Source organism: Erpetoichthys calabaricus, chromosome 2, assembly GCF_900747795.2.
Source record: "Erpetoichthys calabaricus chromosome 2, fErpCal1.3, whole genome shotgun sequence".
Taxonomy (NCBI): domain Eukaryota; kingdom Metazoa; phylum Chordata; class Cladistia; order Polypteriformes; family Polypteridae; genus Erpetoichthys; species Erpetoichthys calabaricus.
The window spans coordinates 249,452,405-249,740,762 of NC_041395.2; the positions used below are offsets into that span (position 1 = coordinate 249,452,405).

The 288,358-nt window shown below is 37.2% G+C and overlaps 1 protein-coding gene across 1 annotated transcript; it reads right to left on the reverse strand.

Annotated features, from left to right (window-relative positions):
* Positions 1–62,461: 62,461 nt before the first annotated feature.
* LOC114646926 (heparan sulfate glucosamine 3-O-sulfotransferase 1-like) lies at positions 62,462–226,968 on the reverse strand. The gene is made up of 2 exons (XM_028795329.2): positions 226,452–226,968; positions 62,462–63,901 (listed from the first exon to the last, which is right to left on the reverse strand). The coding sequence occupies exon 2, from the start codon at positions 63,746–63,748 to the stop codon at positions 62,795–62,797; it is 954 nt and encodes a 317-aa protein (XP_028651162.1). The 5' UTR covers positions 63,749–63,901; positions 226,452–226,968; the 3' UTR covers positions 62,462–62,794.
* Between the last annotated feature and the right edge of the window lie 61,390 nt (positions 226,969–288,358).

Here is a 288,358-nt window from a genome sequence, read left to right on the forward strand (position 1 = left end):
CTGGTTACTGTATGACATTAAAATTAATTTTCTAAACTACTAAACATTATCTGTCCAGTACTGTGATTTATATAGTTCTGTATAATATCCCGTATTATGTCATCAAGTTGTTTTAGTTGTCAGTGCACTATGTTGCAGCGATAAATTTGGTCAAAGCTGCCTTTTGCAAATTTCTGTTTCGATACCACTGCAATTCGTTTAACATATACATTATTGCAATTTATTTTATCTCATATCTAGTATTTAAATTCTTCGGCACTAATCATTAGTTTAGATTATGTGTTATGCATTTTATTGTTCTCTGGCTGTGAGCGATAGGGTTTTCAGCTGCAATTATTAGTATGATGAAATAAAGTTATAAAGCACAGGATAGGAATTTTTCATATTAGGACAGAAACTTTATAGTTTATCGTTAAGTTAATGGAACATTTCAATCATGTGAGGATTTCATTATAACCTCGGTTATAATTGGCAACAGTTTAGATAGAGTTAATATTGTAGGCTCATAGCAAGTAGCAAGTAGCATGCTCATCACAAATTTTAACAAAATTACAATGAATAATGGGCCGAGTGGGTCGACCTTGTCACCTCACTTGTTGAAGGATGCCTGGGCCGGTTTTGAGACCCAGTCCGTTCCTGGGGCCTCATGTATAAATGGTGCATATGCACAAAAATGTTGCGTACACCCGTTTCCACACTCACATTGCGATATATAAAAACTAAACTTGGAGTAAAGCCACACAAATTTTCATGCTAGCTCAATCCCTGGCGTACGCAAGTTCTCCACTAGGTTTTGCAAACTGGCGGCACCCAGTGTCAAAGCAGTGCTTTTGTTCCAGTGTATCTGAGTGTGGAATCACAGCTCTATAGCAGCTGATCGGAAAGAGAATTATCGGTTTACAGCTTCAAGCACACGCTGCCTCAGCCATACTGTCTATTTGAACTGCTCTCATACGACAAACGCTTCAGAGTCTTTCCTGTAGGGACATCGCTGTTCAGAAACAGTTTCATCCCAAGAACTAGAAATGCATTCAATCAGTCCATCAAGTGCTCCTTGTAGAACTGTTTGTACCTATAAGTACAATTACCTCATTGTAAACTCACGATACAGTTATAATATTGTACAACCTGAGCCACTTTATAAAACGCGTATTTACATATAATGATGATGATATGATTTTTAAGATGAAATGCAGTAAAATATGTTTATTACATTATACAGATAAAATGTTAACATCATTTAAATAATCTGTATCTTAATACATAATTCGCTTGCCTCCTCACTCACTCACTCACTCACGTCTGTCCGAAACCGAATGCGCAGTTGCCTTCTGCGCACATCCGCAGCCGAATACGCAGTCTCCTTCTGCGCAGCTGCCCGAAAAACCTTACGAGACCAACATCCAACCCCAACATCGCGGCAGGCGACGGATTTGCGGCCGCAAATATTCAAAGAGAAAGGTGACTTCGATTAAAGCACTAGAGGCCTGAAAGGCGATTTCGACTACAGCTCGAGGCCTAATTACGCATTCTGATTCAATTACACATTCATTCAATACACCTATATCAGGTTTGTGGTGCTTATACTTATTACTATTCCATATTGTACTGGAACATTCATCATTCAATATTATACTATAGGCCTGGAAAATTCATCAACTAACAGTACAAGCCTGTACAGTAATGAATAAAGCGGACTACAATCATTACAAAACAACTTCTTCGTTACTTATCATTTGTTTTTCATACACTGCTGACACTAACTCGTGCCCGTTTCATCTTACGTTGTCGAAACGGGCTCTTTGTCTAGTTGTTAATAATTAAACGTGAGGACACGGTGGACAGCGGTAGTGATGAGCTGGCGCCCCGTTCAGGGATTGTTCCTCCCTCGTGCTGCATGCTTGCTGGGGCTGGCGCAACACTGGAAGGCTAGATGGATAGAATAATTAAACATGTACTATGAAGATATTTCAATGTTCCTTAAAAGCTTTGAAGAATCTGCATTCTAAGATTACAGATGGCTTGACATCTATTACAGAGCTGATTGTGTGGCGATTGGGTACTTGGTGAAAGAAAAGGAAGGACAGGAATTGGAGGTTAGTACATTTGAGAGAGACAGTACTGCTGCAATAAATTATTTAATCGAAGTGCGCGCACAGAGCAGCAAGCATCTTGCGGGAGGGCAGGAACAATCTCTGGATGGGGCGCCAGCTTGTCACTATCACTGCGCCACCGTGTTCCCATGTTTAATAGCATGCTTTAATTCCTGTCATCATGAAAATGATATCAAGTATATATCTCAGTATTTAAATTATTAAGAGAGCTGTAATATCACGAATGTAATGGATTCTGTGTCCTGTCGGAGGAAGAGAAAGCCTGTTTAAGAAGCACGTAGTGATTCACACACATAGAGCACATAGAAGAACACATACAAAACAAAGCATTTAACGTGCTACTTGGTTACGATGGGATTTGAGAAACCAGTAAATTAAAGATTTTAAGATGAAGTTTATGATGGTCTACTTTAATGACAAAATAAACTACGTGATTAAAGTGGAAATTTCGAGATTAATGTTACATGCTTTTTTCCCCCACTGTGTCCTATTTTTTTTCTTTTCTCTGTGCCCTAATAAGCTTCTATATGACTCTCAGATGGTGGGCTGTGACTTGCCTTTTCATGGCGACTTTGATATCTGACAACTTTTTTATATGTTGGGCACTGTACAACTTTGTGACCTTGAGCTTTCAAATTTCTCTGACACTCTGTCACTCGATCAACTTCCTTTTGTTGTTTATACCACTGTTTAAACCAACAAATAGTATGTTTTTCCTTGCCTGCACTTGGTATTCGCTGAAATACTTCTATTTTCTCCCGTGCTTTTGCCATTGTCTTTTCACAGAACGCTGAGCTTAAGGGCTATTTATATTGATTTGCATATTCAAAGAGACGAAATTCTGGGAGGAGTTGGGGAGTGGCAGCAGGCGGGTGCACGTGCATTACCTTTCACACAAACCGGGATTTATGTAGCGGAAGAATGTAGAAGTTGGTGTACGAATTTGGATTTTTTTGTGTGTAAGCACATTTACGCTTTTGTCCGTACGCCATGCTTTAGTGTGAATTCTACGCACGCCATTATGCATGAGGCCCCTGGTCCTTACCTCAGTTTATTGGTGGTTGCTGATTTTAATATTTAGGTTTACTCTCCAGCCTGTGCCTTTGTTACTGATTTGTTTTGGCTAGTCTTATATTAAACAGTACATCGCCTTACTCACCCAGAGTAAAAAGCGCACACTTGATCAGGTGTAGTCTTTGTTACCAAAAATGCTGCTTTAGTACAGGTTGTGGCAGGCGTCTGGCATCCATGCCCAGCCGGTACGCCCCTGCACACTATATTCTGGGGGAACAGCCATGGACACTGCAATACCTTCACCTGGACGCTAGATGGCCGCCCTCCTGGGGTGGAGCAGTGCCTCGGTTTCCCACAGGGCTCCCTGGGAATTGGAGTTGGGTGCAGGCACCACCAGGGGGTACTGTGTTTGGGACTCCTGAGCCCATGTGGGCAGCAAATGCATCACACCCGGAAGTGCAACCGGAACTATGTGATCAAACACCTGGAGCACTTCCGGGTGAAATATAAAAGGAGCCAGCGACCACCACTCAGCAGCCAGAGTTGGATTATAAGATGGATAACACATCATCTCTCAGATTTTCAAGGGGCATTTGTTTTTTGCTTAGGTAACATTTTTATTCACAGATTTTAATTTTTGCATATCGTGGGCAATGTTAGTGGGTGTAGAGTTAGGGTCTGAAAAGGGCTAAAATTGGCCTCTGTATAAATTCTTTCTTTATCATGCCAGTCAAAAGCAGTTTTGAAGAAAGTCCAAATACTATCAAGGGTCCTAAGATGGAGCAATCTGCTGTAAGGAATGTGCTTCTCAGAGAACTCTTAACAATTTCACTAGTGAGGGAAAATATTCTACCTCCTTATGCAGAAGGTACAGATTTTTGAATGGAAGTGACCAGTGTAGCAGATAAGGTCTTTGTCCACCTCTCGGACCCTCAGGTACCACTCTAAACACCAGGTATAAGCACAATAACTATTTATTTTATACTTAAACTGTGCACAAAGCACCCTCCACTCCACACTATTCATATAATTCACAAAACCAATACTCAATAACACTCCTCCTCGCCCAGACACTTCGCCACCCTACCTCCCAGCTCAGCTCAGTGTCTGGGCTTTCCCACAGTCCTTTTATACACCCTGACCCGGAGGTGTTCCTGTCCAACAGTCCACAGTTCCTTATTCCTTCCGGGTCAGGGTAAACAGTCCTTTTCTTCAACCCGGGAGCACGTCGTTTCTTCCTGTCACGCGACCATGACGTACTCCCGGGTTATAGGGTACAAAAGAGCCCATGAGCCCCCTTACAGCGACGCCTGGTGGCCCCCAAGGCATCCAGCAGGGCTGCGTATAAAAACTACATAGTCCATGAGGCCCTACTGGAACTTGGGGCACGTCCACGCTGTCCGGAGAGCTCCTCCTGGTGGCCTGGGGGTGAGGGCCGGAGTAAGAAGCAGGCAATCCACCACACCAGAGGAAGAAATGTAGTGAATTCACCAAGATTCGTTAACCAAAAGCCTATCCAATCTCCTGTCTAAACAAAATAATTCTCAATCACAGTTGAAAAAAACCAAGCCTCACATCATGATAATCATTAACACACCTACACACACACATACATACACACACACATACGGTCAAGATTTGTTTTGTTTTTTTGTGTGTGAACTCAAATAAAGGCAGAATCATTGGCATTTAAGGTATCACACTGGCAACATCAAATGCATGACTACTGGAATTGTGCTTCATCACAACTGCATGTTGCATTCTACGACAATAGCACTAGCAACACAGAAATACAAACTGGAGCCAGAGAAGAGGTGAAATAATTTAAACATGAGGAAAACAGCGTTAAAACAAAAAACGCATGTCATCAGTGAATTTCTTGATCTGAAAAACAGATGCACATCTTCTTGCAAAATATCAGAAATGTTGAGATATTAATAAAATGTTGAGATTTTCATAAAAAATTAAAACAAACCTCAGTTCATAACATAAAGAAAGTGATAGTACCACTGGGAAAACTAAGTTTTTGTTCAAGAAAGAATTGTATTAGATCAGGAGCTAGTGGACTCCCAGTTTGTATTTTGTGGATTTCCTTGTGGTGAACTAAAATCACATCTAGGGCCAATTCCTGCCTTGTAACCAACTTTGCTATTAAATGGGTGAGAAAATGAAGGGAAAAATCTAGGATACAGGGATGAAAGAATGAATTTTGGTTTTATTTTTGCTAACTACTGCCATTCATGGCATTAGACCTCTCTTGAAACAAGAATGATTTAAGAGTGTGCAAAAATATTGATATTCTGAAGTGCTGTAGGAGAAAATATGTCATAAACTTGTGAAAGCACTATTGGTAGCACTTAGCACAGAATGCATTATACGAAATCCCATAACTTTCAGCAAGCCAAGCAGAAGCTAAAACTGAAATGCATGAGGTCACATATAGAGTCAGTAATAAACAAGATAATGAGATCTGTAGTAGTTAAGAGCTGACATATTTATAAGGGTATTCCGGCGTCTCTCTGTTTTATATAAATATTTTAATGAATCGATAACTACCTGCCTACATCAAGCTTTTTGAACTATAATTAGAACTCTGAAGGATTACACATCCATTTAGCAAACATTTGGAGGTTCTACTTGGAAGCAACAGCAATTAATCACAGGTTTAACGATTAAAATTAAAAACTACTATCAGCAGATATTATGCATTTTTATAGATGGTATGTCACTCAAAACAATAGTACATAGACTTCATTCAGTTTTTGTAAATGTACATACAAAAATAATATTCTGTAGTGCCTTACTTTTGCCGAGTATCTTCTAAAGGAATATAAAGTTATTTCATAATACTGCCTTTGATATTATTCTCTAATATTTATAGTTTATAAATAACCAAGTAAAAATAATTCTTCCCTAGAGGACCTTTCCTTTATAAAGATCATGCAGGCTTCAAAGCAACAAAGTAGTGCCAACTATTAGTCAAGCCTGATAGGCTGTTACAAGCAAATGAGAGGGAGCAGTGAAATATGACAAATTTAAAATCACAAGATTGATGAGCTTTGGTGTTTGAGGTGCACACAAAGCTGTTTCTGTAATTGTCCATTCCCCTTGGCAATGAGAACGATTTAAAAACACATAAAACATAGCAGATTTCTGTAGTTAAGAACAAATCTTCAAGTAAGAAAAAAAAAGATGAAAAATGAAAAACCATGAAAGAGGTCACTAGGAAATTAAGACATGCATACTGCATGAAGGATATCTTTAGTACGGTAAGAGTACAATTAATGTAGTTCATAAGTCTACCACATACGTTATGTATCCCTTTAAGCAAGATTGGAGCTTTTGTTGTGGCTTGACACATTTTCCGGTACTATTAAGTTGAGTTTTTCGAATTAATTGAAGCAAAAATTTATTTTAGGTGCTTTAATGTTTTAGTTCAGTTTTGAGCATACTAACAATGATGTTCATACCATACCATATTAGTGCAGCAGTGAAAAATGACACAGATGTTGCATTAGCACAAAGCAACATAGATCTGCAGTCTGGGTTGTCTTCTGAGTGAGTTTGCATGTTCTTCCAATATTTATCCACTTTCAATTTAAGTAGAAAATCACAGCAAATGGCTCCATAAAAAAGAAAATTAATAAATACTGAAAAAGAGGAGTATATTGCATACCAATTGACACAATATATTACACTTAATGCCCTCATTATTACAGAGACATAAATACCACACTTAACATACTATATGAAACAAATAAAATTTTTGGTCTCTGTTTTATAACAAAAATGCAGGCATCGACAAATGACTTTCTGAGTAATTAGCACCTAGCACCAACCCTGATGTAGAAATGTGACAGAAATAAATTTGAAACACTTCATTTCTTTTTTTCAAGAAAATGTTCTGTGACTTTGTTCCTTTTTCCTTTGATTGAAGTACACTGAATTGGTCTTAGCTTTTTACATCCATAAAAGTGGACATGGGCTAGATTCCTTCAGTGCAGAATCATCAATAATGTCATCATGTGGCATTGTCTGAGACACATCTCTACATTACACTCATCATGGATAGGCCATGAAATGATCTTGTGACACTGAAGATCTCAAGTAAATTTTGATGTGCTTCAGTCTAAGGAATCTTGTCTCTGCTACAGCTACTGGAGCAGTGGCAGGAATCCTGAGGGCCACCCATGCATTTTGGGAAGATTTCTTGGAGTTGGAAGCAGCAAGAAAGCAAAATCCATCCATCTATTTTCCAACCCGCTGAATCCGAACACAGGGTCACGGGGGTCTGCTGGAGCCAATCCCAGCCAACACAGGGCACAAGGCAGGAACCAATCCCAGGCAGGGTGCCAACCCACCGCAGGGAAAGCAAAATTAATTCTAAAAAAAAAACCCACATTGGCTCGCATTCTCCACTTTCATCTCTAAATTAGCTCACCATTATAAGCAATCCAGGAGATAACATTGAACCTCTACACTGAACTCTCTTTTTTTCCTCATCTTTCCATAATTTTCTATATTGTGCTCCTGAAGACTTTGAACTCTGTTACATTTGACCTATTTGTGCATGAACATCCCATTCCCCCAGTCCTTTCAAGCTCATGACTACATCTGTGTCTGTGTCCTCTGCTCTTGTCACAGTTGTGCGTGCCGTGTGCCATTTTTCAGATCGATTTGTACAAAATTGTCTGGTGTGTGATATTTATTACAGGATGCAGCATTAATGTATTTAGAAATGAAATGCATGCATTGAACACAACTTTAACAGGTATCAGCGGAATAAGAGGATGTGCATTAAATAAGTTAAAAAGAAAAATCTCTGGCCTTATTTGCCACCTTTTCAGCAGGTGGCACCCTAGGTGCCTAAAAAACACCCCTGCATACTATAATTGAATCTGTAATGCCTGTAATTGCCTGCATTAAGAAAATATTGTCTGGCATGTTTTCTTTCCTTGCAGGGCACTACAGTGGTGACCCCGATGCTCTCGGATGATTCCAGAGTTATGTTAATCATGTCTCCCAACGCGGTGGTGTTAAAGTTACCGGAGTTTTGGGAACAGCAAGCCGCAGTGTGGTTCGCCCAAGCAGAGGCACAGTTTGCGTTGCGGGACATTACGGCAGATGACATGAGGTACTACTACATCGTTGCAGCTCTCAGAGGCTCTATAGCATCTTGGATGGTGAGTCTGCTTGAAAATCACCCGGACACAGACAAGTATGTAACCTTAAAGGCATACCTTTTAGAGATATATGGCCTCACTGAGTCACAGCGGGCATGGTGGCTACTAACATTGTCGGGCCCAGGAGACGCGAAACCCTCCACGTTGATGGACCACATGTTAGCTTTGCTAGGTAGCCATAAGCCCTGTTTTATATTTAGAGAGCTGTTTCTCCGACAAATGCCAGAACAAGTGCGCACTGCCCTGGCCAATGTGACCAGAGTTAGCCAAGATGGCCGACAGACTGCAGTCTGCTTTTGCAGAGCTATCTTCCACCTGCAACCCTCGTCAGCCCCATTAGCAAGCCCATGTCTTGTACTGCTCATCCCCTACCTGTCGCCATACAGATAATGCAAAGAAATGTCGGTTTGTAGGTTTAACCCACCCGGGTAGGTCAACACTATCTCATCAGAACCTGCACACCACCTACTCTACATAACAGATGCCCAATCTGGCCGCCGTTTTCTATGTGATACTGGCACACAAGTGAGCATGCTTCCTGCATCACCTATTGATGTGGCTTCAGAGAGAGAAGGGCCAGTTTTGGTGGCTGCTACACCTATGGGTTGCAGCACACAACCTTATCTTTCAGTGGAAGGCATTTCACTTGGACATTTGTCTTGGCCAGGTTGCCAGGCCACTGCTGGGAGCAGACTTCCTTTGTGCGAATGGGTTGCTGTTTGATGTTAAGAACCGTCGGCTTGTAGATGCAGAAGACTTTGCCACCCTTCCCTGCACACTCAGCAGTATCACTACCTCCACCCTGTACAATATGATAGCTACGACTTGTGACTTTGCCCACCTTCTCAACAAATTCTTCCAGCTATCAAAACTCACTTTTTCCACAGCAGAAACCAAGCACGGTGTGCAACACTACATTTCTACTTTGGTCCACCAGTCCACGCCCACACCCATTGGCTGGCCCCATGGCAAGATGTCTATTGTGAAGGCTGAATTTGCTGACATGGAATGGCTAGGGATCATGCACCGATCCAACAGCCTGTGGGCATTGCCTCTTCATATGGTGCCCAAAGCCGGTGGAGGTTTCCGACCATGTGGGGATTACCGTCGCCTGAACGATCACACTGTCCCAGACCGCTACCCAGTTCCACACTTACAAGATTTCTCGGCACGGCTCTCTGGGAAAGTAATCTTTTCAAAGGCTGACCTGGTCCGCGGCTACCACCAAGTACCTGTGCACATGGCGGACATCCCCAAAACAGCAGTCATCACCCCCTTCGGATTATTTGAATTCCTACGAACACCATTTGACCTTAAAAATGCTGCGCCAACATTCCAGAGGCACTACAGGGTCAGTTCGAGAAGTCCCCTGTCACATGGTCTGGAAGAGGCATTTACGAACACCAAATGTGCTTTAGCTGATGCGGCCATGCTCGCACACCCACTGCTTAATGCTCCACTTGCTCTTACAACTGACGTGTCGGAACATGCAGTGGGGGCGGTGTTTGAACAGTGGGCTGATGATGCATGGCAGCCATTGGTGTTTTTCAGCAGACATTTACGGCCCAATGAATGCAAGTATAGCACTTTCGACCAGGAACTTCTTTGTAGTAGTTTGTACTTGGCCATTTGACATTTCCACTTCTTGCTTGAAGGCTGGCTATTCACTGCATTTGTCGACCACAAACCACTTGTTCTCGCAATGTCCAAGGTCGCTGAGCCATGGTCTGCCCAACAGCAATGACACCTGGCTTACATATCAGAGTTCACAACAGACGTCCAGCATGTCAAGGGTAAGAACAATGTGGTGGCTGACTGTTTCTCTCGGCCCACATTAGTAACTGACTACTCCTAGCTGGTGGCTGACCAAGCTGAGAACCCAGAGGTCCAAGCTCTTCACGTGGCAGAAACCAACTGGCCTGAAGTTGTCAGAGATGCAGTTAGACGGCAGCACTGCTAAGCTCCTGTGTGACACCAGCACAGGTTACCCACTTCCAATTGTCCCCAGCTCTGGGCTGCAATGGCACAAGACCTTGAGACGACCCTGCACCATACCACTGCTACCCACCCCCAAGCTAACAGCCTTTGTGAGTAATTTCACCGGTCGCTAAAGTGAGTCTCAAGGCCTCCCTTACCAACGACAGTGGGGTGACCGTTTGCCATGTGTGCTGTTGGGGTTACGTACAGCTCCGAAAGAGGATCTGCAGTGTGGTAGGAGGCAAGGTGATGAGGAAATAGGCATCAGTTGTATATAGTTTTAAGCATGTTTAAACAGTCAGTAGTTTTTGCCTGCATTAAGAAAACATTGTTTGGCATGTTTTCTTTCCTCGCAGGGCACTACACTGTTTATGGAATGAGACATCAGAGTGAACAGCAAACCTGGGCAACAGTTGTTTAAACAGCACTAGAACATTATCTTTTTGTCAGAAAGGCCTTGTTAACCTCCTCAGCAATGATTTTGCTCCCAGAAAAACAAGCCAGAAAGCTGATTTTGTGGAAAAGAAACTTTTAAATACCAAAATCTAAACAAATACTTTAGGAAAAAAACTTCTTTACAGGACTTCTTTATTTTACAAAAGTAAAGGTTGGTTAGAACTTTACTTTTGTCTCAGCTACAGTATACCATTGGATTTCCCACTAAATTTATTGAACAGTCATTACAACTTTAATGTTCAGATCTTTGCTAACAATTGGAATTACTTGCTTTTTTGTTTGTTTTTTAAGAACTCTTGTTCTCTGCCACCTCTTATTCAATCATTCTTTTGGTACTCAATCTTATTAAACACAAACATTACACTATTATTAAAAATTTTATACAGAAGGTATGGGAACAGTTTGTGGAGAACTACAAAGGCTGTGATTCTATAATATGAACAGTCTCCACCATAGGGTAGACTTCACATTTTGGTACCAGTCAACAAACGTCTGCCTTGACCTTTTTATGCTGGAACACTTTAAGCAATGCAAAGCATCAAAACAAGGATCACTCAAAAAATAAAGACAGTACCATTGATAACTAAATTTCATTGTTGCTGTTTCTTGTAGCACAGCTGCAAAACAATATTACATCAAATATACAAAACTAATTGGGTTTTTGATCAGTCTAGGATTCAGTGGTGTTTGAGAATTAATAGTCTGTAGGGCACTGTCCCACCAGATGTTGTGCCCAATAAGTAATATGTTTCTGTCAGGAATTTACCTTATTAATGATATAATAAATTTTGTCATCTTATGTTTCTGGTGTATGTTTATTGTGATCATTTATCCAGAAAACGTAAGAAATTTTGCAAATGTGAGGAAACCATTCAGTCCATCAAGCTCATTTGTTTAGCTTATAGTTAAGCTGTCCCAATATCTCATCCAGATACTTCTTAAAGATTGTCAAGGTCTCTGATTCAACTACATGTCTCTGTAGTCTATTCCAGATTCTAACAGTTCCTTGTGTAAAGATGTGCTTCCTGGAATCAGTTCTAAATGCAGTTCCAATTAACCTCCACCACTTCATCACTTAAATGAAGGAATTCTGCTGGATGTACTTTATCAATGTATTTGAGAGTTTTGAAGATCTGGATTACATCCCCATGACTCAAGACTAAACAGGTTTAATTGTCTGTCTGTCAGAGTATACCATCTCCTTAAGTCATGGGATGAACTTGGTTGCTCTACTTTGTACAGATTCAAGTGCTGCTTTGTGTTTTTGTGACATGGTGACCAGAACTGCACACAGCACTTTGGATGTTGTCTCACCAGTACATTATATAGTCTGAGTATAATATCCCTTGATTTATATTCAACAATTTTTACAATATATCCTAACATTTTATTTACCTATGCATTGCTTAGATGATGAAAATGCTGTGTCAACAAACCCCGTAAATCCTTTTCAGAGGATAATGTCTCCAGTCTTGAATTTATAATTGATGTTCCTTTTGCCCACATGCGTCACTTTGCACTTTTACTTTCCTTTAAACTGTAAGTGTTTGCCCAGTTCTAAAGCTCGTCCACGTCTTATTGAATTGTTTTTTGCTGACTTTGCTGGTTCTTTTATAGTATCATCTGCAAATTTCACAAGTTTACTAATGGTAACAAAATCTATGTGATATAAATCAGAAAAAGTAATGATCCCAGGACAGACCTCTGTGGGTCTCCATTGATGACCTCACCCCATGTGAACCATTCTCCTCTTATCTGTACTCTTTGTCTTCTACTGGTTAACCAACCTGAAATCCAGTTTTGTAGATTACCTCTGAAGCCAACAGCTTACAGTTTCAGAATTAATCTTTGGTTTTGGAATATATGTAAGGCTTTTTGAAAGTCTAAGGGAATTATGTTATATGCTTTGTTTTTGTCAACTACTGTAGCTTGCTCAAAAAAATAAATCTAAAATATTGGTTTGGCAAGATCTTCCTCTCATAAACCCATGCTCCATGTTGTTTAGTATTGCTGTTTTCATATTTCTAATTTATTTATTATAGTTCCCATAATATTGGATAGTACAGGAGTATGATTTATTGGTCTGTAATTACCAGGTCACATTTTCAACTTTATAGTCTTCAGGTACTTCGTCTTTCTCAAGTGATTACTCAAATATGCCTAATAAGTGTTTATAGATGACGTCTTGCCTTTCTTATAATACAACTGGTAAAATTTCATCAGGTCCGGAGCTATGATTAGTCTGCAAACTTCTGTTAGGGAAAATACTCTGTAATTAAATAAAAGTTGCATCCAAAAAACTTTACAAGGTGATTTAAGAAGGAAGTACATGCATTTCAACAAACATTCACTATCATCAGGAGTCCAAGCTCCTTATGCAAGAGGCTTAGGACAAGGACTTGTATTTAACAGAACACCAGGGGTCTCATGCATAACGGAGTGCGTAGAATTCGCACTATAACATGAAGTAAGCACAAAAGCCGAAATGTGCTTACGCACAGAAAAATCCAGATGCAGGAATCTGTGCATTCGCCAACTTCCGTGTTCTTCAGCTATATAAATCCTGCTCAGCGTGGAAATAAACGCACGTGTATGCGCTTGCTGTCCTGCCCCAACTCCTCCCAGAATTATGCCTCTTTGAATATGCAAATCAATATAAATAGCCCTTAAGCCCAGCGTTCTGTGAAAAGGCAATGGGAAAAGTACGAGGAAAAATAGAAGAATTTCAGCGAATACCAAATGGAGGCAAAGAAAAACTTACTATTTGTTGGTTTAAACAGTTATATAAGCAACAAAAGGAAGTTGATCGAGTGACATAGCGTGTCGGAGAAACTGGAAAGCTCAAGTTCACAAAGTCACACAGTGCCCGAACTAAAAAAGTTGTCACATATCAAAGTCGGCGTGAAAAGGCGAGGTGTAGCCCACTGTCTGAGTGTCAAATGAAAGCTTATTAGGGTACAGTGAAAAAAAAGGCACACAGTGTGAAAAAGCACGAAATGTCAACTTTAATCTCGAAATTTCTACTTTAATCACGTAGTTTATTTTGTCATTAAAGTAGAACATCATAAACTTCATCTTAAAATCGTTTAATTTACTAGTTTCTCAAATCCTATCGTAACTAAAGTAGCACGTTAAATGCTTTGTTTTGTATTTGATCTTATATGTGCTCTATGTGCCTGAATCACTACGTGCTCTTCCTCCGACAGGACACAGAATTCATTACGTTCGTAATATTACAGCCCTCTGAGTAATTAAAATACTGAGAAGTATATGTGATATCATTTTCATGATGATATGAGTTAAAGCATGTTATTAAAAAACATCGGAACACGGTGGCACAGTGATTGTTCATGTCTTACAGCAAGCCGCTTATCCGAGGTCGGGTCACGGGGGCAGCAGCTTGAGCAGAGATGCCCAGACTTCCCTCTCCCCAGCCACTTCTTCTAGCTCTTCCGGGAGAATCCCAAGGCGTTCCCAGGCCAGTCGAGAGACATAGTCCCTCCAGCGTGTCCTGGGTCTTCCCCGGGGCCTCCTCCCGGTTAGACGTGCCCGGAACACCTCACCAGGGAGGCGTCCAGGAGGCATCCTGATCAGATGCCCGAGCCACCTCATCTGACTCCTCTCGATGCGGAGGAGCAGCGGCTCTACTCTGAGCCCATCCCGGATGACTGAGCTTCTCACCCTATCTTTAAGGGAAAGCCTAGACACCCTGCGGAGAAAACTCATTTCAGCCGCTTGTATTCGCGATCTCGTTCTTTCGGTCACTACCCATAGCTCATGACCATAGGTGAGGGTAGGAACATAGATCGACTGGTAAATTGACACCACGACAGACCGATGCAGCGCCCGCATTACTGCGGATGCCGCACCGATCCGCCTGTCGATCTCACGCTCCATTCTTCCCTCACTCGTGAACAAGACCCCGAGATACTTGAACTCCTCCACTTGGGGCAGGATCTCGCTACCAACCCTGAGAGGGCACTCCACCCTTTTCCGGTTGAGGACCATGGTCTCGGATTTGGAGGTGCTGATTCTCAACCCAGCCGCTTCACACTCGGCAGCGAACCGATCCAGAGAGAGCTGAAGATCACGGCCTGATGAAGCAAACAGGACAACATCATCTGCAAAAAGCAGTGACCCAATCCTGAGCCCACCAAACCGGACCCCCTCAACGCCCTGGCTGCGCCTAGAAATTCTGTCCATAAAAGTTATGAACAGAATCGGTGACAAAGGGCAGCCCTGGCGGAGTCCAACTCTCACTGGAAACGGGTTCGACTTACTGCCGGCAATGCGGACCAAGCTCTGGCACCGATCGTACAGGGGACCGAACAGCCCTTATCAGGGGGGCCGGTACCCCATACTCTCGGAGTACCCCCCACAGGATTCCCCGAGGGACACGGTCGAATGCCTTTTCCAAGTCCACAAAACACATGTAGACTGGTTGGGCAAACTCCCATGCACCCTCCAGGACCCTGCTAAGGGTTTTTCAAACATACTAACCTCCAATTCCTGTCCTTACTTTTCTTTCTCCAAATACCCAATCGCCACACAATCAGCTTTGTAATAGACGTTAACCCATCTGTAAGCTTACAACGCCGATTCTTCAAAACATTTAAGGAACATTGAAATATCTTCGTAATGTTTAATTATTCTATCCATCTATCTATCCTTCCAGTGTCGCGCCAGCCACAGCATGAAAACAGTGCGAGGCAGGAACAAACCATGAACGAAGCTCAAGCTCGCTAGCACTGCGGCACCATGTAGTTAAAGTTTTATCTGTATAATATAATAAACATATTTTGCTGCATTTCATCTTAAAAATGATATTGTCATCATACGTAAATACGCGCTTTATAAAGTGGCTCAGGATGTGCAATATTATAACTGTATCATAAGTACAATTACCTTACGGTAACTTGCAAGTACAAACAGTTCTACAATGAGCACTTGAGCCACCGTCGTGGATGTGGATCTAAGAAAGGGTAACCACACAGGAACAGTAGCACTGCTTTGACGCTGGGTGCTGCCAGTCTGCAAAACCTAATGGAGAACTTGTGTACGACAGGGTATGAGGTACTGTGGAAAAGTGTGTGGCTTTACGCCAAGTGTAGGTTTTATACATCGCGATTTGAACGTGGAAACGTTCTTACGCAACATTTCTGTGCGTACGTACCGTTTATACATGAGGTTCCAGTTTATTACAGACCACACATTAGTTGCCCATCAGCCTAAATGTATGCATCTAGGTTACAAGAAGAGACAGCAGACATCAGTAGGAAATTAATATGAAGATGCAGGTAGGAAGGAAAAAAGTTGATATTTTCTAGTTTGAAATAATTCTGTTTGGCATTATTAAGGAAAATTCTTAGTCAATGCTTTTACTCTCCATTGTCAGGTATAGACAGTTTTAAAGGATGTAGCATACAGGGTAATAAACAATAGATAATGAATAATACTGTATATATTTATTAAAGTGATGAGGAAGTTGTTAAAGTGAACATTTTCACCTTGTCATCAGGCACTCTTTATTATAAAAAAAAAATCAGTGCATGTTCAATTAAGATGTACATCCTGTTTCTAGCATTGACATTTTCTTGGCTCTTGATAAGGGCATACAAAATTGTATAATTATAACCTGATGCTAAAAGGTTTCACCTTTTAAGTGAGGAATGAGATTGTTGATAGCTCAAAACAAGATGCTCAATGAAAGACACAACCACATTTTGCCAATGTGCTTGAAATTTTTGGATTTGTTTATGAAAATTTTGCTTTCTATTTTTTTAAAGAGTACATGCCAAATGTTAAATGTCCACACTGTGGAAAGCTGCCAACATCTCTCACTTTGACATGGTGATATTTAAATTTGGAACACAAGAAAAAAGAAAATGTTCTGTTTGTCTGCAGGATTGCTTTGTATACCAGCAAAAAAAAACAAACAAACAAACTCTTGTTTGCTTAGCTCATGTACAAAAAACAATGGATATCTTGTATTATTATCATTATTATTATTATTATTATTGCAGCATACTACTGGAAGCATTCTGTCAAATTAGCCATACTTCTTAATTGAATATGACCTAAGTATAAGCACAAGCCTATCTTCTTATATAATATGCTACCGTGCTGTCTGTTTGTCTGTCCAGGATTTTAAATCACCTGTAGCTTGCAAACCATTTGAACTATTGACCTGAAATTCGGTACACATATACTACATGGCGTCTACTATCTGTTTTCGGGATGATTGACCTCCAACGTTGCTCCTCTTTTTATTTTTATTTTATTTTATTGTAGAATCAACTCTCGGCAGCAGCCAGCAGGGTGGCAGTGCGGCGCATGCGTATGGGTCGCCATTCTCATCCCTACAACCTTCACCGTCACTTCCCCTACCTCTTCATATATTTAATCATTCTTGAGGCGGATTGAAGACTTAATTCCAAGACAAAAGAAGAGAAGAAGCAGGCCGCTAGGGTGGAGAAACGAAGAGCTGCTCAGGAAGTAGCAAGCACATTAACCTCTGAGCAAACGAATGCTAAACGTACAGAGAAAGAGTATGAAAACTATGAACGCTCAAGTCAAGTGTATTCACGTTATCGTGCAGTGGGCCATTATTGGTTAGTTGATAAAAGAAAACAACACTGGAGACATCAAATTTGGACTACTACAATTATTATTTTTTTAATAAACTACTGATTAAAGATCTAACAGCAGAAGAATGAAAGAAGCTGCACATTTTTACTCAGTAGAATGCAACTAGATCACTGAAATAAAAGAAGAATCCTAAAACAGATCGAATAGAAAACATTTTGAGGTAAAGCAATGTCAAGCACAAGTTAGTGGTAATGCTCAGAATTTAAAAAGGACATAAATTAAAGTGACACATTGATTTACTGATTTCAGTTAATTAAGAACTCGTGCTTAAAGGCACTTGATTAGTGACACAGAGTGACTCAGTGAGTACTGAAACAGCAATTTTGTGGTGAACAACACCATAGAAACAAGGTAACACAATCTTCTAATACTAAAAGGGGTCTTCACATGAGATCAGCAGTTATTATGTGCATGGGTGACATTAAGACATCAAAGTGCATAAAAGAATTCCAATAACACCTAGAAAAGAGAGGAACCCACACTGGCAACCAGAAACAGAGTTTGTTAAAAAAAGCATGACTGAATCATTTTAAAATGCAAGTTTAATGTCAGAGCATGGACATATACAATGCAAGAAAAACTCAGCACAAAATCTACATAAATATTAATGATTAATCTCAATTTTTCTAAACACAAGGATGGAATAAACAATATAAAATTTCCATAATTTCTTTAAAGTTCCTCATGAAGGGAATACCTTGAAGTGACGCAGATTATAGTGTCCTAGGAAAAAGCCTGATTGACCTCCTGTGGCTTGACATTCCAACCAGAGAGAGACAGAGCTGAGCAAGAGATATCAATCATGGAGGTCTGATAAGTAGCCACTACTCCATCAGCTAGGTGTTAGGATCAGAGATTAGATAAATAATGGAGTGGCAGAGATAAAAACAGGTTTAAAGGTGAACGTTTAAAGAATTTTCAGGACAATGGCATCCAAAGCCAAAACCACAAATCAAAATTCTTTGCTTTAAGACAGTTTGAAAAGGATTGAAACTTTTTTTGTTTTTTTTTTGTGAATGTTCCTTTCAAATCATTTACAATTCTGACAGTCTAAACAGCTTGCCACCATTTTAAACAGTGGCAGTTCATGGATGTCAAAAAGTCACATGAACAGGAGCAGATATTATTATCAGAAACAGCATGTCAAAGAAAATAGAGCACCTGTACAAAAAATAAGAAAACGGTGAACACCAGTAGGTTTGGAGTTTGCCAGCTGGACAGAAGAAAAGAACAATATCCATAACTACCAAAATGGATGTACCTGCCTGCCACTGGTTCGTTGGAGAACTACTGGACTACACAGGTAAAATAAGACTGACACATGCATAGCAAGCGAGTCACCAGATAAAAACTAAATTGCTGAAGAAAGCTATGTGGCCAGTTAGAACACCACTATAAATAGACATGTTCCATGGTACTTAAAATGCCACTGAGTCTTAAAGGACTTTCTTAAAATGTTACAGAGAAAAGCCAAGCAAAATGACACCTTTTATTGGCTAACTACAAAGATTACAATATGCAAGCTTTCGAGGCAACTCAGGCCCCTTGTTCAGGCAAGAAGGGGCCTGAGTTGCCTCGAAAGCTTGCATATTGTAATCTTTTTAGTTAGCCAATAAAAGGTGTCATTTTGCTTGGCTTTTCTCTACATTCATAATGGCTAACATGGTACAACACCCTAGTACTACTTAAAGGTTACAGAAAGGCAAATAATGAAAACAGCCTGACAATGTTAAAAAATTCTGACAGGCCCAATCACTAGTCTGAGAAAATGAACAAAATTAAGAAGGACATATAGTCAAATCTTCAAGAAATTGCTTCTAGTTAATATCCTTAAAATATATGTATCTGCTCAATAGGATTCACAGAGGTCATAGGGCCAGTACTATCGTATGTACAGAGTACAGTGAAATTCTTACTTGCATGAGTTAATCAACATAATAATAAACAGCTATTAAAGAGAGAGAGAGAAAAAAAACACTGACCTCATTAAAGGGAACATGAAAGCATACTTAGAACAAAAAATAGACCAGAAACAATATAAGGGCTCCACTTCAGTAAGGGCTCCACTTCAGGCAATGTATAAGATGAAATATCAAAGGTGTTTGAAAATTTGAAAAACAAAAACAATGTAAACATTTATTTACTAGTGGCACTTAACTCTAATTACCTTAATCAGTGGGAAATAAATGTACACTAACAGAAGTTCCAAACAGTCATCCATTCGTTCCTTTAATGTGGGTAGTGACATCCGTCAAATCTTCTAGAACTCTGTTATGAACAGTGCAGTTTACTGGGCTGGTAAAATCACTTTAAGAAAGGTCTGCCGATTCAACAAGGTAACTGCAAGTTATGGGATGCACTCTGAACCTCCTGTGACTATGACAGCCAAGTCACAAGGTTTGTTTCTTTTTAATTTTTATTCTCTTTATTCATTCTGGTGTGTTTTCAGACAATATAGATATTTATTTATCTGTTTATTTATTTATTTTATTTAAAGAGCTTCTTTAAAAAGAAAAATATTTCCTTGGGGACTAATAAAGTTCTATCTATCTATCTATCTATCTATCTATCTATCTATCTATCTATCTATCTATCTATCTATCTATCTATCTATCTATCTATCTATCTATCTATCTATCTATCTATCTATCTATCTATCTATCTATCTATCTATCTATCTATTGTAAAAGAGACGCTATATAGTGCCCAACCTGACACAGATTGGGCACAGGAGGCACGTGTAAAATAAATAAACTATTTATTTTCTTCCCCTGTGGGCGCACGTCTTCCCCATGTCCCACAGGCAATACACAGTCCCAAAGCACAGACACAAATAAATCACGCACTTTTCTCTTCTCCTTGGCACCACCAGTCCTCCCAAGCAACCTTGTCCACCTCCACCCAACTCTGGCCACTGAGTGGTGGTCGCTGGCTCCTTTTATAGTTCACCCCAAAGTGCTCCAGGTGCTTGATCACCGAGTTTCGGCTGCACTTCCGGGTGTGATGAATATGCTGCTCACATGGGCTCAGGAGACCCAAACACAGCACCCTCTGGCGGTGCCTGCAGGACCCAACAGAGCTGCACCCAAGTCCAATTCCCATGGAGCCCTTTGGGAAACTGAGGCACCGCTCCAACCCAGGGGGGCGGCCATCTAGCATCCAGGGGGAGGTATTGCACTGTCCAGGGCTCCCCCTGAATATAGTGTGCAGAGGCGTCCCAGCTGGGCATAGATCGCAGCCAAATGCCACACTATCTATCTATCTATCTATCTATCTATCTATCTATCTATCTATCTATCTATCTATCTATCTATCTATCTATCTATCTATCTATCTATCTATCTATCTATCTATCTATCTATCTATCTATCTATCTATCTATCTATCTATCATATAGTGCCTTTCCTATCTATCTGTCAAACAGTCTATTATTGTATTACAATGCTGTGGAGAGCCATTCATATCTTCACAGGATCTGACACAGAGCAAAATTCAGCCCTGGACAGGAAATGAACCCATCACATGGCAGTCTCATTTAAAAGTTTCAGTATGCCTTTATATTTCAGTTGGCAAGCAGTTTTATGTTAATTCTTTCATGTCAAATTAATTATTATTTAATTGCAGTTGCTGTGGCTCCTCCAATCTCAGTTGGAATAAGTGAGCTTATTTATTAGATTGCTAAATATTTACACACACTAAGGTAATTTAAGTGTAATGTAATAGCTAAGGCAAAAGAATTTAAAAATGAAGGTTGTCAGTTTAGTCCTTTCCCGTACTGACAACCTGTGTATCTCACTTTATCAGTTTGTGTGCCAATTTTAAAAAACAAAAACATGTCAGCAGTGGTCTGATTCATACATACACACACAATATTAGCAAAATAGTGTGAGAACTCCAAAACATATCCAAAAAGTAGTGCACATTTGTCAGAGGGGGACACTTTTACATTTTTTTTGTGCACTGGGTGGTTCCATTAGGCACCCACTGTTGGGACTGGGGGGTGAGAAGTTAAAAGGCTGTCTGTACTTATTAGTGGTATTTGCTGTCTTGCAAGGGAGTCACTGCTTTGAAGTCTGGCCTTAGAGAATGTCTGTATTTACCTGGCTTGGAAATATTGGTTCCTAATCAGCATATCTGTATTTATTAATGTTTGGTAACCATACATTTTGTTAACTTGTGTTTTTATTAATTGTTAAACCCAGGCAATTTAGATGTGCCATTGATTAAACTGTTTGTCTAGGACTGACAACAGAGGGGTGAAGTAAATATAAACTGCTGGCCAGCAGAAGGCAAGGAGGGGAGAGTCCACAGGAAACGCTGCCAAGACACTCGGACAGGGCACAGGGGCTCGCAGGCAGACAAGGGTACCTGGCTGGCACAACGTGAGGCACAAAGACGGCAACACTTCCAGGGAGGAAGAGACAGCTCCACAAAGAGACGCCGGATGTGGATTCAGCGAGAGAGGGAATCTGCATGAAAGGACCCAGTAAAGCTGACAGACGAGAAATGAGGCGTGCCTAGGTCCCAGCAACACAAGGAGCCCAGAGTGGAAGAAAAAGGGACAACAAAGAGACGCTGACAGGGAGTCAACAATTTGACACAACTTCTGCCGGGGAACAGAGTGCATCCATGAACAATTAAGTGTTGGGGTAACACAGTGCCCAAACTGGACTCTGCACCACTAAAGGTTGTATCCTCCAATTCTTGTTGTTACGGACTTTTAGAGTGTGGACTGTGTATTTTCCTTTTACAAAAAGGAAATTAATTCCTGTTATGTTTACGTTCTGTTATGTTCGTTTATCTTTTTAATGTACCTTATATTGTGTTGTACAATAGAACTTACTGTTGCCTTTTTCTGAAATTACTGTTGTGTCTTTCATTGTGTGTTTACTCACTGCCCAATTTAAAGAAACCTGTGTGCTATTATTGGTAAATTTCAGGAGTTCCCAGTCTCTTAATAAAACTGGGTGGCGTAGTCGGATATTTTAATGGTGTCTAAGTTAGATTACCTAGAAGTGTGACCAGATACCTGTGACACATTCTCTGCTAGTCTGCCCAGATAAGGTTCATTCTCTGGCAGCCTGACTGTCAAGGCAATTGGGAGACTCTGGGCCTGTCTAGGCCTCAAAATGGAGGAAAAACGTTTAACCTGCTGAGGGTGATGTCATGTGTATCTCTGGTTCCAGAAACAATGTAAAATAACCAGTCATACAATACATAAAGGGAACACAAATGAAAAAAGGTAAAATAAAATTACACTGAGCTAGTTGATGCAGTATACTTTAAATTATGTTTAGAATTACCATAAACCTAACTCTAACCCTAATTTTCCCTTTAGTATGTTGGAAGAAAATACTGCTCCTCTTGAGGATTTTAAAATAGCAGTGCTCTTATTTAGGTAGTTATGAGCATTATGTATCCAAAGGAAATCTTCTTTTTAGGAAATAAAGAAAAAAAACTTGTAGCAAAAATGAACATAAAATCATTATCAATAATTGTAATATACTGTATGTTTCCATGGATTTTTTTTCTGCTGATTAATGTATTCTAAGTATGGGAGCATTATAAAGCAAATCGATTGGACAACTGTAGTCTTAATGGATAGCAAAGGGAAGGGTGTAAAGTTGGTGCCTTTTGCTTAACAAAAACATCAGGGAAATCACATTAATGAGGACTAATACATTCTGAATGAACCCAGGAGCATTGGTAAAATGTACTGTGTCTTGTATGAGACATTTGCTAACACAAGTTTTTCCCCAATACATTCACTCCCATGCCAGGTAACATTAGTTTTATGTTTACAAAACCAAGGATATTCAAGAACAACCTCATACCACAAAGAATCTACTAAATAGGACAATATTTTTTCTGCTTTCACCAACATTTGAGGCAAGTCTTCCCAGATAAAACTGACTTCTCATTTATAATCAATATTCTAATTGGAATTTTACATTCTATTAATTACTGAAGAGGCTGAAGTTTTTAACAAAACAAAGGCTTCATCATCAGCAGCAACTGAATCAATAAAAACAGATTTTTTTTTCATTGTGCATTCTGATTCTAAAATAAGCAAAGTTAGTTTATTTTGATACACATAAAGCAAACTAAGCTCAGAATATCACTTATTTTTATTCCTGGTATATTAGTTAGGAACATAAGAATTTGACAAATGGGTGGAATTCAAGCTTGTCTGGTTAGATAATAGTTAAGTTGTGCTAATATCTCATTCAGATACTTCAAATGCTGTCAAGATTTTTGTTTTCCTTTCAAAACTTTGTAGTTTGTTCCAGATTGTAACACACTTTGTGTGAAGAGGTATGTCCTAGCCTAATTGTGCTTCCCTTAATTTCTTTAATTGTCCTTGGATACGTGATTCACTGCTTAGCTAGAAGAATGCTGCTTGAATAATTTTGCTGATGTGTTTGATAATTTTGAAAACCTGCATTAGGTCAACAAGCATCTTTCTCTGCATGTGAATAAAGAGCTTCAATTCTTTGAGTCTTCCAGTGGGAATGGACATGCTGCTTAGTTTTGGGATGCATCTGATTTCTCATTTTCTCACAGCTTCTAGAGCTCTATGTCTTTCTTGTAGTTGTGACCAAAACAGCAGTCATAACAATAGTTCAGGTGTGGTCTCACTAGTGCATTTACAATTTAAGCATAACATCCTTCACCATTTTCTTTTGTGTCTTTCTTATTGCTGTTGCCATTTTCTTCAATAGTTTTATGGCATGCTTGGTCATTGCACCATTACTATAAAAAATAGTGTTGTGGTACCTCAGACATCCAAGATTTTTGATTAATGTGTAAAAAGTTATTTTGGTTTGTGATCTTAGTATGTCTTAAAAGTTTTAGGATTTTCTGCTTGCCTATTTACCACAAATTTTTGCTTCTCATTGTGAAACTCAACGGAGCAGTTTGTTAGTTAGTGTTTTTGGTATTCAGATCCACGTCTGTTTTTATGACTTCTGCATTCAAAATGAAATTGGTTTCTGGAAAAATCATTCATTTTCTATTTCATAATCTTTAATTTTTGCCCTATTGGGATTACACTTTACCATTTCATTCAAAATGATATGAGTTTTTTTTTTACCTCTTTTTGGTATTGTTCTGCCATATTAAGAATTTAGTAATCCACAAGAGCAAAGTAAAGTGATTGGGAAATGAAGGTCTTGAAAAAGTCTAATCATAACGAGAACTGAATATCAGGCTAAAGACCTAACACTATACCATCAATAAGAGAACCAAGTCCATAGTTCAAGAAGATGAGCCAAAAATCAGAGCCAAAGCAACAAAGAACTAAGAAAGATTTGTAATCCTTTACCTAATTATTGACAATTTTTTAAATGGAATAAAGATATGGATGCACCTCAGTGTGAGCTGCCATCTTATATAGTCACAGAGTGACTACACCCTTGTGAGTCAAATGTCATACCTACATAATCAGCAAAAGGCACTGACAAAATATTAAAAAATGGTGTTGCACATAAGAAACAAAATCATGCTAAGAAAACACTTAGCAATAGAATCATAATTTAATAGTGGGCACATGTTCTTGACAAGTGTTTGCTATCTTTCCAAATTTAGTGTCATCTATGAGCTTCACAAGTCCACTAACCAATTCAGAGTCTTTCTCATTAATATAAATTAGAAAGAGTAATGGTCTGAGCACAGATCCCAGAGGGACTCAAATGATGACCTCAAAATTAATTAACCTTAAAAAGACAGCTTGGCAATCCAGGAATGTGCCTTGCTTTAAAAATCTCTAACTAGCTAGTTGACCTTATCTGACTTGTATATGCTCTTCCCGACTCTTCAACTAGTAGTTGAAAAACAATGTAAATCCATTTCTTTCTTTGGCCTTCAAGATGGCCCTCACTTATACACTTGTTTAACTGAAGAAAAATATGAAGTAAAATTTACAGATATTTTTTACATGTCAACAGATGCTGAAGGCAGTGGCAGAGATCAATGCTATGGCCATTATAATTTCAAACAACGTGGCCAGAGGAAGCACATCACCTTCATCAGAGCTGGGGTACAGCCCCAATATCAGCTTAGATTACCATCAACATCGCACCAGCTCAACACCACGTCAGACTGGCTGCATCAAGTTGACCTGGGAAGGCAGCTGAAGTTATCCAAACACATAGCGATAACTTTACTGGGGCCGGATGTGGTCCTTTCTTTACTGCCTTGAAGTAGGTCATCCTCATTGAGCTTACAGTTCCTTGGGAGGACTGCATTGAAGAGGTAAATGAGCAGAACTGAGCCATGTACCAGGTGCTGGTGAAGCAGTGCAAGGAGGGAAGGCTCTCTGCAAGTCTTGAAGAAGAGTGCAGAGGCTTTTCCTGGGTGCTCACTCTGCACATTCTACAGCCCTACTCGGCATCGCTGGGGCTTCCATGAGGAAAGCCATTAGGACCATCATGGAGGCTGCTGAGAGAGCCAGTGTTGGGACATAAGCTGACATCTGATCAATCCAACTAGGTTTCTTGGGTGAAGGTGTATGAATTTGAAAAATCTGAAACACCAGATAACTCCAGGGACAGTAACATCACTGATGATGTGTCCTGGTGTATCCAAAGAATGGTTATAACATCATTTAATTCTCCTGAAACCCTCTTCTGAGAAAATGCCATTGATACTCCACTGTCCCCATTAACATTAGTTGCTAGTGCTGGGAAACATTCCAGTAAACTAGAAATGTCTCATTGTTTTGCAGTAATTTAGCAATTTGAGTAAAGTTACTACTTCCCTTTCTATTGCATCAACATGACAGGTGAATGTGGAATCCATTCACTACTCACATTCTTACATATCCAAACATTTGTTGTCAACAAGAAATAACAAGTTAAAAACAAGATGATATAAACTAGTTTAGATTATTGTTGGAGTAAGAAAGAGAGTAATTCAAAAAATAACTGAACACTAAGTCAGAGACTGGCAAAAGAATATCACATACAGTATCATGCTTGTAGTCCTGCAGTCTTTAAGGGTTATTAGTGATCAGCAGCACTGATAGTTGTAAGCTGGGATGACAGTAAAACTGAGCAGAGGCAGCTTTTACTTCTTTTACATTAACAGTAAATAATCTACTTAAATTGTCAAACCGACTTTTTGCTACTCATACAAATGCACCTCCTGTGTTCTACATTGTCTTATTCAAGGGGATTCGTATTCCTTAGTTTCGACTTAGGCTGTATCTTCAAGATCTTTTTTGTTGTACACAAATAAAATAAAGCAAAAAATTCTTGTGGCTATCTGCCTAGTTAGAGACCTCCTTTGTTCTCACTGGGTTCTGACGCATTTATAGCTTCTTCATGATTCTCTAGGTGTAGCCATAATTACTGTGACCTTAATTATCCCTAACTATTTACTTACCCTACAAAGATTGCTCCTGTAGAGCTACACACCTAATTTAGTAGTGTGAATCAGGCATTGTGTCCAAATTTAACCAAAATCTGTAAGTTTCTTTTTCCTGTTAAGGCATATGACATTAAGGATCCAGCAATATTTGGCATGACAAGGCACCATTTCACAAATACAAAACTAGTCTACTTCATTTTCAGAAATGCTTAATTGCATGTGAGATTTCACTCTCCTGCTGCACTACATTGTTAGGAAAAGTACAAAAAAATGCTAAAATGCAGTGCTGTTTTTATTTACAGAGTTAAAGTTCTGAAAAATTTTATAAAATAAAATATGTTCTGTTTGTTCTGTACTCAAAAAGTGTGCTAATGTGACCAGTACTTCTGGAGGTGAAGTGATCGACAGTTTACAAAATACCATACCATACCATTTTTATTTGTTAAGCGCTTAAAAACACAGCATTACAACTGACCGAAGCGCTGTACAGTTAAAACAAGCAAGACTAAAAGCAAAATATTAAAAAAAACAAACATTAAGAGAGAATTAAAACAGAGACACTAAAAAAAAACAGGTCAGGGGACCCCATAAAACAGAGAAATAGCAAAAAGCAAGTGGGAATAAGACAGGTTAAGAATTAAAAGCCAATGTGAAGAAGTGCGTTTTTAGGTGTGATTTGAATGTGGTGACTGAAGTGGCTTGCCTAACCACTAAAGGTAAGGAGTTCCAGAGCTTGGGTGCACAGACAGAAAAAGCCCTTTCACCACGAGCTTTAAAATGTGCCTTGGGAACAGTTAGGAGCAGCTGATCTGCGGATCTAAGAACACGAGGGGGATTGTGACGATGGAGCAAGACACTCAAGTAGGCAGGGGCTAGACCATTTAGTGCCTTATAGGTTAAGAGGAGTATCTTAAAATCAATTCTGAAGCTAACCGGCAGCCAGTGTAGGGTTTTTAAAATCGGTGTAATGTGTTGGCTTCTGCTGCTTCCAGTTAAAAATCTTGCAGCCACATTTTGAACCAATTGGAGTCTCGAAATAGTGGCTTTACTAATACCATATAGGCAGGAATTAGAATAGTTGAGCCGGGACGTAATGAATGCATGGATTACTGATTCCAGGAGGTGGTAAGGCAGAATTGGTTTGAGTTTGGCAATTCGCCTGAGATGGAAAAAGCAGGATTTTACTGTGCTGTTGACTTGAGCATCCATTTTCAGGACCATATCCATTTTGATTCCAAGATTGGAAACAGACGAAGTTACTGGAATGGGAAGAAAGTCAAGGTCAAGGGGTAGGGTCTGTTTGCGGTCGGGACTAAAAACAATGACCTCGGTTTTTGAATCGTTCAGGTGAAGGAAGTTTACAGCCAGCCAGTCCTTAATGTCAGATAAGCAGTTGAGAAGAGGTTTAGTGGAGTCAGTTGACTTGAGGGAGAAATAAATTTGGCAGTCATCAGCATATAGGTGATACGAGATTGCATGTTTTCTAAAAATTGCACCTAAAGGCAGGATGTAAATTGAAAAAAGTAGTGGCCCCAAAATGGAACCCTGGGGGACACCACATGGGAGTGGGACTGATTCAGATGAAAAATCATCTAGCATGACTCTAAGAGTCCTGTTGCAGAAATATGACCTGAACCAGTCGAGGGCTAAGCCAGATACACCAACCCAGGATTCGAGTCGGGAGATCATGATGTCGTGGTCGATTGTGTCGAAGGCAGCAGATAAATCGAGAAGAACCATAATCACGTAGAGTCCTGAGTCCAATGCCAAAAGGACATCATTTAGGACACGTAAATGCGCGGTTTCTGTGCTGTGTTGGGGCCTAAAGCCTGACTGAAAAAGGTCCATTACCTGATGGTCCTGTAGGTGGTGAATTAATTGCTCATAAACTACTTTTTCGAGTAATTTTGACAGGAAAGGTAGTTTGGAAATTGGACGAAGATTGGAGAAGACGGCAGGGTCAAAATCAGGTTTTTTCACGATTGGATGTACAACTGCGTGTTTGAAAGCACAAGGAACTGTAGCCGAAGATAGACTACTAGTTATGATCTTTAAGACATCATATCGAATCACAGGAAAGACATCTTTCAGCAGTCTGGACGGCACCACATTGTCCGGAGAGCCTGAAGGCTTCATTGAGGCGACGATTTTTTCCAGATGGGGGAGCGAAATGGGTTCAAAGCTAGTGAGGGAGCCGTGTACAGGAACGGCTAAATCAACAGAGCCAGAAGAAGAAATGGAGATCTGGGATCTAATGTTCGTGACCTTATCCAGAAAAAACGTAAGGATCTGATTACAAAGAGCATTGGAGGGAGAAGAGAAAACAGTTGCAGCTGGAGAGAGGACAGCATTCAGTGTTTTGTATAAGAAAAATGGTTACTTTATTAAACTTGTGTAGTAAAGTGCAACAGTTTTGAAGATACCTTAGGAAAGTAAGTGCTGCGAGTGAGTGAAAAGATATTAAAAATATGATACATACATATGCAATGCAGTGGGTGACATAAGAGGCATTCTCACTTCACTTGCTGAGACCCACTTAATTAAATTCCTTGACACAGTAAGTCACAGCAGCATCTGGCGCAAGGCAAGAGCCAATCCTGAACAAGACACTAGTCCATACCAGGGCCGACTCACAGGCATGAAGCCAGTTTAGAACTGCCCATTAACCGAGCATGCATTTCTTTAGAGGAAAACAAAAAGAACAAGAAGACATTGTAACACTTGCAGACCCCAACCAGACATCAGCTTGGTGTAAGAGTCATATCTATGATACTAAATCTGTGAGGTTGCAACACCAACTAATGTGCCATCATGCAACCCAATAGAAATGGAATCCAACAGTTAAAAAGGTCAAATATGCAAAATGACTCAGCAGAGTAGTTTATGAAGGGCAAGAATAATAAAAGGAAAGGGAGGTGAATACTTCTTCCACCAAGAGTAAGAGAAGGTCCATAGTCTGAAAAGTCAACTTCTAATGCTAACCAATAACTAAGATGTTCCAAAATCTTACTTTGAATATGCAAAGCTTATTACCAACCCTCCACTGTAGAGGCTGTAAAAGTGAAGGTGCACCTAAAGAAAATTAAAAATCATAACAGAGACTGTGAGCATGGCTCATAAGATTTCATACACTGCTATCAGATTTAGAACAAGACCATTTAGCTGAATAAAAGATGAATGATCTTTACAATCCACAAGACTATCCATCAACAAATTCATCCATTTTCTAAACTTTCTTACTCATAGCATGGTTGCAAGGCAGAAATAATCCCTGGAATGCAGCACATCCAGGTTGATCTCACACTCACATACACACACATACACATTGGAGCCCATTCAGCATTGCCAATCTACGTAACCTGCATGTCTTTGGACACAAGGTTATGCCAAGCAGAGTTAAAAACAGTAGAATAGGAATTAATGATGAAAAGGAAAGTAAATGAATAACTAAAAGTGGAAGTTGAAGGAAAAGAGAATTATAAACGTGAGCAGTTTCCCCTTTCTGTCATGACTGGTGATAAAGTTATGTTATGTTAGCTCTTATTCTACCAATTAGTTTGTCCTACAGATTAAATGTTAATGACCAACTGTAGCTCACTTACTTCTGTTGTCTGATTAGTTATTCTGTTCAGATACACTTTGCATGTTTTTTTGGTTATTTAATTAGGTTTTGCTACTTAATTCTATGATATTGGATGTGTATTAATATTTATTTTCTATTATTTATTGATATTGTAAGTTGTGTCTGCCATTTCTGTATTTTGTTCTGGATGAACCAGATTCAGTGCTGAGAACTGAACCGTGAAAAGGTTGTTCTGCATGCAGTGCTACCTCAAAACCACAACAACGACAAAATAACAACAACAAATATAAATCAGTTACAATGCAGATAATAATTTTATTCTTAGCTTATATTACAGAAAACTTCAGAATACAGACCCATAATCAGCCCTCATCAGGAGACCCCTGATAAAACTGGACAGAGATGAATATAAACAGCTAGCTGGGGGGCTCTGGTGCTCTTACTCTTGTCTTTTCATATACTGTAGAGTGTGCTGAAGTTTGTGGAAGGCAGCAAGTCAGCAGATGTGGTTCTGCAGCGTGTTGTGACATCTCAAATGGCAGTATATGGCAATGAATTTTGTATGTTTAACATAATAATGTTTTGTTACAATAAACCAATCAGTGTATAACTAGGAGCTTCATTCCATGCTAGAAAATCTCTGGGAACAAAAGACCTTATTAGCATTTATCATGCCTGAGCCTAAAAAATAAATTCTCACGGTGTAGTAATGAAAGCAAAAGAAATAATATATAATAAGGAAAGCAAGTGATGTAGCAAAATAATAATAAGCAGACACGGTACATGAGAGAAAAATATTTCTTTAGAAGGTTATATGAATGTAAAGCTTAATGAATCCAGAGACCAAAGTGATGCATTGAATATTAATTGGACATAGCTGACTACACTCTTAAAAATACTGGATCTTTAATGGCACTTTATGATTCTTTACTAGGTGGTGTGTTCCTCACAGAACCATTATTTGACAAAGCACCATTTCATTCTGGGACTAGTTTTTTTGCATTGTGCTTTGAAAATAAGGAAAATTAGGAAAACATGGAGTAAGCCAGTGTTACTGTGTGCAGCAGGGTCTTTTTAAAATCATGAGCCATTGGTATTTCACAAATGTGGTATCATCTATTCATGATTATTTATGAAGCCTTATATGGATCTAAACAATTCTGGAACCTTCATGTGGATTAGGTCTTTTGGCAACTAAAAACGGTGCCCTTATGGCATTGCTGTGAAGAACCACTCTGGCACCTTTATGTTTAAGAGTTTACACTTGTTACTATATGTTTCATCACTAGTTGAGACCCCAATAACACGTACTGTGAGACAGGGTTTTTAAACATTTTAATCTGAGGACCCACATATGAAAATTGAAACCATGCTAGGAACTAAGAAGAGAATTATTACCATAATGACGGCAGAACCAAACATAAACAAATAACAAAAGGCATAGAATCAAAAACAGTTAAATGTTTTGCTTCCATTCAAACATATTTCTCAAATGAATATTACTAAAAGTGAAAAGTGGAAAGCAAACATATTGTTAATTTAACAATAATTATCATTCAAAACTGGTAATAGATTTCTGAGGTATATCCCACTAAGCACAGTACTTAGTGTAAGGTTTAGGTTATTTGAGAGACATATTTTTTTCTTTATAATGGGTGCAACATGAGGATGTGATGATTTTTAAAAGGATAGAATGAATGAATTGGACACAACACCTCTTAAGGAATGAAGTAGTTCAATTCCCAAGCAGCTTTGGTTATGTTAGGGTAAACTCACTTATACAGGACCAATGTAGAGGCATCAATCAACAACAGCAGATTAAATCTCAATCCACCAAGACGTGCCAATAGTGAAGTAAAGGCACTTACAATTTGTTTGTCCTTCTCCACTTTAAGCCCATCTGGGAGCACACCAAACACAGCTGTTAATGGAGTAGGAGTGATTGTGACACCAAGGCTGTCTAATAGGTATTTAACGATTTTGGCCCAGAATGATGTTAATTTGGTGCATGCCCAAAACATGTGGCACAATGAGGCTGGAGCTCGATTGCAATGTTTGCAGGCTGTGTCTTGCCCATTTTGGATAATTTTAAATAAGACAGATGTGCTCAAACAGATTTTAAGTTTAGTAATTGTATGCTTTGCACATATGGAGCTACAGTGAATTCTGTGCATGGCTGCCTTCCACTCCTTTTCTGAAATGTTGAGTAAGAGACCCTTTTCCCACTGTACTTTGGGATCTTTGAAAGGAAGGGACTTTAAATTGTTTTTATATATTATAGAAATGCTGTCTGAGTCCTCAGGACTGATCAATATTTCTTCCGGAATAGAAGTAGATGGGAGGTGAGGAAAATTGGGCAGATTTTCTTAGCGAAGAATTGGGCAGATTTGCTTAGCGAAGTTTCTAATTGGGAAATAGCAGAAAAATTGTGTTGATAGAAAGCTAAATTTGGGGTGTAATTGTTTGTAGGATACAAAGATGTTATATATGTACAAATCTCTAGGTGATTTAATCCTGTACATTTATCAAACATTAAAAAATGTGTAAGTTTGAGAGGGTTGAAAAAGGAGGTTATCGTGTAGAGGTGCCACAGATAAAGGCTACTTTATCTTGAAGTACTTCCTACCTTGGTCTTATATTCTGAATGAATGAAGGACAGTTGGGTTGTTAGTATATTGACAATAACTTGTATTTAATGGGGCACAAAGCAAGGATTATAAAGAAGTATTGCAGGATTTTATTTCTATTGCAGACCAACCCTGTGTGTGTTCAGCTATTTGTGTCAATGCCCAGGTTTTGAATGCTTGTATATATGCCACCCAGTAATAAAATTGAAAGTTAGGTAGAGCCATGCTGCCTTCTGCTTTAGGTTGTTGTAGGGTTGCCCTTTGGATGCATGGATGTTTTGAGTTCCAAAAAATTTGTTAATGTATAAGGGGATGCTTTGAAATAGAAAAAGAAGCTTAGGAAGGATATTTATCTTAACAGTGTTAATCCTAATGCTAAAGTGAGATGGAGGGTAGACAATCTATGCACGTGTTGTTTAAGTTTTTTCCATTGCAAACAGCAAAATTTTGTTGAAAAAGTGCTTTATGTTTACTTGTGATGTTTACCCCTAGGTATTTAAACTGATCTGCAATGATCAAAGGGAATGTGTCCAATCTAATGTTGTGTGCTATAGAGTTCACTGGAAAAAGCACACTTTTTTCAAATTAATTTTGAGTCCAGATTTCTTTAGAAATTCTGCTAGTGCTGTTAAGACTGCAGTCACAGTATTTTGTGGATCTGATATATATAGTAACATATCATCTGCATATAGTGATATTTTCTGTTCAAGTCCTTCTCTGATAATCTCCTTTATCTTAGAAGCATTTCGAAAGTGAATTGCCAATGGCAGAATGGCGATTGCAAATAGCAGTGGTGAAGGGGGCATCCTTGTTTAGTGCCACGTTCTAGTTTGAAGTAGTCTGAAACAATGTTTTTAATACAAACTGAAGCTTCTGCACTAGTATACAGTTGTTTGATCCATGCACATATGTTCGGGTCAATCCCAAAGTTGTGCAATGTAGTGAATAGGTAGTCCCATTCAACCATATCAAAATCTTTTTCAGCATCCAAAGATAATAAGATCTCTGGTGTGTTGGACTTGTGGGTGAATATATTGCATTAAACAGATGTTGAAGATTGGAAGCTAATTGTCTGCCTTTAATAAATCTGGTTTGGTCTTGTGATATTACCAAAGGAAGCACTTTCTCAATCCTTCTAGGCAGAACTTTGGAAAGCATCTTTGCATCATTATTCAGAAATGAGACTGATCTGTGTGATGCACATTGTAATAAGTCATTATTTTTTTTAGGAAAAACAGTAATTAATGCTTGGCGAAAAGTTTGAGAGAGAATTTTATTGTCTCTAGTTTCTATAAATGTTTCTAATAAAAGGTGAGCTAACTTAATTGAAATTATTTTTATAAAATTCATCAGGGTAGCTATCAGGACCTGCTGCTTTCCCACTCTAAGGTGAGTTTATAGCGTTTAGTAATTCTGAGAGTGAATCCTCTGCACTAAGAGTATCGAGCTGGGGTATCTGTAATGCATTACATTGTGTCTTGTCTTCTTTAAACTGAGTAGAACATAAGGACTTATAGTCATCTCTAAAGGTGTGCATTATATTTTTATGGTCAATGATTTTGTCTCCGTCTGTGTTAGTAATTACTGGTATTGCTTTGCAAACATCCTGCTTATGGATTTGTTGAGCTAAGATCTTATTAGAATTCTCTCAGTGTTCATAGTAATGATGTCATGATTTGAAAATGAGTTTTTCCATTTCTTTTGTTGTCAAGAGATATGAAAAAATCTGTCCTCTAAAAAATGCCTTCAAAGTTTCCAAGATTATTGCTGCATAGACCTCTGAGGATGTATTTGTTTCTAAAAATATCAATTTGCTTAGATATAAATTCTGTACAGTTCTTGTCAGCGAATAAAAGTGGGTTAAGACGTTAGCTGAGAGATGAATATGTGGGGTATAATGATTTGAGCTCCATGATCAGAGTGGTGTAGTCAGAAATAATAAAAGTGTCGTACTTGCATGATTTGAACATGAGCAAAAAATTGTCATCTATAATTTTACGAGTGTTCACATTAGAAATACATGCAAATATATTTTGGATGAAGGCTTTATCATCCACATTGGGTGCAAGATATTTATCAAAATCACTTTGCAATTAAATAAACTACCCATAATGTTCATATATCACCCTTCAGAATCAGATACTACATCTGATACTACAAATGAAATTGTTCTATGTATTAAAGTTCCTACACCTCTAGTTTTTGCATAGCTGGAGTGGAATATTTGGCCAGTCCAATCTCTTTGCAACCGAAACTGATCCTTGCTTAATAAGTGGGTCTCCTACTAGCTACTATCTTGGTCTTTAGACCTGTTAGGTGACAGAATATTTTCTTTCTCTTTAATTTGTGATTGAGACCTTTGACATACCAGCTCACAAAGTTCACTATTTGGTCATAGAGACATTGCGTCTGAACATTTGTTGACATTTTGTAGTCTTACATTAAGGTAGTACATTATTATATAATAATGCTTTAACCTTAATTTCCAATTTTACCAGGATTTATTTTTATGAAGCCTCTTTGGGGAGAAAAAAAATTATAATTGTAATTAAAACATAAAAAATAGCCGAGAAGGAAACAGAATGTATAATTACAGCAAAACTGTAATTGCAAATGAACCAAATTGCAGGTAAAATCTTCTTTGCCTTGCCAGGAAACAATATGACTTACGATCATATTTCAGAAAGTGTTGGAATCATTGTCCTTAGCTCTTTTTCTGCTTCATCTGGAGAACTAAAAATGTAGAACTTGTCTTGAGTATCCACTTTCAATTTAGTAGCACATAAGAGGTTGTATCTGGTTTCGGCTTCTGTAAGGGCTGTTTAATGTTACAACATGTGGCATGTTTATCAGCTGTTGAAGGTGAGAAATTAGGGAAAATATGAATTCAGTTATTTTTAAATATAATCTCATGTTTCAGTCTGAGAAGTGACAATTAAATTTAGATTGTAATTTATTGAAATATATACTAGGCTTCTATATTTTGAGGCATTAAATCCACGTATGCGGTAAGCTGCTGATATCTCGGTGTCTGATTTGAAGTCCTCTCCATTTATTTTAGAGAATAGTTCAGTTATGAATTTCACTGGGCTTGGACTTTCGTGGTTTTCAGGGAGACCTTCGATTCTGATATTATTCCTTCTGTAACCTTATTCCAGTGCAGCTAGTCTGTCTCCAATCACTTTGTATTTGGAATTTGCAGCCATTGCTTTTTTGTCAGCGGTAGATGTTTAATACGAATCGTGAACATTTGCTTAAAGTCTTCAAGCTGAGCACCAAGTCCTCTTATTTTCAAATTTACTCTCATTTTCCTGTGTTTTATCTTCAATTTTTTCTAGCATGCCTTTAAAGGTTGCCTCAAATCGATTACTTAGTTGTTTCTCCTCTTTAATATCCTGAAGCAGCTTCTTGTTTTGTCTTGGTTGTGTCCTTTGTATCTTTCCTTATATCCTTTATGACCCCCATGAGAGCAGTATTTATTGCAGTAATCATTGCAGTGATCGTTACCTTTAGCTCAGACTTTCGTTTCAGTCTTCGTTGTGCTCAGTAAATACAGGATACCTCGGGATGATGGTAAAAAAAAGGGAAAATAACACCGCTGCTAATGCAGTTCCATCTCACACGTCTATCTCCCAAAACGGACGAGACCCTTTAAATTGGGTATGAGTACTGAAATTTTTATGAATTTTTTTGAATTTTTGACCTATAATAAGAACTGTATAAATCATTTTTTTAAAATTGAAATCAACTCAATCTTTAACCCCCAAATCACAAAGTGGTTCATAAAGCAGAATCATTCAAAACCATTGTCACACACGTGCGAGTAGGAGACAGCTAAAGGGTCTGAGTAAGTGTAATAAAACATCTGACCGGGGGGCGGCGGAGTGCGCTGACTGTCTTTCTCAGTTCCCTACAGACTTTTCCCGGGAAATCCTGCAAGGTTCCGGCGCCTCAGAAGACGTCACTTCCAAAGTAGGCCCTTTTGCTGACGTCACTTCCGAAGCCGGCCCCTTTGCTGACGTCACTTCTGGTTCCGGCCATTTTGACAACATCATTTCCTTTCCAGACCTTTAAAGCCTCCATCTTGGGCTACTGTAGACAGTTCTGTCTTGGACTCTGTGAAATGCACATCGTACTTGTGATTCTAAAAACCCTTTTGCAGTTGGGAAAAACAATATACGGGTGGCTGCCCCAAACCTTTATAATGTCTTGGACTCATACTTATTACACCATCCAGAGAGATCACAGGGCATGTCAAAGTACCAAAGAAAAGATAAGACGTTAAATGAGTTGTGTATGGAGTAATATTCAAAAGCATTTAGTGTCTTAAATACCTGTTTTCAGTCTTGGGGCTTTTATAAATTTTTGTTTAGAAAGACATAAATAAACATTTAGAAATGACTTTAAGAGAAATTAAGTTGAGATCAGGTTAAAATACAGAATGTTTCTATTTTAGGATAGGCGATACTGGTTATTCACTAATGATTTTTAAAATTTTTTTTGAATTTTCAAAATGTGTGCAGTGCACTGTTTTCATGATACTGTATCTTAAAGAAAAGTGGAGTTTCCTGACACATTAACTATAAGAATAAGTGTGGCAAAATTTAAAGAAAATGTGTGTGCTGCTAATTGAGTCGTTTCATGTGGACTGATAGACCGAAATAACAATAACAATAGGAGTTTTGTGCATTATTGAAATACACCTAATAATGAAAACTCAGTGTTTCTGGGTCTGAGATTTGATGGTCTTTTAAAGGATGGTTCCAATATTAGTTTTGAATATTAAATTTTACAATATTAGCTTTATAAAATTGTAACTATAATATAAATTGAGAAGAATGGAGAATGCTGATTTCATACAAAATCCTGCTCACGATAAGGCAGATTTGAAAAATGGACAGCTTATTTAAAATTATGCACAACTCTTAACAGAGTGAAATGACATTAAAAGCTCAATTTCCTTTAATTTAGAATGAAAGTGAAAGAAAAGCATTTTGTTTTTAGTACTTCACAGGGGAATCTGAGTAGGAAGAGAAGCCTCCTGACATCATGTTTGTGTTCCCTTTATGAGGTCAGCAATATACTATAGCCCATTATCTGTTATGGCATTGCATACTTCTCTTTCATCATCCACGAACCATTATGCAAGTCACCAGTCTTTGCAGGGCATCTTTAGCACTTCATAACAAGGTAGTGGTTAACATTTAAAGGATGTTGTACAATGACATCACATAACCAGTGGATGCACTGCCATAGGTTTCATACCTGTTCCAAGTAGTTAATTAGACTGTAATGAGTGATAGACACTCTGCTCAGAGGAGATGTTGTTACTGATGATTTTCATGCCATAAAGTGTCCACTTCTGCCAAATTCATGAAATTAATGCATGTTTTGGCCTTTGAGTCCATATCTGTGTAGTAGACTTTTGAAACTGATATTATGCATTTACTGTTCTGCAGATCACCTTTGAAAAGAGACTCTGACTTGTTCACCTTATTCATTGGTTTAATTGTCTCTGAAAATACAGCTTTGACCCGATATTGATGTATTGTCATGTTCTCCACTTGTGATCATGGGGCATAGACTCTCAACCTGAGTTTCAACCGTGGCTGATCCAGATGCTCTAATCTGACAGAGACAGATAGATAGATAGATAGATAGATAGATAGATAGATAGATAGATAGATAGATAGATAGATAGATAGATAGATAGATAGATAGATAGATAGATAGATAGATAGATAGATAGATAGATAGATAGATACTTTATTAATCCCAAGGGGAAATTCACATACTCCAGCAGCAAAAAATATTAAATTAAAGAGTAATAAAAAATGCAGGTAAAAAACAGACAATAACTTGAATAATGTTCAACGTTTACCCCCTCTGGTGGAATTGAAGAGTTTGGGGGAGGAATGATCTTCTCAGTCTGTCAGTGGAGCAGGACAGTGACAGCAGTCTGTCGCTGAAACTGCTCCTCTGTCTGGAGATGACACTGTTTAATGGATGTAGTGGATTTTCCATAATTGATAGGAGCCTGCTGAGTGCCCGTTGCTCTGCTACGGATGTCAAACCGTCCAGCTCTATGCCAACAATAGAGCCTGCCTTCCTCACCAGTTTGTCCAGGCGTGAGGCATCCTTCTTCTTAATGCTACCTCCCCAGCACACCACTGCGTAGAAGAGGGCGCTCGCCACAACCGTCTGATAGAACATCTGCAGCATCTTACTGCAGATGTTGAAGGATGCCAGTCTTCTAATGAAGTACATGTGGCTCTGTCCTTTCTTGCACAGAGAATCAGTATTGGCAGTTCAGTCCAATTTATCGTCCAGCTGCACTCCCAGGTATTTATAGGTCTGCACCCTCTGCACACAGTCACCTCTGATAATCACGGGGTCCATGAGGGGCCTGGGTCTCCTAAAATCCACCACCAGTTCCTTGGTTTTGCTGGTGTTCAGTTGTAGGTGGTTTAAGTCGCACCATTTAACAAAGTCCTTGATGAGGTTTCTATACTCCTCCTCCTGCCCACTCCTGATGCAGCCCACGATAGCAGTGTCGTCAGCAAACTTTTGCACGTGGCAGGACTCCGAGTTATATTGGAAGTCCGATGTATATAGGCTGAACAGGACCGGAGAAAGTACAGTCCCCTGCGGCGCTCCTGTGTTGCTGACCACAATGTCAGATCTGCAATTCCCAAGACGCACATACTGAGGTCTGTTTGTAAGATAGTCCACAATCCATGCCACCAGGTATGAATCTACTCCCATCTCTGTCAGCTTGTCCCTAAGGAGCAGAGGTTGGATGGTGTTGAAGGCGCTAGAGAAGTCTAGAAACATAATTCTTACAGCGCCACTGCCTCTGTCCAAGTGGGAGAGGGATCGATGTAGCATATAGATGATGGCATCTTCCGCTCCCACCTTCTCCTGGTATGCGAACTGCAGAGGGTCGAGGGCGTGTTGGACCTGAGGCCTCAGGTGGTGAAGCAGCAGCCGCTCCATGGTCTTCATCACATGTGATGTTAGAGCGACAGGCCGGAAGTCATTCAGCTCACCAGGACGTGATACCTTTGGGACTGAGGTGATGCAAGATGTTTTCCAAAGCCTCGGGACTTTCCCCTGTTCCAGGCTCAGGTTGAAGATGCGCTGTAGAGGACCCCCCAGCTCTGATGCACAGACCTTCAGCAGTCGTGGCGATACTCCATCTGGACCTGCTGCTTTGCTGGCACGAAGTTTCCTCAGCTCTCTGCTCACTTGCGCTGCTGTAATTGTGGGTGGGGATGTCTCTCCTATGTTGGTATCAGCAGAAGGATGTGTAGAGAGTGCAGTACTCCGAGGTGAGAGTGGGTTAGGGTGGTCAAACCTGTTAAAGAAGATGTTCATTTGGTTTGCTCTCTTCACGTCTCTCTCGATGGTGGTACCCCGCTTCGAGCTGCAGCCAGTGATGATCTTCATCCCATCCCACACTTCCTTCATGCTGTTGTTCTGCAACTTCTGCTCCAGCTTTCTCCTGTACTGCTCCTTCGCCACCCTGAGCTGGACTCGGAGTTCCTTCTGCACGCGCTTTAGCTCATGCTGATCACCGTCTTTAAAAGCCCTTTTTTTCTGGTTCAAAAGGCCCTTGATGTCACATGTAATCCATGGCTTGTTGTTAGCATAGCAGCATATAGTTCTTACTGGAACTACAGTGTCCATACAGAAGTTGATGTAGTCAGTAGTGCAGTCAACAACCTCCTCAATGTTCTCACTATGTGATCCCTGCAGGATATCCCAGTCTGTAGTTCCAAAACATTGTCTCAGAGCATTCTCAGCCTCCGGGGTCCACTTCCTGAATGAACGTGTGGTTACAGGTAGGACTCTCACTTTTGGTTTGTAGTGAGGCTGAAGCAGAACCAGGTTATGATCTCCTTTCCCAAGCGCAGGTGGCGGGGTGGCGCTGTATGCGTCTTTAACGTTTGCATACAGTAAATCAATAGTCTTATTTCCCTGGGTGTTGCAGTCCACATACTGGGAGAATGCAGGTAATGTTTTGTCCAGCGTCACATGGTTAAAGACTCCAGCGATTAGCACAAGTGCCTCGGGGTGCTGCGTTTGTAACTTAGCAACAGCAGAATGGATGATGTCACTCGCTATCTCCACGTCCGCCCGAGGAGGAATATACACGATGACAACAATGACATGTCCAAACTCTCTGGGCAAGTAATAGGGACGCAGACTTACGGCCAACAGTTCGATGTCCCTGCAGCAAGTGGAGATTTTTACTTTAACATGTCCAGAGTTACACCACCGTGTATTAACATAGAGAGCGAGTCCTCCTCCTTTGTGCTTCCCACAGGTACTTGCGTCTCTGTCCGCTCTAACTGTGCTAAACCCGGGTAGTTCCACATTAGCATCTGGGATGGTGTTAGTTAGCCACGTTTCGCAGAAACACAACAAACTGCATTCTCTGTAGGTTCTGACATTTTTCACCAGCGCAGCCAGTTCGTCGATCTTATTTGAGATTGAGTTCACATTCCCCAGAATAACAGAAGGCACCGAAGGCTTAGAACGCCACTTTCTCGCAAGCCGCTTCATTTTTAGCTTAGTGCCGGCTCTGCTGCCACGATACCGCCTTCTTACCTCGTCAGGTAAATAGGGAACCACACCGGCACTGGCATTTGTTCTCAGCGATCGAAGTTGAGTACTTGAATAGGCGAGTCTCGGCGTGTAAAAATCCATGCCCACGTTGTAAAAGTAAGTGTGTCCAGGGAACAAATCCACATAAAATAAAGTGGTAGGAGTGATCAATAAATAAAAATAGAAAAATAAAAGTAGAAAAATACACATACACATATAGTCCTACACGGAGCTGCTGAAAAGGCTGCCACTCTCGGCGGCGCCGGATGTTAGTAACATGTTCTTGTGTATCTCTGAAGATCATACCAGAGAGAGCCTTGTAGACCTATATTCTTTTTGGTTTTCTACAGTGTCATCACAGAAGGCCCCCTGTACAATACAGTATGGACAAAGATGCTCTGGCAGTTACATTTCATAATAAATTAGACTGTAAAATGACACAAGAACATGCAAACACTACACAGTTAGTAATCTGATCTGATCTAATCAAGCTCTCAGGAACTGAGACAAGAGTGATTTTTTTTCACTTCTGTCTGCATTTTGTGTCCATAAGAATTACTTTCTTATGAAATCACTTTAGGTTTTTTTGTCCAGGACCTCCTGACTCAATGGTACAAGCAATCCCCCACATATGATATAACGTTATAAGATATACCATCAGCTCATCCTGATGTCTAGTTATGCAATATTTTTAAGCTTTTTGAGGTTCCTCCTTGGCAATTTAGACACAAAAATCCTAATTTTAGTCCATTTATGGGCCATATTTTGTGCAAGAAATGACAACCTTATGATAAAGAGTAAACCAATGGTGATTTAAGCAAAGATGATCAGAAGGACTTGAAGTTGTAGATATCAAATCAATTGACCACCAACAGTTCACCCCCTAATGGGCTGTCAGGGTGAAAAATGACAATTTTCTATTACAATCAGAAATATTTAGATCTCAAACTGTTAAATTAAAGCACACGTTTTAATATTTTTAATATATGACACTATTCTTGTTAATTATGTACTTCTACCCTGTGAAGTTAACTCATTACATTTTTTATGAACACCTCAACTTTCAACTTTTTATTATAGCAGATCAATCTTCTGACCTTTACTCCATTTCTGACCATACTTCCCATCCAGCAGCTGTAAAAATCAATGAATCCAGGCTTATAGATTTTTGTAGCTGCTGTCAGTCCTTCAGACACTACCGTACATTTCCACTTTATGGCAAGTTAAGGTCTAATAGAGAGTGTAAATGTATGATGACTGAAACAGAGGTGAAACACAGTCATTGATGAAGCTTAGCAATGTCATGAAATTACTGTTGGCCTGGGTTTATTTATTTATTTATCGATTGATTGATTGATTGGATGTATTATCTTTCCAGTGAGTTTGTTTTATATGTTTCCGCTGTTATATGCATTTGAATTTCCCCATGGGATTAATAAAGTTTATCTAATCTAATCTAAATCTTTAAATGTAGCGTTTTTTTCCATTTTTATATCAGGCTATAACATCCAGGGACATAAGGAGCAAGGGCCTTTGTTGTATTCATATATACAGTATCTTGCAGTTTTTCACTTGAAAGTAAAAGCAAAGGAAGAGTTTTCTAACCCATCTAACCGATCTTTTAGGATTTTTATATAGACAAAAGGTTACAAAGGAGGAATATCTTAACACTTTTTATGAAATACTGATTACATACTTAAAGTTTGTGCTAAATCAACCACTAATTGCAGTTTATTAAGAGAGAATATAAGTTCGGAGGTCTCTTTATATATGGAAAGCCCTTATTATAGATTTTAATATTCCTTCCTAATGTTCATTTATATCATGGGCCACATTCCATAACCCACTATTTTTAAATATAATATGGATATTCTACCCTTTTATTATCACAAAATGTCTGAACATTTAACATCTTACTGCTTCTCTGCTGGAATATAAACATCTGTCCAATCTATGATATTTTTTTTGCATAATGTAATTAAACTATTTCAAATGAGCATCACTTCATGTTTTCTGTTCCTTTTACCAGCATAACTCTTTTTCTAGTCAATCAAATTCTTTCATTTTGCTTCTTTTCCTGTTCTTTTCTTATTTATTTTGAAAACATTTTCATATCAATTGATATGTCTGAATGTTTTATTAGCATTTCAAAATAACTGTGGGGTCGGTTGTATTTAAGCCAAAAATATCTTTCTAATAATCACTTGAGTGTTTATATAACAAGGTTATGCATATGCAAGATGCCATGTCCTCAAAAAGAGAAATTCTATTACTTTCTCAAAATAGGGAATTTGAACCTTGTTCTACACATGCAAAGTTTAAATTATTTATTATTCCAAGTTATGCTCATTTAAAAATAATGCGTAAACCTAAAATTTAATTTTGAAGGCATATTTAATTGTTTTTTAAAAACTTTATCTAATTTGTTGCCATTTAGTTCATGTTTTTCCATCATACTTTTTCACTGGCTCCTCCATATATACAAATGCAATGTTTATATTTGGATGGGTCATTCAGGAGAAAGATTGTTTAATTGATGACTCTGCATTTGCCTTTTGAAAATTAATTTCTGTGTTCATTAAATATTCTGGCAGTATCCTCCACTTTTGCAAGTCTGAAAATGAATCCGCCTGTATAAGTTAATTTGCCAACTTATCATAATATATACTTAAAATGCATAAATACATACCGATCGAAAAAAGTAATGGAGGTCTTCTAGCTGGATTGAGATTTCAACCTTCATTTCTGAAACAGCCATAAAAAAATGAGAAAAGTAAAAACACAAAACAACAAGGAAATAAAACACAACTTTGAATATTTACAACAATCACCTTGCAGTCCTACAGTACCTTGTGTGACCACCTTTTTGGAGCCACCAATGCTTGATACCTCTGGTACATAGAATGAAAAGGCCTATGAATCTGCAATGGGATATTATCCCACTCATGTACAAATGCCTGACAATGCTGCTGTTCTGGCCATTGGCAGGTAAAGAGGTACTTCTCCAGATGTTGTATTCAAGGGTGCCCCATAGATCCTCTTTAAAGTAAACGTCAGGATAAAAGGCAAACCTGAACACCAGCATCCTCAGGTGCAACTACAACAGCCGTATATGTGGCCTGGCATTGCCCTGTTGTAAGACCAGATGTGATCTGTGGGGCTCTGACTTGTTTTGCTTTAAGTATACCATTGTGGAGCCTCTTCCTCACTGTCCTGTACCTGATGTGACCTTGTGTTTGTTAGCAGTTTCAGCAGCAGTATGGGTGGCAGATTTCTCAGATGGACAAATTTGGTGTGATTTTTGTCCGGCATTGGTATGGTTACCCATAGGCAACCACATCCTGGAAAGTCATTATTCCTGTTGATCTAGTGAAACCTTTCTTGCAGTTGGGACACAGTGCAGCAGCTTAACCCATACTTACTGGCAACACTGGCACATGATATGCCTGTCTGGAATATGCCAATGGTTATTATGGAATGTTCAGGAAGCCGAGTAAGTGTGGCTCTTTTCTTGCTGTGACCCAAGCTTTAAATTAAGGTCTTATTAACCATGACCTGATTAGGTATTTTTCCACCTTGACCACCATGTAAAAGTGCATCCTACAATCGTTCATGTGTTTGGCCAGTTGCAATGCAACTGCACAATGCAAAATTGCTGGTCACAGGCCTATAAAAATTGACAACTTTAGGTTCAAGTTCAGGTTCAAGAGGTTTTTACTGTCATATTATCTATACATGGGCCATAGATTGATATGAACTTTCATTCCCCACTACCACACAATTTTTGTGAAAGTACATAAGCTATATCATTAGCTTTCACATTTCAGAAGGTGTTGCACTTCCTTTTACAGTATGTACTGTATAAGGACCTGAAATGGTTCTTTAAAAAAGTAGTCCACTGGATGAATGGAACACAATTCAAAGTAAGAATGTGGGTAGAGAGGTGTTTCCCAAGGGTAACAAGCTCGGTTGATATAAATGGTGTCCTGGAGGCACTTATTTTAAGGACACTAAAATAAAAGAGAGGTCATAGGAGACCATCTGAAAGACTGATGAGCTAACATACTCGACGTGAGAAACATGCTGACTTTAGACATTGTGTTGCTTGCTGAGTTTGCTGAAGGGTGCTTGTTACATCGATGTACAATCTTGTTGTCATCTGCAGAATTCCTGCTCCTAAGCTTTCTTTCTTGTCACTAGCAAGAGGTCATGAAACACCTTTTACAGTTGATTTTTTCTCTTTAGTGCTTCTTCTTCATTGCAGCTCTGAATTCGAAAGAGAGAAAATCGCTGAACAGCTTGTGCAAGAGGCAGGGGTGGCAGACAATTTGTTTTCCATCACCGTTTAAACTAAAGCAGTAACAGCATGTCACATTTGGAAACAAGAAAGAAGAAACAAGTAGAAATTGTACATGATGACACATTTAATTCATGCTCAAACCAATAAGCATTCATGTTAGGAAGCAAAAGACTGTGAAGCGTGTAAATCAACGTTCAAAAGTTGGATTTACAATAGAGACAAAAAGGTAATTAAATCCATAACAGTGCAGAGGTTGTATCTGAAAGACTTCAAAAGAGAAGCATGAAGTGAGCTAGGGGTCATAGAAGCGTTTAATCAGCAACCTAAATAAAAAGGAAGAAGGCCAACAGCTTACAGTATGTTGACAAATTAATTAATCACACATTTCTCAAATATATTGTGGAAGTTCAGCCCGGACACAGACAGGCAGACACTGATGGTTCAAACACACGTATTTATTTACACTATTTACATTCCACAAAACAGTCCCACACAGCACACAGAGCCCCTGCACCAATCACACTTAACTCCGGGCCTTCCAATGGCTCTCCCTTCCTTCCACCGCTTCCATTCCTCTCTCCTGAGCTTTGTCCTCTTCCTCCTGACTCCGGCCAATGACTGGAGGAAGGCAGCCTCTTTTATACCCACCCGGATGTGCTCCAGGTGCCCTCTGACGATCTTCCTGCGGCACTTCCTGGTGTGGCGGAAGTGCTGCATGAGCACCTGGAAGCACTCCGGGTGTCCCTGGTAATCCTTTTGGCAGCACTTCTGGGTGTGGCGGAAGTGCTGACGTCCAGGGCTCTGCAATCCTCCGGGCGCCCCCTGGCGGTGGCCACGGGCCCTTATAGGGTTGAGCTTCCATGCTCAGTTCCCGTGGCCCCCATAGCAAACAGGACGGCTACCCTCTCGTGGTCTGGGGTTGGCATAGTCCCTCTCCCAGTCCTTCCAGGCGTCCTGGCTGGGCACATCCCCCCAGCCGACCGCCACAATTTAAACCTATACTTCACATAAAATTACACATGTGCCATTTTCAAAGACCTAATAAAGCAAAACATTTTCCTCTTCTGGACAGTATCAAGCAAGACAATTCAAACTACGTGTTATTGTATCCAAAAATGTTCATGAAATAAATCTACACAGACAAGGTTTAAACAGTTATTGTGATAGAGCAGACAGAGCTTGTACAGTCACATAAGAAGAGGCCGAAGACCTACAAGCATCTTAAAGTTATTTCATCACAAATAGAATCACACTATTGAGTTAATAATATTCAAGTAACAGCGGGAACTACCAAATACCAAGGCTTGTGAAAGTTTTACCTGCATGTTAAAAGTGTAGTCTCATCGGGACTGTGGTCACAACTTTTTAAAATTTATATAAATCATTTTGATAAAAGTTTAATTGAAAAATTGGTTAAGTTTGCAAATACAATAAACTAGGAAATACTTTAGAGCATAGAATCTTCAAGTATGGTCTTTGCAGTATGGTGTTTGCAGGTTGTTCCAACTAAATTTCTTAATTAGAAGCCAATTATTGCTGCTGAAGCAAATTATTGCTCAGGTCGCATTTTTATGCTTGATTTTAGTTAATTTGCTTCTCAAGATTCCTAACCCTTAATTATGGTTTTATTTTTAGTATATGCCATTACTATTTTTAATTGTTTCTGTTTTCTTAACCAGCTGCCAATTAAGAAAAAGGTGCAAATTAATCAAACCTGATCTGATTTATACTTGTGTGTGTTCAACATGATGTTTCTCTTTTAAGAAAATATTTCAAAAGTAATAGACAAGAACAAAGTTAAGGATTAAGAATAGCTAATTTAATGATATTAATATATATATTGGAAACAATAACACTGTTTTTTAAAGTCACTATAGTGGTCAATGGACTCCATGGTTGTAAGGCTGCTAGGGTGGATGAGATCTGAGTGCAGATGTTGAAAGCATTGGAAGTTGCTGGGACAGTGTGGTTAACATGTCTATTCAATGTCGCATGGAAGGAGGATGAGATACCCTTGGACTGGTGTGATGGTTCACATTTTTAAGAAAGATGGCCAGATAGTGTGTTCCGGCTACAGAGAGGTCAGGCTCCTTTGCCTCCCAGGTATGGCCTTTGGCAGAGTGCTAGAGGGGAGATTTCATCTGATGGCTGAGCCAAAGATATAGGAGGAACAATGTGGATTCCATCCTGACCATGGGACAACAGAACACCTCTTTTACCTGGAGCAGTTGCTAGAGGGTAAGGGAATATGATAACCTACTGTAGGAAGGTGACTTGACTGTGTGTTCCAACTACAGAGGGATCACACTCCTCAACTTCCCAGGTAAGGCCTATGCCACATGCTGGAGGGGAGACTCTGTTCAATGGTTGAGCCTAACACACAGGATAAATAATGTGAATTCTTCCCTAGCCATAGAAAAGTAGATCGACTGTTCTCCACACTTGCTGGAATGTGCATGGGGATATGATAACCAAGGCTAAATGTGTTTTGTAGATTTGGAAAAAACATATGACAGTGTCCCTCCGCATGTGTTGTGGGAGGTAATGCAGGAATATGGGGTAACAGGGCCAGTACTGCATACTATTCTTACCCTATATGAATGCAGTCATAGCTCTGACTCAACAGTTGATGTTAAAGTGATATTACTTTGGATATCAGTGTTCGTAACAGCTGTGTCTTGTCACAGCTCCTGTTTGTGATTTCATGGATTTCCTTTAACTACCACGTTATCGTGGTGGAGGGGTTTGCGTGTCCCAATGATCCTAGGAGCTCTGTTGTCCGGGGCTTTATGCCCCTGGTAGGGCCACCCAAGGCAAACTGGTCCTAGGTGAGGGATGAGACAAAGAGCGGTTAAACAAACCTTCTATGATGAATGAAATCTTTGGACGGCGTTTTCCCTTGCCCGGATGCGGGTCACTGGGCCCCCTCTGGAGCCAGGCCTGGAGGTGGGGCTCGATGGCGAGTGCCTGGTGGCCGGGCCTGCACCCATGGGGCTCAGCCGGGCACAGCCCGAAGAGGCAACGTGGGTCCCCCTTCCCATGGGCTCACCACCTATGGGAGGGGCCAAGGAGGTCGGGTGCAGTGTGAGTTGGGTGGTGGCTAAAGGCGGGGACCTTGGCAGTCCGATCCTCGGCTACAGAAGCTGGCTCCTGGGAAGTGGAATGTCACCTCTCTGAAGGGGAAGGAGCCTGAGCTAGTGCGCGAGGTTGAGAGGTTCCGGCTAGATATAGTCAGACTCACCTCGACGCACAGCTTGGACTCTGGAACCAATCTCCTTGAGAGGGGCTGGACTCTCTACCACTCTGGAGTTGCCCCCGGTGAGAGGCGCCGAGCGGGTGTGGGCATACTTATTGTCCCCCGACTTGGAGCCTGTACATTGGGGTTTACCCCAGTGGACGAGAGGGTAGCCTCCCTCCGCCTTCGGGTGGGGGGACGGGTCCTAACTGTTGTTTGTGCGTATGCACTGAACAGCAGTTCGGAGTACCCACCCTTTTTGGAGTCCCTGGAGGGGGTGCTAGAGGGCATACCTTCTGGGGACTCCCTCGTTCTGCTGGGAGACTTCAATGCTCACGTGGGCAATGACAGTGAGACCTGGAAGGGCGTGATTGGGAGGAAAGGCCCCCTGATCTGAACCCGAGCTGTGTTTTGTTATTGGACTTCTGTGCTCGTCATGGATTGTCCATAATGAACACCATGTTCAAGCATAGGGGTGTTCATATGTGCACTTGGCACCAGGACACCCTAGGCCTCAGTTCGATGATCGACTTTGTGGTCGTGTCGTCGGACTTGCGGCCACATGTCTTGGACACTCGGGTGAAGAGAGGGGCGGAGCCTTCAACTGATCACCACCTGGTGGTGAGTTGGCTTCGATGGTGGGGGAGGATGCCGGTCAGGCCTGGTAGGCCCAAACGTGTTGTGAGGGTCTGCTGGGAACGTCTGGCAGAGCCCCCTGTCAGAAGTGGCTTCAACTCCCATCTCCGGCAGAACTTCGACCACATCCCGAGGGAGGTGGGGGACATTGAGTCCGAATGGGCCATGTTCCGTGCCTCTTTTGTTGAGGCAGCTGACCGGAGCTGTGGCCGTAAGGTGGTCGGTGCCTGTCGTGGCGGCAATCCCGAACCCATTGGAGGACACCTGCGGTGAGGGATGCTGTCAAGCTGAAGAAGGAGTCCTACAGGACCCTTTTGTCCTGTGGTCATTCTACATCTTTGTTCTTAGTTATGTTCATGAGCTGGGGGTTATGACCAAAAGAACAGAGATTGTGGGTACAAGGAACAGAAACTAGGTTTCTTCACAGGGTAGCGGGGCTAATACTCCATGATAAACTGAAAAACTCAGCAATTTAGGACAGCCTTAGAGTAGAATCTCTGCTTTTCTGGATCGAGAAGAGTAACTTGAGGTGTAATAGGCGTGTCTTAAGGAAGCCCCTCAGGAATGTCACACTCGATGGAAACCCTGCGGCAGATTTATGACACGCTGGAGGGTTTATATCTCTTGGCTGGTAATGTGTATGAATTTCCCAGGACGACCTGGACCTGGAAGACTTGGGAATAGGAAAGCCTGGTCTGAACTACTTGGCCTGCTGCCACAGCAACCTTCCCCAGGAGAAGCGTCTTTAGATGATTAGATGAGATAAGATCATTGGAGACAATACATCCACAATAAAAAATAACTAGGTATGGCAGAATGAAAGCACAAAAATACAATGATTGAAATAACAAAGTCCATTTTCTGTAAGGATTGGCCTCTAATTAAGCAATTTAGAGCAAAAAAGATTAGGATCTCTACCCTACAATCATCAAAATCATTGCAGATGGACTTGGGCAGACATGTAGCAGATTACATTTAAGGTAAATAAATAAAACATTATATGTAATTAAACGGTAGAGAGTCTTAAACCTGAAACATACCACTTATCAGAATGACTGAGAATAAGAGTTGTTATGGATTCATTTTTGTCCACAGCCAGACAATGTATAAATGTGATTAGTAAGGCTAACAGGATCTGGGGCTCCATAGTACACTACATTAAGTATAAATACAATGAGATTATTTTTATACTGTATAATGCTTTTGTGAGGCCTTATCTGAAATATTGTATGCAGTTTTATTCTCTCCCAATTAATATAAAGGTGTAATATCACAAGAGAAAGTCCACTCTACTAGTCTTACTAGTCCTAGTTTACATCTTATATCTTGACTGTCTAGTATGAGATGAAAAAATCAATTTAAGATTAAGCTGTGATGTGTTTAAAACAACAAAATGAAGTAAGTGTAGATGCCAGTTTGTACACTAAAATTAGTTATTTACCAAATTTCACTCCAAAGCTCTAGGTCAAAGTCTCAGGGTGGGACAGATGGAGCTTGCTGTCCACTTTAATGGGAAAACTGTAGAAGGGCTGGTATTGAAATAAAGCTGTTTTACAGCTTTTGAGATTTTAGCAGTGCAAGGAGAACAGAGGCTGCTAGGAAGATGTTTCAGCTTGCTTTCCTAGTAACTAAAATGATAGACCCTTACCACCAAAGTGATTCCAGTGACTGGCCTGGAAGTAAACCCAGAGTGACAGTTCAAGCTACACCAAGCCACAGTGTAAATTAATCAGAATTCACAAGTTAGAATTATGGACCAGATTTGAGAGAGAGAGACAGAGAGAGAGAGAGAGAGAGAGAAGTGGAAGTTGAAAAGGATGAGGTGGGTAATACCTGTCTGGTAGACATTGGTATTATAAATTTAAAGTATAAACAGTGGACCAGCAGAGTTGTGGTTTAATTTAGTCTGATTCCTGTATATTCTTCCAAACAAGTTATTTTTGATAGCTGTTTGGGTTCACTCAAAGGTCTGAATTGTTAAAAACAAAAAATAAATGTCTAGAAGACAAAAGAGGAATGAAAAGAGACAGGCAGTGTAATGATCAATAAACAGGCAAGAGTCAGTATACTAGGGAAAGATAATAAAAGCTGAAACATTAAACCAGACACAGCCAAATGAATGTTGCAAAAGGTTCCTAACGAATTGTTTTGTTTACCATTAATTAATCTAGAAAGATCTATTTGTCTTTGTTAATTTATTGGGGCAAAATTAAGACAACAGGCTATTGTATGGTGCCATTTTTTATAGCCGGAGCATACAGAGTGTCACATGATTTTCTCATCATATTATCTAGCAATGAGCATGCGAAAGACGGCTACCACACAAAAAAACAAAACACAAAATAGGGTTGCCAGAATAACACAAAAAAACATTAATAAACAAGTTGAAATAACAAAGACCAAAATTCCAAAGTGAAACAAATTAATTTCTTATGATAACAAACTCATATTTCTGCAGTAAAAACTAATAGCCTTTGCTTCCTAGGAATTATTACGGGGGAGGCTAGATTCAAAAAGGTGCTCTTCTTTTTTATGTTACATACATTATATTATACCTTTGGAAAGCCAGAATGCTTTGAGTAAGCAAAAAGGAGAATACATTAAATGAAACAGTGATGAATTAAAAGAAAATTACTTAAAAACGGCTAAGGCTTTTTCATATCCGTAAACTCATGTAAAGGGAGATTTTGTAAATCTAATATTGTTGCGTAATGTTTAGAATTATGAAGGGATTTAATCTTGTGCTGTGATTTGGATTAACCAATCTGCTACAGCTATAAGTGAAATGTCCACTTACATTTACACATGTACATATTTCAGTCATCATGCAATTCACTGCTTCTGTGCTTTTAACAACTAATACCTTTAGTCGTTATCAGAAAGATGTAATTGAAGAAATGGATGTTTTAGAAATAAACACCTGTTCAAGTAACTTGCTACAGTTACTAATATTGTACTAACCAAAAAAAGACATTTTAAAAAGGTGCAATAATTAGCTAGTGTTTCATTTTATTTTGATTCTTGCTATAAACAAGCACATTGCTCCATTGCCAGGCATGTGCTGTTCATAGTTTTCTGCAGAGCTCTCTGGCTGCTTTTAAGTGACTCTTTATGACTGTACATGTTAAAAGTGATGTATAATGCAAAAAAATATTAATTTTGCCACATTTTCATTTAGAAAAGTATTGATTTTTGTTCACTTGATGTTTACAAAACAATTTTGGGTTAAGAATGAATTCACTCTAGGATGTTATTGAGAATATGCAGAACCTGAGAGAGATCTGAAGATTTTTTTTTTGTTTGTTTGTTTTTTACAGTCCTCCCAGGCCACCGAACGTTATCGCCAAACACATCTTTAGACAATGAAAAAAATGACACTATATATAAGGACTCTTATATATAGTATATATATAATGCAGTCTACTAATTATATATCTAATTTACACAAGCCATTATTTTATTTTTTTATTTATTTGTTCATTATTATTCTTAAATTGCTTAACCTGTTTTTCCTTTCTTGTATCTGCCTCTTTGATATTTTGTAATGCACTTTAAGCTTTATCTTGTATATGAATATGTGCTATAGATATAAATGCTCCCACTGTTATTTATCCCATATTGTTAGTGGTCAGCACAGCCGCCAGCATTGTACAGCAGTACCTGGGGATGGCAGAGTAAGTTCTGTTCGGAAGGCCACACATTTTCTCGGGCCATTTCAGACCCTCAAAAAGATTCCAGTTGTTGCCCTATAAATTAGGACGGAATATAAAAACTCCACTTAACCATTAGGCCTTTGAGCTTAGAGTCAGGTGGGAAGTTGGGCAAGGGCTTGAACTGGCAGAGAAGTGGTATGGCTAGAGCCTGGGAAGAGGAGATGGTCTTTTTTGTGTTTGTGCCTATTATGCAGACAGTGGGTCAGAGATTAACTACTTCATGTGACAGATGGGATAAAAACTCCATGCAGCTAGACCCAGGGTGAAAGCTAGGTTTTGCCTTCTGTTTATTGTTGTAATCCTTTGTCTTCTCCCATTACTATCACTAAATGCTTATTTTATCATTATTAAACATATTACTTTCGCATAAAACATTCTTGTTATGGATGGCTCACAGAGGTGCCTCCCATCATACTGTACATTCATCCATTTTTCAAAGCCAATTGACTGAATTATAGGTTGGGGGCTGTAGACTATCCAAACAGGATCAGGCACAGAGAAAGAAAGGAGTGTCCTTCAGTATGTTGCTTGTGCACAGATGGCACCTACACACACTCAACACCAAGTTAAATTACAGTTCCAATTAATGTAATTAACACATGTAGCACATGAAAAACTGAATATTAATTACTAAAATTCTACAATGCACATTTTAAACTCAAATATATATATATATATATATATAATTTATTTGTCTCTCCTGGGTAAATGTCAGTCACTATAACAAGATTTTTTGTTACATGTTTATTAAAATACCTGTTTTGAATAAAAAAAGACACCACAGTTCTATGAGCATTTTCATTGCTTTAGTCTTCCCATGTTATATTCTGTACTGACTCCCTTTTCCATGTGACGTTCACTCACAAAGACTAAGTGGTTTGCATTCTTTTATACAAGTATTTCTTGCTTTTGGATTGCAGTCTTTCTTTTATGATTACTTTTATCATGCATATAGTATATCAGGTTACAAAGATTAAAATAAAGCTGATATAAACTGCCTCACTTGCTCATATCCAGCAGACTAAAAATTTGAAATGTTCTCGACTGTACAGTATGTGTACAGGACTTATGTTTTTTAGGTTATACAATGTCAGTAGGTACAGTACAGAATGTAAGCACTGGTATTGGGAGCTACTGAATGAAAAGCCTTTTGAAATTACAGATTGAAAAGCCTTCTGAAAAGCCTTCTGTTGAGATGCACTTACCCTTACAATATCTTGTGGAGGAGGATGTTGATGCTACTGTGAGACAGTGAAAAATGTGAATCTAGAATTAGTTGTTTTTAAGGATTTTAGCTGCTTTTTACTTTTTGCTCTTTTTCCAGCCCAGTAGATTTTACTAGCCTTCATGTTTCCTCTATTTTTGTTTTCTGTTCTTTCAGATTTAGTATGATGGATACATTTCACTTTAAACAGCAGTAAAAACATTCTAATAAAACACTTTACATTTTTGAATTAATACTAGAAAATTGCAAGGGATCCACACAGGATAGAAACCTGCTAAGTAAAGTAGCTATTGCTTTAAGCAGAGTTTATTATTATACTGATTGGGCTGTTGACTGAGAATGAAACTTCAGTAAGGTCAGGTCAGGTTGGGGAGCATGCACTGGTAATGCGTGTTGCCGCACCCACCACAAGACGAAACAGCTTGGGATCCCCCCAGGCAGACACGTGGACCAGTCCCACCCTCCGGAAATGACCCTCTATCTGCTGCAGCCAGGTTTTACGTGGGTGTCTCCTTGGCCTGGTCCAGCCACTCGGGTCCTCAACAATGAGGATCTTACGAGCTGGATCACCCTCGGGGAAATGCGGCACATGGCCGTAGTGCCGTAACTGATGCTTCCTCACAATGTAAGTAATGTGTCTCATTCGGGACTCCATGAGCAATCGCTCATTTGACACAAAGTTAAACCAGTGGTACCCAAGGATTTTCCAAAGAGACACAGTACCAAAGGAGTCCAGTCTTCATCTCAGGTCACTGGATATCATCCATGTCTCACAACCATACAATACAATACAATTTATTTTTGTATAGCCCAAAATCACACAAGTGCTGCAATGGGCTTTAACAGGCCCTACCTCTTGACGGAACCCCAGCCTTGACTCTCTAAGAAGACAAGGAAAAGCTCCCAAAAAACCCAAAGTAGGGAAAAAATGGAAGAAACCTTGGGAAAGGCAGTTCAAAAAGAGACCCCTTTCCAGGTAGGTTGGGCATACACTGGGTGTCAAAAAGAAGAGGGTAAATACAATACAACACAGAGAACAGAACAAATCCTCAATACAGTATAAAAATAAAAATTTTACAAGTTCGGACCAGAATTTAATAGTAGATGATATCACATAATATGATTTGGATTTGTTTAGAGTCCTGGAGACCTCAGCCATCAAGCTGCCTCTCCCATTTGGCCATTCCACAGCTGAAACAGCGCTGAGCCAGCCAATCCGGTGAAAGGACCCCTCTACCCCACGATTCCTGTGATCCTCCATCAGGGATGACTTTACCAAAACAACTTGGCAGGTGGTCCGTGGCACCAAGTGCCACATTTGAGTACCGAGAAGAGAAACAGAATAGGTGAGGGTTAGTATCCAATTATAACTATCATGTTACTTATGTTTTAGTGCTAATGACTAACAACAGAGATGCAGTCTGTACAGTTAATCAGCAGCTCTAGTCAGGATATGCTAAACTGAAGTAGTGAGTCTTCACCTGGGATTTAAAAGCTGAGACCGAAGGGGTATCTCTTATAGTAGCAGGCAGACCATTCCATAGTTTAGGGGCCCTGTAACTAAAAGCTCACTCTCCCACTGTTATTTTATTAATCCTTGGAATCATAAGCGGAATGGCATCTTGATCTCTTAATGTGCACTCTGGTTTGTAAGTCATGATAAGTTCAGACAAGTAAGCCGGACCTTGGCCATTTAATGCTTTATATGTTTAAAGGAGGATTTTGAAATCTGCCCTAAACTTAACTGGGAGCCAGTGTAAAGATTTAAGAAATGGAGTTATGTGTTCGCATTTTCTTGTTCTTGTAATAATTCTTGCAGCTGCATTTTGGATTAACTGGAGGCTGTGTAAAGAACAGTTTAAACATCCAGTGAACACTGCATTGCAGTAGTCAATCCTACTAGAAATAACGCATTAATTAATTTCTCAGAATCCTGTTTATTTAGAAAGCGCCTTAATTTCCCAACATTTTTAAGATGGAAGAAATATGATTTGGGCAACTTTGTAATATGTGCTTTAAATGACATGCTAGAGTCAAAGATAACTCCTAAATTGTGGGCTGATTCAGCAAAATTAATGGTGATTCCAACTGAGTTAAATGATGACCAAATATTGTTGTGATCAGAGTCATTCCCTTCAACATTTAATATCTCTGTTTTATCTGTGTTTAAAGACAAGTAGTTCTCATCCATCCACTACTTTAATTCACTAACACAACTAATTAAAGACAACATCGGAGAAACTTCACTTGATCTAAATGAAAGGTATAACTGGGTGTCATCTGTATACGAGTGAAAATTAACATTATGTTTCCTAATGATAGATCCCAGTGGAAGCATGTAAGGTGAAAACAATACAGGTCCCAGTACTGAGCCCTGTGGGACGCCATATTGAACTTCTGTGTATAATGATGGAGTACTGTCAGCACATTTCTGTACATATTGGAATCGATTTGATAAATAAGAACTAAACCAAGCGAGCATTGTGCCTGTAAGCCCAACATCATTTTCTAGCCTATGCAGTAAAATAGAATGGTCAATGGTGTCAAATGCTGCACTTAAGTCTAACAACATAATTACAGTAGAGTTTCCATACAGCAAGACAGCACCACACACCCCTTTCCAGTGACCTCATGACCCTCCATGCTCTCCCAATCTGTCTACTGACTTCATAGGAAGAGTAAAAAAAGACACGAATGTCACCGCCAAGGTAAGTAAACCTCTCAACAATGTTGACACTCTCTCTGCAGACAGACACACTGCTGATGGCTGTGCCTAAGAGGTCATTAGAGGCCTGGATCTTTGTTTTTATCCAGGGCACTCACAAGCACAGAGACTCAGACTCCTCATTTAGTCTCTTGAGAGCCACGATCAGAGTCTCCTTCGACTCCGTGAAGATCGTAGCATCGTCGGCAAAGTTAAGATCAGTGAAAAAAAGAAAGAAAGATTCAAGAATACAGTAAAAAAATTAAAAAGTAAATACAACCCAAAGGAGCCCTTCCAGGATTCCATCTTGAACTCTCTTCCTTTTAACTTCCACCACTGTAACTGAGTATAAGACTCACTATTCATATGAAAGAATTCTGCTGATCAGCATTATCAATACCTGTTTGACCTGGATTATGCCCCCAAAGGCGGTTAATTCCCTTTGTCTTTCAAAGTAACACGTGCTCTTTAGTCCAGAAAAACACTTGGTTGCTTGCTGTTAAAAAATTTAATTTAAACATGTAGTGCAATTTGAATATCAGGATCTATCACTATACAGGTGCTGGTCATAAAATTAGAATATCATGACAAAGTTGATTTATTTCAGTAATTCCATTCAAAAAGTGAAACTTGTATATTAGATTCATTCATTACACACAGACTGATGTTTAATCAAATATTTATTTCTTTTAATTTTGATGATTATAACTGACAACTAATGAAAGTCCCAAATTCAGTATCTCGGAAAATTAGAATATCAAATAAGACCAATGCAAAAAAAGGATTTTTAGAAATGTTGGCCAACTGAAAGGTATGAATATGAAAAGTATGAGCATGTACAGCACTCAATATTTAGTTGGGGCTCCAACCGAAAAGACAACCGAAAAACATAACAGAAAACTAGCCGAGAAAATATCTTGACTCTTCTGTAAAGTGCTTCCGATTTTACTGTGTTAAAAACTGAAATTACAATGTTGAGAAAATAATCTAAAAATCTAAATTTCACACTGCTCAGAAAGTGTTATCATCTAAATCAATGTTTAATGTCAAATAGAGTTTACCAGAAAACAAAATCATCTCAGATTTTCACTTACTGTATAAATGAATTAAAAAGGTATCAGTTAATCACATAAATATTTTATGTTTATTCCAGTATAAAAATCCATACCTGATTAACGGGCTGGAAAAGTGCAGTATGGCTTCTGGACACTTACTTTTACTAAAGGAATGAGAAAAAATTAAAGGAACTTGTGTATAATATTTTAAACACAAAATAAATGGCTTCAATACTCCAAATGGTTACACTTACTGTGCCTCTGTGGTCTTTTATGTTCCATGCCATACTGAACTGAATGTCCGCTCTCCTGAAATATTGGACTCTTACAAGCAATTTTGTAGAGAAGTACCTTTTCTTTCATTCTTTGAACTTCTTGTGTGATTTATTAGCTATGGAGTTAGACTGAACACATAATTCAGGTCTCAATTCAGATTCATAATACTCTTTGCAAGCATTACCACTAGTTGTTTTTGTTGTAAAAGGAAGATATTTTGTAGCAAACTTTCATGCCTATAATAAATGACAAAGAAACCAACAATAACAAAATGGTGAGCTTATTATTAAATAAACTACATGGAGGAATTAAGAAAGGAAATAAATGAACAAACTAATCAGAAAATGATAACGATGCACTCACTCTGGGAATAGATCTTACTTTTCTGCCTCGTTGGTGGGAAAACTCACTCACATAATCTGAATTCTCGTCCTCCTGTCAGTAAACTAGTGGCCCAGATCATTTCTTTAACCTCTTAGTAAGCTGTTGGTTCAGGTTATTTCTTCATTCTAGACTCAATGATATGTCTGCCTTGAGGCACCTATAGACCTTGTTTTCAATTCCATTTCTAGGAACAGGTCAGTAAAGTGGTCACAGTGCCCCATATCCACCCACATGACAAAATGATTGTCCTAAACTTTCTGTTTTCATTGAAGTGCCCAGTTACTTAATCAGCATTTGAACTACCACATTAAAAAGGCCAGCATGATCATACTTCTTCCATTCTGGGATTGTCTGCAGCTATTTAACGTTCTTAAGGGGATATATACTGTAGGTCTGCAGTCTATAATTCTAATTGACTTCTCTTCACCTGCAATAACATGCTGGCCTTTATAGTCCTGAAAAATATCTCAACTACCTGCCAACCCTCCATGGCTACTTTTTCACTTACTTATTGTAGATTAAGGGTAAGGCATCTTTGGTTCTTGATGGGTAACCTACTCAGTACAGCAATAGGCAAACATTTCTTAATTGCTCCCAGGTCACATTTGTCTTTTACCTTCACTAGTACTCCTGTCCACTACTGTTTCTGGAAATCCTATAACTACTTAGGTCATCCCAGTTTCCTTGGGATGGAGCCCATCTCCTTGAACTGGCATGCTGGTATCTGTACCCATTATCAGTGCATTTTTTTACAATTAAGCATTATTCTGTGCCTGTTCTACAACCTATCACAATATATTTTTTGTTTAAAAATGCTGGTCAATAGATCATTGTGAGCATCGTTTTTATTCTGAAAGAAATAGAGAAAAATGAAGTGTTTTTGATTACTTGATCACATTTGATCTGCTCCTCTCAGGTCAATAAAAACTCAGCTATTATAAGATACATTTTTGGGTTATAGGCATCATGCTTTGGGAATCAACAGTATATGAGTATGTAAGTGTACTGCATGTAAGTATATATAGTGTGTTAAAAATAAGCACATATTACAGAATAAATACTACAAAAAAATTTTGAAAATTCTGTAGTTTAAAGTTTTTTGGATGTTTAATTACCATGTAGGATGTACATCCATCCATCTTCCTACTTGCTTATCCAGGGCAGGGTCGCAGGGCAGCTATGTTGGATATCATGAAGCATATTTATGTCAATATATTATGTTTTACAGAACAATAAAACATATCTAAATCCAAAAATAAAATATTTAATAACCAGTCTAAAGTATTACCATTCATTGGAAGCAAACTTTGGTAGATCTTTGCTAAAAATAGGATTAACATTGACATTTTCTAAATAATTATAGATAGATTTCAAATGTACTTTTTCTTTCTTAAGCTTTACAGAAAACTACCATTATTTAAAAATCTCAGTTTGACTTTTTCCCTAATTACAACACATAAATACTGTAAGTAACTCATGTAGCCAATGATTCTCTCAAATTTTCTTATTGTACTTTCAGTATTAAACACATTTTTATGTAAAACACAAGCTTTGGAATTTATGGTCAGGTGCTATTCTTGGTTTCTTTCATACCTACCTAACTATCTGCGCTATTTACAGAAGTGTAAAAACATTTATTCCCACATTTCTGTATGTATTTATATGGGGTGTTCCTGGAGATTCATTAATGGATCAGATTCTTTTTGACCTTATATGCTGATGATGCTCTGATCTGACTGACAAATAAAATTCTATCTATCTATCTATCTATCTATCTATCTATCTATCTATCTATCTATCTATCTATCTATCTATCTATCTATCTATCTATCTATCTATCTATCTATCTATCTATCTATCTATCTATCTATCTATCTATCTATCTATCTATCTGTCTCTGTCTGTCTGTCTGTCTGTCAATTTCTTTCAGAAGGTAAAAAGAACGGATGAGTCAAAGTTGTTTCTCCTTAAATTCAGAAAAAAAGAAGCTCATGTAATATGTGTCAATTTCATAAATGGAAAAGAAATGCTGAAAACTCTTAATTCAAATGATTTGACTCCACACAAAGTTTAGGTTACCTTAGGTGCTGATTTAAACTTTAGTTCACACATTTCCACACTAACTAAGACCTGCTTTCTTCAGCTTAAAACATTTGCAATATCAAAAGAGATTATTAATATCTGAGGCTAGGGATCTGCACTGTCAATCGGAAGGTTGCCGGTTCGAATCCCGCAAATGGCAAAAAGGACTCTGCTCTGTTGGGCCCTTGAGCAAGGCCCTTAACCTGCAATTGCTGAGTGCTTTGAGTAGTGAAAAAAGCGCTATATAAATGCAAAGAAAGAATTATTACAGGATAGTGTAATGTTAGCCAATTTATATGTATCAATTTTTTGTGAGAGATGCTGATAAAATTATTCATATTACTTCCAATAATTTTAACAGATGTTTTGTTTCACAGTTAACTCTTACCCATTTTCTTGCAATTTTCAGCCTCCTTCATGTACAGTGCTTTGGAATGGATGTGTCCCATGGTCAGGCTACTGTGGCATTCTGCTTTAATAACTCTGTCTATTTCAGAGAGTGGATGACCCAGCAGAGAGGAACCTGTGATTGTGCTGTTTTGTCAGCTAGTAAAACTTTTTTTTAAGAATAAATTAAAGTGACCTGAAAATATATTGACTGGGGCTGCCAGATCCTGCAACACTTTATGAAATATTATCAATTTAGATAAAAACAGTTAAATAAAGGTAAAACTATGAGTATCATGGGTTCATTTCCAATACATCTAAGCTGGAAAAATTGCCATTTTTATTAAGTGAGACTTAGTGAATGGATGGAAGACTAGTTTAGTAGAGCCTATGTAAACTACCACTTATACTGGGTTAATCATCCTGAAGCAGAAGAAGACAGAGCACACTAGGAGAGACAAAGTAAAACTAAGAGAATCTGAGCAGTCCATAAAGAAGGTACATAGTGTATATGTAGCGTTTCTAGTTTTCCAGGTCACATAGAGATTTAAATTATTCAGTCAGAATTCTGCACATCTCTCTAAAGTATGCCAAAATCATACTTGAATATTACAAAATATAAAAAAGTTGAGCTAAAATAAAGCATTTGGTAAAACATAAAACAACACAGTTAATATGCAGTGCATACACATACACACATTCAGTCACACTTACACTTATTCATCCTGGACCAATTTAGGGTATTCAGTGAACATAACTAGCTAGCGTGTCTTTAAGAATGATGAGAGCAAGAAGTAGGAGGACCCAAAGATAGTACCCAGGCTAATAATATACAGTACTTGTGTTTTTCAGTGATCTATAAAATAATTTGAAGAGTAAAACAAAAGTCAAAGCAGTACCATTTATTTAAGAACAAGTATTAAGACAAAAAAGTTCAATGAGCTTCACAAAGTTATATACAATTAGCATATTAACATACAGTTACCTTAGTTCATTTTCAGACTTTTCTTCCCCTAGCTACTGTTTCTGTTTCTAACATTTTTCTGTAAAAACAATGTGTTGTAAAGGCATCTTCTAAGAAAAAAAAGAAGGAAAAGTAGCAGGTAAACTAAATACTGGTTTGTCACTGTGAGAAAAGCGCTTTCCTTTGGCAGCGTTGCTGCTCTGCCCTTCAATGCATATGAGATGAAGAGGAAAGCAGTGTCAGGACTGATATTTAATGCCAGTTAAAGGAACGATTTACCATTCTGTAAAAATTCTGGTTGTGGTCTTTGAAGTAGGCATGAAGCTGTTCCAGCACAGTGCTGTTTACAACTGGATGAGGACGACCTTTAGATTCATGCAAACATCTTTCCCTCCCATCACTGCGAATACAGTAGAAACCTTTTGTCTGATTAAAATAAAAGTTAGTAGACATTATTCTTGGGGGTAGATTAAGAAACCTTTCAACTTTTTGTAACTCTGGTAGAGGATCTTTTATCAAAGTGTCACCATCTACTATATGTATCTGTTCCAAAGAAAAAAACTTCAGCCAGTTAGCCATATGGACATCATACAGACTCCTCTGAATGGCCTTATATTTTGTATTGAGAGCTCCATTTCTTATGACAATATCTTCAATCACTTGAACAGGCTTGTGACTCTCCAGCCGATTGTAGTAAACCTGAGTATAGTCCGATATAACTCTTTCCGTAGGATCCCTCAGAATCAGTAACAGCTTGATAGAGCTGTTCATCCCATGAATTCTTTCTGGGGCCAGTGATGATGTAAAATATCCAGGGGTTTTCTCAACAGTGATTTGGTGTTCATAGGAAAAAGGCATCAGATTCCTGTACCAGTCATATCCTTTTACATAGTTCTCATCCCAGTCAAAAAAGTGGACTTCAGTTGCAGCCACTACTATCTCTGGGTGAATGTCCAACATTTCCAGCAGAGCTCTAGTTCCACCTTTGCGCACACCAATAATAATGCTTTGAGGAATTCTCCTGTTAGTTCCTGGAGGTTTAACCTGAGAGGAGTAATTCTCAGTTTCATTACTCGCTAATCCAATTTCCAATTTAAGCGTCTCCAGCACTACCCCTTCTCCCTGCTGAGAATATTCTTTTGGAGCACCATGTGTCTGTGCTGCCAGGAAAAATGCAGATACCAGTAGAAAGGCCATGAGGATCATACAGCACGAACCAGCAAAAACCTAAAAGAGGGATATTTATGATGCCGCTCCTGTCGAGCCTCTGATATCAAGCCATCTGAGCAGGAAATCTTGAACTAGCATCTGCTGGAACATTTGTGGAAGTTGAAAGGGAGACGCAAGTTTGATGTACATCTGTCAAACATAAAGAGGGGAAAATGAATTAAATGCACTTACTTAATTACATCATGCTGGTGCTTCAAACAGAGACTGCACACTGCACAATGCTCAACCGTACTTATGAAATTAGAACACATTTATAAGAAGTGAAAAAATACTAGATTTAATCAAAACTGTGCAGCAAGTATTTTTAACCCCTTGCTTACTCCCCCAAAAGAAGATTAAATTCAGAATACTTTTTCTGGTTTATTTATGGATTTTTCTAACGCAAAATAGTTCAGTACAGACCATATGGTAAGTTTTAGATGCTGACAGAAATATAACTAAATTGAAAATAAAAAACATGAACAGCTGGTATGCCCCAAAGTTCATATTTGTTTATATTTAAGTGAACCAATCCAAATGACTATTTTTAATTGTGCACTGTATGCTCATATTGTATGTCATGTCTGGTTACTGAACTAATTTCTAATAAGACAATTCAATAATATAATACGTAGTCAGGAATTAATTAATTGTAAACATCACTAAATAATCACGGTAAATAAAGTAAGTAAAAGATTACTATTAGGCAACTACAGTCAAATCATTTTAATTAATTAATGAACATAAATAGGATGTGACTAAAATAAAAAATCCAGTGGTGTAGAAACTGTTAAAAAAAAAAAAACATCTAAGTTACAGATTAGTAAAAATGCATTTCTTTATGTAGTGGATTTGATCCAACCACAAAAGACCAAAGATATAGTTCATCTGCAAAAGTTAATTAAATATTGAGAAAAAGCATTCTTATACTAGGTCCTAGCTCTGGGGTCAGTGGGTGGCTGATTAGACTGTGGGCCACCAAGGACTGGAGGAGGTTAGTGGGTTAAGTGTCACAGAGTTGATGATACTGGTCTTTATATATAATACGCTACCGTGGCTGTTCGTTTGTCTGTCCAACATTTTAAATCACCTGTAACTCGTAAACCGTTTGAACTATTGAACTGAAATTTGGTACATATATACTATGTGATGTCTACTATCCACTTTCCGGGTGATGATTGACCTCCAAAGTTATTCCTCTTTTTATTTTTATTTTATTTTATTTTTGAATTAACTCTCAGCAGCGCCCAGCAGGGTATCTGTGCAGCGCATGGCCACCACCTTTGCCGTCACTTCCCTTACCTCTTCATATCTTAAATTATTCTTGAGGCAGATTAAAGACTTAAGTGCCAGCTTAAGTGAAAAATTAAGGAAAATGTAATTGCAACACAAACACTGACTTAATCGGTTTTAATATGAAAAGATGCAGACGAAAGAAGAGGAGAAGCGGGCCGCTAGGGTGGAGAAAAGAAGAGCTGTTCAGGAAGCAGCAAGCGCATCAACCTCTGAGCAAACGAATGCTAAATGTACAGAGAAAGAGTATGAAAAATATGAATGCTCACGTCAAGTGTACTCACTGCACGTTATCGCACAGTGCGCCATTACTGGTATTTACATAATTTACTAAAGGTTGAGGATGAATGAACTGTTCATTGTTGACTAGATATTTCATTCAGTAGTAAAAGAGATAACTGGAAAACAGTCCTGGTAAAACAGGGTCATGGAACAGTTCTTTTCAGATAATGTGGATACCTATGTCAGCCAATCGATACCCCTGGACACAAAGATCATCCAGAACGCAATAAGATTGTTATAATCTATAAACACGCAATTAGAATGCACTCCATACAGTGATAGGTGACCATCTTTACAAGCAGATAGTGTGAACACAACAGAACCCACTTGGTATTCAAGAAGTGATTGTGCTGAGACCTTGAAATTATACTAGTGAAGACTGTCACGCCTGCTGTCTTTCAATGCTACAGCTCAAAATGCATTTGCATGACTAGTTCTCTATAATTGTCCCTTTTACTAGATTTTAGGAATCACAAAAATGTGTCTTGAATGTATTAGATGGGAGCTGGTGGGAACTGTTATTGGACATGTCTGGCAGACAATGTGCTGTAGAAGGTAAGATATAGGACTTTAAACCACAATCTTGCTGTTTCATTCCTGCCTAATACTCACTGCGTGACCTTAATAAAGGCATTTGCAAGTTCTTGCATGCTGTCTTGGATAAAGGCATGAGTTAAATATTAAATAATAATGTCTAATGCATGCTAGTCACTCTTTTGGAATGGACGCAATGCGCACAAGTAACACTAAACAATTACCATCAACTTGCAAAACAATAAATGTTAATCACTGACAGCAAAAATCATGTGGTTAGCATAAGTCCTACTGTAGGTAAAAATTAGAACTTACTGGATTTCATTAACAACATTAGAACAATTGTGGCAAGAACCATATATTCAGCCAAACAAGCCGGTCCATTCTGTTCACCCATGTTGTCTAAAATTAAAAGTCGAGACTTGAAGGTTCGTAAAGCCTATCACCTCACACTACTTGGTATTTTATTCCATGTGCCTATGGTTCTCCATGTGAAAAAAAACTTTCTGACATTTGAGTGGTCTGCCCTTAATAGGTTTCCAACTGTGTTCCTGTGTTGTTGATTTTGATGTAACAGCTGGAATCTGCTGTGCTAATTCCCTTCATAACTTCGATGATGTCATCTCTTAATCTCTGATTCGTTAAATAGAAAAGGTTCAATATTTCCTCATAGCTTATATCTTACAGTACCAGAAATAGCTTAATTGCTCCCTTCTGTAATTCCTCTAAGAATTCTGAACCCTTTTTGAAATATGGAGACTAAAAGTGAACACAGTAGTCCAGGAGAGGCCTTACAAGTTATAAAAACTAATCTCCCTTGACCTATATTCCACACATCCACTTTATATAACCTAAAAATAACCTAAAATCCTATTAGCCTTCTTGATCGCTTCTGTACACTGTCTGGATGTTTATTGTCCAGTTCTAGGTTCTTCTCATAAGGTGTACTGTAAAGTTTCAGATCTCCCATTTCATGTAGCATCAAATAATTCTTTCTTAATTTGAAGAGTGGCATCAGAGGGTGACTGACTCACATGAAAAAAAGTGCATAGGAATTTTATCAACTGTAAAACCTTTGCACAAGTAATAGCACAAATTCTGCACAGAGTATGGAATGGCCATTGGGAATACTGCTATGAAGGGCAGTGTTGCATACTGGCTAAGGAATTGGACTCTACACCCCACAGGTGCCACTTCAATTCCCATCTGAAAATCAAATATGTGTGAACAAGTCACACAAATTGCCTGTTCTCAAACTGTAAAAAATATACAGTATGTAAACAGTAAATACTATGTATCTAATTATGTAAAGTTCCTTGTAATAGTGTTTATTATATGAAGATGATATAAAAATAAACATTGGTTCTGTGTTATTATAAAAGGAAAACAGTAAAGAGAAGCTCTGGTCTTCTTCATTAAGTGTGAATGAGAAATGTTCTTGTGTTTAGAAAAGGACATTCAAGGCTGTGTGCACTAATAAATTAAGGGGATCAACGTTCTATTGGCAGATGATACTTCTTTAATATTAATGTCAGCTATCAATGCCCTAGTCCTCATTACAAACATACAGTATGAACAACCTACAATACAGTAGTAGGTAGCTCTCAGGTAAGTTTGAGGCTGGCTTGACTGATATGTGGAAAAGTGACCAGATAAAAAAGTTACAATGATACTTCAAAAGACAGACATTCATTCATTTTGAACTACTTCCTCATTATTCATTCAAATTTGCTTACATATACAGTGATTCATTCCTCAATATTTGGCAAATGCCTGTAAAATAAAACAAAACAAATTGATTAGGCCACTTTTGGCTAATCACCTCCATGTTGTAGCCAAACAGGTGGGCAGACACACAACATGCTTTTTTTCCATTACTTGCAAAAACACATAAAAAAGATTAAAAGTTATAAGGGAGTGACATTTTATGAAACTTTTTAGCTGACTTCCTAAAATCTGACTTTTAGCTCCTGTTTGCCAAATGTTTACAAAATTGTTTTCTATGAAAAGGAGAGCAGGACTAAACTATTTTATTTTTAGCATTCAGTACTCTTCAGCAACATCTTCCATTTGAAAAAATAAACACCCAAAATTGAGGGTAATGGACAGATAGCCATTAATGAAGAAAATTATATATAGGGCAGAGATTCAGATGAATCACATTAAAATAAACTTATTCTTTATATTCTATATTTTTATTATTTCATTTTTCCATGCCAAAAATGAAATAATCATATTAATGTTTTTATTAAGGATTTCATAAAAAATAATCATTTTAAGATAAAAGATGTACTTTATTTTTTCTTTAAATCCAGCTATTCGGAATGCAATTACAGGCTGAAATATTATAATGTTCTCACATTATTTTTGCTCATACAGTATGTTCTACTGAATGTGTTAAAATTATACATTGCACTGTTGCCATGTGTCATTACTCCTATTTTTAATCTTACAAATTAAATTAACAAGATTTTAAAGACAGACTCATAATATTATCAACGACCTACAACACAAGATTCCTATCCTTGACAGAGTAGCAATGATCAGTGCAACCTGCCTGGATGTGGTTGAGATGGGGGCTTCTGTGAGTGACAGTGAACCCCATCTTCTCTTTGACTCTGCAATATTCTTCTAGGGTTTTAGGCAGAACTGAAGCAGGATTTAAACTGTTGTGCCACAATTAACAGGCAGTTTGGTGTTCCAGCAGTAGCTGGAAGGATGCAAATAGCGAGGGGAGCCAATGTAAAGGATGGGAGATCTCACAGAAAAAGAACATTTGGTGGAAGCGTAGAAAGCATGTATGCAGCAGAGAGTTTGAGGGGCTTCCAGAAGTTAGGAGCCATGAGAAAGTGTGTGCTGGAGAGGAGAATACAAGTTGTCGGCCACATATCTATAGTTGTACAAAGTCCTGCATGAATGGGAAGGATAAAAAGAAAGACAAAATAAGGCGAGGAGCACTACGACATATGGACTATGTATTTGTTGTTTTGTAGGCATTCTTTAATAGCACCTAACAGTGTGGAAGTTCGCCTGACTCTAATAAAATAATAAATACACTATTCATGTTGGCTCTGAACTGCTTATTCTGCATGGTGTCTCTGTCAGTCCCATCTCAGTTCTCTTTAAAATATTATACATTGCACACAATGAAATAGGAGGTGAAGTCATATAAAAGTTCTGCCTTTTTATATTAATTAGTTACTGTACATACCAGAAGTTATTACTGAATTGCAGATCACTAAATAACACTCTATGAATAGAAACAAAACTCAGACATCTTTATAAATGAACTGTGAAGGATATTGTACAGCTGTGAACTTCTCCATGGTTCTTAGATTAGATAGATATATTCCATTTCTCCCCAAAGGGAAATTAAAACTTTACAGATGCTGAAGAGAAGAATAAAAATTATATTATAAAGAAACCCCAAAACATATCAGAACTGCTGGTTTGAATATTGAAAAGCTGCTACTGTCAATTATATGCTTGTAAGTGGCTGTAAGATGGTGAGACCTGTCCAAATATACCAGAGATTTACAATTAAAAGCATTAATATATTCAGCGGATGAATTCAGAAAGCATTTCAAGGTCTGGATCACACATTCAAGCTGTAATTGTAATGTGCTGGCTTTTTTAGTATATCTTGTTCACGTAAGTCTCCAAAATCCCTTTCCATTGTGTCTGATCATATCAGATGTAACTTCACCAGCATTAAATAAAATAGGAGGTATAACCCGATTATCTGCAATTCCCAAAATGTCTCAATACCTGAACTCGCTGTAACTCATCATGAGATGTGATAGTTCTTTCAACTTAAAGTGACTCGGATGTCCTTAAAACTTAAAATCGATTAAGGCTGGCCAGTTTTGAATCATTTGCATTTTACATTTATCCTTGCTGTTCCTCTGATATAATTTGACATAGCTCTTTTGGCGTTAGTGATAGCAGTGCAATTATTTGTGTACAGGAATATTTAACTTTTTGTTCCTCAAAGTCTCTTACATTCACAAATGTTGTGTTGTGGATGTACAGCAGCCTTCAGATCCTCATTGCTCACCATGTGACATCTCTTAAGATCACTGCTCATCTGAAAGGTACTTGAGACTAACCAAAGTACAGGTCAGTGATGACTGCTGCATATCTTCAATTTAAAAGTCCATAAATAGTAACTTATAACAAGCCAGAGGGCAAATCATCACATTAATAATTAATAATTAACAAAGAAAAGTTTAGCAAAGTAAAAAAAGAAAAGATAGAGCTTCTGTAAAAAGTCTGCTACATGATGCGGTGCCCAGAAGTTCCCCTGAATGAAGATTTGAATATTTTGTTTTGAACTATAGGATTGTGCAGCAGTTACAATTTGACTACAGAATTTAAGGAACCCGGTAACTGGAGTAAGGATCCATCTTCAATTGGATTAGAAGAAATGCTCATGTCAGTTAGGTTTCAAATGAAGCTTGTCCCTAATCTTGCATGTCATAATAATACTAGCCTAGCTGGCACAGAGTCAAACTTGGACTCACCTATATTTAGGTCCTGTATCAATTTTAAATCAATCAATCAATCAATCAATCAATCAATCAATCAATCATCAACCCACTACTAAACAGCTTAGCCCAAATGATGGTCGCAGGTGTGGGAGCCTATCTTGGCATTATCAGGTATATAGTGGTAACCAAACATGGACTCACTCCTGTTCCTCTGGGTCCAAAATAAAGACTCAATAATCCCAAATGTTTGTATTTGGAATGAAGTGCCATGAGAAAAATGTATGCAGAGGAAGAGAACTATCATAAAATTCTTATTTAATATAGTACCATCTTATAGAGCATACGAGCATTACAAAATGCATTACTAGGTAAAACATGAAATGTCCAAAATATTTTGCCAATTGAGGTAGTGTTCTAGAGCGCTTGACAAATACTGTATTTTGGCCTGGTCTCGGGCAAAGGTTTTATTACATTTATACAAACACTTGGTTGACACTTTATAGTCAGTTATTCTGGAAGGAGCTGTGAGGCCTGCAGTAGCATAATACTTTGTGAGACAGGAAGTGAGGAGGCGTGGGTGATTGGACTGCTTATTATAATACATATGTATAACATATCTCACTCCATTTTTTGAATTCATAACATATGTCAGGTTAACTGCTTTACTGAAGGAAACATCATGAATGAACCACATAACCCTAGTGCACTTTAAGTGTATCACAGAGAATATGGCCTCTTTGTATGAAAAATTACAACATATGTCAGTTTTAGAAATCAAAAGAAAGGTCAAGGTGGGCCTGTGGGCAATGGTTTGGGGTATGCTGCTTTAAAGTAAGAAGAAAATGTGATGACAGTAATAACTATTTATACACAATGATTCGTTCACTGTATCCAGTGCAAAGTGCTTAACATGTTACATCAGAATGAAAACAATGCCAAGAAGACTTCAAATAAATTTACTTATATTCAATAATTTATCTACCTCAGTAGGAAAGAAAAGAGTTTAAAAAAAAAATTGTTTTATTTTTCAATATTGTCTCCTGATAGCTCCATATAGTTCTTCCACATTTCATGCAATGACTTTAACCCATTTGAAAAAAAAATCTTCTCTTTGACCTTCAGACCAGGATGTCACAGCTGCCTTGACGTTTTCATTACCTGAAAACCGCTGTCCACAGAGTGATTTCTTCAAAATTTGGAATGGGAAACCACCTGAGGGAGCCAGTTCAGGACTGTAGGGTGGATGGGTTTAAGCTGTTGGAACCCACATTCTCGGATGGCAGCCTGTGATTGACGTGACATGTGAACCGGCGCAGTTGTGAAGAAACTTACTTGATTCACACGAGGACTCTGCTGACATCCTATCTCTTAGAATGTTAGACTTGCACTGAGCCACAACTCTGCATGAGTAACCTTGACTTGTTTCAACATGCTTGCTACTTGTTTCTTTCATACCCAGGTAGATATATTAAAGAACACCCCTCGTATTTGAAGACTTCTTGACATTCTTGATGTTTTAGTATACAATGAAGCAAACACCAGGGATGAATAAATAAGCAAATATTCAAAACAATAAACAAAATGATAAAACATTAACCAAAGCACTAGCTGTTACACATGGCCTAGTCTTTATGGTTTTCTTTGTTGTTGCCTATGAAGTGGGTTGTCACCGCTACTTGCTGACTTTTCATGTACCTCAGACCAAAATGCTTCCACCTCTTGTCTTTCTCACTTTCTGTGGTGTAGCAGGTCCACAGCTCACGTCAAAAAGGCCACTTTTTAAAATAAATAATTTCTGCACTCGTGGCTTAGAGAGGGGGCGTGGTATGTGTGGCCGGAGGGGTTCCCACGTGATTTGTGATGTGGACGGTCCTCACTTAATAATAAAAATAATGATTCATTACATTTATATAGCGCTTTAAGTGCACAGGTGAGGAGTCGTCTGCATCCGTGATTGGCGCCGGGAGCTGCTAATTGCCACATTTGAGCAACATCCCCATAATAAATAGAAGTGCGAGGTGGCTAGGAAGAAAAGGAAAAAGACGAATGGAGGTTGCAGGAGAAGAAGGCTGGAAACAGGTAGAGAAATGGCAGTGCAGGACAGCGAGAGCGAGCAAGCGCAGGTTCGCGCTGATTGGGCAGCTGAACAGTGAGCCTGGGTGTTTGGCTGGCACCCTGGGAGCAGTTGATTGTAGCCACTCCCGCTGAGCATGTAGTGAGGAGCGGGAGTGACCGGAAATAGGATGGCTCGCCGCATAAGGCCATGAAGGCAGCGGGAGTCAAGACTTGGGACGTGAAAGCCCCAGCGTGAGCGCCCTGGTCTCTGGGAGCCCAAGTCACGGTTTGGTGAAGCCTACCGGAGCCAGGGATCGGCGAGGCGAACAGACCAGCAGGAGAAGGCAGAAAGCAGATCAGCTGCAGGTATGGTGGCTCCCCTGGTGCATAGCCTGGACGGGAGAAGCAGGAGAGTCACCAGTAAAAGAAAGGTACCGGGCTTTGTGTTTACATGGACAGTTTCCAGCCATTGTTTAAACCTCGTTGTTTTTTTAAGGGATTTTTTTTTTCTATTGGATTTTAACCTCCACCTATCACTTGTTTCTATGGATTATTTATTGACTTGTTTGTGAAGCACTGCACTTTATTTTGGACATTTTGATTTTGTTGATTTTAATAAAAGCACCTTGCACCTTCCCCTTGCTTCATTGTTGTGCCTCACTACCTAGCTCATCGATGACATTACCGACAGTGTCGGGTTCAAGAGCTCCCAGAAGCTGGATAGGAGCATGGAGTAGAACCCGCATCGTCACACTCTCTTGAACATGGGATCCTTTCTCCTCTGTGTCTTAAGTATTCCTTAAAAGGCTGAAACCCCAATGAAGTTTCCAGGCTACCTGACTTAAATGCACAACATGCTCATATTCATCTCAAGTCAAGGACTGCATGCTGCTACATAATGGCTTTGAGCAAACTTTTAGCAATCTGCTAACCTTACATGGATTTACCCTTACAGTGTACAATATGTGATTTAATTTAATCTATGGACCATGTAATCCCACCAATCACCCTCAATGTCTTATGGAATCTCACTGTTTTCCTCTCTCAGTAATTGCAGTTAGTATAATCTGTATTGCTTCATCGCTAGCATCCTAGAAGAATCTTTTCTGTGTCTCTCCACCCCAAGAATAATTCCAAGAACACTCCATATAAATCCACTTGTCTCTTAGCTTTTACCTCTGGAGCAACAAATCTGAGGACACAACCTAGCAGGTCCCTGTCTTATAACAAACAATAAAAAGGTTCTCTCTAATGCCCAGTGAGTCACACTCTCTTTCTTGAATAAAGGCTTTGTGTCATCTTAGTTGGACCCATGACTCAGTCTCTTGCTATCTCATAAATATAAAACTTAAAAATACATAAAAATGACTACCAGATAGCAAATAAAGTGTTGTCCTAAATAATCAAACTTTAACACTGTTTTTATACAGTCAATGTCTGATAATATTTTCTTCTGTTCACCTCAGTGCTGCACTTGACATTTTTAAATAACAAAGAGAGATATGTTACGTTAAACATCTTGACATATACAACACTAAAAGCCTTATAACATATGTAAGGATTTTAAAATCAGTCCTTAAATAAGCAGGAAACCAATACCAGCAGTCAAAACAAGGATAATAGCTTCTCTTTTTATTGTTATGGTTATTCTTTGCATAAACTAAGAAGTATCTGTAGCCTTTTTGGCAGCCCAGTAAGTAATGTATTACAATAGTCAAGATTGTTAAAAATAAGGACATCTACAATGAGTCCACCTTTTGGACTCATGATTTAATCCAGGCAATGTTCCTGCTATATTTTGAAGGCCTATATATGCATTTCTAAAGTAACATTAGAGTGACATATTTCTTAATTTAAAGTAACCAGTATCTCTAGTTTGCTTAGCTTGCTTTCTTCTTCCATTTCCAGCCTATATGAAGGATTTAAGTCACATTTTATTGGGCTAAAGCTATTACTGACTAAAAAGTTATGTTTTAAAGGCATCTGGGCAATAAAATCACAACATTGATATCTTCTGGAGATGCACATGTAAGAGTTGGAAGAGCAGAGTATTATCTGAATAGTTATTGTTATTTGTTTAATTTACAATTTTACCAAGTGAAAAATACTGTTTCATGGTTTAATATCCATAAATCTAACTTAAGCTTGTATTAGAAAGATCAACTTCAATATGTTACAGCCTACAGAATCAAATGCAGGATTCACACCTAGAACTGTAAGTACTGACATCTAACCTGTGACTGCATTATGTTTCAGATCCTTCACATCCTCTTCTAAAGCTCCATCTCAAGTTTGTAAAAGTAGACATTTTTTGAGGATACTCATTTATTTTTATAAAATCGTTTAGCTTTTTAAAATATTTAATGGCATAATAATGTAGTGGCAATCAACTGTTGCTTCACAGAGTAGTTTGGTTTTCTCTAAAATTCAGTATTAACTGACAGCTCTAAAGGGGCCATTGTAAACAGTTAAAATAAGTGACCTGTGATTGTATTTATCAAGAATCTCAGAATTACTCCTAGGATCTGCACTAAAAGTCTGGTTAACATAAGCTTTTTTGCTACTTCAGAGTAGGACATGAGAAGCAGTTATGAAGTGTCTTACACCTGTGAAGATTAGCAGTTCACGTTTGACAATGAATAATGTCACAATTTTATAGCACCCCAAGTCACAAACTGGCACGAATGCTACCATATTGCAGTTTTCTGATACTAATGTTAAGGCTTTTCTACAAAGATAATAATAATGATAATAATATTCAAAATAGTAAGAGAAGAAGAGGAAGGAAAACATAATAAGATAGGATATTACACTAAGCTGCATGTAACAGCTTAAAAATAATACTGTAATGAGCACTGAGATGGAAGGATCAAGACACACACACACACACCAAATGAAAGTTAAGCCCAATAACAGGTGTGCTTATGTAGCAATAAATAAATCACACCCATACTTTCAGAAGAATCACCATCCTGCTGTTATGAAGATAGGAAACACAAGTGGAAAATGACTGGCAGCAATTTTCCAAGGAGGGCTAGGAGAGACTACTCCAAAACCCTGTGCCCCTACCCTCCCACCCTAAACCAATCCTGTACATCCCTCAAACACCACCCCCAGGGGATTCTGGGTCTAGAGAAGATACAAACAAGGCAAAATTGGGTTGTGAGAAAAAAATACTTTAAAAACTACATTGTTAATTATTTATATAAAAATATAATATTTCTCTTCTTGGTATCCTGCCCTTGCACTTGGTACCACTGCTGTACATTTAAGCAGTTTTCCTGACCATTGAAACACATTTAAAATGCCTTGGAATGATTCTGGGTGGTAGGCGGCCGGCCAGATGGCCTAGGCCCTCAGGATTGTAACTATGTTTGAATTTATCTGTTACAACTGACTGGAGACACTCAGGCTTTTATTTTCTCCAGGGATGCTTCTGACTGTGGTTTTTGTTTTCCTTTGACTTGGATGTAGTTCAACAACAATGTTAATGAACAGATATTTTTCTAGGTTCCACTTATGTTAATTAGTTTGGGGATACTTTGTTTCACTGTATGTTTAAACAAATCAGTGTCTTTATGTTTATGTATTATGCAATTAGTAATTTGTAAACAGGTAATTGCATTTCACCTGTGAACTTGTTACAGCTATCTAAACCTGTGTTCAGCAAAGTGTGCTATCCAAAAAAAAAACCATATACATATACAGTGGTACCTTGGTATACGTCTTTAATCTGTTCCAGATCCTTGGACCTATACCAAACAGGTCTTATACCAAACAAATTTTTCCCATAAGAAATAAAGGGAAAATGATTAATCTGTTCCCATGAAAAAAAATCCTATTGTTATTGGCATATTATACATTGATGGGGTTGTATAAAATAATTTAAACACTGCTTAATACTAAAATACATAAATACAAAAGCAATAAGATGAAATAAATGAAAATTTAACCTCACTTTACCTTGCTGAGAAGAGTCGAGTGCCTGCTAAGACTGCTCTTTCCTGTCTTTTAACCTCCTTTATCTTCTTCTTTTCCTCGATCCATCTATTCCCCTGTTCCCGGTGCCGACCCGTATATATACATCCACCCGCACCTCCGTGGGCACAGCACCTTAATCACATGCCGCAGGAAGTCAATGAAGCAATTGAGAACGATCGCACCCACCCGTGCAGGTGCGACTCACTCCAACTACCTCATTAACTCCCTGTGGTTGTGCAATCGCGCCCATGGAGAATGACACGGCTATATGGATTTAAAACCTGGCCCTGTTTTTTTAAGCCGTGGACCCGCTATACCACAGGCAGTCTTGGCTTTGTCTCGAGAGAGGTAAACAAGGGTAGCATGCAGTGTTCTAGCACGCGAGTTGTATTCCAAACAAAGGTTGTATACCAAGCAAACTTTTTTGTGTCCAAACAGGACTTATACCAAATTGGACTTATTCCAAAGCGGACTTATACCGAGGTACCACTGTATATATATATATTGTGAGACCTGGGTCCGAACACCACCACACACACACCACTTCTTTATAAACCACACGTTTATTTACACAGTTCTTGCACAACACACAGTGCCCCCAGCACCAACCACTCCCAACACGGGCCTCTCCCAATGTCTATGGGCCCGCCTTTCCTCTCCTCACAGGTACTTCGTCCTGCTCCCACTTCCAACTCCAGCTCCCTGATTGTAGGGAGGCGGCCCCTTTAATTCTCACCTGGATGTGCTCCAGGTGCCTGATGACTCTCTTCCGGCAGCACTTCCTGGTGTGGCGGAAGTGCTGCCCTTGCACCAGGAAGCACTCTGGGCGTCCCTGGAACGATCTTTCTCCACCTTCCCAGGTGTGGTGGAAGTGCCTGTTTCCCAGGCTCCATGAGGCTCGGGGCGCCCCCTGGCAGTGGCCACGGGCTGCAATGGGCTTGAGCCTCCCTGCTCTTTTCCCGTGCTGTCCTCAAGATCCAGGGTGGCTGCCCCCTCGTGGCCCGGGGGATGTAAAAGCCACCTCCCGGTCCTTCCAGGCGTCCCGGCTGGGACTATCCCCCAGCCTCCTGTGACAATATATATATATATATAAAATCAGCTGAATTGAACTGAAAACTGTCTTCAGTTTATATCTACACTGCTGGAAAGTTTTTTTGAGAGAAATCATTCTCTTTATTTACTTTTATCTGACTCTTTAATTTTAAAATCATGACATCCAATTTTTTTAACACGAAATTTCCAATATTTTTCTTTTACTAAAATTTTATTGAATAATGTTCTCCTTCCTGTATTTACTTGCAAATTTTCAAATATTATGTTTAATTGTAGAATACCAATTAAAACATCTTTAAAAGGCAATTATATTTATAGTGCATGTCTTTTTGTTTTTCCATTCTGAATTTTATAGGTGTTTGTTCAGTCCTAAAAAGTTAGCTTTCTTGAAAACATGATGTGTTAATTTTGATGCGAATTTGTGTTATTCTGCGGTGGGCTGGCACCCTGCCTGGGGTTGGTTTCCTGCCTTGCGCCTTGTGATGGCTGGGATTGGCTCCAGCAGACACCCGTGACCCTGTGTTCGGATTCAGCGGGTTGGATAATGGATGGATGGATGGATTTGTTTTATTTACAAACATTTTTAGAAATGTCATAATAATTCTGCTTCACAGCTCGAGAATCCTGGGTTCAAAACTTGGCCTGAGAACTTTCTGTGGACACCTCCAGAACACGTTCCCCTTGTTCGCATGCTTTTCTCAAGCTATTTAGTTTTTATTCCACCTCCTAAATATGTGCATGTGAGGTTAAGTGGATGCACTAAACTGGCCCAGTGTGAAAATGTGTGCTTGATTGTGCCCTGTGATGAACTGGCACCTTGTTCAAGGTTAGCTCTCATCTTGTGGCCAGTGCTAGCAGTACTAGCAGTAGTTAGCTCCAGGCCACGTCATCACAGATCTCACTCTTGTTGGTTAATAATTGATGGACAATCTTACAAACAACAATAGACAGTGATCTGTGTCCAGACAGAGATAACCTGAGCTCTAAAACAGACATTTTGCTTGATTTCACTCAAGTGTCCCCATTATTTACAAAAAATATTTATGTATCAACATTACATACTACTCTATATTAACTTAAAAAAGGCTAAAATGTTTCCTATTGATATCGTAGGAAAAAACACATATTGTGTCAAACATACATATACAAAACTAAATAAAAGTGAATGGCAAATACAGTAGATGCCAAAAGCTTTATACTTGCATAATTGTTGACATTTGAAATTTCATGCTTGGCACTCTGAAAGCACAGACTGATAATATTCTCAACATATTCTAAGAATTTCTATAGAACCTAAGTTATTTAAATATGCATGAAATGAGTCTTTTTTATATAGCAGTGCAAGGTTGCAATGATAAAACATCCAGCACAAGGAAGATGTCAACAGTACTGACATACTAGAATAGTTTCGCTCTCTTCTATTATTTAAACGGAGTCATTCTAATTTGTTGGAGCTAATTATAACTTAGGAAAGGTTGAAGCATTAATAAGGTTTCCTTGCAGAAGTATAGTATAATTAGTGCTCAATTGCAGCTTTGTATCGTTTCAACTGTTGAAAAACGATTTGCTGAATTCAGCATTGGATATACACTTCATCGTAAAACAGACATTCGTAACTAAAAAAAAGCTGCTTATTAACTTCTTCATTTTTTATTCTTTGAATAAATGCCTTTAACAGGTAATCCTAAATTAGCCCCTCTAAATTACTGAAGACTTTGAAACATTGATTTTCCTAGAGACAGTAATCACCCACAATATAATAGGTTTTTCTTTTTTATTCCTGTGAAATTAAACCAATGCCGAGAAATGCATAAATCACTTCAGAAAGCAAAACACGTAGATTTAGTCAGTAGCTCGTAAACAGACATGGGACATCCTGAAGTAATTTCTCTTCTCATTTATAAAGGCAAGCTTCATTAGGAAGGTAACCAGAAAAAAGCACACTTTTACCTTGGCATGATTACAAGCGAATTTAGGAACTCACTTGTCACAGAGGTATGGATTATTTCTCTAGTGAAAACTAAAATTGTGGCAGCAGAGACTCTGTTATATTTGAGAAGATTATATTTTTAGCAGTAAAAGGTTACAGTGGGATTTAACTTTATTACGGTAAGGGGTGACAAGATGGCATACCCTTTCTTCAGGTAACAGAAACAAGTTAATAGCATAAGGTGGCAGGGGAATACTATGCATGTTTGAATAATTTGTACAAGGCGGGCTTCAAATTGTCAATGCTCCCTTTTGGGGAGTAGCAGAAGACTAGGAGAGCAGGAAAGTCAACAGGGAATCTAAGTATTACCTAATCTAGAGCAGATACGCAAAAAATTGCTGCTACTGCTGAGAAGTTTAGGATTTCAGACAACTATTTTTGAAAATTTATTATACTGTATATCCTGAACATTTTTGAATAGGATACTAACATTTTATTTTTTTTTATTGCTGTCATAAAAATAGCAAATTACTCATTGTTCTATAAAAAAAAAAAAAGATTTTATATTACAGGGTAAATTGTGCAGCACATACCTGTATTACTAATTTTTGGCACACTGCATGTGTAGTTAAGTTCCTTTCTGCAGCTTTTTTGAAATATGGCAACTTGATAAATATGTTTAAGTGATTGTATACGATGTGTTAGTTGGGAGCTTCTGGGGAATGATGACTAGTGTTTTACTTACATTGTGTATTTGTACTGATGTTTCATTTGTTTGTGCTTCACCAAATCAAAGTTCACCCACCTAACGATAAATGAAAGCAACTGGTCAACATCTTGAATACTTGTATATATATAAATAAAATGTACAGTTAAATAATTTGAAATTGTATTTCTAGCAGGGCTGTTCTTAGCAGTTTGGGGGCCCTACGCGGTTCAGAAATGTGCAGCCCCGGATCGGGGGGGGGGAGTGGGGCACCGAGCCCCCCTTTAGCGCAGGAAGGTGTTCTAATAAAACGTCTGGAAAAGGCCTTAGATGACCAATAGGCCTACATGTACGCTTGTGTGTATGCAGAGTGGTAAAATATTGATTTTGTTCTGGATCTGGTAAAGGCCAGTAATATAGGTATATTTCATGGTTTTATGGGGATCTCTCTGAATGAATTCGAAACGAATCTCTATAATTAACGTTTGCTATAGTGCATTTGGCAAAGTTTCGATGGCGTGACAATATTATTAGGGATTTAGGTGAAGATTACAATTTGGATAATAAATCACCATTATCAATAAGACTAAGAGATGCACTGAACTGAATTTCCTGGGACTGGCACAGATAGCTGCAGTGCCAGGGTCATGACAGGGGCCCCAGGCCCACAGCCCGACAACAACAACAAAAAAAAAATTGTAAGTCGGGGCCGGGCCAGGGGCCCCCTCATGGTCGGGGCCCTACGCGGATGCGTAGTTTGCGTATGCCTAAGAACGTCCCTGTTTCTAGCATATTCACCAATTACTCTGGCGTTATGGTTTTCCAAAAGATGTGCATCTTAAGTAAAATCTCAGAATCTCCACAGCATAATTGAGTGCTGTTGCTGAGGTGGTTCCTGTCTGAATGTACTGCTGCCCTGTAGTTGATGAAGTGGGGTGAGTTCAGGGATAGAACATATTTAAACTACTACATGCTACGTACTTTAAACATTATAAACAAAACAATAATGTATACTTTTAAAAAAAAGCTTGTGTTGAATTCTACTCATATAAATAAACAAATACATAGTTTTAAGACAATATGGTAAAGACTCTTGTGAGAGAGAAAAAGTACTTGAAACTGCCTGACTGTTTAACTAGGACATCCTGATTTCATTTGTACCAGAAAATTCAAATTAGAAAATGGCATCATAAATAACATTTAACTTTAGCTTTTGTTCTCATGATAGCAGATTCCATATAAGAAGGATTTTTCTTTTAACCAAGTATTCACCCACGACTCTTTATTATTAACTACTGCATTTTTGGGACTTTATGTAATACTTAATAGCAGAAGTATGTTTCAGAGCTATACTATTTATCTGTATGCTTATTGGTGTGTTTGAAATGCTTTGTAGTGTTGGAATGGGAATATAAAACAGCAAGCCTAACATCCAGATCATTCTGAAGGTGGGTTGACAGTGGAGTGTTGGTTGAGAAGGTGTAATAAAAAGAAAAGTAATATGAGGGGTAAAGAGTTCAGTTTTTTGTGTGTGTGTGGTCAGTCATTGGTTGATTCATACTCAACATTATGTTCTTTGTTAAGCTAAAAGAAGCACTGTGTAAGTTAATATAATAAAAGGCAGATGTTGGAGAATTCAAGCCTTGTGTGTCACTTCCTGCTGTAAACCAGAGTCACAACATTCTGGCTCTAGAGCTTTGCACAACTGGAAACACTGAAGGAGAAGCTCCCCTGAGTTGTCCTGACCAGAGTCCGGAGACAGGCAGAAAAAGGTAATGTGGTCATTATTTGTAAAAGAATCAATCTGATTAAAAAAAGGTTTCTATTAGGTTTCTTCAGTCTGCCATGATGCTTTGTGAGAGCTCCATCAGTTGGTATAAATAAAGGACTTCCATGTTTGGAGTTCACATATAACGAAGGCTCAGGACTCTTCTTACTTACTAAGTATTTTCCACAGCACTGTCTAGTAAGTTTACTATTATAAGATGATACAATAAGAACTGGCTTGGGTATTCAAAATGAAATATCAAAAGTAAAAATGCATAAGTTTAAAATTTCAGACAACATAATAAATGCATAGTATCAAGCTACACAACAGATCCTATCTAGTATCTGTTGTTAATATGTCCTAAAACAGAAAGGCCAGGATTACTAAAAAAACTTTGTCAAATATATGCTTTATTAAATAAATAATTTATTAAACTATATAAGAATTTAGGATTAAGAAGAAGCACGTGTCAAAAATTCAACATCCAATAAACAAAAATAAATAATGAACAAAGGAATAAAGAAACTAAACATTTCAATTAAAGACTTAAGAAAAACACAAACAGAAACACTACTCAAAACTGAAATAAGGAATAAATAAACTAGGTGAGAAAAGTACTTTTTCTGACAAGAAGTGAATTAATAAAAGTACAGAGAGAATTAACACAAACAAGAAAACAGAAAATATCAGAACAGAAATACAAACGCTGATATTCAAAGTTTCAAAATATCAAAATCAATGTAAGAAAATAAATAAATGAAACTAAAGTCTGCAAGGATCAATGAATTTTATTAAGTGACTGAGCACAATAGAGGCCGAATAACTCATCAGCTTATACTATCTAATCCAATACTGAGTGCTTAGAGTAAGCGAGGTGCATGCTGTATATAATCTTCTCAGGTAATGGCTGCCCTAATGACAGCAGCACCTGAAAGTCCTCATACAGAAGGAGACCTTACCCAAGTAGATACCAAACACAATTTAGTATAAGTGACCACAAGAACCAATTTTTTTTTTTTTTATTCAAAACAAAGGAAAAAATATAACTAGAGACCCTGATGCAAACCTGACAGTCTCCTGATTTGTCCATTATTTTGGACAATGTGGTTAATAATTCTGAAAATGTCAAAAACATAATATGGTTTCCTTTGACAAAACCAAAGAGGTATATGATAGGGTATTTGACAATGTAATACAATTAGTTTGCCTGTTTGGCTGAATTTTTTAAGCATTCCAGAATGTTATCCTGTTAAAAAATCTGTTTTGTTTGATTACACATGCATATCAGACTCAAACATGACACTTTAAGAAATTCATCTTCTAAAATTTTTTTCACATTTTTCTTGTACTTGATAATACTTCTACTACTGCAAAAGAACATCCTCCTGAGGTTTTATCATCAACAGTCCTCAACATACTGAAATATGCCAATTTTAGTTTAATGTGCATTTCACAAAGTAGGCTTTTGGTGTTGCCATTTCTATAGATTCATCCAACCATTTAGACCCAAATGAGGGGCTTTTAACTTGTGGTTCAAACCACTGGATGGTGAAATTTCTGGGTATGACCTCATTTTTCTCTTTTAAACATTTGATTTTATTCCAACTAAATGCCATTATGTAGGAGAAGCAATGTGCCTTGCAATGTCAGCAGCACATCATAAATTAATGATCGTTCTGTTTTCATGTAACACTACTTTGTCAAATTCTGAAATGAATGAATAATTGACTGTTAAACATGATTTTAATATGCACTTGGCATTTCAGAGTACATCCAGAATGGATTCAGACCATTTAGTTTTAGGATGGTCTTTTTATTTAAAATAAATTACTTTTTGAACTTAAGGAGAAACTTAATTTCTTAGAAGCTTTTTATTATTTGTACACTCCCACTTTTGCCATGTGCACTAGGTTAATAGCCTGTAGCATCTACAACTTGGAGGAAACAATTGACAGGTAATTCAATATATTTCATCTTAGATATTCTAAAAGTGCAGTATATACATAATATTTTCTACATCAGTTTTTTATATACTTTATTGAATGTAATGTATTAAAGTGACTTACAGTCAAGAGAAAAACATGTCAGATTTTTAGTTTTCTGCAGAGCATGGTTTTAGATTTGGGAACATATCATGAAAAACACTGTCCTTAGGTGCTTATTTATTTAAAGGGATATACAGTATGTAAAAGTTAAACTGACTGTGGCATGGTATAGTAGATAGACAACTGTGGGGGGACTGGAGCATAGCAGTAAAAGTCATAAGTCAGTAAACAACAAAGCAAGAAAATACTAACAAGATAGAGGCCAGACAGTATCTCTGAAACCAAAACAAGGTTTTAAACACTGAAGCAAAACGGAACAAGACTTGGTACTTTTACATTTGTAACAACATGTTTAAACAATATAACCTAACATTCTGAAACCTGCTTAATCCAATTCACGGTTATTGGAGCTCCAACCTATCCTGGCAGTACTGGGTACAAGGCAGCAAATAACCCTGGAGTGGGTTTTAGTCCATCACACAGCCCACCAATGCATACACCTTCACTCACAGTGAAGCCAATTTGGAATAACCAATTAACCTGACACTCATGTCTTTGAAGATGTAGAATAAAAATTAAAGCACCAGGTGTAAAATCTGCCAAGAAATTGCAGACTCCACATGGCCAATGAATCTGTGTCCAGAATTCATACTCGGGACACTTGATAAAAAAAGCAGCAAGGCTCACTACTGTGCTTCCAAATCTTCCATGTTTTCACGTTTGTCCTAAGTAGTCATCAATGTCCAGAGCATAATAAGTTAAAAAGTGAACACACACACAGACCACACACACATCACATAAAGGATTGCTTAATAATAGAAGGCACTGCATGATGGTGAGAAGACAGGAAGTATTGCAAGTGTCTGGGGTGAACTCAGACTCCAAAGCAAACCCACTTACAAGCAAAAGGAACTTTCTATATGTGCAGAATAGGTGGGAAAAGATGTAATTTAAGTTATGTTGGAGATGACTATAAATGATAAACTAACTTCAGGGTCATGACATTTATTTGTGAATTAAATATTGCTAATAGTATGAAAAGCTAGACATTAAAAAAAATCATTTTACTATAATTACATGCTTTTAAAATTTCTCACAGCTCTACTTAAATGAGTATGTACTTAGTAAAGTATTAATATTGCAATTGCTTTAGGGCATATCAACTCTTCTGTATCCATTTTACAGTCTTTGAATTGTAAGTTAAATTGAAAACAAGTTGTCTTCAATTTTTATCAGAGTCAAGATTTTATATCTATCAATCATATATATATATATATATATATATATATATATATATATATATATATATATATATATATATATATATATATAGAGAGAGAGAGAGAGAGAGAGAGAGAGAGAGAAATACTTATTTTAGATATGCATCTATAATCAAACTGATGTAGTTAAGCAATGGTCAAATGGAGATCCAGTACTTATGATGAAAAATAATACAGTGTTAGGTAGATGTGGAGTCAAAATCAAGTGTTGTGATTCAACTTAAAAACAAAAATAAACTGAATATATTAATGCAAAGTGGACTATAATCCTACACTTGAGAGACAGAAGTACAGTATGTATGGAAAAAACAAACTAATAATCATAAGCAAGGCAATGGATTATAACAAGTAAGCATTTTTCACATATACAAATTGTACATATACTCCACATCGGGAGAACATGAACATTAACACCAAATTTTCACACAATAATGCATGAAATCTCCCTGAAAGAAGAACCTAAATCTCTCTGGAGAAATGTGCATGGGTTGCATTTATACTTCCAAAATTTATTTTGCGCAGCCTTCTTAATGGGGCTTCAGTCCGCACACTCAAACAGCTGGCACCCAAGAAGGTGAACAAGAAAACTATAAAGACAAAAGGTAACTAACACTTCTATGGATGTGCCAGCTAAGCATAGGATAGGAACAAGGCCACTGAAACCAGCCTTTTTTTTGCCTACTCTTTGCCCCTACTATCTCTGTCTTTTGCACAATAATCAAGGTGTAATGCTTTGAAATAAAGTCCAAATACTACATAACATGTTGCAGGGACATGACACTGTGACAATAACATGCTTGTATGAAAACAAAAGAAATTAATACCAAACAATTATCAAGATAATCAACTCAAAATTCTAAACACTTGTAAGGTAGTATATATCTAACAAAAGCCTTGTTCAAAGAACAATACAACTTGAAAGATGCAATATGTACAAAAAATCCAAAAAGGTAAAAGGATTATCAGAGGAACCTGAGCAAGTCAGGACATCTAATGGGAAGGGAAGGAAAGATTAATTGACCAAGCTATTCAGTACTTCAAAAAGGCAAGCAGCAAGCTGCCTGGAGTTCAAGATAGCATAGACAGTGTGGCAAGAAACTGCTCAAGTAAAGTGCAAGTAAAACAGGTCATAGCTAACACTCAGAAAGATAACTGATGTACTGGAAAGATACAGATGCTATAAATGAATAAAACAAACACCACAAATTGTCAAAAATAAAGCAAAGGTTTGCCTCATTTAAGCAGAGCACCAGTAGGAATTCAGTCCTTGCTATAAGGATTTCCATTGCAATGCATCATGGTTTTGTTGGGATTCCTTTCCTGGTGTAAGTCTATTTTTCTCTTTATTTTACATTTTGGTTGTTTTTTTAAATATTATTTTGTTTTTACCAATAATTATGTGTTTGATGATGTTCTATTTTATACTTATGTAATATGGTATTTAATTATTTTTCTGTTTTGAATTGCGTTAAGAATATGTACAGTTTATTTGTTATCTGCTATGTTGCCTATTTGTGGAACCTATGGAGGTGGGGCCACTTGAATGTGCAACAAGGTGATTGTACCCAGCAGTATAAATCGAGAAGCTGCAGTGAGAATAGCACTGTGTTATGACTTTGATTTTTGGATTTCCTGGGTTTTGACTTTTTTGTGATTTTTGAATTGGTTTCCTTTATGGTTTTAACTATTATTTTATATATTTAATTCCAATTTTATTTAATAAATTAATAAATATTGAAAAATCTTGATCAGGGGGATTTACCTGTTACCTTTTGATATTTGTGGGCATTTACAATCTGATCTCCAGTTTGGGATAATGCAGGATATAAAGCTTGCCTAGAGAGTTTGGCAAAGACCAGTATTGCCACAGACCAGAATTAAGGGCAGGTCTGGCCTACTGAGTGGTTCAACTCCCCCTTTGTGTGTCTGTGTGTCGAGTACCACTACACAATGTAACACATTCCAGATAATACTAGATCCTCCAAAACACAAAGCAAAACAAAGAACACAACGAAAGTCCCAAATTAAGAAAGTAAATGGTAAACATGTTAGAAAGGTTTAACTCCGTGACTCCGTGAAAAACCCGAACTACAAATAGGACTATTTCATTTATGTTAGGTAGAATGCCCAAAGGGGACTGGGCGGTCTCGTGGCCTGGAACCCCTACAGATTTTATTTTTTTCTCCAGCCTTCTGGAGTTTTTTTTTGTTTTTTCTGTCCACCCTGGCCATCAGACCTTACTCCTTTCTATGTTAATTAATGTTGTCTTATTTTAATTTCTTATTTTGTCTTTTATTTTTCTTCTCTTCATTATGTAAAGCACTTTGAGCTACTTTTTGTATGAAAATGTGCTATATAAATAAATGTTGTTGTTGTTGTTGTTGTTTCAAAAATAACCCTAAACCTACAAGACACAAAATCAATTATTTGTTATATAGCACAGCAACCAACATTCTGAATCAGGCTAAGGTCAGCACAAGGGACTCCTTGCTGAGCAGTGTGAGTACGTGAAAGGATACCCAAGAATCGTTAGAGGACAGGTCAGAATCAAATTTAGACTGTCAAGTCGACAATCGGAATTCTTTGTTTCCTCAAATGATCATTCTAAAACACTGAATTAATTCTAGAAATTCCTCCTACTAGACCTTTTTGATGTCATATGCACCCAGTCCACTGTGCATGAATACACTAGCATTTTCTCTCATTTTGCACACTCATAGTTACATGATCTCCACCAATTCAGGCCTTGCTGTGTAGCACTAACATGCTCTATTATATTTTCTTTCTCAAATGCTTTTCTTAGGTTTTTGCACCCATACACTGAATTTTTCCTTTTCTCTATTTCCTCCCACAGAAAATGTTTGAGTTTATTCTCTTCACTGTAAAACACAAATGCTTCCCTTTATTTTCTCTCTAGACTACAGAGGAACATTTATATTCAGGCCATCAGAATTCTGAGCTCTGATATGCCAACAAACATTCAAACCTAAAACTCACTTTAACGTACTGCCCAGACACTTTATACTTTTAACTGTTTTTACTGTTTCAGATTTCAGAGTTTAACTTAATTTTAATCTAGTTTAACATAATTTAAATGAATTTAGTTACACTTTTTCAGTTTATTTAATTTTATTATCTCTTTTCTTATTTTCGTATTTATTCTATCGTATGTTGGCTTTTGTTTTTCACAATCTTGGAGTAGACCAGCTTTTCATTTCACTGCATTCATTTTTTGTACCTGTGTGTGTGACAAATAAAAATCTTAAGTATACATGTAGTCCTGCATGTACTAAGGGATACATTTAATCTGCCCAGTTTAGGGTCACAGGGAGCCAGTGATTATCACAGCAGCACTGGGTGTAAGGCAAGAAGCAAATGTGGTAGATGGTTTGCAGGTCCTTTGTAGGGATCAAACAGAAGAGTGTACTGTATGAAATCCAGTAACAGAACCCTATTGATAAAGTGTCAGTTTAGCTTTCATCCAGCTATTTGCTATACATATGTTGAAATAGTGTGGTTCAGTGAAGCAGTGGCCAGGGTTCCTATCTCAGATTTCCAGGGGCGTGTGTTAAGGATGCAAAAAGGGAGTGGGTGTTACTACATTAAAGCACAAAAAGGACTAAAATTATTTAATAAACACAAGAAAATTATTAGTTTCTGGTCAGTTTAATGAAGGTTTATATATGGGCCATGGATTTAATAAGAGACATATGCAGGCTGGGTGGCACGGTGGCACAGTGGGTAGCGCTGCTGCCTCACAGTTGGGACACCTGGGGACCTGGGTTCGCTTCCCGGGTCCTCCCTGTGTGGAGTTTGCATGTTCTCCCCATGTCTGCGTGGGTTTCCTCCGGGTGCTCCAGTTTCCTCCCACAGTCCAAAGACATGCAGGTTAGGTGGATTGGCGATTCTAAATTGGCCCTAGTGTGTGCTTGGTGTGTGGGTGTGTTTGTGTGTGTCCTGCGGTGGGTTGGCACCCTGCCCGGGACTGGTTCCTGCCTTGTGCCCTGTGTTGGCTGGGATTGGCTCCAGCAGACCCCCGTGACCCTGTGTTCGGATTCAGCGGGTTGGACAATGGATGGATGGATGGATATGCAGGCTTTCATAAAAAAAACTAAAAAGTGACACACTGTTTATAACACATTAAATTGAATAATAGGTAAGTATATAACACTAGCCTTGCTACCTGTCGAAGTCAGATAATAGAATAATTTAAAAATATTTGATATCGCTTGCTCTACGTGTACCTTCAGTTCCTTTCTTCTATATCCGTGTGTTTCTGAATCGCTCTTGACTGGTGTACTCTCTCTTGAATGCATGCCTCTCGGACTCTGCCATTACATTCGAGGCACCTTTCTTGCCTCCTGTCTGGCTTTATACTTCCTGTCTTTGAAAGCAACTTTCTCAGCCTGTCTCCTATATGTTTTCTCCTACTCTTGTGTCTTACACTAGCACTTTTGATCACATCACCAAAGCAAAACTTACCAATCACATCAAAGCCTAACTGTCCAATCAGATTGCTCTGGTAGACTGGACACACACACAGACATTAATGTTTTATTATATTGTAGACAGATCTTTACTTACTTGTTTTTGTAAGTAATTAGTAATGTAACTAAGTTACTTTTAAAATTAACATTCCAAAAACTGATAGTGGGTAGAACAACATTATCTTAAATAATCAGTTTAAGGATACTGTACATGTAAGCTCATCTTATTACCCTACATATTGTAATTTCCAAATTGCAAATTAATATACAGTGATCCCTCGCTATATCGTGCTTCACCTTTCGCGGCTTCACTCCATCGCGGATTTTATATGTAAGCATATTTAAATATATATCGCGGATTTTTTGCTGGTTCGCGGATTTCTGCGGACAATGGGTCTTTTAATTTCTGGTACATGCTTCCTCAGTTGGTTTGCCCAGTTGATTTCATACAAGGGACGCTATTGGCAGATGGCTGAGAAGCTAGATTGCTTACTTTTCTCTCTCTCTTGCGCTGACTTTCTCTGATCCTGACGTATGGGGATTGAGCACGGGGGCTGTTCGCACACCTAGACGATACAGACGCTCTTCTAAAAATGCTGAAAGATTATCTTCACGTTGCTATCTTTTGTGCAGCTGCTTCCTGAAACGACATGCTGCACAGTGCTTTGCATACTTAAAAGCTCGAAGGGCACGTATTGATTTTTGACTGAAAAACAAACTCTGTCTCTCTCTATCTCTCTCTCTCTCTCTCTCTCTCTCTGCTCCTGATGGAGGGGGTGTGAGCTGCCGCCTTCAACAGCTTTGTGCCGCGGTGCTTCGCATACTTAAAAGCCAAACAGCCCTATTGATTTGTTTGCTAGAGATTGTTTTCTCTATCTATGTGACATTCTGTGCTCCTGACACGCACTCCTTTGAAGAGGAAGATATGTTTGCATTCTTTTAATTGTGAGACAGAACTGTCATCTCTGTCTTGTCATGGAGCACAGTTTAAACTTTTGAAAAAGAGAGAAATGTTTGTTTGCAGTGTTTGAATAACGTTCCTGTCTCTCTACAACTTCCTGTGTTTCTGCGCAAATCTGTGACCCAAGCATGACAATATAAAAATAACCATATAAACATATGGTTTCTACTTCGCGGATTTTCTTATTTCGCGGGTGGCTCTGGAACGCAACCCCCGCGATGGAGGAGGGATTACTGTAGTCCATTAATACAACTGTTTTTACCAAGCACTGATGAGTCCCAGACTGGACTATCCACAAAGACCTGTAGAAAATTTGCATCAGACTCAAGTCCTGGACAGTTGCAATGGCTGAGGACATTTTGATTCAGTGTCTCGATTAAAGTCAATTAAAGTTGCTAAATAAATTCTCTTTTCGTTTTTAGACAATGTTTTGCTGTTTTGTAACCACCTGCCATTGAGATGGAACAAGGAAAGCAATTACTATAAAAGTCTCAGTTGTATGATTGGCATAAAAAGTGCTATCTGCTTTAATAAATACTTATCTGTTCTGCTCCACAAACTAATATGATGATGATCTTGGATTGATTGGTGATTCCAAATTAATCCTGTTTGAGTGTGCACATGCATGAGGGCCCTGTGATGGATTGTTTATTATTTGTGCCTAGGTTATGTGAGTTTGACATGTTATTTCAGTTTGTTATATTATTTCAGAAAGAGAAAAACTACAATAATGGAAAGTCTAGTGTAGCTCAGTCAGAATGGAAAGGAGCAATAAAATGTAATGATACATATCATATATGGCTCAACACTTAACACATTCAAGATGTCAATTAAAAAAAAACTATTCCATTCTAATTACGTCTATATATTTTAAATTGTCTTCCAAAAACGTAAAGTACATTTTCATTTATTGATAAACAGCTAAAAAAATTAAAAATGAGTGCAGTGCAGTATGGGGAATATGGCGAACAGGGAATAAGGCTGGGCACCAATTACTGTAGTGCTCTTGCACCAGGTACCACCAACACTAAGGCAGGCCCTGTTTAAGATCGCCCTTTCTTTTCTGGGTTGTTTTTTAGTGCATTTTCTGCTTTTGGTATTTGTCCTACTCTGCTATTATTTGCGCGTCAATAGTTTTGCATTACTTAAATCTATGTCATTAAGAACTATGGTCCTAGTGTAGTAATGTTAGGGTCCTCCACTGATAACCTTAATTCACCTGTTGCATACTCCTTCTATTTTATCTACACCATTACAACTAATATAATTTTTAGTGGCCCGTCTTTTCATTTCAGAAATACATTAAAGGCAGTTTAAATATTTATGTATATTGTGATGCTTTGCTTTTTATCTGCTATACCACTTTCCACTACAAATTTAGCAAGTTAGATGAAAGGTTCTTTCCTACTAAATTTATAGATTGTCATTAAGAGATGTTTTTAACCCTGACTGCGACTGCTGCTTTTACTTCAACTTATTTATTGAGCAGAGCCCATTGTCTTTCAGTATGAAAGGCTAAGAATGCAAAGCAGGATGTGTTTTACTTTTCTATAAGACATACTATTTAGAGAGATGTGTTTTAGGGTCATTATCATTTGTTATTTTTCTGCTTAATCTTATTTTGATTTCTTAGGCTTTACCGATTAATTTCTTCAAAATAGCCATTAATTAATAATGAGCTGGATGGAATTAACAATACATCCTACAGAGTTGTCACCAGCTCAGTGTCAGTTAGCATCTGTGTGTTTGCATTAAAAAGTGATCATTTTCAAAAAGAAATCTGAAGAAAAAAATAATAGTCATTAAGGAGAAATACTTTCCTATGTATACGACACTCACAGTTGCCATATATTTTTTGACTACAGACTAAGAACAAAAAATTAGGCTATTTAAAAATGGAATTAAATTAATGTCACAAGTGATCCCCATTATGAAAACAGAGAAAAATCAGCAGTGCAAACTTAAACACTTTGTGTGACAATTCCCATTTTACAATACAGTTTTAATACAGGTAGTTATTATTTTACACTTGATAGAAGAAAGACTCATTGGTCTGCATTTAGCTGGATCCATCTAATCAACCTTGTTGTGGACTGGAGTCACATTTTAAAATTTTCAGTCACAGACATAATTTCCATCTGAAGTGGTTATAGAAATATATTTCCTAATGGCTTAGAAATAATGTCTTTCATGTCATATATCCAAATGATACAATTTTAATGTTTCAAGTGCATTACATCAGTACAATAATTGTTCATTCTTTTAGGGAGTCAAATGAGCTGCAAATAATTAATCTTGCAAATTAGCAATACCAAGTTTTGGTTCATTACATCAAGTTGTATCACACTGATAGAAAATGAGTAACTTTTATAGCAAATGTGTTTTAAGAAAGGTACACCTAAAATGAGAAGTGTGTCTCTCTTTGCTGTTAACTCAGACATGAAGATTCTTATGTAATAATAGACTTAATTTATTTATTAATAATTTGTTCTTGTCTTTTCTTATTTCCACAGGTTCTTAATACAATACAATACAATACAGTTTATTTTTGCATAGCCCAAAATCACACAGGAAGTGCCGCAATGGGCTTTAACAGGCCCTGCCTCTTGACAGCCCCCCAGCCTTGACTCTCTAAGAAGACAAGGAAAAACTCCCAAAAAAACCTTGTAGGGAAAAATGGAAGAAACCTTGGGAAAGGCAGTTCAAAGAGAGACCCCTTTCCAGGTAGGTTGGGCGTGCAGTGGGTGTCAAAAGAAGGGGGTCAATACAATACAATACACATAACAAGTAGGTTCTTAAGTAGGAAGGATGCCTTAAGAAGGCATTGAAAAGGTACTGACTAAATGAAACTGCATAATCAGGAGCAGGGCATGTTAGTCTTGTCCTTCCCTTTAGAAGTGTTTATAAAATACATGACCACCTCTACTATTCCTCTGTTTTGAGTTTTCTTGCCTCCACTAGGGTGATGTTTCTTCTGCAATGGCTGTCCATTTATACTTCCTCTTGGGGTTTACAAATACAGTCAGTATTAGCCTAGAAGACAAATTGGCCATCCTGCATCATTGTAATGATTTGGGCTAATTTTTTCCTCTTCTTTGTTGTGGGAACTTTGAAAGGATTTAACTTCTGGGAACATTAATCTGTGAGTGCTATTGTATTAATAATTTCATTATGAACAGTGGAACTTCTTTAATCATTTAATTTTAAGTGCATTACCTCATCATTTTGTAATTTCTGCAGTTTGTGTTGCTAGGATGTGCTGCACTGTTACTAAAGGCTGCCTTCCTCAAGGAACTATGCACCACTACCTGGATACCCTACTTTATAACAACCTGAGTTCAGTGCTTGAGATTCCAGATCCAAAATTCAGACACCTTCAGTGTGAGCCCTCAGGCTTATGCCTTTGAATTTGGGATTCACAACAGCTCCCACTTCGACTTCTCTAATAGTCTTGTGCCTAGATTTTTGTGTCAGCAGGTTATTGTATAGCTTCAAGTCTAGATTTTGGAGGCAGCACCCCTTCTGGTTATCAAACAGTTTCGATTTGGAACTTTTGGATGCAAGACACCTTCTGTTTCTTGACTGCTGGCATTTCATATTCTGGTAATAATCAGCAGGTTGAGGAGACCCTGGAGAGGTGGAGATGTCCTCTGTAGAGGAGGGGAATGAAGATCAGTAGGAACAAGACAGAATACATGTATGTGGAATGGTGAGGATGGAGGGAGTAGAGTTGGTGAAGGTGGATGAGTTTAAATTCTTGGGATCAACATTACAGAGTAATGGGGATTGTGGAAGAGAGGTGAAAAAGAGAGTGCAGGCAGGGTGGAGTGGGTGGAGAAGAGTGTCAGGAGTGATTTGTGACAGACGGGTATCAGCAGGAGTGAATGGGAAGGTCTACAGGATGGTAGTGAGACCAGTTATATGGGCTGACCAGAAAGCAGGAGACGGAGCTGGAGGTAGCAGAGTTAAAGATGTTAAGATTTGCACTGGGTGTGACAAGGATGGATAGGATTAGAAAACAGTACATTAGAGGGTCAGCTCAGGTTGGAAGGTTAGGAGACAAAGTCAGAGAGGTGAAATTGCGTTGGTTTGGACATGTGCAAAGAAGAGATGCTGGGTATATTGGGAAAAGGATGTTAACGATATAGCTGCCAGGCAAGAGGAAAAGAGGAAGCCCTAAGAGGAGGTTTATGGATGTGGTGAGAGAGGACATGCAGGTGGTGGGTGTAACTGAGCAAGATGCAGAAGACAGGACAATATAGAAGAAGATGACCTGCTGTGGCAACCCCTAACGGGAGCAGCTGAAAGAAGAAGAAGTAAGCTATGGTTTAAGCTATGGCTTCTCAGGTAGAAGGATTCAACACTCAAATTACTTCAATGTGTGCACTCATAGTATTTCATTTCGTTACAAAAATTCACTCTTGACTGTAACTGTTTTGCATCTACTTTTGGTGAGAGCAATTTTTTTGATTTTTGATTTCAGTTCATCTTTTGACTTTGTTGTCTGCTTCTCTGTCATATGTTATGATGGAATGCCTTCTATAACTGATTTCTGGTGTATATACTACAAGGCTACTGACCCTATGGCTACCTAGCTGGTAACTGCTCTCCTTGCAGCCTTTACTAATGACTGCTGTTAGCAGCACTCCTTATGCTGATTCTTTTACTGGGAAGATCCTTCCGTTAAACTAATGCCACAGATTTGTTCCTCCTGTTCTGAAACTCTTCTGTAATCCTTAAATCCTTTTCGTGAGTCAATCCTTGACTGTGTAAACTGTTCTATTTAAAATATTAACATGTTCAGTTTGACTATTTTTGTGGTTCTTTAAAATTTAGTTAAATCTCATGCATTTAAATGAATCAGTTACATTAACTCATTTCACCAATTTGGCTTCAAGAAACAAAACCAGGCCTATGAAAAAAATTAGCCTAAAAGTAATATTTGTTTGTGTTTAGAAGAGGAATTATTTCCCAGTGTAAGTGCTTCAAAATGTGAAGTTAAAAAATGCATATTTATTGAGACCACCTGGTCTCTCATCTAACAAAATGTAATGCATTTCTAATTTTAGCACACTTATGATAATTTATAAACTGCTGGGATAAAATTGCTTTTTGTAACAATTGTTGACTTTCAGCACATTACTCTACTTTGTGCAATCTCAAGAAGGATTATGTATTTATGTGTAAATAGCTACTGTGGTTTAATCATAATTGCTGTTAGATATCTTTAGATAACCTTTTATTTCCATGTTTCAGCAGCATCACTTGCTTGTGTTTGCTTGATTTGTTTGTTCAAAAATATCTAGCATCTCCTCTCTTTATTACAAATTTTATTTGATTGATATTTAAGAGTATAATAAAGTTTACCAATGAGAAAAAATCAGCCAATTTAGTTTTTTGTGTGCTTTACAATGTGATTCAAACTAATGAAAGATTTTTACCCTGTGTGCACTCATACTAGATTCAAAGAAGTGTTTAATGACGTAAACTATAGCAGAACACTATTGCTCTAATAAATAGTATTTCTGCTAAAGTTGGTACATAATGTGAAGCCCATTTATTTAAACAAAAACAGTACAATGCATTAAAAAGTATTTAATGTACTTCTCCTATTTAATTAAATCAAAGAGCTGAATAAAGAGTTCCTGTATCGATTTGTCTTAAAGTAATAAATTGAGGGTGTTACTAATGGCTGTTTGAACAGTACTGTGGATTATGTCTTTACATTTGCATAATACATTCTGAGTACAATATTTGGATGTTGTGGCTGCAAGTTATTCATATCATTGAAATGGGTGATTCCCAGTGTGAGAGTCTGATCTTTAACTCGGGTTGCTTAATTTGGCAACCATGCACTGTGGCAACAATTGCTGCTGCATGTCTGCTGTTTTTCATAACAGATGGTTAAGCAGTGGTCCTAGCGATCTTTTTTATTTTTGTTCTTATAAATATCATGGTTTTGTCCCGCCTTGTCCGACATAAAGTCTTAAAATATGTCATGACTTTAGACATAGGCTTTCATGACATTTTCATTCATGAACTGGAATGAATTCTGTGAAAAAGTTTTAAATTTACTAATAAAAAATATTGTTAAAAGTCTTCAAAAAATTACACCATGTCCATTCAGGGGCTCCATACGTGTCTGCAAACTGATAACTGTAAACATAAAGTATGTACCTAAACCATCACAGACTCCTTAAATAAATAAAAGCCCACCTGTCTTCTTTTTATATCACAGCACTAGAAGAAATGGAAGTGACATCAAACTGAAGTTCCATGGCCTTGGTAAAGTCGTAATTAGGTAGCCCTGATATGCACTTTAGCAATTTTTTAAATCTAACTTTATGTTAAAAGTATCATATACATATGTGAAAACATCTTGTAAGTATGAGATAAGGGTTATGCCATAGTTTTTTTTTCACTGTGCATTTCAGAACTTTCATAGTTTTGCAACTGACCTCTGAGTGAATTGTCATTTAGTTATTTTGCACATTTATTTTGATATTTTGATTACATCATCATGCCATCATTTTGTGTTTTAGTTTGTATAGTGTTTCCTGCCATGTTCTGTTTTCCAGTGTTGCTGAATATCATTTGTTGTTGGCAACAATGCCCAGTTGCCTTAACATGAACACAAGACATTCATGTTAAGATAATGCAGCAGTAACTTCTCCATCCAAGTACTTTATATGGATAAAATCTACTACAAACATTTTTTAAACAGTTATAATGTATAGAGAACGGATTATAGTATAATGCAGAAAGGAATCTTTTGCTTTGTTATATGAGTTTTGAGTGCTGATTTTGGTTACTTTTTTTGATATTTCTTTGAATTTCTGGTTCTTTACCTGTAATTTTAATGGTCCCCTGAATATTTTGTTCCTTTCTCGTGTCTTCATTTCTTGGTCTTCTAATTATCACTCTTTCTGGATTAGCATCACATTCCTAATTACAAACTTGATTATTTGATGGCCTGGCTAGTACCTCCTGCGACATATGGCCTATTTGAAAAATGGCAGAATCACTTCAGCAGTTTATATTTCAGAAGCATGGGTTCAAACTAAGCTGTGAAATAAAGTGTATGCTGTGGATTCTAAGACTCCCTTTGGACCTTCTGAAAGTCTCAAAAATCAAATTTGTGAGGGGGAAACCGTGACAGTTTCTCTGCTGTTGAAACAAGCATCAGCAACACTACGGGAAATGAGTTGGCAGCTTCTGCTCTCCTGCACAGAGGTACAGTGCATGTTTCACAAAAAGTGCTTACTCTGTGTGATGCTGTTAGAAGTACAAGATGGCAAGGCTGTCATTTGTAGACTGTAAGAGGCAACTAGTTTAAGGTAAATGATATTTTATGTAATAGCATTTTGTTTTACCTAATTGTATATCCCACAGTACCAGAGTAAGATTTCAGTGTTCAACCAACAAAGGAGCACAAATGGGACAGTTCACATGAATAAAGTTTTCTTCAGGTTTGTGGATTTATAAAAAGAAGAAGGTAATTGTGACAGATTGCCATGCAAGACACTTCCCTTCCTTTTAATGTGCTAACCTTGATGTTAGCTACCAATAGTTCATACATGATCTTTAATCTGTTCACCTACATCAATCAATAAAATCAAACATTCTGAAAAAAAATGTTTTTCTACAAAGACATGGAAAACAATGTACAAATTCCAATGCAGATAATGACCAGGCAGAAAACTGAAATGGGATCCTTAGAGGTTTGTAACCATTTTAAATATGAAGGTTGAAACTTTTTTACTTTCAATTTGTATATAGAAAAATACAATCATTAGAAAGAAAAAAAACACATCACAGAGTACTTTACCCTCAGACTTTGAACTGGATTAATCAAGTTTAGGAAATTGGCGGAAAGTTTACAGTGAAATACAATTATTTTATTTATGTCAGCAAAACAATACAAACTGTTCACAATATAAATATACAATAAGAAAAAACACAACACCCTTCAAAATGTAAAATGAATTATAACTTGTTTGTAATAGTAGTTTGCATATATAGTTTGCAATATTCAAGTATACTTGAATATTTAAAATATACATCCCATCAACATTTGGAATTGTGCATGAACCTAGCATTGCATTAGCTCATCTTGAATGTTAAGTAAGCCCAACAAAGTAAGTCAATTAAACTTACCATTGTTACAGACATTCATAACTTCAAGTATTTTTTAAAATGATATGCTGCATTTCATTTTCTTGTTTCCAGTTTATATATTCATATTTACAATTACAAAAACGTACAGTTTCAACAGATTTCTATACCAAAATGTTTTCCTACAACGGTATATGTATTTTAAATCATTTATATATAATCAAATCCTAAAAACTGTAATTTTTTAATAAACATGTATAAACATTCCAAAAATTCCTGAATTTCCCTGAGGGGATAAATAGTGTATCTATCTATTCATCCATCCATTATATAACCCGCTATATCCTAATACAGGGTCACAGGGGTCTGCTGGAGCCAATCCCAGCCAACACATGGCTCAAGGCAGGAAACAAACCCCAGGCAGGGTGCGCACACACACACACACACACCCAAACACCTAGCACACACACACCTGGGACAATTTAGAATCGCCAATGCACCTAACCTGCATGTCTTTGGACTGTGGGAGGAAACCGGAGTATCCGGAGGAAACCCACGCAGACACAGGGAGAACATGCAAACTCCACGCATATTATCTTATTAGTAAGTTTGGTTTTGATGATTCAGTGGTAGGGGTGTTGAAACCATATGCAAGGGGTGTGAATTTCAATTCCTGATTGTCACAATTTTTTTTGCAAAAAACAGTTAAAATGGAGATTTACAATGACGAATGGGCGGCACGGTGGTGCAGTGGGTAGCGCTGCTGCCTCGCAGTTGGGAGACCTGGGGACCTGGGTTCGCTTCCCAGGTCCTCCCTGCGCGGAGTTTGCATGTTCTCCCCGTGTCTGCGTGGGTTTCCTCCGGGCACTCCGGTTTCCTCCCACAGTCCAAAGACATGCAGGTTAGGTGGATTGGCGATTCTAAATTGGCCCTAGTGTGTGCTTGGTGTGTGGGTGTGTTTGTGTGTGTCCTGCGGTGGGTTGGCACCCTGCCCGGGATTGGTTCCTGCCTTGTGCCCTGTGTTGGCTGGGATTGGCTCCAGCAGACCCCTGTGACCCTGTGTTTGGATTCAGCGGGTTGGAAAATGGATGGATGGATGGACAATGACGAATAACATAAAGAAACAATGTGGGGTCGCTAAATACTAACAAGGCGCAAGCAAAGTTACTTCTAAATACAGGAAGTATTCACAAGAATATGAATGATATTTTCATACCAGCTAACGAGGGCCCATTTACCATTGCTTGTAGTCAAACAGCAAACAGGAGGTGAGCAAGGTGCCTTGAAAGTACAGTACAGAGTCTGAGAAGCAGGCTTTATGGGAACACGATCAACAGAGGGAGCACCAGACAAAAGATTTTTTTTTTTTTATTATCAATTATTTATTATTAGCGTCTGGGACACAAGGAAAGACATAGGAGGAATGCTGAAGGTACAGGTAAGGCAAGAGATATCAAATATGAAGTATTTAAAATTTATTATATTACAGTGCCATGTATTTCCATTAAACTCCGAGAATTACCATGTATCGTCAAAATGAAACACTAAAGTGAGCATAAAGAAATAGAGTTTGTAGCCTATCAAAGTGGATAATTTCAAATTCAGATGTAGCCAAGCTATGTGAACAATCGCCAAATTTTAGCTTCAGCATGACTGTAATTGATTTGCTGTTAATGCAACATGTATTGTTTTCACTATCCTGTTCATTTTATTATGGCTTTTGTTCACACAGGTTCTTCTTTTATCCCAATAAAAAATAGTTAATCTCTGTCAAAAAATGTACATAAGTCATCTAAATCATTAAAAATGAAATCCTCTTTTAATATTTGTTTTCATCAGTATTAACACTTTATGCACCCACATTAAGAATCTCCACATTACTAGCTATGACAGTGTTCCCAGATTTATCAATAGTTTTTTTATCCTTTTTTTCCTTTGATCAAATCATGTCTTGTAGGAAAGATGAATTATTGAAGTAACAAAACACAAGACGTGCAGCCCAATTTTGTTTAATTATGTTTCTAAATGTTCAGCTTTGACTGTTTCTTCATGGCCAACAAGTAGTTATGATGAATCAGGTTTTCCATGCCCTTAAGTGTTCCACAGTTCATATTTATGAACACCTATATTTCAAATGTCAAAAATGCGATAATTTCTTATTCTTGTTCTTTGGAATCAAAATTAATACATTGTGTATTCCTGTTTCATACATGGCTGCATTGCATTGGACTGGTCTACATTTGTTCTTTTCTTTGTTGCTGAACTGAATAAGCAAGTTCAGAAAGTGAAGAAATTTCCATTACCTCTCTTGTATAATTCCTGCATTGGGAGCAGAGAGCAGTCGCATAGTAATTTCATTTTTCTCCCAGATAGTTTTTCTTGGGTATTAATAGAACCCCACGCAGACACAGGGAGAACATGCAAACTCCACGCAGGGAGGACCTGGGAAGCGAACCCGGGTCTCCTAACTGTGAGGCAGCAGCACTATCCACTGCACCACCATGCCACCCTCTATCTATCTATCTATCTATCTATCTATCTATCTATCTATCTATCTATCTATCTATCTATCTATCTATCTATCTATCTATCTATCTATCTATCTATCTATCTAAAAATGTGTAGTGTGACGGAAGCAACAACCTATTTGTTTACAATTAATTTAAAAATCTAAATCCAAGCATTTCTAATCCAAACAGCTCAACATATCACGATTACAAAAATTGAGATAAGGTTTACTTCAGTTCAGGCCTAAATATGGCAAAAGATTAAATTGGTTTCCAAAATAAAAAAGTGAACAGACACTAAAAAGAACATCTGCCCACAAAAGCAAAAAGGAGTCTGAGTGAGTGCCTAATGAGTCATTGAGAGAGACACATAAAAAACAAATGTTACTATAGATAAAGAATGCCATACGTCAAAAACAAGAAATGACTACGAACATAATCTAAGCAAGAAGAAAATAAAGTAAACAAAAATACAGATGGAGCACTCACAAGTCTGGTAATTGAAAAGTAAAAAAGTAGAGATCTGTCAGATAAAAAAGCCGTATGGATGAGAGTTCAAGAGCAAAAAAAAAAAAAAATTATAAAGTGAAAGTGGAAAGGAGTGAAGCTTAATTGCTCTTTAGAAACAGACCATAATATTGCCATAGGTTTACGGAAAATACCAGTTACAATAGGTTGCTAAAATGTAAACAATCTTGTATCATTTAAGATACTGGCTTCATGTGTCAGCAGGTATGGAAGAAACTGCCAAGTGACAGGAATAGATCTGTTTATCTATTAATACCCAAGAAAAACTATCTGGAAGAAAAATGAAATTACTATGCGACTGCTCTCTGCTCCCAATGCAGGAATTATACAAGAGAGGTAGTGAAAATTTCTTCACTTTCAGAACTTGCTTATTCAGTTCAGCAACAAAGAAAAGAACAAATGTAGACCAGTCCAATGCAATGCAGCCATGTATGAAACAGGAATACACAATGTATAATTTTGATTCCAAAGAGCAAGAATAAGAAATTATCGCATTTTTGACATTTGAAATATAGGTGTTCATAAATATGAACTGTGGAACACTTAAGGGCATGGAAAATCTGATTCATCATAACTATCTATCTACTTGTTGGCCATGAAGAAACAGTCAAAGCTGAACATTTAGAAACATAATTAAACACAATTGGGCTGCACGTCTTGTGTTTTGTTACTTCAATAATTCATCTTTCCTACAAGACATGACTTGATCAAAGGAAAAAAAGGATAAAAAAACTATTGATAAATCTGGAAACACTGTCATAGCTAGTAATGTGGAGATTCTTAATGTGGGTGCATAAAGTGTTAATACTGATGAAAACAAATATTAAAGGAGGATTTCATTTTTAATGATTTAGATGACTTATGTACATTTATTGACAGAGATTAACTATTTTTTATTGGGATAAAAGAAGATCCTGTGTGAACAAAAGCCATAATAAAATGAACAGGATAGTGAAAACAATACATGATGCATTAACAACAAATCAATTACAGTCATGCTGAAGCTAAAATTTGGCGATTGTTCACATACTGTAGCTTGGCTACATCTGAATTTGAAATTATCCACTTTGATTGGCTACAAACTCTACTTCTTTATGCTCACTTTAGTGTTTCATTTTGACGATACATGGTAATTCTCGGAGTTTAATGGAAATACATGGCACTGTAATATAATAAATTTTAAATACTTCATATTTGATATCTCTTGCCCTACCTGTACCTTCAGCATTCCTCCTATGTCTTTCCTTGTGTCCCAGATGCTAATAATAAATAATTAATAATAAAAAAAAAAAAAAATCTTTTGTCTGGTGCTCCCTCTGTTGATAGTGTTCCCATAAAGCCTGCTTCTCAGACTCTGTACTTTCAAGGCACCTTTCTCACCTCCTGTTTGCTGTTGACTACAAGCAATGGTAAATGGGTCCTCATTAGCTGGTATGAAAATATCATTCATATTCTTGTGAATACTTCCTGTATTTAGAAGTAACTTTGCTTGCGCCTTGTTAGTATTTAGCGACCCCACATTGTTTCTTTTGTTATTCGTCATTGTAAATCTCCATTTTAACTGTTTTTTGCAAAAAAATAATAAGATAAGATGCATGGAGTTTGCATGTTCTCCCTGTGTCTGCGTGGGTTTCCTCCGGATACTCTGGTTTCCTCCCACAGTCCAAAGACATGTAGGTTAGGTGCATTGGCGATTCTAAATTGTCCCTAGTGTGTGCTTGGTGTGTGGGTGTGTGTGTATGCACCCTGCAGTGGGCTGGCGCCCTGCCCGGGGTTTGTTTCCTGCATTACGCCCTGTGTTGGCTGTGATTGCCTCCGGCAGACCCCCGTGACCGTGTAGTTAGGATATAGCAGGTTGGATAATGGATGGATATATATAACATCTTACTGGGACCAGACACAAAAACACACACATACAGACAACAGTGTTTTATTATATACTAGCCATGGTACATGTCAAAGACAGGCAACAGAATAATAAAAAAAAATAAGCTATCTCTTGCCCTATGTGTACCTTCTGTGCCTTTCCTCTGTGTTTGCATGTGTGTGAACATCTTTTCACCGGCTCTTCCTCTCTTGAGCACGTTCCTGTAAAGCCTGTTTCTGAGACTGTGTCATTATTTTTAAGGCACCCTTCTTGCTTCCTGTTCGGTTTTTTCATCTTTGAACGCAACTCTCTCAGAGTGCACCTTTACTCTTCCTCGTGTGTTTCGCAATGGCACTACCTCTTTCAAAGCCAAACTAACCAATCAGATTGCTCTAAGAAATTGGACACAGGGACCGGAGTGTTTTATTATATAGTAGATTAAATTATTAATTCAATGTCATTTTAGGGACAAAATACTATATGTGTATGTTGTATCCAAGAAACAGTGACGAACTTAAGCTGCTTGCATTGTGGGACTTGTTTCCAAATATAGGGCAGTTTACAGTATTTCTTTGATTTCAATATATGAACTGCATTCATGGCATAGCTAGTAAACAGTTAAATATTAATGGTGTTAATTACCATTGTGTTTATATATTGTAGTATTTGAATTTTGCTGCTTTGGGTATCAAATGACTGTTTAACTGATCTGTTCATGCTACTTTAGTGTAGTGCAGTGTCACCACAGAGTAGACCCAGCTACAATAGCATTTAAGTGTTGTGTTGTTTCATTAAATGAAAAGAAATTTGCCTGTGAGACCTACGAATGATGTTCCATAATGATTTAATTGAAAAAGACTTACTCTACGAGAACAGGCACAGTTGTTTGGTTTTGTTTACCTGTTTTCAAACAAGCCTTAGTTAAATACAGGTTTTTCCTCAATTAACTGCAAGCACCATTTGCAGAATCCGAAATAAAACTGAAGAGCCAGAAAATCAAACAAATTAAATTCTCTTGATAAAGTGTTTTGCTTAGCTTTTTAAGCTAAGTTCAAACATGTCATGTTAGTATCAATGAGCTTAAATTTTTCCAGACTTCTCAAAATGATTTGTAGTAAAGTGATTACACTACTTGGCAGACATTAACATTACGTGAGGCATTATATTAACAGTGTAAGTAAAAATATAAGTCACATTAACAATGAACTTTACTTAAAAAGACCACGTACTAGCAGTCACACTACCAATTATCATGTCGGATTCTGATATAATCTTATTCATATTACTGCATCACATGGTTTGTTGTAATTATCTAAAAAATATATTCAACCTTTCCACATCTGATCTCCATAGTGCTTGTAATAAATGGTCTTAAAACCAACAAAAATTTTTAATTTGTGCTTGTTAAAAGCTACACAAATTTTTATTACCCTACTTTGAAATAAGGCAAAATATTAATAAGAAACATTATGCTATTACAAAGTTTCTAGTTAAAAGAGTGAAATGTAAGATCTCTTTTTGTGTCCTGTTTGTTGTGATCATTTTGAGTAAAACAATCACTAATTCATGTTGTTTTGAATCAGACAATCTCAGACAAAAAGTTTAAATGCCTGGCAAGAAAAGGCAGCTGTACTGAAAAGAACAGGAGATATATAAAAAGGGGCTCCAATAACAAGTAGTCAGAGACAGCAGAGGTTCATTAAGTAAAGGTCAAAAAGTCTTGCTGCCAAATTAAAAATGAGAACCAAAAAAAACCAAAAGTGTCAGAAATACAAAAAGTCAGACAAAAAAGTAATAAAATAGCATGACTCAAACATTAGGAAATTCACAATATACTACAGCACACCACCATCACTTACAGTAGGGGCCTGATAACACAACAGTTTACGTGACTGATGTTTCAGTCCAGATATTTGCTCTGTGGTGAACTGTAAGCAGAGAATTGCGAACCCATGATCTCTGGCTCAAAGATCACCTTCTCTGCACAGCATTGCCACTACACTCCACATGTCCACAGTGCAAATCCTACTCTTGTCACCAATTTGGTAATCACCACTGCAACAATAAATAATGTAGTGGTGCCTGTGAAAGGAAAACTACTGTGCTCGTTAAAATTTCGAAATGGTGTCAGGCAAGATCCAAAAAAAAAAAAGAAAAACAAATATTTCACTCCTTCAAAACTATAAAGTAACAGTATTAGACCTAACTAGTGATTTAGAGCTTGCAAATTTATATGGAAATGGACTAAATAAGCAAACAAAGAATGGTATATGCATATGGTCATTTCAAAAAGAATGACTTTTTATTTTTAATGGCATATTACACATAAAAATAATAATACTCATGCATAACAACTAAACATAAGTTTAGAAGCTTTAAGTGACAAAACTTTGTTCAGAACTTTTGAGTATTCTCTTCTCTGGCTGTCTGACCAAAAAACTCTTGTCACCCTGAACTTTTAATCATGAGATGATTTAACACAAACTAAATAAAACTTACTGATATACTTTTAAATTGTGTACTGAACATTTTTATAATTATGTCGATGAATTCATTTTCTGCATTGTGTGCTTTGTACCATTTACATTGCAGACATAATGAGATGTCATTGTATCATATGAGAAGCATGCTATTAAAATTAACCTCAATAGGCAAACTCTAGGAAACTCTTAGCTATACGTGTTGCCTGAAATTCATTCAAAGATTTAAAAAAAACTTGCATAATAAAATTTCAATGACTCACTATTGCTTAGCAATGACAAAAGAACAGAGGATCCATAACAAGCTGATAAAAGCAAAAGAAGTCCATGATTCAAAAACAAGGTCAGGTAGACAGGTAGGCAAATTTATCAAAAATAATAGGAAAAGGCAAAAATCTAAAAGGCACAGAACAAGATCAGAAAAAAAACAAGACTCGAAACTATAGAAGGAACACAAGTGAAGGCTTTCACATTGAAACTAAACACAATGCTATAGCCAAGAGTTCAGTTCAGGCTCCCTCTTTTGCTTCTCATTATGTGATAGCAACACAATCAGAGATGAAAAGCAGCCAGTACAGTGAGGAGTGTCTGAGACAATTATTATTTTGCTACTAACATTTTTTTATCGTCTTCCAGGTATTGTATTTCCAAAACGACAATATGGTGGTCACTTTTCTCATATATGTTATGCTACCTGAACTTTATATATGTTGTGATTTAATGAGACAAAAATTAAATATTCTGATAAAAGGGACTCCCGAAACATGAAAGAAAACTGTCAATTTTTCTAATTTTCCAAAGAGCCTTACACCAACAAGGGATGTTTAAAATTTCCCTCCTATTTTTTATTCCTGTGCTTTGAAAATTGCAATGACCCTTCAGGGTTTAATTGCAAACCGTGATGTAATTTCTTGAAACTTCTGTTATTAATTCTTGTTACGTGTGCATTTATTTTGTTTATTGCGGCATTTTTTGTTTTTTTAATGTGTACACTCTTTATCTGATATAGAAACACTAGTCTTAGGCAATCCCGCAAATAAAGGTGAAATTTCAAATCGATGAGTACAGGACGCCAAATCGTAAGATTCCTTATGATAATGTTCGGAGAAAGTTCTTATATTTAAAATCACAGAAACCACTGTCCAAAGAATATAGTTCCCTTAAATTTGTTTCTGACACAAATTATTCCAATTTTTCAACTGAATACAGTACAGTATATCCAAAAGGCCAGTGACAGGTGCTACCAGGATCCAGACTTCTATCGAAACGCGTTGGCTTTTCTATGGGCACAGACTCTACAATACAGTACATCTAAATATTTAATAAATAGCACCAACTGGATGAGAACTTTGTCATTTACTAGGTTACACTGGCTCGGGGATTTATTACTGTATCTAAAATTTGAAAAAGGTTCAGCTGTTCTAAGAAGCATGGTAGATTTTCTTTCACATCTCTAATATTCAGTCCTCAGGACAGTCTTACATTTTGCATGATTTTCTTATGCTCTTTGCTTGAGATTGTAAAATAAACACAATTTATTCACACTATGACCCATGAAAAAAGGACTGTCCCTGTCTACAAATTAATTGGTGACTCCTACTTTAGCAGCAATAAATAAAATGTCACATTTCCAGCAGATAGTTTTCACGATTTAACATTTCAATATCAAATCCCTAATCATGAAGTAATCATGAATTACTTGTTACAGGATTTGTCAAACCATCTCTAGGTTTTACATTTGGACATTGACTAGGTAATTTACGTTTTCTTCAATGTTCTTGATATTGACTTTCTTGTGTGTTTTTTAATTTTTTTTTTACTGACATAGGCTTCCTGAAGAATGAATAATCCTCTAAAAAGAGCAGAAACCATGATTCCTTCAATGATGAATGGTCGTCTCTGGTCTCCAACTTGCAAAACATCCGTTCATTATTAAGTATTGGTAAAAGGTTCTTACTATGGAACAAAGTGTTAGCTTTCTTGTACAGAGTCAACATAGCCCACACCTGCCAAAAAAGTGCACTTTTGAGACACCTGTCCATTAAACATGAAGTTATCCTGATCTTCCAAATATAACTTGAAGAAAACACTTATGGTTTGTTTCTTGTTACTCTGCCATACAGCCTAGGTTTACCCAGTGTCTTTTTTTATTTTTATTTTATTTTTTTTCCTTTCTGAAAAACTTAACTCACTGCTCTCAGAGAGAGAAAAATGTCTTGACTATGGTATAAGGGAGGCTATGAACTACAAAGGAAGCATAATTTTGTACTTTAAAGTAATTACTATGCTCTCTTATGTTTGTAAAGTTACACATTACTATATAATAAAGAAAATACCTTTCAGTCAACTATACTGTAGATGTAAAAAACATTTAAATAAATAAATAAAACACTATGCATTCCTCAGAAAATACTGCAAGTGGAAGCACAATCAGCAATAAAACTGACTTTATTGCAGTAACAATAATAAAGAGTGAAGCTGCAACTGCAAAAAAAAAAGCACAGGGTGATCCATAAACCTCAATGATAAAGCCACCAAATGCCAAGATTTCAGACGTGTCTCTCATTTATGCTGATAGCCAGAAGCACCTTTAACTGTGCGCCTGTGATCACTTTATCTGTAAGACACAACACTGTTTCTCATTTCTGAGTGCATAATTCAATACTACTTTGCTTAATTATGCTTTCAGCTTCTCATAAACCCTTTTCTTCAAAGTCAGAGCTACCCGTTTGTCAGAAAGTAAGGCTGTAAGAATACTTTGATGTTCCTAACAGATGTAACATACATTACTGGCCTGTGATATATTAAAGAAACACTTCACACACTGGAGTATCTTGCTGAATTTGTTAAGTGATAGTGCTTTGTATGTATGTATAGTTATATATATATATATATATATATATATATATATATATATATATATATATATATATATATATATATATATATATATATATATATATAAACATCTGTTTATAAGGGAACCTACTTTCTTGATGGTCACATAAGATTTAACTTACCTACTATTAATGATTCTAACATTACATCTTTGCCCAAAGTGTAAATATTTTCATAAACCAATTATTTCTCATGTATACTATCCTCCTTTGTGATTTTCTAGCAAATTTTTAAAGATACCTCAAATAGAAAATAATAGTTCTGCCAGAATCTTGATTCACAATAGATGCCATGGTTGTATAAACACTCCTGGCCTGCTGAACTAATTGTCTCCAGGACCCACATGCTTACTTAAAAGCCTCTTACTGGAAAAGGGGCTGTTTTAATGGTGTAGGTCCCTGGAAAAATTACCAGGCCAAATGAAAAGTCAGATCTTGAGTATTCAGGCAAAGCATCTAGTGCTAACAATGTAAGGTGAGGCCCTAACTATTTAGAAATATGTGCTCAGTGTGAGAATTCATGGACGTGGAAGTACTGTAGCACTGTAACTGATACAGAATGTCAATGAACTGACATTTGTTGGAATGTACCAAAGGAAGGAGCATGGATGAATGTTTCAGTATTGTGAACACTTGAGAACAAATGGGTAGTTCATCATAAGTTTAAAAGCAGTCAATTCAAAATAAGCCCAACACATTGAAAGAAAAGCACAATAAGACTAAAACAGAGCAAGATGTTGATGTGATGTCACTACCATAATGGAAAAAAGGGAAAAACAGTACTGTATATAAAACTTCAAAAAATTAAATGAAATCATTCCAGACAGACAGACACCTTGACAACTTTTAAGAAGTATCTTGATGAGATTTTGAGAAAGATTAACGTGGCTTGATTGACTGAGTGGTTTCATCTCATTTGTCTAATTTCTTATATTCTTATGTTCTACAACATTAAATAGTATACTGAATGTCACATGCTTCACTTGAAAATTCTGTTTTTATTTACTTAATGTGTAAATGTTGCATGGTTATGTAAAATACTGTTACTGTCTACAAATCTGTGTAAGGCTATAAGCCTGTCTGCAGTGCAAAGTACATTATTACAATAAAATGAATCTGAATATACAAAACATACATTTGGAAACATGCTGAAGCTCCAGAGACACGTTCCCAGTCAGTGTACTGCCTCACCATATTCCTCATATTTGCATTTGTATTTTTTAGGTATACCATTTTCCTTTCACATTACAAACCTGAGCAGATTAAGTTAGTTGATGAATTTAACTTTCCCAGTGTAAATGATAGTGCAGGTGTATGGCATGGCATGGCATGGCACACAGACATGCTTCCCATTATTGAACACCAAGACAGATGTTGGTGTCTGTTACGGCTTTATAATGAATATTGGAATGAGAAAATAATAACCTGAGATAGAAAGGTGCCATACAAGGAGATACAGAATTGAACTTAAATCCTTGCAAAGGTCTCAGCTAAAAGAGCAATCAAAACTGAACTCACCTAGCCAAAACAAAGTACAAAAAAAAATAATGTTTTCTTATTGCAACTTGGAATCTTGCATTGACTAACAATAGAAGAGTCTGCTGTTTATCATCTTGATTTAGCAATTGCTCAAGCACTTGGATCACTCAATACCTCCAAGTCACATAACCAGCCACAGGAGAGACAGCCACAAAATGGCAGCATCATCCAGGAAAAAAGAAAGTTAAATGATGTTGTGGAAGAATACTCTGGCTCCCTTCCTTTAATAGACACAACAGGTTCAGGAAATGAAATAATAACTTTTGGAATCATGGATGCTATAATAACATTTTAGGTCTGGAATTTCAGACTATGCTCTTACAGCCCATACAATCATTATAACCCAATTTTTATACTTAAGGGACAGGTGCCAATAACAATTTTTTGACACCCTACCCTCTGTAATGGGTTTAACGTTTTCATGTGTCATTTCAGGGGAAACTTTTGCTATTTCACAGAATCCAGCTGGCTTCCCAACATACTCTTTCTCATGCTATCTTTGTGAGTTTTCCCTGCAGATTTCTTTCTCACTCAACTCCAGAGCTTTTTAAAAGAGAGCAGCAGGTTAAATGAAAGCTACTGACAACAGTCATTGACACATTACAAAATGGGAATTTGCCAACAAATTTCTCTGAGCGTGCAAGCTTTAATTTATCTTTAATTTGAAAAAAAAATCAAAATAAATTATAAAATGGAATTGCCTTTCCAAAATATTAAACAACACTGACATTTTACATTCCCAAGACACACATTTAATGCTACAGAGCCTCAAAAACAGGAACAGCAGGTCTAAGATTCAGAGCCCATGTGGTAGTACACTGTGGCTTGCTAGACCCTCTCTGTGAAAGTGTGTGTGTATGTGTGTGTGTGTGTGTGTGTGTATGTGTGTGTATGTCATTTACTTTGAAGGCTTCCTCTTGATATGACCCCCAGAAACTGATGCTTTGTTATTTTGCTCGATTGTAAATGCACTGGTGTGGAACAAACTCTTTCCTAAATCATTTTCATATCATTTCAGAAAGCTCTGCATAAAGTGCTATTTGACATTTTCAGGGCTGATGTATGAGAATTAGAAATGTTTTGTAAAGTGCATTTCCTGCCTGGAAAGGAATCACAATCCTATGAGTATGAACCACCAATTTCAGTTTAAGAGGAAAGAGGCTACATAATGAGTACCATTGATACAAAGTGAGTATGAAGAAAGAAAGAATATCAGCATCTGCTGTATAAACAACCACTAATATACTGGAAATGGGGAGTGGGCTCTTAAGTTTCTTTTTGAGCTGCAGTGTGCTGCTGTGATTTGAAGGATTGTAACATCTGAAGTTAAACTGAGAAAACTGCACATTTTCTCTGGATTACATTTCCTTCATCTGTCTTAAAAATGGACAAGCCACTTCAAGTTGTATTAAAAATATGGGAAGGATTACTACAATGGTATGAAAGTTATTTTCTCCACATAAGTAAGCACAATAAATATTTTATTATTTGGGATCAGAACCAGTTACTTCACAGAATCTGAACATTTTTAAATAGTTGTCTAAGAAAGACTTTTGTAAATAAATCTGGGGTTCTGGCTTTTCTTTCTATCTCTTGAGTATTTCTTTGATTTCATGCAGCACCCTGATCAGGTGTGGTTAAATATATTTAATGGCACTTAACTAAGCTCTACAGCAACCAGTGCAAAGCATTGAATTCAACGTAACAATGTAATGGCTGGTCTAAAGCAGGTAGAACAGTCTTTCTCATATTTTCCATTTTACTTATCATATCATTTCTTAACTGAAAAATGCAATAGCGATCTACACTTTGCAGATCAGCTTGAAAACTCACTAATTTCCAAAATTGTAAATATGGACACTCCCTACGTGCTATCACCGATTGCCATGTAAAATTGTTTTAGCAGTGGTTTTCCCACTATCTTATAGCCTTATGTACTGTAATGAGTGAAAACTTCCTCAAGGCAGGTACCCTGTCTGCATAATGCGTATCCAGGGCATGCAACATGAAAACAGCAAGTCCTGTCCTCACACACTGGCATCAGTAGGATGTGTCCTGGTCTCTCAAGCTTGGAGATTGTCTCTGGGACTTATGGCTGCCAAATGCTACCATGGCAGTTCCCTAGCCTATTCTTGGCAGGCAGGCATCACTTCACAAAATTATTCCATCAATAATAATAGAAAGACAGGCATTAAAAGCAGTTTTCTGTGCAATTTCGGAGACTAGCGTTCGTGCCACTACAGAATTTTCACTTCAGCTAAAATTGAACAATTCATTATGTTTTATTAAAAGTTCTGGTTTCAGCTTCTATTTAGTACATACAGTGTTATTGGCACATTTGACTACATAATCTGTGTTTCATTGACAGACCAAAAATTTTAACCATATTATAATATTTTTGATTAAAAGCACTATTAATATATATAATAAATCCTTTGATCTAGATATGAAATCAAAGTATTTGTGATTACTGATGTAAAACCTTTATGTTGAGGTTTCTGTGATCAGCAATTCAATGCTTAAATATCTACAAAATATCTACTATATATATATATATATATATATATATATATATATATATATATATATATATATATATATATATATATATGGTTGAACATAGTTTTACTGTCAAATAATGCAAAGAGTACGCAACACGTTTCGCCCTAATTCTGGGCTCATCAGGCGTACACACTCACTGCACCCCCTCTCGGGAGATCAGTTGGATCTGCTTCTCGCAACTGAAAGAGGGCACCGTGGCGGATGTTAGCCGACTTGCTAACCAACCACAAGTGTTACCTGGTAGGTAACCACCCATACAATCAGATTGTGATTCAGACTACGAATGCCATGAATATATACATATATATATATATATATATATATATATATATATATATATATATATAAACAGTGTGATGTGCGGCTGGGTCCCATGCCCAGCCGCGACGCCCCAGCTGCATATGTTCCAGGGGAGCAACCATGGACAGCTCAATACCTCTCCCGGAACGCTTGGTGGCAGCCTCCCTGGCTGATGGTGATCCCCCAACCTCCCACATGGCTCCATGGGAGATGGAGTCCTCCACAGCCTGGTTGGGAGCTGGGGTGGCCGCTAGGGGGTGCTGCCTGGAGTCAACAGCCCGGCTGGATGAGTCTTTAGCCCCACCTGGAAGTGCAATTGGGACCAGGTGGTCAAGCACCTGGAACACTTCCGGGTGGGCTAAAAAAGGGGCCAGCCACCACCACTTGACAGCCAGAATCGGGAGGAAGAGGACGAGGTTGCCTGGGAGGAGTGGTGGTGCCAGAAGAAGGGTTGTTGTGATTACAGAGTGCTTTTGGGACTGTGTATTGCCTGTGGAGTTCACGGAGAAGACGTGCCCCACAGGTGAAGAAAAATAAAAAAAGCCTGTTTGTTGTTATACGTGCTTCTGCATCACTGTGCTGGGTCAGGCGCTATATAGCGCCTATTACAATATATATATACATATGTATATATAGTGGTTTTGGTAAAAATATTTATTTATTGCTAAAGGGATTTTTTTTTTTCTCAGAATAAATTTACTTCAATTAAAAGCTGGATTTCTCTCATTTTTTCAGTGTAAAATTTAGGTATTTCACCAAAATGTATTTTTACAACTCCTTTTCACTCATCTTTATCAGTGGTGCCAATATTTCTGTAGTGATATATATTATATGTGTATATATTAGCTGTGCTACCCGTCTGAAATGGGTTGAAATCTAAGTAATCAACATAGATCTCAGTGTTAACATTTGCAATGTACCATCTATTAGAATGTATTTTCTAATGCGTGTAGTAATTAAACACATTGCACTTGTCATTCCAACAAATGGTGCATCTGTTATATGCCATTTGGTATGGGATTTGTAAAAGTGGTGCTAAAATGTATGATGCAGCATCTGCTGGATTACAGGTACATAGCAACCTGACGAACATACAGACACCCTGGCCATTTCATTAAGGTGTGAATGTATATATACTGTATATATATATATATATATATACAGTATATATATATATATATATATATATAGTAAGAGGAGAACAGTCATCCCGGCCGCGAAGGAGGAAGATTTATTACCTGGACAGGAGGCCTGACAGCAACAATGAATGGATTAGCCAGCTGGATGAAAAGATAAATTGGATGGACCAGTGGAAGCCAGAAATTGGGAACAGTTCCATTCCCCAGTGGCAGTGGTATTCTTGTGGCAGCCCAGTTGGGACACTCTTAGGGGTGCTTGGGACTTGGAGTCCAGAAGTGCAGCCCTGTCGGGGTGTCCCAGGGTGTCCTCCTGGGGCTCTCCTCCTCCTGGCTTTCTGCCTCCTCACTCCTGCAACGGCTCTTTTCCGTTTCCTGTCTGCTTCACATTCTCTACTTTAACCTCTATTTGTTTCTTCTTCTTTTCCTTGTTTTTTTTTTCCTTTATTATCCTGTGCTCCCCTTTTATATTATTTATGTATATATTTATATTGCTCAGCCTGGGCTGATAATGAGACAATTAGACTGCCTGCACGTGCCAGCAAGGCAACGTATGAACTGCTGACCACCTTGCACCAGCCCAGAGACGAGCCATCTTCTCAGCAGATCGCTTGCACCTGCTCCACTCCCCAGCACCATTATTTATTTATTTAAAATTGGTGCAGAACCATGGACCATGCATGACAGGAGGGTGCTGCTGGAGGGAGCACTTCCCTATTTTTTCTATAGCACGGAATCGGCCTAAAATGGAGCCCACTGCCTTATATCAATGAGTCAGAGTCAGGAGGCAGTGGGCAACACTTAACTGAAGGACAGAAGATTGCTCAGTTATTGTTTGATTTGTTGTATACTTGTGGCTTATAACTGGAGAGAAGATTGTGAAAAAGTGCCTGGAGAAGAAAAAAAATCCTTTATTGTATTCATATATTATAAGCTGTATTTCTTTGACTGTGGTTTGGGGCTCTCTACCAACCCTTTGTGGTTATTATATATATATATATATATATATATATATATATATATATATATATATATATATATATATATACTGAATATAGAAATTTTAGGGTCCCTAATTAGGATAAAATTATGACCCATAATTATGATAAAAGTTGCAAATACTGGGGCATTTACAAAGTACAACACTTTATGGTTCCGAGATGCATATTGCTTATTCCTATGGCCCTGGCCTCTTAGTTGTTGTTTTGCTATTTTAGCTGAGAGTACAATGGATTTCTGAAACCAAATATTGAGCCATTAAAAATAATAAGCTACAAAGTGATTATATAAAATAAGGAAAACATGAAAGCACTTTTTAAAGGTGTATCAAGTTGCCCATGTAGTTTAGGTACAGAAAGAAAGCACTACGGATTGGCTCTCCTTAATGGCAAGCTGCTTATCTCAGCTAAACACTCCTAAAAGTCTAGCAACAGCCCTCGTATTCCTGCAGAGCAGATGATGATTTACATCAGCATGCATTTACATCTTGGATTTCTGAGGCAGCCTGGCAAGATGAAGCTTAGCCTGATCTGACTAGTGAGGTGTGCTTCACTGGTTGTTAAATGTTGCTACTTAATGGTTATTTTATTTAAAGACATCAGCTTTCGCTACCTCTCAGTTGGATAAGAAAGATTTGAGGATAATTATAGCATACAGAAAGCATACAAATTAATTATTTTGCCAACTGCTCATCGATTTTAAGTAAGCCGTTATTTTAAAAGTATAAAAATCTGTCTGAGAATGTCATGGCACAGAGTTTGCATTTTTTCTGATTTTTTAAAAATTTTAAACTTGAATATTTATTTGGGGTGACATATCAGAGATGTGGTTTGTATGTTCTCGCTATGCCCAATTGGATACACACATTATATTGAGATATTGATGATACTGGTCTCGTGTAGCTTGTGGCTTGGTTTGTGAGTTATTGTCTGCTATGACAGCTTGGTGTTCTGTCAAAGTTTGGTTCCTTTCTCGTATCCAGTGTTGTTGGAATCCAGAACCTTCTAACACAATAATGCAATAAGAGAGTCCAGAGAATGTGTTGATGAACGCATTCTTTAATACCAAAACTCAAACTACTTGTTGGTGCTAAATTCAGCTAAGCAGTTGTTCACGAATGATGTATCCTTTGCTGGCATGTAATGTAGGATGTTTGGTGTAGTGGCTAAGAGACGCGTTATACTACAGGATTCAACATTACTGACAGTTTGAGTGCCTATTAAATTTAAAAACTGTGGTGAGAAAATCTCATTGCCTCCGAGGTTGTCAAATTATATTATTAGAAATCACTGGGGTTAACTGATTGTAAGATTCCCTTGCAACTTTACATCACATCTCCATATCTCGTATTGCACCATAAAAGTATCACAAGGTAGACTAATTTTGGGTAGCCAACCAACATGGAGCATACTGGAATAAGAAGAAAAAATATAACAAAATTAAACACAAAACATTAAAGATGAATCTATGCTAAATCAAACATTTAATGATTTTCTATTTAACTAGTCCAAAAACACTTACTTTCCTTCTTTACTCGAAGCCATCATTGTTCTTCAGTGGGTTAAACAGACACAAAAGCCAACCCCTACAACTTATGGCTCTCTATGAGAAAATCAAACCAATTTAATTTTTACGACCAGCTTCATTTTGTCAGGGTGAGATGCAGAGAGAATTTTTGGAGTTAGGCAAGTCACACTATGGCAATAGAAGTGTGCTAAAGCTTTTCTTAAGATTCTTAATGAAGACAATAACTGAAAATAGTAAAAAGGAGTATAGTGTGACGCTGGCTTAAAGCACTGGACTTTAAACTTCATGGCAGCTGTCACTTAACCTATCTGTACTACAACTGTAAAAAATGCATGTGTAAGTATTAGTAAAAAATGCTCATCTTGTCAGTTCTTTCAATAAAGGTGTCAGCCAAATACAAATTAATAATCCATGGTCTTAATACAGCACATGCCTATGGCTTATGAAAGACTCTTTAGTACTATTATGAGCTTCACTGAGATAATATATAAGAGAAATTGAGACTGGAGAAAAAATCAACTAAGCAGACAGAAATATAAGATATCTAAACAAACAATGATAAATCGGTATGTCATGCATGATTTCATAATGTATTTACTCTTTCTCAAAATAAGTAGTAAGTTATAAGGAATTGTAAAATTATATTTACAACATGTAAAGTTAGACTATTAGGTTCCAGAGGCACAGGTTCAGTTGCTGACCATAGACCGATGTATGTGTGTGGGGTCTGCACATTCTCCCAGTGTTTAAATATACTGTATATTCTCTAGCTACTCTGGTGTCCCATTATATCCCAAAGACATGCAAGTTAGGTTTACTGATTTCTACAAGTTAGCTATGTTTGTGTGAGTGTTGCCTGTGTTGGACTGGCATCCATCCAGCTATTGGGTTCCTGCAGCTAAGAGGGATTCTGGCAACTGGCAATCCTATATTGCACTAAATGTTTTAAGGAATGCAACATCCACTTTTCCTGTCATGTAAAGAGAAAGACAGGATTAAGGAGATCTATTTTAATGCTGACCAAAACATGTGATGACAGCCTTTGGCAGTTCATCTAACGGATTTCAAGTACATAAATCTTTATTATCAGCAAATTGCAGTGGTACATTATCACAAACATCTGGCAAGTCCTTCCTCAGCATTATTGTCCACTTCTTCTGCTGTTGTCTTGCCAACAAATGGGAATCTCTCTGTAGTGGAGATGTACACAAAGAACTTTAATTTTATGTATCTAAATATAGTAAAAAGCTTACCCGGTTATGACTCCATTTAAATGATATTCTTTCCACCCTCCCCCAGTTTCTCAAGTATTTCCCAGACTAATGCAGAATCAGTCATTTGTGAGAAAAACACCTGACAAACCTTTGCTAACAGTCTGAGAGATCAGTTCCTAGTGAACATAATTCAATAAGACTTTCAGCTATAAGTGTAGCCTTAATGTTGCTGAATACACATCAAGAGTGCTAATTGGATCTAAGTAAACTATTGCACTGGGGAAATAATGTTTACATTGAGCTACCAATTTGATTCTAGTAGGAAAAGTATATTAGAGCTCGAATTCTGTATATGTAGGATAGGCTTTACAAAACAATGACAATAAAATGTGGTCCTTTTGGTCAAACAGCAGTGTTACTCACTTGTGCACATATTAACTATCATATTGGGCAAAAACTGATAAAGTGCATAAGAAAGAAAGAAAGAAAGAAAGAAAGAAAGAAAGAAAGAAAGAAAGAAAGAAAGAAAGAAAGAAAGAAAGAAAGAAAGAAACTTCAGTACAGTAATTTAAAAAAATATATGTAATTCACAACATTTGAACATGAGAACTTTGGGTTTTATTACTTCAAATCAAGTCCAGTAGTTTGTTATTTTAAAACACAAGAATAATATAACAATACAGTCATATTGTATTTTGACTATAAAACACAGTTTCACTTATAAGTCCAACAAACTATACAATGAGGAACACATAAAAGTGCAGTGGTAAGGGCTGTTGCTTCACAAATCCAGCATTGTGTTTTGATTTTTGTTCTTGTTTATGTTTGTGTGTGTGTGGAGTGTGCACATCCACAAAAATCGTGAATAGCTTTTTCTCTGGATATGTGGATACTCAAGTTTTCATCCAACATCACACTATAATTAATGCAATTCCAAATTAGTCTTGTGTGACTGCGTATGGGTGTGTGGACAGTGGCCACTGCAAAGGACTGGCATCCCATTCAGGGCCTTTTCCTACCTGATATTCATTTGATAGGCTCTGTCCTACTCTGTACCCCTGAATTTAATAAAGTAAGTTTAAGAAGTTTGCTCATGCCCGTAAAAGAGCAGAAAGGCACACATTAAAATTCTAATATGCATAGTTTCTCCAGGCCATTACTCAGAAATAGGTAAAAAATAATCTAGGGGACTGCAGTATGCTACAGGTTTTTGTTGCAGCTCACCTGAAAATTTGTACCTACTTCAAGAAGGTAGGTATTTTACTCCTTGTTTGTTTGGTCTTACAGCTAAAGGAACAATAACTCCATTTGATAGACTCGGACAGTGTGAATGTTGTATTTTTTCAAAATATCAGCATGAATTTCAATTGGTTTTGAGACAGATTTAGATATTTTAAAAAAAGCATTATTTGTTTTTTGTTAATTGACATAAAAGAATAACTAGCTATTGTCTAATGCAGTGATTCTTATCTGTTTTTTTCATTATGATCCCACTTTGGGATATGCTTCAGTAGAGTTGCCATGAATTAATTTCAAGGGGCATGAGAAAGTACATTATCATCAATCAATCTATGTTAAATTGTTTGTACTGACATAAAATATATTTAAGGGGGTGTTGCGGTTGAAACCTGAAACCCCTCCAACCTGCTGTCACTGTTTTGTCCTTCCCCAAACCAGCTCCTATTGTAAACATGGGGACAGCGGCAGAAAAGCTCCTTGAGATGTTCCACTTAAAAGTTTCCATTTTCCTTTAATTTTTTGCTTTAGTTATCATTATACAACTACACACAGCCAAAGCAGCCTATAGCTGTCACATTTTTATACTGTTAATGAAACTATGGTGTGCCTGAACAGACCCATAATTAATTCCCCATAACATTCTCTATCTTCTGAGAGAACAGGGTTGAACCTTATGTTAAAGTTTGGCCAGATCACTTTTGGTTGGTAGACCCAAGCATGAATAATGATGATGATGATGATGATAGATCGTTATTTGTCCCCAAGGGGAAATTTTGATTTTACAGAAGCTCTTTAAATAAATAGGTATGTAAGTAAGTAAGTTAATAAATAAATAAATACACATACTTTGATCTGAACACACACCGGATGACTATAAAGCAAGAAAATCACAAAGAATGAAAAATTCTGATGTGGCTGTCACAGTCACAGTGAGGCATTATGCAGATGACTGGTGCTAATCTACATACTGCAAACATGTGTAACATGCTACCCTATTAATATGCAGTAATAATGCTAGTTGCCAAGGTCACAAAAGTTCTTAAGTTTCTTTAGTGACGTTGCTTATCTGTCCATATTGGAATAATACTGGGAGTTAAAGGCCAAGGCGCCTGTTTAGGTGGAGGACAGGACATGATCGATTCTGAGAGAGAACTAATCTCACTCACAGTGTTTCCAAAACTGGATGTTAATTTAACAGTATTCACCAAGTCACCCTTTTACACTACAGATAACAACAATAATTTATACCTCTGCTTTTAAACTTTTTAATTTGCTAAATCAGTTAGTATAAGTGTAGGCATCTGATCCCAGATACACCCATGGGAGGCACCACCATTAAGGCGGATTAGACATTTGCCTAGGGTACAGCTGCATGGGTTAATTACTGAACAGTCAGTTGGCGCACTGATAAAGTTGGCCTAGGGCACAAAATAACTGGGTATACCAGAACATTTCTAGGCGGTAAACTAAATTTAGTTACAACATATAAAAGACTGAGTTACTGTATATTTCTTAAAGCGTTGCCATGGAGAGGTTAGAAAATCAGAAATCAAGAACATAAGTGCAATGACAGTATTATAATGTTCTTGAAAGAAACATGAAATAAGTAATGATACTCGTGCCATGGCTTTTCATTTCTGTGCAGGCCTTTGGTGTAAAGTATGAAGTGCTTTAATCTCTCCAATAGCAGATTTTTGCACCACCTATTCAAGGACTAATCACACCTTCCTTTTCAACTTCTTCTCACAGACAAAAGCAACAGCTTGATAGAACAATACAACCAATAAAAAAAAAATCAGAATATAATAATTACTAAAAATAAGTGAAATATTAAAATACTGCATATTGTTTGAAATTCATACTATTATTAAATCATATTAATTATCTATGTTTATCTCTTACCGAACATTTTTACTTATCATACCTCAGAAGAATTTGTCAAACAGAGGCTCGCAATTAATTATATCAACACGCCAATCATACAAAACATTAATTAGTGTGAAACATCCATTGGGTTCTGAACACAGAGAACACATCAAAAATAGGCCAGTTTTGCAAAATATGAAACATCTATCTAAAGATAAATTTTTAAATGCTGATGAAACAGTAAAGGCAAGATAAAGTAGAAATTGACAAGATTTGCAGAATGTATGAAAGGAACTACTTTACATGTTCCAATTGTGAGATAGCAATGTGAGGTGCTGCGAACAAGAGTTGAATGTGTCAAATAAATGAAATGCTGTCATGACAGAAGAATTTCATTGCACTAGAAGAGCTGTAAGGTGGAAATAAATGGCAATCAATTATAATGTTTACAACAACTCAGGTCTAACGTTAAAGAAGTTTAAAAATGGCTTAAGTGTCAATGAAACAGAAAAAGGTTTACCAGTATAGGCCTGTAAAGCTCTGTGTTAAAGATAAAAGTCTGATACTTATCCGCATTTCCTACTGTACATGCTTTACTTCATCTGATACAAACTACAGTACATTGTCACTTTCAATGGCCATCAATAAGAGGCGGGGACAAAGCTTTCGCAAACTTAATTCTAAAAAATTAATTGGCAGCAGCATTTAAGTTAAAACACATTTTGATGAAAAAGTGTACTTATATGTACCCTTACTTAAATTACACTGTAGAGGCATAAGAATAATGTTTAATTATGCTGTGGTTACATACTGTAGGTAATTACTGAGCAATTATAGTATACTAGACATTAAGCCCGTTACAATAATGGGCGCTAGAACAGTAGTCCATAAACATTGGTAGGTACAGTCTATATTAAATGGCAAGGGACCTTTAACCTCATTAAATTTTTTCCGTAAAATGCCTGTAATTTTCTCTGACAGCAATACTGGCTTTGCTGTCCGTAATATGTGTTTAATTTTCTGTCACAACAGTGGGCAATCAGCAGATTCACCCCAGCAACTGATGTAATGTGCGCAAAAATAAATCCACTTTTAAAAGTCATCGTATTGTAACATCATGAAAATTCGTATATTTAGGAAAAACCCCTTCAACGACTGACACTTTACCCGGCCAAGCTTCTTAATCGCAAATCTGACATTTTCAGAGTGAACACTTGCACAACAATGGGGAAGCTGGTCTCCGCTTCTCAGTACCCGATTGAATTTTTCGTGTTTTATGTTTTAGGTCGTACCTCATTTACCGAAATCCGATTGGATCAGCCGTACGATATTTTCTAGGTCCCGCCCTCTCTGTCTTGTGTGACGCGTCAGGCGGCCTTTGAAGCATCTGCTTTGAAAGCGTCGCACCGTGCCCCGTGCATACGCACTTCACCAGTAGACACACACACACGGACACTGGACGCACACAGGGGTTTTATTAAAGAGGATGTGCACTCTAATATGAAACACTTAATGTAAAATTCGTGCCCAACAATTTAATTATTAGCAATCATATGTTGCTTATTAAAAAGTTAGAACACTGGATACATTAAATGTTATGTCAGAGGGGAGTAAGGTTTAGTAATTGAATTGGGTTTTCAGAGGTGAATGCCAAAATCAAGAACATCATGTCAGACTTTTCTTTTACCTTTGATAAACGCAATATGCATTGAGCTTACATTACATATACTTGTCCTTTTTGGATTAGAATTTAGTGAAAAACTGAGATTTTCAACATGGAAGTTTAGTATAATTAAGATGGAGTGGTGCTGCATTACACTGTAACTGTAGGAGTCTGGGTAAACCTCCCTCTCTGATTGCACTGAGTGTTCCCCACATGAGTTTTTACTGTATGTTTCAGTCTCTGCCGATATTCCAATTTTAAGCTGATCACCAACTCTAAATCATCCCCATTGAGTGTGTGTGGGTGATTACATGAAATGTGCCCTGAGATGAAATGACACCCCATTTAATTTTGGTGTCTGCCTTATACTTGGTGTGTCCTGGGTAGGTTCAGGTGGTCCACAGCTCTGTAAAGGATAACATAAATTCAAAATATAGATGAATAAATAGATGAATAGATAGATGAAAAATGACAGAACAGAGGATAGCACTTCCCCTTTATTTTTGTAATCTTCTGGTTGTGAGTTCCTGCTTTAATATTGTCTGTATGGAGTTTGCATATAATCCAATATATTTGCATGGAAATTCTCTTACATCCAAAAGTTGTGCTAATCAGATTAATTTATATGGTTAAATCATTTTAATATGAATTTGTTTGCACATGTGGGATTGTACCCTACGAAGTACTGGCAATCCATGATTGGTTTAGGCCTTATGTTCATTCTTTGATCTTGGGAAATGCTGAAGCTTCTATGTTCTTTAAATTTTTAACAAGGTTTTTTGGAAAGTGGCTAAGTGGATGGACAAAGCAAACACAGCATACAAACTGACTGACTGACATTGTGGTATAGAATAAACCAGCTATTAAATGATATGAACAGTCAGTCGATGCATGTTTGCACTGACTGAATGTATTGACTGTATTACACCCTATGTATTGGAATACAATTTCATATACCAATGACATGTTATGCTTAAATATGACATATTGATGGTTTTCCCACTTTTACAAGGTGTTAAGAAAATCAAGTAGCTTCACTGGAAATATCTGACACTCAACAGCAATTACTTTGGAACAGCTGCTAGATTTGTATTCCAGTTCACGCAGTACTGCAGAAATGTGTTATTGATGATTTACTATTAACTTCATGTGCTGTATTATTAAAAAAAGAAGGTCAAATGGCAGCTATGAATAAACACAATTTTTCTCTTTCTTTTAAATACAGTATATCTTTATGAAACATGGGATCGAAAGACATATTCATCAAAGATGTTGAAGTAAAACAGAGTTTTAGTAAACCATTATTTTGTTCCAGATTAACTGATACTGAGTGTTGTGCTCTTGGAAGAGTTTCAGCCATAATTAGTTCTTAAAGCCATCCCATCTGGAGACACAAGGACTCTTTTTTGCTTAATCATTTCTGTCATCTGATGATGCACATTATTAACTAAAGAAAATAAATATTCAAGGAAGGCTTTGGTGCATTCCAAGTTCATTTTACTTTAATGCAAAAAGCCTTTAAGACAACTGTTTGTTGCCAAACGGATCATCAATACTTTCATTACAATGAATATGATTCAGTACAGCAACTGATATATATCTGTTCAAAATGGTGGCTTTTGTTAATCCAGTTAGTTCTTCACAGAAACCCCTACTTTGGTGTAAATTGATCATATGTAAAATCTTGTGTAAATTCATGCTAAGACAGTATACAGAAACTGAAAGGTTCTATTTTGAATGAAAATAAAGAGTTCTGCTTAAATTCTGAATTCTGTATTTCAATGCCACAAAATGAGGAAGTGCTTTTGCAAATTCTTCATATATATTCTGTAGCTGATACGCACTGTCCACAACAAGACTTTGGAGAATAGCTACCTTTCATCAAATACGAGGGTGGAGGGGAGTGTCAAGATATACTATGTTATTATACAGTATATATTACTCTACTTTCCCCTTTTGTATTATTAATATGTAGCAAATGTTAGAATGCCTCAAATCTCAGAGACTTACCACTGTTTATAAGATATTGTACCATATAACTTCTCCTCACCTTCCCTTCTACATTTATAACCTCAGGAAATTAGGTGTTGTAAAAGACAAGCAGGAGTTAAGTTACGCTTTAATAATGTATCATTGATAATATTCATAAATAATAACAATATTCAAAGCACATGTGAATATTGGCAACCATACAACCTGATAAATGGTGATACAGTGGAACCTCGGGTCACGAACGTCTCGGACCACGTACAAATTGGGTTACGACCAAAAAGTTCGGCAAACATTTGCATCTGTTCACGACCACACACTCGGGTGACGAACAAGCCGGTTTTCCATCCGGTTCGTATGCACCAATGATTTACACACATGTTCAGTCTCTCCCTGAGAAGCGAACAAGACAGAGCGAGAGCGCAAGTGAGCGAGCGATAGAGAGTGACAGTGCAAGCGAGCGAGCGAGAGAGAGTGAGAGCACAAGCGAGCGAGCGAGAGAGAGAGAGAGCGAGAGAGCCCAAGCAGAAGAAGTAAACATTACAGAAGAAGTAAGTAAACATTTAGTTTACTATTACACTGTGCATTCTATGGCATAATTAACTATTTTTGTGCTTAAAAATCTTTAAAAAAAATATATATTTACATACAGCTCACATGGTCCGGAATGGATTAATTGTATTTACATACAATCCTATGGGGGAAATTACTTCGGGTCACGACCAAATCGGGTTGCGACCAGAGGTTTTGGAACAAATTATGGTTGTGACCCGAGGTTCCATTGTATGTAGTTTCAGGCAGCACATAGACTTGTTAGTTACTTAAAATGTCTTTAGTTAAGACCTCATTTTTGGTCAGCTTTCTTCAGAACAGGCCACATGCCTGTCTCAATATGGCTGCCGAGCTGTGCTCTTCATTGTGTTGTCCTTTACAGTTCATGGTGTGAGATGCTCCTTTTATAGTTGGTCAGAGAAAGAGAGAGAGCTAAGGAGGGGTGAAGCAAGCAAATGTATGGATTCTCTGTCCACACCCTACAGCCAATAGGGCGTCATGGTACTTAATGGCTTCTGATACAAGCCAATTCCAAACAGCCATACTTCACACCAATGGGGCAGAGAACACATTCACACCTGCCCCCAAAACCATGTGTTAAGGTGCAGCTTGCCAGCTAGGGAGTCTGGTTTTCCTGTGGGAGTTGATTGAGAGAGCCCTGCAGAGAAACATTTGCAAAACTTGTTTGAGGGACTCCTGCCTTGTGCCCTGTGTTGGCTGGGATTGGCTCCAGCAAACCCCCATGACCCTGTGTTCGGATTCAGCGGGTTGGAAAATGGATGGATGGATGTTTGAGGGACTTCCCCCAACCCTGTTGTAAAATTCACTATCCTGACTTAGTCTTAGGGGGTAAACATGAATTGTTCTCACTAATGAAATACTAATATTACATTGCTTTGCCTAAGTTACAAATAAAGACATATAGAATATTTGTCAACTTGTATGCAAAATTTCAAACCACAGCATAGGCGCCATACTGGAATTTGTAAAGACAGGTTCACCATTTACTGTACCAAAAGAATGACTTTCACCTTTTGTGTTTTGCCAAAGCGGCTCCAGAGCCATGCACTGTTGCAGTCAAAAATAGTTTCTAAAAGTATGAATAGGTTGAATAACACTCAAAACAAAATTTATACTTGACTCGCTCTGAACCTTAAAACTAAGTAGACAAGCTTGAAGCTAAAAAGTCAAACATTCTTTTGTTTCATTAGTCAAGCACCCATAATCAGTGTGAACTGCACTATTTTCTTTCTTTACTTTTCCTGAATATAATTTATATATACAGTATAGTATAAGTCCTGCTGGGAGGAAACTAAATGGGAAGCAGCTTAGAAAATGAATAAATGGATAGAAAACTATTGCTTATGAATTTCTCAAGTATAGTTTTCACCATGAAAGACATTCAGAATATAAGCGACGTTCGCTAATCCTTTTGCAGAATGGCTATTATTTCTAGTACTAAACATAAAATACATAATTTTAAAAAATTTGATGCAGAGTAACTTATTGGTAAGAGTTTGCAAAGAACAAAATAGAGCTTTCTGAGTATTGGCATAATTAATTTCGAGACCTTACTCATTCATTAAGGATTCTCAATTCAAAACTCCTAAAAATATATATTTTTTTCTAATAAGAAAATGCTGGTAGATCAAGTAAATCCATGAATGATATATCTGAATTATACATTTTGGTAGGGCGAATAAACCCTGATTGAATTATTTTATCATCTTTACTCGACTTTGTTTAATCAGCTTATAAGAAAAAAGGACACGGACAAAGAATAAAGCTACAAACAAAAAAAAATCTCTGCAAAATGATTTTCTTCATTTGCTTTAGCTCTTCAATCAGCTTGATTAAAAATTGACTTCTGTGTCTGTTTGTAAAGCTAGATCTATGGCAGCAGGATTACAATCAGCTCCAGTTTTATTGTAGGATTATAGTTTCTATAATATAGAGATTAAAACTGTTGAATTAGACATGCTTAGATCTGAAAGTGTAAGAGGATCAATGGTGCTTTTAGAGTCTGTGTCACGAGGGAAAACATCCATCCTAAAGCATCAAGAATACCTTACTCCAACTAACCAAACTTTTCACAAGTAAAAGATTGGCTTCATTAATAGATGACCACATCAAAACAGAATGTGAAGATTCTGCAAGGGGATCATTTTAAGAATAATGCAAGTTGCTACAAAATAACTTTACTAATAACTTGGATTTCATTTTTTATAAAGTGGTAACTTGGATTTATTTGCAGTAATGCTGCAAATGGAACATTGTAAAGCCAAATAATTTTAGAATTGCTACACAATATATATGGGGCTTTGATTTGGCATTTTAAGAGTGACTAATGCAATTGGTAAAATTTAAGTTATGAACTCCTATAAAGCTAGACAAATGCAAAGCCTAGGAACTATAGGACCAGAATGGTGAAGGAGAGTTAGGCACCCCTTAAACAAAGACCTCCAAAAACTCATGTTTCCATAACAGTTGTATATATAAGTTCTAATTTAGGTGTCCTGACTTATTCTTGGAAAATGCCTGGCTGCACTGCATTTTAAATATTATTCATTTCACAGTGCAGTAACTTTTTCACGCTGTGCTCAGAGTGCTTTTCTTTGCATATTTGTATATATAGCCATAGCCATAAACAGAAAAAAAACATACTGCTTCCTTTATTTGCAATGATACAGGCCCTCCCTTTTTTGTTAGGACAGCCCCTGTCACTCATTCCACTCCTGAATCATAGCTCCCTGAAAAAGTGACCAGTGGCCCAGGAGGACAAGGAGTACTTCCAGGGGTGTGTAAATCTTAACACAGAGCACTTCTAGGTCTGACCCTAAACCACAAATCTTCTGAGGATGCTCCATTGGAGCTCACCTTAATGGATCCAAGTGAACCTGCCAACTTATCTGTATAATTGTAAAAGCAGCAGGTCTGAACAAAGATGACAGCAGTTGACTGTTATAAGAATGGGGGACTAAAGTGAAATCTCAACACAACCCCAGTAACCCTTCATCATGTTGGCCTTTAGGACAGCTAGATTTACCAGTTGTCTTCCTTTTGAGATACCAAACATACAGCAATTTGCTCCACAATCAGGCACCACTTGACACTGGTTACCCACTTTATGTTATCATCTGGTTGCTTATACATTTTCTTGTAGTGGGTTTGGGTTCTGTTTATGTTTTTCTTAAGGCCAGAATTATTCCCCATGTGAAAAAACAGCCCCCGGACACAGACAGACAGAAACCAGGATGTCCAAAACACACACTTTTATTTTCTCCAAGCACCACAATGCCTTGTTGCCAACAACTTTCTCTTTCGTTTCTCTTTCTCTCTGTGACCTCCACTCCCCTCCTCACAAGCTCCGTCTCCTTCCTCCCAACTCCGGCTCGTCTACTGGAGAGAGGCGGCCCCTTTTATAGTAACCCAGATGGGCTCCAGGTGCTCCGTCTGACGACACTTCCTGGTGTGGCAGAAGTGCTGCCACCCAGGGTTCCATAACTGTCCGGGCACCCCGTCCACGTCCTCTCACAGGGACGAGCTTCCCAGCTCTGTTCTAGTGGCCCCCAAGCAGACCAGGGCAGCTGCCCTCTCATGGCCCAGGGGAGGTATCATCCCTCTCGTGGACCAGCCAGGCAGCCCAGCTGGGTAGGGTCCCCAGCCATTTGGCACACCCATCTCACTGGTATTACATTATTATTTCTTATGGGCACAAAAGGAGCATTTGTTAAATAAGGTCTTGTTATATAACAGTAAATGCATTTCTGCAGTATCTAAACTAAAGTGTTACCAAAAATATTTGTTAATGTCTGTCAATCAGTTTTTATTGTTTTTAGTGGTGTACATGAAATCACTTGATGAAAAACAAAACTATAATCAACAACAAAAGCTGGGATAATAACCAAAAAAAAACTGTAAATACTGAACAACTGTTAATTGCGGAAGAAGGCAGTACTTATAATCAAAAATTCTTTTAAAAATAGTGAGGACAATCAAAATCTTAAAAACTGGCTAAAGTTAAATTCCAATAATCAGATGTAGTTTTTCAAGTGTACATTTTCAAACACCAGATAAAAATGTGTTTTGTACTTTTCCAAACTAAAAGTGTTCACTACCGTTCTCATTTGATACAGGTAGTTTCCTTCTATCTGAAAACTTAACACACACGCATTTCCTCTTAGTTTACACACCCATGATTGCGTGTGTTATGGATTCTTTTTTAAGAACCAGTTTACCTCTTAAAAAATTAATATATTTGGTTTTTTTTTATTTTACAGAGTTGTTTTTATTTTCCTCACACTGCACTGTTAAGACATGATCAGTCCTCTAACTGTTAATGGTCCCATCTTCATTTCCTTCTAAAGATTTATGAAAAACATTTTTTTTTGTTTTTCTTTCCTGTAGAATGAAAAAAAATAAACCTTCTGTACCCCAAACAAAACAACCTATACTCTAAGTATGTCCAGGGTACTAAAGCCCATGCAAAATACATACTCAGTATTCATAACATGGTTGTATAGAGCATAAATCTTAAAACAAGAGCAGATAAAATTAACAGTATATCTTGAAAAATATAACTGAAAAGCTTTAAAGAAGAGTAGGCTAAAGACAAATGGTAAAGATGTAAAACATATGAATTATGGAATTAAAATGAGATATTTTTCACGAGTCTAAGAAAACAGTATCTCAAAGAACATCAGGAGGTTTCATTCTCCTGGTGTAGGTGATAAAGGAAATGTATAAATTTATGTTGTGAATGTTAAGGGAACCAGTGATGTCATTACAGTAGCAGAACATATAATATAATATAATAAAAAAGTTAAGAAAAATAGGAGAACAGAAATAGCAGGGGGATTGGGTTTTGCAATCTGTCCAACTGTGGTTTGTTTCTCAGCAGTGACTGACTGACAACAGTCTGGATTCTGCTTTTCATACACCATGGAAGCTTTCTCAACTTTCTTTTATTGAACTATATTATATAAGGCACTATAACCATCAGATGGAAAGATTCTCTCAACAGATTGGATAGCCAGCATAGACTCCACTTTAGAAAACCCAGAAGCGGGTATGCGGCCAGCTGCCCGAAAGTCTCCAAGACTGTGACTTTATTATTGCCTTTCTCTTGTATGATTATAATCTCCACTGTTGTTAACTGGCCATAGTTAATCAAATAATTAATGGACAGATATTGTTGGTTTCCATTTATGTTTAATTATTTCAACCTTGTTCTTTGTGTGTTTTAAAAAATCTACATTTATATATGTACCAGTTCTATATTTAGTCATTAGTATAATCTATACATGTATTTTAACTAAGAATTGTTCACAGTGCTCTGTACCTGCGCTCGGTGAACAGTGCTATAGAAAAAATAAGTTGTACATAAAATTACATTGACTACATAATTAATCTACTTATGTCACTGGTAAGGATAAAGAGCTTCACTTGATGTTATAATGCAGATTATTACTATTTATAACCGTATCTTTCATAGATTTTGAAACTGTTTGATTGGCCTATTCCATAATGAGGCACAGCAGTTTTTTTCAGGTATTGCCTGAATACAGAGATTCAGCCAAATGTATGCTCTCCAGAAACGTCCATCTATTGTATAGAAGCATAAAACAACAAATAACACACTATAACTTAATTAAAATGGTATATGAAAGTTACTGAACAAAATTAATTCTTAACTCCAATGGCCTGGCATTCCACCCAGGTATTTTTCCTGCTTTTCCACAACTCTAAATTTGATTTTGCGGATTCAGAGCAGACACAGAGAGGTGAAAAAATAATTCAGTCAGCACATGACATTCTTACATTACTAATTTTCAGGACAGTGCCTGGGACATTTTTAAGGCATACTATTTATTATAGATTCAACAACTGTTACAAGTGAGGCTTACCTTTGCAATCATATTGTAATTTATTCAAACAGATTATGTTTTAATGAATTTTCCATTATGGAAAAATACTTCAAACACCTCTGAATTCTCAGATGTTACACAAATTTTTTGGCATAAGTTCATTACAACCCTAGAGGCAGCAAATCAACTCCAAAATATATTCAGATTTTCTCTTTTAATACAAATGTCTAATCTTCCAACTGCTTGGGATAAGCAAGAAAGAATATTTCCCCTCAAATCAGAATCCTAACCAGCTTATTCTACTGAATAATATCAGATTATTCAATTTTCTACCTCTCTCCCAACAGATGAATTACACTGAAGAATTTCCTCCAGTTGACAGTAAGTTAGTCGGAGGATTTTATACATTTGCATAATAAGTGGAACAAAGTCCAAGGGCTAATATGCTTCAGAAAATTATAACGCTAAATGTTCTGCTGTTTATTACTGAAATTTTGAAAGTTATCTCTGTGCTTTGGGCTGTAATGCATTTTTATTGATCATTTCTTAAAGCTTCAGATCACTGGAATGAATTTGTATTACAACCCAAAACAACCTTATTTCCCTGTCTTTGTGTACAACACATTTACACATCATGCCTGAAAATGAAAGGTCCAGATGAGCACATTTTTAATCAAAACCAGCTGTTCCATTGTGCATTTAGTCACTGATTTCTTCACCTAAGGTTGAAACACCCTACAGGATGAATGGAAACGCATTCAAATTTCATTTTTGATCTTGAGCATCATTTAAATGGAGTCATCAAAATGCAAGTTAATGGAATTACTAAATATCTTGAGAGAAAATCAATTCTGTCTGTAGTGTCTTATGAGACCAAGTCAGAAACCATGACAGTTCAAAGCAATAAAACATAACATATGAACAGACTTTTTTATATAGTGCCTTTCTCTAGTGAACATCACCTCAAGATACTTGATCAGTGCAGAAATAATAATAATAATAAAAGGACAGCTGGTGCAGTCTAAATGATTTTAGATGCAAGAAATGGTAAGATTAGCCTGATATTAACTTACCCATAAAATGATTGTACTGTATTTGGAAGAGACAGAAATGCTCATTTACATATGTACATTTCTTAGTAGGGAAGTGAAATGATAGACAAAGAAATATGTCCACTTAAAATGCAGCCACACAAGGATACATCAACATGTCTCTTGTCATTACTCTGAACAAACACTCACATTACTGGGCATATGATTTTGCCCTTTAAGCTCATCATTACTTGATAAATGTGGTTATAACCTTTTTGACTTGCCCCAAATATTTAATGTGTTTCATTTGAGTGATTTCCTTCTTCTGTAACATGAAATAAACTCATCGAGAAGGCTCATGTGGTAAAAAGAGCTTCCACAAATAGAGGAAAACAGCCACATTTTGGGCTTTAGAATTTCAGAAGGTGAAATGCCAAACAGTGACCGGCCTGCTCATTTTATGCCACTTCAATAACAGAAAAACCCACCACACATCTGTCATAGTAACACGCTGTTGTAAGTGTATTTTTGGGGGTTTTATGGATTTTGCATATGAGAATTCCATTTCTGTGGTTTATTTTTTTATATTTTACCTTAGTTTCCTGGACCTTTAGTTATTTTTGCTTGGGTCTTGTTTCTTTTCCATTTGGATGCATCTCATGACTGTAATTGTTGAAATGATGACATTCCGTAAGAGGCAATATAGAAACGTGATGGTCACTTCATGCACCATCCCTTAGTGGATATAATTACAGCCTAAGCCCTTTTGTAAAGTGGTAGGCTTGTATTCTCTGATTTCAACTTTAGTTTGCTCCATATTTCTGATTAACGCCTTGTCTGTTTTGTTTTGGTTTTTGTCATTTGCTGATCTCCCGGCTTTGACCCAGTCCTCCGCCTGACTATGTTTAATTTTTTACAACCTATTGATTAATTACAGTAATCCCTCCTCCATCGCGGGGGTTGCGTTCCAGAGCCACCCGCGAAATAAGAAAATCCGCGAAGTAGAAACCATATGCTTATATGGTTATTTTTATATTGTCATGCTTGGGTCACAGATTTGCGCACAAACACAGGAGGTTGTAGAGAGACAGGAACGTTATTCAAACACTGCAAACAAACATTTGTCTCTTTTTCAAAAGTTTAAACTGTGCTCTATGACAAGACAGAGATGACATTTCCGTCTCACAATTAAAAGAATGCAAACATTTCTTCCTCTTCAAAGGAGTGCGCGTCAGGAGCAGAGACTGTCAGAAAGATAGAGAGGAAAGCAAACAAATCAATAGGGCTGTTTGGCTTTTAAGTATGCGAAGCACCGCGGCACAAAGCTGTTGAAGGCAGCAGCTCACACCCCCTCCATCAGGAGCAGACAAAGAGAGAGAGAGAGAGAGAGAGACAGAGAAAAACAAACATCAAAAATCAATACGTGCCCTTCGAGCTTTTAAGTATGCGAAGCACCGTGCAGCATGTCGCTTCAGGAAGCAGCTGCACAGAAGGTAGCAACGTGAAGATAATCTTTTAGCATTTTTAGACTAGCGTCCCTATCGTCTAGGTGTGCGAACAGCCCCCCCTGCTCACACCCCCTACATCAGGATCAGAGAAAGTCAGCGCAAGAGAGAGAGAGAAAAGTAAGTTGGGTAGCTTCTCAGCCATCTGCCAATAGCGTCCCTTGTATGAAATCAACTGGGCAAACCAACTGAGGAAGCATGTACCAGAAATTAAAAGACCCATTGTCCGCAGAAATCCGCGAACCAGCAAAAAATCTGCGATGTATATTTAAATATGCTTACATATAAAATCCGCGATAGAGTGAAACCGCGAAAGGCGAAGCGTGATATAGCGAGGGATTACTGTATTGCTTAGTTTTCACCATTAGTTTAGTAAGTAAAAGTAAAAACTTATCATTTTACCTCTGTACCAGGATGTAATGGTAGCACAATGATCTGTGTGACTGCTTCACAGTTCAATGGACATGGATTCAGTTCCTGGCCTAGCTGTTGTCTGTGCAGAGTTTACACATTTTTCCAATATGTGGGATTATAGTATGCTCCCTTATTTCAAAGATGTTCAACTTAAATTAATAAGTTAAAATTTACCCGTCAGGAGTGAGTGTCTGTGTTTGTGTATTCACAATGTACAAATCTCCTGCTTGTTGCGAATTTGTTGCACCATTATACTGTTACCTAATAATCAACAGGTCAGTTTTAGTCTAAAGCTTTATGTTTTTACTACACACAATGAAACCCATCTCAACACCTGAAAAGTAATTTCCATACAGGTATCAGCATTTTCGTGGTTTCTGTGAAATTGTGCCACAATTAATTTTACAAGTATTTCTTTGACATTTTGGTGTGATTGCAATAACTGTATGGCATTCTTCCATCACATGAAACCCACAAAATGAAGGCTGGGTGGATCCATCACTTCACACAGGTAGAAAAATGTCTGAGAACATGATTATGGCCATAGTTTTTATAGATCTAAATTTTAATGTATGCAGAGAGCGATGGTAGCACATTACTATAGGTGGCCACATGGCACCAAAGTAATTATCACTACCACATCAGAACACACTGGTCTTGGCTGCTTCGGAGTAGAACTTGAATCTCCTGTCTACATTTACCTTGACTTCCTTTTAGGGTTTTCAGATTTTATTGAATAACTCAAATGTGCATAGTTCACTTTACTGATGACTCCTACACTGTTCTAATGTGAGAGTGTGTACATGAATATTGCCTGCAACGGATTAGAGTCAAAGTCAAAAATGGTACATTGTGCAGAAATAGACCTGCCTTCAGTGGACTAACTGCATTTTTATGGACCTTAATGCACTAAAATAAATCCACCCCCCCCCCCCCCCCCCATGAGAAATTAGATTAAATCCAAAGAGATACATGAATCATGTACGCTACATTAAAGGTCAACAGTCATAGTTAAGCTTTATAGAGTTATGGGAATGATAACACCATAAACCTTTTCATTCTAGTCTCAAGTAGGCAAGCATGCTAATGAAAACCCTGCAAAATAATAATCATGGAGTCACTGTGACCGATCCCCTTCCCCAGCCCAATGGGCCTTGCCTCCCTTTGACCCTTTAATGAAAAAATGAATGAATGGTTGGACTTCAACATCTAGAAAAGCTAATGAAAAGTACAAATATCACCCACTCTTGCACACTATTTTATATCTTATCCTTATTTACACTTTTATGTCTTCCATTTAATAACAGTAATAATAATACATTTTATTTATATAGCACCTTTCCCAAGCTCAATTTATTTTACACTTCTTTTTAAACCTATTAAGGTTTAAAGATATGCACAAAATCTTGAAATAATGAACTAGCCAGACTCCAATAGTGAATCTAAAAATTGACTTCCATTTACTATTTCTCATATATTTTCTAGTTCACATTCTGTATAACAATTATAAATGCTTGTGTGACAAGAAAACATTGTAGAAAATTACATCCTGTGGCCAAAGGGCAACAGTTCACTTAAAGGAATTTTATTTCTTTTTCCAAATCTCTCACATGTACTGTTTGTGTGTGTATGTGTACGCATATCCACTTTTGAATGAATTTATACAGTACACACACCAATACATGTATACAGCATATGTATAAAATATATATAATTTGTTACCACACCTGCCTGATCCATTTTATTCCATTTTCATGAAATGTGAAAAATATGCAAATGTTGATTCAGTGAAGACAGACCATGCAATTAGCCATGTTGGCTATCACTTTATAACAAAAGAGATGTTATGCTTTTTCTTACACGAAAAGAAACAGTGGTTTGGGAATATAGTACTTTAATCATCATAAAAGAAATAAATGTAATTATTCTGCCAATTAACTTCACCAGAAACACCAAGATTAAAGGATGACAATTTTTAACTGCAAGATCATTTGAGTCTTAATATTGTTAAGCTTTGTAATGGTCCTGCTGCTAATGCTGTTACCTCTCTTCACATGTGTTGAACATTTTCTATATCACGGTTTTCAAAGCTCCTATCAGTGACACATTTTAAAAGAAAAGTAGAAGTTAATGACTGCTTTGGACCTACAAAATCAAGTGTTCTCAACTGTAAACTTTTGTTCCGCTTTTAATCATTTTTCATCCTCATTTTCCTTTATCTAGGGAAGAAAGGCTTCTTACAAGTTTCTCCTAGTTAAACCTTGCTAAAAATATACTTTTTAAAATCTTTTTTAAATATGATTTCCTAAGATTTTCTAGCACTGCATCTAGGGTTGGGTAATGCCTTGCACCAATCCTGCTGGAGGAAGGATATGCTCTGAGCCCCTACAACCTTGAATTGAGAATGTATAGTATGATACAGGTTTGTTTTAATGACCATCTATAAAATCTTGCATCTACATATAAAAAGATCTATATTAAACAACAGCCAGTGTTACAAATTCAAGCAGTGAATTAATTTTGTCTTCTATTTGTTTCAGGTTTAGTAGTATAGTTCTAAGCCACAGAAATTAACACTGTTTTAGTATCTCTAACAACTTCCTGCTTATTCAAAAGCATGATCAGAGTAACGTGTGTACTGGTGCATAGCTACAGTCCACTGAGTATACTGTATGTTAGCTATATTTCAAAATAATTATTACAGTGTTACTTGCAAGGGTAATTTGTTTATCATAATAAAATGAGCCATATAAAATATCAATTGTTTCCATTTTCAGACCTTTTATTTCCAATAGCAATAACAAGATATGAACAGTCCTTCAACTGATCAATTAGAAGGCACATTAATGTGCATTCTCAGGCCCTTTCAGAGGTGGCAAGTAATGTAACGTTTCTTATTGTCGCAATAATGCCAACTTCATTGATTTTGTGAAAAAAGTAAGAATATATATGCACATTCATTGGGATTTGGAAGCACACTAGAGTACCCAAAGAAAGCACATATGAATATATGTAGAACATGCAAACTCCCTACAGACTGCAAACTACAGGATGCCCTATGTAAAAAATGTTGACTGATAACCTGAGATTTTCTCTTTCTGTGTATTATGGAACTATCATATGTTTTGTTTAGATATGACTGTCATTTCATCACCTGTTAACCTGTGTTGTAGCACTGTAAGAAAATGCTTTTCTGATTTAAAATTAATACATGATGCTAATTTATTTTAGAAAAAAAAAAACATATATATATATTGACTCATTCACTTACTCACTCATCAACAAAAACACTTTTTCCTATTTAGTTAAAAAGTGGCAGGAAAGAAATTTTGATACATCAATATTTGGGGGTAACCCCGCCCACCCCTCGCACAATCCCCCCACTGCAATAGTAAAACTAAACACCCCAAAATCTCAAAAATACCTTGACTGATTCGATTAAAATTTGGTGACATTAGCAGACACATGCTTTTTCATTTGTTAATAAATGTTTTATTTGTTGATACTTTTTAATATTATGTTAACTTATATACTCTGCACTAAGAGTGTGCTTTATGCAAAAAAAAAGGATGCAGCAGAAGTGATTGTCGGACCACAAGAATAACATTACTAACCAATAGGGAAACGGACTAGAAGAGAAGAAAGAGAAGCTATCATATTGTGAAACTGAAAGAGAAAGATTGTTGTAGTTCAAGGAAGATTCAAAGCTCAATGGTTAGCATGTTGACTAATTACACTCTTGAATTCATATCAGCTCTCGTCTTGATTATTCGTTCTCCTCTGTCAACCTCCAGCCTCAAGTTGTGGAGGTAAATCCGTTGGCAGAACCACTCCTCAATTGCATTGCTACAAACTCCAAGGGAGAAACATCAGTCTTAGATAGTGTGTTTGAATTTGTAAAGGGGAAATGCCAGTATATGTTTTGTTATATTTAGTATGTATGAAGTATATAAATATGTACATATACAGTATATATATATAAATATGGACAAGAGGTGGTGTTAACACTAACAATGTTTTCTCCTTCTCTGCCCGCAGCATCGAGAAACTGCCCAGTGAGGGCACCTAACTCCCCCCTTTCTAGTTCTCTGACCATAAGCAACCCTGGCTTCCCGGAAACAGGCATCATTCTAGCAAGAGCATCCCACCAGATGAAACTCCTCAGCAAACAGACCCAAATCCATGGCTAGAGCCGAGCCTTATTTTCTTAACGGAAGCATGAACACAAGGGCAATAATGCCTGATGAGTATTTTGTTTTTGTTTTGAGCTTCCTATTAATTAAACAAGACATCCTGGTTGGCACCCCAAATTTTCTTTGCTGAGCCTGTCATTCCTGCAGCTGGCCACAATATATACATATACAGGGTGAGTCAAAATTATGTTAACACTAATAATAATAATGATAATTTTTATTTTGACCACGCCTTTTCAGATTGATGAATAGGCCGTGGTGGACCATGGCCTCCACACTCCCCTGATTTGACACCCTGTAATTTCTGGTTACTTTCGGGGTATGGTGAAGGAGTGTGTGTGTGTGTAGCATGAAAGTTTGTGGTATCAATGACCTAAAGGACAGAATACGGACCGTGGTATAATCTATTCTCTGCGAAATGTGTGTCTGGGCTTTAAATGGTACTGTTGCTCATTGGTCTTTGTGTGTTGAACATGATGGTGAACAGGATGAGACAGTCCTGTAAATCACCTTGCACATATATAGCATGTTTTGCACATAAATTGTTTCCGCCATTCAAATGTTAACATAATTCTGACTCACCCTGTATATAGAGTGAGGTTTCTGAACTCTGTTAAGATCCCTTTTATGCCGAAGTGCGACTGCTGTGTCTGTTGAGGACTGCTTGTCTGTTGCCGAGGTTGATGCAAGAGACGTTATAAATGCAGGGAACAGTATAACTTGGACCTGGCCCCGACTATGCCCATTTGCTGAGTGGTAGCTTCCGCTGTAATAAATAATCCTGCTGTTCCTGTTTCAAGTTGAATAAAGCTGGTTTTGCTGAAGTACTGAGACTCAGCCTTCTGTTTTGGGGTGCAAGACAGTGATTCATGTGTCACAATATATATACATACTAGCAAAATACCCGCGCTTCGCAGCGGTGAAGCAAGCTTATGTAAAGGAGTGAGAGAGACTTTACCACCATTACAGCACAAACCAGGAGACTCGCATTTCCACCTATGAGCTTGACAATACTCACAGTGAACATCCATGGATCCAATGTGTACTGTTTTGTCAGATTCATAATGTATGTTTGGGTCGTACACAAATCCACAATCGGCTTCTTTGAGCCAAACCTGTTGTTTTCGTATGAGCCGCTTTTCATTATTGGGATCATACCTAGAAACAGAAGCTCTATTAACATGTGGATTTGCCTGCGAATATTTAGTGGCAGCGTCTCTATTAACTTGTGGATTTGCCTGCGAGTATTTAGCCACAGCGTCTCTATGAACTTGTGGATTTGCCTGCGAGTATTTGGCGGCAGTGTCACGAAGTTGTTTCCATCTAGCTGCATCAGAAAATGTACCACAACGTCTGACACGCCTCCTTTTTACTTTTTTCTCACAGCTTGGATTGCTGCTGTTATAATCAGTTTGAGTTTCATGGTTTGTTTCAATTATGTTAGTATTTGCAGGACTTGTTGTGTTGAAGTGACATTCGGCTTCTGTCAAGCGTTGTAAGCATACAACCGGTTTCATCGATAACTTCGCATCCAGCTTTTGAGAATTGAAACATTCATAAACATCAAAGTGTCCACTACTCAAATCGTCATCTGTGAATCTAAGATGTTTAAGAGGCATTTGCGGTTGTCCAAAGGTGTAAAATATTTGGCCATTTCAGTACACTTGAAAGAGACAACCGAACAATTCAGCGGCAGCCATCAACTCACATGCAGAACCATAGGTGAAGGGCTTAAGCATTTCACTCTTATAGTGCTCCTGTGTAGTATAATTATCTCCTGTACCATCATCAGTCCACACCTTGAACCTGTCGCAGTCATTCAATACATAAGACACAATGTTCCTCCGGATATCAAGAGTGAGCCTGATATGGCCGTGCAATATGTAACACAGAGAATGGAAAAGGCAGTCGCCATCTCCGGGCATGGAAACCACTCAGTAAGTGACAGTTCTTTGATTGATGGTGATCACCTCGATAGACATGTTAATGGGGGTACGGTTGGAATGATAAAGGAAATGGGTACCTGAACAATGTAAACTAAGTCTAAAATACCTACACAATAACTATAATCATAATAAACGAACAATAAAACAGCGGAGAAGCTGTGGATTAAATAAAAAGGCTGCAGTTATCAGAAGGGAGACGTGAATACCGTGGTGAAGCAAGGAAGGGAATGAAGAGACCAGAGCGACGGACGGCCTTATATAGGCAGGCAGCCAACTACGTGGGAGGCGTGGGGATGGGGGACCCAACGTCACCTCACACGGCGACCGAGCTGCAGGCTATGGACGTATATATGTATGTAAGTAGGATTCAGTTAGCGTTGGGAACCCGTGTACCAAATTTCTTGAAGATGGGCCCATAAGTAACAAAGGCCATTGGAAAGTTCAATATGGCAGCCGACAGTGGCGTCATACCACCGAAATAAGTACATACATCGGTTTCGGTTAGCGCAGGGAAGCCACCTACCAAATTTCGTGAGGATGGGGCCATAAATAAGAAATTTTAACATGGCGGACGTTGTCGACCGTTATGACCGTTACGCGTAGAATTTCGAAATGAAACCTGCTTAGCTTTTGTAAGTAAGCTGTAGGAAATGAGCCTGCCAAATTTCAACCTTCTACCTACACGGGAAGTTGGAGAATTAGTGATGAGCGAGTCAGTGAGTGAGGACTTTGCCTTTTATTAGTATAGGTATATATGTATATGTATATATATATATATTTATATATATATATATATATATATTATATATATATATATATATATATATATATATATATATATATATATACTGAATATGAAAAATACATTTCACACACATTACATCTATATATATAAAAATGGAATGGGTGGGTCGTCGGGTGGGCCTTTTTTTCATTCCGTCGTTTTTTCGACGTTTTGAAAATGTAGAATGATTATTTGATTTTTTTGTTTTTATTTGATCGTGTCTATGTAGCCGCCGTCGTAATAAAGTATCGCTAAAATCGTCATTTATCGTAATTTATTTTTGACGTATAACGTCGCCGTCGTCGAGGTCAGTGATACCAGTGCAAAAAATCTGCTTACGGTTGAAAGACACGCCCTACTCACTGGACAGTTAAAAACACCAATCAAACTAACGATGACATCAAGTATTACCCAATCAAAAGTAGGAAAGGAGGCATCTTCATAAAATGCGTGTGGGATGATTTGCATGAGACGCTGCTTTAAAAAAAAATGATAAAAAAAATACGGGATAAATCCCGTCCAGTATTCATTCAAAACGGGACGCGCAATTTCATTCTCAAACGCGGCACGATTCCGTATTTTAAAGGACGGGTGGCAACCCTACAGTGCCAGGTAACCACCCATACAATCACATTGTGATTCAGACTAGGAATGCAATGAATGTAATTACCCCGATCTACATACAAGGCGAAAGTCTTGCAACATTCAAAGATGATGGTTTGGGATAAGTACACCATACAACATAAAAGAGCTTATGAAGCCTTGAACCAAAAAAAGCAACATCTCAGAGATCGTAAAAAAAAAATAGGAGCTAATGTCGTTTTACTCGCTGTAGATTTTAGTCAAACATTACCAATTATTTCACGAGGGAGACCAGCAGATGAACTCAACGCGTGTTTAAAATCCATGCTTCTCCCACGCTCGGTTATATGTCGCGTGTTCTCGGGTAGGTGCACCAAAAAATTTATACATTTAAGCATGTAATGGGCAAACAAAAAATGAGGTATACCCGAAGGCACAGCAGTAGTACTTAATGTAACTTTACTTCTTAAATGTTAATGTTTTACTGTTTAATAATTTATACGCTTCTTATATGTTGTTCAAATTCTTTTATCAAAATACCACTGACAGCGCAATGCACGATAACATCGAGTGAATACACCATACGCATCCGCCCACGGCTGCCCTGCTGTGCGCAGATAGGACTTGATTGTACAATAAAATAAAATAAAGATAAAAAGACTAAAACAATCATCACCCATAAAGCGGATAGTAGACGTGACGTACTATATGTGTACCACATTTCAAGTGTATAGGTGCAACGGTTTGCGAGCTACAGGTCATTTAAAATCCTGGACAGACACACAAATTGCCATGGTAGCAAATTACAGAAGAAGATTTTACTGTTTAATAATTTATATTTATATGAAACGAGCTGTATATACCCGGCGTTGCCCGGGGCAGAAGTAACGTAATCGGTCAAACACTTACATATATACCAAAGTAAACCTAATCGGTCAAACAGTTACATATATAAAAAAACCGAACCTAATCGGACAAACAGCTTCATATATACAGAAGCGAACCTAATCGGACAAACAGCTAATCTATATACATAACCAAACCTAATTGGTCAAACAGTTACATAAATACAAAAGCAAACCTAATCGATGAAACAGCTTCATATATACAGAAGCGAACCTAATTGGTCAAACAGTTATGCATGTGCAGAATAATTTTACAAAGATTATGCGTGTTAACAATCATTAAAAAGAAAAGATTGAGGAACTCTTTTTCTATATGTGATGAAGCTGGATGAAGCTGACTTGACGAAGACGTAGGTGGCATAGATTGGTTTTTCTAAAACAGAAGAAAAAAATGAGTATCTATTATTATTTTAAATTAGAATGAAAATGAGAACCTTGATTAGAGATAACTCTCTAGCAAAAGTTTATTCATACAAATTGGCATGGGATGGCTTTGTGAAAAAGTAAAAATTAGATAAAAATAAATTGAGAATGCGTACTTCGATTTGACTGAGATTATCTGTAATGATGAAAAAAAAGTTTAGTATTATTTTTTTTCCATACGGGAAGGATGTAAAACCTTACATAGGCACCCTTCAGCCCGTACTGAAGGGTAGTGTCAGAAAATTACTGACTTAAAAACACCCTTTTTATTCCACAGCTACCCCAAAAACCACTATTAGGCATTACTTTGGGGTGGCAGTAGTTTAGTTATGAAACAGCTGGGTCCTGAAAAAAATCTGTCTTATTAGTGGCTTCATCACATATAGAAGAACAGTTCCTCAATCTTTTCTTTTTAATGATTGTTAACACGCATAATGTTTGTAAAATCATTCTGCACATGCATAACTGTTTGACCAATTAGGTTCGCTTCTGTATATATGAAGCTGTTTGATCGATTAGGTTTGCTTTTGTATTTATGTAACTGTTTGACCAATTAGGTTTGCTTATGTATATAGATTAGCTGTTTGTCCGATTAGGTTCGCTTCTGTATATATGAAGCTGTTTGTCCGATTAGGTTCGGTTTTTTTTATATATGTAACTGTTTGACCGATTAGGTTTACTTTGGTATATATGTAAGTGTTTGACCGATTACGTTACTTCTGCCCCGGGCAACGCCGGGTATATACAGCTCGTACTGTATATAATGCATCTCCATAAAACTCTGATTTGGATTTATGCCGGCATGAGAATATTATGTTACTGAATGTATGCTATAAATTCAGTGTTCCAAAAGTTTAACTTTTTTCAGTATAGTAACTTAAAGCTACATTGTGTGGAGGCCACTGCTTTCATGTCAATTACTTCTGTACTTCATGATTTTGACATAGTTTTGATACTCAATGTTGAAAAAAAAAGCTTTTTTACACTCTTTGACAGTCTACACTTACAAACCTTTTGCCCTTTCTCTGCAAACAAAACGAAACACAAATCTTTCCTTTCCCATTTTCTTTCTCCAAGGCACTCTTTGACATTTTTGCAATGTGTTGTTCTAATTAAATTATTGCTAGACTACTTCTAGTCTATTTATAGGGCTTTGAAGCATACAGTGTATATTATGCTTGGAGAAATGAAGTCATAAGGTGTGTGGATAGCAATTCTAATGAACACACGGTACATATTCCCCTATGTTATCACACCTACGCTTCTGTATGTTGTAGTGGTAGAGAATGCTGACATCTTTACTAATAAACTTAGTTTGTATTTTCTTCACTAAAATCAAACACCCTTGTGTCCTTGGAATCCTTTATTTTCAGCGTTCTCCCAGGCAGCCCAAGCTGCAGAAGTCTGAAGATTCATTCTTCTCTCTTATATGTGCCCCCCCCCCCCCCCCCACCATCTTCCCTTTTTACCCCTCCTCTCATTCTGTAGGGTCAAAGGGTTGCTCAGCTTTCTTGTCCTTGATCTCCCAAGAAACTCATTTGTTCAGTCTGGGTCTCTGGTCAAAATCATTTTAAAGCTCTTCAGGGAATTTAATTTTAAAGCCAGAGAAGGAACTTCTTCTGAATTAGCTTTTAATGCTGCCCACTAATCAATCCACTATATTTGGCAACCTTAGTTTCACTTAATTGGTGCAGCATCAGTAATACTCTGGATTGACCACCGCTATGTCACCCGTATCTAAACTGATTTCCCATTTCCTTTGGTTGCTGACTTTAGAATCTAAATTTAACTGATGCTTCTATAAATATTAATAACATCTTGAACATCATTTTGCCATGTATTTTCTAAACATCTATTTCCTGCACATATTCTGACCACATTTTACAGTATGTATGTGGGGTTTTCTTTCAAATGGTTTTGCTCTAAATTGGTTTGAAAACAGAGATACTTAGTTATGACAAAACAAAATCTAAGAATGTATCGTAACCTATAATGTTTTAAAGGTCAATGCAACATATCTGCACACAATCCAAGAAAGAGTTTCAAAAAGAATACTAATAAGTTATCCCAGATGTCTTTACAAACTTCTCAGGCATGTTTGAGTATTTTTATTATTTATTTTTACTGTTTTGAACTTAATACCCACTTAAGATTGAAAAAAAACCTGACCTACAATATCCAATTGAACTAATGAGAAATCCTGCAGCCAAGGTGGCTCACATGTTTGTTAACCATGGTGTCCATGCTGTTGTTGTTCCAGAACAGAATCACACCTCAAATATATATTTAAAAAATAACGTTATTACTAATTTTCAAGACATTTAAGAAAAAAAAAAAACAACTTAGGACTGAATAAGTCAGTGCAATTTCTGATTTCAGGATTCCAATTTATACCTGGGTGCATTTCAGGATAATTTTAAAGTTCTTCAAATGTTACAGCATCACAGTGCTGTGTTTATCAAATAAACTGTGATTTTATGTTTAATTAACTAACAACTATAAACAACGTTGCACTACATTTGAATGCAGCTAAAACTAAGCATATATAAAATTTCTAGCATGTGTCCAAAGAAATTTAAAAAGAACATTATCTTAGCATTGCATTCTAGTTTTTTTCATTTGTAGGTTTTGTGCCTTTATACTTGAGCAATTACATAATACTTCAGGCTTTTCAATGGCTAGTTTATTACTTTTTTCCTTTATCATTTTTCCTTTATCATCATCATGTTATCATATATGTTTGAGAGAGTAGATGATAAATGGAGAAAATTTGTACCTTTTTACTGTAAACTGATTAACTGAAATCCAACAACAATTTGTGCCTCTGAAAATTAAATATTCATTTAGCTCTACTCTTTCATTCATCCTACTGCTTTACGAATCCACTTTTGTCAGTGCGTGATCAAGCAGCAGTTGGTGCAAGGAAGAAACCAACACTCAACTCGTCACCTTGTCATCACAGGACACATTCATGCACAGCAGACATCACCATATATTCAAAAGTATTTCTTAAAACGTTACAACAATATTGGCAGAAAAGTTGTCTGAACAAGAAAACTTCACTCAAAGGACACCCCTGCTGGTTATCATGTTCCAATGCTGCCCTCAGCTGCTGTCTACTGAAGTTATGGTCAGGGGTTCATTCATGAAATGTTTCCAACATTACAGAGAAAGGCACCTAGAACCTAGTGGGATAGTATTTGAACATGAAAGTTTCAGTGTTGGAATGAATGAATGAACTGTTAGTAATATTAAACTGGTTATCAAGGGGTTGGGAGAAATAAATATTACTGCTATGCATTTCATGGTGATAATGAGGTCTTCCGTTTGTACCATCTATGAGAATTAGATGGAATAGTTATAGATATCATTCAATATAAATCAAAGGACTGTATAATGCACTAATGAGACTGCAATGTAGTATTGTGTGCAGTTTTGGTCAACAATTTAACAAAAGAACAAAAAATAAAACACCACCAGCACAGCCTGTGCAGAGAGGACCAATCAAGTACATCCTGAGACTAAAGTGCATGTCCTACTTTGACAGGCTAAAGGAAATACAGTAATCCCTCCTCCATCGCGGGGGTTGCATTCCAGAGCCACCCACGAAATAAGAAAATCCACGAAGTAGAAACCATATGTTTATATGGTTATTTTTATATTGTCATGCTTGGGTCACAGATTTGCGCAGAAACACAGGAGGTTGTAGAGAGACAGGAACATTATTCAAACACTGCAAACAAACATTTGTCTCTTTTTCAAAAGTTTAAACTGTGCTCCATGACAAGACAGAGATGACAGTTCTGTCTCACAATTAAAAGAATGCAAACATATCTTCCTCTTCAAAGGAGTGCACATCAGGAGCACAGGCTGTCAGAAACAGAGAGGAAAGCAAACAAATCAATAGGGCTGTTTGGCTTTTAAGTATGCGAAGCACCGCCGGTACAAAGCTGTTGAAGGCGGCAGCTCACACCCCCTCCGTCAGGAGCAGGGTGAGAGAGAGAGAAAGAGAGAGAGACAGAGAAAAACAAAACAGTGAAAAATCAATACGTGCCCTTTGAGCTTTTAAGTATATGAAGCACTGTGCAGCATGTCCTTTCACGAAGCAGCTGCACACAGAAGGTAGCAACGTGAAGATAATCTTTCAGCATTTTTAGACGAGCGTCCGTATCGTCTAGGTGTGCGAACAGCCCCCCTGCTCACACCCCCTACGTCAGGATCAGAGAAAGTCAGCGCAAGAGAGACAGAGAAAAGTAAGTTGGGTAGCTACTCAGCCATCTGCCAATAGCGTCCCTTGTATGAAATCAACTGGGCAAACCAACTGAGGAAGCATGTACCAGAAATTAAAAGACCCATTGTCCTCAGAAATCCGCGAACCAGCAAAAAATCCGCAATATATATTTAAATATGCTTACATATAAAATCCGCGATAGAGTGAAGCCGCGAAAGGCGAAGCGCGATATAGCGAGGGATCACTGTAAATTTAATTAAATTCAAGCACACAAGGCTGCAAGGAAGCCAAAACCATGTCTTTAAAATTCTCAAAGATGTCAATAATGTACACTAAACAGAATTCTCACAGTTAAACAGTGAATCACATACTGAAGGACACTGACAAAAGGTGCATTTAAGATTGAAGTCAGTGAAGTACCTCTTGAAACAAAAAGGCGTAGGAATCTGGAACAAACTAACAAGTCAGGTAGATGAAGCAGAAACCTTTAATTAAACATCTGGAAGAGATATCGGGACAACTTTGCTAATAATGTCTTATGTTTTTCATTTACTATATGTAAAACTTAATGAATTGCCTCTGTATTCCATATGTGACATGTTTCTATTAAACTGCACTGCTGCTGCATTCACATAAATGGCAAATCACTAATATTAGCTCTTCTTATATGCTCTGCTTACTTTTTAACCAAGCCTTCAAGTCCATTTGGATATTCACAGTCTTAGGGTAAGAAGCAGCTTGATGAGAATCATGGAATTTTCAAAAACTGTGAGTTGAAAATAAAGTAATTAAGCACTCATTAAACTAGGAATTTTTCTCTCCAAAAACTGAGATATGCATTTAAAGGCTGAATTCTCCATATAGTATTACAGGTCTCTTATGAAAATACCAGGCAGACAGAAAATTTAGCTGTAATTTATTATCACTATGCCCTGATTGTTTAAACTTCATTTATACAACAACAATCACTTTATATTATATATATATAGTAAAGTGTGTCTTACAGGCTCAAATCAGGTAAGAGCAATGGAGACTGATAATAGTGTGACACCAGAGCTAACAATGTTTCATTCTTTGCACTTGAACTGAAAGAAGAAAACCAGGAGAATAGGAGATGTCATTCTCCCATTTTTGTTGAAAGTCCAAACTCACTTCGCTCCATCTACTATTTAAGTCAGCATTCATTAAGGAACCTGTCACTAAAAAAGACCTACAGTAGCAACATCCTCACTAGCTCTCAATGTAGGCTGGGGAAGCCAAGATTTTGACTTTATGGTTCTTATATATGCATACTGCAATTTGTATGTAGGAATGGGACAAAGATGCTGAGTACCATAGGACGGTTAAATAGCAAAGAAATGTATTTATTTATTTGAGATCTGAAAACAGTATGCTAATATCAACAAACACGTATGCAGCTTTCTTAGATGGCAATACATACCTCTATATATCCAAACAAGAAACCTTCTAGCCTCAATTATTATTTGCCAACTCTAGTACAAAAATAAGGACTAATCTCATAAGAAATCACAAAATACTCAGTAAAGTCTCATATGCTTCAGAATTAACTATGTTCTAATTAGAGAAAAGCTAAGCAAAATGACACCTTTAATTGGCTAACTAGAAAGATTACAATATGCAAGCTTTCGAGGCAACTCAGGCCCCTTCTTCAGGCAAGATGTAATCTAAGTAGAGATAGTTAAAGACACCTGTATACACTCTTAAAAATAATGGTTCTTTAGTGGCAATATACGTTCCTTTACTAGGTTGTATGGTTCATCATTGAGCCATTGCTTGGCAAAGAACCATTTCATTCTGGTAAGGGTTCTTTGCATATGAGGTTGGTTCTTTTTGCTTTGAAAAACTTCCTAATATGCAGAAACAATGAAATCTTTAATGTATGGTAGGCTGCAAGATACTAACAGATTAAGAAAACCTGGACATAACCTGCATTACTGGGCGTATGCAGGAAGTGTCCTTTAAAATTATAAGCCATTGGTATTTCACAAATTTGTTACCATCTATCCATGGTTATTCACTGTTTGGAGCCTATTACAGATCTAAATAAATATTTTTTTTTCCGGAACCTTCATGTGGATGGGTCTATTGGGAACCAAAAATGGTTCCCTTATGGCATCATTCTAAAGACTCACTCTGGCACCTTTATTTTTAAGAGTGTAGGTTCAAATACCCACAAGGCTAAAGAATTAGTCATGGAAAAAGAAGATGTTCCCATCTAGGAATAAACTAGCACAAAATAATGAACTAATGTATTGACAAAAATATTTTGAAAAGCAAGGTGGAAGAAGATTGTGTCTTGGAGAAAATTATTATTAATACTAAGGACTGCAAGATGCACATATAAACAGTTTTAAATCAGATCATACCTGAGTGCATGTTTAAAGTTTCTATAATCACAATGAAGCTAACATTCTTTGGTCACATCTTGAGAAAGGAAAGTTCACTGTATAAGCTGTTGCTGCTTAAAAATGTCACAGGCAAATGGTAAAGAAAGATAAAGAGAGCAATAGCAAAACAGATAGATGAAATGCATTAATGAGATAGCCTCATCATTTAGAAAAAAGACTTGCAATATATTGCTCACTTGGTCCTCAAATGCCAGAAACAACAAAAGTGAATAACACACAGAAAAACAAAATTGAAAGAAGCAATTTGATAATTTGTTATTGCTGAAAAAAGGGTGCTACACCCTGGTAAATTAGAATCAATCCTAGCATTAATACATTCTTTTTTTAGTGAAGCATATTGTACACTCATAAAAATAAAAGTGCCAGAGTTGTTCTTCAGAATGATGTCAAACCATTTTTCGTTCCTATGCACATGAAGTTTCCAGGAAGAACTTTTATTTATTTAGATCCATAATAGGCTTCATACAGTAGCCATGAATAGATCGTGAAATATCATTAAGTTTGTGGTTTTAGAAGGACTCTCACTGCATACAGGATATGTTCAGATTTTCTTAATCTGTTAGTGTACCAGTAGGTAGCTTATCAAACATTAAGGATTCCATTTTTTTACACTTCACCTGTAGTTCAGTAGAGACACTGCCAACACAGTAATTGTACAATGTTAGTTACTACTTCATTTTTAAAGGACTTTTCCAAGCCATGTGATTTTTCAACAACATTCTGTTCAGTTACGTAAGCTTTAGCGAATACCTTTATCAGTGCCATAACGAGTGGTTTCATTTTTAAAATGGAGTTCTCTCTACATTGTGATCTATTTTGAGAGAGAGAGAAAAACATTGAAAAAAGGGAGACAAATATTTTAAAATATAATTCTGCTAATGGATTACTTTCACAATATCAGGTATTTTGAGTTGTGAATAAAGATAAATTAATAAATATGGAACAAATACAAAAACCCATTAGTATGTTTAGTTTTTCATCACTTGTCAGACTCTCTACCTTTGTTTGTATCGCTTCGTTGTTAAACGATGTTTTTAAAGCAAAAGTGATTGGTCAGCAACAATATGCTGATCTTGTATGGTGACCTAGTCAGTCTCTCGATTAGTGCCGTTTTATTGTCAAAAACTGGGAGTGGCCTCCCCTCGACTTTCTTGTATACTCATATATGGGGATGGATATTTGAGGAGTAAACCACAAGACAATGATTATATTTTTATATTATGTACATTAAGGAACCACCACCAACAAATCCAATTAATAATATATTGAACAATTATTATAAAAGTAAAGTTGAATAAATTGGACTCTGCAGCTGTAAAAAAAAAAAAAAAAAATCGAGTATATGTTCAGGTAAAGTACCAGTTCCGGTTTATGAATTTGGCCCAAAAGTTAATATAGATCTACAATTGTGGTGTAACAACCACATGCCGAATTTCATCCATTTAACTAGTTGCGTTTTTGAGTTATCGTGTTTACATACACACACACACACACACACACAATTACAAAAAACAGTATTGTTGGACACTGGTTAGTCTATAACGTCAAGATTCATCAAAATATCGAGGTCAAAATTTTTCATGATTACTATACTGTACTCTCTCTATACTTCGTATATGAGAAAGTAAAAATGATTTCTCCTGTGCGAAGTGGCAGGTGAATTGCTGTCAACAAAAAGCAGACACCTGGGAAGTATACTGAAACGTTACTCACTCGTGATTTTTCTGTCCCTATGGTAAATGATTTGTTGACCAGCATATTCTGATTTCAGCCATTTGAATTACATCTTGATATACAACAAGCACAAAAAAAGGCAGCACGGAAATCGCTTTCTATTTCACACGCTTTACGCACCCGCACTCAGCTTGCTCTGTCACCGCAACTGCTGTATGAACAGCTGCCGTTCACTGCATGAATATATGCAGGCTCGTGGTGGATGACTTTCTGTTTTAGAGTTAAAACCTACAAGGGTTAAAGATATTCATTCAAAAACTAAAAATATTTCAGTAAATTATTATTTTACTTCAGTTAGTCTTTCCAGCAACTTTAATAGTTTCGTTTAGTTTTAGTTTTTCATTTCGGTTTTGTTAATTATTTTATTTCAGTTTACGAAAATGTTTTTTTAATAATAGTTTCAGTTTTGATTTTAGTTTTCGTTAACTATAATAACCTTGGGAGGCTCACATTGCTGCAGTGAAGTGCCACAGAAGCAAATCATAAAAGATCAGGTCGCGCTATAAGTCCCTGTCTTGCACCCCAAAACACGAGGCATAGTCTCAGTACTTTAGCAAAACCAGCTTTATTCAGCTTGAAACAGGAACAGCACAGTTATTTATTGTAGCGTGATCTGCCACTCTGCTATACACAGACAGCAGTCAGGCAGGATCGTGGCCAGGTCAGTGATCAAGTAATCCTGTTACAGTATTTGCATTTACAGTTTACGTGCTCCTAACCTTGCATCACCCATCGAAATCTTTTCTGTTTACTTTGGCAGAGAGACGCAGCATATCTGTGAGCCTGCTATTGCTCCGTACAGACGCGGAGATTGCACTTCGGGACGCTCTTCGGCTTGCTGTCTAGTTGGGGGAGGTCCCAAGAGAGTTTACAAACCTCACATTTTCTTGAATGAGTGCCGCATTAATAGGAATGTTTCTTGAACGAGTATCACTGAACCACATGAAAACGGCTTTTTCGAAGTCTTCAAATGCAGCAGTTCACATACGTTGCAACCCGAGATTTTTCTACTTTTTTTGCTCTGTCTTTCAAGAAAGTTGACAGTGTCGATGGCGAAATTCCGAATTCACTGGCAAAGTCTTTTTTCTTTTTGCAGCAATCGAGAACTGCAAAAAATTTACGTTTTTTTTTTCAAATATGAACTGTTATCGTTTTTCCGTGTCTGCCGTTTCTATAGGAGGGTGACAATGAGTTAAATTCCTATGGATGTTTTTCAAATGTTGACGAGCAATAGGTAAAAGGTATCACTGAAAACCGCAGGAAACAAAAAAGGCAAAAAAAAAAAACAGTATGAGGAAAGTTCGAAGAAAGAAACAATATTACAGTGTTTCTGTTTGGGGGATCATTGTGCACAACTGATCTGCGGCCACAGAACTAACTGCTTTGTGGATGATTCATTCAGGCATTTCAAGGTCTTTTGTGCACTTCGTTGTAATGAAAGTATCTGCTGAATATACTTCGTAGTAACGAGATTTCTGTAGACTCATGTCACATGGGGAAACTGTCGGGACCATAAAAATACTTCGTTGTAATGAAAATTTCGTTGTAAAGATATTCGTTATAATGGAATTTTACCTGTATAAGTTTTGTTGATTGGCATATTTCAACATTTAAATTACTCTTTGACATACAAAGAAAAGCAGAGAAAGCCAGCAGCTGGTAATAACTGGCATCAGACGAGCTGTTCATTGATTTCCAGAGTGTGTGTCTGTACGAGTATTTTAGGCTCATTCACAACTACTTCTTTATGCCGTCATTTATGTACAGATCACATTTTTTCTTGGGAATGCCTGTATTTTATTCACATGTCTTGCGCAATGGAGATCACCGAATGCCATTTCTAAAGTTTGCTCATCACTCTTATTACATGACGCACACTCGGAAGTAACATACCGTTTGTGTAGAATCAGCACTCCCGTATGCTTCACTCTCACTTGAACTAGAATCTGTCACGCTGTTAATGTCTTTATTATAACACGACAAATCGCGTTCTTCTTCATGCACTTTACTTCCCGGTAGCCACAGCTCCGCCCTTAGTTACTGCCTACAGTTGACTGGAGACAAGAAAACTTGAGGATGACAGAGTCCATGCAATTAATGGTGGACGAGTTATCTTAAGACTATCTACAGACAGAGCTCAATCAGGCAGTCTAAAAAATTTCTTTATGACAGTGATGTGTGTCACCCTCATTTCACTTTTTCTTGTGGGGTCATTACGAGCAGCCCGTACTCATTCTTACTATAGGTTAGTACTATAGCTGCGGTATACAGGAAACGAACGTTAAACGGGGTGTCTTTGAGAGAACTATCAGTCATTGTGCGGTGCATGCAACACACTGTAGCGACCCAATACTTGGTCTGGGGAGATGCACATCTATATTTCAGAAGTTCTGCACTTCCGCACAATCAACGAATGCTCACAAGACATTGGTTAGTGTTAAATGAGCATAACCTGCTCTGTTTGAAAATAAGTTGTAATGCAAGCAAGGATCACAATTTTTAAGACAATGACAACCATTCACTCAATTTGCTATTACCACGCTTTCAACAATTGGAACTAGATTTGCTTCTACAAAACTGCTGTGTTAGTTCTACTATACAGGGTGGTCCAGATCTAACTATGCAACTGCAATAACTGCATAGTTAGATCTAGACCAGCCTATAGAATTATTTTTTTCTGTTACATGAGAAGAACATACAAAGTCCAAGTGAGTCACTGAATCGGGACCAACTGCTTAGAACTACTAAACCACCAAAATATCAGTCAGTATAATCCCAGTGGTAAAAACATGATTGAAATTTAAGGCCAAGAGTATAACACATTTTTCATGCTGATTAGTAATGAGGCATTCAATAATTTAAGCAAGTGTTGTCAACATATTAGTATATCTAGCCAGAATTCAACAAGCATGTAACTCTTACACTTGCTGTAATGCAACAGCAAAATAAACACTACCCTCAAAATGAATTCTCTGTATTACTTGTACAAATGTTTCATTCATTCAGGAGTCATTCATTCAGTCATTTCAGAACAAACACCTCCTAAACTAACCCGAGCTTGTTAACACATGTGTAGCTATTCATATTTTCAGAGTATAAACAGAAAAAAGAGCTTTCATTTCAAGTACAAAATTAACAGTGGCCATTAGATTGATCCTATTTCAGCTAAGCTATTAAAGAAGAGAGTATTTATTGTGAATGTAGTAAACTGCTCCATTTTTAACAAGTCCCACTTTCTCACACTTTCAAATTTCTACTAAAAAACTAACCTTGAAATCAAATAACAGTATAAATTAAAAATGTGTTAATTATTCAGGAATTTGTATAATCTCTATCAGATTATTTTGCTCATAATATTGGATGAATATACTGTTATTGTTACTGTTTAATTTTGACCTCCAGTTCTGATTTTCATATAAAAACCTGTTTCTAGACAATTTTTTTATAAAATTAAGTGTATTCAAATGAATAAATGGACATTGTTATGAAAAAAACTACAATTAATATTTTCACGTAATATTTAAATAAATATGTGGAGACTGAAGGAGGCCAGCAGCAAATAAATCCTGCCTTGGATGACAGTCCATCGCGTAGCAGGGCACAGATGATATATATATCCACACTGCCTCACATCTGGGTATTTATCAGCCAAGTAGAATGCCTTAAAACTTTGGGAGGAAACCAATCCACCAAAAATTAAATGAAAATGTAGTGGTCTGCAAGATTTAAAAATATTTAGTGACTTAAAAACATTTGCAGCTTAAGTATTTTGCCTCTATTTTTTGAGTGTCTGGTCCATTAAGGAGCAGCTGAGGTGGAGTAATTAACATTGCCACTGTTTTAGCAAATGGTGACTTGTTTCAGATGACACATTTGATGACTTGTAAACATAGCAAACCTGAGCACAGAAATACACAAAGCAAAGTTTTTAATTGGATTGCTATATTTTAAAAAATTCTTCCACCCACAGTAATGTGAAGTCAAGCAAAATGACACCTTTTATTGGATAACTAAAAACACTATAATATGCAAGCTTTTGAGGCAACTCAGGCCCCTTCTTCATGTAAGCACTGGAAACACAAATTGATTTTTAGGTCTCGAAAAAACTTGTGCTCACTGAGAGGCACTCACACTTGCTTTAAATGATGCACAAGTACTGAGTAACTAAACCATCTGCTGTCACACATATGTATTGAATATATACATTGGTAGCATTAGTGAGGGTGACGAAGACAGACGTGAAACCAGTTCTGAACATACAAAAGTATTATTTCTCTATTTGTGGTCTTCACCTATGGGTGTTTTGAAGAGAACATGGTTGATTGCAGGCTCCTGTTGCTCAATCGGTTACTTTCTACATGCATTTGATCCTGATGGTGTTCCCTGTGCTCTTCTAAAACACTGAGCCACAGAGAGGTTTGAGGACTTCTTATAAGGCTGACCTTTCTCAGCCAGTGAAGCCCATTGAGTAGGGCCAAGAGAATTAATGACTGAAATTACACAACTTTATTTGTAATGTATTTTTGTACCCAAATTGTAGAGAATCTTGTAGGCTGAAACAAATAGAGCTATTTGGTTGTAAACTATGTGCTTCAGTATATTGGACAGAAATTACATATGGGGGACTAGACAGTAATTCTCAAAGAGAAATAAGTCTTCTTGAGAATGAGGATCAAATTAGCCTTCTTACAATTCACATGACCCGGTAAGCCAGTGAAGTGAAGCCAAAAAAGGAGAGATGTGTTTATTTAATTTGGTTCATATGAGAACTCTGTCAGCAGTATTTTGAAAGTGTTGCTGTCAGTTGAAACTTCAAGTAGAAATACCATTAAATAGTGAAATGCAATAATCCAGTCAAAAAGTACTGAAGGCAAGACAGACCATTTCTGCATCATGGTAGGAGAGGAAGGATCTGTCTCTACTCTCTAGCAATGTGTCATGAATAAAATAATTTTTACAAGTTCAGAAGTTCTGTAAGTATTATAATACGGTATTATTATTTTTACCCAGTCAAGACTGCTCTCAAAATCTTATCTAGTACAGCTACATCACTCATGCTTCTTTATATATTGTTTGCACAAGAAACAACTAAAGGAAAAATAAACAACTAACAAGAAATAACTAACATAATGTATTTCCAGTTTTTATGTATTTTCATAATTGCATGTTTTAGCATTATTCATATATACCTAGTATTTCATACATATTTTAGTATATCATACTGTACATATCTATAACATCTAATAAAAAATTCTGCAAGAGAGTTCTTTTAAAATGTTATAAGTGCATTTGGGCACCTCCTAATTAACTTTTCCTTTTTACACTTAATGTTTTTTAATTATTTATATTTACTTTCATTGTTTTTATTTTAATTAATTTTCAATATTACCCTTGTGTCAGTATCGCACTGCCATTTTCATGGAGGAAACAATATTATTATTAGTAACAACATTCATCCCAGTGTCAATTAAGATCAAGGTCTCAGTGTTGTGCTGTCTTTATAAAATGTGCAGCATCCAAGATTTGGATCGAAGAAAGAGAATCTACATACTGTATGTCTTACATTTTGATTTGCCTTCTCCCACCATATTTTTGATATTGTTGGGCGAAAATCGAATGCAACTATTGTGATACTGAAGACAGTATTGCAGCAAGAAGCTGGCTGAGATAACACTAGTAACTAGAATAATTCCAATAGAAACAAAAGGGATAAACAACCAGTGTTAGGATAATGAATACTGCCTTTTTTTAACTTGCAAGTCAGTTTTCTCTTTTTTTATTTTTTCTGAACCTCATCTGACTACTGGCTACTCTTTAAGTATCCATCTAAAGAAAGTCCAGAATTTCCAAATCTTTTGTAAGAAATTAAAGAACCCCTTGTAAACTTACCATATTTACCATCTTGGTCATAAAATAAAACTATCAGTCTAACAAATACTGAATTGTGTTTTACAAAATCACTTTCCCCCAACTGCTCCCCAAGACTTTTAGCTCAATTATAAAATGCAGTCAATATAAAGGGCATAGATTTCCTCTTGATAAATAAACAGGCAAGAAACTGCACAAGACAAATACACCACAGAGTTCTGCTCATTTTCTGCATTCTTTTGTGCTAGTTTATTTATTTATTTATTTGACTTAATTCCTTCTAATAGATTGAGGAGTCTTTGCTTAATGACTCCTACAACTTTTTTCTGTGTACCAATTTCCTTATCATAATAAACAATTACAAAGCCTATTAAGCCAATGGCTGTAAGCACTGTCATATTTGTTCTTGATGTGATTGTATGTGCTATAGCATTTACTTCAGACACTGTGTGATTTACAAAGCATTGTTACTGATAATTTATGTTCCAAGAAAGGCTACTGCAAGGAGATCTGAAGTTATAGGCAACCATAATATATCAATGTTAAGAATCATCTGAGTTGTCTGAATGAATTATTCAGCTGGAATATAACTGGAAGGGTGTTGAAAAAAGTTCTTACAATGAATACTGTATTTAGCATTTTGCAGTGAACAGCTTGCTGGAACATGCATTTTTCAATAACAGAAGAAAAATAAATATGTTGCGTTCTCAGAAGACAGGTTCTAGCAAAGCTTATAGCTGATATTCTATACAGTATGTATGTTTATTTGGCTAAACATTACATAAGTGTATTGATATATTTTCTTAAATGCAAATGAACATTCCCTTTTTTCTGGTTTTAATAACAGTCTTGACTGCTGGTGGTTTTGCTAATGAAGGAAATGTTATTAAAAAAAAGTGATGGAGAATATCAAATATTTGCTTGTTATCATTAATGGTATATATAAATTGAACTAATTAATTTTTTTATTATTTAGAAATGTGCACCATAGAATGAGTAACATGAAAAGCATGTATTTGTTCATTAAAGATGTAAACTGTTTTCTTAACTAAGTCAGTATATCATATAATAACAAAATTATAATAAAATAAAAGGAGTCTTGAAAATGGTTGAACATATGAAAAAAGCAGGCAAATACTTTATTTCCAAATATCACTCATTTTCAATTCTGAGTGGTATATCTACTTACTTATTTTTAATTAGCTTTGTTACTATTAGCAATGTCTTCAAGATTTTATGTTTGGTCGCATGTCAGTGTTTTATGAATAATAATAAGCAGCCATTGAAACAAGACTTTTCAGGATTGTTATCACCATTTTGTAAACTAATAAAACAGTCCAGATAATGAATCTCACCCCTACTGAGCTGTTTTGGTAACCTTATTACACAAAGGAATTTCTTTTGATGAACAAATATAATAGCTCAGCTTAGCTAATCTATCTTGTTCTGGTTTGCTCCAATGGTCATGGGCCTTGTTGTTCATTTTTTTCTAGCAGTATCATAATACGTATAGTATGAGACAAATATGTGCTTAATTTACTAAATATAGCTGTGGATATGATTTGTTCTGGTTTTATTCAATTAATTACATTACTTCATTTACCTGTTTTCATGAATAACCCCTTCAGACTAATACAATCAATTAAAAAAGGTCCTTTGTCACTAGCAATTAGAAAGCCCACAGTAAAATAAAACCATTAATTATAACATGATCGCATAATTGCAAGTCTTAACATTATTACAACAAGAGAATACAAAGTAGACTTGCCAGTTCATGCTTTCTTTGCAGTGATTAAAAATGGGATGCCAAATAACATTTCCACAGGACATTGTTACAAACATTAATGCCTCAAAGTTCTTTACAACAATTAGCCAAACTGCTGACAAGCAGCATGCAAATTTCTGGAGGGCTGGAACACAGCCAGGAGCAGGGTGAAAGCGGGTTTAAAGATCACCCAGGGATTTGCTGGACTTTCAACACCATGCCAGTTATGCCCACGCCAAGCTTGTAGTTTTTGTATTTGCTGTTATGATCCTAGGCTATGGTATAATTACTGTAAAGCAACTAAACACAAAATGAAATGTGATCAATGTGAGCAATGGGCTCTGACAAAGGTATTTATTTCCACTCAATTACCAGCACAGCAAAGTAACAAGAGCTCTTTGACTATGAATGTGATAAGGTTTGGCTCTGCAAGGAGCACAAGTGGCATGTGTTTCACCCTGTCTTTGAGTTAAGTTCAATATACAGTAGTTACCAATACCATGATGATTACCGTATAGCTGTATAGTTTTAGAAACAGCTCAAAACAACCACAAATGCATATATTTTTTTTTTTTCCCCCAGATATTGCATTTTTGTTTTATATGCATGTTATTTGTGCATTTGTATTTAGTACATAGCATTCTGAGCTTATAATTGGAATTATGGAAGAATAAATTAAACTGAACTGAATTTCATTCATATAAGTATCTCTGTGTGTATATATATATGTATAGTAGTGGAGGAAATGATCAGGACTGTAGATGTGGGCAGGACATGGCAATCTGAATAATGGACAAGGACATCAAATATAAGTCACAATGACACTACAACTGCATGAGAACTGTCAGGGGTGATGGATCTTATGTGTGCAGAGTGAATTGGAAAGACTATGGTCTAGGTCTCAGCATCATACAGAACAGTAATTGAACAGTAAAATTAGATGAATACAATACACACTGCACTGCTACAAAATATAGAGCACTAAGCAAGCATCAAAATTATACCTGGTAGGACATTTGGACCGCTCAAGGATGCATTGTGTTACACACTTGTGCATGAAAGACAGCTTAAAGGCTTGGATAATTGTAATTCTCCACAGAGACGGGAGGTGGCTCTGTGTAATTACAATCCCTGTTTTCCTCCCTCTGCAGAAAGGAAGATTGATGGCTTTCCACCACTGATGTCACTTCTGGAATCCATTCACCTGGACACACCTCTTCCTCCCAGAATGCCTTATAAGAGGAAGTGAATGGAAGTCTCGTTTTGCGCTTTATATGTGTTTTCTTTAAAATCATTTTTCATTTATACAGGGTTGGCCGCATGGTGCCCCCAAACACTTAAGTTGTCTGGCTTTCTCACTACAATGAATACCGGTCTCAGGTAGATAGGGCTCTAGCCTGGTATCCATGCATCAGATATAAGGCTACCCCAAACCCTGAAGCAATTCACAAGTGTCCTCATGAGACATTTCCTTGTAGAGTCAGCAAGAGAGTTGGCTAGCACTCGACTTGTGGTAACAAGAGTGGTCAAAGTCAGGGAGCTATGGGGTGGGGATATTTGTACCTCAGATGAAAATTAAGCGGAATATTAGAAGCCAGATTTTCAAGTTAGGAATATAGATGTTGGGAGCCAAAAAAGGCAAAAACCATACTTCAATAGGCTGATGGTCCATCACTTGGAATTAATTAAAGACCACACAAACACTCACAGTAAAGAAATTTAAAAATATAAGTGATTTGACCATGAACGATTGGAGAGTTGGACAAGACCATACGTATAAATACAGTACATAAGGTATATTTAAATCTGAATCAGGTGACACCCAATACCACAATCAGACTTAGGTCCAAGTAAAGTAAGAGTCAAGTATTATTTACTGTGGCACTGTATCTCTCATAGAAATATAAAAATAAAAGTACAATACTGCATCATCCTGCTCCAATTTCTGTTTTCATTTTCTTTTTTTAACAATACCTGCTCCTCACACCATCAGTGGCTCTGCCTTACTTCTTTGGATATGTCTGCTAATTAATCATGGCATAAGGCATTCTGGGCATTACTGGCTGATAGGATAAAAAGCTATTGAAAATAAACACTACATTTCAGATGTATCCCCTGGGGCTTTTGTCTTGAAAGAGATAATTGGTTTTGAATTTAAAAGTTAATGTAATATGAAAACGTCATTAGTTGAACAAAATTTGTTTTGATTTACCAGTTGTACAATAAGTGTTTTGATGTCAGTTTTCTTAAAAGGTCTTTGTTTAGTCATTGTTTGTACCATTTTTTTTACCCTTGTCTGATGCAAAAACATCACATTATTAAAAATAAAATAAAATATATAATGGGAGTGGTAAGAATAAATATAGCATGCAGACTTTGTTTGGGCATTTGTTTTTCACATATCCAATATTCCTTAATTTATTGGGAATGTAAACCACAGTTTTTTAAACTTAATTGCCTAGGCTTGGAAAGAAAGCATTTTATTGTGTACTCCATGTGTTTTATTCATTACAAAGGGAGTGCAAGGATTAAAAAGAATTTTATTCCACATTGTTGGATTCACTTTCTTGCTGGAAGCCTGAGTTATCACAGATTATATCCTGGAAACTGTCTAATTTTGATTAACTAGGTATTGGCTTCGGTTCTATGGATTTATTGCACAAAGGGAGAAAGAAAACAGCTTCCTTTCAATGACAGTGCATTCTTCATCAACACAGCAAATGCTTTTTAATACGTTAATCTCAAGTTCCAACAGTAACTCTAGTGTTGCAACTCAAAAATTTCCCAATTTGGCTAGCCAACAAGCCAGAATTGTATGTTCTTTCCTTTATTTGCCACAGTGAGCTAATGTTTCGGTGGGAGATCTGAGCACAATGCTCCAAACCATCTTGTTCAAATCTGGGTCAAGAGGCACCAGCAAGAATCGTAGCCGCAAATTCTGCAAGGCAAAAATACACCCTGAACAGGAAGGAGATCCATCATGGTAAGTATTCATGCACACACTCAATCTCTCACATGAACTAAAGTAAGGAAGTCTGACTTGCAACCAGTAAAGAAAATGGCATGTATATTAAATGTACATTTGTGGCCAAAAGTTTTGAGAATGATACAAGTATTGTTTTTCACAAAGTTTGCTGCTTCAGTGTTTTTAGATCTTTTTGTCAGATGTTTCCATGGTATACTGGAGTATAACTACAAGCATTTCATAAGTTTCAAAGGCTTTTATTGACTATAATCATTGGTTACATCTTGCCTGAATACGGGGCCTGAGTTGCCTCAAAAGCTTTCATACTGTAATCTTTCTAGTTAGCCAATATAAGGTTTCATTTTGCTTAACTTCCCACCACATCCATAATGGCTAACACGGTACAACACCCTAGTACTATTGACAATTACATTAAGTTTATGCAATATTTGCAGTGTTGGTCCTTATTTTTCAAGACTTCTGCAATTCACCCTGGCATGCAGTCAATCAACTTCTGGGCCAAATCCTGACTGATGGCAGCCCATTCTTGCACAATCAATGTTTGGAGTTTGTCAGAATTTGTGGGTTTTTGTTTGTCCACCTGCCTCTTGAGGATTGACCACAAGTTCTCAATGGGATTAAGGTCTGAGGATTTTCCTGGCCATAGACCCAACATTTAGATTTTTTGTTCCCCAAGCCATTTAGTTATCGCTTTTACCTTATGATGGTGCTCCATCATGCTGGAAAAGGCATTGTTCGTCACCAAACTGTTCTTAGATGGTTGGGAGAAGTTGCTCTCTTTGTGAAAACCAATACTTGTGTCATTCTCAAAACGTTTGGCCACAACTGTAGTTTTGTTTAAAGTACTGTGTACAATTAACTACTTTTGAAATGGGCTTCATCTTCCCAGAACTTGCCAATGGACAAAGTGAGTTTAGAGAATGGATTATTATATTAATAGTATGTATATTGAGTCTCTGTTTTAAAAGATTTTGTTATATAGTATGATGTATGCATGTCTGATTTGAAGTGCCCTCCACTTCAATATGCAACAATGTGGATTTTTATAACATTTATACATTGTTTCTTCATATCTTCACAGTACAGCTACATTTACTTAGAGGTCCACATCAATGACAGGCTAGACTGGACTAGTGACACATGGGAACTACATAAGAAAGGGCAGAGTAGAATCTTATTTAGGAGACTACATTTCTTTAATGTAGGTAGTGACATCGTTTACAGTTTGGACAGCTAAAATGGTGCATGAAAGGAAAGTGGATGCTATACAAATGAGGATGTTGACACAGATGTGTGGAGTAATAAAGCTTGAAAACATCAAAAATGAGAGAATTAGAGGTACTGTTAAAGTTGGGGAAACCTCAAACAAAATACAATAAAGAAGATTAAAGCTGTATATGCATGTAATGAGAAGAGAGGTAAACAATGTGGGGAGAAGAACCATAATTATGGATGTGTAGAAATGACCAAGAGAAAGCAGATGAACTGTGTGAAAGGAGACCTAAGGAAAAAAGGGTTGTCAAGTGAAGAAACACACAAAAGATGAGAGTGAAGGAGGCTGGTCCAATACAGTGACCCCACATGAAAGTGAGAAAAGCTTAACAAGAAAAACAATAAGAAAAATTGTTATATATTAGACAACTCTGCGATAGCCAGTATGACTCTCTACACGGTGGTGTGCAGGGCAGGTGAGATCACATGAAATGAAGTCCACAAAGTCTAAACAAAAAGGAAGACTGGGTTATTCAGCAGACGTGTGTCAAGAACTGCTACTGGGGCTCCTCCATATTTACGTCAATATACTTTTAAAATGCCTGATTGAGATTGCTCTTTTTATCTTCATCCAAGTCAGAGGTTTTCTACTTTTTTATAATTCTTTCTATGTATTTAAGATGATTGTTCTTGTTTGTTTGTTTATAATATTTGTTGAGTTATACCTCGTATAAAAAGGTTAAATTCCCTCTTGGGACAAATAAAGTGCTATTTATCTATCTATAGTTTCTTCTGCTTTTCAACTTTTAAACGAGTAATAAAACATTTTCACTTGAAACATATAATTGGCTTAACTTGAACTGCAGACTATTGTGTAGATTACTAAACAAGAAACATTTAAAATAATGTGGCAGCAACCACACAGCCCACTGGCACACTGGACAGAAACACAAAAGTTGTTTTCTGGATAGAGGAACTGACTGAGTGCAGAAAATGAACAGCATTACTAGATTGCCAGTCTAGAATGTTTCAAGTTGGTCTCATTTTCTTATCAAATGATCTGTTATCAATTTAACCCATCCATTTATTTTCCAACCTGTTTAATTAAATGTAGGGTTCAAAGTGGTCAAAGTATATTCTGAAAGCATTGGGTGCAAGGCAGGGATGAGATCTGGAGAGTGCAGTAGTCTGTGTATTTAATGACAGAATAAAAGGTTTAAGTACACAGACAGAGAAATGTCAAAATACATGTGTGTTAATCATGCTTATATACAGTATAAGTACCAAAATGTAACTGTAATTGATATTTGCACATTTAGATTTGACTTCTGATTGAAAAGTGTAACTCATCCGCCACCATCGTCACCTTCAAAAATTAAGCTTTGATAAATTATCACTAGCTGAAGCTGCTTGAACTATAAGGTTTTTAGCATAGAAAAGCCTTTAAAAGAATTTCTATTTTTAAAAATAGAGATATTTTATATTAAATTTGCAGCATACACAATCTGCACAAAACTGATTTCATTTGCTACAGCACAATCCCAATACGGTTAGTTTCAGTGGATATTAAGGCATGAGGCAAAATGCCACCATAGACAGCCAGTCATTGTCATTTTTGCACATACCCACACTTAGAAAATTTGGAAATGCCTTTCAACCTGCATGTATTAGGGATATGTGAGGAAATTCAACATGTCCCAAGAACAACCAGCACAGAAAATGATTAGACCTGATAAGACCTGTTCAGTTATTGCATAAATGGTTGGTGCAAAATCAACAGTGTCCAGAAAAGTTACCTAGATTTGCCATGAAAATGAGAAATAAATTATTATAATTTTATTCTCCAACTCTACTGCTGACATATTGAAAGGAAAATAAATTAGACATTTTTATTCATGTTTTCAACATAAATATACTTACTGTTTCACACCCTCCACCTTAAATATCTTTCCATTGACTGACAGCATAAGCAGCAGCTCTGTCAACCCTGCTGCTGCTTAAGCGCCATCAATTACTTTCTTATGTGTCAATGCTTGCATTTTCTCAGTTTTTAACACTTTTAAATAAAGGATCATTGAGCATGTCTGGGCCTCTCGCCAGCTCCTGTGTGTAACCTCATTAAACCTCCAACTAGCAACATTATTAAACCTCTGTGAAAGCACTGCAGCTTTATTTTCTAACTCTGCTAAAATTATTCTTGCTTTTTTGTGTAAAATCTTTTGGGAAATAACCTTACACTAGGCTGTGAAGATCAAAACAGTCCCTAATTCAGAACTCAAGCTAAAGGACTGGAATTGTATCTATTGCATATTTGTAGTTATAAAATATTTCAAGAGGCATGAGAGTTGTTTTCTACTGTTTTGAGAATGTTAGGATTGACGATGATATATTCTGTACACAATATATGCAATTGTGCATATAGATGATTCTGGGATGTAGGGCTTGGAGAAACAGTCAAAGATAAATATCTGAAACTGGTGGGCACACAGAAATAAGGGTCAGAAATACAAATGAGCATAAATATTGGGCTGGGGATGAGTAGGAAAGCATATTATGGCCAGTATCCTGAAGTCATCTTTTCACTGTTGCAGATGACACTGGTATTTGGCGTCTGTTTAAGGAAGAAGCAAACTGAAGACCTGTAAGGTGTCACAATGTCAAACTATAGACTCTGATGTTCTTATCCTCTTATGCAGTTGTGCATCTGGGCTTTCTGCTTCTGTTTCTCTCCTGATTAGATCCAGCTTGCCCTCTTCTCTCAAGATAGTAGTGGGCAACTTTGTATGAAATCTTCATTTACCTGGAAGGCAGTCGCAAGGAACAACAGTGATCTTGCAACAATAGACTGACATATTTCTTGAGAAGCCATTTTATTTTGGCCATTTTTCAACCCAGAATTGTACTTTAAGAATGCTGGTACCTTGCAACCCAAAGAAAAACAGTTTACTGAACAGTGCTAACACAATTATTACAAAGGTTTTTCTCATACCCAATTAGAATTTAAACATAATTAAGGACAAGTTAACAGATTTACCACTGGAACATTGGAGTAATGACTGTAGAAAATGTGGCTTTGCAGTCATATGTGAATAATAAATTATAGATCAGTCATTTCAAGCAGTAATAGTCATTTGCATTAGTTTTCTATAATGTAATTCAATGTAATAGTTGGCAGAAAAATCAGTTTCCATCAAAAGTATGAAAAATTCTGAGTAATTTCAAACTTTTGAATAATAGTGTTCTAAAATCCATCCATCCATCCATTTTCCAACCCGCTGAATCCGAACACAGGGTCACGGGGGTCTGCTGGAGCCAATCCCATCCAACACAGGGCACAAGGCAGGAACCAATCCCGGGCAGGGTGCCAACCCACCGCAGGGTTCTAAAATCATATAGTTCAATTTACAAAGGCAATGAAGAAAACTGGGGACTGAACCAAAGGTCCTGGAGCTGTGAGGCAGTAGTGCTAACCCCAAATTAATACTGAACAGCTCTGAAAAGAAAAAAATATTTTGTTCTGTGACTGCACAGTGCAAAATCAACATTTATTTTGTGGTATAGTTAGTTGCATGCCAAGTCAAGAAACATTTGCAAATTGCAGAAGCCTATTACATCAGCACTATGCACAAGGCAGGAATCAGCTCTAGATGAGGTGCCAGTGACATGCAAAAATATCACCTAAATTTTGGTGTATGGCTGTTTTATTCTTGAAGACTAAAGTCTTACGATTAAGGTTTTCAATTGTATCCGCATATCAATTAAGTATTGATCTTTAACATTTTAAAATTACTTCAGAAGTCATTTTTCATAGTATCAGTTCTACAGTTGACATTAAAAAATGTACTTCCAGTTCACCATGACTAGAGTTGCAGACCTTTTTCCATCCACTCACAAGTGTTAATAAGATAAAAATTTCTACAGAGATGGTGCGTTCTTAACTGACAATGAGGGCTGCTGGAATGGTGTTTGAAAATACTCCAGCTTTGTGACAAATGGGGGTGTATACTTGTATCTTATTTCTAAATTATGGAAACATTAATAAAGGTAAACCTGTAAACTGTTGCACTTGAAATAGGAATGTGACAATTTTTTTTTGTACAGGTTAAAACGTTTTTTGTAGACAGTTAAACATTAACACATGAAGACAGGGGTCTGCAATTATTATTATTTTTACTTATTTGGCTAATGCCTTTATCCAAGGCAACTTACATTTATGATACAATTGATCGCATTTCTTTTGATTTTCTAATTGGGGCACAGGCAGGTCAAGTGACTTGCTCATGGTCACACAGTGTCAACAGTGGGATCTGAACCCATAATATCAGAGTTTGAAGTTCAAAGCCTTAATCACTACACCACACTGCCTCTCACCCACAGACATTGAAATTTTACCTGCAGGCCAACTTTATTCTGCCCTGTTCATTCAGGGGAAATTGGGCAACAGGGGCTCTACTGCTCTCTTGATTTTTAAACCCTTGCTATGAAGTCTGCAGCCATAGCACATTTGTTTATTTTATTATGTATGTTTTTAAATTTATATTTCATCACATTTACTAAATAAATATGCTATATTTAGTGTAGCTTTCATAACTCAATTGTATAAAGAGTGGCACTACTCTTCCCTATGCTCATATACTTACCAGCTGTGTTTTATAGTGTATATTTAGTACATCAGGTCTCATTTGCAAAATAACAAAAACACACAGTGGCCTCACGGAAGAGCATGTTGACACACTAGTCTTTCCTGCAACAAATTTGGAAGTTACAAAGACATTGTAGTTTTTTTTCACACAAAAATGCAAAAAGCATGGCCTGCATTTATGCGAAGCCTTTAAGTGTGCTAGTGGTCTGTTTGTATGTTAATTTTCTGAATAATTGTTTACAAAAGACCCAATTCATGTTCTTTTTACTTGAATGTTAATTTATTGCTTGTTTTAATATTTTATGTGTACCATTCACAAAAGATTGCAATACGTATTCATTTGATGTTTAATGATATTTGTAACATTTCATTGTACTACCTCAGTAATAGTTTTTGTTTTCATCAATGTAAAAAAACGTCTGACCAGATTTAAACCTCTTAATTTTTAATTGTTTACAGAACTTTACTCTTACCTTTAACAAAAGACTGCATTACCCGAACTTCCATCCAGTATCCAACCTGCTATATCCTAACTACAGGGTCACAGGGTACCCGAACTTTTTGCATTTAATGACTAAAATGTTCATTTGTTTCCATCACTTTTATAACTTTAATGCATAGAGAATTGCAATGTATTTATTTTTTACTGAGTTACAGAGTATCGAAAAAAATGAACAAATTTCAACACTTTTCTTAGTGTCATATCAAAGTTTGAAATTTTGATATTATGACAACCGTACTTGGGATTAACATAAATGTGAATTTCTCATTTCCATGTATTTACATGAGTGTTGTATAATTCATGAAAGTAAAATAAATCAACGGGCAGCTTAATGAGAATGTGGTCCATCTATGGTGGCATATCCTTGATGTTTCATTTAACCTGTTGCTTTGCACTAACTATTCACTTGAGTTCTTTTCTCAGAGTGAATATTATTTTCCATTGAATATGACTACGTCATTGTGGTTTTGTTGAGAGTAGTACTTATACTCTGGGTGGCTTGATGGAAAGGTTTAGTAATTTGACTGATTGTAGCACTAACTACACTGTAATGAATTCAAAGAAAACACCAGCCACAGATGTTGGAGAGTAATGCTATTATACAATCACACCTCCTCTTAACATATTACAGTATTATGATTTAAGCTGGGCTCTGTAGCTTGGATGTCTTTTTTCTTGTTTTCTTTTTGATATACCGTATTTTGTTATTGTTTATATTGTTTTGAATAAGGATTTACTTATTTATTTAATATTTTATGTTAATAGTACATTTAGAAATTATTTAATTTATGTTCCTTGTGTTTTTTACATTGAACCTTGGCACTACCCGACCAGTGCTATTTATGAGCCAGAAGCCCTTGAAATGCTTGCTTCAGCATGTTCCTTGTTTTTTTTTTTTTTTTTTGTTCAATTATTATTGTATTGCGCAATTTATGGACTTCTTGTTGCCATTTATTGGCACTGCACTGTGGCTCCTGGACTGGCTTTGTTTGTTTTAGTTTTGGTTTTTATTTGCCAGAACTTTTACTTTTTTCCACTTCTTTGTCTCAAAGCTTTTAAATATTTAAAGTCTATTCTTTCTTATTAGGTCTGGGAAGACTAGAATCCTTTTTCTAAATTTAGGGATAAGGTGGTTTTTAGACAGATTTCTATAGAACAATTATGATCTACTCTTCAAAGTATAGCCTGCGGTTTTGAGATTTGAAAGCTTGGCAGATCATAACAGATCTCACCAGATCACATATGCCAAGGGCCAAGAAGTAGAGAAAAAAGTAAAATAAATCAAGTAAGATAAGTAAAATCAATAAAATCAGAAAAACACCTCAACCTAGCCATTTTAATTGACTGTTAGATTCAACAGTTTTCACATATTGCAAATCTAAGTAACAATTTTGTAAGAAAACACTTAATAACCACTAAACCAGGTTTCATACACCGACGTATATAAGGTTAATATAGCAAGTACCTCTATGCTCAGCACTGTAAATCTGTTTCCCCTGTTATCACAAAATAACACAGCAAATGCTATTTAATAGGCAGCAAGTCTCTGAGCATAATCTAACAGAAGGACAACATAAAAATGTAAAGTAGGAGATCTAGACACACTGCCCAAGTCCCTTTCTCTCTTTTTCTAAATATATACTCTATATAAATAAAGGGTACCTTCTGTAAAGAGGTCTCTTCTATCCCATGACAGATCCTTCAGCTAAAGCACTGACATTAAGATCCAATTCTCCTTCAGGACCAAACTGTTTTATTTTCTGTACTAAGTAGGTCCATCTGAGTGTTGTGCCATTGCATAAATGAAGACTGGCCACTGATTAACAGCAGGTGTCTTACTTCATTTAATATGGCAAAAACAATGACTGTATCTTCGTATAAAAACATCTTTCACAAAGCTAAAAGAAATACATGTTAATTGGCACACCATAACTTTTCCTGGTGTCAGACTCAATTTTTCTTTGTATCTCCCAATCAACCCTGCATTGCCTGCAGTTCCTTTTATATCTTGTCCTTTGACCTTTCAACCCTTAGGTCACTTAACCTTTTATATATAAACTAGCAAAATACCCGCGCTTCGCAGCGGAGAAGTAGTGTGTTAAAGAGGTTATGAAAAAAAAAGGAAACATTTTAAAAATAACGTAACATGATTGTCAATGTAATTGTGTTGTCATTGTTATAAGTGTTGCTGTCTTTTATATATATATATATATAGCAAAATACCCGCGGTTTGCAGCGGAGAAGTAGTGTGTTAAAGAGGTTATGTAACCATATATATACATAAACATATATACATATATATACATATCTACATATACACATATCTACATATACATATATATACATATACACATCCACATATACATATATACATATATATACATTATATATATATATATATATATATATATATATATATATATATATATATATACATTATATATATATATATATATATATATATATATATATATATATATATATATATATATACATACACATATACAAATTTACATATCTACACGTATATATATATATATATATATATATATATATATATATATATATATATAGATAGATATAGATATAAATATAGACATACATATATACATACATACATTCACACACATATATATAGAGCAAAATACCCGCGCTTCGCAGCGGCGAAGTACTGCTTTAAAATTTTATATAATAAACTGAGGGAAATTATACCAATAATTATTTGTTAAGGATCTCTTTGTATACTATGTTGTCAGTTCGCCCCTCCGGTTGTAATATGACCAAGTTGTGCGCTGAGCTTACTCTTGAGCATGCAACGTATACTTGGCCATGTGAAAAGCAAATCAAGAACAGCAAGACCGCGCCAACTGCGGAGCTCAGCTCGAGCGAAATGAATTGAATGAAATGAGGTGAATGGGAGGGAAGATGATCACGTGACTCCAACACCTGCCTTAACTCTCCATCCCTCCACAAACACACAAACACAGTCTCTCGGATCCCAACTCTCCTTTATATAAAGAGATAAATAGCAAAATACCCGCGCTTCGCAGCGGAGAAGTAGTGTGTTAAAGAGGTTATGGAAAAGAAAAGGAAACATTTTAAAAATAACGTAACATGATTGTCAATGTAATTGTGTTGTCATTGTTATGAGTGTTGCTGTATTTTATATATATAATATGCACACACACACACATAAACATATATATACATATACATATATATATACATATCTACATATCTACATATACATACGTATATACACATCCACATAAACATATATATACATATACAAATTTACATATCTACATATATATATATATATATATATAGACATAGATATATACATACATACATTCACATATAGATATATATATATATATATATACTGTATATATACATATCTACTTATTGGCTCCTGTATTTAGGATATGGCAGGTTGGATAATGGATGGATGGACATTTGTATACATAGCCCTATTTGCCCATTTTCGTTTTTTTTTCTTTCTTCAGTAATATTTCAGCAAACCCGGAGCTTGTCAGTTCAAATCGTGGTACTGACACCACTGTGTGACCCTGAGGAAGTCACTTCACCTGCCTGTGCTGCAAAAAACAAAAGTAATGTAACAAATTGTACTTCAGATGTTGTAAGTTGGTGGAATAAAGGCATAAGTCAAATAGATAAATATGTATTATACACATAGGAACTATTCATTTATTTTCAGTTAAGTCATCTGCAGCAAACTTTTATAAATGAGGGTTTCTGATTTTTAGATAGTGCAAACTGTTTCTTCTTCATTGACGTTTTCTCTTGGAGAGCTTTTTTCATTTCATTGAAAATGAAAGCAGCAGCTGCCAAAATATGTAGCTTTCTTATTAATTTTTCAACATTGTGTAAAATAAATGTATAAAGTAACATAAAAGGTTTAAATACTGGTTATTCTTTTACACTAAAATATTACTACAGAGTTACAAAAAAAGTAAAATGGATATGTTCTTTTTCTTTAAGGAGATTAAATATTACTGAAGAAAGAAAAAAAAAATTAAACAGCCAAATGGGGCTATGCATATGAACTTAAAAGGTTTAAATAAAACAGAAATATATATTTTATTTTTACTTGGTTAACTTGTGGAGGGTGTATCCTGTAGCAAAGCCCTAACTTTTTTTGTGAAAGCCCGTTTCAGTCAATAAGTCTTATGTGTGTGTTTATGTATGTGTGTATATATATGTAGATATGTGTATATGTAGATATGTATATATATGTATATGTATATAAATGTTTGTGTGTGTGTATATTATATATATATAATATATATATATATATATATATATATATATATATATATATATATATATATATATATATATATATATATATATATATATATATATACATATAAAAGACAGCAACACTTATAACAATGACAACACAATTACATTGACAATCATGTTACGTTATTTTTAAAATGTTTCCTTTTTTTTTCATAACCTCTTTAACACACTACTTCTCTGCTGCGAAGCGCGGGTATTTTGCTAGTATATATATAAAAGACAGCAACACTTATAACAATGACAACACAATTACATTGACAATCATGTTACGTTATTTTTAAAATGTTTCCTTTTTTTTTCATAACCTCTTTAACACACTACTTCTCTGCTGCGAAGCGCGGGTATTTTGCTAGTATATATATATATATATATATATATATATATATATATATATACATACATATACACACATACATGCAGTTTCAATAACATAGAAATCAATATAAACATTAACATCATTATCATATGAGAATATGAAGTAATATATAAGAAGCACATTTCATATAAATATAAATTATTAAACAGTAAAATCTTCTTCTGTAATTTGCTACCGTGGCAATTTGTGTGTCTGTCCAGGATTTTAAATCAGCTGTAGCTCGCAAACCGTTTCACCTATTGACTTGAAATCTGGTACACATATAGTACGTCACGTCTGCTATCCGCTTTATGGGTGATGATTGTATTACTCTTTTTATGTTTATTTTATTTTATTGTAGAATCAACTCCTATCTGCGCACACCAGGGCGGCCGTGGGCGGATGCGTATGGTGTATTCACTCCATGTTATCGTGCATTGCGCTGTCACTGGTATTTTGATAAAAGAATTTGAACAACATATAAGAAGCGTATAAATTATTAAACAGTAAAACATTAACATTTAAGAAGTAAAGTTAGATTAAGTACTACTGCAGTGCCTTCGGGTATACCTCATTTTTTGTTTGCCCATTACATGCTTAAATGTATAAATTTTTTGGTGTACCTACCCGAGAACACGCGACATATAACCGAGCGTGGGAGAAGCATGGATTTTAAACACGCGTTGAGTTCATCTGCTGGTCTCCCTCGTGGAATAACTGGTAATGTTTGACTAAAATCTACAGCAAGTAAAACGACATTACCTCCTTTTTTTTTTTTTACGATCTCTGAGATGTTGCTTTTTTCGGTTCAAGGCTTCATAAGCTCTTTTATGTTGTATGGTGTACTTATCCCAAACCATCATCTTTGAATGTTGCAAGACTTTCGCCTTGTATGTAGATCGGGGTAATTACATTCATTGCATTCCTAGTCTGAATCACAATCTGATTGTATGGGTGGTTACCTGGCACTGTAGGGTTGCCACCCGTCCTTTAAAATACGGAATCGTGCCGCATTTGAGAATGAAATTGCGCATCCCGTTTTGAATCAATACTGGACGGGATTTGTCCCGTATTTTTTTTATCATTTTTTTTAAAGCAGCGTCTCATGCAAATCATCCCACACGCATTTTATGAAGATGCCTCCTTTCCTACTTTTGATTGGGTAATACTTGATGTCATCGTTAGTTTGATTGGTCTTTTTAACTGTCCAGTGAGGAGGGCGTGTCTTTTAAGTAGAGTCTGCAAAGTGTTGGCACTGAGATGTGGCGTCAGCGCCAGAGTTGAAGCCCCTAATGTTGCGGTCAGCAAGTCGGCTAACATCCGCCATGTGCCGTCTTTCAGTTGCGAGAAGCAGATCATAGAATGGTTGAAACTGTTGCCCCTAACGTTGCGCCATGGCGTGTGGTTCGTTTATACCTCGTGTCTTGTCATTAAACTTTTATCTCGCGAATATGTCATTGCAATCCGCAGCGGGAGCGTTTCTATAAACTTAATTTAAACTTACGTTTTACACCGTGCTTTGTTTCCCTTATGAACATGCTTGTATGCTTCACTCGCTCCTTTCTCAATTGTTTAATTAATTTTTTGCTCTTCGCTGTTTGCGGCTCTTCCGTCATTTCCCCCTACTTCTTTCTTTTATCTCGCGAATATGTTATTGCAATCCTTAACGGGAGCGTTTCATTAAACTGATTGAAAATAGTTTTGCATTTACCTTTTTAGTAAAAGGCGAGCTTTTAAGCCTGAGAAATCACCCCGTAAATGCACACGTTTAATTGCACATGTGTTAATATGTATGGTTACACAGTATTAAAAGACAGTGAACAACGTCAGTTACCTTTGTTCCCGCGTTTGATAAAAGGCGAGTTTTTAAGCCTGAGAAATCACCCCGTAAATGCACACGTTTAATTGCACATGTGTTAATATGTATGCTTACACAGTATTAAAAGACAGTCAAAAATTAACGTCATTTACCTTCGTTCCCGCGTTTGACTCGTGCTGTAAATCTCTTCCTTGTTTTTAGTTCACGTGATTACGTAGGAGGCGTGATGACGCGATACGTGACTCCGCCTCCTCCATTACAGTGTATGGACAAAAAATATGTTCCAGTTATGACCATTACGCGTAGAATTTCGAAATGAAACCTGCCTAACTTTTGTAAGTAAGCTGTAAGGAATGAGCCTGCCAAATTTCAGCCTTCCACCTACACGGGAAGTTTGAGAATTAGTGATGAGTGAGTCAGTCAGTCAGTCAGTCAATCAGTCAGTCAGTCAGTCAGTCAGTGAGTCAGTGAGGGCTTTGCCTTTTATTAATATGTATAGATAAATGCACAGATAAACAGTAAAAGATACATTTTATAATTATTATATTCAACATAACATACAATATTTCAATATATACATTACAGTTGTTTTTTTCATACTGTACATATCACTGACTAGTCATGTCCACTAATTACATATAACAAGTGTGTAGTTCTTTTAGTTCTTCTTATGATACCACTATATGAGTCTCTATCTTTCATATTGTTTAACAACATTGAACTACTTCATCAACTTAATATACTTCATTCTAATCAGCCTTTTACTCTTTCTATCACCAGAAAATTTAGTTGTCTGAACAACTACTTCTTTTTGTCTCAGTGCGGTCTATAGGCTTTCTATCTTTCTTTCACTTAAAAGATATACTCATTAAACTAATTTTCTTATCACTTTATTGTCCCATGTTCTTCTAAACCTCTAATTCATTTCATTCTTCCTTTCTCAAATAAATGTTTCTGAAATTACCTACACAACAGTTTTAAAGATGTTCTTCTTCAGTTCCCTGATTAATAACACGAGTTTGCTCTGTTCTTTTGCTATGGACATTTTGATTCAGATTTTAGGTTTTCTTTTACACTGTTTGTTCTCTGGTAAAAGTGTACTTACTTGTCAAAACAGCTTAACCTGCTGAACTATAATTTATTGTAACCTGAAATGTCACATTGGCCATATTGTTATATCTTTTGCCAGAGGCATATAATGTATTTATCAGACCACAGGGTCTGTCATCATAGCTTTGTCATCTGCAGACGTGACCTTCAACAGTAAAGCATTTTCTACTTCCATTCAGCATCCTACAGTTATCGACAATGAAAAGCAATGGTGAAGGTGAGTGTCATTGGATCACACTATCTCACATTTCTATAGTAAACTTCAGTTTTCCTGCAGCTATTTGCTACATGCATTAGTATAATAATACCCATCCAGTCTATCCTTGTTTTCAGTAGGACTTCAACTGACCGGGTTCGCTTCCCGGGTCCTCCCTGCGTGGAGTTTGCATGTTTTCCCCGTGTGTGCGTGGGTTTCCTCCAGGCACTCCGGTTTCCTCCCACAGTCCAAAGACATGCAGGTTAGGTGGACTGGCGATTCTAAATTGGCAATAGTGTGTGCTTGGTGTGTGGGTGTGTTTGCGTGTGTCCTACGGTGGGTTGGCACACTGCCCAGGATTGGTTCCTGCCTTGTGCACTGTGTTGGCTGGGATTGGCTCCAGCAGACCCCCGTGACCCTGTGTTCGGATTCAGCGGGTTGGAAAATGGATGGACTTCACCTGACTCCTTCTACTTTTAAAACATACAAACAGTTTTTTAGTAGACTCTAGCAGTGTTTCTCATGTTAAATGCTGACTATAGCCATTGCTTCCTTTTATAAATCAAAATTTCTACAACCAAATTTTCACCTTTTACAAATGAACCTACATGCTTAACTTGACCCTGTGATAGGTTGGTGCCATTTTCAGGGCAATTTCCTGTATTAGTTCCACAATAATCTCCAGCCATCCATTCCTATGTAACCTTTTGGACAACATCTTAAATATTATTTACTGTAATAAGCATGTATGGCTATCTATAACTCACATCCTAATCAATGTAGTTCTTTGTTATTTAGCATCTTTGTGGTGTGAAATATTGTATGCAAGTTGATACATATTGTGTATGACTTTATTTGTAACTTAGTCAAGCAATGTAATATTAGTGTTATATCACTGATAAGAACAGCAATAGTTTGAAGTTTAAACCCCATCCCCTCCCCCATTTTTAGGACTGTTTCACGTTAGTGAATACTTTTATGACAGTGTCAGGGGAAGTGCATAAACCCAGTATGACAAGGGATTGATTCTCTGCAGGACTCTCTCAATCAACCCTCACAGGAAAGCCAGACTACTTAGCTGGCAAGCATCAGTTCAACAAATGGTTTTGGGGGCAGGTGTGAAAGGTACTGTGTGCCCCCATTGGTCTGAAGTATGGCTGTTTGGGATTGGTTTGAATCAGAGGCCATTCTGTAGCATGATGCCCTATTGGTGTAAGAATATGGACAAAGAATGTATAAATTAATTTGTTTTACTCCAAGCTCTCTCTCACACACCATGGAATTAAAAGAAAACCACACCAAGAAGCACACCTCGGAAGCCATATTGAGACAGGCATGCGGCCTGTTCTGAAGAAAGCTGACTAAAAATGATGACTTAACTAGAGACATTTTGAGTAACTAACAAGTCTGCGTGCCGCCTGAAATTACACATCAGCATTTATCAGGTTGTATGGCTGCTAATATTGAAATGTACTTTGTTTATTGTTATTCTTTTATGAAAAGTTAATGTCTTTTACTCTATGTAATTGTCTGAGGTTATGGATGTACTAGGGAAGGTAGGCAGAAATTATAAAGTTCAATACCTTATAAACAGTGGTAAGTCTATGGATTTCATTCTGAAAGAGCCTACACATTAAAGAATACAAAAGGGGAAAGTAAAGTAATATAGAACTCTACCAAGACAAAAAAGCGTCTGTGTTTGGACACTCTTGTCATTTAATTACTTCCATTTCCATGTCATGTTATCTAGGTCTCACTTTTATCTTTAGGGTAAAGTATGAATATTCTTTCAACCATTCTGTTGTTCTGTGTCAGTTGCCATTATATACTGTATGAGAAGACATATCTTTTCTCCTTTGTCTCCCTCAAGATTCAATTTAATTTTTAGCAAATTACACTTTTTTCCCACCTTCTTCTCTTAGCTTCACTCTTTATCTGTTATTTTCACTTCTTTTGTTCTTATTTCTTCCTCAGTTGTTTGCACTGCTGCCTAAAAGCTTCAAAGTGTTGGGTTGAAATCCCAGACTAATCGCTGTCTCAGCGGAGTTTTCATGTCCGTGTGGGTTTTCTGTGATTTTGTTGTGTTTTTGTTGTTAACTGCCAATTAAGTAGGCCCTTGTTGAATGAGTAAGGTTGAGTATTGTGTGAATGTGCACTGGGGTGGATTAACCTTGTGTTCATTCCTATACAGGATGGGCTCTAGTCCCCACAGTTTTGTGTTTGAATAGGTGGACTTGGAAAAGAAATGAATGACTTGAATTAATTCATTTTTATTTTGTTGATGCTCAAGGTCTCCTTCCAGGACTACTGCTCTTACAGTCATCTATTGTCTTGTTATGTTTTCCTTTACTTCTATTGATCTTACATTTCAGAGTCAGCTTCTCATGATGGTGTTCTACTTTAATAGAGTAATTATCAGAAATTACCTTAAAACACTGATCAAAGGCTTTCAAAAATTATGCGCTAGTTTATTGTGTAAAACTATTTCATTGAGTTCATAGAAATGCTCCCATAGTAAGAACTATGAATGAAATCTAAAAAATAAACCAAAAATTTAATCTATCGTAAAGCATATTTTATTAATTTTATTAATGCAAATAGCTTTAATAGCTTTTAAAATGTAATTTTTGCACCTTTGATACAGTACACATGTCTCCCAAAGTCAACAAACAGTACAGTCTAATTAAAGATAATTTCTTCCCAAAATTAGCAGCTTTTAATATGTGCATCATTTTAATATGTGTATCAAATGACCTTAAATTAATTACACTTCAATAAAAATTCTGCAGATCTGCTTTTGAGTGGTAGGGAAAAACTTTTGTGTTATTAGTGACAGTTCATAGGACAGTGCTACATTTTTTAAATTAATTAAAATCTTGTGACTTCAAAGTTAAGAATTAGTTTAACTTTGTTAAATCACTCTATTTCACTTTATAAGGAAACCATACACTAATGAATTAATGTGTTATTGATTAACAGACATTTTAGTAGTAATAGACTTTTCTATAGTTATTATTCTAGGGCACTTGAGCAATGCAGACCTGTTGTGTAATTATCAATGTACATACAATAGTCTACAATTGGCAGGTTGCATGAATTCCTCAAGGTCACACAGTGACTTGCTTGCAGAGTCTAAACCAGCCTTCCAGTTTAAATTCCTCACTCGAACACATTGCCAACAATGAGGAAATTTAAAAGGTTGAAGAATGCATTTTGTAACAAAAATCCTTTAACATTGTTAGTTACAAGAATTCCATTTAATTTCATGTATTATATATATGCTTTGTATACTGTATATATTTCAGGGAAATAATATATTCCTAATCTAAGCTTTTCTTTTCATGTATTTATATGAATCACAAAGCTGATTCATGTTACTAAAAAAGAAATCACAAAAGAACTAGTAGCTTAATTTTTTTGAGTAGAGTGACAGGCAGATAAAGTGGAATATTGGAAATATGACACAAATAATGTAAATGTGGCTAAGAGGATAAGACTATGGATGGCAGATTTGGAGGTTGGCTATTCATATGTCACTCCTGATTCATTTCTCATAATGAAGAAGGCATTAATTGTATTAATGTATTAATTGTAGAAACATGCTGGCAGTTGCACTACTCTGATTTAAAAAGTGCTTTGGATAAAAGTTTCAAAGTAGTGTCAATTTTCAAACGTGATCGAGCCTACTTTGACAGCATTGGGCACAAGATAGCTAGTCCATCATAAGAAATACCCATACACACATCAGCAACACTAATGACACCTCAGGAGTCAGTCTAGGCCACATGTAAATTACATTTGTGGTTGCACATTTTACATATTAATTTAAATATACAATATTGCATGTAAGAGATATACTGTATTCAGATGAGAGAGGCGCAGAGATGGGGAATTCATTGATAATATAATAGAACAGAAAATATAATAGGAAAGTATGTATTATATCAAATAGGTCTGGAAGTGAAGGGCAGATAGTATAGATAGTGATTTTCAAACTGTCTAAGCACAGAATACATCCCTCTTAAAAAGAGGCAAGGTTAGATATTTGTTGGTGAAGTACAATTGTGAGAGCAATAGGCCCACTCTGACTTCCTTCTGTCTGATATTGCAATATGTAATTGCAACTGCTGAAAGTGGTGCTAAAATGAACAGTTCTGTGAATAGTCTGCAACCTTTGGTTCTTCCCTTTATTGAAGATCTATTATGGGAATTTCAAGCTAGAGATTTTTCAGGGTTTTACATAATCGTAAGTGTTTATGCTCTGAACTTCATTTTTTGCATTCCAGCTATCACGGTGGAATGGTTTCATATAATAGGCATAATAGATGACATTTTTACTAACACAACAAACTTCTATTTATGTGCTGTTTTTCTCCAGTAATATCAAGGTCTTTTGAAAAAGGGAACGATAAAAAGAGTTTTCCTGCAGAAACAGAATCAAGCTTTATTTCATATCATGGTTTTCACTGCAAAAAGTACTTTAAGACACTTTATGAAGCAATTAAATGGATAACAGCACAAGGTAAATAAAATAATAAATCACGTAATACAATTCATTTATGAGCAGTTTTGTGCCACAAGGTTCACATATCTGTGCCTACAAACTGATGGATGTGTTGACAATCATCTCTTATTTCTATGTCTCAGGTGTGGTGAAAAGCTGAAAAACAGACCAATCATTATCAAAAGATGTGATTTCAGATCATTCGCCTCATTTCAAAGACAATAAATTTATTGCCACCACTAATGTTGTAGCTGTACATGCAGTTCAAAGTGCCCACATTTTCAGCCTAGGCTTGCAGCTGTTACCTTACACCTCTACCTTATCCTAGTTTTTAGTTTTGTACAGAGTTTGCAGCTATGTTCTCTCCATGTTTGCACAGGCTTTTATTAAAGGTACTCACTCTCCTGCCACATCTCAATGGCATGCACATTAGCTTAAAGGGATACTCCACTCAAAAATGACATTTTTTTATCCATTACTTACCTTATACTGTATTTAGTGATGGCCAACAAAAAATTTCAGTCTCTTGTATTAATGGATAATGAAGGGCATAAAGTTTATGATACTTTTGGTCCTCTAAGGGGGTCAACGGGTGGCCAATACTGAACAAAAGCAAGCAATATTAAAATGGCCATGAGAAACATCTGAAGTTACTCATGTCGCATAATCTACGCTAGTTATACAGATGTATCCTCACAATTTGTAAAATGTTTGAATTCTTGCTAAAATATTGTTAAATAAATATTTCTGGAAAAAAGAAGCTCTTTGAAATGGGATGAAGCTTTTGAACTGAATAATAGATGAAGGTGAACCTTCATGTCTAGTCACCCAGCCAATCTTGTGCCATAAATCAATGCTCATCACTCTTTGACTAAGCTTTAAATGATGGCTCATATATTCTTCAGACCCATCTATAGAGTCCTCGTTTCGATTAACTAACTGAATTGTTGCATATAGCTTCCAACTAAGTCTTCTTCATTGCAATACCATACAATATTGTCTAACATATCTTTTACAGTACTCGGCAACCACCTGGAACACAGAAATAAAATGTAACCCACCCTTTTTTCACTGTTGCTGTTAATAACTAAATAATTTTATGCTAATCGCAAGAATTCCAACATAAATGTACAGTTGATAAAATGTAAAAATTCTGTGAAGCTGCTCACAACTTTTTTAAAAAAAGAGGTAATTTTTATCATTCTCATCTAAATCACATAAAATAGAATCAACTCATGGGAATAAGTTTATACCCCCGTATCCTGCATCTACTAATCCATTTTTATTTCTTACTCAAATGAAGTTTGATTCTAACACCAAAAACTCAGTCAGGCAAAAACAAAATCACATTAAACAATAAGAACCTATTTCTGTCCCATGCTACACAAGAATCCTACTCACACACTAAATGTATTATCCTGCTTGCTTATTTTGTGGTAGGAGGAATAATCTAGAAAAAAAGAAATCTAGAGACCAAAAGATGAGATGTAGTCAAAAATCAGGCAAAGGTCATAATCGGAAAATACAAAATACTGCCATCAAAACCTAACTGAAAAGCAGCCAAATAAATATAGCTTAGGGACTTTAACCAGAAAAGTAAACTATAGGAATCACAACTTCTTTGTCTTTAGGCTGCTCTCATTAGGAGTTGCCACAGCGGATCATCTTCTTCCATATCTTTCTGTCCTCTGCATCTTGTTCTGTTACACCAATCACCTGCATGTCCTCTCTCACAACATCTATAAACCTCCTCTTAGGCCTTCCTCTTTCTCTCTTACCTGGCAGTTCTATCCTTAACATCATTCTCCCAACATGCGGACAACAATACAAAACTATAGGAATCACAACAAGGAGAGTTTTTAAGGTTGGTATCTGCAATCTCAGATACTGACAGGATGTCAGAAGCAATCCTTCATTCCACCGTATTTCTGTTTTCATTCTGTAAAATAACTTTGCTATTTTGTTTTGGGAATATTTTTATTGTTTATATTTTTGTTTTGAAATTTTCCACGGTGCTGTTTGTTTCTTTATGTTCACTGCCATTTTGACTATAATTGCTATGATGTGTTAGCTGATTGCTCTGGAATTTGTCCTGAAAATTGCACTGTATGATTTCTTTGGCACAACAGTAAGTCACTGTTGCACTTCATATGGCACAAATGACTCTGGATTCTCTATAAACAATTAGTCTCTTCAAGATTTAGGGTTTAGGACTTAGTGTATTTATCACTAGATATCTTGATTCTTCTGGTTTTCATATTTTTGACCAATATTCCTCTGTTTTTCACCTTAATATTTTAACATTGCTCTCTATATCAGTCTTTTGACTGATGGTCCTTTACATCTCCAGATCCATTAAAAACATTTCTGTGCCTCTTTTTCTTTTGAGTCTGAACAATAAGTGACAAATTATTTCACATTAGTAAGTATATGAGCAACCTGTTACCCATTTCTTCAATGCTGAAGAGAAGGCACTTGAGAAAATCATGTGTAATTTTCAAACATTATCAGTTATGTCTTCTAAACCCATTTAAGGAATTGACAATATGTTATGAACACTGCGTTGGTAGTTGGTGCTCATTGATATTTTTAAGGATGTAAAAGTCAGGAGATTGAAGCAGCTAAACAAGCAAGGAAAAGTGTAGTCTGATGATAGCCTAGAGTTACAAATATCAAAACAGAAAACTGAACATAACTTTGAGACTAAAAAAACCCAAAACCAGAAATCTTTCTATAAATAAATTCAAAGTAGAAGGTGCTCAAAGTAATGTTTGTTTCCATGCCTAATGCTATTTTTGTGGTGTCACCAACAGAACAATAAAATTAGGAAATAATATCCAAAATGCCCAAAAACTTAAAAAAAATACTAAATGATTCCAAGAACTGAAAACAAGGATACTATACCGTATTTGCTCTGTGATTGATAACAAAAATTAATTTGTTGCCTAAGATTTAACTATCCAAAATACCAAATACTGTCACTCATCTTCCAAGCATTCTACAGACATGTTATTCTTCACTGATGCACTGAGTTGATGCAGATAAAAAGGTGATTTTTGTGATAGCTTTTCATCCAAACAACCCTACTTTTCTGTGACAGGTGTAATTTCATCTCTAGCTCCTTCCCCTTATCACTTACATGCCATGACACCATTGATGGAGGTTCCACTATTGCACTAACATTAAACTGTCCGGTTCTACGTATTATGTCAAACAAATGCTGCATAAAATCAATAAAACCCTTGCCAGACACTGTGTCAGAAAGTAGAATATCATAAGAAGTAAAATAAACACATTTAATGCTTATCTAATTTTATTGGGGTTACTTGTTACTTTTGTTTTGGCTATTTTGCGTTTTCCTTTTTTCTTTGACAATAATGCATGAGTGACATCTTAGATTTTAAGTCTAAGGGTATTATATGTTAAAAGTTTTAATCATATATCACAGCAAGGAAACACTTGGCAGTTCCTTGTCTTGTCAATCAGAATGGAAAATGACTGCTATATGTCCTCTATTTTCTTAGGTTATTTTAAAGGCTTTGAAAGCACTTTTAACCTTGCTGATATTAATTTTAGCTACCTCAGCCAACATGTACTTTGACATAACTCCTTGCATGACAGGAATATTTACTGCAGTCTGTGTCTGGATTATAATTGGAAGCCCTTTGTTGTCACCCACCTCACTGCCTAAAAAAGCAAGTGGCACATGTATGACCCCCAATGCCACTCACAGAAGTCTGACCTGAATGTGACATCAAACAAAGCACTTAAGGGAATTATAGACTTTCCAAACAGAAAGTGCTTGAACTTAGCCATTAAACAAAAGTTATGTATCAATCTTTGAATTTTGCTTTTTTGGATCGTGACATTTAAGTCTGAATTTTCATCTCAAATTGTAGATTGTAAGCCCTATGTATCACTGAGGTCAGACCACAATTACTCTATTAGACACTCTTTATTCTGTTACTTAAAAATGGCTAAAGTACAGTAAATATTCACTGCCTTTCCAAAGTGTGACAATATTGTTAGAGTTCCTACAAGTCTACTAAAGGTCAATTTTGATTTGACTAAGAGCAGTGGATGTGCTTCAGTTGTGCACACTCTACCTTAATGGTGCCCCATTTTATGAATAACCTGGATTAAATATTTTTGTCATTTTTGATTTCTGAGATTAATTGACCCAGTGTTAATGTTTGCTTAAGCATGTCCTGTGGTAAGATTTGCACCCAGAGCTGAATGGGCAGGCACCTCTACCCTGTGATTCCCCAGTTTGATAAGCAAGCCAGAAAATAAATGGATTTGTATTCCTGTGTAAAACAATCAATTTACAGTATATTACAGAAATCTACCAAGAAAACTGAACAAACCTGTTGTGAAGAACATGTTGAAAACAAGGCGAGGAGAACAGCACATTTATAGCATAAATGTACTGCAAACATCTGAGGGAGTGAAAGAGTTTGGTGTCTCTGTTTTCCATATTTAGTCTAAGCAATAACAGGCTTACAAGTCTACTATAAACAAGGCACCTTTTTCCTTTTCTTTTTAATAGAATGCCTTCAAGTTCTCTATTGTACCTTACTCTGCCATCTGTTTCTCCTTTTTACTATAAAAAATCTGTTGAACAACCCTGTCAATTAAAACTAAGGTCAACTGCACAATTCTGTTTGTTTATTAATTGCAGTTTGTGTGTGTATTTTAAATCAAACACTTACTGAAAGCCCTGAGGTGGAAGGAGGTGAACGACATATGCAGTGAAGGAAGCTGCTGCATTCTCTTACATGAACCCAAGTGGGAAAAGAAATGCATTGCAGGAGTTTTTACCCACATCATTAAATGTCACAATATATGCAAGAACGTTCAGCGGTACTTTACCCCTCAATCTAATATTATTCAACTTTTTCACAAAATAAACTGTTCATCTTAAAAGCCAGAATCATTAAAATACATTCAAACACACATCGAGGCTAATGCTTACTAAGGCATTTTGAAGAAATATCATCACATTTACTGTAATGACAAAAGTGTTGCCACATTTCAGTATAAGATTACAATTATATCATAAAACATTCTGTGGTTTGGAGCCAAGTGACATGAAGGGCAGAGTCAATGCCCATCACTTAAAATAATGAGCCTTTGCATCATATTTTAATGGCTCCGAATACAGCTGCAGAATATCTATTGTGTATTATCATATATCCTAAGACAGCAGTAAATGATGTTTAAGAAGTAGTCTCAAAATATAGACAGAAATCATTAAAATTGCATATAATAGAGCAAAAAGGTTATGTTCACAAATTCTTCTCTGGCATTTCCGTTTGTTTTACGAATGTAATCTTTAGCTTCCAAAAACAAATCTCATATCTGTACAGAATTTCAATTACAGTAAAATCTTTTGTTCTCTTAAACTACAATCCACAACCCAATAAATGTATTCCTTGATTAACAATTCACTGAGGTTGAAGCTCTGAAAGTAAATGAAGCTGTATTATCAAGACACTGCCAGTAATGAAAACATATTTCAGAAATACTGAATCTTTAATGAATGAAAACGAATAAAGTCAATGCTTCTTTTTCAGAGCTGTCCTTTAATAAAGTTATGGTGACTCTGAATTATTGCAGCATTTTTACTTATTGACTACTTACTTTGACCCGTACATTTAGTTGTGCTCACTAAATGAACAAAAAATAGTCAAAATTTAGTGGAAATAGCTTTTTTTCTTCCCAGTAGTGTATTACATTCAGGAAATAAAAATATGCTGTACACATATTTAAAGACACATTAATTTAAATTATGAATGTTCCCAATGGGAAATTTGCTTTAATTACATTTTAATTAATTACATATAGTTCTCAATTATCTATATGGTAACTAAACGTAATTGGATTGTCTGAAAATGGATGCTGATTATCCAGGAGAATTAAAACTCCTGTAATAATATATTATTACAATATTCATCACAGCAAGTATGTAAATAACATACTAAACTCCAGTGTTGTATGCAGGGAAATAATCCATTTATAAATATATGAAATATGCTAAAAGTTCATTTTTACATAGTAACTTCCACTGATAACAAACCTAAAGAGCAAAACCTAGAACCTGCTGTAATGGATGAAATGACATCACAGCCCCTTCACTGAACAGCAATGGAAGCTTCACTTGTCCAAAAGAATATTTCCACAGCTCATCAATCTCATCTATCTCTCATTTCATGCACCAAGTGAACTTTTGTAAAGATGATACTGCTGACATTTTCAACACTCTTCAACTGCCAATGTCATTAAATCAGAACGATACAGAAATGAGAATAAAATACATGTAAAAACTTATTTTTCAACCCATATTTTGTTTCAATTCAATTCACAGCATGCTGTGCCTGCACTCAATGAAGAGTCGTATGCAAAAAATAAACTTAATTGAATTCAAATGGAACTGAACCAGAGTCAAATCGAGAAACATTCTTTGTTGCCAGAGAACACAAAAGAATTGATAACCAAAGTCTTTACTCGATTGTTACATTCACAAACTTTGTCAGCCAAGAAGTGCACAATGCTAATCTTTGTATCATCATGGTAATAATGTCACAGGTTGCACAGTTGTGAGCATCCTCTCTAGCAACTGCCCTGCCAGCCATGCACTACAAAAATTACAAAATGGAGCAACCAGAGCGAAAATCAAAATGATGTTCGATGAAATGTATACTGTTTTCAACATTGTCATTCAAAACATTCTTAAGTAGGAAACTAATATGACCTTTACATTCCTTGGCCACCAAAAGCTTCAAAATGATACCTTAATGAATTTTTTGGGTCCAAAGAAAAAAACATAAAATGTCATGCATGGGCATCCGAGGATCACCTTCCAGGCTCAAGTAAGTTCTACAATACCCCACCAGGAAAAAAGGGGGCACCACTGCTAACAGCATTGTCTCTTTTCTCTTCTGTAGCTCAAAGAAGCCACGCATTGAGGGCACCTAAGCCCCGCACACTGCCATCGAAGCCCCATTTCTTCCGGCGGGGACCATATAAATTCGAGAACTCCGGCAAGATGCTGTCTCAGTTGAAGAATTGCAAACCCACCATACAGAGCTTCCTTTATCAGACCCGCTCAAGAGAGGAGAAACTTTAGAAAAGCTGCAGAAGCTGCAACGGCACCTGATACACCTCCTGTCTGTTGTGCCACTGTACACTCATTTCTGTTCAGTTTTTCGGACTGAGTCTTTTGACTCCTTTGCTCTTAACAAAAAATGACAGCAATGTCCATATCATGACAACATGCAGTTTTTCCCTCAGTTTATTTTGAAAATAAAAAATCATTGCATTTGATATGAAAGGAAGACTGGCAACAGACAAAATTCTGAATGCCACTAATTTCTTGAGCTTGTACATTTTCATTCAGAACCAAAGAATTCCATTGCAATAAATTCTCTCCAACACCTGGGAGTTTAGCCTTTCCTTTTTTAACATCACTCTGTAGATATTATTTTTGTTTCATAGTATTCATTTTAGGTGTTAGTATTGATGCTTTATTTCTTATGAGACTTCTTAGTATTTATTATGACAGCTTCCATTGTAATTTTTTCTATTTTGATTCATATATATATGGAGTCTGTATTTTAAAAGAAGCAAACAAAAGACATTCTGAATTAAATAAAACCAGGAGGAGACGGGGAAACAGAATCCTGATATTGTCACTTCAGCAAAATAATGCATAATATGTTATTTTTTGACATTTCACAACCTTGTGTTGGATGTTTATAGCATATTATGTTTCATTTCATGTGTTTAGGGGCTTATTCCAATATATAGGACAATAAAAGAAATAAAAAGCACATCCAAATGTAACATATGGCATATATGTCATATAATTTGACACTTACTATGTTATATTTTACATGCACAGCATAATTAATTCTCCAGATATCAACATTCTGAAAGAAAAAAAAGTAATTTGATATAATGATCATGTATTTGAATGAAAAATGTTGATATTATCTTGATATCATCTTGAATTAAATCAAGATAGTATATAATAGTATACAATTACCAAAAATGGAGATGGACAGAGATTTTTTTTTTTTGTTATGATCACCATATTACCATTTGCAAGTACAATAAAAACACTAAGCTCTTGTGGCCTGAGGAAGGAGCACCCTTCAAGCAAATCCCAAACTTAGAGACTACATATGTATAATATTAAGTGTATAACATATTTGAATACAGGATAGTGCTGGGTACAAAAAGGGGAAAAAATATCAAAACTCATATTCATCTGGGCCTGAATAAACAAGAAGTGATTTCCCATCCATCTGGTATGGTGGGTCTCCCATTTGCCTACTTGAATGTATCAGGTATTTTTCAGCGTTCTCCTTTTCTAGTCTCCCCTCCTCCTACAAGGTCTTCTTCCAGCTACAAGTTAATACAGTCAATGGTGCTTAGGTCATTTTAAATCTATTCCTGAAACTGTTCAACAGAATGCCCAGCTAATACTTCAAGGGTCAAGAAAGTGCTACACAACTCCTGGGATCATCCTCTAAAAGTGTCCACTGTGGCCTAAAGGTGTCCCTGTAATCCCAAACTCTGGTCTTCTGTTAAACGGCCAGTCAATAGTCTGAACATTTGGACATTGTAATGATGAGCAGGGAGACACAGGGCTCCAGGAATACTTTGTAATGTCATCAGTGTCTTAAAGTTACATTAGTACTTTGGGATCAAGTAACTCCAAGGCTTACACATTATTGCAGTGTACAGCTCCCTGTTGATGGTGGCTTGCTATCATTGGCAATGACAATATTGCCAATGGCTTGTCACTTGGGCATGCTATAGGCCTAACTCCTTTTCTTCACTATGGCATTGTAATTGCAATTACATATACCACCAGGTTCCATTTAACTCTTCTTAATGAGTTTATAAAAGATATTTGTAGAGTTCAGTGTTATGCTACTATGTTAATTACTGCAAGCAACCACTTTTAAAATATATATGTAGATATAGAAGAACACTACCTGTCATACTTAAAGAAATGCATGGCATTGTTCCCAATTAAAGAGCTGTCATTTTGGTGTTGATAAGTTCTTCTTCAACTTCTTTTTTTTTGCATTAACTATAAAAATATCTATTTAATACCATACCATTTTCTAACTCCACTTAATCCTGAGCAGGGTTACAAGGAAATTATCATCCTAAATAAGAAAAAATATTTTATAGCTAACATTTTACTTTAAAGTTTGTTGAAATTACAAAATGGTAGTTCAGTAAAATTGCTATCAGAATAACACTACTGCTCAGATGTCTTGAATTACTTTGTGACTGCATGGTTGGCATTGTCTTGTTGGAAAATGCCATGTGGCCAGTGTGCATGTGAACAGTTATATTGTAGGTGATGGGATCTTCTTTATGTATGAGTGTGTGGTTAATCTGGCTCTAACTGTCATGATTCTTGGTAAGTTTGTGTTATGTGCTTATTACATTTTTTTCTGAGGTTTTAGATTGCACTGATTTGACTTTTGAATTTTGTTTTATTTTTTACCATTTTACCTTTGGACTGTAGGTTTGTTTACCTGTCATAATGCAGTTCTACATCAGGAAGGGCAGATCAATTTTGCCAGATCAATATGCGGACAACAATACAGATTTCCTTACCGGATCGGTCGAGGCACTGGTTAAAAACGGGCACTAAAAGTACTGTTAGCCAACAGGGTGCTGGCAAAAATTGGGCTACTCTTGGCCAAAGAAGGAGAAAAAAGAGGTGGGAGATATGTCCGGAGGAAATAAGAGAAGAGGAAGGTAAAGAGAATGTAACTGAGGGTAGGAACTTTGAATGTTGGCAGTATGACTGGTAAGGGGAGAGAGTTAGGTTATGTGATGGAGCAAAGGAAGGTTGATATATTGTGCGTGCAAGAGACTAAATGGAAGAGGAGTAAGGCCAGGTGGATCAGAGGTGGATTCAAATTGTTCTGTCATGGTGTAGATGGGAGGATAAATGGGGTAGGGGTTATTCTGAAGAAACAGTATGTCAAGAGTGTTTTGGAGGTGAAAAAAGTGTCAGATAGAGTAATGATTATGAAGCTGGAAATTAAAGGTGTGATGATGAATGTTGTTAGTGCATATGCCCCGCAAGTTGGGCGTGCAATGGATGAGAAAGGAGATTTCTGGAGTGTTTTGGATGAAGTGATGGAAAGTCTACCCAAGGGCCAGAAAGTGGTGATAGGACCAGATTTCAATGAACATGTTAGTGAAGGGATGGTGTCAAGGAGAGCAATGAAGAAGGTCAGATGATAGTGGATTTTGCAAAAAGGATAGATATGGCTGTGGTGAATACATATTTTAAGAAGAGGGAGGAACATAGGGTGATGTACAAGAGTGGAGGAAGATGCACACGGGTAGATTATATCCTATGCAGGAGGGCCAATCTGAAGGAGACTGAAGACTCCAAAGTGATGGCAAGGGAAAGTGTAGTTAGGCAGCATAGGATGGTGGTCTGTAGGATGATGTTGGAGATCAAGAAGAGGAGGAGAGTGAGGGCAGAGCCAAGGATCAAATGGGGGAAGTTGAAAAAAAAAGACTGCAAGGTTGAGTTCAGGGAGGGTGTAAGACAGGCACTGGGTGGCAGTGAGAAGTTACCAGACAGCTGAGCAACTACAACAGAAGTAGTAAGGATGACAGCAAGAAGGGTGCTCAGCATGTCATCTGGACAGAGGAAGGAGGTAAAGGAAACCTTGTGGTTGAAGGGGGACGTACAGGAGAGTATACAGAGGAAGAGGATAGTAAAGAAGAAGTGGGATAGTCAGAGAGATTCAGAAAGTAGACAAGAGTACAAGGAGATAAGGTGCAACGTGAAGAGAGAGGTGGCGAAGGCTAAAGAAAAGAAAAGGGAGAAAAGGATCTGTATTGATTGGGTAGACAGAGGTACCAAGCTGGCAAAGATGTGCAGTAGGTTAGGGTGATAAAGGATAAAGATGGAAATATACTTACAAGCGAGGAGGGTGTGTTGAGTAGATGGAAAGAGTACTTTAAGAGGCTGATGAATGAAGAGAACGAGAGAGAGAAAAGTCTGAATGATGTGGTGATACTGAATCAGGAAGTGCAATGGATTAGCAAGGAGGAAGTAAGGACAGCTATGAAGAGGATGAAGAATGGAAAGGCCATTGGTCCAGATGACACACTTGTGGAAGCATGGAGGTGTTTAGGAGAGATGGCAATGGAGTTTTTAACCAGATTTGTTAATGGAATCTTGGAAAGTGAGAGGATGCCTGAGGAGTGGAGAAGAAGTGTATTGGTACCAATTTTTAAGAATAAGGGGGATGTGTAGAGCTGTAGTATCTACAGTGGGATAAAATCTATGAGCCACAGTATGAAGTTATGGGAAAGAGTAGTGGAAGTTAGGTTGAGAATGAGGTGACGATTAGTGAGCAGCAGTATGGTTTCATGCCAGGAAAGCGCACCACAGATGCAGTGTTTGCTCTGAGGGTATTGATGGAGAAGTATAGAGAAGGCCAGAAGGAGTTGCATTGTGTCTTTGTGGACCTGGAGAAAGCATATGACAGGGTGCCTCAAGAAGAGTTGTGGTATTGTATGAGGAAGTCGGGAGTGGCAGAGAAGTATGTAAGAGTTGTACAAGATATGTACGAGGGAAGTATGATAGTCGTGAGGTCTGCGGTAGGAGTGATGGATATATTCAACGTGGAGCTGGGATTACATCAGGGATTGGCTCTGAGCCATTTCTTATTTGCAATGGAGATAGACAGGATGACAGACTAGATTAGACAGTAGTCCCTATGGACTATGATGACATTGTGATCTGTAGCAAAAGCAGGGAGCAGGTTAAGGAGACCCTGGAGAGGTGGAGATATGCTCTAGAGTGGAGAGGAATGAAGGTCAGAAGGAACAAGACTGAGTAATTTATGACAGACAAGTATCAGCAAGAGTGAAAGGGAAGGTCTACAGGACGGTAGTGAGACCAACTATGTTATATGGGTTGGAGACAGTGGCACTGACCAAAAAACAGGAGACTGAGCTGGAGGTGGCAGAGTTAAAGATGGTAAGATTTGCAAGGATGAATAGCATTAGGAATGAGTACATTAGAGGGTCAGCTCAGGTTGGGCGGTTTGGACACAAAGTCAGAGAGGCAAGATTGCATTGGTTTGGACATGTGCAGAGGAGAGATGCTAAGTATATTGGGAAAAGGATGCTCAGGATAGAGCTGCCAGGCAAGACAGAAAAGAGGAAGGCCTAAGAGAAGGATTATGGATGTGGTGAGAGAGGACATGAAGGTGATGGGAGTAACAGAGCAAGATGCAGAGGACAGGCAGATATGGAAAAAGATGATCTGCTGTGGTAACCCCTAATGGGAGCAGCTGAAAAAAGTAGAAGAAAATGCTGTTCTACCATATCACCATGTGATGCGGCCCCATTCTGTGGATGCTTATATCCATTTTCTAGCATAACACTTTCCAGAAGTCATAACACGTGAAATCATTGACACAACAACATATAATTCAGTGCTGAGTGGAGAATCTCAACCACCTTTGTAGATAATACCTAGAAAACCTTCATAAAAAATGACTGCATTTTCTGACTTTGTTCCTGGTTACCATTTTGGCTATGTTATTTAAGTTCCTGTGTTTTGAACCACACTAGGGGGCTTGGCCCCCTGTTCACTTTGCTCGCCAACCTCCCAGCCTGCGCTACGTGCCAGCCACTTTGCGTCTCTGCCGCTTGCGTATGAGGAATTCACTTTCACCAAACAACAAATCTTAATTCTCGCAGATACGCCTCTTCATTGGGAAGAAACACTACTTTTCCCTGATGGCAACACGAATTAGACAATCTACAAGTGTCTGACTTACATTTTAAATCTGAACAATATATTCGACCGCTTTTCGCTGTTCCATTATTTCACCGAGTAATAATTTCCGTTTGTTTGCGCTAATGTGATCTTTACTATCATCTTTTTGAGACTTTTGAATTTTAGTACTTTCATTATCTCTAACCTGCTCTGCATGTGTATCGCGCCAACGTTTTTTGAACCTTTTTACGACGTTCTACTTTGTTATCTACTCTTTGACTTTTATTTCCGGCCCCGGGCATGGTTAAATCTCTTGATACAAAGTCTCATCTTACAGGACTTGAAAGTATCTCTCTGAAAAAGTCATGTCTCGTCCTAGGCTAAAAAGTCTCGTCTCGTCCCAGGAATTTTTAATATAATTCAGTTATAGTTACTTGCACTTGTGGCCTGATAATTACTCCTTCAATTAGTACAGTAGGCTGGTGACAGTAGTTATTGGTCAACTGCTAATGACAAGTGGTCAGTTGAAGACATTCTAATAAATTCTGTGAGACACTGTGCCAAAGTCCAAGGCATTACCCAAAGATTCACAGAAAACACCATGACTGTGAATACAAAATGAAGCATTAATGTAGGCAATGTGATGATCTGCTCAATCCAACTTTTTTCTCCTTGTGGTATTCCTATCAGCTTCCCAGTTCCTTTCTGATTATCTCCTCTAGCATCATCACACTGTTACTTTAGTATGGCGAACATGTCTTATGATACATCTTGCTGACCATTTGACCTCACAAAGACCAATAATTTGACTCATATCAAGCTTGTTCAATTATTTTAGGAAGACTTCATATATAATTGAGCTATTCTTGACATTCTTTATTGATAGTTCAAGTGTCCTGTGAACACAATGATGTGAGAATGGTTATTGTTTTTTTACTGTCCACCTAATGGACAGCACTCTAATGGTATTAAAGAGGTTCTTATCTGTATGTTAATGAATTTATTTTACACATATATATTATACCTATAGATCTAACTCTTGGAGGTGCTTGGGTATACAAGATTAAAAAAAATATCTCTTTGTAAAACCACTTGTTGCTGATTATCTTTACTATCAATAACTTTCCAGGTTCTAGGCCCCTTTCAATTTATTGTCTCTCTAAATTGTATTTGTCACATCAGAAATGACTAGAGAAGCTTCTGAAGTAGGGCTCTAGCGAGCAAACTGATGTCAGATGAACTCCAAACCTTATCATCTGAATGTATTTTATGTAGTACACAATACAGCATGTGCAGCAAAAGGGAAGGAACAATCAATGATAGGCCACAACCCAGAAATATGTTATGAGACCCAAAATACTTAAACCAACATTAAATGCAAACCTATCTAGTGTCAAAATAACTACTTTCCTCTTCAGCTTTCTCCTCCCTGTCACACACACACAGACACACACATTCTAGCCTTTCCTATTTTTACCTGTCAGTGAACCCTCATCTCAACACACTGCTCAACCCCAGACTCACAATGGCATTGGCATGAGAAGGCATTCGATGCTCCCCTGGGCTCACTTATAGCTTGGGTAAGAATTACTTATGAGATTATGAATCGGAAGAACTGGTCATTAACGTTTCTGAGCCAAAAAGACACAACAGCCTCTGGCAGTGCCTGAGTCATCTACAGCCATTAAAGAGCCAGTCCACAAAGCTTTCGGGCTACCCCTCTTAAAAGGACAACATCTTTCCACACCTTTTACTCAAACATTGTATGCTACCACCTTAACAGGCAGGGGGAAAACAATATGACTCTGCCTGGTCTCACTGAATCTCACTGTTTGAAAGAGCATTATGATTGCACTTTTGAGCTTGACCCATGTGCTAAAAACGTTTGGCAAAAAGGCATTCTGCTATTCTGACCATCTTCTGTGATCTTATCCTGTCTTTACATGCCAGAGCATCACTGGCACTTGTTGAGTTGTCTGCCCTTTAGCACCCTAAGTGTATTGCATTTTCTCCCAGGTTATAATTAACTCTTTACATAACTGTTGATCCTACATATTGCAGTCCTGAGACATGTACTGTATCATGTTTACTGCCTCTGTCCCCTACCTGGCACTACTGGCACCCACATTAGCATGGCCACAAAAGTTGCCACAGAAGATGCATGGCTCTATATCATTATTTGAGCTTTATTCAGGCCTGTCCATTGTCATCCTTTTCTCCCTTGCAAACCCTTTCCCACCAGAAAACCTTTTATAAAATATACACGCCATAAATTACAATAAAACACTGCATAATGTCTCCATTTCCAAAAACATATTTAATCTGAATTAAGAATATTAACAGCAACTACATCACAAGGTTGTATTTTATGTTTTAAGACTTGGTAAATTAGAAAATATCAAAAAAAAAAATTAACAAAAAGATGCTCAAAGACACAGTGACAATATTATTGGAAGGGCAAGATTGGAGTCATGCAAGAATACGACCTGAGCAGCCATTAAAGAAAAGTTGGGCCCAAACATTTTTAAGCTTCTCATACATTGCAAGGAGTCAATATTACATCAGAACCGGAAGAATGCTTTACTAGCTACTAGAAATCTAAATACAATGCAAAAGTCTCACAGAGTTCACTGAACAGTAAACAGTCAGCAGACTGTTTGCAACCTAAGGTTAAGTGATGATTATAGTCTGTAACAGACCTTTAAAATTAGGTATGTGCTGACAGGACAAAGAGTTTCTAGGAGCAGGATTTACTTTACCAAAAAAAAATCATATTTTCCCTGCCATTTATTTACCAAATGTATGGTTAAAATACTCAAATAAATGCAAGTATTTTATGTAATTAAAAGACAATACACATATTTTGCTAGGGCCATGTTGACTTTCTATGAATGAAGTCCAGGAATGCTGGCAGAAGGCCAATCATTTCCCTTCTTTCCTTCAGTTGGTAGCACCATGATTAGGAGTAGAACTGTGTTAACCGTTTAAGGCTACAGAATGACAGGGGCTGTTAGGCAGGGCACTAGACTGATGTCTATGTAGTCAAAGATCCACTGAGTACGTCTGCAAAGGTGAGTCTGAGGCTTGGCTAGGATGTACTGTAAAGCTGTTCTAATTTAGAAACTAAATCAGGAGGACAGCTGTAAACAAAGGCTGACTGGCTTGGTGGAAAACAGAGCAGTACTGAGAGACTGACAGAAACAGGGAGCGAGCGAGATGGGAGTTGAGTGGATGAGTGCCTTGGTGTGCTTCTTTGGCGGGTGGATCAGTGGGTGAACCACTTTCATTATAGATAGTTATAGCTTTTGTGAGAATGACCTGTAGCAGGAGTGGGCAAGCCCATGGGGTGAATCCGGGTGTGGGTCAGGGGTAAGAGTGGCCCCTGGGCTACTCTTAGAAATATCTAATATTCCAACCCTTGAGAAGTTGTCTTAACAATATGATATCACAGTCAGCTGCTGTAAGCATAGTAAGTTGCCATGCAGTGTCATAGAAAAACACAATTAAATAACCTAAGCCTTTACCACTCAAATACATAGGCTGTAGCAAAGATGTAACTGTGTATATTTGTAGATGCTTGCTTGCCTTAACATCCTTGAAGGTACTTGGGTCAGGATTTGCTCCCAAAACTTTGCAAGCATTCTTTGCACATGCCATCATTATTTGGTAGCACACACAACTGTGGTTAGGTGTTTTCACAAATGAAAATTTGTAAAAGCAATTACAGAAGTCTACTGACAGATACAAATGTTTCATCCATCCATCCTCTTCCGCTTATCCGAGGTCAGGTCGCGGGGGCAGCAGCTTGAGCAGAGATGCCCAGACTTCCCTCTCCCCAGCCACTTCTTCTAGCTCTTCCGGGAGAATCCCGAGGCATTCCCAGGCCAGCCGGGAGACATAGTCCCTCCAGCGTGTCCTGGGTCTTCCCCGGGGCCTCCTCCCGGTTGGACGTGCCCGGAACACCTCACCAGGGAGGCATCCTGATCAGATGCCCGAGCCACCTCATCTGACTCCTCTCGATGCGGAGGAGCAGCGGCTCTACTCTGAGCCCCTCCCGGATGACTGAGCTTCTCACCCTATCTTTAAGGGAGAGCTCAGACACCCTGCGGAGAAAACTCATTTCAGCCGCTTGTATTCGCAATCTCGTTCTTTCGGTCACTACCCATAGCTCATGACCATAGGTGAGGATAGGAACATAGATCGACTGGTAAATTGAGAGCTTTGCCTTACGGCTCAGCTCCTTTTTCACCACGACAGACCGATGCAGAGCCCACATCACTGCGGACGCCGCACCGATCTGCCTGTCGAGCTCACGCTCCATTCTTCCCTCACTCGTGAACAAGACCCCGAGATACTTGAACTCCTCCACTTGGGGCAGGATCTCGCTCCCAACCCTGAGAGGGCACTCCACCCTTTTCCGGCTGAGGACCATTATCTCGGATTTGGAGGTGCTGATTCCCATCCCAGCCGCTTCACACTCAGCTGCGAACCGATCCAGAGAGAGCTGAAGATCACGGCCTGATGAAGCAAACAGGACAACATCATCTGCAAAAAGCAGTGACCCAATCCTGAGTCCACCAAACCGGACGCCCTCAACACCCTGGCTGCGCCTAGAAATTCTGTCCATAAAAGTTATGAACAGAATCGGTGACAAAGGGCAGCCCTGGCGGAGTCCAACTCTCACTGGAAACAGGTTCGACTTACTGCCGGCAATGCGGACCAAGCTCTGACACCAATCGTACAGGGACCGAACAGCTCTTATCAGGGGGTCCGGTATCCCATACTCTCGGAGTACCCCCCACAGGATTCCCCGAGGGACACGGTCGAACGCCTTTTCCAAGTCCACAAAACACATGTAGACTGGTTGGGTGAACTCCCATGCACCCTCCAGGACCCTGCTAAGGGTGTAGAGCTGGTCCACTGTTCCACGACCAGGACGAAAACCACACTGTTCCTCCTGAATCCGAGGTTTGACTATCCGACAGACCCTCCTCTCTAGAACCCCCGAATAGACTTTTCCAGGGAGGCTGAGGAGTGTGATCCCTCTGTAGTTGGAACACACCCTCCGGTCCCCCTTCTTAAAGAGGGGGACCACCACCCCGGTCTGCCAATCCAGAGGCACTGTCCCTGATGTCCATGCGATGTTGCAGACACATGTCAACCAAGACAGCCCTACAACATCCAGTGCCTTGAGGAACTCCGGGCGTATCTCATCCACCCCCGGGGCCCTGCCACCAAGGAGTTTTTTGACCACCTCGGTGACCTCAGTCCCAGAGATGGGGGAGCCCACCTCTGAGTCCCCAGGCTCTGCTTCCTCATTGGAAGGCATGTTAGTGGGATTGAGGAGGTCTTCGAAGTACTTCCCCCATCGACCCACAACGTCCCGAGTCGAGGTCAGCAGCGCACCATCCCCACCATACACAGTGTTGACACTGCACTGCTTCCCCCTCCTGAGACGCCGGACGGTGGACCAGAATCTCCTCGAAGCCGTCTGAAAGTCGTTTTCCATGGCCTCCCCAAACTCCTCCCATGCCCGAGTTTTTGCCTCAGCAACCACCGAAGCTGCATTCCGCTTGGCCTGCCGGTACCTATCAGCTGCCTCCAGAGTCCCACAGGACAAAAGGGACCGGTAGGACTCCTTCTTCAGCTTGACGGCATCCCTCACTGCCGGTGTCTACCAACGGGTTCGGGGATTGCTGCCACAACAGGCACCGACTACCTTACGGCCACAGCTCCGGTCAGCCGCCTCAACAATAGAGGCACGGAACATGGCCCATTCGTACTCAATGTCCCCCACCTCCCTCGGGACATGGTCGAAGTTCTGCCGGAGGTGGGAGTTGAAGCTACTTCTGACAGGGGGCTCTGCCAGACGTTCCCAGCAGACCCTCACAACACGTTTGGACCTACCAGGCCTGACCGGCATCCTCCTGCACCATCGGAGCCAACTCACCACCAGGTGGTGATCAGTTGACAGCTCAGCCCCTCCCTTCACCCGAGTGTCCAAGACATGTGGCCACAGGTCCAACGACACGACCACAAAGTCGATCATCGAACTGAGGCCTAGGGTGTCCTGGTGCCAAGTGCACATATGAACACCCCTATGCTTGAACATGGTGTTTGTTATGGACAATCCGTGACGAGCACAGAAGTCCAATAACAAAACACCACTTGGGTTCAGATCGGGGGGGCCATTCCTCCCAATCACGCCCTTCCAGGTCTCACTGTCATTGCCTACGTGAGCATTGAAGTCTCACAGCAGTACGAGGGAGTCCCCAGAAGGTCTGCCCTCTAGCACCCCCTCCAGGGACCCCAAAAAGGGTGAGTACTCCGAACTGCTGTTTGGCGCATACGCACAAACAACAGTTAGGACCCATCCCCCCACCTTAAGGCGGTCCTAACTGTTGTTAGATACAAATCTTTGCAGTACATTAATCATTGGGATGTTCAGCATCTCAACTGCTTTTAAAAGTTGGTGCGGAAGCAAGCAGTCTTATGCTCATGACAAGAACAATGTCAGAGTCCAACCATTTTTCTTTAAAATTGCTCTCTTATTAGTGTTTTAGCATTGCTCCTAATAGCTTTCAATAAAAAAAAGCTTTGTAATTAAACCACTTCTCAGAGCATGTATTTTTAAAGTTAATGTTTTTCATTAACACGTGTGCTAGATTGCCAGGGCTCCTAGGTACATCTAGACTACAGGCAGTGCAATGTATGAGTTATAATTGATAATTTGGCCTGCCAACAAAAAATGTGCCCACCTCTGACCTATATGGTCTTGTATTTTGAATTTTTCCTTATGTTTATCTTCCCTCTGTTGAATTATTTTGATGTATTATTTACAATAATAAGCAGACATTTTAATATTTATTTAATTTTTAAAATTATTTTTAGTGTGACAAGATGGCAAGTGAACACTTTTCCTTCTCCCTTGTCACATTTACACCGGTTAGTGTGTTGATGATGCTCAGTAAATAGTGTTTCTTTTCTTGGTTTTACACTGGTCTACGCCAAAATTCCTAACATAAAAAAAAGGTCTTTATAGATTTAGGTGTCTGAATCCGTTTCTGAAATTGGAATTGTGCTGCCATAAACAATTTCTGTAAGACATCGGAATCAATTAAAAACTTTTTTGAAAATAAGTTATGTTTGTGTGGCATAAGCATTTCAACGTCCCAACATCTGTCTAAACACTGGTTGAGGTTGAAATAATCCAAAATCAAGTATTTGCTACACATTTTTACTCTCATTCAGTATATTTTTCTTTCTTCTTATTCCTTGAGAAGTCATGCAAAATGACACATTTTGTTGGCTAACTAAAAGGTGACATTTAGCATGACTTCTCACTACATTCACAATGGCTAAAATGGTACAACACCCTAATACTTCAAAATATCTTGAAATGTATATTTAGTATGTATGTGCGTCTTGGGAACTGCACGTCTGACATTGTGGTCAGCAACACAGGAGCACCACAAGGGACTGTACTTTCTCCGGCCCTGTTCAGCCTATATACATCGGACTTCCAATACAACTCGGAGTCCTGCCATGTGGAAAAGTTTGCTGATGACACTGTTATCGTGGGCTGCATCAGGAATGGGTTGGAGAAGGAGTATAGGGACCTAATCAATGACTTTGTTAAATGGTGCGACTCAAACCACCTACAACTGAACACCAGCAAAACCAAGGAGCTGGTGGTGGATCTTAGGAGGCCCAGACCCCTCATAGACCCCGTGATCATCAAAGGTGACTGTGTGCAGATTGTGCAGACCTATAAATATCTGGGAGTGCAGCTGGATGATAAATTAGACTAGACTGCCAATACTGATGCGCTGTGCAAGAAAGAACAGAGCCGGCTATACTTCCTTGGAAGGCTGGCGTCCTTCAACATCTGCAATAAGATGCTGCAGATGTTCTATCAGACAGTTGTGGCGAGCACCCTCTTCTACGCGGTGGTGTGCTGGGGAGGCAGCATTAAGAGGAAAGACGCCTCACGCCTGGACAAACTGGTGAGGAAGGCAGGCTCTATTGTTGGCATGGAGCTGGACAGTTTAACATCTGTGGCAGAGCGAAGGGCGCTCAGCAGGCTCCTATCAATTATGGAGAATCCACTGCATCCACTAAACAGTGTCATCTCCAGACAGAGGAGCAGCTTCAGCGACAGACTGCTGTTAATGTCCTGCTCCACTGACAGATTGAGGAGATCGTTCCTCCCCCAAACTATGCGACTCTTCAATTCCACCCGGGGGGGTAAACATTAACATTTAACGTTATACAAAGGTATTGTCTGTTTTTCACCTGCATTATTATCATTCTTTAATTTAATATTATTTATTGTATCAGTATGCTGCTGCTGGAGAATGTGAATTTCCCATTGGGATTAATAAAGTATCTATCTATCTATCTATCTATCTATCTATCTATCTATCTATCTATCTATCTATCTATCTATCTATCTATCTATCTATCTATCTATCTATCTATCTATCTATCTATCTATCTATCTATCTACCTACCTACCTACCTACCTACCTACCTACCTACCTACCTACCTACCTACCTATCTATTTAGGAGGTTAGACTTTAATTGCCCCGAAGAGTAAAACCCTGTTGTTTATATGGTTTTTACAGAAATATACAAGATTTGGTTGATCCAACCATTGTCTTGACCAGGTAACAGGTAAGCAAATGAAAAAAGAATACACACCCTGAAAAAAACTGGATGTGATAGAACAACTACATTGAATTCAACACCTTCAAATATATAAAAAACACCTAAAATTTTTGACAGCAGTGAAAAGCAGACCAGTGTTATTAGTGTACAATTTTATGAGAGTGTGGGCCTTAGTGACCCTCAGAGTTATGTTGCCTGAAGAAAAGTGCTTATGATGGAGTTGCCCAGGACAAGACAGAGACAGAAATCCATGATACTCATTATAGCTTCAATTTAACCAAAGAGAACTTCAGTCAGAACCGGGACATGTAGACTCACAGGTGGTGCTAGGCCAGTGTGACTTGTTCACCAGCAGTGGTCTGCCTGATTTAAATCTGATAGATGAATTGTTATTACATTTCTTTGCTGACAAGACCCCTCTTGTGGATGAGATCGGAATTGACATAGTGAATATGCTGGATATTGTGGGGATGTTTGAGCTAACACATCTTTTCAATGTTGCATAGAAAGCAATTGTAATTCCGTGCAAATTGGGGTGGTGATCACCATTTTTACTATGGTGTGTTCCACTTACTGGAGGATCACTTGCCTTCCTTCCTTGGGAAAACCAATAATGGAGACTAGAAGAGAAACTCATATCTAGGAGAATCACTATGGATTTTCACCAACTGTATAATAGTAGAAAAACACTTAGTCTTTGCATGGATATTTGAAGGGTCAAATTGCCATTTGCCAATCCTTCTACATGTGCTTTGTGAACTTGTATAAGCTTATGACCAATTACAGTACAAATATATTGTGGAGTATTGGATTCTCTAGCCAATGCTGCATTCTATTCCATCACTGTATTTGCAGAATGATAGATATGGTTATATAATGGTGTTTACTGAAGTCAATTCAATGAGTGTATTGCACTCCTCAAAAAAGTGAGTGACTCCATTGTTTGTGATTTTCTTTGACAGGATAGCAAGGCTTAGTTGAACATTGCAGAGTACCAGTTGAGAAACATATACAGTAGGTTGAATCCGTAGATGATAATGTTCTATTGGATTAATCACATTGGAATGTATGTCGTTGGAATAAGAATTAGCCAGGTCATCTCCTAGAAAAAATTTGCTTGATCACCACAAGTAAGCTTTTGCAACGGCAGGAGTTGAAGTACCATGGGATATTGTTCACAAATGAGGGTAGAAGTGATCATGAAGTTTACCAAATAATCAGTATGCAATGGCTTCTCAGACACTATACCCTATGAAGCAGGAGACCCTGTCTTCAGTTGGGGTTTGGGTAATGACCAAAACAATGAAACTGCAAGTACAAGCCCCTAAAAAGATTTCTACATAGGCTCAGTCTCCCAAACCGCATCAGGATCTTCGCAGTACATGAGAACATTACAGTAGGGAGAGGTAGAGAAGCATGTTATGTCTTTTAAAAGTAAGTTTGCTTTAGGATTTTGGTTTTGAATATATAGCTACAAATGGCTATTTTTCTCCTCAGGCACTTTGAATATTTTTAAATGTGGAACTTCTGTTGACATTGTTCATAGCTTCAAAGGAGACTCATCCTTGTCAATGGCAGCAGATAGGAGATATAAAAGTGGTCAATATTAAAAACTGTCTTTGTTTTCATAATTAAAATTAAAAACAATCAGAAAAATGTTGTAATAACTGACAGAGGAAACTGAAGTGGGTGATAAGAAACTGCTAAATCAGATTTGTAGAAGAATGCTACAAAGCTGCCTGTCATGCATGTGGAAGACAGTCCCTCAATCTTTAGAACACATTAAGGTTTTAAAATCATAAAAGCCATGAAATTAAGTGGAAATAGTGGAGCCAGGCTTAGAGGAGACATTGTTGTTTGATTGTAGAAATAAGCATGACTTTACTGAAATTCACATTTCAATTTTATGATATATGAGAAGTGTTAAGGAAATTCGAAATAGGAAGCTATGTTGGACTGGTTATGTCATGTTCTGCACTGCTTACAACACTAAAGTCAGGAAAGCACAGATGTATTAGGTATACCCTGAATGAGTTCATTAGACTCTTGGAAGAGGAGAAAGCAGTTCAGCGGTCCTTAATGACTTTAAAAACTTAAAAAAAAAAAACCAATAATGACGCAACTAATCAATCTTTATGTCTAAGGAGCACTGGTAAAATCCTGCTTTCAAGCAGAGACAGAAAATAATGCTTCATTATTCTTATTTATTGACTTATTTATTTTACTGGAAAGAAAGCAAGGTCAGTGCAGAATGAATAACTGCAAACATTTTTGTTCTGGTCAAGAGCTGCAGTGGACAGAATAAATCTGGGTGATAAGTGTACATTTTTATTTGGAAGCTTTCTTGAGCAAACTGAATGAGTAGACTAATGTTTTTCAGACTAGCCAAAAAGTCAAAACCCATAAGAAGCTGACAAAAAAAATGAGGATGTAAAAAAACTAAAATCTCTTCATAGTCAGGCACATCTTGACAAGTCTGATACTGAATTAACTTGTGATACATTGAACAAGCCACACAATGAACTAAAACAACAAATTGGTACTTGTGATATATAAAGCTGTACAGAATGAGACATCACTGTACTAAGACTTTGGATTTTCTGCATTCCAGGCGTAATTCATGACAGTAATGATGTGATAAGGTAATATGTGTTTAAGATAGTAGAAGAGAGTAAATTTGAACCATTATAAGTATTTAATTTAGTTTAAAAATTTTTTTTTTTTAGAAATAATCATAGGCTCTAGAGGCAAACATTTTGATGGAGAAGCTGCTAGAATAATAGCTGAACCTCTTTAATTTGGCTTTGGACAGCATAAGGTATGGTTTGGTTAGCAATAGCAGTATAGGGGGCCTTGGAAATGGCAAATCTGACAATGCAAGCTCCCTCCTTTGCATTATCAGGAGCCAACATGCTACAAAACATTACCAGGGTGCTGCCAAATACATAGAAAAATTATCATGAAATAATGCATAGCTAAAAGAAAATCCCAGCTTTATACCCCAAGCAGTCAGCCAGAATCTGCAAAAGTGGATGCCACTATAGTGTCCCCCTCCCACTACCCTTTGGACAACTGGCAATAAGTACCTCGCCAACCTCTTCCATTTTGCCTTGAAACACAAAAAGCATTCAAGTGCAATGGAAATGCAGCACACTAAGCCAGCATCAGCAATGCACATGTCCAGATTTAGATAGCACTTACAAGTGTACTGCACGCCTAAAGAAAGGATAAAATTCATTCAGCTCAGTTTCAATTGTCAGTTGTGCACAACTGTTATACATTTTCAAACCAACATATATGAGGGAGGAATGAGAAGTAGCAGCACACAGGTACTAAGAAGGAAGTGAAACATGATTTAAAACAAAGCATTCATTCATGCAGGTGCACTTTGTAAATATGTGACTACAGTGCAATGACCACTACTGCACAGCACACAGAATCCAAAAATTTGCTGGATTCTTTGCCTGTTACCACTCAGTTAATAATTTCAAAAGCTTGCTATCTGATGATTTATTTAAAATTTTAGTTTCTAATACTAAATATGGCTTAGAACATATTACTCTTTTATGTATTTAGTAAACAATCTCAGTTCCTGTTTGATTTACTCATTCACTGAGACTTGAGATCAAATGAAAGGTTGTTTTTTGTTCTTTTACATTACTAAAAGGATTAAAATAGGTTTATTAACCGCATTAACTAAAACACAAACACTAAACTGAACAATCTGTACAACATTATTACAAAATACAGGTGTTTACATCCTGAGGGCTTATTTATTGATTCTGGGGGCTTCAACGGAAAATATTTAAGGAGTGTTTACCTTAAATATCACAAGCATATCATCTGCCTTATTCAGAGCGCTACTATTCCAAATCACTGCAACACCCTGATAAAAGATGCTTTCCACCACCTACTGTACAATAAACTTGAGATGACATTCAAATTATTTTTATTCAGTTTAATTCAATAACTAAAGTTAATAACAATTAAAATGTGATTTCGTTACACAAAAAAAATTATGCATATAGTTATGGAAGTGGAGGACAATGGAATTCAGTACAAACAATAAAATATCTTCTAGTTTGATGAATCCTATGGTATCGTGATTCACATTGATTGGGGAGCAGGATACTATAAAAACACTCTTCACTGCACAGTTTTATAGATTGGGTTTGTATACATGATAATAGAAGTGTGTAAATGAGAAAGGGTAACAGAGCATTGTTGCCAGTCAGGTCATTCCTGCCTTGTCCACCTCTAGAAATTTATTAAGTGTAGGAAAATCTTGAATTGGTTCTGGGAATGTGGCAGTGAATTCAAATTAATGTAGTAAATCTTAGGTGACCAGATCTTAGTCAAACAGCATCTACAGAGATGAAATAGAGCAAGAAATTTGTGGTTACAGAATACAACCAGTATATTGCTGTTTCTTGTGGCCTCTTTTTTACTGCTGTTTGTCCTGAAGTTGCTATTTGCTCATATTCAATGACTTCCAATAACATTGTCCAGTTTACTCCAATAATGGCACTGTGCATAATCAGTTTGTCGAACTTTTTTTTATCTGAGCTTTCTAGTCCAACACTCTAGATTTGCAAGTGGATGGCTAAAGCTGTTTTGTGTGGCCTTAAATGCTGATAGGAAAGCTGGTGGTTCCAAGGCCCAGACACTGTGTTGACATACAGAAAGCGCAGATAACATCTGTCAGGAATCTGTGGAGACTAGACTTACAGACTCCTCTGTCTCCAAGCTGGGCAGACCTGTGTCCCATGAGACACCTCCAGCTAATCTGCAACTTGAAAGATTAGGTCCCATATAGGCCAAGATCGCTGTACCACATTTTCAACACCTTGACTTGACTAAGTCCTTCACTTAACAAATTCAGGATGGTCTATAGTAAATGAGACATCACATCTTGATTAAGTAGGTGTTACTTATTAAAGTAACCATTTGGTGAATATACAAGATCCTTTCCACAATTTGTCATTGATTAATAATAACCTAAGCAAATTGGTTTTGGGGGAAAATTGTTTAAAAAATACAAATCACAGATATTAAAATACAGTAACATCTGTAATGTGTGTGCTGAGATTATTCAGGTAAGGAAGACTGATATTATACTGTGTGATTTGCATGTTGATTAGCACCTGCAAGTAAGAACTTTACTGCACTCTGTACACATGACAAGAATAACACTATAAACCTATATTGTTTCCAGTGACTTAAGTTTTGTTTTTTCTTTTCGTCATGCTTTAGCCTTTGTCAGGTTTTGCATTCCTAATGTTTCTGTATTTAATATTGAAAATTCTGCCTAATTGTGATTCATTTTCACATAATTTCACAAGAAACCTTTTTGTTTCTTCAGTCTTAAAAGATTCATCCTTCTGCAAACAAAGCCATGAGATGAACTGGAATCATCATGAAGAGGTGTCGTTTTGTGGTCACCTGATTACCAGTCAGTGTATATTTATGCTGACTTAAATGGAGAGACAGTATTTTTTGAGAAAGGAGGACCAGAAAATGAGATAAAGTCAAAGATACAAGCAGTGATCGAAGCCAAATGTCAAACCACACTTTCAACATACTTAAATATAAAACCCAAAAGTTATTGTCAGAAAATGTTGCCAAAAATGGATAGGAAATGGCCAGAGTCATTCATTCCATGAGATGTGTAAGGACATCAGAAGAAAAAAACAGAAGAGTAAGGTGAACCATGGGCTAATGCTGATTGATGCCCCAGGGTTTTAAGGACACAAATAAACATTGGCTATTGTTGTTTTTGCAGAAAGACAAAAATAGTAAATGTTGAATGTAGCAACTGATGCAAGATGATAGTCTTTGACTGTGTAAGACTATCACCAAATGTCATTGTTTATTGTAAATCTATTTAATCGTTTCTATCTTCCCAAATTTTGATCAGCAGATGTTGCCTTTACTGTTTCCGTATGATTAATATACCCATTAATGTTAATCTCAAATTTACATTGTAGATATCCATCCATCCATCCATTTGCCAACCCGCTGAATCCGAACACAGGGTCACGGGGGTCTGCTGGAGCCAATCCCAGCCAACACAGGACACAAGGCAGGAAACAATCCTGGGCAGGGTGCCAACCCACCGCAGGACACACACAAACACACCCACACACCAAGCACACACTAGGGCCAATTTAGAATCGCCAATCCACCTAACCTGCATGTCTTTGGACTGTGGGAGGAAACCGGAGCCCCTGGAGGAAACCCACGCAGACACGGGGAGAACATGCAAACTCCACGCAGGGAGGACCCGGGAATCGAACCCAGGTCCCCAGATCTCCCAACTGCGAGGCAGCAGCGCTACCCACTGCGCCACTGTGCCACCCTTGTAGATATCTTTTCTGATAATTATGAATGGTCTTGCCAACCTGGTAGGTTTCTGACAAGAACATATATGGTATTATGTAGGGGTAGAAGTTTAAATTTTTTCACACATGCCTCAACTCTGTAAACCTGTAAATCTCTAGAACTGTGAGGGAAGAAACAGCATCCCACTTATAAAATGTGGGACTCTGCTATGTAAAATAGAGATCAGAGAGCCCCAGAAGCTGACATGAGGGTCTGAGGCAGTAAAAAAAAAAAAAATATACCAAAGTGTTCATTTCCTACAGAGGCAGCTGACCACAGAGATATGCTCTGAGTAAAACTGAAAATTCACCCCCGACCAGAGTCCAATGGACGTTGAGGTGAGTTAGGGCAAAGACTCACTAGCAGCAAAGTAGAGAATGAACTGAGACTTGTGAGATGGGCATGTGGGAAAGCATCAACTCCATATTTGTCAGGTTACAACATCCTTTATTTTGATCACTGCTTAATATGACATTTTTACTATGGGCAGGTATAATTTCTAGAATGTGTTCCCTTAATAGCAGCAATTTTTTTAAAAAAATGGTACATGCCTAACACTTTCACTGCTATAAGTAAGGCATTTATGAAAATTTTGAGAAGCTACCAAATGTAGCACAAAGTTTAATATGATCTGTTTTTGAGATGTGCCGCAAGCACCATTTATTACTAATGCTATCTGGGGTGGCTACACATTGTTATACTGATGCATTTTAGATGTAGCCGACTGGAATTTTAGCTTTTTATTTTGGTAGAGAGAGAATTCAGTGCTGTATAATTGCCTCCCTTATGGCAGCAGTAATATGTAGGATTTCAATTTCCCTTACTCAGAGTCTCTGCTCCCTCAAGTAATATTTATGACATGAATTAACTTGAGCTCCTCAGCCCCCAGCAGTCAACTCCAATGATCACAGGTGCATAAGACAAAGCAGGACAGCGAACATTAAGAAAGGAAAGGAGTACCAAGTCCGGTGGGAATTTCAAAACAATCACTGGCTACCAAACAGCTACTGAAGAAATAGAACCTCACTGAATAGATAAAATGAAATGGGGAACTCCTCTGGCACTGGAGTGAGGGAGAGTAAATTAGCTGAGAGTAGTAATTCTCTCGAGTGGTTAAAGTAGCTGGGAGAAAGGATATGTTGTTAACATCTCTACCAGAGAAGGAACCACATCACCAGGGTTTCAGAAAGCAGGATTAAGTCCTGAAGAAGACCCCCAGGTGTGACACAGAGGCACACTGGAAGCAGGAATGGTCTGGCATATGTCACTTTGGCAAATGTATGCCCTCTATGCGTGCTGCTTATGCCAAAAGGGCATTAGACAGGGCCCTATCATGAAAGAGAGACAGAATCAGAGACAGAGTTTCAGCTCAAGCAGAGCATATTAAAAGGCAGGCAACCCAACACATTTTGAAACGCCCTAATCCTATTCTTAAAAAAAAAAAGCAAGGCCAGGTTGAAAATGTCAGAGACAACCACAACAGTGGGCATTTATTGTTTGGACATCCTGTAATGAGAGAGTACCGAGAGCATTTGTTAAGGGGTTGGACCACAAGATTACAGCAAATGAGGGATTTTACTCTATGCTGGTTCAGGCAAGAAAAAGCCGAATAGGATCAGGAAATGGATAAGAAATACAAATCACAAACAAAAAACAGGAGATGTAAGAAAAAGGACAACTAAGTGTATTGAGTACCAATACTAAAACATAGTCCAAAGAATCATAAACAAAGATGCACAATGTTCATAGGCTGAAATACAGTAACTCATACTAATTTGCTTTCTATTACTCTTTCCAAAAATATAGACATTTGACAATACTTACAAGCCAGTTTAAATGTTGGTGCACTTCTGGACATCATACAGTCACAGCTTCCTGCTGACACCCCTCATAACCCATCAGTGCTCTCGACAACTGAAATTCAAAATGGTGGTGCGCACACCAAAACAAAAATAGAGATGTGGCATAACAATAAATGATAATAAATTGACAAATATAAATGTGATACATAAAGTATTAACCCAACAAAGGTAAAATAATAAATTCCATAGCACAAAGATTATAAAAAATTAAACCATATGTAAAACAAATGCATTGAATAAAAAACTAAACTGCAGACAAACACCAAATTCATGACAGATACAGTATAAGCAAAGTTGAGTGCCAGGGAACAGGCTCAGAACACAGAAAACAAACAGAGGGAGAGCGAGAAAAACAACAATAAGTCAAAACACAAAACAATAACTGAAGTCCAGAAACCAAAGCACAGTTCTAACAGTGTTTTCTTCTTGGATGTGCTTCATGTAATGCCAGAAAGAGAGAGAGAGAAAGAGAGAGAGAGAGGTGCAATGTGGGAAGTTATTTGATCCTAATAGAGGGTGTTTGGATATGTGTGCAACCATCTTAAATAGGGGGAGTGCTGAAACAAAACCTGGTTTTATAGCAGCTAAAGAGCGCATAGCCCCGGAAGGGTATGCCTTGAACAATGCTGTTCCTCTAATGGCACAGGCAGCTCAGGCAATGCCTTAGAAGTTTGGTCATTTTAAGGATGAAAAAAGGCTCACAGATGCAGACACACCTATGATCAAGTGTCATTGGAGCTAAACTATAGCCATCCCTACTGTAGAGATGTCCCCTGGATGGAGTTTAAAACTGCCTTATGGTTTTAAATTTAGAAAATGGGCTAAATACTGAACTGAGAGGAAGATTAAAGGCCTGAGCCTAGACAGGTAAAGTGATAAAGAGTGGGGAACAGAGAGACAGAGAGTGACACAGAGAGAGAAAAAAAGAAGTGAGAAAGAATGTGCTTTGGTGTGATTTTCAATGAAGAAGAAAGAACTACTTAGGCAAGCCCACATAAGCAGTCCAGTTTTGTCTCAGTTCTGTTTATTTGTACTTTCTGTTGTCCCTATTTTGTATCCCTTCCTTGAGTAATGTTATTAATTCAGACAACTTGTTTCTTGGTTCTGAAAGAGAGCGACAGAGCTTCCTTTATACAGTATCTGAAGCATTGGGTAGTATTTTTCTTCATGTTGTCAAGAATAGCAACAGTCTTAGAAAAATGATATTGGTGCTGACTGAGCAAACAAGAGGAGTTGAGACATGCAAGAGCCCATGAGAAAATTTACAGGACAGAACCCTTGCACGTTTGACCTGAAAAATGGCCGACATCATCAAGACTGTCAGCTAGAAGAAGAGCTCCAGTCCCAGATGAGAACCACAGACTTTCCAATCTTTTTGTTAGTCTTTTCTAAACATTTTTATGCTTCAGTTTTACACTGCCTTCCACTGATTTGTTTGAAATACAAAAACTTAACCCTTTCATTGCTCTTTTGCTGGAAATAATATGAACCGAGGTGCAAAGACACTTTCACTGAATCGTCACCTACCTCTCACAGGAGTAACAAAATTTCAGTAGATGTCTTTGAAGACATTTACATAACTTTTAACGAACAATCCCACCCTAACATTGTCTTGTACCTTACTGTATATGCTGCCCAGCACTATCGAAGAGATAGTAAATTCCGTTGAAGAATAATATAACATAGCATGAGATTGTCAAAACTGTGGAATTCATGTCACGGTTTTGGAGGTTCAGAGCATATTCTGGGAGTACTAGGCACAGGGCAGAAACTAATCTTGGGTGAGGTACTATTTCAGCAAGGGGTATACTCATCCACGCAAGCTCATTCACACTCACATGGGGCCAATTCAGAATTCCCAAACATAATAACTTACATGTCTTTGGAAAATGGGAGGGAAACAGGACTACTTGGAAAAAAACACACATAGGCATGGGAAGAATGTGTAAGCTTAACATACACACCGACCCAGTGGAAGAGTTAAGACCACAGGGCTAAACCACTATATGAACCAGTTAGAGAAAACGTAGGAAGACTACACCATATTTTTCAATAGAATATACTTTTTCCATGTGCTCCAAACATTTTTATATATATTCAGTCTTTAATGCAATTTATATTTGCATTTATTATACCTTAATTTAAATAATTAACAGCAAAAAAAGAAAATACTTTGACCATCTTCTTAACGTGATATGTAGTAATGATCATAAGGGTGTGAGTACTGGAAAATAGCCAATGAAAGATTAAGCTGGTATCTAAGAATGGGCGAAGTACACAACTAAAACATCAAAAATGGCTAAGGTGTTAGGTTACAGTTAAAAACTGACTCTTTTGTTTATATTCTGAAGTTGTCCACTATAGAGCTGTGGGGAGCTGGAAACTTTCCCAGTAACATAGTTGTATAAAGACATAAATTGGCACTGGACAGCATGCCAATCCACTGCAGAGAACCTGTGATGAGCAAAACAGGCAAGGTCTAATTTGCATACAGTTTTGCAAAACTAAGGCAAAAATTAGTTTTGCAAGCACTTTTGTAATTAGGAAATGTAAAACTCAGCAAAGGAATTTTGGAGGATTTCTAAAGTTTTTTTTTTGTGAGTGGAAAGCAATGAATAAGAGCTCTCTAGAGTCTTGTTCACACTTCCATGGGTACCTGTGTTCTTTTCTGTAGCTGCATAAAGCATGTAATCCATACCACACTGGTAAAAATGAATTCTGTGTATCTCTCTTGTTCACATCACTGTGGAGGTGTGCATTACATTTCTCTAAATGTGACATGCTGCATATTTTCCTAAGGAAGATACACTAAAACATGTTATCGTTCAAATAATTCTGTTTTCTCCACAGGAAAACACAGTAAGTGTACATGGAATGTCAGTGCTGGAAAAGCAGCCTCCTCCTTTTTCCTAGCAACTGCCTTTCACTAGTTGAGGATAGGCACAATTCTGTTGTTTTTTTTTTTCACTAGAAAATTTAATTTAAATACAGACTGGCAGGCTGATGTATGTGAAATTAATGCATATAAACATTCCCAGACAGGAACTAAATGCATATTTTCTAGTGTTAAATGGCACAGATTTTGCTGCAAGGGAAAGGCTATTTATTTTTGAAATTTTTTTCGCAAAACAAAACACTGAGTTTTGCTGAACATTTAATTTTGCGCAAATCGTTTTACTCATAACTACGGAAAACACAGTCAGCCATCCTCTGCTATACCAGACTGATCTAGAGTGGCCTATTAACCTAAATACAGTAATCCCTCGCTATATAGCGCTTCGCCTTTCGCGGCTTCACTCCATCGCGGATTTTATATGTAAGCATATTTAAATATATATCGCGGATTTTTCGCTGCTTCGCGGGTTTCTGCGGACAATGGGTCTTTTAATTTCTGGTACATGCTTCCTCAGTTGGTTTGCCCAGTTGATTTCATACAAGGGACGCTATTGGCAGATGGCTGAGAAGCTACCCAGCTTACATTTCTCTTTCTCTTGCGCTGACTTTCTCTGATCCTGACGTGGGGGATTGAGCAGGGGGGCTGTTCCCACACCTAGACGATACGGACGCTAGTGTAAAAATGCTGAAAGATTATCTTCACGTTGCTATGTTTTGTGCAGCTGCTTCCTGAAACGACATGCTGCACCGTGCTTCGCATACTTAAAAGTTCGAAGGGCACGTATTGATTTTTGCTTGCTTGTTTTTCTCTGTCTCTCTCTCTCTTTCTGTGCTCTTGACGGAGGGGGTGTGAGCTGCCGCCTTCAACAGCTTTGTGCCGCGGTGCTTCGCATACTTAAAAGACAAACAGCCCTATTGATTTTCCTCTGCCTTTATGACAGTCTCTGCTCCTGACTCCTTTGAAGAGGAAGATATGTTTGCATTCTTTTAATTGTGAGATGGAACTGTCATCTCTGTCTTGTCATGGAGCACAGTTTAAACTTTTGAAAAAGAGACAAATGTTTGTTTGCAGTGTTTGAATAACGCTCCTGTCTCTCTACAACCTCCTGTGTTTCTGCGCAAATCTGTGACCCAAGCATGACAATATAAAAATAACCATATAAACATATGGTTTCTACTTCTCGGATTTTCTTATTTCGCAGGTGGCTCTGGAACGCAACCCCCGCGATGGAGGAGGGATTACTGTAGTCATGTTAGGGAAGTGAGAAGAAGCTACAATACCTAGAGAAAATTCATGCAGAAATGGAGATAACATGCAGTGGCTAGGCCTGAATATGAACCAGGACTCTGGAGCTATGAGCTAGTGGTATAGAACATTTGTCAAATAAGCCACCAAATAACTGAGTTGGTTTTGCTAAAGTACTGAGACTCAGCCTCGTGTTTTGGGATGCAAGATAGGGACTCACGTGTCACAATATATATATATGTATATATATACTGTATGTGTATATATATATATATATATATATATATATATATATATATATATATATATATATATATATATATATATATATATATAGTGAAAGTATCAGTCTTGACACATGAAAAAATATTTGGGGCACCCACCACAAAGAATTTTAAAAATGAAAAGAAAATAGAAAAAGGATGTGTCTTAGGGTAGTGGTGTAACTGTGAAATCACATAACTCACTCATGTAAGGCTGGTGATACTTGAAGGACCATCAGAAATCTAAAGATCCCAAAGTTTGAATAAAATCCAGATATTGATTATTCTAGTCACAACAGAACCCCACAGATTTCTTTACATGATCTTACAGCTAAGAAACTGAAAAAGACTTATTTACCAAGCAGGTAAAAAAGTGACCAATCGTGGCATAACTTCAGAAAAAATATCCTTTTTTATTCCCCACAAGGGTAAATAAGTCAGACAACTTTCACACCAATTTTTTTAACATTGTCATTTTGAGTTTTCTCCCTACTCTGGTTATAAATAGAGCCAATCACCAAATAATCTGTCATGAAGATACAAGCCATACAATTGACTTAAACTTCATGATGACTTGAGTTAACATCATTTCTCTTAGGCTGCATATCTCAAATTTAGCCTTCAAAATATCCAGGCACAGACTTTGAGCATGTGCAGCCCATACAAATGTGCTTAGCATTTCAAAAGCTCATCCTAGAGAGACAGCTATGGCAAAATCAAATGTCTCCCTGCACCCTCTACTATGAGTAAACATACTTTCAACAACATTTTGGTCAAAGGGGGATTTCCTCAGTTGATTGCTTTAAAATATTCTATAAGAAAATGTCTTCATCATTTTATTCAATCCATCAAAGGCACAAAAGTAATAGACAAATGTAAAAAATGGTTTGCAGACATGTAAATGAAAAGTTTCTAGTAAATATTATGCAAATTCAGCATTTGGTTCTTTTTTAATTAAATTAATGTAATGTCCATCCATCCATCCATTCTATGAACTTGAAAATTCTGAAACACTGGAGCTTCTGGAACCAACCCAGGACTATCAGTCCACACCACAAAGCACACACACACCCATTCACTTATGGCAAGTCGATTTAGAGTTTCCAATTTATCTAAAATGCATGTCATCTAGGCGTATCAGAAAAGAAAAACACGTGGCAAAAACCCACATGGACACGAGAAAAGAAATCTGTTAACCCTTATTAACTAATTAATGAATTATTCTGATATAAACAATCTTTCTTGCATCAAATTATACACACAATTAATGTAATACAATGCTAAGCTAAATAATGTAAATGTTTTTCTCTTTTCTTTTGTAATACACAAAATTAACATACTCACACCTCATAACTGCACTAAAAACAAGAATGACTTTAGGACAATGTTTCAAATGGCTAATAAAATCAATAAAACACGTTCTTTCTCATTTAACTTTTCTGCTGTAAACATTCTGTTACCACAGGAAACTGCCAGTTTCTTTTAAACCAGATACTACACTCTTTCATTACAAAAGATTTAAATGATTTTCATGCTAGATTCACAGATATTTACTTCAACATTTAGTTTATGTTGTATAAGTAAAATGTACAGCCTAACTGAAAAAAAAAAACATGGCATGAATGATAAATGATAACGATTGAACAACACATCAAGAAGGTCAGTACTTTTATCAGGTACAGTAAGAACGGGATTGGACTGGTGATTTATGTCTAGCCTGGAGGAAAAGTAAATGCATTATTTTTGGTCTCCTAGAGGTTTTCCTGCTAAATAAGAGGTGCAGAATTTTTATCTCCAATGTTCATCTTAGGACTTTATCACAGCTAGAAGAATTTGACAAAGCCAGGACAATAATAACAATATGATGTAAGGTCACACAAAGAAATCCAGGTCCTGCTTCACAATAACAGAATTGTGGTTAATTCCTGCATTTGGGATTGTTACAAGTGTTGTTTTCCTGACTTTCACAGCATATTCCGCTTTGGGCACCCTGCAGCTACGTAAAGAAATGGTCTTATGGCTAAGCAGTAGTGAAAAATATAGCGATAAAACAAAGGTTCCATGTGGGATTAAAAAGCTTTTAAAGCACTAAAAGGCTACTGATTCCATCTTTTAAATAAAGTAGTGATCTTTCTTTGCCACAGCAACAGATCTCAACCTTACCCCACAATGTGTTCAAGCATAGCACGACCTATTGTATAATTTTATTTCTATATAGTGATGCAGTAAACAGTGTACTAGGATTCTCCATTTCATGTCATCTAGAGTATGTACAGTAGAGTTTATTAGTTTATTAATATTACTAATAATTCTATTGCTAATACAGAGGTCTTAAGACTTAAATGATAGCTGATTTTACTGTTTTTTTCTGTTATGAAATCAGTGCCAAGATACTATTTGTTTAGGATATTTAATATAAAACAGATTATATGATTCTAAATGTATGGAAGCAAAAAGGCAGAAAAGTCAAAACTTTTAGAACAGATGCACTTCTAACATTGGCTATGGCATACATGTTTTCCAGATAGTGTGTGAGTGTGAACTGTGATGGACCCATGCTTCGACCATAGTTGGTCACTGTAATTTGCCTATAGCTACTTATAATTGCTCCAAATTTCAATAGTCTTGTATTGGAGAAAGGGAATTTGAGAAATTGAATGAATGGTTTTATTGTTTCCCCACTAATAAAGATAAATAGATAGAAAGTTATTTGTCTCCATGAGAAAATTTGGCAATTTGAAAAACAGTCCTTTCAATCCATTTATTGAAAACATTTAACCAAATTTATAATTGTAGTAATGTGGAGTCAGTCCTGGCAGCGTCAGACATGAGATGGGAATCATCCCTATTTTACCATTCAATCACTGGACACATTCTTCCATGCATATAGGATTCTTTTCCATTTTGTGAGAATACTGATTTCATATTGCCTTCACATAAGTTCAGCTATTTATGAATTAGATAATTATGTCATTTAAAAGGTATACATTGCTCCATAAGTAGAGTCTGCATTAACAAGCCCCACCTTCACTACTTTTAATTTCAATGAATGTTCAATGTATAAAATAAACATAAAACATTTTGCAGAATTGTGTGTCATGTGTCTGTTATAAACATGTTAAAAATGACCCTTACGTTGTCCACTTTCTTTCAGGATTTCATTTTTACTTGCATTTGGAGGAGTTAAAGACTATCCAACCACCACCAACGGGGCAAGACATTAACTCAGTCCATTACAGGAAACACAAGTTGCACATTTAGAAAAACAGACATAAAATGGAAAGTTTGCTTCTCTGAGTGACCCATGGATTTCATTTTTGGATCAGAACTGAAAACCAGAATTCCAGAAACAAACAGAACGAAATACAGAGATAATATGCAAATTGCATGCAGAGGGATCATAGCACGGAGGCAAAAATCAGTGAAGAAGGTATACAACATGTTACTCCATTACTCTTCCTCCATAGCAGTATTCTTTCCCCAAAACAAATTTGCAGAGTTTTCTGCAACAATGTTGTTATTGCCTCTCTACAGGTTACTAGGGAAGGTTTCATTATATTTTAGATTGCTTCACTTGCATGTACAGAGTATAGTAATTCCTTTTGAAGATTATATAGATTTTTCCAATTTTGCTTGACCCATTTTACTTTCTGAACCTTTTTTACTGTTCAGAATTGCAGGAAGTGGGCGCCTATGCTGGCAGTAACTGAGCTTTTTTATTACTATAATTATTATTACTGAGTGACATCCTTATCCATGGCAGCTAACAAGGATCGTATACAGCACACATGCTGAAATTCAACTGAGATTCCTTTCATTTAAAGCCCATTGCCTACCAAGCTCTGGACACAATTCTAATAATTCATCCATTTTTCATAATGCTTGCCCTTGTGAATCCCTCACAGACAAACTGAACTGGCTAGACAAGACCACTTTTTCCCCAGCATGAGATTGTAGCCTTTTGGTAAGGATCCTCAAGTCTTCCTGAACTAGCTGTGAAATATAATGCCTTTTTGGATATTCCAGGTTTGTCCCATGGTTTCCTCGCATTTAGTTCATGACTGGTTCAACATACCAGTTGACTCATTTTGTTAAGAGAAGCACAGGCTCTTCTATAACATTGTACCAGATTACTAAACTTACTTGATTTTTCTTAGAGAATAAACCTGGCAACTCTGCAAAGAAACCAATTTTATGTTGCTAACCAATATCACATACCTCAAAAATATATTCAAGAAAAAATGTAGTAAAGTATTCTGTGACAACGACTAAATCTTGGACTAAGTTTCCTCACCACTGAGTTCAATTCAATTCAGTTTATTTTTGTACAGAGTGCTGAGTGCACTGAGTGCAGGTTCAGAGCACTTCAACAAGTTTACTGGTAAAATTACAAACCTTACAAATTACTAATTCTGTAACACGTACACATAAAGATGCAAATTTATTTAAACAGACAGGAAAACAAAGTACTGCTAAAATAATTAGCTTAAATGTAACCTAATAATATCTGTGCATTAATTAATTGTTGAACTATGGCCACTTTACAAGGAAGAAGAAAACAAAAACTCTAGTCAACAGCTCCTCTTGAGAAATTAAATCTCTGGGAGTCCATGGTCAGTTTAAACAGACAAAATCAAACAGATTCACAGACCTGGAGATCTTGGCCACCCACTGCCTGCAGTACATTCTAGAGTAGAGTCTTTGCTTGGCTGTCTAAAATCACAACAGAATCTACACATCCGTTGACCATCACTCTGGCATTGACTTTCTCAAGATGAGGAGTTTATTTTCCAGTAAGTTGAAACATTGCCTTTTTAAAATATGAGACCACCACACAATTTCAAAATAAGTGATTACAGGCAATTCTTGCATATATCAAAGATGTGGCTTGTTAGTCGTGGGATCCAAAAATTGTCACTCCTTTCAAAAATCTGTACTTAGACCTCATCTTGTGGAGAGTTTTCAGCCAAACATGAAGTTCTAACTCCTAAAAGGAAGGCATGACCACACTGCTAGAAGATTACTGACTCAGGTGGAGTGGTGGCTCTGAGGCTAGGGATCTGCACTGGCAATTGGAAGGTTGCCAGTTCGAATCCTGTAAAATGCCAAAAGGGACTCTGCTCTGTTGGGCCCTTGAGCAAGGCCCTTAACCTACAATTGCTAAGCGCTTTGAGTAGTGAGAAAAGCGCTATATAAATTCAAAGAATTATTATTTTTCTTCTGTCTCTCAATGTCCTTGACTAAAACTTTTTTTTTCTATTTAAGAAGAGCCTAGACAAAATCTTTCGTGCCCTTCTGAATTACTGTATGGTTAGCACAAATGTAGTTGAGATTGTCCCATGGGCACCTTCCATGGCTTTACCAAAATCCCTCCATAATAAAGCATTCACATGAACTTGTGCCAAAGCCTAGTTTGGTGGCATCTATGGCACATCTTAGACTTCCTCTTTGTCTAGATGAGATGCCTGTTTTGAAAACTTCTAGGGTAGTACTAAATGTGTTTTCTGGTGTCTATTTGTTCTAAAACTAAAAGTAAAGATTCAGTTGCATTAAAATCCAATCCACTTCACCTAGGTGGGGAACAACAACACAACTAAAAATCACTGGACATAAGGAGAAGTCTTTCCTGTGGTCACATGCACACGCAGACACGCATGCACGTGCTATTTTAACTAAGAGTCACATATTGACCAAAAAGCATGACATTGGACTGTGGGAGGAAACCCACAAGAAAAACAGAAAGACAATGTAAAATTCAAGCTGATGGAATTCAGAACTTAGCATTATCAGCTAACACCAATAAGGCCTAACTGCCATCGTGTCAATAGCATTTTAAAGTTATTTACAGCTTTTAATCATGCAATTTTCATTAGAAGGAAATTTAGAAATAATACCTAAGGTGAACAGTAGGATGTCCATGTCACAAAGACATGGGCTTAATGGTTTGATAACTCTCTGCAGTAAAAGGGACCCACTTTCTGTGCTCATTTTATTACTCCTTAAGAATTGCTACTGAATCATTTTAAAAACATGAGGCATTCAAAAATCGTCTTTATTCAAAGGATGAAGCTACTGTGGCTTTTATCACCTTGCTGTGCAATTCAGCTAAATGGCTGCCCTCATTATATTCAGGTCTCCTTGGACGGAAAGTGTTTTTGCATTTTCCTTCTGTAAATCAGAAGAAAATATTTAAATTAACATTTTAAATTATTTTTTTTTTGCCAAATCAAGTGCTGCATCCCACTCTTGGTATCAGGGAATACACAAGGATGTGTTTAATAAACATCATCTCATTTTAAAGTCAAAGATCTCTTGGATTATTTTTTTTCCTCTTGTGACTGCCAGTTTCTGTAAGTCTGTAAAAATATGAGAGAAGTGAATGTGCAGCAGACATGTGCAAAACACAATCTGTAATGGCACCTGCAGGATAGGGCGTAAATTAAGAAAGATCATTTTTATTGTGAAGTTATAAAGCAAATGGTGAAGCAAAACAAAAAAAAAGTCTCTGTAATTTGATAAAAAAAAAAAACAAACAGAAATCCTTCTAGCATTCTGGAAACATTTTTTTCTTTTGTCTACTTTTTTTTTAGTGGGCAATAAAAGCAGAACAATGCATCATTTCAAACAATTTCTGCCTTTGATAATATGTGAAAAAAATCACATTATAATGAGAATGAAAGCGGGTCGCGTGCTAGTGTGACTGCCAAATCAAGAGCCTCAATGAAGCAAAATGCTTTAATGATATACAGTTCCTCCACATCAGGATTACCAAAGTAATTTATGTGATAAGAAACAAAAGCAATAAAACTAATCGATATCTTTGATGCACAAGGCAAATTTAAAAATAAATTGTGCCTCTGAAGTTGAAAATTAATAAAGGTTCACCAAATATCACTCTTTCATATAAACCATACAACAGTTTATTAATACAGTTAAGGAAACATTATTCTGGTACCCCTTAATCTAACATTGAGTGGCTTATTTATTATTGATGACTACCTGGAAGCAAGAAAGACTTGTATTGGCACTGTACTGTAAAAGCACTGTGGTTCACAGCTAGGCAGAGAAAAATGAAAAAGGGATTTACATTGGAGAGAGTTCTACATGCTAAAACTACCTGGTAAATGAGCTCCCTGGGGAGTGAATTACTTATCTCTTCCCCATCACACGAGTTACCACAGCAAAACAATTATTTCTATAGCATTTCATGCTGCTTCACACTAACAATAATCCTAACATCTCTCAAAAGGCTGATCCAAAATCTTATTAGCTGCTCTTTTGCCACTAGCATCCCCATCCCCATTTGCAGACTATTATTACTCAGGTAAAGTGAAATCTCGGAAGACGTCTTTTCAGTGACCACTGTCAAATGAATGGGGGCCAAAGCCACCTCTTTGATGACAGCATTTTGAATAATGTTTGAAACAGAGCCCGAAATAGAAAAAGGTGTCTCAGCTAGCGGGTTTTACTACCGCATTTGTTTGTAAATGTACACTCACAGAACACCAACAAGAGAATGCTAATTCAAATTGAATATATATTTGAAAATGGTGATTAAAACTGGAATAGACTAGGCTGAAAGTGCTAGTGCTTTAGCAATGTCTTATCCATTCCAAAGGGATTTTGTCAGCATTTCTAGCTGAATTCGGAATAAATTTGCATCTTAACATAAAACACTTCCTTCAGTTGGGGATATACTTTTGGTTCACCATGGCATATCAAAATGTTCATAACAGCACTATTTTAATATTAGTTATTAGTTATTTAAATACATGTTTTGACTCTTTCAACATTATTTGCTCTATTTACTGGGAGATTTGTATAAATGTAGAGATTGTATCATCCTTGAATGTTTAAAGTACTTGTCACCATGCAGGCTAATTTAAGCTGTCTTCTTTAAGCTGACTTATAGAGCAGAGTTTAATCATTCTTACACAGACATACAGGCAGAATAAATCAATGATTATAAAAATGTTCAGGTTGTTTAGTTTACTAAATATAGAGTATTAAACCTCACGGAACTTAAATACAAAGTATAACTTCCAGCACGCTTGCTCTGATCTAAAAGCTGCCTTTCACATGGTGACAATGCTTTGGTTTACTTTTGCATCTAGCTTTAGATAAACTACAAGCCATTCAAAGGGTGCAACAGAGTATGAAAATAATGAGCTTTCCTTCACTCGCTTCATTCTCCATTGCACATGTCAAATTCTGGATCTTTAAAACCCTGGAAGAGCACAGTCCAGGAGAGGCTGCACATGGTAAAAAGAGGCTCTGTTTATTCAGTTTGCAAGTGCTGTTGGCCTCAGGCAGCCTGTCTGTACAATAAAAGGAGAAAAAAAAAACGCTGCTACCCAAATCCTCTGAAGTGGAAGGTCTTGTTCCTCAGATTTTATCAGCCCCTAGCGAATCTTTGAAATGGTATTGTTATGCTACTGTATTATGTAAAAATGTGATAATGAAACTTTATTTAGGGAGAATCTGTTATCAGTTTGTTACATTGATTAGATGCATTGGGGGCCAGGAGGAGGAACATATGTAAAACAGCAGAGGCTCGACAGAAGGCAAGCAATGTACTGTAACAAGGATGAGTTCAGCTATAAAGAGGAGGCCTATTTATGCATTTCTTATTTTATCTTTCTGCAGTAGTTTCTGTACTGATTTAACCTAATTGAAAAAAACAATATTAAACATTTTTTTCATAGTATTTTAGAAAGTAAAAGTATTTTTGAATAGAAACATAAGTTCATGAAATACAGTAAATTTATTTCTTCATCCATAGGTCCAGTTGTGGGCAGACAGAACCTACTTCTCCACAATTGGGCACAAGTACAAGAACCAGATGCTTCACCAATCCATTGCAGGGGCTTGATTATTCTGTATATGTGTAACTGAATAACCCTTTCCATTTTTGAGGAACTGCAAGCTGTGGACATCCATCCATCCATTATCCAATGTATTATCCCGCTATATCTTAACTACACGGTCACGGGGGTCTGCTGGAGCCAATTCCAGCCAATTCAGGGTGCAAGGCAGGAAACAAACCTCGGGCAGGGCACCAGCACACACTAGCACACACACACACCAAGCACACCTAACCTGCATGTCTTTGGACTGTGGGAGGAAACCCACGCAGACACGGGGGGAACATGCAAACTCCACGCAGGGAGGACCCAGGAAGCGAACCCGGGTCTCCTAACTGCGAGGCAGCAGCGCTACCCACTGCGCCACCATGCTGCTCCAGCTGTGGATATACACCTCTAAATATGTTCTGATAAGTAAAGTTCTGCATAGCAAAACTGCCAGTGTTCAATTAACTTTTCAAATATGAAACTTCTCTTTCCATATATACAATATGCAGAGAAACTTCAACAACATTAGAGTTAATTTAATACTGGTGACTTTGCAGTGTACTGGCGTACTTTTAAAAAGTCTGTGACATATTTTTATTTGCAATTGGAGGGTTTCGTCTTTGGCCAGAACTGAACTATACTTTTTCATCCATCCATTAATTTACATTTCAGAATATTAACATTACAGGAAGGTATATTTTAGATTAATAAACAATTTTCCAATGTAAAGTGTAAGAATACTGTATGTGCCAGACATTACAATCCAAGTTCTTCACAGATGGATTGAGCACACAAAACTGACTAAAGCCTGATATCCATCCATCCATTTTCCAACCCGCTGCATCCAAACACAGGGGTCTGCTGGAGCCAATCCCAGCGCACAAGGCAGGAACCAATCCCGGGCAGGACACACACAAACACCAAGCACACACTAGGGCCAATTTAGAATCGCCAGTCCACATAACCTGCATGACTTTGGGAGGAAACCCACGCAGACACGGGAAGAACATGCAAACTCCACACAGGGAGGACCCGGGAAGCGAACCCAGGTCCCCAGGTCTCCCAACTGTGAGACAGCAGCGCTACCCAGTGAGCCACCGTGCCGCCCAAAGCCTGATACGTCTTTCTAAATATTACTATATAATTGGCATTATATTCCATTTCATTATAACTATTCCCAAAAACTTGAATCTGGCAGAAGAACCTTCACATAATGTAAACTATACAACAAAAACTACTTTAATTAGGCTTTCTATTCAGTGTTTAATGCATGACAATAATGAAAGGGTAAAATTTCAACATCAGATTTGGATGTAGATAGATAGATAGATAGATAGATAGATAGATAGATAGATAGATAGATAGATAGATAGATAGATAGATGTTTGCTCATCACTTTTGAACCAGTCACGTACTGGCCAGTCTATCACAGGGCATCTTTATGCACAGACACACTGTTAGTCAGAGTGCCACCTTGGTGAGAAGTAACAATGAACCCGAATGTAAAGCCATACACAGACATGTAGAGATCGTGTGCACTCAAATACTAGGAGTTATTAAGGAGTACTGCTATCTGCTGCGCCATCATACCATTTTTTTTTCATTTGTCGACAATACAAAAAATACACCCTGTAATCTTTGACAATAAAATAATAACTTTAAACGCCATTTAGGAAACGAAAGTAACGACCTAGCATAATATGATCGCAAAATACGAAGACGGCTATTCGGTTTAGCTTAAGTGCCTAATACAAGATTCCTCCTCCTCTTTTAATGGCTTTTCATCCTGTGTTTGTAGAGGAAGTTAAGATTCACTTACACAGCGGAACGTGCGTTAGAATCCATAAAGGAAACGAAAGTGGCACTGCTTGCCTCTTCTGAAATTGATCGTGCCATTACACAATTACAACAGCGGACACTGTTTAAAAAGAACCGTCGTTACACATTGCGGACAAGCCACTTTGATCCCCCCTCCAAAAAACACACACACACATCTCTATCAAATTGACATCGGTGCCAATTAATGCTTTTCTTCAAGCCAAAACTTTAAAGCCCTTAACTAATTTAACGGCACATTAACATTGCTCTCTTTGATAAACTCTTGCCCAACACGCTTTCCAGTTTGGGTCCTGTAGCTACAAAACTCGCCTTTTCAGTAGATCTGCTAATTTAAAAAAATCCCCTCTAAGACTTAAGAGCACCCCCAGCTTTCCAGGCATAACTTTTATGTCTGGAATCACACCCACAAAGATGCTCATTTATTCACCATCCCGCTACATGCTTTTCATTACGGTGTGAGGACACTTAACAAGGCCATCCCTTACATTTACCGTAATTTATTTTTCAAATATAAAACAAGGTTAGTGTGAGCTTCAAAAGAATCTATGACTATAACATTGGTAAAAAGAAAAATAATAATAGAAACACTTAACTCGTTTTGAAATCCCACGATACAAAATCCCTTTGACAATATTTAAAATACTCTTAAAACAAGACGGAGGTTAATACGTCGTGTTGAAACGAGCATCAAAAACGTAAAAAAAAATCCACAGTTGTCAGTCTTTACCTTTAATAAGGCTGAGGGCTTTGAAGGAATTTCTGGACGCCTCCATCATCTTGCCGTTAAAGCGTTCACTTTTCAAGCCAAATTTACAGGGATCTTACAACGTTAAGGCATGAGTCTTTTCCGACTGAAGCGCTCCAGTAGCATCGGCTTCTTCATTATTAATTAATACAGATTTGGGACGAGGCAGGGTGAGGACCTTTCTTCTCTTTCTTTCCGCTTCTCTAACGGACCTTACTTTTACTCCATCCTATTCCCAAAGTGCACGGGACCGAATTGGCCACCTCAGCACCCGTTCGAATGCAAAGCTTCCATATCCAGCGCTCAGTTACATGGGCAATAGGAGGAGTCGCGTCAGGTGATCAGGTAGATTAGTGTGATGCGAGAATCATTTTCGGAAGAGCTGGCTTTTCATTCTTGCGTCGGGTTATTTGGAGGAGGGGGTGGAGGTTAGGGATCAGTCTTTACATCTAAGTGCTGCGCTGTGATCTGTGAGCCGAGCCGCACCGAAACGATTACATCTTGAAATGCTTTTGTGAGGAAGGTGTAGCTCGATCATGATAAAGAAAGCTTCCTAAGCATCAAGCAGATTATTATTATTTGAAAACTGAAACACGGATGCAAGCGGCACTCGCAGAAACGAGTCGGCAAAATAATTTTGCCGGGGATTTTTTTTAATTAATTAATCCATTTTCAGGCAACTGTCACCATTACGGAAATTGTATTTACCCATGCATAATGAGAAAAAGAAGCAAATTACAATGCTTAAATATAGTCTGTCTAAAAGGATCATCATCAGATTTACCAGCTTCGCGTAGTAGTAAAAGAAGGTTAACTAGATTCATAATAGTAAATAAATCAAACCTTGCAGAAGACCGTTTTTAGTATTTTATACTGCTCTGGGCTACAGACAGGTTATAACATCTTGTCTCCAATAATAATTATTAAACGGTGAAATGTGAAACCCCTGCCCTTTCGTTTTATTATATTTCCAGTGATTTCTGCTTGCATGTCTTGCCACATCACATATACCACATTCTTCCCATTTCTTTTTCTGTATTTTGCAGATTTGTCTGTAGTCCTTTCACACCCTATTCTCCTCCTCCCTTTCTTCTCTCTTTCAGCTTTTTTCTTTCATTCTCTCTTGTTTCTGCCTATTGTTCTCTTTCTTTTCTGCCTTTACCCCCTTTGTCTTCTAAGATTGTATTAACATTACCATCTTTTTGGAACTTATTATTTTAGTTTGTAGCACTGGCTTCCCATTCTCCTGATTTTTCTTTTATTTTCCAATATTCTCTTTTATTCTCCTTTTCAGCATTCATAGATCAGTGACACACATAGGTTCCCATCGGCTCACTGTATCTTGCACATCCTTAGGATTCGCTAGATCTCTTGAGAAAACCTACACTAGCACAGAGTTAGAGACAGAGCACGAAAAACTTCACTCAGAGACTATAGGCTGACAAGGAAACACTGGTACAAAAGAAGTTATCAAAAATCATAAACAAGAAAGCAGTTCCATTAAAGCCACACATTTGCCAACTGTACAATTAAGAGTCATGGTTCCACTGAAAGCCTTCCATCAGCAGTTCAATCTCTCACTGCTACAGAATAGATGAAGGCTATTTAGTTGCATCCTCATGACTGGCAGCTTTTCACTGCAGACAGTATCTTAATAAATAGCAAATTGCTGACTGTAATTAAACTTCTTACCTAAATAGACATTCTGATTTCCTGTTCTTCAACTAGTCTGCTAATTCAGAATTAACTGACAGAAGCCAGATAAAAAGTTTGAGAAATATTTAGAATTACCTGTATTCCTGTATGCATTTGACCAGAACCATGATACGATCTTCATTAAGTCCTAAACACAGACAAAAAGAAACATTAACTAAGTCACATGGAAAGCAGATGCTTTTTGTGTTTTGTTTTAAAGCATTGATCCAACATCCACTTTATTTGAGCATAAATCATTAGGATAATCGGTTCAATTAAAGGAGTAATTTGAGTCAGATTCTCAAATCAATGAGATTACAATCATGTACGAATTGAAGGGATCCTTTCCCATAAACTAATAAGCTTTGCTGTCACGATCACAGTCTGCTTCTTATGTCCATGAAGTTGCTACAAAAGTCAGAGTACAAATGTTCAATTGAATTAATTCTTGCAAATTTCAATTTAATAGGCCAACACACTAACAATAATTATATATAGAAACATATCACAGTGTTTAAAAATAAATAGAGCGACATCATGAAACATACAAAGAAATCATGCATAATCATGCGTATACAGCATATGGTGACCAGCAAAAAAAATGTTTGCCCCTTTCTTGATGTTTTTTTGTATCTGAAATTTAATATTAGATAAAGGGCACCTGTGTAAACAAATATTCTTATGCCATTTAGAATAAACAAAATTATTCAACACCAGCTGGACTTGCATAAAAATGTAATTGTCCCCTTACATTTCATAAGTTGTCGCACCACATGTAGTTTCAATAACTTGAATAAAATGTGTCCTATAATTCAGTATCAGTCTTCCATATCGCTAAGGAGGAATTTTAATGTGCTTGCCCTTTTTTATTGTAGTAGGGGAAATACACAGTTTTTCACACTTGATGTTTGATAACTTTATTCATTAGGTAAATAAATGTGTAATGCTTTTTTACTTAGGTGCAATTTATTTAATATTAGATTTTGGTTGAAGACCCCAAAGCATTCTGTGTCAGAAATTTGCAATGCTAGGAGAAATTAGGAGGAGGCAAATACTTTTTCATGGCATTATGTAGACATATACAGGGATTCAACAACATAAGTTTCCTTCCCCTTAGATGCAGCTGTCCAGAAATGCTGGCAGCAAGAACAAGGTGTACATTAGGGTAGTCACTAAAAATATGCTAACCTCTCTTATTTTGGCTAATGCTAGTGCTAATGTGTCCACTATAAGGAAAAAGCAGAGCAAGTGAGATGATAATGAAAGCTTACCAAGGAAAAAGTTACTGCTATCTATCTCATGTTTACCACAGAGTAGCTAGATAATCCAGAAGGATACTAAAAGAAAAATCTGTTCTTAGATTGGGAAGATTGAGGGTCTTTTTAAGCATCATTTAGTATAAGAGTAACATGTGGTAAGTCTACACAATGTCAGTCAATTATTATCATTTTCATAACTATGGTTCAATATTCATTGATTAAATAGAATAAGGCACACATTGGAAACTTTGTTGACATTAAGGGGACAATAATTAAAAGTACTATTGTTTAAATATCTATTTAGACATATAGGCAGCATGGTGACATGGGAAAATGACAGACAAGACAAGGAAATGTTCCAAGCAGCTACGAATAGAAATGAATAAATACAAAAAGAACAAGCATAGAACAAGTAGCAAACACAAGAATTTAAGGTTAGATAGTAATCATGGTAGGATAGCAATGCAAGCAAAATGAAAAAAACTAAGGATAGCGCAAGTAATTTAAGTAAGCTAGAGATAATGGATATTACCTCAATGACAGAGCAAAAGGATCGAGGTGAATGTCAAAAGCTTGTTTGACTCCACCAGTAAATAAACTCAGGCAGCCTTGGATAATTAAAATTGCAAAATTCATTCAACAATAACCATGAGACATGATGTGGATAGATGAACAGTTCCTGTTCCAAACTAAGAAAGCAAAAGTGTTTAATACAGTATTAAGAAAATCAAAAATCATTGTGTCTCAAGGCACACACTATAGCCATGGTTAAAAAAGTGAAAAAGTGTGAGTTGTATTGTGACACAAGGATACACACAGACTTAATTTTTGAATTGCTGCTAATCAAGTAAAGTGTATTAGCTTTCTCTTTCCCAGAAATAGCCAGTAAAATTCATCTGAAATGTCCACTGAAGAAAATGCCTATCAGATTTGCTAATGTTAGCTATCTTACTCATGCAGTATGTATTAGTATTTATTTCTTGCAGTTATTATCCATAAAATTTATGTAAATTTCAATAACACGCAACAATGATTACAATACATTTTTGTGCCTTAGTGGGTTAGAATGATCTTTGGTTAAAAATCACCTTTCTTTGGTCTTGATGGGACTTTAATGAAAATCTGCATTCAGACCAAAGCAATACAATTTTGCAAAACGCACTCAAATTATATTTGGTACAGACCACCTGCAGACCGACACTTTATTAATCCTTAATAATATGTCACTATTGCATCCATGCCAGATGTCAGTGATGGTTTGAAATGAATGTAACCCATATTCTATCTAAACTGTTCAGTTCTCGGTCACTTGAAGGTAGAACTTGCCCTGTCAGTACTGGGTATGAGGAGGCAAACAATCCTGAATGGGTTCCCACTCCATCAAGGTTACACTTACCCACATGCACACATGCTGTGCTGATTTAGTGTTGCCAGTTTATAGAACAGGATAGGAAGAAATACAAATTACTAGTAGGAATTCCACTGATTTGGGAACATGCAAACTCCATTCAAATTCTAAGGACTGCGTAACAGTTTTGTAGCAGCATTAACAGCCAGACTACTGTGCCATCCTTTGAAGGCAATGATCTATTAAAACACTTCTCTATGTGGAATCAGGACTTCCTCAGATTCTTTGAATTGATTCTGTTGTATTTTTAGAATTAATATTTTTAGATTTCCATCCATCCATTTTCCATCACTTATTTGGGCTCAGGTTGCAGGGACAGTAATGATGCCCAGACATTCCTTTTCTTCACCACCTCCTCCAACTCCTCTTGGAGGATACAGAGACATTCCCAAGCCAGCCGAGAGAAATAATCTCTGCAGGATGTCCTGGGTCTGTCCCAAGGTGTCCCCAACAGTACTGGAAACACCTCATCGACGGGGCATTCTAATCAAATGCCTGAATCATCTCAACTAGCTGTTTTCAATTTGGAGGAGCAGCAGCTCTACTTGGAGCCCTCCTGAACGTTAGCACTCTTCACCCTGTTTCTAAGTCTGAGCCCAGACGCCCTACAAAGGAAACTCATTTGTGCTGCTTGATTTGTGGATTTCTGGATTTTATCAATGTGACATACTGTATTTTATAAAGTAGTTTTTTCTTGTGCCTAAAATAAATAAAATCAGTAAAATTGAATCATAGAACAGTGTCTTTACCTAATGACGCAATTTTTTTGTTAAAAGTGCAAATTTTCTGAGCAAGAACTTAGATTGAGTCTGTTTTTGTTTCATTGTCCATTTCTCATCATATCGTAGACCACATTTTCCTTTTCAGCCCCAAAATCAATAATGTTTAATAACACTTCAATATAGGATTTTGTTAAGGCTCATTCAAGACACAGGCCAAATCACAATCAATTAAGCAAATGGTTTAGTATGTCCAGGAGTCATTCTTTATACAGCATCTATCTGCATTCCTTCAATTCTCACCAATATTCCTATCACCCTCCTAATTGTATTTTCAGTAGCTCTAGTTCTTCAGATTTTTGTATGTGGGTTATGTCACCATCAAACAGCGAGTAGCAGAGTTTGTGAAGACAGGTCTAGAGGGGCAGCGGAAGTTAAATGTTTGTTCTTTATATTTCAATACTTTAAGGTCTCCCTTTGTGCTTCCTTCCCTTGGGTGTACTTTTATGAATAAATACTAACTGTTTAATATCTTGGACTGTCTGATAATGGCATGTTTCTGGGTTTAGAGAGACACTGGAGAGTGTCTTCCCAATTACAGTAGCTACCGGGAGATTCTAATGGGCAAGGCCCAGGTAATAATGAAGCGATAGAAATTAAATAAATACAGTGCCTACCTTGATAGATGTGTAAATGATCTAATCACATCTGATGTTGGAAATGGTGGCCTTCTTCTTGCAAATACACAGATCGACATGGCACTCCATATTGGCAAAGGTATCAGCAAGCATTGTAGGGGGGATGGCAGCAATTTCCTGTTCAACTGTTTTGCTGTAATTGTACTGCTGCCTGCCGACAGTCTCGACAGAAGAGCATTATGCCGCACTCGTTCATACATTTAACCAGGAATACTGTGATCTTTCTTTCATTTGGATGGCTTCATTATTAAGACAGTAATACATCAGAACACGGTCCCCGCCCATTAGAATCACCCAGTATAATTTCATAGTCTTCTTATATTGATTCTATTTGTCCACTTTTATCTGTCTTCTGCATCTAGAATTCAATTTTTATTTTTTTTTTATTTGATTTAGTTAGTAGTTCAGTCCAGCATGAAGATGGAATGATTGTTTCTTTTTGAATTTATACAGGTTTATATTTTTTATTACATTATTTAATAAAAGTTTTTGCTTTTCCAATCATTTGTTTGCAGTTTCTGCAATTATCAGGTCAGAATATTTATAATATATTTCATCATTCTATTCTAATCTATTTAGTCAGTTCTAGAGTTTTTGGTGCATTTTTTTCGGTCTGATTTAAGTAAGAAGTCCAAACAGTGTTTAGCTGCACGAAGGCCACTGTGATTATTAATGGTTTCCTTAAATCTCAGCCTCTGGAGCTACTCTAATTCAAGTATGAGCCCCTTGTCTGTTCTTCAGGATCTCTGTTTAACGGGGTTATTTCAGTTCGACCACCCATTTCTAGTTGCATTTTTAATGCTTAGAAAAACTGACACATTCCAACCAAATTTCAGTTTCTTTCATTGTAATGGGCACATCCTAGTATTATTACTTCACTCACTTCATTCTTAGGTGTCTACCTCTGTTGTTAGACTTGGTTGTCTTTCACTTTTTTAAATGAACTTCACACAAATATTCATGTGTAATACTGCAGGAAATGTCACATACTACATTATTTATCTTGAATTGGCTCATTGCCTCTGGGAACATGTTAAAGCATACAGTGTTAATGTTAACCAACTACTTTCATCACTGGATGCTTTCTTCAAATTACCCTTATGAAACAATTTACTTGTAAATTTGTACACTGCATACATGATGCCCATATCCTATTTTAATTTTACCTTAATTCATAGCAGTCTTTGTCAGATTTCTAAAGCTACTTAACAAATTTAGAATTAACATTTTTACAAATGTGGAAAGGGTACATTAAGAAAATGTCAGAAAAAACTCTCACTTTCTTCTGTTTTTTTTTCTGGTTTTAGTTCTTATATAGTGCAATATCCAATTCCTTATATCGTCTGTTATTGCAAATTTTTGACATTGAATGTTTTTAGGTCTTCAGTCAAAATTGAAGCTTTGATACAGATCTCCTGAGTGAACTAAAAATTATTTTTTGTATTTATATTATGTTTTGAATAAACATCTGTACCCATCACCAAGTGGCACTAAGTGAAAAGTAATTGCTCACTTATGCTTTATAACTGCTTGCATCACCTTTAGTTTCAATGACTGTAACTAAACCCTTCCTACAATTCAATATCAGTTTACGCATCACTGTAGAGGAATTTTACCCCACACTTCATTTCAGAACTACTTTAGTTCAAAATCATTGGTACGTTTTCAAGCAAAAACGGCTTGTTTAAGATCCTTCTGTACAGTCTCTATTAGCATTAGTTCGACACTTTGACTATGCGAGTCCAAACCTTTAACTTTGTTTCTTTTCAGCCATTCTGGTGTGGACTTTCATTTATGTTTTGGATCACTGCTTTGCTGCATGGCCTAACTGTGCTTGAACATTAGTTCTCAGATTGGTGACCAAACATTTTCTTTAACAATATTCTGTTACCAAGAAGATTTCATGGTTGCTACAATTATAGCAAGTTCTTAAGGTCATGATGCAGCAAAGCAATCTAATATCATCACATTTCTACCACCATGTTGGAACTGATAGTGTGATGCTTTTACTGTGGAAAGCTGTGTTTACTTTATGACAGACACAATATGATCTAGTTCTTCCTGGAAAGTCTGATTTGGTCTCATCTCTGCATAGGCCATTATTGCAGAAGTCTTGAGGATAATCAAAGTGCTTTCTAACAAATGGGAAATGAGCATTTTAGTTCTTGATAGTTAGCTGGGGCTTCTGTCCATACTAATCTCCAATAAAGCTGATTTGTACTCATTGTCTTTCTGATTATGGAGTCATGTAAACTGAATTTGGGTTCAACAAATGAAGTCTGCAATTAACTGGATGTTTTTAGGATCCCTTGTCGCTTCCTAAATAATTTTATGCTGTGCCCTTGGAGTACTTTTGCAGGTTGGCCACTCCTATAAGGATTCCCTACTGTTCTGAGTGTCGACCATGTGGAGATTATGGCGCTATGTCATTTGGAGAAGTCTCAATACCTCAGAAATGGTTTGGTAGCCCTTTCCAGACCAACAGATACCAATAACTTTTTTTCTCCTCTCTTTGAGAATTTCTTCTGATCATGACATTATGTTCATGCCTTTGCGCTGGCAATGTGATTCTGATGAAAAGGGTCAAAATAAATTGGGATTGTACCAGAGCAGGGCTGGTTCTAATCAAGCCAAGCTGCATTCAATCATCTGAATCTAATTATCTCTTTAATTGGGTTGATTTAACTGGAGGGCAATTACCTTTTCACATTGTGCCAGTTGCAGCTGGGTAATGTTCATTTATGAAATTATTTAAGTTAACAAAAATGTGCTATGTGTTCACTCAGGTCTTCTTTATAATATTAGGTTTTTTTTGAACACCTGAAGACATTCAGTATCAAATATGTTCACTTGTACAAAAAATCAGGATGAGACAAATACTTCTGTTTATTTCTAGTTTTCTTAACTAATGTAATGTTTTCATGTATATGTTTCAGTGCATAGGTAGATAGATAGATAGATAGATAGATAGATAGATAGATAGATAGATAGATAGATAGATAGATAGATACTTTATTGATCCCAGGGGGAAATTCACATACTCCAGCAGCAAAAAATATTAAATTAAAGAGTAATAAAAAATGCAGGTAAAAAACAGACAATAACTTGAATAATGTTCAACGTTTACCCCCTCTGGTGGAATTGAAGAGTCGCATAGTTTGGGGGAGGAATGATCTTCTCAGTCTGTCAGTGGAGCAGGACAGTGACAGCAGTCTGTCGCTGAAACTGCTCCTCTGTCTGGAGATGACACTGTTTAATGGATGTAGTGGATTTTCCATAATTGATAGGAGCCTGCTGAGTGCCCGTTGCTCTGCTACGGATGTCAAACCGTCCAGCTCTATGCCAACAATAGAGCCTGCCTTCCTCACCAGTTTGTCCAGGCGTGAGGCATCCTTCTTCTTAATGCTACCTCCCCAGCACACCACTGCATAGAAGAGGGCGCTCGCCACAACCGTCTGATAGAACATCTGCAGCATCTTACTGCAGATGTTGAAGGATGCCAGTCTTCTAAGGAAGTACAGGTGGCTCTGTCCTTTCTTGCACAGAGAATCAGTATTGGCAGTCCAGTCCAATTTATCGTCCAGCTGCACTCCCAGGTATTTATAGGTCTGCACCCTCTGCACACAGTCACCTCTGATGATCACGGGGTCCATGAGGGGCCTGGGTCTCCTAAAATCCACCACCAGTTCCTTGGTTTTGCTGGTGTTCAGTTGTAGGTGGTTTAAGTCGCACCATTTAACAAAGTCCTTGATGAGGTTTCTATACTCCTCCTCCTGCCCACTCCTGATGCAGCCCACGATAGCAGTGTCGTCAGCAAACTTTTGCACGTGGCAGGACTCCGAGTTATATTGGAAGTCCGATGTATATAGGCTGAACAGGACCGGAGAAAGTACAGTCCCCTGCGGCGCTCCTGTGTTGCTGACCACAATGTCAGATCTGCAATTCCCGAGACGCACATACTGAGGTCTGTTTGTAAGATAGTCCATGATCCATGCCACCAGGTATGAATCTACTCCCATCTCTGTCAGCTTGTCCCTAAGGAGCAGAGGTTGGATGGTGTTGAAGGCGCTAGAGAAGTCTAGAAACATAATTCTTACAGCGCCACTGCCTCTGTCCAAGTGGGAGAGGGATCGATGTAGCATATACAGTAGATGATGGCATCTTCCGCTCCCACCTTCTCCTGGTATGCGAACTGCAGAGGGTCGAGGGCGTGTTGGACCTGTGGCCTCAGGTGGTGAAGCAGCAGCCACTCCATGGTCTTCATCACGTGTGATGTTAGAGCGACAGGCCGGAAGTCATTCAGCTCACCAGGACGTGATACCTTTGCTTCTATGCTTGTATATGTCATAATTTGATGTTTATCATATTTGTCTGTTTGAACTGTAATATTTTCATGGCAGAGTTGCCCATAATCCTATTCCATGAATCTTTTTGATTTGAGAGGAAACTCAGAAATAATAAAAAAACTGCAAATGCAGGAAGAAGGTGTAAATTTCAAATATTACATATTAATAATTATATTACTGACTGTGATAGTGTAGAAAATGAAAGCTTAAAACAAACACTCATACAGTAGAAGCTTCACATATAGGCAATAGCTATATTAATTTAGATAGTACTGTACATTTTCATTCATTTCAGAACATTAGAACAATCTAGACAAGAACAGGCCATTCAGCTGAATAAAATAACATCAAGTCTATTTTTGAAGGTCTCTAAAGTTCTATTTACCACACTACTTTGTAACTTATTCCATATGACTATGGTTCTCTGTGTGAAGAAAAACTTCCTCATGTATTATAATTAGTTTCCAACTTTGTCCCCATGTTCTTAATGAGCTAATTTTCTCAATGCTCAAAAATTCAAAATTCTCAAAAATTGACAAAATTCTCAATTTGTCTCAATCCGTCTAATTCCCTTCATAATTTTAAACTTTTCAATAATGTCTCCTCTTAATCTTCTTTTGCTTAAACTGAAAAGGCTCAGCTCTTTTAATCTTTCTTCATAACTCATCCCCTGTAATCCTGGAATCAGACCAATCGCTCTTCTCTGGACTTTTTCTAGCACTGCTTTGTCCTTTTTTGTAGCCTGCAGTCCACAACTGCTCACAGTACTCCAGATGAGGCCTCACCAGTGTGTGATAAAGCTTGAGCATAACCTTCTAGGACTTGTACTCTACACATCGTGCTATATAACCTAACATTCTGTTAGTCTTCTGAACACTGTCTGGCAGTTGATAGTGTTGAGTTAACTACAACTCCTAAATCCTTCTCATAAGGTGTACTTTTGATTTTCAGACCTCCCATTGTGTATTCAAACCTAACAATTTTACTTCCTATGTGTAATATTTTACATTTACTTACATTAAATTTCATCTGACACAAATATGCCTTAGCCTATACGCCGTCCAAGTCCAAGTAATAAATCAATTATCTGCAAATCCACCTAGAGTGGTATACTCTGCAAACTTAACAAACTTGTTTTTTATACTTCTATCCAAATCATTTGTAAATATATTAAAAGTAGTGGTGGCCCTAGCACTGACCCCTGAGGGACACCACTCTTAACATCAGCCATTACTGATAATGTTCTTGCACCATAACCCTCTGCTTCCTGTGCCTGAGCCAACTTTTCACCCATTTACACACCACACCCCGAAGTCCCAGGTATTTTAGTTTGATAGACAACCTCTCACGTGGCATCTTCTCAAATCCTTTCTGAAAGTCAAGATAAAAATACCATATGCTCCAATTTGATCATATCCTTTTGTTACTTCTTCATAGAATTCCAGTATGTTAGCAAAACACAACCTCGTTCTTATGAACCCATGCTTGACTGTTCAGTAAAATTCCATTCATGTAGCTCGGAATGATTTATAAAAATAAAAGACAAACTGCAATAGAAAGAAAAATGCTTCTAAAAATATACATTATACAGAATGATCAAATTGGCAGGGATGATAGGAACACAAAAACTTCAGCATGCACAGATGCAAAAAGCAGGCATTAATATAGTCTTGATAAGCACAACCATTTTGCAGTCCATAAGGTCATCTTTACCTAAAATGTTATTTATATAATATTTAGTCTAAAGAATTAGATGCTATATGAACTCCAGTTGCTACTGCATAATATATAGTACACAGTTTTCAAAGCCCTCACCATTGTTTCTTGAATAGAAGTGGTCAAATAATCTTGGTGCAAATCAAGATTCCTCTCTGTGGGCACCATGTAAATAGAAATGATCATTCATAATAAGGTGTGCAATGTAATTGTACATTTTAGTATAGACAATCAGTAAAGGGCTTAAAAACTGCAAAGAGCAAAATTTACTTTGTTTTTGTTATCAGAGTAATGTGCAAATTTTTTCAATTTCATAATAAGCAAAAAAAAAAAGAAAAAAAAAACAACCCACAGTATATTTAAACTAACCTGCTACAGGATATGAAGCTTGCAAACAATGCTTACCTTCAAGGTATCTGTCTGTACCGCAAGGAGGTTTCCAAACCTGCAATTGTAAATCTCTAAAGAGGATTTTATTTTTAGCTTGAATGATAGAATTTTTAATAAAAATGTAGTTAGTAGGTTATCATATGTTTAGAAATGTTGCAATCCTATTTTTAACATAATGAAATTAACATGCATATGTGATAAAAAAAAAAAACGCTATTTAAATGTCACTGAACATTAAATGGTATGTTTTGCAGTTGCTTTCTATTTATTTTTAATTATGTTTTGTGAATATTTCAAACCCCTTTCTTTACATACAGATGAAAGATTTATTGTGGTAAGAGTGCCTACATTGTCGAGGTTTAATTAAAGTGTGCATTTTTGTATACTGTACAGCCCTAATTTGGTATCACCATTTAATGTGCATAGAATGTTGAAAAAAGCAAATTTGTATCCAGTACAAATTAATTTATGCTTAAAATAAAAATGAAATTATCCTTAAAAAGTTTTTATAGGTAACTATTCATTAGTCATTTTTAAAAAGCAGCATTTAATAATATAAATTGCTACAAGGACTGAGGATTTATTTCTTATGCATAAAATTGTCTTACTACAGTTTTTATTACAAGGATACCATTCCAGTTATACAAAATAAGTCTTGAATTTAAATAAATGGCTGTACTACATACTTATGTGAGCTTTTTTGGGGTCCTGTTGGCCATTAAAGAATTGTTTTAGAAAATGCTGCTGGTTTGAGGCCACAGGGTATTATTTACTCAACATAGAGATGTTCTGATTTTCTCATAGACATTTTAATCATTTATTTGCAGTTTCCCTTTAGGTGTGTGAAAACATAAATGAAAATAAAATTACAGTGCCTTTAAATATTTATATGTATGGACATTTGGTTTAAAATTATTGGCAACAATATAGCTGTGCCCTTACATGTCCAGGACACTAGGTATGATACTAAGCTTCATGGTCAGCTTTGCTAGTACATATCACAGAAATTAACTTAAGAGTCTTAATATTGCTGCTGCATTATTTTCATAAGTCAGCGAATAAGCTAAGGCATTATATAGGAATAAGTAAACATGGGCTAAGGCAGTTACAAGCTAATACAATTATGGGCTCAAATAAAATAAAATTCAAGACTGCTGCATGGTTCAAAATACAATTTAACATCCCAGAACTTCATCAACTCCAACATATGTGTGAATTTTTTACTAAAAGTATGTTTGTATGTTCTCCTCATTATCCTCTGCATAATCCAGTTTAAGTAGCTGTTTACTTTAAACTGACCCTGAGTGACAATGGATGTACAGTAGGTGACTGTGACCTATGATGTACTGGAAGGCATCAATTAATTTCTGTGATGTTTTGCTAACCTCTGTGTTGAACTTCATTTTTGAAATTGTAACAACTTTTTGTATCCCACTTGTACAATTTGGAGCAAAACTGTGTAGTGTAACAGTAAGTACTCTAATGTGATAACCTTTAGTGCACTACAACCTTGTCTACTTATTTTACTAAATTATTATATTACGGTAGGAATGAGATGGGTTAACTGCATAAATGTCTTAGAAAATGTGAAAGACTATTCCAATTAATAAATATTGTGACCAGTAAAGGGCATCGCAGCACCTCAAATCCCAGACCCAACCACTATGACACAAGTCCCATTACAATAAAAACATTTATTACAATATAGTACCTTAGAAAAGACTCTCTTTTTCTATCTCTTTCCCACCCTCTAGGCAAACTTGCCCCTCTTCCACCTGATACCAACTTACTTAGATGAGATCCAGTGGCTTCTTTTATCTTGGACCCAGGCGTAATTGTGATGCTAGGGCACAGCCCATGGAAGTACTTCCGGTTCAAAGGCAAGTTCCACAGAGTAGGAATGATTACCCCTTGGTGGCTCCCGCAGAACCCGACAAGGCTGCTGTATGGGACTTCAGTTCCCAGCATACCTTGCAGGTGATCACACAGGTATCATCACAAAGGGAGGCTGCTACCTAGCCTCTCAGGGAAGCATGTAGACCTGACAGGTTTTCTTCTCCATCCTTCCATAACACCGGCTTTTCTGCCAGGTATTGTTCCTCGGTCCAACCCTTCTGGGATGCCATTGTACCCATTACCGCAACTGGCATATTTTGCCTGTCTCCTGGCTGAAGCAGGACGATTCTTGCCTTCCTTCTTGTGCCTCTGAAGGGCTGGCCTCCTGTCCAGGTAAGGAACCTTGCCCTGTCACGATCAGGATGCTTGCCCATGTGCAGTGTAAATCACAATATGTTTTCAATGTATGGTAACCTTATATTAATACTTCAGCTGCCAATTTTTAAATTAATCATTCACCACATACTTTCTTTCTATAGTATTTATTTTATTAGTGGCCTACTTTCTATCCATGTCTATTGTATGCTCTTTGGTAATTGAGACTTTAGTGTAACTAATGTGCTACGTGGATAATGTCATTAATTTATAAGTATATACTGTAATAAATATACATCATTATAGTTCAATTGGCCAAAACAAACCACAAACCTGAATCGTTTTCCTAATATAGTTGTATACGTTTTCTGCTATTCTTCTATTTATATGATCCTAACATTTTGACACTTTTTAAATTTCATTGGCCTCTTTTATATCATGGTCATCATGATGTTATGGGTCATATGGCACTTTCGTCACTTACCTACCAACCACACTGAATCATGGGGACCAGACAAAATGAAATGGCAGCATCACTGAAATTGTGACATCCAATGTAAACCATGGCAAAATTATGATGTGTTTGGAATAGTAAATATTTTGAATTTCAGGAAACACACAAAAAAAACACATTCCAAATGATATACCTAACATAATAACATTGCCAAGCCTACTTGATCCAATTCAGGGTTGAAGAGGGACAAAGTGTATCTGGATGCAAGGATATAGGGCAAGAAACATCTCTGAACAGAGTGCCAGTCAATCACATGGCCCCCTTATACATACACTCACCAGTGTAGAGACACCAATGAACCTGAACAGCATGGTAGAACACTGGTTAGCACTGCAGCTTCTCAGATGCAGCATTGTGCTTTTGAATCCTACACATGGATGTTGTCCATATGGTTTTTGTCATGTATTCATGATGCAGTACACTATCGTAACCTTTTCCTTTGATAAGAAATGATGAGCAAACAGTGTGTGCCTTTTTCTTTCTTGCCTTCATTGAACAGCACCAACCAACAAAATGTGCAAGACATTACCAGTCATATCACTATGCATCAATCCACAATCAGGCATCAATAGCTGAACTGAAATGCACATGTATACTGATATATAACCGCTTTTCCTACAGGTCTTCAGATTTTCATCCTACATTCCAAAAGGTGCACAGGTTAGTTCAAATGACCATTCCACGTTAACTCCGACATTAGTGCAGCTTTGGGTTTGAGCTTATGCATACTGTCTAGGACTGTTTCCTGTTCCACTGCTGCCAGGACATGCTCCAGTTTGAGAATGATAATGATGATGATGAATCAACCTAACTTGCACATGTTTTAGAACATAGGTGAAAAACTGAGTACCTGAAGGAAAACCCACATAGGCACACAGAGAACATATGAACTACACATGAATGATGATTGCGTGCAAGATTCAAACCCAAAAAACTGGATCTATGAGACAACAACATTAACCACCATGTAACATCTGTACAGAATACATGTTGCTCCTAATTGAGTAACTTGTAACACACTGTCACCCAGTATACGGTTGTCTTGAAATCTAAGAAAAATAATAAAAAGAAGGCTGTTAGAGAAAGTGGAAAACTAATAAGAAAATCTTTGCAGAGCATTCTAATTATATAAGCCAGGGAAACTCAACAAAAATAAAATTTTCTTCCAGACTGAAGAACTACCTTTTCCTTTTTGTATTGTAAATTTGCCTTACATAGTGACATTCAATTTTCTACATATAATTTTATCTGTTGTTGCCATTTTTACTTTATTACTAGCTTGTATATAGTCCTATAACAACAAAGTCAGTGCATTGCTTCATATACTGTACTTCACACTAGAAGCTGGATGACAGTTCTCATTATAAGAAGCAAAATCTAAAATAAATAGGAACGGGCAAATAAATACACATTAAATCCTTAAGATAAGGGAGCTATGCTAACCAACATGCCACCTAGAATGTAATGTTTATTTTTTGCAATTTCAAAATAAAATATTATTCAGTAATATTTCATGTAAAGAATATCCTTTCTTATTGAAGAATTTATTCTTTTAAGAGTCCACATGACATATCAGAATGAATAAAATATTCACCTTGATTCATTTTGTTTTGTTTTTAGAAGCCAAATGTTTCAAATAGAGAGGCCATAAGGGCAGATGAAATGCTTCATTAGTTTTCAGTGGAGAAAGCAGCTGTAAAAAGGCATTTTAAACAGTGAAATATGTCTCTGTGGTGCCACTACATGGAAAATAGGCTATGTTTTGAGCTTCATCTGTTCAGAAAATGCTCTAAGAAACCATGCTAAGGGAACAAAAATGGAAGTGAGAGATTTTGTTTCAGTCATCTCTATAAAAACTTTCTAGAAGCTTTTTAAAATATTGCCATGGTTCAGTGCATTAAAATGAAAATATAGTCTTTTTTCTGTAATGCCTGCAGTCTTTGTAATGCTCGGATTCTTCTGTGATCTCCATCACCAGGCAACAGCCTCACATAATCTTCCAGTTTTTCGTATCAAGAATGATATTTACAGTACGAGTGCAGTTTGTAGCCTCTGTCCTAAGATATACTGTTGGTATCTTGTGAGTAAGCTATAAATACACTGCAGTGGCATTTCTGCATTAAAGGTCAGTGGGGCACAGCCCAACAAGATGCTGTGCAAAATAAGTAAAAGTTTAGAAATTTAACTTATTATTAAATGTTTATAAAAACCCTCAGCTTTGTCTTCTTAAACTTTTTTGCCCAAATTTCCAGCCTATGCTCAATGTAAATTTTTATATTTAAAAATATGGCTTTCTGTATATACAATACATGAAGCTGTCTTCATGCCAGGTGCTGCAAGCCTGTTTCTTGTAGATGGGACTACCTCCATTGGCCCTGCAGTGTTCTAGGTTTACCTCTGGCCAAGTGTGCAAGAGTAACCTGAACTTTACAAGTTTGGCAATGGTTTTTGAAGGCTAGTGTCCCATATTCTCAGCAAGAAAGTTTTCTTAATTGTGTGTTGGCACTTTTGATTCAAGTGTTTCCTAATGGAAACTTTGTGGCTCAAGCTAGTGAAGAGGTTTGAAAGTCCTGTACCATTTTCTCCCTTATTGAGGGTTCAAATAATAAAAGAAAGCGGCTCACTATGAAGGATGCATCTAGTACAAGACATTATGCTTGACCAGAATTAGGCTAACTAGCATCTTGATCTTCACTCACCTCTGAGGAGTACTGCCTGACAGTGCAGTAGTATGATGCCTCTGTTTCAGAGAAGCAGAGAGATTTGTTGAAGAAATAATAATGCATACAGAAAATACTTTTTTGAATAATTGTGAGGTCTGGCACTGTCCAGCAAACAATTCAAAGTGTTATGTTCATGTCATGCAGTGTGGATGGTCTGTGTTTTCTTTGCATGTTATTGTGTCTTCTCCTTTTTTACCTCAGAGACATTCAATTCAAACTTTGAAGTTTTACTGTATCAATTTAGGGGGTTCATAATCCATATATTTCCTGGGCAGAGGATGAAAACAAGGTTGTCAGTTCCCTTAACATTTAAATCTATATTCACCGACCACTTTATGAGGTACACCTGTTCAACTGCTTATCAATGCAATTACATGGCAAGTACTCAATGCATTTAACACATGTAGGCATTGTCAAGATGACCTTCTAAAGTTCAAACTGAACATTAGAATGGGGAACAAAGGTGATTTAAGTGACTTTGAACATGGTGGCGTGGCTGCTGGTGCTAGACAGGATGGTCTGAGTATTTCAGAAAGTGCTGATTTACTCAGATTTTCACACACAACCATTTCTTTTACAGAGCATGGTCCAAAAAAGGGAAAATATCAGTATGTAGCAGTTCTCTGGGTGAAAATGTGAACAGTAACTGAAATAACCACTTGTTACAACCAAGGTATGCAGAAGAGCATCTCTAAATGCACAACATATCGAACCTTGAAGCAGATGGGCTACAGCAGCAGGAGACCACACCAGGTGCCAATTCTGTCACCTAAGAATAGGCAACTGAGGCTGCAGTGAGCACGGGCTCACCAAAATTTGTCAATAGAAGATCGGAAAAACATTCCCTGATCTGAGGAGTTATGATTTGTGCTGCAACATGCAGATGGTAGGATCAGAATTTGGTGTCAACAACATGACAGCATGGAGCCATCCTGCCTTGTATCAATGGTTCAGGCTGGTGGTGGTGGTGTAATGTGTGGGGGGTATTTTCTTGGCACCCTTTGGGCCCCTTAGTACCAATTGAGCATCATTTAAATGCCACAGCATACCCGAGTATTGTTGCTAACCATGTTCATCCCTTTATGACCGCAGTGTACCCATCTTCTGATGGCTACTTACAGCAGGATAACACGCCATGTCACAAAGCTCAAATCATCTCAAACTGGAACATGGCAATGAGTTCACCATACTCAAATGGCCGCCACGGTCACCAGATCTCAATCCAACAGAGCACCTTTGGAATGTGGTGGAATGGGAGGTTCACATCATGGATGTGCAGCCAACAAAGCTGCAGCAACAGCGTGATGTTATGTCAATATGGACCAAAATCCCTGAGGAATGTTTCCAGCACCTTGTTAAATATATGCCACAAAGAATTACAGCAGTTCTCAAGGTAAAAGGAGGTCCAAGCTGGTATTAGCAAGATGTACCTAATAAAGTGTCTAGTGAGGGTATATTGCTGTTTGCTGACTGATGATGATGATGGCCATACCAGAATGTTCATGCCAAAAATGCCACTAATGCACTACATTGCTAATACTTTATTGCATATACAGTAACAAGTATGTAACAAAACTCTTACTACATTTGTATTTGCAACAACAAAAGGATGTTCTTAGTAAGAAAACATCTTAAATATATTGTATTTGCACTTGCAACTTAATAATTTTTTTATATTTTTGTTTTTAATTTGCAGCAGCATACTGCTATCCATTTAGTTACAGTATCTCTGTATCTCTAAAATTCAATATCTGTTTTTCTTTCTTTATGTGTGTAGACAGAATACAAGCAAATGCCAAATAATATTTCAGGGACCATCCCCTCATCTAGGAAGAGGACAATGAGTATTTTTTATCCAAAAAAAAAACCAAAACAGACATCTATTTGCAACATTCTCACATCTAAAACTGTAAAATACATGAAGAACCCATCTGGACAGAAATGCATCAGCCTGTGAATAGAATGTCAGCTTCCCAAGCAGCTGAGACTCCATAACAGAGGCAAAGCTGACTTGAGCTGAAGGTCAGTCTCCTAAGGTTGTTATCATTATAATAAACAGTTTGTTTTTCCTATAGTCAGCTTTATACTGTACTCCTATGATCAGAATAGGGAATTTGTATGCATCTGCACTTGTTCTGAAAACTAGAAAACATTGTTTATTAATCTCCTTTATAATAAAAATTGTTTTCAAATGCAGATAGCCTTTGACCCCTCGCGGCCCTGAGATTGTTATATTTTATCTCTATTCTGTATATGTACATAGTTTAATCTCAGTTCTTTGTTCTTTATGCACAAGTTTGTTTATTGTTGGATTTTTACCTTTCCACCTTTTCACTTTCTGACCCAGGCAACAGCAAGTAGCTCAGCTAGTACTGTATAAGCGTAATCTCCACAGTGATACAGGCCAATTCCCTACTGTTTTGGCAGTGAAGCTAAAAATTACAGCATTAATAAAAAAGCAATGTTAAAGCTTTACTTTGGAATATGTTCATCCTATTATGCATTTAATGGAATCTCAGTTACACTTAACATAAAATAATTTTATTGCTATGACTGTGAGGTCATTTCTTTTACTCTTCTCTTACATGGCTATATTGTTAGCATGAGAATTGAACACTCTTAATGCAATCATATATTTGTATTTCAAATAAAGTAGCCGTGAATTTATTAAATTTAAATTGATTTATTTAGATTATATATTTACTTTGAACATTTCATAATGTCTTACTTACCTGAAATCAAATCTTTTGTAGAATCCTAAAATGATGAAATATAATTGCTTAGTCCATTTGGGAACAGAAATATGTAAGTTATATAAGTCACTACATGTATTAGTTATTTAACAGCCTCACAAGTAAACTTTAATATGTGTACTTACAAAGCATTAATGATACTTCAAACAGAAAATTATTATGCAACAACCTGACAGCTTCACATATAAATACTTCTCGGGAACTGCAAAATGGAACACTAATCAATCAACTAAAATAAATTAACTTTGACCTGCCCTATAAAAAATATTATATGACTCGATCAAAATCTGATATAAGCTTCCAATTGAAAAAAAGATTTTATAAAAGTTTGATGTTTTCATATTGAACATTAACGTAAAAATACATTGTGGCAAATGGCCAGGACCCATACCTGGTTGAGACACCTTCATAAAGGAAGGACCCGGGAGAGAACAGGCACAGGATATTATCTCCCCCAGAGTGCTAGGTGGCAGCCCCCTTGGTTGCAGCAGTGCTTCAGATTCTCAGATTCACACAGGACCTCATGGGAGTTGAAGTTCAATACAGCCCTGTTGGGTTCTGTGGGTTCGGTACAGCCCTGTTGGGTGCCGCCAGGGACTGCTGCAGGGATTGCCGAGCCCTAATTTGTCAGGATTCCACCTCACCCAGAAGTGCTTCCAGACCACACTAATGGGCTCCTGGGTGCTGGATAAAAGAAGTCTGCTGCCATTGCTCAAGGACCCAGAGTCAGGAGGAAGAGGGACAAAGCCTGCTGGAGGAGGAGTGGAGGTGGAAGGAGTGACAGAGAAGAGAAAAGAGAAAAACAAAGACAAGAAGTTCTCTGTATATTTACTTGATGGTGCTTTGCTGCACTTTGGTGCTGGTGAGAGGCCATAACAGTAAGTGGGCATGAAGAAGGGCAAGAAATGCCAGGTCAATAAAAGATGCCAATATGAAGGTGGGCATGTTGGTTTTCCAGCAGGGTTGGATCGAAGACTCTTACTTGGCTGGGAAGTCAGTGTGATGGAAGGACGGGGGGAGGGAAACTGGCAGGGCTACATGTTCCGCTGACATGCTAGGTGGCCACACCCTGGGGCATTGTTACCTCTGCTGACACCAAAAGGTATGTCGAGATCTATTGACCCATAGAGCAGCCTTGGAAGGTTCCATGGGTGCCAGCAGGGGGTTCTGCGGGGATCCATGATCACTACTTTGTAGGGCTTCCATTTGACCTGAAAGAGCTTCCAAACAGGCTATGCCCAAGCACCAGAAATCTAAGATAAAATTCTCTCGGGTCTAAGATAAAATAAGCCGCTCAATCTCATCCAAGTGAGTTGGAGTCAGGTGGAAGAAGGACAAAGCTTGCCTAAAGGAGCAGAAAAGACTGGAAGAAGGGAGAAGAGAGTTGTGCTTGGGTTTACTATTACAACGAAGTCTATTGTAAGGTATTTCATTATAACAAACCTAGTATTTGCACTTGTGTTTGTGATGTTGTGTCTGGGGTTTGGAGTGCAGCAACACTCTCTAGTGGTAACTGTAACTATATACAGATATATACATATATTGTGACCAGTGTCGCCGCTGGTCAGCTGCCTATAATGTAGGTAACCATCACCATCACCAACCATCAACCATCAACCATCACTCATGTGCATTTCAGTAGTTCCCCTGTTCTGTTCTTCCTCCTGCATAGCGCCACGCTCTTACACTCTTAACTGCAAACTGTCTCTCTGTTAAACAGTAAACCTATGGCAAAGAAACTCAGATGCGCTTCAGAGACTCCCACTTAAACAGTATTTCAATGACAAAGAAACACACTCTTACCCATCCCCTTTGCAGGATCAGCTGCAGGCTTGCAGGCTTGCACGCTTACCGCGCAACATGCTTCTCACATGAGATTTAGAACATTTAAAAGACCAAGCCCCAGCCAACCTCCTGTCCTCTCTCCCTCAGAACCATATTACCTTGTGAGAAAAGAAATCCACTTTTTAACAGTCCTTCTCCGATTCAGTAGGGAGAGGAAATCGATTTTCTACAATTTTGCTACACTTTTTTTCAATACTTTTTCTTTATTTTTGAGCTTACTTGCTTTAATTACTTTGTATTACCAACATTCTTCTTAGAATTCCATGAACTATTTCTTTTTTCCATAAGTAGCAGGCAATTAAAATGAGGTGCACATAAGAAAGTTGCCAACAGCTAAACAGCTAACTTTGTGCTATTTGCTTATGTGTCTGTTGGTTATAAAGTAGCTACTTTAATAAAGGATTTATAACACATTTTGTTGAAAGGCTATATTTTTGATTTTCCTAAGAAAGTAAAATGCATACTGAGAAGAATGTCTGTGTCAGATTGAAAGCAGGATTAACACATTCAAAGAATTATAACGCTATGGTGAAATAAAGAGAAGCTTTGTAGTTAGTGGAAGTCTGAGTCTACACGTGTCAGCAAGGAGCATAAAGCAGGAATGAATCCTGAATTAGTGGCCAGCAATACACAGTGCACTCTCACACATGCACCTTCACAACCATGTACAGTTATCAACTAATTTAACATGTGGAATTTGGGATGCTGGAAGGAAGCTGGAGTATCAATTAAAAAGTCATATGAAGAGGGTCATGTGGACACCTTATCATCCTTTCCTAGCAGCACAGCAGTAATCCTCAATGTGTTTAAAGAAGTTTTTAAAGTGATTACTTATTACTAAGTCAACAAGATATTACACTACATTTAGTAATGCACTAATTAAATGATCACCAGTCTCCGCACAGCTCTAGAAATTTTATGAAGCAGAAGTTGAATGTACAAAAGTTGACAAAATATATATTCATAATCTGAAATGAATATACTGTAAAATGTAGTTTTCATAGTCTGAAAATGTTCTGTGAAGTACTATTTTTTATATGCTTAATTTTTATAAATCAAAAAGTTTTGGAAAATACGTTATCCTAAGCACTGATCAGCAAAACAAAACCCATTGTTTATTGTATGTTACATTGTATATTGTATGTTACAATCAAACCTCCATGTTATAACAAAACAACTTTACTTTATTAAAAGATTAATTTAAAAAATGTATTGTAAATGAAACCTACATAGAAACATTAGACAGATGCAGGTCTGTAAGGGACTGTAAACCGTTTGATGGAAAGCTTGGGCGAGTCTCCTGTGTTATGATGGCCAGAGTTTCTACAAGGCACCAGACTTCAGTATGAGTTCCCAATACAATATATTTCATTTTCTCTAGGATAATCAGAAGGACAACCTGCTCTTTATGGAGGCTATGTTACAGAAGAACATGGAGCCAGAAAAGGCAGCCCTAGGGTGTAGCTCTTAGGGATTTTAAAGGGTATTAGGGAGCCCAGAAGTAGGTCCCAGGATGTACATGAATATGGTACCATGCTTTAAAATGTGCAAGCAGTAAGTCTACAGGTAAGACATTACTCAAATGATTGAAAGAAAAGACAATAGATTTTGGAGAAGGAGTGTTTCAATGGAAGGTGAAGTAGGATTGTTTAATAGTGTATTTGTGGGTACAAGGATCAGACATTCATATGATAGTAAGAATGACTACGTGTCAAGGAAGACCCAGTTAGGCTGTCAAGTCATTTATTTTTTCTTTTGGTTGCATAATGTTTTCTTTCGAATGTGTTAACTTTACTTAATAACAAAACATTTCCAGATTTGATATTTATTGCCTCTATGGTCCTTGGTTTGCATTAGTAAAAATGTGTGAGCACATCCAGTACAACAGGCCTGTACAGTGAGTCCTTAATTCTGTGATAATGGATTTAGATTAACCTGGTTTTGTAAAATATGATATTCATCCAGTTGCTTGTCTAGGTTTTGTGCCTGGAGTATATCTTGGTAAATCAAGAATTTGCTCTTTAAGAGATGTCATGTCATGTTATTACCAGGAGTACGTCTTTCAGAGTCTTTCAAATGGGGCCTACCAATCAAAATTATAGTTATTGGGAATAACTGGTAATTTAAAAAGTCTCATTTGCAGTTGTAAAAATATTATGCCATAGTTAAATAATAAGTTTTGAGCTGAAACTGATAAGACTTTTGTAGTAGAAGTAGAGCATCCCAATTTTGGAAACCATATGGCAAAATGCTTTGGTTTATTATTATTATTATTATTATTATTTATTATTCATCAATTAATTTTCTGAACTCACAGGATAAAGGTAGACACTAATCATTTATTCTAAATGAAGAATTAATTATGTTCCAAATATAGCTTCAGATTAGCATATTTTGAGATTGCTTGTGTACTGTGAATTGTTTTCATTTAAGATTTTCACCTGGTTGTTCCAATTAAATAATGAACGGATGACAATTTAATTATGAAATTAATTTAATTATGAAATTTCAGATGAGGAAAAAAATGTATGTTAAACACTTGATTTGATGGTAAGAATACAGTATGTCCATCTGTTCCCCCACGGTAGAGAAGCATGTTTACACTCTCTGATTGACATCTACTGTATGAAGATAGGGTTAAGATCTAGTTCAGCTTTTCTGATAACCTGAAGAGACATGAATTCCTTTGTAACTATAATATAATTAAGAGCAAACTTTATGACAAGACAGATTGGACAGACTGTACAGACCAAATAATTCAAAATATTTCAAGTGTGGCTCCAGACAGACATTCCTTCAATAGTATGACTCGTTGTGCAAAAAAAAAAACAACAAAAAGAACACCACAGTCAAAGTGTCTACATTTTTGTGAAATTCAAACCAAACAGTTCCCACAAAAAACAGAGAAAAAAGTTGATAATCAAACAAAAATAAAAAGGGATATTCTGCTTAAATATCTAGGTTACATTTCTTAAGGTTTTGATGTTCTACATTCTAACGCTCTATGCAATGCTCTACTGTATGCAATGGTCAGAAAACTATAACTATATGCATTTAATGTTTATCTGTCTGATCGTACATGTTACTTCTTAGTTGTCTAACTCCAATCTAAGAGCTATTCTGTTGTATCACAGGGTTAGGATTATGAACATTCCATTTTCTATAATTTATAGGGGGTTAAACTGAATCTTCCATTATCTTTGTTAAGGTATAGTACATGCAGGAAAGTTTACCATTAACATTAACTTAAAAGATTTGGCTCTTACACAGATGATGAGGCAAAAAGCAATAGATTACATGACAGAAGACTTTTTCTTTTGTTTTCTTCATGTACTGTAGATGCACTGAGCCAAGAGATTCTACTCTTTCTTCACTTTAATATACTAATTACTGGGTTAAGAAGAGTTAGTGAGAGTGCACATGTAAGTCTGCCTTCACAAGGTTAATTCCTGCCTTGGCCAAGTGATGCCAAGGCCCTAAAAAAGAACTTAATTTAAAATAAAATCAAAATTGAGTAGTAAATATCTATTACTGGTTTGAAAAAAAGGCTTTCCATTCAGCTTTTCTTCACATGCTTCAGAACCCTAGAATGCAGGCTACTTTAAAGCTCAAATATAAGGCAAAAACACTTAAAGTACAAAAACACCCATAGAGAAGAGTCAGATAAGGGTTGCAATTTACAACTGAACCTGCACACATAAAGAGACTGCAGTATAATTCAATGGATGACATTTTACAAAAAAGCCACATAAGTGAGACTGTAAACATCCTGCCATTGTTTCTTGCTTAAATACTTATAACTTTCCTTGATATATGGCTTGATAATAAAAAAAAATCCCCAAAATCAAGATCAACAAGGGAGCAACAGTTAAGGGCTTACAAGCAAATCTATAGACACTAAAAGAAGAGAAGAGTCACAGGCTGCAACAACTGAGGTGTTAAAAGAAGCTGCTTAAGAAGAATATTCAAAACCGCACTGTTATATTAAAATGTATCATTATGCCACATCACACAGCTGAATACACCTACATGAGCAAACCACAAGCCTCATTCTCTGTACTGCACGCTTTTAGCTTCATCCTCTCTACGGCATGCTTTTGTCTACCCCTCCAGGGAAAAACTCCATAAAGGCTTTACCCACGTAATAGCATAAGGATTTTCACAAAACTTTCATTGAAGGTCAGTGCAATGAGAATTTTCAGTACCCCATCAGATTATTAATACCGTTATGCACTAGCGTCTCTGTAAAAACATTCACAGGTGTTGGTGATCACCATTACTTATATTTGTTTAATCCCAGGCTTTATTCTAAATTGAATTTTTTGTTTTCAGAACATGATGCCACTTCATTTAGTTCTGTATATCTCGAAATATAAGAAAGATTGTATTCATAAAGTGAAAAAAGAAAACGTTTAAGGAAAACTAATTATTTAGTTTGTCAATTAAATTTTAAATGTTTTATAAAATGTTTAAGAATGTCATTTTTGAAGAGCGATCGTTATCACAAGAATATCCACTACTGTTTTCTTTAGTGTCTGGTTTACTATAAAATTTTATTTTCCAATTCCAGAATACTAACTTAAATTCTGTAAATGTATGAGGGCATAGATTGCCAAAAACTAATTTTTATTACTCTGTGTTGTTGCTTTTAAAGGTATGTTCGTCTAATATGCAAAGTACCTATTGTCGTTGTCATCTTCTTGAAACAACTTGCTCCCTGTGGACCAATTTCTTTAAAATTTAGTCAACATATTTTTGAAAGAAAGCTCAATTTTCTTTGGAATATTCCAAAAACAGCACATTGTGCAAATGATCAAGATTGTAGAAACTGCCATTTACATTTTATTTGTGAATTTTCAAAATTGTCAATCTAAAAACTGCCAGAAGAGGGCAGAAGAGCATGAAGAACAATTGACTTTTTTAGGTATACTGTATTTGCATAAAATGACAAGCACTTAGTTGATCAATTTTCGGCAGGGCCAGTCTTAAAATAGATGATGTTTCTGTTAGTCCTGATGGAAAAATGAATCCCAGTACAAGTTATTGAAAAGCCAGCACAGTAACACATGTGAGCAAAACTTGTTGTCATTAGAACATTAGAACGCTATAGACGAGAACAGGCCATTCAGACCAACAAAGCTTGCCAGTCCTATCCACTTACTTCTTCCAAAAAAAACACCAAGTCGAGTTTTGAAAGTCCCTAAAGTCTTAATGTCTACCACACTACTTGGTAGCTTATTCCAAGTGTCTATCGTTCTTTGTGTAAGGAAAAAGCTCCTAATGTTTGTGCGAAATTTACCCTTAACAAGTTCCCAACTGTGTCCCCGTGTTCTTGATGAATTCATTTTAAAATAACAGTCTCGATCCACTGTACTAATTCCCTTCATAATTTTAAACACTTCAATCATGTCTCCTCTTAATCTTCTTTTGCTTAAACTGTATAGGCTCAGCTCATTTAATCTTTCCTCATAATTTAACCCCTGTAGCCCTGGAATCAGCCTAGTCGCTCTTCTTAGGACCTTTTCTAGCACTGCTATGTCCTTTTTGTAGCCTGGAGACCAAAACTGCACACAGTACTCAAGATGAGGGCTCACCAGACACACTCCACACACCGTGCTATATAACCTAACATTCTGTTAGCCTTCTTAATGGCTTTTGAACACTTTCGGGAAGTCAATAACTTAAAGAGTCCACTATGACTCCTAAATCCTTCTCATAAGGTGTAATCTCGATTTTCCGACCGCCCATTGTGTATTCGTACCTAACATTTTTACTTCCTATGTGTAATACTTTACATTTACTGACATTAAATTTCATCTGCCACAAATCTGCCCAAGCCTGTATGCTATCTAAGTCCTTCTGTAATGATATAACGGATTCCAAATTATCTGCTAATCCACCTATCTTGGTATCATCTGCAAACTTAACCAGCTTGTTACTTATATTCCTATTTAAATAATTTATATATATATTAAAAATAGCAGCGGCCCTAGCACTGACCCCTGTGGAACACCGCTCTTAACATCGGCCAATTATGAAGAGGTTCCTCGCACCATTACCCTCTGCTTCCTGTGTCTGAGCCAATTCTGCGCCCATCTAAAAACATCACCCTGAACTCCCACTTCTTTTAATTTGATGCACAACCTTATATGTGGCACTTTATCAAATGCTTTCTGAAAGTCAAGATAAATAATATCATATGCTCCACTTTGATCGTATCCTTTTGTTGCTTCCTCATAGAATTCCAGCATGTTAGTAAAACATAACCTCCTTCTTCTGAACCCTTGCTGACTGTTCAGAATAACTCCTGTCCTTGCCAGGTGTTGCACAATCTAATCCTTAATAATTCCTTCCATTAATTTTCCTGTGATACATGTCAAGCTTACTAGCCAATAGTTGCTTGGATCTGCCCTGTCACCCTTTTTATAAAATAAGATGATATTTGCCATTTTCCAGTCTTTCAGAACCTCTCCAGTGCGCAGTGACTTCCTAACAATATGTGTCAAGGGTTTATACATGTACTCACTAGCCTCCTTAAGAACTCGAGGATAAATATTATCTGGTCCTGGTGATTTGTTTGATTTCAGCTTACTTAAGCTCCCTCTACAATTCCCAAATCCCTCAGTACCTCCTTAGTAGTACCTGTTACCTCTGGGAGGTTATCCACTTGCTCACTTGTAAACACCTCAGAAAAATGTAAGTTTAGGGCATCTGCTATTTTATTGTCTGTATCTTTTAATTCCCCGTTACTATCTCTGATGCACTTGACCTGCTCCTTGACTGTTCTTTTACTACTAAAATACTGAAAGAATCTCTTCATTCGCCTTATTTGCTATATTTCTCTCCAACTGTCTTTTAGCTTCCCTGATATCCTTGATATCCTTCTTAATGGTTGCCCTCATGTTGTCATATGCTCTATAATTCACTTTGCAGTCATTAGTCTTATATGCCTTATAAAGCAGTTTTTTCCTTTGCAACTTCTTTTTAAAATCTTTATTAATCCACTGTGGAGTTTTTTAAAATTTCCTATTAATTCCAATTTTAGGTATGTATCTGTCCTGCATTGCATGTAAAACATTTTTAAACCTGTTCAACTGCTCCTTGACTGTCTCCACACTTAAAAGCTTATCCCAGTCTATCCTACTTAGACATTGCATGTATGCATGTATGCAACTCGTGCAAACCTCCGGAATAACAACTCAGATCTTTTGCTGCTTGAAGTTGTAACTGTTAAGTTGAATGATCTTCATTACTGTAAACTTAAAAAGTGTGAGCAAGGAAAGCAAAAATGTATCCATTTATAAATTAATGGAAGCAACATGGTTCTCTACTGTAAATGATTATGCATAGAGTGAATAAATGTGCTCAGCATTTAAGTTACTCTAAAAGCAGCCAAGAGTTGTAAGATTATTTTCCACAACCTCTCTGAACAGAAAGGTTTGCTCTATAAAAAAACACTGTAGAAAATGAATTTTAAAACCTATGACCCATGCTTACTTTCACAGATATCTGTAGTTATAACATTACTGTCTACACTGTTAGATACTGTATAAATGCTTAGACCATATTTAAGGTCACAAACAGTGTATTTATTCTTCACACACCATGGGCCTGAACATTGAATGTTGAGTTCATTCCTGTAAATACTTCATTTCTAGATGCAGCAGGCTTTTTTGTAAATGTCTTTAATGTTGTGATATTATGCTTTTATTTAAACTGTTATTTTTTTGTTATGGGTGGTGCATTCATTTGCACATATTTCAGGCTTCAAATCACAGAAAAGCCATTGCCTGTATGCAACTAATTTGTTATCTTCCTTCCTAACTCTTCACATTCAATAGCAGGTCATACATACATGGAATCTATAAAACAGCACATGGTGCCAAGCAGGAATCATCTCTGGGTAACTTGCCAGTCAATTACAGAGAATAATCATACACAAACCACGCACATGGTCTCTAGAATGAGAATTACATTTCTGCCCCTGGCACTGTAAGGCAGCAGTGCTAACAACTGCTGCTCATAAACTGATACACTAAAATTAATGAGAAGGCATGTACGAAAGTATATGCAGGTCAGCTAGAAGCTTATATATTGTCATATATTGACAGGTACAAAAAAGAGGCATGAAAATCAATCCATTACTGTGCAAAATCATGCGCTTTTGCTATAACCCACATACCTGTAGGATGTTGTTTTTTGGCTCAACAGTTGTTTGCTTTCTTTTTTTACCTTGTGAAACTGCATAGAAAAAAATGGAGAAAGATTCAATTATTGAAAACACAGCATGATCTTTTGAAGTGTACTTCAGAAGCACAACCCTTAATCATGACAGTACAAGGCTGGGTACTCATAACTGAGAAATAAACCTAAAGCACAGACTGTGTTGCCAGCTTATTTATTTATATACATCATTGAGGATGGTTACCTATTAAATATAATGATTTCTGATAACAGAGACTTTATACTGCCTTACATTTTTGAAAAGACAGCAGATATCCGAGTGCAGAGTTATAACAGTCAAAGAAATCTTTAGGTTGTCAGTTCAGGTTATTTTTATTAAAGCTTTTATATTGTAATATTATAATTTCATAACCTTAAAAAGAAAGTTCCCTGACCTTAAACTTGTGTGTTCTGCTTTGAGAATTTACAAAAAGGTTTTCAGGACGGCAGCTTTTAAACAGGGAAGCCCTAGGGCCCTAAGCAGGATTTTAATTTGCTCCCACTGAAATGCTTTTTAAAACTTAACTTCATATAATTACAATACACATCTTGTGTATGTATATAATAATAATAATAATAATAATATGCATACATATACAGGTCCTTTTTGATCCGTTAAGTAATGTTACTAAATGTTTCTAAATATACTGTATGTATGCCTGCCATAATGAGGATTTAGTTATCAGCCTGAAGATAGGATATGCTACCACAGACAACACTAAAAAATAGAGTGGATGATACATCTTCCAATAAAAAAACTATTTTAATTGAACCAAAATGCCAAATAACAATGTATAAAAAGTGCAACTTAGCAGCTAAATAATAAGAACAATGAATAGTAATTTTGTACACAGTGGGAGGTAAGGTGGTGGCAAAACAGAGAACTCTGTCTGTGGTATTTGCAGTGGATAAATATTTAAGAACAAAATTAGCATAATTTTGAGTGCTCATTATTTTTTAATTTATTTGTTAAAAGAAAAGTGCTCTCTCTGCAACGGGTATTGAACATTAATCTCTTCTGCATATCATTTATAGACAACTTTCAAATATATCTGTTGAATAATATGACTAAATTGTTCATGTATACTGTTTGGTAAGTTTTTTCAAATTACATTTTCAAGAAGGATCTAAAATTTAAGTCGATACTAATCACAGTTTCCACTAAAATGCTTGCATACCCTGAATGTAACAAGGCAGGGTTCTGTCAATGTAACTCATTAACAGACTTATCACTATACATTTGATAGAAAATATTTTTAAAGTGTCCCTAAGACAATTCATTAAAACAGTTACAGATTGATCAAAATAACCTGACAATCAGAAAGGTACGCTTTTTCTACCATATGGTCAGTAATAAGTCCAGCCATGCTAAATTTAGGGGAGTTAAATGTTGAAACTTTTTGCTTTCATGATGAGCTACTTAATAGTACTATCATGATAACCAATGTTCCTATCAAGGACATGTAACATTACTACTAACTTCAAGAAAATACTACTATTTAAATAACATTTATGTAAATTATGCCTTCAATAGATTCTGCTTATGTTATAATTTTACAAAACAACCATCTGAACAGACAAGCATTCCCTATGCAGGTAGGCTCAAAGCCAGTATTTGTCATTTTACCTTCTGCTTTCATGCTTCAAGCCAAAACAAATTAAATAACATTATTTTTAAAACCAGGAAAGAAAATTTTAAAAGCTATTTCTCTCCTTGTCTCTTGTCCTGATGGATACATTCTTTTTGGTGCACATTGTTGACATTTGGTGACATTGCGACTGTTGCTCACTCACAAACGAACTCTACTGGACAAGTAATTTTCTAGGGGGTCCCCTGGCAGCAATGAAGACCTAAGCAGCTGCTTATGTCATTTAGTAGGTAGGGTCAGCTCTGACTGTAAAGGCCTAAGAAAACCTGGCAGAGACTGAAACTCAACATGTGAAATATAGAACATGACAATTTCCAAAAACCATACTGCATAGCCCAATTGTGCATGTCTCTGTGTAGTTATTCACTTGTGCTTCTGTTAGACAAAAATGCAGTGATGTTGATTTAAATTTAGGTTCCCTCTCAGAATACTAAATGGTGGCAGAAAACAGAAATGTGCTTCAATATGTCTGTTTATTGTCTTCACCCACAGTGTTCACCATCCTTGAAATGGGCTGGTACTCACAAGTACAATTTGCCAGCATTTCTACATTTTTGGGTTTGGGGAACTGGGAGTATTTCCATTCATGCTGGCATTAGTTGAAGTCAACAGGTATGTACAGGGAGTTCTCACAATCTCCTATTACTGTTATTCTCTTAATGGGCTGCTATCACCTGATGTAGATACAACCTTTTCTTTTTTACATTTCAGTAATTGGATGAGATATTGGGACAGCTTAGCTATTAGCTAAAAAAATTAGCTTGGCAGACTGAATGGTCTTCTTGCATTTGTCAAATTTCTTATGTTCATATGTGATATTTTGTAAAACACTCTGAGCTACATTCTCTGTATGTAAATGTGTTATAGAAATAAACACTGTTGTTGGTTAACAATGCTGTCTGGTTTGGCTTCAACCCTTGTGGGCCCAGTAGCTTTGGAAGTTAATTAATGGATGATTTAACACTAGAATTACCCAAGCCTATGAAAAAACTCGTAAATCCAGCCCACCTTAAATCCATTCGCACCTCTCTGTCAGCGTCTTTTGACTTGTAAATGTGCCGATCAAGACAAGCAGCAAGCAGCCTACTATTCCATCCCCCCACCGCTGCAGAAAGGCCACAAAGTTCTCTCAGTTCCGGCCTTGATTATCTGGGAGTGAAGTGCTGGAGTTTTAGAATGGAAATAGATCGTTATTTAGAACACATGCATTTCATGTGTGTTCCATTTCTACAATAATCTGTGTAAACACATTGTTGAAACAGAAACGTTTTTCATTATTTTAGTAATAAATGACAAAATGTAGACATAAACTATGTAATGTGTGAAGCCTGAAGTCCAAAGATCAAATAAACACTTTCACAAAAGGTTCAAGGATAATGCAACAGCTTCCCTGGCGTAGTGGTAAGAATTGCTGACTTATAATCAAGAGTCCCCCGATTCGATCCTGACTGCCTCGTATATTTACCGTTTTGAATAGTGAGCTGCTCTTATTGTTAATATTATACAATAAAAACATACATTTGATTTGCGTCTGTAACAGCCGGTGTAAATTTATAGTACTTGTAAAAGATAACGTTTTTTTTCCACTTTTATTCTCTCAGTCATGATTACGATACATACTACCCCAAGGATCTGAAGTTATTAGTTTTTATTTGAAACTGGGAATAACTGTAAATGTGAGTGGTGTTTTGAGACAATCGAACTGGAAATTCTCTGATCTGGAAGGATAAAAGCTGACACACAAACGCTGGTGAATCTGCCTTCTTCCTATCTCATTGTCACTTGATTTTTTTTATTCACTTTTATTGAGTGTTCCTGCTTACACTGAATTAGTATGCGCCTTATGGTCCATGATGTCAAAGCTGCACTGACAAAAAACAGAGACATAGGTATATATGATATTTGGAATTATTCATTTTATGACCTGTATAGTACATTTCGGAAAACATTGTGAGATGGATGCAACATTATTCATATTATTCATATTAATTCACATACCATCATGTGGTTGTAATCAGTGACCACGTGTTTTTTTTTTTTTCATTCTTGCCCAGTCTCCACATTTTGGCGCATAGTGGTGTTTCTTTTGTACTCCAGGACATGCAGAGGAAACAATAGTACAGAGAGGTCAGTTCTGCGCTATATGCAATCATCAAATTCAAATGTTAACAGTTCCCACACACCCAAGGACCGTCCTTCCTACATTTACGACACGTGTCCCTGTTGCAATGTACACACTTCTGTCTATGCTGTCGTTCCTATTACTGACACTGACTGAGTTTGCTTTCTCGGGGGAAGCGGCTGTCTTGGAACAGAAGCTTGCCGATGCTGTATCCTCCTTTTCTTTTTCCATCACCTTTTCTTGTAAGAAGCGATGATGAAGCTCCTCTGCAAGGTAAGCCATGAACGCTATTCTTTTCTCAGTGGACCTCATACATGCCTTGCACAGTACATGTGCATTGATCACCACCAGATCAAGCTTGTTATAGCACAAGCAACCAGCCATGTGTGTGCTCCTTCTTGCACTGAATAAGCTCACGCTTTCTGGTGCATGATGTCAACGTTGCACAGGAAAAAAAAAGAAAGAGATAATAATATGGGACATTGGGTGTAAAATTATGGTACTTGTTAGGTAAAAGTTACCTTTTTTCACTTTTATTCTCTCAGTCACGTTCATGCTTTCCCTCCCCTCCTGACCTGACCCTAAATAACAGCGCCAGCTGTTTTTGTAGGCTTTGGTAATTATAGTATTAACTCCTTGAACACTAGCAAAATAAAGCAAACTATGTATATTTTAGGGCAGCTTAGTGGTGAAATGGTTTAGTGCATCTTCCTCCAATCTCATTCTCAGCCCTTGTCTGTATGGCAAGAGATTCTACAAGTATCAATCACCAGAGGTGGGTAATAACGAGTTACATTTACTCCATTACATTTACTTGAGTAACTTTATTAATATGTAAGAGTAGTTTTACTGCACCGTACTTTTTACTTTTACTTGAGTACATTTGTGAAGAAGAAACGCTACTCTTACTCTGCTACATTGGGTAACACTTGACTCGTTACTTTTTTCCATTTACACATTAGATACACTATATTTTTGCAAGAGAGAAGTCGCCAGTGGATCTATTGCATGACTGTTTCACCAATCAGACTTTTCAACAATAATCACATGACTCCGTTTCACCAATCAGACGTAGCCATGCAGTCACATGACCACACACAAACTTCCTGCGTCTGTAGCCTGTGAGAGACTTTTTAGTCATGTGGGGCTCCTGTTCACTGCTATACAGTCACAGCTTCACTGCAAGAACCTTGAAAGCCAACTCCTGCTGAAGCTTAACCATCACTTCACTGAGTGAAGAACAAGCACGTTTTAACCAAACATGCACAGACACAGACAGTCATGGTAAAGTGAGACTTCTTGTATGTGCACAAGCTGCCTTGTTCTAATATTATTTTCTATCAGCTGTGTATTTGGAGGAGTAAGTGAATATATAGTATTATACTGTCAGTGTACAGTATATCTTGTCACTGTAAATAGTTTGCACTGTTCAAACATACATGTTACCTACTGTAGGTATTGGCTTCAAAAGCTTTGTTGTGAAAAACAGATTTGGAATTTGTGTTATTTGTGCATCTTTATTTTGTAAAGATGTTATTTATTTTTACTCATTTTTTATTTTATTATTTGGAAATAGCAGAATTTGCACATTATTTTATATTTTTGTCTGTCTTATTACAACATCCATCCATCCATTATCCAACCCGCTATATCCTAACTACAGGGTCACGGGGGTCTGCTGGAGCCAATCCCAGCCAACAAGGCAGGAAACAAACCCTGGGCAGGGCACCAGCCCACCGCAGGGCACACACACACACACTAGGGACAATTTAGGCTCGCCAATGCACCTAACCTGCATGTCTTTGGACTGTGGGAGGAAACCCACGCAGACAAGGGGAGAACATGCAAACTCCACTTAAGGAGGACCTGGGAAGTGAACCTGGGTCTCCTAACTGCGAGGCAGCAGCGCTACCCACTGCACCACCGTGCCGCCCTACTTGAGTAGTCTTTTCACCAAATACTTTTTTACTCTTGAGTAATTTTTTGGTTGACTACTTTTTACTTCTACTTGAGTAATATTATTTTGAAATAACGCTACTCTTACTTGAGTACAATTTTTGGCTACTCTACCCTCCTCTGTCAATCACTCAGATTCCCTGGAAGTAAAACAACCAAAAGCACCAAAAAGATTTTTATCATCACATTATTCTGGTCTTCTTGCATCCCCAAAGGCATCCTTGTCAGGTTTATTATATTTTGAGTGTATATGACCAGGTACTGCTTGGGTTTGCTTTTTGTATTGCACCCAGTGCTACTCAAATGGCATAGGAATTGTGGAAGAATAGCAAAGTTTTATTAAGAGTCGGTGAAGAAAAGTTTGGGTAGGACAACAGGAAGGGGCCCACCTTCAAAGAACAAAGAAAGGACAGAACCATGGTGGTGGAACAGAGAGAATGATTTTTAGAATAGCGAAGACTAGGAACAAGGCTGTGAAGGAATGCAGTTGGATAAAGCAGATGAAAGATGAGTAAGGTGTTGTCTTGAGTGAACATAATACAATAATAGATGAAAGAGGTACTTTGAAAAGATGTTGAATGAAGAGAATCCAAGAAAAGGGGGTGATAAATGAAGAGAGACATTAAAAATAATTAAAACTGGAAAGGCAACAGGACTGGATGAAATATCATCAGAAGTGTGGAAGAGTTTAGGAGAAGAGAGAGTAGATGAGTTGAGGGATCTAATGCAGAAGATCTACGAACAGGAGGGAATACCAGAGGAGTGATTTCACCCATTTATAAGGAGAAGGGTGAAATTAAGGATTTTAGAAACTATAGAGAAATAAAGCTAGATGCAGAGATAACCCACAGTGTTCTATATTGATGGAACAATTGGAGGAAGGTATCAGAAGTATTGTGTGATTGAAGAATTAATGTTATTAAATTAATGTTATTAAAAACAAATATTCAAAAAATAAACAAAAACTGTAAAGGACATTTTCACTGCTGTGGAATATATATAGTACATCCACATTTTTAAATTAATAGTGCTTATATACAGTAGTTTATTAAATTTAATAAAAGCAGTATAGACCTAAAAGCTCAGGACTTTTTTGAAACAAAGGACAGGGTCAAATGTAGCCTGAAGCAAGCAGTCACTCTCTTTAAAATTCTTCTCTTCTCCTCTGCTGATTCTTTGTCATGAAAATGTGATAGATTGTGAACAATTGCTGAAAGAGGTCAAGCATTGTATTTCAGGTTTAAAAGAAATATTAAATTTGGTGTCAGAATCAGATCCTTATATATGTCATTTTACTCGACAATCTGAGAGGTTACATTAAGGAAATATAGAAGATGGTGCAAAAGGGCAAAAGTATGTTTTAATAAACGATCTTCAAATTCTAAGTAAATTGAACAATGCTTTTAAATTTAGTAACTAAAAATAACAGTTTTACTTGGAACAACTGGAATAATTAATTTTACATTTAACTTACATTGTAGAATCATTTTTGATGAACCTGCACACATACTATACATACACTGTATATATAAAATATAATATATTGTGTGTATATATATATATATATATATATATATATATATATATATATATATATATATATATATATATATATATACAGTATATATACATACAGTATAGCTGTTGCCTATGCACACGTACATGACAAAACCCCCCACTTAGCCCAGACACATCAAGTCGGGCAGTCCGAACCATGAGGTCATGAACACGAGAGATAGCATTGACATTAGCATGAAGAGATCCTTTACAATGGAGGACTTTGAACCAAAAAGACTGAAGATCCAAGAACCACTTGGTGACACATTGCCTTGGTCAATCCAAAATAACATTTCTTAGGATTGATTCTGTGGCCCCATTTGTTTAGTACCAGGAGTACAGAACAGACCTGCTGTACATGTGCTTTCCATGTGCTGGACTAGATGACAATACAGGTGGCACTATAGGAACTGTTTGGACAGAGCACTCTATTCACCAGATGCTGGAAGGTGACTGCAACTCCATGCAATCCAAATGGGAGAACCCAATACTGGCAATGGCCTGTAGGGATGCTAAACACATTCTTGTCCCTAGAAGACTGGTCCTGTTAAGTATGATCAAATATTGAGACTTCCCAGCTGCTTGAGGAGTTTGTCCACACACTGCATCGGATAAGCATTGAATTTAGAAACTTGATTAATCCGACAGAAGTCATTGCAAAAGTGCTAACTCCATCACACTTTGTGACCAAGATGATGGGACTAGACCAAGGACTAAAACTTTCCTCTTTTACACCAAGGTCTAGCATTCTCTTGATCTCTAGTTCTGCTTCTTCTGACATTCTTGAACAATGACCCCAGGTTCAGTAACAATGTCATGCGCAATCAGAAAAGTTCTTCTGGGTTGCTTATCCACACCTCCAGGACAGACACGATGCATGCTCTGAGCTCTTGTTGTTATTTGGGTGTCAAATTTGTATCAAAATAGACACTTTTTCTGAGTGAATAATGAGCGAGGTTGTCCTAAGCAGGGATTGAGCTCCCTGTCCTTACATAGTTTCAACAAATTGATGTGGTACACTCGCTCAGGTGGTCGACGATTTGGGTGTTAAATCAAATAATCAACCAGCCCCTTCCTCTCTTTAATTTCATGTGACCTTTGCCAATGCACTAGTAAATTAGAGTAGGAAGTGGGTATAAGAACCATGACCTTGGTGTCTGGGTTGGAATTCCCAAAAGACGTGACACAATTATAATAGTGAGACTGTGCTGATTGCACATGTTCTATGTACTCTTTTAGTGTCAGTCAAATTTTTTCAAATCTGTCATGTAACTGCACAATATATTCCATAATATTGGTTGAAGGGAGTGCTTCTTCCTCCATCCTCCTTTTAATATGTTCAGTATTGCCTGGGATTGTCATCCATACAGTAATTCAAAAAGTGAGAAACCCTTGGAGGCTTGTGGGATTTCTTGGTATATAAATAGCATGAGGGGGACTAATTGATCCCAGTTGCTCCCATCCTCACTGACCACCTTGCATAGTATTTTTTTGAGTGTCTACTAGCTGAACTAAACCATCAGTCTGAGGATGATACACTGAGATTTTAAGGTGCTTAATATGGAGTAACTTGGCAACTTCCTTGAATGTCGCTGAGGTGAAAGGCATTCCCTGGTGTGTTAAGACTTCTTCCAGGATTCCAGCATGTACAAAGACTCACACCAGTTTCTGTGCAATGTTTTTAGAATTGGCTAGTCTCAACAGAATAGCGTTGGGGTACAGTATAGTGCAGTCACCTATGACCAGAATGCATTTATAACCACGTGCAAAGAGTTCCTACAATGTCTACTCCTATGTGCTCAAATGGTATGTCAATGAGCTTGATGAGAGCGAGAGCAGTACGATACTTCTTAGAAATCTGCCATAATTGACATTCCAGACAGGAAGCACCGAGTTTTAAAAAGAAAAGTCAAACTTTTCGTTTCTCAGGTGGGCACCTAAGAGATGGGTGTGTGCTAGTTTGCAAACCTGCCACTGGTATGTTTGGGGGACTAAAAACAATGACCTCATCTCACCCTCATGCTCAGCCACATGGTACAGCAAATCATTTTTACGTACAAAGTACAGATCCAGTGACATCTGAAGTGACATACAGTATATAGTCCATCAATGAGAACAACCACATTTTTGGTTTTGAGGAATCATCATTCCATTGTTCTCTTTGGAATGAAGATGGAGTTTGCCTAAACTGGTAATGTAACTCTGAGAGTGAGTTTCAAGCAACCTCAGTGGACCAGGAGGTGTTCTGTGATGTCTTGCCTTCTGCCTCTGTGGAGACATCAGTGTGGGACAGCAATACATAATTGATGTCATACTGGCTGGCTATTTGGACCTGCTCTGCAATCTGCTGACAGCACTGCATGGGGACAACTTGAGACGGTGTACCGCCGTCTACTGCCGTCTACTGCAAGGCCTGATGTTTTACCTAGGTTGGTCTGTGCTTCTCCACTTTTGATTTGCGACAAGGTCCACCCCAGTTTAACTGGATAAGGTGGACTGAGCATGACAGCCTCCCAGATCTTACAGGTTTATACAAAATTATAAAAGAGATGGACCTTTACCATTGAGTATCCCCCTGAATACAGGTTAGACTGATTGAAACAATTTCCCACTGTCGCAGAAGTATGTAATGGTGTACAACAATGGAGATGTTGCTGCTGGAATCTATGAGTGCGGTTGCTTTGTGCCCATTAACTGTAACCACCCTAGTACAAGGAAGAGATAAGGGGTTGGTGGTGAATCAATACCTGTCTCCTCATGCCCAGCCACAGTTGGCCTGCACAGCACAGTGAGGACATCTGTGCTGGTATGGCCCACCACTTCATGCTTAAGACAGCGGGGAAGAAACATGTGCTTGGTTGACCAAAGCTTCCGACTTGTGAAAGGTGGGCTCAGTAATAGTGGCACCTCTTGTCAGAGACTTGCGGCAACCAGTGGTCAAGGGCTGCTATAAAGTCATCCATGGTTTGATATTCTTATCACTGGATCAGCTGGGCAAGGAAATCTGGGAAGGCGTTTATTAGGAAATCATAGGCCACCAGTTCGACCATCCTTTCTTTTTCATTGGCTCCTGGTCTTAACCAACACCGGACTCTGCCCCATAGTTCAAAAACCTGGGAGCACGCTGGCCTCTCTGGGTTGAATTTCCACTGCTGACAGACCCTTGCCTGCTGATCCAGACAGACACCATATCTCATCAGCACAACAGCTTTAAGTTTGTCGCAGTGGCCCATTCGTCAAGACCATAATAAGCCCACTGAGCCAGTCCCCTCAAGAATGGTACCAGTATGTGCACCCAATCCATACAATCACAGTGATGACGGGTAGTGATATGTTTGAACGCTAGAAAATAAGTCTCAATATCATCATCAGGATGGAGTGGCAACAATACCTGGGACAGTCCCATCAGTCACTCCCATTGGATAGTGACATGCGTTTAGTTATGTACCTCCACCTTGGCAAACTGAGTCCGTTGTTCCCTTACCTGATCCTTAATTGCCTGGCGTTTCATCGCCATGGCCTGGAGGACAACCACCATATTCTGTTGCTCTTTCATTTTCGCTATAAAATCCTTCTGACTACACCACTGTAAAGGATTAGACCGACCACATTAAACAGTTGCAAAGAATGTCTTTTCATACACAAGTTCCACAATGAACCAAAGTGAAAATTGCTGAACTTCTGGTTATATGTCCTCTCAACAGGAAAAGGAAGAACTAGGCGAATGGACACTGGAAGTGACATCAGAGATGTTACAGCTGTCAGTTATCAGGGGCCTCATGTATAATGCAGTGCATATAATTTACACTAAAAAATAGTGTACTGACAAAAGTGGAAATGTGCATACGGACAAAAAAAATCCAGATGCATAAATTTATGCGTACACCAAGTTCTCCACACTTCCCCTTTACAAATCCCAACAAATGTGAAATTTAACACACGTGCATGCGCCTACAACCCCACCCTCCTCCCATAATTTCACATTTTTAAATATGCAAATCAATATACATATCACCTTCTGATCAGTGTTTGATTAAAAAAAAATGGAAAAGACATGTGAAAAAAAGAATAATTTCAGCGAATGTGGAGTGGAGGCAAGGAAAAATGTACTGTTTGTTGACTTACGCACTTATAAGAAACAAACGAAAAACGTGGCGGAGACACTCAAAAGTTCAAGTTCAGAAAGTCACACAATGCCCGAAAGAAAAAAGAAGTGGTCAGATATTACAGTTGATGTGAAAAGGCGAGTCGCAGCCCACCATCTGTTTATTCTGTTTCAGACAATATTACAAAAACTGTCACCCTGCGATGGTCAGGTGGTGATGATGCTGCTGTGCCGAGTATGTCTTCGGGCGCTGTCTACGCACACACCTCTGCCTCAGAAACCACTGGGAGGCCATCTGGGTGTGTGCTGACATGCCGTTCAGGAGTTACAAAATCCAATATTGGATGCTATAAGAGATGTGGCCAATAAACTAAGGAATATAAGGGCTGTACTATATGATATTTACCACAACTGAAATGAATTGGTTAAAAAATAAATTCTGAATCTGATTACCTGTTTTTACATTCTGCTAATTACATTCAAATGAAGTTGTAACACTGTCCGATCTGGCTGATCATTTAGTGGGTCAGGATCCGGTTCATCATGTTTAGGTACATGCTTGCACACTGCAACACACTTTCTGTGCACTTTAGGGCAGCACATAGAGTGGAAATGCTTTCTATTTACATAAGCAAATTTATTCTCTGAAGGTCCTTTTATAGTGTAGCGACAGCACCGAGCACCACAACAGACCAATTCTCTGCTCTTTACTTTGAGGTGGCTCATTATCCTTAAAAGGACTGCTTGCTTTTTGCCAAACTAGTTGGAAAAAGCACTTGCAACTGTGCAGAGCTGCCGTTTTTATAGGTTTTCCATTAATATATCATGTAATGTCAGCTCATTCTTTTGGTGATTCATTCCTGGCTGATGTAACTTGTCCAGTATTGTTGTTATACCAATATGTGTGCAGCTGACCGCTCCAATTACATTTGGAAAACTGGATGCTGCTGCGAATTGCGCTTTTATGTTTGCCAGTTCAACCACAGTGTAAGGTAATCATATATATATATATGGATGACAAGTGGATAATACCATCCTATACAGCTGGCATGGCATGTCTCAGTGATGATTGTGAAATACCCGATCAGTTAGCAAGTTCAAGTCGAAAAGCTCCTGTGGCTAAAAAACTGAGAGTGGACAGAAATTGCAAAGGACGAGGTAGAGCGCAATTCCTCAAATTCTGCCTTTGTAAAGCCAGCACCAGTGCAGCACACAGTTCCAACAGGATAACTGTTGTAAATTGAAATTGACTTAGAAGTTGGTTGTCATCATCTGTAAATATGCACTCTCTTCTAATTCTTCCATTTGCGGTGTCTTCTAACAACACTAAAGCAGCCATGGTAGTTGGAATAGTCTGACCATTCCATGAACTATTATATTGTTACAGAATGATTACAATCAAGTGAATTAAACTTGTAAACGATATGCAATTAATTTCAATGTATTTGATAAAACCCTCATCATAGATGTGAATCTAAAAAAGAAAAGTAGACTACAGAAACAGTAGCACTGCTTTGACACTGGCTGTCTCTAGTTTACAAAACAAAGCAGAAATGTATGTACGCAAGGGGGACCCTGCCATGAAAATGTGCGTGGCTTTAGTTAGTGTAAGGTTAGTTTTTATACTTCCCGAAGTGAGCATGGAAACAGATGTACGCAATATTTCTGTGAGTACGCATCGTTTCTACATGAGGCCCCAGGTCTTCAGAGAGAGGAAGTGAACAGGCATTAGAACACAGCGCCAACCCCTACAGCAGCAGGTAATCACCATCACCAGAGCCCTTAAGCTGTCCCCTATGCTCATATGCTGAGTAAATAAGCACCCTTATGGTGTAATGATATGAGTTATCCTTATGTCACACTGTTAAATCATATGCTCCACTGTCACTGTTTTGCCTTTCTTTTCATTTTATAAAGGTTTGACATTTAATGATTTCTTTAGTGTATATTTTTTAAATGTTATTTGCAATACTGCGTGCTTTACCTGCTTTGCAAATCATAGCTATAATAATAGTTCCTTCCTATATTATAAAAATTATACCTATATTCCAACCTTTTTTGTAACTCAGTGATTTATTTCCCAAAAAAATAAATATAAACTAAATTATCTTGGAAATTAATAAAATGAAAAGTATGTTAAATATACAGTCAAAATGTTTAATCAAATTGTAAAAGAGACACCTTAAAATGTTAAATAATCAAAATATATAATGAGAAATTTTGGCTCATATTTGCACATACTTGCATAAATAATCACTTGGTAAATGTAGACAATGGTTATTAGATGTTTAAATGGCCATTAAAGGTTTAAATAAGATAATGTCAATTTTTCCAAGGATTATAAAAAGCTGCCCTAGCACTTGCTGACTGGTCTTAGTTATTTATTGTATTTTTATATACTTAAAGAAATGCTTATATAACTTTTACTTTTGTGTCAGTAGTGTGTTTTGTACTGCTGACTGGCAATGTCAAGGTAGACTGCAAATTATTACTGACATAATAAATAATAAACTGTTATTTACACTGCATGGATCATATCATAATTTCTATGACAATAGAATGGTTTAGAAATACATTTTTTATATGGTTAGATCTTATGTGTATTGCGTTAATTCATTATAGTGATTATGTAAAGCTACAGTAGCAGTGCAGGTAGTACTTTTTGAGTTGGAAAAGAGAGACATTGTGACATCAGCAATTGAAACCTGCACTCTTAGTGTCAGTACTATTTTGTCAAGATATGCAACTATCTCTATTATTCATTTTTGTTTATGCATTTCCTATTACCTTTTGTACTGCTCTTTTGTAGAAAAGTAAAGAGTGCAAGTACTTTTTGAGACCAGATATATTTAAAAAATATTACTCCGGTATTTTTCCAGTAGACCTCTAGAAAGTACCAATGTGATAACTGTATTAACTATGTTATTTGTACTTTGACTGGTATGCAATGCATCCAACAACATTTGCATGAACATTTCAGTAGTATTCTGAAAATTTATTTTAACCATCAATTTTCATTATTGTTTGGATTCAGTGAATGGTGCACACTATTAGTAATACAGTGGAACCTCGAGATACGATCACCTCTGTATACGAGAAATTCAAAATACGAGGAAAGTATGAGCGAAAAATTCAGATCTAAATGCGAGCATTGGCTCGTGTAACGAGCCACGAGCCAGGCTGTGGGTATAACTCGCGGCTTAGCGAGGGGGCGTGGTAGCAGTTGCGAGCCGCGATCTGCGGTGTCTGCGTTTCTCACTTAAGTGCACAGGTGGGAAACTGCCCACATCCATGATTGTTCCTGTGGCTGATGGGCTGCAGCTGCCATGTCCTCCCCGCATATATAGAGAAGCGCGAGCCGGTTAAGGGGGAGAAAAAGGGAGAGAGAGAGAGAGAGAGAGAGAGAGAGAGAGAGAGAGAGAGAGAGAGAGAGAGAGAGAGAGAGAGAGAGAGAGAGAGAGAGAGAGAGAGTGTGTGTGTGCGCGCGCGCGCGCAGGCTCGCGTGTAGCTGAACAGGCGAGCCAAACAGCTGAAGCAGGACGGTGTAGAGAAGGTCAGCTGCATTAAGAGTGTCTCGCCTGTTGCAGAGCCCGCAGGTGAGACGCTAACAGAGAAGAAGCACCGGGGATTGTCATCTGTTTTTTAAAGACTGCATCCTTTTGACGTTTTAACCTCGTGTTAAAAGATTGTTATTCTTGTGTATTTTAAACCTCCACTTCACAACTGTTTTAAGGATTATTTATTTAAAGATTTATTGAATGCTCTACTGCACTTTGGACACCTGTTTTGATTCTTTTAATAATCAGTTATATTATTTACCAGTGTTATTTATTAAAGGTAGACTACAGTATATATAATTTATCAGTGTTATTTGTTAGGAAAATTGATTTTTATGTTAATATATTTGGGGTGCGGAACGGATTAACTGGATTTCCATTTTTTTCAATGGGGAAGTTTTTTCTAGATACGAGAAATTCACTATACAAGCTCAGTGCTGGAACGAATTAAACTCGTATCTAGAGGTTCCACTGTACTGGCTCTTTAATGGCTCTTTAAGGTACTTTATTGGGTTATGTGGTTCCTTGTAGAACTATTGTTTGATAAAGCACCATTTCATTCAGGGGAGGGTTCTTTGCATATGAATTTGGTTCTTGGTGCTTCGAAAAACTTCCTAATATTAGGGGGAAAAAAAATCTTTAATGTATGGTAGGCTACACTAACAGGTTATAGAAATTTGGATTGTGTTATAGTACATATGCAGCAAGAGTCCTTTTGCAATAAAAAAATGCATTTCATAAATCTGTTACCATCTGTTTGTGGTTATTTACTTTATGGATCCAGTTATGGGCCTAAATAAACAAAGGTTCTTTCTGGAACATTAATGTGGATGGGCCTTTTGAGAACCAAAAATGGTTCCCCTGTGGCATCACTCTGAATAGCTGCTCTGGCACCTGTATGTTTAAGAGTGCATGCTAATATGGTCTCATTTTTGTATCACATGCATTTAAGTACTCCGTTAAGATCTACGTTTTTTACATTGTTTCTTACAAACTGTTTTACTTGGTATAAGATATGGTACATGCATTATAAAATGGTTATTGTTTACTAGTTTTCTGAAAAAGCTGCTGGTGGGCCTCAGTGCTGCATATTGTAATCTCTTCTCTGTCAGAGGTTATGTACTGTTGCACTGAAAGATTTGCCATTGAGCGTGTGGTACTTATTACTGCGCCAGTTAATTAATGCATAAATCCTCTGAAATCCAATGCTGTTAAGTTGTCATTTTTAGAAGAGAGTAAGGAAGGGCTTAATCAATTCTTATTATAAGTAGTTCTGCTTTATTTTACCAAAAACGCCATTCTTTGAAATAAATATCTGATAAAAAGGTAAACATTTGTTTTTTTGCTTATATTTGTAGACTTGGAAATGTGAGCAAACTTCTAGTTTCATGTTCCTTAAGATGTTATTGATAATAAACAACAACAAACAACAAAAGAAACATGCACATATTTAACATTAAAGATTAAATAAATAATGCAAAAATAATGCATGCAATCCATAAAAATCTATAAAAAGTTACAAAAAACAATGGAAGTTTTAGTGCCTTCAATTCAGGTGGTGGAGCACATGTTAACGTCATTTTTTTTAAATGTAAGGTACTCAATTGGTAAATTAAGGGAAAATTAAGAATAATTCTAGAAGCATTAGCAACAAAGATGTTGAATTAAAAACATGTCAAATTTAATTATTCAAAACAAACAAAAATACTCCAGTGCACTCTTAAAATTATGCTCCAAGTAATTATTTTTTGTTTCATCACATATTATAATTACTGAGTCACATGTAAAATGAGTGAAAAAGTGTTCTGCATTTTGGTTTATTGGAAGTCGAAAATCACCAGATATAAATACATCATGTAAATAAGAGACAATGCCTTGAACCCCAGTATCTGCAATAAGAGCATCTGCATCATGAGCCTGTGATGATTGTCATCTTGGAGACACACACAGACAAAGCACTGAGGACACTTTCAGGGTCAGAATGAATCACATTGGTTACAGGGTAGAAGTTTTTCTACTGGTCAATCAGAAAATGCCTATTCTATTAAAACAGCTATTCAGTCCCACTTCCACCATATAGTTACCTAGCAGCTATGTGGAATCCTAAGTCTGCAATAACCTTATTCTTATATTAGCAACCTGGGTCCAGCTTTCCCTGTTAGCTACTTCCATTACCACTTGTTTTCTAGATGGTCTTGCAGGTACTTCTTAGCCTTAAATGACTTCTCTCTAATTTCAAATAAAGGTAAAGCACACTCAGTCCTTGATGTGATTCCAGCTATCTAGTATTTTAGGTGATTTGCCATCCCAGGTTTCGCTAGTAGGGCACTATGAGCAACAAGTTCTAAAACAGCTTAGCAGGCCCTCTCTTTCTACACTTGCCTGCAGAGTTGCTCTTTTAATGTCACAGTTGGCTGCGGTGGGTTGGCACCCTGCCCGGGATTGGTTCCTGCCTTGTGCCCTGTGTTAGCTGGGATTGGCTCCAGCAGACCCCCGTGACCCTGTGTTCAGATTCAGCAGGTTGGAAAATGGATGGATGGATGGATGTCACAGTTGGTCCCTACCTCTCTATTTTAGGGTTTTGCACTAGGACCTTTCATTATGGTTCCATAAATATATGGTGAGAAAGACATACAAGCTTGTCTGACCAGTTTCTCAAAAAACTTTAAGCACTTTCCAGATGCTTTGGTAGAAGAGTGTCCGCTTATACCAGAGAAGATTATATGGGATTCAAATCAGATAATGCATTAAACTCAGTCAAGTAACACAGATATTTGATAAACTAAAAAGAGAACAAAATGCTGAAATAAATTTTATAGTAAAATGTAACTGTTGGTATGAATCAGGAATCAGAGCATGAGACCTTCAAATAAGCACTGTAGCAGGTCTATCAGATCTCCAGTGTCCAGCCAAACAAAACTCTCCCCAGTCCAGTCACCTTCCCCAATACTGCCTGAGACTGCAGCCTACCCAGGGGCGGAAATGGGGAAGCTAACTTTAAAGTTCAAAATGCATCTAACAATTCTAAAATATATTTGATGTATACCTAGAGAAAGAAAACATAAAAAAGACCTTTTGGCTTGGAAAGAAAAAAACAAAAAAAAATCTAATATATTAAAAATATTTATTCAGAAATCAAAAAGTGACATAAAAATGCTCCAAGACCAACGGGAGCATTGCCTAACAGGAAATCCAATAGCTGAAAAGTCCCAATATGCAAATCCAGGAAAGAATCAAAAAAAAAAAGACCACAACTAGTAAAAAAACAAGAAACTCAGTACTCACTCTTAGTCCTTCACAACTTCAAAGCACCATGCCTGAGCTCTTCTTCTTCTGTTCTGATTTTTGAAGGTTGGCAGACCAGCTATTTGTTGCTCTGCTGCCACCTATTGAACTGGAGTGTAAAGAAGAGAAAGTACCCTATCCTCCATACTTCTAATCTTAAATTATATAATACAGACCTATTAATTTTAAAAATCCACTGACTGCCTTATGATATTCTTTATGCTTTTGCGAATATTCTAGCAAACTATCTATTGTGTTGCTATTCCTTCCCATCAACTCCTTCCTCTCTGTTCATAAGCTTTACATTTCAGAAGAATATGTTTTGATGTTTCCTGATGACGTCGGTTTCTGCACATCCCATTACTATTATTTCCAAATTTAAACAAAGTAAAACTTAATACCACATGACCGACCTGTAGACTTGATATTATATCCTCCTCCTTCCTATTTCTTCCTTCAACCCAATTATGATGTAACCCTGTTTTGAATGCTATAGAACTGCCTTTATTTAATTTCTTTATTCCAAGTTCCCTGACATATTAAATATATTAACATGTTTGATTAAACTTCTGCCTTCCCCTTTTTAGTGGAATATTTAAATCAATATTTTGCTTTTTCGATGATTGTTTGCCTAGTTTTTCTATAATTTTAATTTTTTCTACCCTGTTATGTGCTGCAATCCAAAAGATCCATATCACCATTCCCATATTCTTCCCTCTGATTTCTAGCATAATATCTTGTGAGCATGCAAATACTCTGACTTTTAGACTTCAGTACAAATAATGAATCTGAGCAGATCACAACCATTTGAGGCTGTACTTCTTCTGCCCACCACAGTACTAGTAAAATTACCACCCTTTCTGTACTGTAAACTAATAACTTGTTAGATGCTCTTGATATTGTGGGGTATGGTATGCTTCACCTGCATGGTGAGTATTAGGGTATTTTGATCCATATATTTTAGTCATGCTGTAATATTGACATTGTACATGTTGACTGAAAATCTTCATTGAGTCATACGACCCATATTCAGATATTCTCTTATGCAGAGTGATATCTACCTTTGGTAGAAATATCAACCACAGAGAGTTAACTCATAATTCCATACTGGGAGCATACATAATAGTGAGGTTCATGTCTTCTGCTTGTTTATTACCAACCCATCCAAAACTACCAATCATGCTGTTTAGATGTTCCCAAAAATCTGTTAATATATTCTTTGTTGGATGACATGTACCCAATATGTCATAGCTAACTAAAGTCTATGTAAATTTAATGGTGTTTGTCCCATTTCCACCCATAGAGATATTAGAAATTCTAAATGCTCTACAACACATATGTAAATTTAGTGAGAGACTTAATATCTGTCTCCAATCATACCCACTAGACAGTAAGAAAATTTTACACTTTCCTATTATTTTGTCAATATGATTTTTCTAGGTAAGCCTCAAATCTATATATTTTACAAGGAATTTCACCACTGGCACCTGTTCTATAGGTTGTCTTTATAATCGCAGATCAACTGTAGACTTAGATGTTCTTTTTCTAAAACAAACAACCAGAGTTTTTGCCACAGACAGTCTAATTCTCCACTGTGCATCCCACTTGTCTATTTCTTGTATTGCTGCCTGAACTTTTTTTAAGATCACCAGTAAACAATAACTTATATATTTTAACATCAAGTGTAGTGAAAATGTCATTTATGAAAATATTGAACAATATAAGATTGCAGACACTATTTTGGGGAGTTCCATTGTCTATACTTTATACTTTAGAGTAGTCCCTACCCTCCCTGATCTTAACAAAAATAAATCTTTCATTCAATTACAGTTTGCATTCAACTCCTTATATCTAGTTTTTTTCTAATTTTATCAGCAGGCAATTCCATGCCTGAGTTCTTCTTCTGCTTTGACCTAAGTAGCCAAAGTGAGGGCTCAGGCGTGGTGATGTCAGAGTGGCCCCACCTCTTGGGGTACCACCCAGAAAACACAAGTTACATAGAAAAACATATATTTACAGATAGAAGTACAGTACACAAACAGACTATGATAAAAATAAATAATTATAATAAACGTTTAAAAAATAGTTGAAGCTAAAAATGCCATTCCATTTTTAAAAACCTGCCCATCCATACACTTTTCTATCTGAACTATTGGAATTCAGAGTTACTGATGGAGTTTATTCTTTTCCATTCAAAAAACCTTTTAAGTAAATGATAATGAATACACAATAAATTACAAGAAATATACCTGTCATAGCTGTATATACATGTATTCAATAAAACATGGACACTCAAATATGCATATATCATAAATGAGAAAAAAGGTCACAAAGAGTCAAAGAACTTTCATTTGAACACTTTAATTTTAATTTAACTAATATTATTCATTATGTATATTTGGTCTACATCCTGTTCTTCCCTGAAAAGAATTAATTGGATTCAGTTAATATGCAGAAGAATAACTAAGCTTACTAATAACATAACATAATACAAGGTAAACTTTAAAGTTTAGGTTCATTAGAAGAATCTTCAGCTGAGAACGTAGCACAGGTGTGGGATAACACATCTGTCTCTTTCCTACCTCGTTCACAACTGACAGCTTCTTCCAGGTGAGGGTCAGGTCATATTAATTAGGGATCACAAGAGGCAGGAGCACAGGTGATGCTTGGTGTCTTGAAGTGTCTCCATACTGACCTAGCTCTTTTTGCCTGTTGACCAAAGCAGAAACAGGTACGCTGAGATATAACACCTAAATCATTCCCCAGTGTTTTGATATTTATTCACCCTAGAAGAGACAAACCATGCTCATGCAACAATGTATTTGTTTACTTTTGTGCATATATTATATAGACTCTTCTGTGTCTGCTTTTATTTGTTCTGTACATATTTTTATAGTCTGTGTACACATATGAAGCATGTAGCTCTGATTTTGTTCAACATTTAGTTTACAAAAATACTTAAAAGTGTAACATGGTATGGAAATCTGCCCTTGTATGTTGCTTTGTGCAAATCTGGGGACATTCATGACAACCTCTTCTCAGCCAGGCATCAATCAAATTGAGTTAGCTGTAAAAAAAAAAAAAATTATTGGATCCAGGTTTCAGATCATCAGGTATGACAAGATTAAATACTATTAGATCCATTCAGTCCATTCAGTCTAAATTGACATTGTAATGTTATCAACTGCTTACATTCAGGTAACCTTTTGTATAAGAAGAGGGGGACTGAGTAAGAGGGGAAGAATCTTCAGTTCCAGAAAAGGAGCCCCCTGTTTGTATTTGTTCATGCACCTTTTTAAAACATTTTAGAACAATGACCTGCCAAATAAATAAGTCGAAATGAGTGGACAAGGGACAGGCTGTTTCGCCTGGCAGCTTTCATATTAGATGTATAGAAAATATATAGAAAGATTAAGCCAGGAGTTGCATTACAACAAAAAAATTTAAACTGTTGTAGTTCAGTAATAAGTCTATCTTAAAACTGAGAAAGAGACTAAGAAAAAAATAAACAGACAATACTGAAAAGGAAGAATAAGTCTGAAGTCACTGAAAATGAAGGCAAAGTCCCATTAATTTCCATTCCAAGCTGGAGAGCAGATATATTTTCAAACCGTCACTGAAAATACCCAGCTTCCTGTGCTGTCCTGTTACCTTCTTACATAACTCAGAAGAACTGCACACCTCATCTAAAGTAAGCATATATTGACATTACAATGAAGGAGACAAGAGAACATTGTCACTCCAGTATAGAAAAAGCATTAGGCAGAATGGCCAGGTTCATAAGGCACACCAACACAACACAAATGCTGCACCAAAGAAACACACTGAGCTAAATATAGCAGCGTGGACAAAGGACACAGCATCTCCTGTTAAAACAGGACAGAATATATTGTACTCATTGTGAATGGAAACTAAAGAAAAGGTCCAGATTTTAACAGTTACCAAAAAGAAAAGGCTGCACTTTAAAAGAAAAGAAATAAACATATAAATTGTAATGGTAAAACAGTGTAGGTGCTTGCACATATTGTAAATGTATCTATGTACTGCCATGGAGATACAGTATATTGTGCAAAGCAACAGATGACATTTAAATCTGTTCTCACAAAAAAAAAAAAACTACAGTAATTAAACTCAATTTCTCATGTCATGAAACTGTCTAGCCACATTAACTGATGCCTGTCTGGGAAAAATAAAATAAGGCTAGCGCATGAAACATTTTTTAACTAAATGAAAACAATTACAAAAAAATAAAACAATAATTTTAGGGTCACAAGACATTTCAAAGCCCTTTTTACTCCCAGGTCCAATGGTTAACTTCTTAGGCATTCAATAAAACAACAAATGCCACATTACACTTAAAGCCAGTATTTGGTTTTCCAAATAACTTAAATAAATAAATAAATAAAGGCAGAGCGGTGGCTCTGAGGCTAAGGATCTGTGCTGGTATCTTGAAGGTTGTTAGTTCAAATTTTGTTACTACCAGAAGAGAGCCTATTCCATTTGGTCCTTGAGCAAGACCCTTAACCTGAAAATTGCTCCAGGGCACTATACAATGGCTGACCCTGTGCTCTGTCCACCAAAGGTCATTCAAAAAGACAATTTCCCCTAAGGGATTAATGAAGTATATCAAATTAAAAAAACATCAAATTATTTTCAGCAAAATTTCAAAAAGTAGTATTACAAAAAGCGGCATAACTGTATAATAAAATCATGGTCTGGATCAGGATTGTATCATGTTGTCCACAATCACGGATGGGAAGCCTTTAAGCACTTCTTTGCAGGAATACAAAGTGAGAGAAATAATGAAAGTATCCCCAGAGGTAGCTATTCCAGAGATAATGTAGTAATGGTTGGAAACTAGGGGACTATCAATAATAATAACAATGATGCAACCCTACAAGTCAACAGATGGCAGCAAGATAGTATGTGCCTTAGACCAGGGTTCTTCAGGTCAGGTCCTGGAGGGCTACTGTGGCTGCAGGTTTTCATTCTAACCCTTTTCTTAATTAGTGACCAGATTTTGCTGCTAATTAAGTCTTTTACCTTAATTTTAACAAACTTACTAGTTAAGGCCCAGATCCCTTAATTATTTCTTGTTTCCTTAATTAGCAGCCAAACAACAAAGAGATAGAAAATGAGCCACCAAATGACAAGAAACCTGTGTCCATCATACGATATCTGAAATTAAAAAAGGGGAGAGAGTTCAGTAATACTGATCTGTTCAGGTCAACAAAACATTTTCACAGTGTTCTTAGAAAAAGGAAAGTTTTGGAAATGTCTGCTGTGGCAGAATAAGAGCCCCAGTAAGCCATGAAATTAAATAACAGGTTTAATTGATGACAAGAATCAACTTCTAATTAAGAAACTGAATGGGGTAGAATTGGTTTGAGTTTGAGGTCCTGGCTTAACTGGTCATGTGTTGACTCACGCCACATGTTAGACAACTGAATGTTAAAAAGCAAGTCAATTAAAATGAAGGGAAAAGAAGTTAATTAGCAGTAAAACTGGTCACTAATTCAGAAAAGGGTTAGAGTGAAAACCTGAAGCCACAGTAGCATTCCGGGACCGGAGTCAGAAACAATTCCTTAGACTTGGACCCCAGTACCATAATTAATTAGACATGCATCTGCAAAGGTTTCCGGCCCTGAACATACAGACTGGAGTTTAGGACCGCAGTGATACATGATCAGCCCCAGGGGTTCAGTGGAGTATTATTGACCCTGAAAGTGGAACTCGGAAGTATATTCCACCAGAAACTCCTTCTAGTTACAAGTTCAGTGAGTTTGGAGTCTGGATCAAAGTAGAGGTAAGGGCTTGCTTGGTAGGAAGGGGGAAATAAGACTAGATGTCATGAAAGAAGAATCAGAGAGGTGAGAAGGAAAAAATGTGTTTGGTTTTGGTAGCAGTTATGTGATTTGGGCAACCCACCAGATAACCAGAGGAAAAACCTGTTTAGGCAGGCCCTGATGGGTAGTAGGTTAATGTTTTCTTTTGATTACTTGTTACTTTGTGTTCTCCGAGAGTGTAAAGTTGAGTTTTTGAGTTGAGTTGAGTTTTTATTTACTTAATAAAATGTCTTTTTGCTACTTTTGTACATCTTTTGGCCATTTCAGGTTATTGATCTGCTTTGTAGTGCACCCAACCAATAAATTACATTACACAAGTGTAAATTTCAATTGAAATACTGTGGCAAAGAGAAACAAAAATGTATACACTTCTCTTGACTACTCTCAAGTAGAAATTTCATAACCATCATTTTAGAAAGTGAAGCAAAACTGAGGAACAACGCAAAATCAAATTTACAGAAGTTTCTTAATGTCTAGAACAACTGGAACCATCAATTATACAATACAGCACATACTAGTGTCCACCAAGTGGTGGTCTGAAAACGCATCTGTAACCACTGATGCAAAAGGGTCTCTGCCACTGTGAGCTTCATTTCATTGTCAGGAGGAGTAACTTGGTCAAATTAGTAGTGTTACCAAATGTCATTGCAGTATACTGCTTAGAAAATCAGAATAGGAAAGATTAAGTTATATTACAGAATTTAAGTTATTGCTGATCACCTATAATTCAGATCGCTTTATTTCATGCTTTAGTGTAGGATTTCTTTTTTAAAGAATGCATTCACAATATTCCTCTTTTTTTATCGCACTTAAAAGAACAGGCTCAAAAATATTTATCTACAAGCTTAAAATTGCTATTGTTATATCAAGGGTTAATCTATTTTATATTTAACTACAGCTTAATTAGTGATGATAAATGGTTACAATAATATTTTGCAATAATAAATACACCAAGATTAAAGGAAAAAGTCTTAATTAAGAATTTCAGCAGCCTCAATTTAAGATCTTGCATTTGTAGGCTGCCTACATTTTAATCTTAATCCATTCTTTTTTCTATTCACAGCTAAAGTGAATCAGAAAGCTAAGGAACATAGCATATTTTAATGTTAACCTTTAATTTCTAAAATTATATTTTCTGTTTACTTTTACATGAATTGTAAAAGCCAACAGAGTATTTCAAAAAGAGTGCTGCTTGTGTAGTACTTAAAAGCGATCAGAGTGCTGAAGTATACAATACAGTACTGTATCACTAAATGACAAGTATTAAAGGCCAATATCAACCATTCATGCGTCCATTTTCACAGTCTGTTAAGGTCAAGGCACCAATCTCACTGTTCTCTTAGAATATTACTGGGCAAATATTTATTTGTTTAGGTAAGAACTAACCTTCAGAACTGCCAAATGCTCCCCCAAAATACAAAGTACAGATGATTGCACTAATATAACAAAAACCCTCATCACAAGAGTATCATTAGACAAGACATTAATGTTGGTTTGGCTATTATCTTATTCATGAGGATATGTGGAGCATATCATTTTCTCTGAATATCCCATAAAAGGGATAAATAATGATTCTGGGTAATTATTATCTCAAGAATGATGAATGACAACTCTTTAACTGAATAGTATTAGGACCAAGTACTTAAGATTAAATTGTGATCTTTCCTATTAATACATGTACGCCTGCCTGTACACTGAAGTTTATTGACTGGATAATAATAGCTAGAGATGCAGTAAATGCAGTCTGAAGAAATGGCAGTAGTTTTTTACTTACAGTAAAAACAAATAAATAAAACAAATGGCGACAAAATCAAAAGCACTGTCTATAACCAAAAAGAAAGCATATCAAACATTATTTAAAGAAATTGTTATTTAAAACATGTCACACATGTTGTGTGTCTGGAAGACAACCTCAAGGCTCATTTTATACTTTTACACTGTAAACCAGAGTGTGATGCTGTTCCCTAATGCCTTTTCTCTTCTTGTCTCTGCAGAAAATATGACTGATGGCTGTTCCATTTCTGACCTCACTTCTGGTTTCCAGCCTCCTGAACTCACCCCTTCTTTGTAGATATTCATAACCAGCATCAACTCCATTTTGAAAGCAGTCTGAAGAAGGCTCCCATCTGAACAAGAAGACTGTTCCTTATTTATCAATTTATCTTGTTGCTTTTGAACCATCAACAAAACACAGGGATTACCATTGTGATCCAGCTGCTTTTGAAGTGTCCTTTTGTTTTATTAAAAACATTATAACAATTGTAATCAAAACAGGTCATTCAGCTTAACAAGCTCACCAATCAATTTCACCTAGATTATCTGAAATAACATCAAGTCGAGATTTGACAGTCTTTGAAGTCCTAATCTCTACCACACTACTTGATAATTTACTTCATGTATCCATGGTTCTTAGTCTGGTGAGTAATATTTGCTTGGCACTACTTTTGGATGGATAAACTAGATTCCTATCTAGATGCTGTAGTATGAGAATCTCCATTTTTATTTGTTTCTAAGTAAATGCTACATAAACCATCTATACATATAAAATGCTAATGTCATCTAGACCTTAATCAAAAGCTTTTGACCTGGAGCCTTACTGGACTGTTTTGACTTGACACAACATGTTGATTTTCCAACCCATTCTGGCGGTCATATATTGGACCTGATCTGCACTTCTGGACTATCTGTTGCCAACATTTACAGCACTGATTTGGGACTCTCTGACCATAAAGCAGTATTTTTCACTGTCTCATTACCTCTCCCACCTCTTACCTGTAAACGACAAATTTCTTACAGAAACCTTAAAAATATCTGTCCCTCTATCCTTTCTGGATCCATTTCTGATCTTTTACTGTCTGCACCTATTCCATCAACACTAGATAGTCTTGTTGACCACTATAACTCAGCCCTTCATTCAGCATTAGATAAAACAGCTCCTTTAAAACATAAGGAGGTTTCCTTTAAACGCTCAGCTCCTTGGTATCTCGATCTATGAAAGCAGCTGGCCGACGCCTTGAGAGAATGTCACGTAAGACTGGCCTCACTGTGCACATCCAGGCTTTCTCTGACCACCAAAGAGCTTACAGAGAAGCACTAACTTCTGCCAAGAACACCCATTATGGCAGAATAATAGAAAGTGGCCATGATAACCCAAGGGTTTTGTTCTCTGTAGTTAATAAACTACTCGAACCCGCATCTGGCCCAACTACCTCTTCTACTGAAGTCTGTGTGGAATTCCTCCACTTTTTCCGTAACAAAATTAAACATCTAAATAATTCAACTAACATAAATATATCATCTGTTTATATCTTTCCCTGTTTTCCCACTCCATCCAGCTCCTTCTCTAAGTTCTCACCAGTCACTTCTGCATTTGTTAATAACCTGCTTTGTAAGATGAGGCCGACTACTTGTGTACTGGACCCCATCCCCACCACACTACTTAAATCCTGCTTTCATGCCATAATCCCAACTGTTACAACAATAATAAACTCATCCCTTGATGCTGGCTCTGTGCTGCTCACTTTTAAAATTGCTTCTGTAACCCCAATGTTAAAAAAGTCTGGTCTTGATGCTGACAATCTTAACAATTTCCGGCCTATTTCCCACTTACCTTTCCTGTCAAAAGTTCTTGAGCATGTTGTAGCTTCCCAACTCACCAATTACCTAACCTCTAATAATTTGATGGAACCCTTTTAGTCTGGTTTCAGGGTGCGGCACAGCTGTGAAACTACTCTGCTACGGGTAACCAATGATTTGCTTATGGCAGCAGACTCTGGACAAACTAGCATATTAATTCTGTTAGACCTCAGTGCAGCATTTGACACTGTTAGACATGACATCCTACTGTCCAGAACGGAGAACATGCTGGGTATCTCTGGCACTGCCCTCCAGTGGTTCAAGTCCTATCTGACTGATAGGCAAGAGTTTGTTAGTCTTGGCAACAACAGATCCAACTCCGTGCCAGTCACACAAGGAGTCCCTCAGGGCTCTGTCCTCTGTCCTCTGCTTTTCTGTATTTATATGCTTCCCCTTGGCCATATTATCCGGAGTTATGGATTGGGTTATCATTTTTATGCAGATGATACTCAGCTCTACTTCAATGTTAAAAATGGAACTTCATCAGAGCTTTCTCAGCTCACAACCTGCCTTAGTGAAATTGAAACCTGGATGGAGCAGAACTCTTTAAAATTAAATTGCAATAAAACTGAACTCCTGCAAATTGGGACTAAAATGCAACTTAATAAAATGAGCTCCTTCCCAGTCCATCTTGGCGGTGATCTCATCAGACCTGCCTCTACTGTAAAAAATCTTGGTGTCATTTTTGATTCCTCCCTCACTTATTCTGCCCACATAAATCACATTAAGAAACTTTCTTACTTTCACCTCCGTAACATATCCCGTGTTCATTCCTTCCTCTCCTTCTCTAATACTGAGAAACTTGTCCATGCTTTTATCACATCCCGCATCGATTATTGTAATTCCCTACTGGCAGGTGCCCCTTCTAATCTTATATCACAGCTCCAGCTTATTCAAAACTCAGCTGCAAGAGTCCTTACTCGAACCAGCAGCACACATCACACCCATCCTGTTCCGTCTTCACTGGCTCCCTGTGTCCTACAGAATCGAATATAAAATCCTACTAATAACCTACAAAGCTTTAAATAACCTCGCACCAAACTACATCAGTGACCTTCTCCATCACTATGTGCCTGACCGCCCACTAAGGTCCTCTGATTCTGGTAATCTTGTTGTGCCCCTCACTAATCTACACTCCATGGGTGACAGGGCCTTCAGCTGTATAGCGCCCAGACTCTGGAATGACCTACCAAAATTAATCAGGTCAGCTGACTCCATGAATTCTTTTAAAAAACAACTCAAAACTCATCTGTTCAGGAAGGCTTTTAGCTCTACTTGACTTTATTACCTTTCTCTCAGTTTACTTCTCTGTCAAGATGCTAATGTAACCTGTGTGTGTGTGCGAGACCATCAATTATGTTGTCTGATTTTTTTTCAGAATTTACTGTCTTAATCTTCTTTATTTATTTATCTGGTTTGTACAATGCTATATACTGTATACCCTGCCGTTCTTTATTATATTCTGTAAGTGCCTTGAGCATGGGAAAGGCGCTATATAAATAAAATGTATTATTATTTATTTATTGTATAAAACCTTGCTCAGAATCCATGCTATGACTTTGTTTTTACTGGAAAGGCAAAAATGACATACATACAAAAAAAAAAACCAGATTTATAAAACCATATGTATGCCGGATCCAAACGGCAAGTTCCACAATAAATCTCAAATCAAGTTAAAATTATTCGCTCATGCATGCACTTTTAGCCACTCCTTGTCACTCCCCACCAGTAACACGAATTGCTTTAAAAAAAACAAAAACAAAAAAATCCACGACCTTTATGAATATTTATGACCAAATCACCATATAAATTTGGCCACTTTCCTAAGTGACATCTTTACTTTCAAATCACGGAAGAACACAGAAAACTCAGTGAATGTGAGATGGAGGTTATTGCTAACATTTGGTGGAGTTTCAAACCCAAGGCGTGCACTATATTACTAAAATAAGCCTCAGAAAAGCTGTATTTTTCTTCAATTTTAAGGCCACAGTTAATATAAATATGTTATTCAATGAATACAGCAGTGGCACTGTTACCTCATAGTAAGGAGTCTGGGAGTTGCATCCAGGTGCTCAGTACATGAAGTTCGCACATAGGCCCACGTAGGTTTGCTCCCATTTTCTCCCACAGGCCAAAGACATGCAGGTTAGGTGAACTGGTTATGTTAATTCACCTCCTGGAATATGTGTAATTTGTGTTAGTGTTCACCCCTTTAATAGGCTGGCACTCTGTCCGGGGTTTGTCTGAATCTATTGCTTGCTAGGATAGGCTCCAGCTGTGCCCTGCCCTGGATAAGCAGGTTAGAGGATGCATGCATCAATGAGTACTACAATCTGTACTGTCCAAAGCATCCCTTGATTGCATGTCACCAATCTTTAAACCAGATAGAGAAATATACTGTACAATTTCAAGTGCAGGGTAATTCCTGTTTCATTACAGTTTTAGAACAACTGGGTTTTGAAAATAGACATATGGATGGATGGACGGATATCAGAATGTGATTGAGGCGTCATTGAAATGAGGAATGAAATTAGATTTTCTGTTGACTTCATTGTTCTGCAGCCTGGAGTCACTGAAATGCCAACACCAAAAAAATGTACTTTATGCCAATTTCCACACCAAGTGTGGGTTTTATAAATTCTGACTTTTGTGTAAGAAATGGCTTACATATGTTTCCAAATGTAAGTATGTTTTATATGAGAGCATGAAAACCTACCAGTTACTGATGAATGATCCCTCAGCAGAGACGTGCTACCTTAACTGAGGTACTGCAGAGTATCAACTCCCTGAGATGGCATGCCTAGGAAGCTTTCTTAGGATGGGGAAAATACAAGCAGTGGGTTCTACCACTCCAGCTAAACAAGCAGCAGCTGATCAAGCTGCTTATCTGTGACTGAGCTTACTGTTTATACTGCCAGTTATGTTCTGAGGCACATGTGCATGAAAGCACAGAATAGCTGAAAATGGTGACAAAGGTCTATACTCTATAGTGTGCTGTACTACTCCTCATCATTTCTGATGACTGCTATAAGTCACTAGTATAAATGAAAATTAACTGAAATTCCATTGAAAAGGAAAATTTTGAGGTTTTATGTGTTTGCTTGTATCTTACTGCTGTAAGCTGTGACAGAATATATGGTGATAAGGTAAATAAATGACAAATTTTACACATTCTCATACAAGATTTGACTACTTTCAGCATCTTCTGTGTGCATGTACTTCAAGATGTCAGCCTGTGCACACAAATTAAACGTGAAACCATTGATAGAATTGTAAAGTGCCAGAAACTGATTGATTCTGAGAAAAATCTCTATAGAAATGTATGCTCTGTAAAGATGATTTTGCATTTCTTGCACACATTTGTGTCCCAAATGCAATACAACTGGAGAGAATGTAATTGTTTCAACATGATATGACTTTAATTTAATTCCACACATTAAAGTACTTCCCTAGAATATTCACAGCAGATTTAGAACAAACAGATATTTACAAGGATGTAGTGGAGTCACAAAATAAGGCTGCCTTGACCTCCTTCTATAATTCACAGGTTTTATATATTTTAGCAAAACAGTAAAGACATTATTATTTATACCATAACTCACACTTAGAAAGCTATTTATTCATGAGAGAAAAATATACATAGCAAAATTCCCTATTAACAGATAATGCTGAGTCA

Coding starts and splice junctions, on each gene's coding strand:
- LOC114646926 (XM_028795329.2), bottom strand. CDS start 63,748: ATGATCCTCATGGCCTTTCTACTGGTATCTGCATTTTTCCTGGCAGCA.